Raw genomic sequence first — 243,136 nt, forward strand, 5'->3', positions numbered from 1 at the left:
CGGTGGACGTGGTATACTCGGACAGAGGGGTGGCAGTGGACGTGGTATACTTGGACAGAGGGGTGGTGGTGGACGTGGTATACTTGGACACAGTTCCCCACACACGGCTAATGTGTAAGTCTATGGGATGGAAAAATCAGAATGTAAATGGATAGAAAACTGGCTAAAATATCATATTCAGAGAGTAGTGGTTAATGATTCATACTCTGAATGGTCTGGGGGTGTCAGTGGGGGACCCCAAGGTTCGGTGTTATTAGTGGGGTACCCCAAGGTTCAGGGTTATTAGTGGGGTACCCCAAGGTTCAGGGTTATTAGTGGGGTACCCCAGGGTTCAGTGTTATTAGTGGGGTACCCCAAGGTTCAGGGTTATTAGTGGGGTACCCCAAGGGTCAGTGACATCAGTGGTGTACCCCAAGGTTCAGTATTAGTGGGGTACCCCAAGGTTCAGTGTTATTAGTGGGGTTCTCTGTAAGAAATCACATTTATGATTCGGCACTTATATTGATGGCAAGCTTGCAAAATATTTGTTTTTTATGATTAGTCATAATTAATATTAATATGTGTGAATGGTCTTCTGACAAATGGTAGTATTAGTATTCTTCAGATATAACTGAGACTGAAAAATATGAATAAGTTAAGCTGAGACAGTAACATAAGACAAGAGTTATCTGACCAGCTATCCAGCTGAAGGCTGAGTATTCTATATGTCGGTGTAGCTGGTTAGATGTCTCTGGTAGTAAAATGTCAGAGGTACTAGAAGTGACTTGTTATTACATTATGTATTATAATAGTATCTGTGTGTATTTAGTATACGTCTCTAACATTGATACATATATAGATTAGTGATTATACATTGATATGTTGTAAAGATATGTTCTTAAGTTATATTATCATTTATATATGAATAGCTGAGGTGACATCATCATCTTATAGTATTATGTACATCACATCTGTACCTGTCCATCAAACATCACATATATAGCATCCCCTTCCTTGTATGAAATGGCTTTGCCAAGCAGTAATCATTTCCATAGAAGGTATTAAGATCGCTAGCTATGACACTGTTCCTATATAAAAGGTCCATAAGGGACAGTTGGAAACGCTAACACTGACACTCTTGTATACACACACATACACGTCTGAGAAGCTGCAACAGGTGCATGCTGCAAGATCCTCACTTCCGTCTACTTCCGGCTTCTTCCCAAAAGACATGAGAAGGACAAGAACATGGAGAACTGCACATGGCCAGGACAGCCATGACAGATAATGGTGACTTATCTTTACACGTTTGCTTGATATTTCTACAGTAGTTGTATCTCCATGGAACTGTTCATGATACGCTTTACATTGTTATTTCTACAGTAGTTGTATCTCCATGGAACTGTTCATGATACGCTTTACATTGTTATCTCTACAGTAGTTGTATCTCCATGGAACTGTTCATGATACACTTTACATTGTTATTTCTACAGTAGTTGTATCTCCATGGAACTGTTCATGATACACTTTACATTGTTATTTTACACCATTGTGTGATAGAATAAAATCACACTTTATTTTTTATTTCAATGGCTCTTTCATTCATAATCGCCTCAAGACACTAAAGAAGTATTATATGTGTCTAAAATCCAACATTTTGGTGAGCCAGCCTCCGCTGCAGTTTTTCTCTGGTTTTCCATTCCTTGATAAGGGGGAGAACGCACAATTCTGTGATTGTCAAGTCTGGGAAAAACACGGTGAAAAGAACCTAGAAGTGAAGGCGTTTGTGTTTCGTCAGACGTGAACGAGAGGTCCAGTGACTGAGCCGGGTCAAACAAGAAAATCATCTGATTACGGTGAGTAACAATTATGGAATTTATTGATGACTTAGTTAATGAAAGCAATCTAGAGTTTAACCAATTCAATTCCGTGCAATTTTACACCTTCCTGCCCAGACCATTTTTCAGGTCTCAGCGCTCTCACACTTTGAATGACAATTGCGCGGTCATACAACACTGTACCCAAACTAAAATTTTATCATTTTCTTCACACAACTAGAGCTTTCTTTTGGTGGTATTTAATCACCGCTGGGGTTTTTGAAAAAAATTTTTCTTTGTTTCTGTTATAAAAGTTTACAAATAATTGTTCTTCATAAATTTAGGCCGAGATGTATTCTGCTACATGTCTTTGGTGAAAATAACCCAAATTAGGATGTATTTTTTAGTTTGTAGGAAAGTTATAGAGTTCACAAACTATGGTATAGATCTGAATATTGATCAATCCTGAAGTACTGACAGCCAATCTCATTTCTTGAGGTCCAAGAATTTCAGAACAGTACAGATATCCCCCAAATGTCAGAACAGTACAGATATCCCCCAAATGTCAGAACGGTACAGATATCCCCCGAATGTCAGGACGGTACAGATATCCCCCAAATGTCAGGACGGTACAGATATCCCTCAAATGTCAGGACGGTACAGATATCCCCCAAATGTCAGGACGGTACAGATATCCCCCAAATGTCAGAACGGTACAGATATCCCCCGAATGTCAGGACGGTACAGATATCCCCCAAATGTCAGAACGGTACAGATATCCCCAAATGTCAGAACAGTACAGATATCCCCAAATGTCAGGACAGTACAGATATCCCCCAAATGTCAGAACGGTACAGATATCCCCAAATGTCAGGACGGTACAGATATCCCCCAAATGTCAGGACGGTACAGATATCCCCCAAATGTCAGGACGGTACAGATATCCCCCAAATGTCAGGACGGTACAGATATCCCCCAAATGTCAGGACGGTACAGATATCCCCCAAATGTCAGAACGGTACAGATAACCCACAAATGACCCCTTTTTGCAGAGTAGACAGTCCGACGTACTTCATAAGAGGAATGGCGAGTTTTTTGAAGTTGTATTTTTTTGTCATAATTTTTCGGAAAATTAAAAAATTAAAAAAATTATTTTCAATATTTTTTTTTTTTTACATACTGTCACCAGTGCAGTACAGCGTCATCATATAACTGGCATGGCGGTTAACAGGGACACTGACTGGTGACAGTATGAAAAAAAATATATATTTTTTTTTTTTAAGATTTTTTTTTCATATTTTACTATGACCAAAGTAGTACAATGTTACCATAGCAACACTGTACTACTTTGGGGAAGTGATCAGTATTTTTTTTTTTTTTACACAATTTGCTTATAGCAAAGAATTACTTCGCTGTAAGCAAGCATTTACCTAAATGAAATCGATTCATTCAGCTTTTTTTTTTTTTTTTTTTTTTTTGTGCTTAGCTGTGATTTGGTCACAGCTAATCACATGACATGTGCATGTGATTAGCTGTGACCATTCACAGCTAGGCACTAGTATACAATGGATGGCATCATGAATGAAGCCATCCATTGTATACAACTGTCATGTGACCTGCTGTGATTGGTCACAGCAGGTCACATGGTACCAGCAACGGGAGCCGGTACTCGGATCTGTCATTTGCCGTGTCCGAGGTGCATGGCCCGTGACAGATCGCGCTGCTGCGCCGCTCTGCATTACCGCAAACGGCGCATGTGCGGGAGCACGCCAAATGGCGTGCACCCGGAATGAAGAGGCACATCTGAAGCCGCCAAACTGCCATTGGCCGGGCGGCTAATGGTTAAAGATGTTTCTTTATATCATGAAGACAGTCAGCTATGGCACTATATGTATAACGAATGTTTACAGGCCAATATTCAGATAGATAAATCTAGATTTACTGTGCACAGACAGCGTAAAAAGATATCTAACATCTTAAATTTAGTAAGAATATTCAACAAAATGATTTTGAATGTTGATTTATCTGTTAAAAAAGTTTGTATATTAAAGCAGACAGAATGTAGCACTGTACAGAATACAGAAAAGCATGAAAATGTGTCTCAAGATGCTCTTAGTTGCCCAAACTGTGACATTTTTTGTGATTACATAGAGAATCTTGAGGAACAAATTGACTCAAAGACAAATCTTTTGTTAAGACTGCAGAATGACAGTAAACAGGTTGCCATGATAAACACAGATGACAAACAGAGTGATTCAAGATCAGAGCCACGGCTGTCCGATATCTCTGAAAGTTCGGATATTGACTCTGATGACGAAACACAAATTAAACATAAAGAATTGTTATGTAAAACTGCAAAACCTAAGTTGCAAATACATAATCAATTAATGAAAGTTTTAAAAGACATTCCTGCTTATGATCCAGATAAAGATATCTACAGCAACATGGAAATATATGAAATGCATGTCAAATGCCATCAGATTTCAAATCATGACATAAATTATTTATTTCCGTTGTGGCTGCCAATTAAATTTATGTCTCGAATTAAAAATTCTGTTATTAACGATAAAGACCAGAAAAAACATAATGACGCGACAGACAGACTGCGACAATTGCTGTTATGTTCAACAGGTGAAGACGTACCTTCTGTAGAAATGCTAGACTTACTTCAGACTACTGCTGACGAAGACCCTTTTGAGTTTAAAAATAAGTTTTCCAAAGCATATAAAATTATATTTGGAGTAGAAAATGAGGAAGACTCGGCTATGATCAAAGCTTTTGTAAAGAAATTCAAGTATCTTGATCCAGTGACAGTTGTCATAGCAGAGGAAAAACAAAATTTGAATGACATAGTAAGTTTCATTGACAAAATCCGGAGAAAATTGAAAAACAGCAATCTCACTTATGAGATAGCTGTGATTCAAAGTGACAAAAATAGTCAGACAGCAGTTATGCCAGGAACCACAAGTCCCAGTAAGAATGACAACGACAGATGCAAGTGAGTCATAAAAAGTATACCACATACTTTCACTGTCATAAACAAGGTCATATCAGACGGAATTGTTGGAAGTTTAAAATTGACTCACAAAGAAAATGGAAATAAAAAGTGAAAAAGCATCTTTTGTACAACCTGCTGTGTTGTGTAATGATAAAAGTTTAACTGAATTGCCTTATGCCTCAACAGTTAAACAAATTCATAATTTGACTAGAAACAACCAGGGGGCGGACTGACCATTTGGAAACTCGGGCACTGCCCGAGGGCTCGGGGTCGGTAGGGGGCCCCATGAGATGCCCCTGGTACCTTTTTCATAGACTTTTTTGAGTTTGGGCAAGGACATGGGCCCCATGATCCCCTTTTGCCTGGGGGCCCCATGAGTTGTTAGTTCAGCCCTGGCAACAACTATTCTGACAACATGGTGAGAAGGGCTGTCACAGACACAAATGGTTTATTACCAGTTCCAAAAATAGAATCACGTCCACATTCATCCCCAATATCGTTAGAATTTGTCGCTCCAATTGTATTGGATGACAATGGAAGACCATTTATACAAGGTTTACTAAATGGTAAAAAGATTACATTTCTGATTGACAGTGGATCTGAGATTAATCTGACCAGAGAAAACATATCTGTGAAACCAAATTCACCCATGTGTAAAATAAAAGGTTTTAATAATACAGGTCATTCCACTGCTAGACAGGTGCCTAATGTAACATTTGAAGTACCTGGGCTAGTGAAAACTAACATTGATATTTGGTATAGTAATGCCACCGAGAATATTCTTGGCATTGATTTTATCAATAAGCAGAAGTGGATTATTGATATTATGACCAAAGTTATTTGGAGGAATCCTTCTAGGCCCAAATCAATGTTAATGGATCCTTCTATATACAGTGATGTTGGCTTCAACTCTAAAATGTCTACAGCACAAAAATGGCCTGATACTGATGGTAATTGTGCTTTAAATGAATTGGTACAACGTTTTCCAAGTTTGTGGTCAAAATTTACAAATGACATAGGAACTTTGAAAGATACAGAATTGAATATTGAGGGAAAAGATCCTATACCCCTTAATTAGTATGAGTTACCACAAGAATCAATAGGACCACTTTCTGCCATTATTCAAGAGTTTGTACAACTTGGCATTTTAAAGAAAACACAATCAGTGGTAAATAACTGTATTTGGCCTATCAAAAATGCTGACAATTCATATTCTTTGTCAGTTGACTTCAGGACACTGAATAAACATATCACAAATAACAAAGCAGTTGTTCCTGATCATTCTAATATCAAGTTACATTTAAAGGCCGAATCCAAAGTGTTTTCTGTTTTGGAAATCGATAACAGTCATTTTTCGATCCCCTTAGCTAAAAGTTGTCAATACAAGCTAGCTTTTAAGTTTCAGAAAGAGACTTATGCATTCACTCTATTAGTAGCTGGTTTAGACATCAGTGATGGTGTAGTCCATGAATCCATAGCAAAAATATTATTATTTGTTATTATTATTATTATTATACAGTATTTATAAAGCGCCAATAGTTCGCTCAGCGCTGTACATTACAAAGGGGGACAGAACATGTGACAGAACAATACCAATACAATGCAAAACATGAGGGGATCGAGGGCCCTGCTCTTTGGAGCTTACAATCTAGGAGGGAGGGGATGGTGGCACAGGAGGAGATAGCTGTGGGGGATGGAGTGGTAGGAAGAGTGGAGGAGGTCGGCAAGTTAGCAGGGGGTGGGGTAGGCTTCCCTGAAGAGATGGGTTTTCAGGGTGCGCCTAAAGGAGAGGAGAGTAGGTGATAATCTGATGGGTTGGGGAAGGGAGTTCCAGAGGATGGGTGACATCCTGGAGAAGTCCTGGAGGTGGGCATGGGAGGAGGAGACCAGGGAACTAGAGAGAAATAGGTCTTGTGAGGAGCGGAGTGTGCGTGTTGGGCGGTACTTGGATATTAGGTCAGTGATGTAGTTCGGGGCAGTATGGTGGACATCTTTGTACGTCAGCGTTAGGATTTTGAATTTGATCCGTTGCGCAATCGGAAGCCAGTGGAGGGATTGGCAGAGGGGGGTGGCGGAGACAGAGCGGTTGGAAAGGTGACTGAGTCTGGCAGCCGTATTCAGGATCCACTGAAGCGGGGATAGCCAGCGGTGAGGCAGGCCAGTGAGGAGGGAGTTGCAGTAGTCGAGTCGTGATATGATGAGGGAGTGGATTAGCTGTTTAGTGGTTTCTGGGGTTAGGAACGTGCGGATTTTGGCGATGTTGCGGAGGTGGAGTCTGCACGAGTTTGTTAAAGATTGGACTTGGGGCTGGAAGGATAGGTTGGAGTCCAGAATGACACCAAGTACTCTGGCCTGCGGGGTAGGTTTGATGGTAGCGTTATTCGATGTGATAGAGAAGTCAATGGGGGATGGTGTGTGGGCTGGGGGGAAGACTAGGAGCTCGGTTTTGGAGAGGTTCAGTTTAAGGAAGTGGAGCGACATCCAGTCTGATATGTCGCTCAGCAGGTGTGTGATTCGGGCGGAGACCGAGGGGGTGAGGTGGGGGGTTGAGAGATAGATTTGCGTGTCGTCGGCATAGAGGTGGTAGTTGAAGCCGTGAGAGTGTATGAGTTGGCCAAGGGAGGAGGTGTAGATGGAGAAGAGAAGGGGCCCGAGGACAGAGCCTTGAGGGACCCCAACAGAGAGGGGGAGTGAGGGGGAGGTGGTAGCATTATAGGTAACGCTGAAAGAGCGTTGTGACATGTAGGATGAGAGCCAGGAGAGAGCAGAATCTCTGAGGCCGAGGGAGTGTAGTTTTTTGAGGAGGAGGGGGTGGTCGACTGTGTCAAAGGCCGCAGAGAGGTCAAGGAGTAGGAGCACTGAATAGTGGCCATTAGCTTTGGTGATTAGCAGGTCATTGGAGAGTTTGAGTAAGGCAGTTTCGGTGGAGTGTAGGGGACGGAACCGGACTGTAGGGGATCGAGGAGGTTGTTGTCGTTGAGGTGAGAGCATAGGCTGGTGTAGACTAGGCGCTCGAGGAGTTTAGATGTAAATGGGAGCAGGTAGATGGGTCTGAGGTTGTTCAGGTCATTGGGGTCCAGGGAGGGCTTTTTAAGTATGGGGGTGATGTGTGCATGTTTCAGAGGGGAGGGGAAAGTGCCGGAGGAGCGTAGGATGGAGGGAGGTCGTAGGAGTTGTGAGGGGATAGGGTCGAGGGGTCAGGTGGTGAGTTGGGCATCAGAGAGGATCTTGGAGACTTCCTCGATGGTAGTAAGGTTAAAGGTGCGGAGTGTTGGGGGAGCTTCAGTATGAGGAATGTACGGTGGGGTGGAAGAGGAGGTCAGAGCAGTGGTGGGGCCGTGGGAGAGGGGTGATGAGGGGGTAGCTGAGTGAGGGGGAAGGGGGTTGGAGGGAGTTTGAGCAGCGACGAAGTCCCTGCGGTTTATGTTGAGGGGGAGGGGGGATGAGGGGGTAGCTGTGTGAGAGGGGACGGGTTGAGAGGGCGTGTGAGTTGCGGCAATGTCCTTGCGAATTGTGTCAATCTTGTTTTTGAAGTGATTGGCAATCTCAAGGGCAGTGAGTGAGGTGCTGGGTGGAGGTGGGGGTGGTGAGAGTAGAGAGTTGAAGGCAGAGAAGAGTCGGCGAGGATTGGAGGAGAGGGCCTTGATGAGGGTCAGGAAGTAGGCTTTTTTGGCAGCATGGAGGGAGGAGGTGTAGGTGTGGAAGGCAGATTTGTAGCGGGTGAAGGCTTGTTGGGATTTGGTTTTGCGCCATAGTCGCTCCAGGGCACGACTGTGTCGTTTGAGGGTTTTGGTGTGATCAGTCTGCCAGGGCTGGAGCGGTCGGGGTCTGATGTTGTGTGTGGTTAAAGGCGCTAGTGAGTCAAGGGCTGTTGAGAGCGCATTGTTGTAGGCGGTCATAGCCAAGTCGGGGCAGGACAGGGGGAGGATGCTGTCATGGAGTTGATCAGCTGCAGAGTGGAGGGGGGCAGGGTTAAGGTTGCGGAGGTTACGGCTGGTAGTAGTGTGACATTTGGAGGGGTAGGCATTGGAGGACGAGGAGATAGAGAAGGTAATCAGGTTGTGGTCAGAGAGAGGGAAGGGGGTGTTAGTGAGGTTGTGGGGAGCGCAGCGGTTGGAGAAGACGAGATCAAGGATATTACCGTCGGAGTGGGTGGTGGATTGTATGCACTGTGCAAGTGCAAAGGAGGAGGTTAAGTGGAGGAGACGGGCTGTGTCTGGGTTGTCGAGGTTGACAGGGATGTTGAAATCCCCAAGGATGATGGTGGGTAGCTCAGAGGAGAGGAAGAAGGGTAGCCAGGAGGAGAAGTCTTCCAGGAAGCGGGGTATGGATCCAGGAGGCCGGTATATCATAATTTTCAAGGCCAGAATGCATTTTTCAGCATGTAAATACAATTATGCTAAGTACGCAGAATGTTAACGAACATATTACTCTTTTGTCTGAGTTATTTATGTTGTTACAGGATGCAGGCCTAAAATTAAACCCGGAAAGAGTTCAGCTGATGAAAAGTCAGGTGAAATACTTTCACATGCAGATTAGTCAAGGAAAGAGACGATTATTGCAGGAAACAGTCAGAGCTATCACTGCCTTTCCAGTTCCTCATAAACTCATAAAGCATTGCAACAATTTTTGAAAAACATAAATCATTGTAAAGAGTTTATACATGGTTTCGCAGAGAAAGTTAAGCCATTATATCATCTTTTGAAGAGTAAAAATAACTTAGTTGACCAATGGGGTCCAAATGAGAATAATGCTTTAAAAGTGTTGAAAAAAGATTTGCAGAATGCGCCAGCATTAGGTACAATTGAGGTTTGTTCCAAAGCCCCTTTTGTTGTGAAAACTCATGTATCTGATAATGCAATTTCAGTAACTTTTTCTCAATTAAAAGAAGGTAATGAGAGACTAATTAGTTACTTCTCCAGAAATTTATCACCATTGGAAAAAACTTTTACACCTGAGGTACTGCAACTGCTAAGTGTCTTTTATGCAATCAAAGCATCAGAAAGCACAGTAAAGTCACATAGTATCATATTACAGTCTCCTGACAGTTCACTATGAAGAATTCTTCAGGAAGATACATTCAAAGAATGTGGTGAAAGGTATCCTCAGTGGATAAGAGCACTGTTAGCCAAACACATTGATAGGTACAGCTGTATCAGACAAGTCTCTACCTCAGATTCACAGCAACACATGTATTACTGAAAAACACTCTAACACCAGAATAATGACATCAGCACAAAAAACAGTTATGCATATTTCTAATTTTATAGGGATGAGAACAAAGGCATAAACCTTTGTCATCTCTGGGGTGATACAAAACCTTTCTTTGTTTAGTAAAACGGGGTTTTGCAGTCATGACCTATGATGAAATATTGCTGACCTATGATGAAACATTTTAATAATCCTTTTATTCTGATACTTACATCCATATTAGCATAATATTAATATTATTATTATTTTTTATTTTTACATATTCATATACTGAATGTTTTTTGGTTAAAACTTCATAGAGTTATTCCAGTTAATAGAATATCTTTTGTTAAAAGGTTAAGAAACATATTACTCTTATAGGAGCAATATAAACTTATGACATATTTTATGGAAAGTATATTTCCGGAAAGTTAAAATATTATACAAATATGGAAATATACTGCATTAATTATTATTACATCATTTAATTATTATTACTATTATAATCATATATCAATTAACATTATGATTAAGAATTATTATATTAACAGAAACTGAAGATAAAGGTAAAGAGTTTTGAAGGAAAGTTATTTTTGGTTGGTCCAGTTATGAAGAATATGTACAATGATTTGGTACAAGGCTGTGTGTATGGGCCATGAATGAAGTGTGCGTTGGTTAAAAATTAATTATGGACTAATCATAATAAGGGGGATTTGTTAGAAATCAAAATTATGATTCGGCACTTATATTGATGGCAAGCTTGCAAAATATTTGGTTTTTATGATTAATCATAATTAATATTAATATGTGTGAATTGTCGCCTTAAACCGATGATATTTAATTCTTCAGTAAAATAGATGAGATATAGCTATACCTGAGACCAAAAGATATATAAGTTAAGCTGAGACAGTAAATATGAATGAGTTCGCTGAGACAGTAAATATGAATGAGTTCGCTGAGACAGTAAATATGAATGAGTTCGCTGAGACAGCTATACCAGCTGAAGACTATATTTAGGCATAGCTGGTTAGAAGTCTCTAGTAAAATATCAAAGGCATTAGGAGGACTCATTATAGACGTACTATTACATAATGTATTTTAATAGTATCTGTGTGTATTTAGTATACGTCTCTAACATTGATACATATATAGATTAGTGATTATACATTGATATGTTGAAAAGATATGTTCTTAAGCTATATTATTCTTTAAATATAAATAGCTGAGGTTACATCATTAGCTTATAATATTATGTACATCAGCATCCATATGTTCCTGTCCATCAAAAACATTATGTGAGTGTCGTCCCCTCCCTTCTATGCCATACAAGGTATTAAGAATCTCTCGTTATCACACTCATTCTGCATAAAAGGTCCATAAGGGACAGAGGACGAGAGCTCACACGCTAACACTGACAGTCTGACACACATACATGTCTAGGATGTTCTGAGAAAACAACAGGTGCGTGCTGCAAGACAAAGTTCATCACTTCCATCTATTTCCGGCTTCTTCACAAAGTCTCGAAGGACAAGAACATGAAGGACAGAACAGCACATGGCCGGACTTCTATGACAGATAATGGTGACTTATCTTTAAACTTTTGCTTGTTATTTCTACAGTAGTTGTATCTCCATGGAACTGTTCATAATACGCTTTACATTGTTATTTCTACAGTAGTTGTATCTCCATGGAACTGTTCATGATACGCTTTACATTGTTATTTCTACAGTAGTTGTATCTCCATGGAACTGTTCATGATACACTTTACATTGTTATTTTACACCATTGTGTGATAGAATAAAATCACACTTCATTTTTTATTTCAACGGCTCTTTCATTCATAATCGCCTCAAGACACTAAAGAAGTATTGTATGTGTCTAAAATCCAACAGACAGGACATTCTGGGTAGTCTGTCTCTCTCTGATATGAAGGATGGGACATTCTGGGTAGTCTGTCTCTCTCTGATATGAAGGACGGGACATTCTGGGTAGTCTGTCTCTCTCTGATATGAAGGATGGGACATTCTGGGTAGTCTGTCTCTCTCTGATATGAAGGACGGTACATTCTGGGTCGTCTGTCTCCCTCTGATATGAAGGATGGGACATTCTGGGTAGTCTGTCTCTCTCTGATATGAAGGACGGGACATTCTGGGTAGTCTGTCTCTCTGATATGAAGGACGGGACATTCTGGGTAGTCTGTCTCTCTCTGATATGAAGGACGGGACATTCTGGGTAGTCTGTCTCTCTCTGATATGAAGGACGGGACATTCTGGGTAGTCTGTCTCTCTGTGATATGAAGGACGGGACATTCTGGGTAGTCTGTCTCTCTGTGATATGAAGGACGGGACATTCTGGGTAGTCTGTCTCTCTCTCTCTCTGTGACATGAAGGACGGGACATTCGGGGTAATCTGTCTCTCTCTCTCTCTGTGACATGAAGGACGGGACATTCTGGGTAGTCTGTCTCGGTCTCTAATATAAAGGACGGGACATTCTGGGTAGTCTGTCTCTCTCTGATATGAAGGATGGGACATTCTGGGTAGTCTGTCTCGCTCTCTGATATGAAGGACGGGACATTCTGGGTAGTCTGTCTCTCTCTGATATGAAGGACGGGACATTCTGGGTAATCTGTCTCTCTCTGATATGAAGGACGGGACATTCTGGGTAGTCTGTCTCTCTGTGATATGAAGGACGGGACATTCTGGGTAGTCTGTCTCTCTCTCTCTCTGTGACATGAAGGACGGGACATTCTGGGTAGTCTGTCTCGGTCTCTAATATAAAGGACGGGACATTCTGGGTAGTCTGTCTCTCTCTGATATGAAGGACCGGACATTCTGGGTAGTCTGTCTCGCTCTCTGATATGAAGGACGGGACATTCTGGATAGTCTGTCTCGCTCTCTGATATGAAGGACGGGACATTCTGGGTAGTCTGTCTCTCTCTGATATGAAGGACGGGACATTCTGGGTAATCTGTCTCTCTCTGATATGAAGGACGGGACATTCTGGGTAGTCTGTCTCTCTGATATGAAGGACGGGACATTCTGGGTAGTCTGTCTCTCTCTGATATGAAGGACGGGACATTCTGGGTAGTCTGTCTCTCTCTGATATGAAGGACGGGACATTCTGGGTAGTTTATCTCTCTGATATGAAGGACGGGACATCCTGGGTAGTCTGTCTCTCTCTGATATGAAGGACGGGACATTCTGGGTAGTCTGTCTCTCTCTGATATGAAGGACGGGACATTCTGGGTAGTCTGTCTCTCTCTCTCTCTGACATGAAGGACGGGACATTCTGGGTAGTCTGTCTCTCTCTGATATGAAGGACGGGACATTCTGGGTAATCTGTCTCTCTCTGATATGAAGGATGGGACATTCTGGGTAGTCTGTCTCCGTCTCTGATATGAAGGACGGGACATTCTGGGTAGTCTCTCTCTCTCTGATATGAAGGACGGGACATTCTGGGTAGTCTGTCTCTCTCTCTCTGATATGAAGGACGGGACATTCTGGGTAGTCTGTCTCTCTGTGATATGAAGGACGGGACATTCTGGGTAGTCTGTCTCTCTCTCTCTGATATGAAGGACGGGACATTCTGGGTAGTCTCTCTCTCTCTGATATGAAGGACGGGACATTCTGGGTAGTCTGTCTCTCTCTGATAGGAAGGATGAGACATTCTGGTTAGTCTTTCTTGGTCTCTGATATGAAGGATGGGACATTTTGGGTAGTCTGTCTCTCTCTGATATGAAGTATGGTACATTCTGGGTAGTCTGTCTCTCTCTGATATGAAGGACGGGACATTCTGGATAGTCTGTCTCGCTCTCTGATATGAAGGACGGGACATTCTGGGTAGTCTGTCTCGCTCTCTGATATGAAGGATGGGACATTCTGGGTAGTCTGTCTCTCTCTGATATGAAGGATGGGACATTCTGGGTAGTCTGTCTCGCTCTCTGATATGAAGGACGGGACATTCTGGGTAGTCTGTCTCGCTCTCTGATATGAAGGACGGGACATTCTGGGTAGTTTGTCTCGCTCTCTGATATGAAGGATGGGACATTCTGGGTAGTCTGTCTCTCTCTGATATGAAGGACGGGACATTCTGGGTAGTCTGTCTCTCTCTGATAGGAAGGACGGGACATTCTGGGTAGTCTGTCTCTCTCTGATATGAAGGACGGGACATTCTGGGTAGTCTGTCTCTCTCTGATAGGAAGGACGGGACATTCTGGGTAGTCTGTCTCTCTCTGATATGAAGGACGGGACATTCTGGGTAGTCTGTCTCTCTCTCTGATATGAAGGACGGGATATTCTGGGTAGTCTGTCTCTCTCTGATATGAAGGACGGGACATTCTGGGTAGTCTGTCTCTCTCTGATATGAAGGATGGGACATTCTGGGTAGTCTGTCTCGGTCTCTGATATGAAGGACGGGACATTCTGGGTAGTCTGTCTCTCTCTCTGATATGAAGGACGGGACATTCTGGGTAGTCTGTCTCTCTCTGATATGAAGGACGGGACATTCTGGGTAGTCTGTCTCTCTCTGATATGAAGGACGGGACATTCTGGGTAGTCTGTCTCTCTCTGATATGAAGGACGGGACATTCTGGGTAGTCTGTCTCTCTCTGTTATGTAGGACGGGACATTCTGGGTAGTCTGTCTCTCTCTGATATGAAGGACGGGACATTCTGGGTAGTCTGTCTCTCTCTGATATGAAGGACGGGACATTCTGGGTAGTCTGTCTCTCTCTGATATGAAGGACGGGACATTCTGGGTAGTCTGTCTCTCTCTGATAGGAAGGATGAGACATTCTGGTTAGTCTTTCTTGGTCTCTGATATGAAGGATGGGACATTCTGGGTAGTCTGTCTCTCTCTGATATGAAGGACGGGACATTCTGGGTAGTCTGTCTCTCTCTGTTATGTAGGACGGGACATTCTGGATAGTCTGTCTCTCTCTGATATGAAGGACGGGACATTCTGGGTAGTCTGTCTCGGTCTCTGATATGAAGGATGGGACATTCTGGGTAGTCTGTCTCTCTCTGATATGAAGGACGGGACATTCTGGGTAGTCTGTCTCTCTCTGATATGAAGGACGGGACATTCTGGGTTTTCTGTCTCTCTCTGATATGAAGGCCGCTTCTCGGCCTTTTGGCACGATCAATCCTTGAGGTCGGTCATGTGAGAGCGCTGCTGGGGGGCCCCCCTTTTTGGGGCGCTCCTTGGGTGTATGTGAGAGGTGAGGCACTTTTTGTGCCAAGAATATGGCGAATCCAGGGATGAGAGTTTCGATACGGTTCATTGTGAGGCCGGGTCTGAAAGAAGAGGTGGATCTGAGGACGGTCGTGGTGGATCTTTTGACGGGTGCCTTGGGCATAGGGGTAAGAGATATAGTATGCTTACAGGACTTCCCTAAACAAGGCTTATACGATGTCACGTTCTCTTCTACCGAGGTGTGTTGGAACATTTTTGAAGCGGCAAGAAATATGGAAGATGGGATTGTGGGAAAATTCGATGTGGTTCCTCTCTTCATGCAGGAAGAAAAGGTGATGGTGGTACATATGTACAATCCGTTTGCGGATCCTAGTTTGGTGAGAGCTTTTTTGCAGACTTATTGTGAAGAATTGCGGGGGGGTGATAAGGTAATGAATAGGTTTGGTATTTGGTCCGGGAAATATCGCTTTATTGGTCGATTTTTGAAGGATGAGGATAGTGTGGGGGGAGTGCAGAGGCCCCCGGCTGTATTTAATATTGGTGGAGAGCGGGGGTTTCTGTTCTATGCGGGACAGCCAAGTTACTGTCGCAAGCGCTTTCTTTATGGGCATACAAGTGCTGAATGCGACCAAGACCCAAAATGTCACTTTTGCGGTAAAATGGGTCATCCAGCAAGGGAGTGTCGGGAAGGAAAAGTATGTGATATATGTAGGAAGACGGGACACCTGGCGAGACAATGCGAGGAATATTTTGATGCCAGGAGACGGAGGGCTCTGGAGGAGAAGATTGGAAAGTGGCAGGCTGGATATGGCAAGTTCAAGGAACAGCGGAGGCCGAGGAGGGGGTGAAGGGAGGAGGGGGTGAGCGCGGGCCCCGCAGTAGCGGGCCCGGCGGTCCCCGTCACTGTGCACCCGGTCAGTGAAGCTGTGGTGGTGGAGCAGCCAGGAGAGGCGGAGGGTGAGCAAGGCACAAGTCACGCTGTCGGGGCTCCGGCGGGCGGTGACAGTGCTCAGCCCGAGGAAGCCGCGGCTGCGGAAGATGTCGGGAGCCACGTGGCAGACGGCGTAGGGGACGATCGTTTGGATGGGGAAGGAAGAGGAGACCTTCAGCCTCCCCTCCCCGTGGGGGGTTCGGATGACAGGCTGCAGGTGGAGGACTTGTTCGCCGGCATCTATGGACCGGGGAGATACGCTGTTCTTATGGAGGATTTGTCCGTTAGCAAGGACGAGGAGGAGATGCAGGGGGCGGAGAGTGACGTTAGTCTGGAAGGTGGGCAACGGCTGTTTATCGCTACTGAAGAGCCGGAGAGGCCAGCTGTGTCCTCTTGGAAACGGGCGAGGGTGGATGATCCCGGTGGGGGGAGACAGGGAAGCCTGTCTAGTGCAGTTGCTGGGGATTCTGAGGAGTCCGCCAGTTCTCCCTGTCTAGGAGATGGCAGCAGAGTGATGTGGGAGAAGTGAGTTTCTGTGATGAGGAGTGTATGGAGCACCATTGAATTGATTGTGATGGCAGTGAAAACAATACTTTCTCTTTATTTCATGATGGTGTTCCTTGTCAGTTCAGTTCAGTAAGGAGCATTTGCTCTGGATGGAGGAGGGCTGCGGTACTGGATCATCTGCGGAAGGTCCAAGCAGACGTTATTTGTGTGCAAGAATGTGGAGTGGAGAGGATTCCTGAAGGAGAGTGGACGTTGGGGACATCTTTGTGGGCACCACTGTGTACTTCTAAGAGTGAGGGTGTGGGGATCCTGCTAAAACATGCAGATGTACAGTGCTTGTCTCATGAAGTCCTGGTGCCTGGGAGGATGCAGATGGCAGTTCTTGTCTCATGAAGTCCTGGTGCCTGGGAGGATGCAGATGGCAGTTCTTGTCTCATGAAGTCCTGGTGCCTGGGAGGATGCAGATGTACAGTGCTTGTCTCATGAAGTCCTGGTGCCTGGGAGGATGCAGATGGCAGTGCTTGTCTCATGAAGTCCTGGTGCCTGGGAGGATGCAGATGGCAGTTCTTGTCTGATGAAGTCCTGGTGCCTGGGAGGATGCAGATGGCAGTTCTTGTCTGATGAAGTCCTGGTGCCTGGGAGGATGCAGATGTACAGTTCTTGTCTCATGAAGTCCTGGTGCCTGGGAGGATGCAGATGGCAGTTCTTGTCTCATGAAGTCCTGGTGCCTGGGAGGATGCAGATGTACAGTGCTTGTCTCATGAAGTCCTGGTGCCTGGGAGGATGCAGATGGCAGTGCTTGTCTCATGAAGTCCTGGTGCCTGGGAGGATGCAGATGGCAGTTCTTGTCCCATGAAGTCCTGGTGCCTGGGAGGATGCAGATGTACAGTGCTTGTCTCGAGAAGTCCTGGTGCCTGGGAGGATGCAGATGGCAGTTCTTGTCTCATGAAGTCCTGGTGCCTGGGAGGATGCAGATGGCAGTGCTTGTCTCATGAAGTCCTGGTGCCTGGGAGGATGCAGATGGCAGTTCTTGTCCCATGAAGTCCTGGTGCCTGGGAGGATGCAGATGGCAGTGCTTGTCTCATGAAGTCCTGGTGCCTGGGAGGATGCAGATGGCAGTTCTTGTCCCATGAAGTCCTGGTGCCTGGGAGGATGCAGATGGCAGTTCTTGTCTGATGAAGTCCTGGTGCCTGGGAGGATGCAGATGGCAGTTCTTGTCTGATGAAGTCCTGGTGCCTGGGAGGATGCAGATGGAATTTCTTGTCTGATGAAGTCCTGGTGCCTGGGAGGATGCAGATGTACAGTTCTTGTCCCATGAAGTCCTGGTGCCTGGGAGGATGCAGATGTACAGTTCTTGTCTCATGAAGTCCTGGTGCCTGGGAGGATGCAGATGTACAGTTCTTGTCTCATGAAGTCCTGGTGCCTGGGAGGATGCAGATGGCAGTGCTTGTCTCATGAAGTCCTGGTGCCTGGGAGGATGCAGATGGCAGTTCTTGTCTCATGACGTCCTGGTGCCTGGGAGGATGCAGATGTACAGTGCTTGTCTCATGAAGTCCTGGTGCCTGGGAGGATGCAGATGGCAGTTCTTGTCTCATGAAGTCCTGGTGCCTGGGAGGATGCAGATGGCAGTTCTTGTCCCATGAAGTCCTGGTGCCTGGGAGGATGCAGATGGCAGTTCTTGTCTCATGAAGTCCTGGTGCCTGGGAGGATGCAGATGGCAGTTCTTGTCTGATGAAGTCCTGGTGCCTGGGAGGATGCAGATGGCAGTTCTTGTCCCATGAAGTCCTGGTGCCTGGGAGGATGCAGATGGCAGTGCTTGTCTCATGACGTCCTGGTGCCTGGGAGGATGCAGATGGCAGTTCTTGTCTGATGAAGTCCTGGTGCCTGGGAGGATGCAGATGGCAGTTCTTGTCTGATGAAGTCCTGGTGCCTGGGAGGATGCAGATGTACAGTTCTTGTCCCATGAAGTCCTGGTGCCTGGGAGGATGCAGATGTACAGTTCTTGTCTCATGAAGTCCTGGTGCCTGGGAAGATGCAGATGTACAGTTCTTGTCTCATGAAGTCCTGGTGCCTGGGAGGATGCAGATGGCAGTTCTTGTCCCATGAAGTCCTGGTGCCTGGGAGGATGCAGATGGCAGTGCTTGTCTGATGAAGTCCTGGTGCCTGGGAGGATGCAGATGGCAGTTCTTGTCTGATGAAGTCCTGGTGCCTGGGAGGATGCAGATGGCAGTTCTTGTCTGATGAAGTCCTGGTGCCTGGGAGGATGCAGATGTACAGTTCTTGTCTCATGAAGTCCTGGTGCCTGGGAGGATGCAGATGTACAGTGCTTGTCTCATGAAGTCCTGGTGCCTGGGAGGATGCAGATGTACAGTGCTTGTCTCATGAAGTCCTGGTGCCTGGGAGGATGCATATGGCAGTGCTTGTCTCATGACGTCCTGGTGCCTGGGAGGATGCAGATGTACAGTGCTTGTCTCATGAAGTCCTGGTGCCTGGGAGGATGCAGATGTACAGTGCTTGTCTCATGAAGTCCTGGTGCCTGGGAGGATGCAGATGGCAGTTCTTGTCTCATGAAGTCCTGGTGCCTGGGAGGATGCAGATGGCAGTTCTTGTCTCATGAAGTCCTGGTGCCTGGGAGGATGCAGATGGCAGTTCTTGTCCCATGAAGTCCTGGTGCCTGGGATGATGCAGATGGCAGTTCTTGTCTCATGAAGTCCTGGTGCATGGGAGGATGCAGATGGCAGTTCTTGTCTCATGAAGTCCTGGTGCCTGGGAGGATGCAGATGGCAGTTCTTGTCTGATGAAGTCCTGGTGCCTGGGAGGATGCAGATGGCAGTTCTTGTCTGATGAAGTCCTGGTGCCTGGGAGGATGCAGATGGCAGTTCTTGTCTGATGAAGTCCTGGTGCCTGGGAGGATGCAGATGGCAGTTCTTGTCCCATGAAGTCCTGGTGCCTGGGAGGATGCAGATGGCAGTTCTTGTCCGATGAAGTCCTGGTGCCTGGGAGGATGCAGATGGCAGTTCTTGTCCCATGAAGTCCTGGTGCCTGGGAGGATGCAGATGGCAGTGCTTGTCTCATGAAGTCCTGGTGCCTGGGAGGATGCATATGGCAGTTCTTGTCCCATGAAGTCCTGGTGCCTGGGAGGATGCAGATGGCAGTTCTTGTCTGATGAAGTCCTGGTGCCTGGGAGGATGCAGATGGCAGTTCTTGTCTGATGAAGTCCTGGTGCCTGGGAGGATGCAGATGTACAGTTCTTGTCCCATGAAGTCCTGGTGCCTGGGAGGATGCAGATGTACAGTTCTTGTCTCATGAAGTCCTGGTGCCTGGGAGGATGCAGATGTACAGTTCTTGTCTCATGAAGTCCTGGTGCCTGGGAGGATGCAGATGGCAGTTCTTGTCCCATGAAGTCCTGGTGCCTGGGAGGATGCAGATGGCAGTGCTTGTCCGATGAAGTCCTGGTGCCTGGGAGGATGCAGATGGCAGTTCTTGTCTGATGAAGTCCTGGTGCCTGGGAGGATGCAGATGGCAGTTCTTGTCTCATGAAGTCCTGGTGCCTGGGAGGATGCAGATGGCAGTGCTTGTCTCATGATGTCCTGGTGCCTGGGAGGATGCATATGGCAGTTCTTGTCTCATGACGTCCTGGTGCCTGGGAGGATGCAGATGTACAGTGCTTGTCTCATGAAGTCCTGGTGCCTGGGAGGATGCAGATGGCAGTTCTTGTCCAATGAAGTCCTGGTGCCTGGGAGGATGCAGATGGCAGTGCTTGTCTCATGAAGTCCTGGTGCCTGGGAGGATGCAGATGGCAGTGCTTGTCTCATGATGTCCTGGTGCCTGGGAGGATGCAGATGGCAGTTCTTGTCTCATGAAGTCCTGGTGCCTGGGAGGATGCAGATGGCAGTTCTTGTCTCATGAAGTCCTGGTGCCTGGGAGGATGCAGATGGCAGTTCTTGTCTGATGAAGTCCTGGTGCCTGGGAGGATGCAGATGGCAGTTCTTGTCTCATGATGTCCTGGTGCCTGGGAGGATGCAGATGTACAGTGCTTGTCTCATGAAGTCCTGGTGCCTGGGAGGATGCAGATGTACAGTTCTTATCTCATGAAGTCCTGGTGCCTGGGAGGATGCAGATGGCAGTTCTTGTCTCATGAAGTCCTGGTGCCTGGGAGGATGCAGATGTACAGTTCTTGTCTCGTGATGTCCTGGTGCCTGGGAGGATGCAGATGGCAGTTCTTGTCCCGTGATGTCCTGGTGCCTGGGAGGATGCAGATGTACAGTTCTTGTCTCATGAAGTCCTGGTGCCTGGGAGGATGCAGATGGCAGTTCTTGTCTCATGAAGTCCTGGTGCCTGGGAGGATGCAGATGGCAGTTCTTGTCCCATGAAGTCCTGGTGCCTGGGAGGATGCAGATGGCAGTTCTTGTCTCATGAAGTCCTGGTGCCTGGGAGGATGCAGGTGGCAGTTCTTGTCTCATGAAGTCCTGGTGCCTGGGAGGATGCAGGTGGCAGTTCTTGTTCCATGAAGTCCTGGTGCCTGGGAGGATGCAGATGGCAGTGCTTGTCTCATGAAGTCCTGGTGCCTGGGAGGATGCAGATGTACAGTGCTTGTCTCATGAAGTCCTGGTGCCTGGGAGGATGCAGATGTACAGTGCTTGTCTCATGAAGTCCTGGTGCCTGGGAGGATGCAGATGGCAGTTCTTGTCTCATGAAGTCCAGGTGCCTGGGAGGATGCAGATGGCAGTTCTTGTCTCATGACGTCCTGGTGCCTGGGAGGATGCAGATGTACAGTGCTTGTCTCATGAAGTCCTGGTGCCTGGGAGGATGCAGATGGCAGTGCTTGTCTCATGAAGTCCTGGTGCCTGGGAGGATGCAGATGTACAGTGCTTGTCTCATGAAGTCCTGGTGCCTGGGAGGATGCAGATGGCAGTTCTTGTCCCATGATGTCCTGGTGCCTGGGAGGATGCAGATGGCAGTTCTTGTCCCATGAAGTCCTGGTGCCTGGGAGGATGCAGATGGCAGTTCTTGTCTCGAGAAGTCCTGGTGCCTGGGAGGATGCAGATGGCAGTTCTTGTCTCATGAAGTCCTGGTGCCTGGGAGGATGCAGATGGCAGTGCTTGTCTCATGAAGTCCTGGTGCCTGGGAGGATGCAGATGGCAGTTCTTGTCCCATGAAGTCCTGGTGCCTGGGAGGATGCAGATGGCAGTGCTTGTCTCATGAAGTCCTGGTGCCTGGGAGGATGCAGATGGCAGTTCTTGTCCCATGAAGTCCTGGTGCCTGGGAGGATGCAGATGGCAGTTCTTGTCTGATGAAGTCCTGGTGCCTGGGAGGATGCAGATGGCAGTTCTTGTCTGATGAAATCCTGGTGCCTGGGAGGATGCAGATGGCATTTCTTGTCTGATGAAGTCCTGGTGCCTGGGAGGATGCAGATGTACAGTTCTTGTCCCATGAAGTCCTGGTGCCTGGGAGGATGCAGATGTACAGTTCTTGTCTCATGAAGTCCTGGTGCCTGGGAGGATGCAGATGTACAGTTCTTGTCTCATGAAGTCCTGGTGCCTGGGAGGATGCAGATGGCAGTGCTTGTCTCATGAAGTCCTGGTGCCTGGGAGGATGCAGATGGCAGTTCTTGTCTCATGACGTCCTGGTGCCTGGGAGGATGCAGATGTACAGTGCTTGTCTCATGAAGTCCTGGTGCCTGGGAGGATGCAGATGGCAGTTCTTGTCTCATGAAGTCCTGGTGCCTGGGAGGATGCAGATGGCAGTTCTTGTCCCATGAAGTCCTGGTGCCTGGGAGGATGCAGATGGCAGTTCTTGTCTCATGAAGTCCTGGTGCCTGGGAGGATGCAGATGGCAGTTCTTGTCTCATGAAGTCCTGGTGCCTGGGAGGATGCAGATGGCAGTTCTTGTCTCATGAAGTCCTGGTGCCTGGGAGGATGCAGATGGCAGTTCTTGTCTCATGAAGTCCTGGTGCCTGGGAGGATGCAGATGGCAGTTCTTGTCTGATGAAGTCCTGGTGCCTGGGAGGATGCAGATGGCAGTTCTTGTCCCATGAAGTCCTGGTGCCTGGGAGGATGCAGATGGCAGTGCTTGTCTCATGACGTCCTGGTGCCTGGGAGGATGCAGATGGCAGTTCTTGTCTGATGAAGTCCTGGTGCCTGGGAGGATGCAGATGGCAGTTCTTGTCTGATGAAGTCCTGGTGCCTGGGAGGATGCAGATGTACAGTTCTTGTCCCATGAAGTCCTGGTGCCTGGGAGGATGCAGATGTACAGTTCTTGTCTCATGAAGTCCTGGTGCCTGGGAAGATGCAGATGTACAGTTCTTGTCTCATGAAGTCCTGGTGCCTGGGAGGATGCAGATGGCAGTTCTTGTCCCATGAAGTCCTGGTGCCTGGGAGGATGCAGATGGCAGTGCTTGTCTGATGAAGTCCTGGTGCCTGGGAGGATGCAGATGGCAGTTCTTGTCTGATGAAGTCCTGGTGCCTGGGAGGATGCAGATGGCAGTTCTTGTCTGATGAAGTCCTGGTGCCTGGGAGGATGCAGATGTACAGTTCTTGTCTCATGAAGTCCTGGTGCCTGGGAGGATGCAGATGGCAGTTCTTGTCTCATGAAGTCCTGGTGCCTGGGAGGATGCAGATGTACAGTGCTTGTCTCATGAAGTCCTGGTGCCTGGGAGGATGCAGATGTACAGTGCTTGTCTCATGAAGTCCTGGTGCCTGGGAGGATGCATATGGCAGTGCTTGTCTCATGACGTCCTGGTGCCTGGGAGGATGCAGATGTACAGTGCTTGTCTCATGAAGTCCTGGTGCCTGGGAGGATGCAGATGTACAGTGCTTGTCTCATGAAGTCCTGGTGCCTGGGAGGATGCAGATGGCAGTTCTTGTCTCATGAAGTCCTGGTGCCTGGGAGGATGCAGATGGCAGTTCTTGTCTCATGAAGTCCTGGTGCCTGGGAGGATGCAGATGGCAGTTCTTGTCCCATGAAGTCCTGGTGCCTGGGATGATGCAGATGGCAGTTCTTGTCTCATGAAGTCCTGGTGCATGGGAGGATGCAGATGGCAGTTCTTGTCTCATGAAGTCCTGGTGCCTGGGAGGATGCAGATGGCAGTTCTTGTCTGATGAAGTCCTGGTGCCTGGGAGGATGCAGATGGCAGTTCTTGTCTGATGAAGTCCTGGTGCCTGGGAGGATGCAGATGGCAGTTCTTGTCTGATGAAGTCCTGGTGCCTGGGAGGATGCAGATGGCAGTTCTTGTCCCATGAAGTCCTGGTGCCTGGGAGGATGCAGATGGCAGTTCTTGTCCGATGAAGTCCTGGTGCCTGGGAGGATGCAGATGGCAGTTCTTGTCCCATGAAGTCCTGGTGCCTGGGAGGATGCAGATGGCAGTGCTTGTCTGATGAAGTCCTGGTGCCTGGGAGGATGCAGATGGCAGTTCTTGTCTGATGAAGTCCTGGTGCCTGGGAGGATGCAGATGTACAGTTCTTGTCCCATGAAGTCCTGGTGCCTGGGAGGATGCAGATGTACAGTTCTTGTCTCATGAAGTCCTGGTGCCTGGGAGGATGCAGATGTACAGTTCTTGTCTCATGAAGTCCTGGTGCCTGGGAGGATGCAGATGGCAGTTCTTGTCCCATGAAGTCCTGGTGCCTGGGAGGATGCAGATGGCAGTGCTTGTCCGATGAAGTCCTGGTGCCTGGGAGGATGCAGATGGCAGTTCTTGTCTGATGAAGTCCTGGTGCCTGGGAGGATGCAGATGGCAGTTCTTGTCTCATGAAGTCCTGGTGCCTGGGAGGATGCAGATGTACAGTTCTTGTCTCATGAAGTCCTGGTGCCTGGGAGGATGCAGATGGCAGTTCTTGTCTCATGAAGTCCTGGTGCCTGGGAGGATGCAGATGTACAGTGCTTGTCTCATGAAGTCCTGGTGCCTGGGAGGATGCAGATGGCAGTGCTTGTCTCATGATGTCCTGGTGCCTGGGAGGATGCATATGGCAGTTCTTGTCTCATGACGTCCTGGTGCCTGGGAGGATGCAGATGTACAGTGCTTGTCTCATGAAGTCCTGGTGCCTGGGAGGATGCAGATGGCAGTTCTTGTCCCATGAAGTCCTGGTGCCTGGGAGGATGCAGATGGCAGTGCTTGTCTCATGAAGTCCTGGTGCCTGGGAGGATGCAGATGGCAGTGCTTGTCTCATGATGTCCTGGTGCCTGGGAGGATGCATATGGCAGTTCTTGTCTCATGACGTCCTGGTGCCTGGGAGGATGCAGATGTACAGTGCTTGTCTCATGAAGTCCTGGTGCCTGGGAGGATGCAGATGGCAGTTCTTGTCCCATGAAGTCCTGGTGCCTGGGAGGATGCAGATGGCAGTTCTTGTCTCATGAAGTCCTGGTGCCTGGGAGGATGCAGATGGCAGTTCTTGTCTCATGAAGTCCTGGTGCCTGGGAGGATGCAGATGGCAGTTCTTGTCTCATGAAGTCCTGGTGCCTGGGAGGATGCAGATGGCAGTTCTTGTCTCATGAAGTCCTGGTGCCTGGGAGGATGCAGATGGCAGTTCTTGTCTCATGAAGTCCTGGTGCCTGGGAGGATGCAGATGGCAGTTCTTGTCTGATGAAGTCCTGGTGCCTGGGAGGATGCAGATGGCAGTTCTTGTCTCATGATGTCCTGGTGCCTGGGAGGATGCAGATGTACAGTGCTTGTCTCATGAAGTCCTGGTGCCTGGGAGGATGCAGATGTACAGTTCTTATCTCATGAAGTCCTGGTGCCTGGGAGGATGCAGATGGCAGTTCTTGTCTCATGAAGTCCTGGTGCCTGGGAGGATGCAGATGTACAGTTCTTGTCTCATGATGTCCTGGTGCCTGGGAGGATGCAGATGGCAGTTCTTGTCCCGTGATGTCCTGGTGCCTGGGAGGATGCAGATGTACAGTGCTCGTCTCATGAAGTCCTGGTGCCTGGGAGGATGCAGATGGCAGTTCTTGTCTCATGAAGTCCTGGTGCCTGGGAGGATGCAGATGGCAGTTCTTGTCCCATGAAGTCCTGGTGCCTGGGAGGATGCAGATGGCAGTTCTTGTCTCATGAAGTCCTGGTGCCTGGGAGGATGCAGGTGGCAGTTCTTGTTCCATGAAGTCCTGGTGCCTGGGAGGATGCAGATGGCAGTGCTTGTCTCATGAAGTCCTGGTGCCTGGGAGGATGCAGATGTACAGTGCTTGTCTCATGAAGTCCTGGTGCCTGGGAGGATGCAGATGTACAGTGCTTGTCTCATGAAGTCCTGGTGCCTGGGAGGATGCAGATGGCAGTTCTTGTCTCATGAAGTCCTGGTGCCTGGGAGGATGCAGGTGGCAGTTCTTGTCTCATGAAGTCCTGGTGCCTGGGAGGATGCAGGTGGCAGTTCTTGTTCCATGAAGTCCTGGTGCCTGGGAGGATGCAGATGGCAGTGCTTGTCTCATGAAGTCCTGGTGCCTGGGAGGATGCAGATGTACAGTGCTTGTCTCATGAAGTCCTGGTGCCTGGGAGGATGCAGATGGCAGTTCTTGTTTCATGAAGTCCTGGTGCCTGGGAGGATGCAGATGGCAGTGCTTGTCTCATGAAGTCCTGGTGCCTGGGAGGATGCAGATGGCAGTTCTTGTCTCATGAAGTCCTGGTGCCTGGGAGGATGCAGATGTACAGTGCTTGTCTCATGAAGTCCTGGTGCCTGGGAGGATGCAGATGTACAGTGCTTGTCTCATGAAGTCCTGGTGCCTGGGAGGATGCAGATGGCAGTTCTTGTCTCATGAAGTCCAGGTGCCTGGGAGGATGCAGATGGCAGTTCTTGTCTCATGACGTCCTGGTGCCTGGGAGGATGCAGATGTACAGTGCTTGTCTCATGAAGTCCTGGTGCCTGGGAGGATGCAGATGGCAGTTCTTGTCTCATGAAGTCCTGGTGCCTGGGAGGATGCAGATGGCAGTTCTTGTCCCATGAAGTCCTGGTGCCTGGGAGGATGCAGATGGCAGTTCTTGTCTCATGAAGTCCTGGTGCCTGGGAGGATGCAGGTGGCAGTTCTTGTTCCATGAAGTCCTGGTGCCTGGGAGGATGCAGATGGCAGTGCTTGTCTCATGAAGTCCTGGTGCCTGGGAGGATGCAGATGTACAGTGCTTGTCTCATGAAGTCCTGGTGCCTGGGAGGATGCAGATGTACAGTGCTTGTCTCATGAAGTCCTGGTGCCTGGGAGGATGCAGATGGCAGTTCTTGTCTCATGAAGTCCTGGTGCCTGGGAGGATGCAGGTGGCAGTTCTTGTCTCATGAAGTCCTGGTGCCTGGGAGGATGCAGGTGGCAGTTCTTGTTCCATGAAGTCCTGGTGCCTGGGAGGATGCAGATGGCAGTGCTTGTCTCATGAAGTCCTGGTGCCTGGGAGGATGCAGATGTACAGTGCTTGTCTCATGAAGTCCTGGTGCCTGGGAGGATGCAGATGGCAGTTCTTGTTTCATGAAGTCCTGGTGCCTGGGAGGATGCAGATGGCAGTGCTTGTCTCATGAAGTCCTGGTGCCTGGGAGGATGCAGATGGCAGTTCTTGTCTCATGAAGTCCTGGTGCCTGGGAGGATGCAGATGTACAGTGCTTGTCTCATGAAGTCCTGGTGCCTGGGAGGATGCAGATGTACAGTGCTTGTCTCATGAAGTCCTGGTGCCTGGGAGGATGCAGATGGCAGTTCTTGTCTCATGAAGTCCAGGTGCCTGGGAGGATGCAGATGGCAGTTCTTGTCTCATGACGTCCTGGTGCCTGGGAGGATGCAGATGTACAGTGCTTGTCTCATGAAGTCCTGGTGCCTGGGAGGATGCAGATGTACAGTGCTTGTCTCATGAAGTCCTGGTGCCTGGGAGGATGCAGATGGCAGTGCTTGTCTCATGAAGTCCTGGTGCCTGGGAGGATGCAGATGTACAGTGCTTGTCTCATGAAGTCCTGGTGCCTGGGAGGATGCAGATGGCAGTTCTTGTCCCATGATGTCCTGGTGCCTGGGAGGATGCAGATGGCAGTTCTTGTCCCATGATGTCCTGGTGCCTGGGAGGATGCAGATGGCAGTTCTTGTCTCATGAAGTCCTGGTGCCTGGGAGGATGCAGATGGCAGTTCTTGTCTCATGAAGTCCTGGTGCCTGGGAGGATGCAGATGGCAGTTCTTGTCTGATGAAGTCCTGGTGCCTGGGAGGATGCAGATGGCAGTTCTTGTCTGATGAAGTCCTGGTGCCTGGGAGGATGCAGATGTACAGTTCTTGTCTCATGAAGTCCTGGTGCCTGGGAGGATGCAGATGTACAGTGCTTGTCTCATGAAGTCCTGGTGCCTGGGAGGATGCAGATGGCAGTTCTTGTCCCATGATGTCCTGGTGCCTGGGAGGATGCAGATGGCAGTTCTTGTCTCATGAAGTCCTGGTGCCTGGGAGGATGCAGATGGCAGTTCTTGTCTCATGAAGTCCTGGTGCCTGGGAGGATGCAGATGGCAGTTCTTGTCTGATGAAGTCCTGGTGCCTGGGAGGATGCAGATGGCAGTTCTTGAGATGTATGGGAAAACAGTGAGGATAATTAACTGTTATGCGCCTGCTGACAAAAGAGAGAGACGTGGGTTCTTGGAGACTTTAAAGGTGGTGTTGCCGGGGATGGTGCCCACGATCCTTGTGGGGGACTTGAATTGTGTGAGGAGGAAGGAGGATAGACAGGGGAGGAGTGAGGAGGGGGGAGTGGATGTGTCATCAAAACTCCTCAATGAAATAATCAGTGATTTCCACTTACAGGATGCTGCTGTGGAGGTGGAGGGAGGGGATGTGTCCTTCACCTTCAATTCAGATAAGGAGTCCGTGAGATCCAGAATAGATTTTATTCTTTGCTCCGCCTTGATGAAGGTGGTGGGTTATAGGGTGGATCCTGTAGCCTTTTCTGATCATGTAGTGGTGTCTGGATCATTTGAGTTGGAGGCAGGGGTGAGGGTGGGTAGAGGGGTGTGGAAACTTAACTGCTCAATTTTGGAGGAGGTGGAGATTTGTGCACAGTTTGAGGGTTTTTTTGTGAAATTGGTGGGTAGGAAAGGAGAATTTGAGGATGTGCTAGCCTGGTGGGACTGGGTGAAAATTGGGGTTTTTTTCAGGAGGAAGGGGAGAGAAGGAGCTAAGAAAAGAAAGGAAGAGGAGGAAAAAATTTTGGCCAAATTATTGTTTTTGTATAAGTGCAAGAGGATGGGTTTGGAGGTGGAGGAGGAAATAAAAGAAGCAAGGGAGGTGCGGAATACCTTTTTGAAAGAGCGTGGGGAGAGGATTGTTTTTCATGCTAAGGTGAAAGAGATGGAACAGGGGGAAAGTTGTTCGCGCTTCTTTTTTAATAAGGCCTTTGGGCCAAAGAAGGTTATGCTTTCCGTGATGGATGGGGAGGAGGAGGTGCAAGGGGATAGGATGGAGGAGGCGATCACTCAGTTTTATAGAAAATTGTATGGTGGAGGTGGTGGTGCTTCAAGTGTGGAAGTGGAGGAGTATTGTGAGGTGTTGGGAAACGAGTTGGGAAAGGAGGAAGGTGAAGTGTTAATGTTGTGACGGAGAGGGAGGTGGAGAACACCTTGAACGGAATGCAAAAGAATAAAACACCAGGAGGGGACGGTATTCCGGTGGAGTTTTTCTTGAAATTTTGGAAGATCTTGAAGGTTCATGTATGTGAGGTGATAAAGTTTTGTGTGGATAATAAGAGGTTGTCACGATCCATGAAAGAAGGGGTGATAATTCTGTTATTTAAGAAGAAAGGGGACCCTAGGGAAATAAAGAATTGGAGACCGATAACATTATTGAACGTTGACTACAAGCTGTTGACAAAACTTCTTGCTAGCAGGATGCGACTGATTATCGACAGGGTGGTGGGGGATGGGCAGACATGTGCAGTGCCGGGTAGGAGGATCTCTGACAGCTTGATCTTTTTGAGAGATCTGATTTTTTACACGCAGAGTAGCAACTCACCCTTGGCGGTGGCGAGCTTTGACCTGGAAAAGGCGTATGATAGAGTATCCCATTCCTTTTTGTTTGCAGTGTTGAAGAACATGGGGATGCCAGGAGAGTTTATTAAGATGGTGGAGTGTGTGTATGAAGGGATCAGCAGCAGGGTGTTGATCAATGGGAATTTGACTGATCCAGTAGCTATCAAGTCTGGAGTACGACAGGGGTGCCCATTGTTGCCCATAGTGTTCATCTGTGTGATGGAGCCCCTGTTGAGACATGTTAATAGGGATAAGGCCTTTAGGGGTCTGTTCGTTCCTGGAAGCAATAATGAGCATGCCAAGGTGATGTGCTATATGGATGATACAGCCTTCATATGTAGTTCGAAGAGAGATGTACAGAGAGCTGAGTTAGCACTTAGTATTTTTGGCAGTATGTCTGGTCTCCAGGTAAATTGGGAAAAGAGTAAAGTGTGTGCCCTGAGTGGATCCTGTGATGTGGGTGGAGGGAGAGTGGAGGAAGTGGAGCAGATGAAGGTATTGGGGGTACATTTTACCAGGAATTTGACAAATCAAAAGAATGTGGAGGAAAGCATGGAAAAAATTGAAAGGAGATTGAATTTATGGAAGCTGCGGAATTTGTCTTTGACGGGGAAAACCTTGATTGTAAAAGCGGTGATCCTTCCTTTGTTGTTGTATTTTGGAGTGGTCTTCGCTCCGAGTAGACGTCTTGTCCAGAGGGTGACGAGGATGCTGTTTGTTTTTTTCTGGGGTTCCAAAATGGAGAAGGTGGCGAGAGTGACGGTAATGAAGTCTGAAGGAGCAGGAGGATATGGTTTCCCCAACATAGATGTGTATCTAAAGGTGCACTGGTGGTTGACACATTACAAAGCATTTGTGGGTGGAGGGAAAGTGGCTTGCTTGATGAGATTTCTGGTAGGTTGGTCGGTGGTGAAGTGGGGCTGAAGTGGCAAGGATCTGAGGAAGCCACTGTCGTTGGTATCCCCCGCTTACTATTTAGGCATGAGGACCTTTTTTTGAGCAGAATAGGTTGGGTGAGTTGGGGCTTGGTGCTGTGAATAAGGGATTGTTATGGAAGTGGCTACGGAGAGGGGAAGTAGTGACTAACATTTGCGGTTTGAGTACTAGAGTGGCGGACTTGTGTTGGAAGAATTTGGCTGTTAAGGGAGTAACAAATAGACAGAAAGAGATTACGTGGCAGACTTACCATAACTGCCTGTCAACTTTGGCCTTCTTAAAGGCGAGAGACTTGGTTAGGAGTGAGTGGTGCCCAAGAGAGGGGTGTGGTGGGTGTGAAACAGTGAGACATGTGTTTTGGGAATGCAGCTTTGTTATAGAGGTGTGGAGGTTGTTGAATAATTTTGTGTTAAAGGTGGTGGGGGTGCGGAGAGTTAATTTTGAGGCTGGAGTGTTGGGGTTGGTGGGTGGTGATCGGGAAGTGAAGAGGAAAATGTATGTGGTTTCTGCTGTGGTGAAGGAAGTGGTATGGGATGCACGGTGTGTATGGTATAGAAAGAAGGTGTTGTTAACTGAGGATTGTGTGAGGTGGTGTATGGCGAAGCTCACGTATCTATTAGCGCTTGATAGACGGAGGTTGGGGGAGGAGGTGGCTGATGGGGTATGGAATGTGGGGGGGGGTTGGATAGTAAAGTATATATGTAATGTTTTTAATGTGTGTGCTTTGATACTTTGCTTTGCCAGTGTGATGCAAGGAACATGAACTAGTGGTTGGGTGTGTACAGCCCAGGTTTATGATTCAGTCTGACGGCAATTTAAAAAAAAAAAAAGAGACATTCTGGGTAGTCTGTCTCTCTCTGATATGGAGGATTGGACATTCTGGGTAGTCTTTCTCTCTCTGATATGAAGGATGGGACATTCTGGGTAGTCTGTCTCGGTCTCTGATATGAAGGATGGGACATTCTGGGTAGTCTGTCTCTCTCTGATATGAAGAACGGGACATTCTGGGTAGCCTGTCTCTCTCTCTGATATGAAGGACGGGACATTCGGGGTAGTCTGTCTTGGTCTCTGATATGAAGGACAAAACATCTGGGTAGTCTGTCTCTCTCTCTGATAGGAAGGATGAGACATTCTGGGTAGTCCTCTCTTTCTGATATGAAGAACGGGACATTCTGGGTAGTCTCTCTCTCTGATATGAAGGACCAGACATTCTGGGTAGTCTGTCTCGGTCTCTGATATGAAGGACAGGACATTCTGGGTAGTCTGTCTCTCTCATATGAAGGACGGGACATTCTGGGTAGTCTCTCTCTCTGATATGAAGGACCAGACATTCTGGGTAGTCTTTCTCTATCTGATATGAAGAACGGGACATTCTGGGTAGTCTGTCTCTCTCTCTGATATGAAGGATGGGACATTCTGGGTAGTCTGTCTCGGTCTCTGATATGAAGGATGGGACATTCTGGGTAGTCTGTCTCTCTCTCTGATATGAAGGATGGGACATTCTGGGTAGTCTGTCTCGGTCTCTGATATGAAGGACGGGACATTCTGGGTAGTCTGTCTCTCTCATATGAAGGACGGGACATTCTGGGTAGTCTCTCTCTCTGATATGAAGGACCAGACATTCTGGGTAGTCTTTCTCTATCTGATATGAAGGATGGGACATTCTGGGTAGTTTCTCTCTCTCTGATATGAAGGATGGGACATTCTGGGTAGTCTGTCTCGGTCTCTGATATGAAGGATGGGACATTCTGGGTAGTCTGTCTCTCTCTCTGATATGAAGGATGGGACATTCTGGGTAGTCTGCCTCGGTCTCTGATATGAAGGACGGGACATTCTGGGTAGTCTCTCTCTCTGATATGAAGGACCAGACATTCTGGGTAGTCTTTCTCTATCTGATATGAAGGATGGGACATTCTGGGTAGTTTCTCTCTCTCTCTCTCCCTCTCCCTCTCCCTCTCCCTCTCCCTCTCCCTCTCCCTCTCCCTCTCCCTCTCCCTCTCCCTCTCCCTCTCTCTCTCTCTCTCTCTCATATGAAGGACGGGACATTCTGGGTAGTCTGTCTGATTTTGGAGGTCTCTGTTTTATTATGTATACCTTTGTTTTTATCTTGTGTTCTGTATCTTTAAGACTTTTCTATCTGTAATTAAATATCTTTTTTAAACAGTTGGTTGCATAAGAGTTAGGTTTATTGTTTCTTACTTTTTTTTAGGTATTTTGTCACTTTACTGATATCCCTGTAAGGTAGATACAATGCAGGAATGTTGATTAGGGGACATTTCTCGGGGCTGCAGTTCCTCTGAATTCCACAAGATGATGATCTCATTTCTACTACTCAGACAGGACTTCTCTATGGAATACAGTCAGGAAGTGATGTCAGGAACAGACAGGAAGTGATCTGGAATAAAGACATGAAGTTCTATGTGGTCCGAAGGAGATCAGAGAGGTTTGTGGACAAGGCAGTAGAGGAGGTAATTATTATTATATAGGATTTATGGCACCAACAGTTTGCTCAGCGCTTTACAATATAACAGAGGCAATACAGCAACAATACAAGAGGGATAGGAGGGCCTGATCCTGGGAGCTTACAGTCTAAAAGGGAGGGGCTAGTGGTACAAGAGGTAGTAACTGTGGGGGATGGACTGGTAGGAGGAGTAGAAGATTCCATTATTAGCTGAGGGCAGGATAGGCTTCCCTGAAGAGATCGGTTTTTAGAGATCACCTAAAAGTAAACAGAGTAGGTGATAATCTGATAAATTGTGGTAGAGAGTTCCAGAGGATGGGTGAGGCTCTGGAGAAGTCCTGGAGACGAGCATGGGAGGTGGAGACAAGGGAGCTAGAGTAGGAGGTCTTGCGAGGAGCGGAGAGTACGGTTTGGGTGATATTTAGAGACAAGATTGGTGAGGGTATTTGGGGCAGAGTTATAAATGGCTTTATATGTTATTGTTAATGTTTTGAATTATATCCGTTGGGCAATGGGAGGCCAGTGGAGGGATTTACAGAGGGGGGTGGAGGACACTGAATGGAGGCCAGTGGAGGGATTGGCAGAGAGGGGTGGAGCACACTGAATGGAGGCCAGTGGAGGGATTGGAAGAGAGGGGTGGAGGATACTGAATGGAGGCCAGTGGAGGGATTGGCAGAGAGGGGTGGAGGATACTGAATGGAGGCCAGTGGAGGGATTGGAAGAGAGGGGTGGAGGATACTGAGTGGAGGCCAGTGGAGGGTTTGGCAGAGAGGGGTGGCAGATACAGAATGTATAGTAAGGTGGATGAGTCTGGCAGCAGCATTCATGATAGACTGAAGAGGGGATAGCCTGCGATGAGGTCGTCCAATGAGGAGGGAGTCACAATAGTCAAGGCGAGAGATAACAAGGGAGTGAATAAGTTGCTTTGTGGTTTCCGAGGTTAGGAACGGGCGTATCTTGGAGATGTTGTCTTGGTGAAGTCTACAAGATTTGGACAGTGATTGGATTTGGGGGTGAAAGGACAGATGGGAGTCTAGGATTACACCTAGTACCCTGGCATGAGGGGAGGGAATGATGGTTGTATTATTGATCTTGATGGAGAAGTCAGGGGAGGGGGCACGGGCTGGGGGGAATACTAAGAGCTCAGTTTTGGAAAGATTGAGTTAGAGGAAGTGGAGTGACATCCATGCCGATATGTCGCTTAGTAGGTTAGTAATGCGGGAGGAGACTGAAGGGGTGAGGTGAGGAGGTGACTGAAGGGGTGAGGTGAGGAGTAGAAAGATAGATTTGTGTGTCATCATCATAGAGATGGTACTTAAAGCCATGGGAGTTTATCAAGTGACTAAGAGAGGAGGTGTAGATGGAGAAGAGAAGGGGTCCAAGGACAGATCCTTGAGGCACCCCTATAGAAAGAGGGAGTGAAGAGGAGGAGGCAGCATTATAGATAACACTGAAGGAGTGCTGCGATAGGTAGGAGGAGAACGAGGAGAGAGCAGAGTCTCTGAGACTCAGAGAGTGGAGTTTTTTGAGGAGGAGAGGATGGTCAACCGTATCAAAAGCTGCGGAGAGGTCAAGTAGTAAGAGTTGTGGCCATTGGTTGGGAGGAGTACTGAGTAGTGACCAGTGGCTGGGATGAGTATGGATTAGTGTCCAGTGGCTGGGATAGGTACGGAGTAGTGGCCATTGGTTGAGATGGGTACGGAGTAGTGGCCATTGGTTGGGATAGGTATGGAGTAGTGGCCATTGGTTGGGATAGGTATGGAGTAGTGGCCATTGTTTGGGATGAGTACGGAGTAGTGGCCATTGGTTGGGATGAGTACGGAGTAGTGGCCATTGGTTGGGATGAGTACGGAGTAGTGGCCATTGGTTGAAATGAGTACGGAGTTGTCAGGGCTCCAGGGTATGACCAGAGGTATGTGAACTGACGCAGGGAAACGCAGGCTTCAGATAAGTTATAAACAATATAATTTATTAAAGACTAACAATACAAACATAAACGCAGTGCAATACTAAAACATAACACAGTGCAAACGAACCAAACCAACCACCCACAGATAACAGTACATACAATGCAAGCGTCGTCAGGCAGGCCGGGTCAATAACAATCGGGCAGGTAGGTACAGGGGGTCAGGCAGAGAATGGTCGGGGTAACAAGCCAGGTATGAAACAGGAGAAGTCAGCAGAGGTCCGGATCAGGCAGGGTCAGCAACGAAAGAGACAGGGACAGGAACAGGGATGCAGGAACAAGATACAGGGCCCAGGAAAAACACACACCAAGGCACAGACTGCAGGTCTGGCCATCCCTTAAATACACCTGCATGATCAGCTTCAGGTGTTTGGCTGGCTGCAGGGTTGAGTCTCTGATTGCTGAGAGCACCCGCTGGCCAGCCCTGGTACTGCAGCCCACAAGGCAGGTGAGTCCCACCATTACTGGCAAGTCCATTTCTGACAGTACCCCCCCTCAAGGAGCGGCCTCAGGACGCTCCAAACAGTCCTAGCTGGGCAAAATGTTCCACCGCCCGGGTCTGGTAACTGGCGGGATATCAAAGACTGGCACATCGGGCAGGACTCCGGGCAGCGGCATACCGGGCAGGACTCCGGGCAGAGGCACATCGGGCAGGACTCCGGGCAGCGGCACATCGGGCAGGAATCTGAAAAGAGGCACATCGGGCAGGACTCCGGGCAGCGGCACATCGGGCAGGACTCCGGGCAGAGGCACATCGAGCTGGACTCCGGGCAGAGGCACATCGAGCTGGACACCGGATCACCAGGCGGAGCAGCAGGCACCGGGCCACCAGGCGGAGCAGCAGGCACCGGGCCCCCAGTTGGAGTGGCAGGCACCGGGCCCCCAGGAGGGGTGACAGGTATCGGGCCCCCAGGAGGGGCGGCAGGCATCGGGCCCCCAGGCGGAGCGACAGGCATCGGGCCCCCAGGCGGAGCGACAGGCATCGGGCCCCCAGGCGGAGCGACAGGCATCGGGCCCCCAGGAGGGGCAGCAGGCGCCTGGCCCCCAGGCAGAGCGACAGGTGCCAGGCCCCCAGGCAGAGCGACAGGCATCGGGCCCCCAGGCAGGGCGACAGGCATCGGGCCCCCAGGCGGAGCGGCGGGCACCGGGCCCCCAGGAGGGGCGGCAGGCGCCGGGCCCCCAGGCGGAGCAGCGGGCGCCGGGCCCCCAGGTGGAGCGCCGGGCGCCGGGCCCCCAGGCGGAGCGGCGGGCACCGGGTCATCAGGCACGACAACGGGCATCGGGTCACCAGGCATCAGGTCATTTGGCTCGCCAGCTTGCACCGCGTCATCTGGCAAGGCAGTGGGCACCGAGTCACCAGGCACGACAGTGGGTTCCGAGTCAACTGGCATGACCACGGGCACTGGGACAGACATTGGATCGTCTGGCTCGACAGTGGGCATCGGGTCACCAGGCATCAGGTCATTTGGCTCGACAGCGGGCACCGCGTCATCTGGCAAGGCAGTGGGCACCGAGTCACCAGGCACGACAGTGGGCTCTGAGTCAATTGGCACGACAGCGGGCACCGGGTCATCAGGTACCGGATTGTCTGGATCGACAGCGGGCACCGGGTCATCTGGCGTTGGATCGTCTGGCTCGACAGCGGGCATCGGGTCACCAGGCATGACAGCGGGCACTGGGTCACCAGGCATCAGGTCATTTGGCTCGCCAGCGGGCACCGCGTCATCTGGCAAGGCAGTGGGCACCGAGTCACCAGGCACGACAGTGGGCTCCGAGTCAACTGGCATGACCGCGGGCACTGGGTCAGACATTGGATTGTCTGGCCCGACAGCGGGCATCGGGTCACCAGGCATGACAGCGGGCACTGGGTCATCAGGCATGGGATTGTCTGGCTCGACAGCGGGCATCGGGTCACCAGGTATGACAGCGGGCACTGGGTTACCAGGCATCAGGTCATTTGGCTCGCCAGCGGGCACCGCGTCATCTGGCAAGGCAGTGGGCACCGAGTCACCAGGCACGACAGTGGGCTCCGAGTCAACTGGCATGACCGCGGGCACTGGGTCAGACATTGGATCGTCTGGCCCGACAGCGGGCATCGGGTCACAAGGCATGACAGCGGGCACTGGGTCATCAGGCATTGGATTGTCTGGCTCGACAGCGGGCATCGGGTCACCAGGCATGACAGCGGGTACTGGGTCATCAGGTACCGGATCGTCTGGATCGACAGCGGGCATCGAGTCAACTGGCCTAATGGAATCATCAGGCTGGATCAGTTCATCAGGCTGGGTAGAAACATCATGCTGGGTAGAGGCATCAGGCTGAATGGAGGCAACAGGCTGAATGGAGGCAACAGGCTGAATGGAGGCAACAGGCTGAATGGAGACATCAGGCTGGGTGGAGACATCAGGCTGGGTGGAGGCATCAGGCTGGGTGGAAGCATCAGGCTGAATGGAGGCATCAGGCTGAATGGAGGCATCAGGCTGAATGGAGGCATCAGGCTGGGTAGAGGCATCAGGCTGGGTAGAGGCATCAGGCTGAATTGTGGGCGCCGAGGCACCAGGCTGCACCACGGAAGGCAGGTTCTCAGATGGGAGGCTGACCGGTTTGGATACTGGCAGGATGGTATTGGTTGGAAAGAACTTTCGCCTTTTCCTGGTTTTAGTTACTGGAGCACTGTAAGTAAGCGCAGGTTTGTAAACGGATGGAGCAGCTGGAGACAGAGAAGAGCTGGAGGATGGAACAGGGGAGCGAACAGTTGCTACAGAGGGCTTCTTTACAGGGTTAAAGGCAGGATAGGTGCAGCGAGTGGGAACAGGGTACTGACATGCGGTAGATAGCAGGGTATACTGGGCTGTAACTGGAGGTGCTGTTGGGAATGCAGGAATAGAGCTTTGAAGAAATAGATTAGAAGCAGGACTGGGTTTTTGCAAGCTGACTGAGGCTGGGTGCAACAAATCTGTCCATGTATGCAGTATGGGTTGAACAAAGCTCAGCTTACACAAAGCCTGTCTGGTCAAAGACTGCACTGCGTTTATACAATCTCTTAGTACCTGTGGTGAACATGCAGAATAACGCTCCAGAAAGTAATCCACATCATCCTCTAATAACCATACCAGGGACTCTACCTGGTCGGCACTAAATGGGGGAAAAAATTCATCCCTGCATTCGGGGGTACCAGATGAAACCAACTCAGCACAAACCTGAATCAATGGCTGCACCTCAGAGAATTCTGTGCCCTGATCTACTAGGCAATGAGCGATTCCTATACATTCTAGCAGTTCATCCCGGGGATACTCCTTCAGAGTCTGATAAGCATACTCTCTGTCATCGAACACTAGCCGAGATAAATACACAACCTCATCAAGATCCATCCTTCCCAGCAACAAGCCAAGATGGCTTCCCTGTGCAGCCACATCTGGTCAGGATTGGCCTTGGTGTAATGTCAGGGCTCCGGGTATGACCAGAGGTATGTGAACTGACGCAGGGAAACACAGGCTTCAGATAAGTTATAAACAATATAATTTATTAAAGACTAACAATACAAACATAAACGCAGTGCAATACTAAACATAATACAGTGCAAACAAACCAAACCAACCACCCACAGATAAAAGTACATACAATGCAAGCGTCGTCAGGCAGGCCGGGTCAATAACAATCGGGCAGGTAGGTACAGGGGGTCAGGCAGAGAATGGTCGGGGTCACAAGCCAGGGATAAACAGGAGAAGTCAGCAGAGGTCCGGATCAGGCAGGGTCAGCAACGAAAGAGACAGGGACAGGAACAGGGATGCAGGAACAAGATACAGGGCCCAGGAAAAACACACACCAAGGCAGAGACTGCAGGCCTGGCCATCCCTTAAATACACCTGCATAATCAACTTCAGGTGTTTGGCTGGCTGCAGGGTTGAGTCTCTGATTGCTGGGAGCACCCGCTGGCCAGCCCTGGTACTGCAGCCCACAAGGCAGGCGAGTCCCACCATTACTGGCAAGTCCATTCCTGACAGGAGTAGTGGACGTTGGTTGGGATGAGTACGGAGTAGTGGCCGTTGGTTGGGCTGAGAACGGAGTAGTGGCCGTTGGTTGGGCTGAGTATGGAGTAGTGGCCGTTGGTTGGGCTGAGTACGGAGTAGTGGCCGTTGGTTGGGCTGAGTACGGAGTAGTGGCCGTTGGTTGGGCTGAGTACGGAGTAGTGGCCGTTGGTTGGGCTGAGTACGGAGTAGTGGCCGTTGGTTGGGCTGAGTGCTGAGTAGTGGCGATCGGTTTGGATTAGTATGGAGTAGTGGCCATTGGTTGGGATTAGTATGGAGTAGTGGCCATTGTTTGGGATGAGTACGGAGTAGTGGCGATCGGTTTGGATTAGTATGGAGTAGTGGCCATTGGTTGGGATTAGTATGGAGTAGTGGCCATTGTTTGGGATGAGTACGGAGTAGTGGCCATTGTTTGGGATGAGTACGGAGTAGTGGCCATTGGTTGGGATGGGTACGGAGTAGTGGCCATTGGTTGGGATAGGTACGGAGTAGTGGCCATTGGTTGGGATGAGTAAGGAGTAGTGGCCATTGGTTGGGATGAGTACGGAGTAGTGGACGTTGGTTGGGCTGAGTATGGAGTAGTGGCCGTTGGTTGGGCTGAGTACGGAGTAGTGGCGATCGGTTTGGATTAGTATGGAGTAGTGGCCATTGGTTGGGATTAGTATGGAGTAGTGGCCATTGTTTGGGATGAGTACGGAGTAGTGGCGATCGGTTTGGATTAGTATGGAGTAGTGGCCATTGGTTGGGATTAGTATGGAGTAGTGGCCATTGTTTGGGATGAGTACGGAGTAGTGGCCATTGTTTGGGATGAGTACAGAGTAGTGGCCATTGGTTGGGATGAGTACGGAGTAGTGGACGTTGGTTGGGATGAGTACGGAGTAGTGGCCGTTGGTTGGGCTGAGTACGGAGTAGTGGCCGTTGGTTGGGCTGAGTACGGAGTAGTGGCCGTTGGTTGGGCTGAGTACAGAGTAGTGGCCGTTGGTTGGGCTGAGTACGGAGTAGTGGCCATTGGTTGGGCTGAGTACGGAGTAGTGGCCATTGGTTGGGCTGAGTACGGAGTAGTGGCGATCGGTTTGGATTAGTATGGAGTAGTGGCCATTGGTTGGGCTGAGTATGGAGTAGTGGCCGTTGGTTGGGCTGAGTATGGAGTAGTGGCCGTTGGTTGGGCTGAGTACGGAGTAGTGGCCGTTGGTTGGGCTGAGTACGGAGTAGTGGCCGTTGGTTGGGCTGAGTACGGAGTAGTGGCCGTTGGTTGGGCTGAGTACGGAGTAGTGGCCGTTGGTTGGGCTGAGTGCTGAGTAGTGGCGATCGGTTTGGATTAGTATGGAGTAGTGGCCATTGGTTGGGATTAGTATGGAGTAGTGGCCATTGTTTGGGATGAGTACGGAGTAGTGGCGATCGGTTTGGATTAGTATGGAGTAGTGGCCATTGGTTGGGATTAGTATGGAGTAGTGGCCATTGTTTGGGATGAGTACGGAGTAGTGGCCATTGTTTGGGATGAGTACGGAGTAGTGGCCATTGGTTGGGATGGGTACGGAGTAGTGGCCATTGGTTGGGATAGGTACGGAGTAGTGGCCATTGGTTGGGATGAGTAAGGAGTAGTGGCCATTGGTTGGGATGAGTACGGAGTAGTGGACGTTGGTTGGGCTGAGTATGGAGTAGTGGCCGTTGGTTGGGCTGAGTACGGAGTAGTGGCGATCGGTTTGGATTAGTATGGAGTAGTGGCCATTGGTTGGGATTAGTATGGAGTAGTGGCCATTGTTTGGGATGAGTACGGAGTAGTGGCGATCGGTTTGGATTAGTATGGAGTAGTGGCCATTGGTTGGGATTAGTATGGAGTAGTGGCCATTGTTTGGGATGAGTACGGAGTAGTGGCCATTGTTTGGGATGAGTACAGAGTAGTGGCCATTGGTTGGGATGAGTACGGAGTAGTGGACGTTGGTTGGGATGAGTACGGAGTAGTGGCCGTTGGTTGGGCTGAGTACGGAGTAGTGGCCGTTGGTTGGGCTGAGTACGGAGTAGTGGCCGTTGGTTGGGCTGAGTACAGAGTAGTGGCCGTTGGTTGGGCTGAGTACGGAGTAGTGGCCGTTGGTTGGGCTGAGTACGGAGTAGTGGCCATTGGTTGGGCTGAGTACGGAGTAGTGGCGATCGGTTTGGATTAGTATGGAGTAGTGGCCATTGGTTGGGATTAGTATGGAGTAGTGGCCATTGTTTGGGATGAGTACGGAGTAGTGGCCATTCTTTGGGATGAGTACGGAGTAGTGGCCATTGGTTGGGATGAGTACGGAGTAGTGGTCATTGGTTGGGATGAGTACGGAGTAGTAGCGGCCATTGGTTGGGATTAGTATGGAGTAGCGGCCATTGGTTGGGATTTGTACAGAGTAGCGGCCATTGGTTGGGATGAGTATGGAGTAGTGGCCATTGGTTTTACCAGTTAGTAGATCATTAGTGAGGTTTGTTAGGGCAGTTTCAGTGGAGTGTAGTGAGTGAAAGCCAGACTGTAAAGGGTGAAGAAGGTTGTTGTCGGTGAGGGAGGAGCTCAGGCGATTGTAGACTAAGCGTTCTAGGAGTTTAGAGGTAAATGGCAGCAGGGAGATGGGTCTTAAGTTGTTCAGGTTGGTGGGGTCCAGGGAGGGCTTGTTAAGTATGGGAGTTTTATGCACATGCTTTAGAGGGGAGGGGAAGGCACCAGTAGAGAGGGAAAAATTGAAGATGTGAGTGAGGGAGCATAGGATGGAAGAAGACGGTGACCGTAGTAGTTGTGAGGGGACAGGATCCAGGGGGCAGGTGGTGAGACGGGCTTCTGAGAAACCTTAGTGACCTCTTCAGTAGTAGCGAGGTCAGAAGAGGAAATGTTGAGGGAGGTTTAGTATAAGGTATGCTAAGTGGGATGGATGTCTGTGCAGTGGTGATGCCCCTACGAATTGCATCAATCTTGTTTTTGAAATATTTTGCAATCTCGTGAGCAGTGAGTGAGGTGCTGGGTGGAGGTGGAGAAAGTAGAGAGTTAAAAGCAGAGAAGAGACGACTAGGACAGGATGAGAAGGTATCGATGAGAGTGACAAAGTCGTCTTGTTTGGCAGCATGGAGGGAGGAATTGTATGTGAAGAAAGCAGATTTATATCAGGTGAATGCTTGCTGAGATTTGGTTTTACACCACAATCACTCCAGCGCACGACCATGTCACTTAAGATTTCTGGTGTGGTCAGTCTGCCACGGATGTAATGGTCGGGGCCTGATGCTTTGTGTTAGAGGACCAAGTGAGTCCAGTGTGGATGACAGTGAACTGTTGTAGACAGCAGTGGCCAGATCAGGGCAGGACAGGGGAGAGATTCTGTCATAGAGTTGGTCAGTTGCAGAGTGGAAAGGAGCCGGGTTCAAGTTGTGAAGGTTTCTGCGGGTAATTGTTTGCTGCTTGGAGGGATAGGTGTTTGAAGAGAGCCGGGTTCAAGTTGTGAAGGTTTCTGCGGGTAATTGTTTGCTGCTTGGAGGGATAGGTGTTTGAAGACGAGGAGACTGATGGTGATGAGATTGTGATCAGAGAGAGGAAAGGGGGTGTTTGTGAGGTTGTAGGGAGTGCAAAGATGGGAGAAAACAAGGTGTAATGTATTCCCATCAGAGTGAGTGGAGGACGGTATACATTGTGCTAATGCAAGAGATGAGGTTAAGTTGAAGAGTTGGGATGTAGCCGGGTTGTTGACATTAATAGGGATGGTAAAATCTCAGAGAATGATAGCGGGTAGTTCAGAGGAGAGAAAGTAGGGTAGCCAGGCGGAGAAATCATCAAGAAAGCGGGACACGGGTCCAGGAGGCCGATAGATCACTGCAATCCTCAGAGAAATGGGAGAAAACGGCCGGATGCAGTGAGTCTGGAAAGAAAAGGATAGAGAGGGAGGGTTAGGGGGGACTTGAAAGGTGCTCAGTGGGGACAGAAGCAAACCAACCCCACCACCTTTCTGACCACTGGGTCTGGGTGAGTGGGTCCAGAGGAGGCCTCCATAGGAAAGTGCTGCGGGAGAAGCAGAATCTGCTGCTTGGAGTCAGGTTTCTGTAATTGCTACTAGGTTAAGGGAGCGGGAGACAAAAAGGTCATAGACAGAGGTGAGATTATTACAGACAGAGCGGGCATTCCAGAGCACACATGAAAAAGGGAGGCTGGTTTTTGGGAGCACGGAAACCGATATTAAATTGAGGGGATTGCGACTATTCCATGGAAGAAAGAGGATGCCTGGTGTGGGGGTGAGATAGTGGAGGACCAGGGTTTGGGGAGATATCCCTAGACATTAGGAGGAGGATGCCTGGTGTGGGGGTGAGATAGTGGAGGACCAGGGTTTGGGGAGATATCCCCAGACGTTAGGAGGAGGATGCCTGGTGTGGGGGTGAGATAGTGGAGGACCAGGGTTTGGGGTGATATCCCCAGAGGTTAGGGGAAGGAGGGTGCCTGGTGTCGGGGTGAGATAGTGGAGGACCAGGGTTTGGGGAGCTATCCCCAGAGGTTAGGAGAAGGAGGGTGCCTGGTGTGGGGGGGAGATAGTGGAGGACCAGGGTTTGGGGAGATATCCCCAGAGGTTAGGGGAAGGAGGGTGCCTGGTGTCGGGGTGAGATAGTGGAGGACCAGGGTTTGGGGAGCTATCCCCAGAGGTTAGGAGAAGGAGGGTGCCTGGTGTGGGGGTGAGATAGTGGAGGACCGGGGTTTGGGGAGATATCCCCAGAGATTATGAGGAGGATGCCTGGTGTGGGGGTGAGATACTGGAGGACCGGGGTTTGGGGAGATATCCCCAGAGGTTAGGAGGAAGATGCCTGGTGTGGGGGTGAGATAGTGGAGGACCAGGGTTTGGGGAGATATCCCCAGAGGTTAGGAGAAGGAGGGTGCCTGGTGTTGGGGTGAGATAGTGGAGGACCAGGGTTTGGAGAGATATCCCCAGAGTTTAGGAGAAGGAGGAGGATGCCTGGTGTGGGGATGAGATAATGGAGGACCAGGGTTTGGAGAGATATCCCCAGAGGTTAGGAGATGGAGGATGCCTGGTGTTGGGGTGAGATAGTGGAGGACCAGGGTTTGGGGAGATATCCCCAGAGGTTAGGAGAAGGAGGGTGCCTGGTGTGGGGGTGAGATAGCGGAGGACCAGGGTTTGGGGAGATATTCCCAGAGATTAGGAGAAGAAGGAGGATGCCTGGTGTTGGGGTGAGATAATGGAGGACCAGGGTTTGGGGAGATATCCCCAGAGGTTAGAAGAAGGGTGAGGGATGTACATGAGCGCACATGCCTTCCAGTCCTGGTGTTTGGGTCAGCAGGAGAGGGAAGTATCAGCAGGAGGTGATGAGAGCAGTAGTAGGGAGATGGTAGCAGTGAGGGGGAGATGTACAAGTTCTGGGGTGGAGCAGAGGGGTAAAGAAGTGAGATTTTGAGAACGAAGGAAAGTAATATGAAAAGGAGGAGTAGAGGGGACATATTAAATGTACACGGAGTGGGACTCAGACTTGTTAGAGATTTTTCCCGGGGTGTTTGCTCCCAGTCTGTCCAGCATGCAGGAGAGTTTCTTGCTGTTGTATCTTCCTGCTGCTTGAGTTCTGCTTTAGTAAAACTGCTGTGTTCATCTGCTTCCTCACACTACATCAACGCAACACTAACTCAAAAGCAGCACCCCATCAGTGACTGTGCCCCCCCCATCAGTGATCTCCCCCCATAAGCTGTTCTAAATTTATAGGGATATGGCCAAATGAGCACTCATCTCCACCCCAATTAGGAACTGATAAGGATCACATGAATAGGGGGGGTGATTCTCAAACAGACCAGACACAGACTACAGTCATAAAACTGTAATAAGATGTTATGTTCTATTTACACCCAGTAACCCCCTGTCATGTCCGTCCTCTTCCTCCATAGTCATGTCCGTCCTCTTCCTCCATAGTCATGTCTGTCCTCTTCCTCCATAGTCATGTCCATCCTCTTCCTCCATAGTCATGTCCGTCCTCTCCCTCCATAGTCACTGTGACTTTTTATCTGCAGCAGATGATGATACACATCAATATTTAGAAGGATCTCTACAAGGACGTCATGATGGACAATCAGCCGCCCCTCACATCACCGGGTAAGAGGAGACTTTATTGTAAAGGAGAGAGCAGTACGGAGGATCCACCTAGATCCCCCATCATCTGATAAACACATAGAAACAATGGATTCAGTCAGTGTGTGTGTTTCCTACAGATGGATCCAGTCATGGGAACCCACCAGAGAGATGTCCCCGTCCTCTGTATTCCCGGGATTCCACGCAGGAAGGTCACACCATCCCTCACCATCATCAGGTAGATGAGGAACAATCACTGATAGTATCATTAGGATCTGTACATTATCTGCATTGTTACCATTGATGGCATTTTATTATATATTCAGAGTGGAAACCTGAGAGATCCTAAAGTTGAGGTTAAAGAAGAGATAAAACAGGAGGATGAGGATGGGGGGATGGAGGAGTCAGAGCTTCTAAAAGAACACAAAGATCTGTACCAGGACACCATGGTGGAGTCATCCAGCTACAGGAACCCACCAGAGAGATGTCCCCGTCCTCTGTATTCCCGGGATTCCACACAGGAAGGTCACACCATCCCTCACCATCATCAGGTAGATGATGACAATTATTGGTAGTTGTGATTTATACACAGCATGTTTGTTACAATGAATGTTTTATTATATCTTTCAGAGTGGAATCCTCGGGGATGATAATATTGATGTTAAAGAAGAGTATAAAGAGGAGGATGAGGAGTATGGAGTGATGGAGGAGTTTTCAGAAGGACACAAGGATATGATGGAGCCACCTAATACCAGGAACCCACCAGAGAGATGTCCCCGTCCTCTGTATTCCCGGGATTCCACACAGGAAGATCACACCATCCCTCATTATTACAAGGTTGGTGGGACGGAGCATCTAGAACATGGATTCATGGAGACAATGTGTGGATTTTTTTATGTGACCTTATATTTTACAGATGATATTTTCTCTCATTTCCTTGATTTAGAGTGGAGATCCAATCGATATAGAATTTGAGGTGAAAGCAGAAGAAGAAGAGGCGTATGTGAGGGATGATCAGCAGTCTATGGAGGAGGATGGAATAACGGGGACATTTATAGAGGAGGACACTCCTACAGAGATCAGCACAGGTGGGTCATGAACACTAAATCCATTCCTCCACCCATACTGCTCACTGATTGGTCCAGAGTAGGGCGGGGACTGGGTGATATCAGCCTGTAATCCCCTGGTCACTTTCCTGAGCTGTGTTCCCCGTCCTGTATTCCTGGATTTCTCTCGGATAATCTTCCTTCTCTGTGCTGCAGACACAATTTATGTATAATACATAAGGGGGATATGATCTCCATGTATAATAAGGGACTGGATTTATGGAGGTTCTGGGGTTCAGCTGGCAGCAAAATGTTGATTTTTCCTCTAAGCATTGCATAATGTAGGCACCCAGGACATGTGACTGGGGTCTCCTGCCTTGTGCCTGACTCCTCCAGGGGACCTTCTCTGTTATCTGCTGGCTGTGCCGGGTGGAGGGATATGTCTGTAGTGTCTCAGACCCAAGTCACTGAGTGCAGTCTCAGGAGATGGGAGGCAGCGGTGTGGGACCTACATAGTTACATAGTTAGTCTGGCTGAAAAAAGACAGTCCATCTAGTTGAACCATTAAAAATAAAAGTTATAATCCGACACCCACAGCTGATCCACCAGAAGGCAAAAACCCAGCAAAGCGCGATCTAATCTGCTCCTGCAGGGGAAAAAATTCCTTCCTGACCCCCCGAGAGGCAATCGGATATTCCCTGGATCAACTTTCCCTATAAATGTTATATCCAGTTATATTCTGTGTATCCAAGAAAAGATGCAGGACTTTCCTACAGCAACCCCCCCTTATGTATTATACATGGAGATCATATCCCCCCTTATGTATTATACATGGAGATCATATCCCCCCTTATGTATTATACATGGAGATCATATCCCCCTTATGTATTATACATGGAGATCACATCCCCCCTTATGTATTATACATGGAGATCATATCCCCCCCCTTATGTATTATACATGGAGATCATATCCCCCCTTATGTATTATACATGGAGATCATACCCCCCTTATGTATTATACATGGAGATCATATCCCCCCTTATGTATTATACATGGAGATCATATCCCCCCCCTTATGTATTATACATGGAGATCATATCCCCCCTTATGTATTATACATGGAGATCATATCCCCCTTATGTATTATACATGGAGATCATATCCCCCCTTATGTATTATACATGGTGATCATATCCCCCCTTATGTATTATACATGGAGATCATATCCCCCTTATGTATTATACATGGAGATCATATCCCCCCCTTATGTATTATACATGGAGATCATATCCCCCCTTATGTATTATACATGGAGATCATATCCCCCTTATGTATTATACATGGAGATCATATCCCCCTTATGTATTATACATGGTGATCATTTCCCCCTTATGTATTATACATGGAGATCATATTCCCCCTTATGTATTATACATGGAGATCATATCCCCCCTTATGTATTATACATAGAGATCATATCCCCCCTTATGTATTATACATGGAGATCATATCCCCCCCTTATGTATTATACATGGAGATCATATCCCCCTTATGTATTATACATGGAGATCATATCCCCCTTATGTATTATACATGGAGATCATATCCCCCCTTATGTATTATACATGGAGATCATATCCCCCCTTATGTATTATACATGGCGATCATATCCCCCTTATGTATTATACATGGAGATCATATCCCCCCTTATGTATTATACATGGAGATCATTTCCCCCTTATGTATTATACATGGTGATCATATCCCCCCTTATGTATTATACATGGTGATCATATCCCCCCTTATGTATTATACATGGAGATCATATCCCCCCTTATGTATTATACATGGAGATCATATCCCCCGCTTATGTATTATACATGGAGATCATATCCCCCTTATGTATTATACATAGAGATCATATCCCCCTTATGTATTATACATGGAGATCATTTCCCCCTTATGTATTATACATGGTGATCATATCCCCCCTTATGTATTATACATGGTGATCATATCCCCCCTTATGTATTATACATGGAGATCATATCCCCCCTTATGTATTATACATGGAGATCATATCCCCCCTTATGTATTATACATGGAGATCATATCCCCCCTTATGTATTATACATGGAGATCATATCCCCCCTTATGTATTATACATGGAGATCATATCCCCCCTTATGTATTATACATGGAGATCATATCCCCCCTTATGTATTATACATGGAGATCATATCCCCCCTTATGTATTATACATGGAGATCATATCCCCCCTTATGTATTATACATGGAGATCATATCCCCCCTTATGTATTATACATGGAGATCATATCCCCCCCTTATGTATTCTACATGGAGATCATATCCCCCCTTATGTATTATACATGGAGATCATATCCCCCTTAATCTCCTCTTCTCAGTAGAGAATACATTCAGTTCCTCTAATCTTTCCTCATAGCTGATCTCCTCCATGCCTCGTATCAGTTTGGTTGCCTTTCTTTGTACTTTCTCCAGTTCCCCAAACTTCTTTGACCCCCCCCAAATCCTTCTCCACCATTGACTTCCCCCCAGATCCTTCACCATTGACCCCCCCAGATCCTTCACCATTGACACCCCCAGATCCTTCTCCACCATTGACCCCCCCAGATCCTTCTCCACCATTGACCCTCCAGATCCTTCTCCACCATTGACCCCCCAGTTGTACCCCCCCTAGTATATATGATGCATATTCTTAGCCCCCCCAAGTGCAGAACCTTACATTTATCACCATTCGCCCTCATTGGCCCCATAGTCCCCCAATTACACAGAGCATTGAGGTCGGCTTGTAAGTTGGAGACATCCTGTAAGGACGTTATTCCCCGGCACAGCTTGGTGTCATCTGCAAAGACTGGAATGGGGTTTATAATCTCACACCCCATATTGTTTATATATATATTAATAAGTAAGGGGCCCAACACTGAACCCTGGGGTACCCCACTAATAACACTGAACCTTGGGGTACCCCACTAATAACACTGAACCTTGGGGTACACCACTAATAACACTGAACCTTGGGGTACCCCACTAATAACACTGAACCCTGGGGTACCCCACTAATAACACTGAACCTTGGGGTACACCTTTAATAACACTGAACCATGGGGTACCCCACTAATAACACTGAACCTTGGGGCACCCCACTAATAATACTGAGCCTTGGGGTACCCCATTAATCACACTGAACTTTGGGGTATCCCACTAATCACACTAAACCTTGGGGTACCCCACTAATAAGACTGAACCTTGGGGTACCCCACTAATAAGACTGAACCTTGGGGTGCTCCACTGACACCCCCAGACCATTCAGAGTATGAATCATTAACCACTACTCTCTGAATACGATCTTTTAGCCAGTTTTCTATCCATTTACATTCAGATTTCTCTGTCCAGGTATACCACGACCACCCCACTGTCCAAGTATACCACGTCCCCCTGCCACTCCTCTGTCCAAGTATGCCACGGCCATAATCACCTCTCTGTCCTTGTATATCATGTCCACCGCCACCCCTCTGTCCAAGGATTTGCTCACCTCCAATCAAACCTGTTTCATGATGGTTTAATCCCAACTCACCTCTACATATTGTCTACAGTAAACATTTAAGCTTCCACTGATTACAGAATACTAATACTGAGAGTCCTGACCCTTATACTATATAACTTGTACATTCCATACTCCTGACCCCTGCACTATATACTCTATGTTGTACATTCCATACTCCTGACCCCTGCACTATATACTCTATGTTGTACATTCCATACTCCTGACCGCTGCACTATATACTCTGTTGTACATTACATACTCCTGACCCCTGCACTATATACTCTATGCTGTACATTTCATCCTCCTGACCCCTGCACTATATACTCTGTTGTACATTACATACTCCTGACCCCTGCACTATATACTCTGTGTTGTACATTACATACTCCTGACCCCTGCACTATATACTCCATGTTGTACATTACATACTCCTGACCCTGCACTATATACTCTGTTGTACATTACATACTCCTGACCCCTGCACTATATACTGTATGTTGTACATTACATCCTCCTGACCCTGCACTATATACTCTATGTTGTACATTACATACTCCTGACCCCTGCACTATATACTCTATGTTGTACATTACATACTCCTGACCCCTGCACTATATACTCCATGTTGTACATTATATACTCCTGACCCCTGCACTATATACTCTATGTTGTACATTACATAGTCCTGACCCCTGCGCTATATACTCTATGTTGTACATTACATAGTCCTGACCCCTGCGCTATATACTCTGCTGTATATTACATACTCCTGAACCTTGCACTATATACTTTATATTGTACATTACATCCTCCTGACCCCTGCACTATATACTCTGTGTTGCACATTACATACTCCTGACCCCTGCACTATATACTTTATGTTGTACATTACATACTCCTGACCCCTGCACTATATACTCTGTTGTACATTACATACTCCTGACCCATGCACTATATACTCTGTTGTACATTACAATCTCCTGACCCCTTCACTATATACTTTGTTGTATATTACATTCTCCTGACCCCTGCACTATATACTCTGTTATACATTACATACTCCTGACCCCTGCTCTATATACTCTTGTACATTACATACTCCTGACCCCTGTGCTATACACTCTTGTACAATTACATACTCCTGACCCCTGCACTATTTACGCTATGTTGTACATTACATACTCCTGACCCCTGCACTATTTACGCTATGTTGTACATTACATACTCCTGACCCCTGCACTATGTACTCTTTGTTGTACATTACATACTCCTGACCCCTGCACTATATACTATATGTTGTACATTACATAATCCTGACCCCTGCACTATATACTCTATGTTGTACATTACATACTCCTGACCTTTGCACTATATACTCTATGTTGTACGTTACATACTCCTGACCCCTGCACTATATACTCTATGTTGTACATTACATACTCCTGACCCCTGCACTATATACTCTATGTTGTACATTACATACTCCTGACCCCTGCACTATATACTCTGTGTTGTACATTACATACTCCTGACCCCTGCACTATATACTCTGTGTTGTACATTACATACTCCTGACCCCTGCACTATATACTCCATGTTGTACATTACATACTCCTGACCCCTGCACTATATACTCTGTTGTACATTCCATACTCCTGACCGCTGCACTATATACTCTGTTGTACATTACATACTCCTGACCCCTGCACTATATACTCTATGCTGTACATTTCATCCTCCTGACCCCTGCACTATATACTCTGTTGTACATTACATACTCCTGACCCCTGCACTATATACTCTGTGTTGTACATTACATACTCCTGACCCCTGCACTATATACTCCATGTTGTACATTACATACTCCTGACCCTGCACTATATACTCTGTTGTACATTACATACTCCTGACCTCTGCACTATATAATGTATGTTGTACATTACATCCTCCTGACCCCTGCACTATATACTCTGTGTTGTACATTACATACTCCTGACCCCTGCACTATATACTGTATGTTGTACATTACATACTCCTGACCCTGCACTATATACTCTATGTTGTACATTACATACTCCTGACCCCTGCACTATATACTCTATGTTGTACATTACATCCTCCTGACCCCTGCACTATATACTCTGTGTTGTACATTACATACTCCTGACCCCTGCACTATATACTCCGTGTTGTACATTACATACTCCTGACCCTGCACTATATACTCTATGTTGTACATTACATACTCCTGACCCCTGCACTATATACTCTATGTTGTACATTACATACTCCTGACCTTTGCACTATATACTCTATGTTGTACGTTACATACTCCTGACCCCTGCACTATATACTCTATGTTGTACATTACATACTCCTGACCCCTGCACTATATACTCTATGTTGTACGTTACATACTCCTGACCCCTGCACTATATACTCTATGTTGTACATTCCATACTCCTGACCCCTGCACTATATACTCTATGTTGTACATTCCATACTCCTGACCGCTGCACTATATACTCTGTTGTACATTACATACTCCTGACCCCTGCACTATATACTCTATGCTGTACATTTCATCCTCCTGACCCCTGCACTATATACTCTGTTGTACATTACATACTCCTGACCCCTGCACTATATACTCTGTGTTGTACATTACATACTCCTGACCCCTGCACTATATACTCCATGTTGTACATTACATACTCCTGACCCTGCACTATATACTCTGTTGTACATTACATACTCCTGACCCCTGCACTATATACTGTATGTTGTACATTACATCCTCCTGACCCTGCACTATATACTCTATGTTGTACATTACATACTCCTGACCCCTGCACTATATACTCTATGTTGTACATTACATACTCCTGACCCCTGCACTATATACTCCATGTTGTACATTTTATACTCCTGACCCCTGCACTATATACTCTATGTTGTACATTACATAGTCCTGACCCCTGCGCTATATACTCTATGTTGTACATTACATAGTCCTGACCCCTGCGCTATATACTCTGCTGTATATTACATACTCCTGAACCTTGCACTATATACTTTATATTGTACATTACATCCTCCTGACCCCTGCACTATATACTCTGTGTTGCACATTACATACTCCTGACCCCTGCACTATATACTTTATGTTGTACATTACATACTCCTGACCCCTGCACTATATACTCTGTTGTACATTACAATCTCCTGACCCCTTCACTATATACTTTGTTGTATATTACATTCTCCTGACCCCTGCACTATATACTCTGTTATACATTACATACTCCTGACCCCTGCTCTATATACTCTTGTACATTACATACTCCTGACCCCTGTGCTATACACTCTTGTACAATTACATACTCCTGACCCCTGCACTATTTACGCTATGTTGTACATTACATACTCCTGACCCCTGCACTATTTACGCTATGTTGTACATTACATACTCCTGACCCCTGCACTATGTACTCTTTGTTGTACATTACATACTCCTGACCCCTGCACTATATACTCTATGTTGTACGTTACATACTCCTGACCCCTGCACTATATACTATATGTTGTACATTACATAATCCTGACCCCTGCACTATATACTCTATGTTGTACATTACATACTCCTGACCTTTGCACTATATACTCTATGTTGTACGTTACATACTCCTGACCCCTGCACTATATACTCTATGTTGTACATTACATACTCCTGACCCCTGCACTATATACTCTATGTTGTACATTACATACTCCTGACCCCTGCACTATATACTCTGTGTTGTACATTACATACTCCTGACCCCTGCACTATTTACTCTGTGTTGTACATTACATACTCCTGACCCCTGCACTATATACTCTGTGTTGTACATTACATACTCCTGACCCCTGCACTATATACTCCATGTTGTACATTACATACTCCTGACCCCTGCACTATATACTCTGTTGTACATTACATACTCCTGACCCATGCACTATATACTCTGTTGTACATTACAATCTCCTGACCCCTTCACTATATACTTTGTTGTATATTACATTCTCCTGACCCCTGCACTATATACTCTGTTGTACATTACATACTCCTGACCCCTGCTCTATATACTCTTGTACATTACATACTCCTGACCCCTGTGCTATATACTCTTGTACAATTACATACTCCTGACCCCTGCACTATTTACGCTATGTTGTACATTACATACTCCTGACCCCTGCACTATATACTCTATGTTGTACATTACATACTCCTGACCCCTGCACTATATACTCTATGTTGTACATTCCATACTCCTGACCGCTGCACTATATACTCTGTTGTACATTACATACTCCTGACCCCTGCACTATATACTCTATGCTGTACATTTCATCCTCCTGACCCCTGCACTATATACTCTGTTGTACATTACATACTCCTGACCCCTGCACTATATACTCTGTGTTGTACATTACATACTCCTGACCCCTGCACTATATACTCCATGTTGTACATTACATACTCCTGACCCTGCACTATATACTCTGTTGTACATTACATACTCCTGACCCCTGCACTATATACTGTATGTTGTACATTACATCCTCCTGACCCCTGCACTATATACTCTGTGTTGTACATTACATACTCCTGACCCCTGCACTATATACTGTATGTTGTACATAACATACTCCTGACCCTGCACTATATACTCTATGTTGTACATTACATACTCCTGACCCCTGCACTATATACTCTATGTTGTACATTACATCCTCCTGACCCCTGCACTATATACTCTGTGTTGTACATTACATACTCCTGACCCCTGCACTATATACTCTGTTGTACATTACATACTCCTGACCCATGCACTATATACTCTGTTGTACATTACAATCTCCTGACCCCTTCACTATATACTTTGTTGTATATTACATTCTCCTGACCCCTGCACTATATACTCTGTTGTACATTACATACTCCTGACCCCTGCTCTATATACCCTTGTACATTACATACTCCTGACCCCTGTGCTATATACTCTTGTACAATTACATACTCCTGACCCCTGCACTATTTACGCTATGTTGTACATTACATACTCCTGACCCCTGCACTATATACTCTATGTTGTACATTACATACTCCTGACCCCTGCACTATATACTCTATGTTGTACATTACATACTCCTGACCCCTGCACTATATACTCTATGTTGTACATTCCATACTCCTGACCGCTGCACTATATACTCTATGTTGTACATTCCATACTCCTGACCGCTGCACTATATACTCTGTTGTACATTACATACTCCTGACCCCTGCACTATATACTCTGTTGTACATTACATACTCCTGACCCCTGCACTATATACTCTGTGTTGTACATTACATACTCCTGACCCCTGCACTATATACTCCATGTTGTACATTACATACTCCTGACCCTGCACTATATACTCTGTTGTACATTACATACTCCTGACCCCTGCACTATATACTGTATGTTGTACATTACATCCTCCTGACCCCTGCACTATATACTCTGTGTTGTACATTACATACTCCTGACCCCTGCACTATATACTGTATGTTGTACATTACATACTCCTGACCCTGCACTATATACTCTATGTTGTACATTACATACTCCTGACCCCTGCACTATATACTCTATGCTGTACATTTCATCCTCCTGACCCCTGCACTATATACTCTGTTGTACATTACATACTCCTGACCCCTGCACTATATACTCTGTGTTGTACATTACATACTCCTGACCCCTGCACTATATACTCCATGTTGTACATTACATACTCCTGACCCTGCACTATATACTCTGTTGTACATTACATCCTCCTGACCCCTGCACTATATACTCTGTGTTGTACATTACATACTCCTGACCCCTGCAGTATATACTCCATGTTGTACATTACATACTCCTGACCCTGCACTATATACTCTATGTTGTACATTACATACTCCTGACCCCTGCACTATATACTCTATGTTGTACATTACATACTCCTGACCCCTGCACTATATACTCCATGTTGTACATTACATAGTCCTGACCCCTGCGCTATATACTCTATGTTGTACATTACATAGTCCTGACCCCTGCGCTATATACTCTGCTGTATATTACATACTCCTGAACCTTGCACTATATACTTTATATTGTACATTACATCCTCCTGACCCCTGCACTATATACTCTGTGTTGTACATTACATACTCCTGACCCCTGCACTATTTACTTTATGTTGTACATTACATACTCCTGACCCCTGCACTATATACTCTGTTGTACATTACAATCTCCTGACCCCTTCACTATATACTTTGTTGTATATTACATTCTCCTGACCCCTGCACTATATACTCTGTTGTACATTACATACTCCTGACCCCTGCTCTATATACTCTTGTACATTACATACTCCTGACCCCTGTGCTATATACTCTTGTACAATTACATACTCCTGACCCCTGCACTATTTACGCTATGTTGTACATTACATACTCCTGACCCCTGCACTATTTACGCTATGTTGTACATTACATACCCCTGACCCCTGCACTATATACTCTATGTTGTACATTACATACTCCTGACCCCTGCACTATATACTCTGTTGTACATTACATCCTCCTGACCCCTGCACTATATACTTTATGTTGTACATTACATACTCCTGACCCCTGCACTATGTACTCTTTGTTGTACATTACATACTCCTGACCCCTGCACTATATACTCTATGTTGTACGTTACATACTCCTGACCCCTGCACTATATACTCTATGTTGTACATTACATACTCCTGACCCCTGCACTATATACTCTGTGTTGTACATTACATACTCCTGACCCCTGCACTATATACTCCATGTTGTACATTACATACTCCTGACCCCTGCACTATATACTCTGTTGTACATTACATACTCCTGACCCATGCACTGTATACTCTGTTGTACATTACAATCTCCTGACCCCTTCACTATATACTTTGTTGTATATTACATTCTCCTGACCCCTGCACTATATACTCTGTTGTACATTACATACTCCTGCTCTATATACTCTTGTACATTACATACTCCTGACCCCTGTGCTATATACTCTTGTACAATTACATACTCCTGACCCCTGCACTATTTACGCTATGTTGTACATTACATACTCCTGACCCCTGCACTATATACTCTATGTTGTACATTACATACTCCTGACCCCTGCACTATATACTCTATGTTGTACATTACATACTCCTGACCCCTGCACTATATACTCTATGTTGTACATTACATACTCCTGACCCCTGCACTATGTACTCTTTGTTGTACATTACATACTCCTGACCCCGGCACTATATACTCTATGTTGTACATTACATACTCCTGACCCCTGCACTATATACTCTATGTTGTACGTTACATACTCCTGACCCCTGCACTATATACTCTATGTTGTACATTACATACTCCTGTCCCCTGCACTATATACTCTATGTTGTACATTACATACTCCTGACTCCTGCACCATATACTCTTTGTTGTACATTACATACTCCTGACCCCTGCACTATATACTCTTTGTTGTACATTACATACTCCTGACTTCTGCTCTCCCCCCTCCCCCCACTGCTATATATACACATAATATGGATTCTCTTTTGTTCCCCCCATTTCCTCCCAGCTGGACATTTTATATCGGATGATGTGATTGGAGCACAGACTTTTACATGGTGATAATAATGTAATAACATCCTCCAATGTTGGACCCTTAAACAGAAAGTGATAATGAGGGAGGAGTCAATATCCCAATGATGGTGGTCTTCAGGATCAGTCCAGTCTTCATCTTGGTTGTTCTCTCCCCATCCTCACTCTCTGACCTCTGGTGGGGCTCAGCCCCGCTGTTCTTCATGACTAAATCATGGACTAAATAAGGAAGTGCAGTACTTCTTGTGTTGGGAAGATGGCGATGAGTGATAGAGGGGGTGGGGACCCTCGTCCTATAATCCCCTCATCACTGTCCCTCCTATAAAAGACAGTTCTGGTTGTTTCCTCACTCTCTGACTAAGGTCCATGAATAAAGAAATGACCTGGTAGGAGATCAGAGGAGCCATTTCCTAGTTCCCTTGAGGGTGGAATTGTAAGCTCCTCAGAGACCAAGCTGCCTGATGTGGGCGGAGTCCTGGTTTGGGGGAACCAATCAGCTCCTGTCTTGTAATCCTCTTTGTCTTTGTATTTTAGTCCATGGCCGGGAGATGAGGAAAACCTCCGAGGATTGTCTCACTTTGTCTCCAGACTGGAAAGTAGAAGATGAGGACATCACACAGTATAGTCCAGGAGAAAACCCGGCTCCCTCCAATGTCCATCCGGCACCACCCAGTGTAGATGGACCATCGGATTCCTTGTATCCTGAGGAACCTCAGACTGTGCGGGACCGGGCCGGCCTTCCAACAGGGAAGAGCTTCTCCTGTACTGAGTGCGGAAAGAGGTTAAGTTCTACATACCATCTTAATGTGCATAAAAGATCTCACACGGGGGAGAAGCCATATTCCTGTCCTGAGTGCGGGAAATGTTTTTCGCAGAAGTCCAATCTTTACAAACATCAGAGATCTCACACGGGGGAGAAGCCGTATTCCTGTCCTGAGTGCGGGAAATGTTTTTCCCAGACGTCCCATCTTTACACACATCAGAGATCTCACACAGGGGAGAAGCTGTATTCCTGTCCTGAGTGTGGGAAATGTTTTTCAGACAAGTATTGTCTTCACACACATCAGAGATCTCACACGGGGGAGAAGCCATATTCCTGTACTAAGTGTGGGAAATGTTTTTCAGTGAAGTCCAGTCTTTTCACACATCAAAGATCTCACACAGGGGAGAAGCCGTATTCCTGTTTTGATTGTGGGAAATGTTTTTCAGATAAGTATCATCTTTCCAGACATCAGAGATCTCACACAGGGGAGAAGCCTTATTCCTGTCTAGAGTGTGGGAAATGTTTTTCAGTCAAGTCCCATCTTCACACACATCGGAGATCTCACACAGGGGAGAAGCCTTATTCCTGTCTAGAGTGTGGGAAATGTTTTTCAGACAAGTTCAGTCTTCACACACATCAGAGATCTCACACAGGGGAGAAGCCATATTCCTGTCCTGAGTGCGGGAAATGTTTTTTAACAAAATCCAATTTTTCCAAAGATCAGAGATCTCACACAGGGGAGAAGCCGTATTCCTGTTCTGAGTGTGGGAAATGTTTTTCACAGAAGTACAATTTTTCCAGACATCAAAGATCTCACATGGGGGAGAAGCCATATTCCTGCCCTGAGTGTGGGAAATGTTTTTTAGCTATGACCAGTCTTTCCATTCATCAGAGATCTCACACGGAGGAGAAGCCACTTTCCTGTCCTGACTGTGGGAAATGTTTTTCACTGAAGTCCAGTCTTTCCAACCATCAGAGATCTCACACGGGGAAGAAGTCTCACACAGGGTAGATGTATTCTTGTCCTGAGTGCGGGAAATGTTTTTCATGGAAGTTCAATCTTTACACACATCAGAAATGTCACACACTCAGAGATCTCACACAGATATTCCTGTTCTGAGTGCGGAAAATCTTTTTCAGTGAAGTCTAGTCTTCACACACATCAGAGATCTCACACAGGGGAGAAGCTTTATTCCTGTTCTAAGTGCGGAAAGTGTTTTTCATGGAAGTCACATCTTCACACACATCAGAGATCTCACACAGGGGAAAAGTGATATTTCTGTCTGGAGTGCAGGAAATGTTTTTCACAGAATTCCCACCTTTTATAGACATTAGAGATCTCACACGAGGGAGAAGCTGTATTCCTGTCCTAAGTGCGGGAAATGTTTTTCATGGAAGTCGCATCTTTCCAAACATCAGAGATCTCACACGGGGAAGCAGCCACTTTCCTGTACTGAGTGAGGGAAATGTTCCTCACTGAAGTCCTGTCTTCCTGTACATCAGGGGTCCCACACAACCCTGGAGAGGTATTAGTGCCTTGAGTGCGGGAAATGTCTTCTAGATGAATGTTGCTGGACATCCCAGCTCTCATGTGGGGAAGAAGCACACCCTGATATACACCTCAGATATACTCCATGGCTGATCTTCATCCTGGAAGGAACAGTTGATAAGATGAGAGGACCCCAAAGACATGGATGAAGTGCAGTAAATGTCGGGGTGCAGAGTGGTCAGTAGATCCTGGAAATGAAGGACACAACGTCAGCCCTTCTTGGGTGTCGGAGTTGCGTTTCCTGATAATGATATAGCGGGTTACAGAGCTAGAAGCCGGGAGAGCCCAGATCTCGTTATCGGGGAACTTTACACAGACAACAAGAACTTCTGAAGTTGATGTCCTTCATTTCAAGGCTCTACAGAACAGTGGTGACCCCGAAGCGTCTCTCTGTCTTCAGTCCATCCTTCTCCCATCCCCCAACAGGAGGGAAGGAGAACTCCGCCCCAAACTAGGGGGGAACTTTCCTCTCATTATTTCCCTTGGCTTCTGTGTGGGTTTGGGTGGTTGGAGGAGTGCGGCACGAGAGGGAACACCGCTTGTTGTTCTATGTCTACATATGGGGTCTGGGTAGAGGGGATCCACCGGAAAATATTTCTACTCTTTGATTTTGTGCAAATCGTTTCTGTTTTCACTTTGAAGGGCGATATTATGTGTGGTTTGTAAAAGGGATTGGCCCAATAGATACCGCCCCACTTAGAGAATAGATGAACTAATATGACCAGCATTCATTCAGCCATGTCACATGTTGGTCTTTTCATACAGTGATTTCCTATGATCATTGGCTCCATCTAGTGGCATTGAACTGTTTTTCCTGATTGAGGTATTTTGGAAGTAGTACATCATTATGGCCACTAGAGGGAGCTGATGATTATAGGAAGTCACTGGGTTTATTAAAATATGGCCAGAATTTGTCACGGCTGGACACATGCTTGCCACACTCCCCCAACATATTTTTCACATAGACCCCTTAGTTTACTGTGTCAGGGGTGGTTTCATACAAATACCTGAGATCACACTCATACATTTTCAAGTACAGTAGACATTGAAGACATAAATTACATAAAACCACAGAATTAAACCATCCATTGATTTTAACCAAAAATACCTCAATTGGTTATTAGATGACGCTAAGTATCCTAGCAATTAGCACCATCTAGTGTCCAAATTGTCAGGGAACACCCGAACAATTGATTTAGTCAGATAAATCAATCAAATCACAGTGTCTCCAATACAAAAAAATTATTTATAAAAATAATTTAACTGACTTAAGTATTCTGAAAAATTCTTTAAGAACTCAAAGATCTGTGTAGGTATAGACTGCAGAGTATGAAAATCAATATTTATTTACATAAGTCACTTACAAACACCATAAATAATAGTCAGATTGTGATTTACACTGACACTAAGATGTTTCTGTAAAAGCTCTAAAATAGAATGAATTAAATTCAATAATCAGTTTCTTCCTGTAAACATCATAACCAAAGAAAACGGACAATAATCTGTCTCCTGCAGAAGGAATAAACTATGCAGAATAGTCCACCAGTATGGCCTAAGAACAGGAACATTTTTATAAATGACTTAACTTGAAGTGATGTTATCATGGGGAGAGTTATTAGGTTACACAAAGGAATGTGGCAATTAATGTACTAGTCTAAGCAAGCAAAATCAACAGAAAATATGTAATTACCCTCCAAGTATCAGGTAATCTTTTACAGAACTGATGATCAGACTCAAAGATAGCTGCTGATTAATGGTTGGGGTTGAGCTTCCACAAAATGGCGTCTCTTCTTCAGTTGATGAGTGTCTTTAGATGATCTGAGTGTGAGATGATGTCTACCTTCCAGATGGCTGTGTAGATTTTCCTCCCTTTGTCAGTGTTCCTGCCGGTTTTATCTAGTTATGACTTATACACTCATCAAATGTAAATAAACCTGGCCAGGAGGTAGAACCTTCTCTGTGATTGGGGAATCTGATTCTCTAACCCATGTTTACTCAAGCATTACCTCCCATGGCCACTGGGTGTCATCCTTGGATAAGAATTGTCTGGTCTGAGTATATTTGGGGATGGAAGTAACTAATCTGTGATCGGGAAAAATGAATATTTCACTATAATAGATTGTCCCTTGTGAAATCTATAGAATGCCTTGGAGAGTAGATATTATTCCTCATTTACAATCATTACGTTTTGGTGTAACAGTGATTAAATGGAGAATTGTAACTATCAGGAAGTTGGATTACATAAAGCGATTAGAATAATAGTTGTACACACAGAGGAGAGATAATAAAAAGAATAATTTGTATTCTGATCTACTGATTGATTACGGCTTTGGTAGCATGCATACAATATTCCTAACAATACCGATAAACTCCAACACACCAAATATATATCATGGGATTACAAATCAACAAACATACCATAATATACTTCCTACATTCTTATGAGACAATCTGGTATTTTATCCCCATCACGTCTTTTCGTATAATCTGAAATATATGGAAATGAAGGTTTCTTTTTGTACCTTTTCACCAAAACGAAATGAGTCTCAGCAGTGTTACTGGAGTCACCGTGTTACATAGTTACAGAGTTCATCTGGATGGAAAAAAGACACCAATCCATCCAGTCCAACCAACATAAAAAACAAAACACACAAATAGAACATTACATGAGGAAATGCACATCTTACTGTAAAGGTCTCAGTAATCTATAAACAGAAGAATCTTGAAAAGAACTCTCACAGATCTGCAGCTTTGTAGAGTTAGCATTCATAATACGCGGCTCAAAAATGAAAGAAAGACTTATTAATCAAAGTCTAGCATCAAGTCAATGAGACTCCTGAGATATGGATCTGGTCAGGTAAGTAGCAGAGGGGGCTGTTAATCAGTTTCAGCTGCTTTGGTGTTAATGAAATTAACAACAGGTGCACTAGATGGGCAACAATGAGATAACCCTCAAAACAGGAATTTACAGGTGGAGGCCACTGACTTTTTTTCCCTGCTCATCTTTCCTGACTGTTCTTCACTAGTTTTTCTTTTGGCTAAGGTCAGTGTCACTACTGGTAGCATGAGGTCCTACCTGGACCCTACAGAGGTTGCACAGGTAGTCCAGCTCCTCCAGGATGACACATCAATACCTGCCATTGACAGAAGGTTTGCTGTGTCTCCCAGCACAGTCTCAAGAGCATGGAGGAGATTCCAGGAGACGAGCATGGAGGTGATTCCAGGAGGCAGGCAGTTACTCTAGGAGAGCTGGAAAGGGTCGTAGAAGTTCCTTAACCCACCAGCAGAACTGTATCTGCTCCTTTGTGCAAGGAGGGACTTCTTGAGGGTGGCATCCTCTAGTGGGCCCTGGGCTCACTACCCGGCACCATAGAGCTGGATTGGCATTTGCCGTTGAACACCAGAATTGGCAGGTCCAACACTGCTGCCCTGTGCTTTTCACAGATGAGGGCAAGTTCACCCTGAGCACATGTGACAGACATGAAAGGACGTAGCATCTGAAAGTACAGAGCAGCTTCTAGGCTAGAGGTGTCACCTGGATGCCAATACAATGTTGTCACCTATGTAGCCAGAGTTTGCCACCTTCTTGAACCTAGAAGAAGAATCCTAGTCATTTTGGCTACAAGAGTCAGCAGGAGACCGTGAGAAGGCTCCGAAGTGTCTGTCAGCTTTGATTTATATCCACAAATCAAAGGAATGTATTTCATCTCTCATAAAAGCTAAAATATTTGTTGCAGAGAGATGAAAATACTTCCTTATGATTGGACACACTGTAGGCTACATCTGCATGTAAAACTGTATTTGTAGCCCCTGTGGAATCCCAGAGAAACACAGGAAACGGTTCTATGGTGCCTGATTGCAACAGCTGAACAGCGATTGGTTCTGTTGTGTTCGGACTAACACACTGGTGTCGGAAATTCTATCCCTGACCAAGTGATCCAAACCATTCCTGGCCCATTCAGCTCTGGGCACTTCAGAACCCAGAACATCCTATGGGCTGCTACAGGAACACCCCCCAGGGTTGATTGGCCAAGGGCTAATGTGCAGCCCACATCCATATTTCAATAAATTGAGGACCCTGAGATATGGACGGGGTGATTTGTACGGAGCCGGTTCCATGTGACTGGTGAATCGTGGACTTTCTCTGACTTGCTCCAGTCTCAGGATAAATCTTGGTAAAAGTTTTATTTCTGTTTTTATTCCCTTTTATTTTATAATGAATAGCCAATTGTGTGTCTTTTTGTATTTTCTGCAACTTTTTTTTCTTTGTACATATTTAATACACTGCCCACTTTTGGGATATTAAATCATAAAATGAATAAGTGACTTCTGTGTACTAAGCTCGGGCTCATATCTCCGGAGAGATTGTTGTATTGTAGAGTCTATGTGCTCGGTCTAAGTTCATTGCCAATCTGTATGCAATTGTACTGTGTGTTGGCAGATTGCCTGCAGATTGTAACATAGCAGATCTGTCAGACGGAGATCTGTGTGTGTGTGGTGGCCCAGTAGACCAGTCTGTGGACAAACTGTTGGGTGGTGGCAAGCTGCCGTGTGTTGTGTGTCTGGTGTGAGGGGTGTGTGGACAGTGGAAGAGTGATTAACACTGGGGTTCTAGCTTGTAGGATAGCTGGAGGAATCCTAGAAGGGTGTGCCAATTGGTAGACTGCTCCTCAATCCTTAGTGTGCACCAGATTGTATATAAGATTCATATCTGCCTGTGTGTGGTCAGCCAGCTGGAGTGGAGTCTCCCTGTAGTGCGGGCTGTGAAAGGGTATCCTGACCAGCCTTATATGCTCAAAGTCCCCCTCATTCCCTCTTTATCCCAAGTCATGGACGGACCATGCCTTGGTTAGCTAGTCGTCATGGGTGTGCATTTTATCCGTGACACAGTGTATAATCCATGATGTGGGACTTCTCTTGTCCTCATTACATTGGAGTACAGAAATTCTTCCATTGTGACGTTTATTCCCAAGCTCTCCTAGAATCCCTCAGCTTGGAATAATGGCCGCTGTGTCTGCAGAAACTTAGAGAATACTTCCATATACCGCGTCTCTTCATCTTGTTCATCCTTCTCGTTGGCAGAACAATGACATCTCAGCTAGACTAGAGGATGTGGGGACCACCACGGGATTATTTGGTGTTTGTAATCACCTCCCCCCTTGTTCCTGCACTGAGGGGTCCCGGCTTCCATTCCTTCTCTATACACAGAGCTGTTGTGGGCTTTTGAATTATGTCTCAAAAACATGATTTATCAAGACATAATCCTATATAACATCAAGTCAGCATAGCCGGATGTTAAGGGGTTAATTTGTCTTGGTTGGAAAGTCGCATGACCATCTAGCTAGAGAAATGTAATGGGTGAAGGGATTGTTTTTCTTTCTTCCTAGAGACAATACTATTTTGAAGTTCTACAGGTGATCAAACACCATTATTCAGACTTCAATAAGCAGGTAAACATATACAAGGTCTGGACATGACAATAGAGGAACCAAACTGATTGTCTGAGAGCTTACCCAAACCTTGTAGAGTGTGATGAACCAACAGACCTCTGAAACTATTACCATATACTATTGTTCACCAAGGGTGAAAGCATTAACAGTTGTTTACCATGAGTCCAATACAAGGGCCAGGCAAACAGAGAGTTTTTTTTTCCTACACAGAGAAAATGTTGATTCTGAAACAAAAAGGTGAAATTCAGGACATTTAAGTCTAAAAGTTCACTGTATATAATTACAAAAATATACTACAAAAACATATTATAAATAAGATGGTATAGTTTTTAAACACCACTAAATACTCAGCAATGGGAACTATATATCACTAACTTGAGTATTGAGACGATGGGAAGTAAGATGTATTATAGACTAGCATTAGTTACATGTCTTATCAGGAAACAAACAGGATGGTACTTCAAGAAGGAATAACTGAATATACACCTATATTCCATGGTCCCTATTTAGAATATTATAGGTATGATCACTGTTATATCTGGAAAAAGCCGTATATTTAATTCCTGAAATTACCTGAAGATTCCACCCAAGGTATGAGTCATCTCAAATACTCACATTGTTCTGTGATACATGACCGCCACCTGGCGGGCAGGTGAGAAATAGCTTATGTACACACATTTCTCAACTAGCCAATCAGGAAGCCTGGTGGGAAGGTATCTTAGAACAATGGACTAGTGGATATAAAAGCCCTTGTGCTTTAAGAAAAAAAAAAACCCTCATAGAAACCTCATGGAAAGACCTGATCAAGAAGAAGATCTCTGCTGAACAACTACTCTTCCATCTTTTAAAACTTCCTAAAACTTTAACTAAATTCCTAAACCTCTAATCTTATAACTTCCTACATTCTCCCCTACTGAGAATCTTTCACTTGCCCTATATATCAGTCCAAAGGCGTTCCACTGCCAGCTAAATCCACGGGAGAGTTGCCTAGTCTGAATTCCGGGTGTGGTGAGATGTTTATTTGATTTTGTATTAACCTATTTTCTCTGTTGTGTGGAATCATAAAATTATCTTAGTGTATCACCACAATATTGGGTAGTTAGATATATGTAGAGAAATCCTATTTTACTGTTAAAAATTGTTTATTGCCATATTATAAATTTTTTCATATTTCATAATTTATTGAATATTAATAACCAGAGTATCATATATCAAGGGCTTGCTTCTTGCAATCCTATGGCCACGGCTTGCGAGAATATAACCTTTGAGATATTCAAAATTATTAATTATTAATAAATTTAATAAATAATCAGATCATTTAAAAATTGTGATTGATGTAATTAGTTAGAAACTTTATTGTGTCTTACATTGGTAGGATATATTCTTGATTGTGTGTACCAATATTCATTTATCACCAGTCTTTTGCGTTTTGTGTTAATATATATATAATTTTTGTACATAAATAAATTCTTATATTTATCTATTACAAGGCAAATTTTGTGTGTATGGTACGAAATCATATTGGCTAAAAGAATTCAAGGTATAATAATAAGTGGTGATCAAATTATCAAGGTGTCCAAATTATTGGTTTACTAAATATTTGCTGTATTTTAACGGCTGGAGGCACTGTAATATTTCCTATAAGGGAAAGGGACACGCCCTATATAAATAATATATATCCTTACATAAACCACCACAGAGCAAAATACTTCAGTTGGGGAGAAGTTTGTCCCTTGCGGGACTTGAGACCTGTAAATGACCCTTGTCTATTATTTGGTATAATAACTCCCATGGTTCAACCCGGGGAAACGATGAAAATATGATCTTCCTCATAGAAATTCTAACAAAAGGCAACATTTTCCACTTTATGTCAAAATTCATTTTAAATTGTTCCCCATCACACAGAAGGAATGTACATGCTTTGTCACTGAGCGCACTGCTAGACAAATGTTTTTTATGAATAGACCCCTAAATGTCAGGAGATTTATTATATTCTATTATATTGTATTATGTTATGTTAAATTATATAAAGACGGGAAGTATGGAGCCGATAAATGAACAGACCTCCTAGTAATGTCATTACCAGGCTGCAGCTAGGGGGAGCTCTAATGTTTGAAGTGTTCCCACAGGAGAGTGATTCCTTCTAGCTCACATATACTTTTTGTATGTCTAGTAAAATTGGACTTTTGAGGTAGAAGATTATACATTGTAGCTCCCTCCTAGTTCAGCCAGGGGGATCTAGACCCTAATGATTGGTCAGAAGCTGCTTAGCAGCTCAGGTGTGATAGCCAGAGGGGTCAAAATGTGGTCAGGGCTGAGAGACTCTGCAAGCCAGCCCCTCTGGAATTTCCCCCTGCTCTAAGGCTTTTGGAAGAGGGTCTTGGAGGCAGTGGGTGGATCTGAGGAGTGGATGACTGCAGTCTTGAGGGACATAAAACATACATAAATAGTGTTGTGCTAACTCATATAGATACAATAGTCCATAAACAGGTTCAAATGTGATAGTTCAATCAAAATATGAAATATAAATATACATATAAAGTGCTGGAATGGTGAACATCTAATAAGGTGCTTGAATGGTGAAGAATCACTACGATGTGCTCCGAATAAATAAAGTCTATTTGAAAAACACGGTGCTCCACCTTAACTCAATGTTCCTCCACCTAAAAAAATGTATGGATGGCCGTTCTCCTCCTACCATGGACCTATGAATGAATACAGGTCAACCAAGCCTGGTAATTCCGATGCTCTAGATGTCAGCAGATGACAGGCACCACCTTCCATAACAAGGTAAAATGGAATTCTTCCCACATGATAGAAGCAGTAACATAGTGAATTTCAAAACTCCCGCAATGACGTCACTAGGCTCCGCCCCACGTGTTATGCCACCAACCACGTGGCTTCGCCAGGGAAAAGCCCGCCCAGTGATGTTCACACACTTATATGCATCTAGGTAACCATGACTGCCATTCCTACTCCGTTCTGTGGAGCCTGCAACATCGCTGGATGTCACATTTCACATGGAACAAAACCTTTTATCATGATACACCAATAATCCGACCTACATTTATTATACAACAATATTATTCAAATAAAAACTTTAAAAAGATCGGAAAAAGGTTTTAAAAAATCCTGTGATCTTGAACAGCCCCATTTTGTGGTCAAAAAGAATAACATCACCCAAGTAAAAATTCATTATAAATCATACTTAATGCTAATCATATTAATAAAAAGGAAAAATAAAAATATTAAAATAATTATTATATGGCCGATAAAAACAGATAAAACCCACATTAATAATTATTGATAAAACTATTTAGGCAAATTCTACATTATGTCCTGATGGATAAAACGTCTGCATTTTGTATATCCAAAAATATTATTATTATTATTATACAGGATTTATGGCGCCAACAGTTTACGCAGCGCTTTACAATATAAGGGGGCGGTATAATTACAATACATTTCAGTACAGAAGGAATAGGAGGGCCCGGCTCATGGAGCTTACAATCTGAAGGAAGGGGGAGGGGATACAGAAGGTGATAGCTGCGGGGGATGATCTGGTGGAGGTGATTCAAGTCCAGTTCTTAGGTGGAGGTGGGGTAGGCTTCCCTGAAGAAGTGAGTTTTCAAAGATCGCTTAAAGGCAGACAGGGTGGGGGCTGACCGGACATGCTGTGGTAGGGAGTTCCAGAGGATGGGAGAGGCTCTGGAGAAGTCCTGGAGGCCAGCGTGGGAGGAGGTGATGAGGGAGCTAAAGAGGAGGATATCATGGGAGGAGCGGAGTGGGTGATTTGGGCAGTATCTGTGGATGAGGTTGGTGATGTAGCTAGGGGCAGTGTTGTGGATGGCTTTATAAGCTGTGGTTAGTATTTTGAATTTTATATGTTGGGTTAGTGAAAGCCAGTGGAGGGATTGGCAGAGAGGGGCAGCAGTCGCTGATCGGTTGGTAAGGTGTATGAGTCTAGCAGCAGTCGCTGATCGGTTGGTAAGGTGTATGAGTCTAGCAGCAGTCGCTGATCGGTCGGTAAGGTGTATGAGTCTAGCAGCAGTCGCTGATCGGTTGGTAAGGTGTATGAGTCTAGCAGCAGTCGCTGATCGGTCGGTAAGGTGTATGAGTCTGGTAGCAGTCGCTGATTGGTTGGTAAGATGGATGAATCTAGCAGCAGTCGCTGACCAGTTGGTAAGGTGTATGAGTTTAGCGGCAGTCGCTGATTGGTTGGTAAGGTGTATGAGTCTAGGGGCAGTCACTGATCGGTTGGTAAGGTGGATAAGTTTAGCAGCAGTCGCTGATCGGTTGGTAAGGTGTATGAGTCTAGCGGCACTCACTGATCGGTTGGTATGGTGTATGAGTCTAGCGGCAGTCACTGATCGGTTGGTATGGTGTATGAGTCTAGCAGCAGTCGCTGATCGGTTGGTAAGGTGTATGAGTCTAGCAGCAGTCGCTGAACGGTCGGTAAGGTGTATGAGTCTAGCAACAGTCGCTGATCGGTCGGTAAGGTGTATGAGTCTAGTGGCAGTCGCTGATCGGTTGGTAAGGTATATGAGTCTAGTGGCAGTCGCTGATCGGTTGGTAAGGTATATGAGTCTAGCGGCAGTCGCTGATCGGTTGGTAAGGTATATGAGTCTAGCGGCAGTCGCTGATCGTTGGTAAGGTGTATGAGTCTAGCAGCTGTCTCTGATCAGTTGATAAGGTATCATGGGAGGAGCGGAGTGGGTGATTTGGGCAGTATCTGTGGATGAGGTTGGTGATGTAGCTAGGGGCAGTGTTGTGGATGGCTTTATAAGCTGTGGTTAGTATTTTGAATTTTATATGTTGGGTTAGTGAAAGCCAGTGGAGGGATTGGCAGAGAGGGGCAGCAGTCGCTGATCGGTTGGTAAGGTGTATGAGTCTAGCAGCAGTCGCTGATCGGTTGGTAAGGTGTATGAGTCTAGCAGCAGTCGCTGATCGGTCGGTAAGTTGTATGAGTCTAGCAACAGTCGCTGATCGGTTGGTAAGGTGTATGAGTCTAGCAGCAGTCGCTGATCGGTTGGTAAGATGTATGAGTCTAGCAGCAGCATTTATAATAGACTGAAGGGGGATAGCCTGTGTTACGGTAGACCAGTGAGGAGGGAGTTGCAGTTATCGAGGTGGGATATAACCAAGGTGTGGATAAGTTGTTTTGTGGTGTCATTGGTAAGGAAGTGGCGAATTTTGGAAATGTTCCGGAGGTTGAGGTAGCAGGATTTAGCCAGTGAGTGGATGTGGGGCCCAAAGGAGAGGTCAGAGTCTAGGATTACGCCTAGCACCCTGGCATGAGGGGAAGGACCAATGGTTGTGCTGTTGATCTTAATGGTAAAGTCATGAGTGGGGGATCGGGGAGGAGGAAATATTACAGCTCAATTTTTGAAAGATTGAGTTTCCGATAGTGATGTGACATCCATGCTGATATGTCGCTCAGTAGATTTGTGATACGTGAGGAGATTGAGGGGGTGAGCTGGGGAGTGGAGACATATCTCGGTGTCATCAGCATAGAGGTGGTATTGGAAGCCATGGGAGGTTATCAGATGGCCCAGGGAGGAGGTATAGAGAGAGAAAAGGAGGGGCCCAAGAACAGAGCCTTGGGATACCCCAACAGAAAGAGGAAGCGGAGCGGAGGAGGAGGAGTTGTATGTGACGCTGAAAGTGCACTGAGAAAGGTAAGAGGAGAACCAGGAGAGAGCAGAGTCATGGAGACCAATGGAGTGGAGTTTACTGAGGAGGAACGTGTGGTCAACTGTGTCAAAGGCAGCGGAAAGGTCAAGGAGTATGAGTATAGAGTATTGGCCATTGATTGGGATGAGTATGGAGTAGTGGCCATTGGTTGGGATGAGTATGGAGTAGAGGCCATTGGTTGGGAGGAGTACGGATTATGGCCATTGGTTGGGATGAGTATGGAGTAATGGCCATTGGTTGGGATGAGTATGGAGTAAAGGCCATTGGTTGGGATGAGTATGGAGTAATGGCCATTGGTTAGGATGAGTATGGAGTAGTGGCCGTTGGTTTTAGCAGTTAGTAGGTCATTAGTGAGTTTTAGTAGGGCAGTTTCTGTGGAATGTTGTGGGCAGAAGCCAGACTGTCGGGGATCAAGAAGGTTGTTGTCGGTGAGGTAGCAGTTCATATAGTTGTGAACAAGGCGCTCGGGAAGCTTGGAGGCAAACGGGAGCAGGGAGATGGGTCTTAAGTTATACAAACAGGTGGGGTCCAGCGAGGGTTTTTTGAGGATGGGGTAACCAGTGCATGTTTGAGTGTCGAGGGAGAGGTGCCCATGGAGAGTGAGAGGTTGAAGATATGGGTTACAGAACTTAGGATAGAGCAGGAAGGAGGCTGCAACAGTTGTGAGGGACAGGATCCAGGGGACAGGTGGTGAAGCGGGCCTTGGAAAGGAGTTTGGTAACTTCCTCAGTGGTAACAGGGTCAAAGGAGGAGAGTGTAGAGTTTGGTGTTGGGCCTGGTATGTTGGTTAGAGGAGGAAGCTTGACACTGGAGATCTCATCACGAATTATGTCGATCTTCTTCTTGAAGTGACTGGCAAAAAGATTCTCACTGACTTAGAACCCGAACCTTATTACTACCCCTCCAGTGGGGATGGTACCCCAAAATAATAAACTGGAAGGATCTTTATTATGCACAGTAGTAAAATGTCTTGATACATTATGGTTTTTGAAGCCTTTAGCGATATTCTGAACATGTTCCCTAATCCTCTCCCATAAAGGTCTTTTTGTGCGTCCAACGTATTGTATCCACAGCCACATTCCAGCACATAAACTCCCCCTTCTGTCTTGTATGTAATACAATCTCTAATTAAATTACCTTTATTTGTACTTGTTGCTTTAAAATGAATTATTTTCCGATTAATCCCTTTAGTTCTTGTACATCCATAGCATTTTTTGCATGGAAAAAATCCTTTACCCGTGAAGAAAGAAAACTCACTTTTCTTAGGAGGATTCACCACATTTTTAACTATATTTATCAAAATATTTACCAACCCAACCAAAGTTTGTATATAGGAGAGCCCCAAGGTTGTGTGACCGCAGAGCTAAAAATGTGGTGAATCCCCCGAAGAAAAGTGAGTTTTCTTTCTTCACTGGTAAAGGAATATTATGTTTTTATTTTATTGCTTTTTACCTGTTTACTGGCTAGATTGGATATATGTCAGGTATTCTATTTCTCTGCGGTTAGGAACCTTTCTTATACATGTCTGTTACAGACCCCATGGTGCCGGGAAGCGTCTACAGGGGGGCAAAAAAGTATTTAGTCAGCCACCAATTGTGCAAGTTCTCCCACTTACAAAGATGAGAGAGGCCTGTAATTGGCATCATAGGGAGACCTCAACTATGAGAGACAAAATGAGAAAACAAATCCAGACAATCACATTGGCTGATCTGGAAAGAATTTATTTGCAAATTATGGTGGAAAATAAGTATTTGGTCACCTACAAACAAGCAAGATTTCTGGCTCTCACAGACCTGTACCTTCTTCTATAAGAGGCTCCTCTGTCCTGCACTCATTACCTGTATCAATGGCACCTGTTTGAACTTGTTATCAGTATAAAAGACACCTGTCCACAACCTCAAACAGTCACACTCCAAACTCCACTATGGTGAAGACCAAAGAGCTGTCGAAGGACACCAGAAACAAAATTGTAGACCTGCACCAGGCTGGGAAGACTGAATCTGCAATAGGCAAGCAGCTTGGTGTGAACAAATCAACTGTGGGAGCAATAATTAGAAAATGTAAGACATACAAGACCACTGATAATCTCCCTCAATCTGGGGCTCCATGCAAGATGTCACCCCATGGGGTCAAACTGATCACAAGAATGGTGAGCAAAAATCCCAGGACCACACAAGGGGACCTAGTGAATGACCTGCAGAGAGCTGGGACCAACGTAACAAAGGCTACCATCAGTAAAACACTACGCCGCCAGGGACTCAGATCCTGCAGTGCCAGACGTGCCCCCCTGCTTAAGCCAGTACATGTCCGGGGCCCGTCTGAAGTTTGCTAGAGAGCATTTGGATGATCCAGAAGAGGATTGGGAGAATGTCATATGGTCAGATGAAACCAAAATAGAACTGTTTGGTAGAAACACAACTCATCGTGTTTGGAGGAGAGAGAATGCTGAGTTGGATCCAAAGAACACCATACCTACTGTGAAGCATGGGGGTGGCAACATCATGCTTTGGGGCTGTTTCTTCACAAAGAGACCAGGACAACTGATCCTTGTACAGGACAGAATGAATGGGGCCATGCGTGAGATTTTGAGTGCAAACCTCCTTCCATCAGCAAGGGCATTGAAGATGAAACGTGGCTGGGTCTTCCAACATGACAATGATCCCAAACATACCGCCAGGCAACGAAGGAGTGGCTTCGTAAGAAGCATTTCAAGGTCCTGGAGTGGCCTAGCCAGTCTCCAGATCTCAACCCCATAGAAAACCTTTGGAGGGAGTTGAAAGTCCGTGTTGCCCAGCGACAGCCCCAAAACATCCCTGCTCTAGAGGAGATCTGCATGGAGGATGGGCCAACATACCAGCAAGAGTGTGTGCCAACCTTGTGAAGACTTCCAGGAAACGTTTGACCTCTGTCATTGCCAACAAAGGATATATAACAAAGTATTGACATGAACTTTTGGTATTGAGCAAATACTTATTTTCCACCATAATTTGCAAATAAATTCTTTCCAAATCAGCCAACGTGATTGTCTGGATTTTTTTCTCATTTTGTCTCTCATAGTTGAGGTCTACCTATGATGCCAATTACAGGCCTCTCTCATCTTTGTAAGTGGGAGAACTTGCACAATTGGTGAATGACTAAATACTTTTTTGCCCCACTGTATGTGCTCTTCCTAATTGGAAGACTCTCCCCACTGCTATGCTTTGGTGGAGACTCTTCCATTCCTTGACCTTGTGTCTGGGTTATTTGGTGTTTTACAGTTTTATGCTGCATATTGTTGTTTTACCACTTGAACTGACGATAGCCATTTTCTGGGTGTCTTTTGTCTCTCCCCTATTTCTTCCTTATTTTTTTATTGTTTTTTATTGAGGGTCATCTCGGGAATTTTTATTTGGTTATGGATTCTTGATCTCCCCTATGGGGGGATGTGTGTGTCTCTCCATCGCTGTCTTGCATTTTTCTATGTCCACCTTAAGACCTAATAGTGTTGTTGTTCCCTTACTCTCCCATAATGTGCAGGTTCGGGATTCCCCTCTAAGCGTCTCAAGTTTTTTTCTCGTTATAAGTCCCTGGGAGCTGATATAGTTGCTCTGCAGGAAACCTCTTTCACTCTTTCACACCACGATATATTCGTAGAGATTTCCCTGTGTGCTTTTTTGCTAATGCATCTGGGAAAAAACGAGGGGTAGCGTTCTGTTTGGCCCGGCGGTTATCCTTTACTGAATCTAAAGTAATACAAGACAAGGAAGGGCGATATCTATTGGTTAAAGGCCACTTGGGGGGAAACTTAGTGACTTTCCTGATTTACTACACCCCTAATGTGAATCAATTAGCCTTTTTTCGATCCCTGTTTCAATCTTTAGCTCCAGAACTGGAAGGCGATGTCATTTTAGTGGGGGATTTGAATTTGGCTTTAGATCAAATGCTTGATAAATCTCATGTGACCAAACTTGTGTCCCCCCGAAACAAAGTCGCAAATTTGCTCAACTTTTATATCGCTATAATTTGGTGGATGCATGGAGAGAGGCCAATCCTACTTCTAGAGACTACTCTCATTTCTCTAGAGCTCACAACCGGTATTCACGTATACACCACATCTTTCTCCCTACAGAGCTGCTGCCTAAGTTGTGTTCGGCTAAAATTGTATGGACACCCTGGTCAGATCATGACCCGGTGATGCTAACAATCTCCAATTTAACTGCCAATCTGGCCAAGTCACACTGGCGATTGAATGAGTCCCTTCTTAGCAATGAGTCAACTCACCTTGAAGTGGTGGAGCATTTGAACTCTTACTTTCCCATTAGTAAATCAGAAGACATGACCCCGGCTATTAACTGGGCAGCTCCGAAAGCTTCTATCAGAGGTTTTTATATCCAACAAGTCTCTAGACTAAAGCGATCTCGTGAAGAGTTGATTTCTGCCAAAACTAAGGAAGACGAGGCTTTACTGGCCCAACATAAAATTTCTCCAACCCCGGACTTGTTACTTAAGGTACAACAGGCTCGTTTGGAGCTTAATCTTTGTCTCACCACAAAACTGGAAAAGCAGCTATGATGGAGGAATCATAACTTCTTCACATGGCGAGACAAACCGGATTCTAAACTTTCCCCTAAACATACTTACTCGGCGCTTCCTAAGCTTAGGCTTCCTGGAGGTCACATCTCACAGGATCCTTAGAAATCCTTCAGGAATTTAATACGTTTTATTCTACCTTATATAATCCATCCCAGTTTGCTGAGCCTTCCATGCTTCAAGATTTTTTAGGACCCTTGCAGCTCTCTTCCCTTGCCGACGCCCTGTCAGGAATGGACTTGCCAATAATGGTGTGACTCACCTGCCTTGTGGGCTGCAGTACCAGGGCTGGCCAGCGGGTGCTCTCAGCAATCAGAGACTCACCCCTGCAGTCAGCCAAACACCTGAAGCTGATTGCAGGGGTTGTATTTAAGGAATGACCAGACTCACAGTCAAGGCCTTGGTGTGTGCTTCCATGGGCCCCTGTATCTTGTATCCTGTATTCCTGTTCCTGTCCCTGTCTGACTTGTTGCCGACCCTGCCTGATCCTGACCTCTGCTGACTTCTCCTGTTTGATCCCTGGCTTGTGACCCTGACCATTCTCTGCCTGACCCTCTGCACCACGCTGCCCGTGAGTTACTGAACCCAGCTTGTGTCCCCGACCACTCTCCCGCCTGTTCCTGGTACTCTGTTTGCCCATTTGCTACTGACCCGGCCTGCCTGACGACTCTTGCATTGTATGTATTGTTATCTGTGGGTGGGTTGGTTTGGTTTGTTTGCACTGTGTTTATGTTCAGTTTTGCACTGCGTTTTGTATTGTTAGTCTTAATAAATTATATTGTTTATACCATATCTGAAGCCTGCATTTCCCTGTGTCAGTCCACACACCTCTGGTCATACCCGGAGCCCTGACACGCCCACAGGGAACTTATGGAACGACCTATAACTAGTGAGGAACTTGGTAAAGTTCTTAAAATGCTAACATCACATAAGTCCCCGGGCCCCGACGGTTTACCAAATGTTTACTGTAAAACCTTCTCTGACCATCTTCTCCCCCATATGGCTCTTTACTTCAGTTCCTTGAGAGAAGACGGGTGATTCCTTTAGATGAAAATAAAGCAGATATTAGTGTTATTCCTAAACCTAATAAAGATGCGACTGATATAATTATCAGCCTATTTTGCTAATAAATTGCGACCTGAAAATATTGACAAAACTTTTGGCCCTGCGTCTTAATTCCTTTTTGGCGCAGTATGTTCACAAAGACCAATCAGGTCTGATTGCCAAACGTTAGATCAGATTTGAAGGTCCGTAGCTTTGATTTCTGCTGTTCGCTCTAATTGGGATGCCCCTCTTTCTTGGGAATTGCTGATTCTTTCTTTGGACCTCCATAAAGCTTTTGATAGCTTAACTTGAGAATATTTGTTTACTGTTTTGCGAGCTTTTGGATTTTGCGCTGCATTTCTTGTGCTTTTGAAGTCATTATATAACACCCCCTCAGGTCAAGTGTCCATTAGAAGTTACAGATCCCCTGTGTTCCAAATTTGATGTGGCACTAGACAGGGTTGCCCACTCTCCCCACTGCTTTTTGCTTTGGCAATTGAACCCTTAGCTATGGCGATCTGCTTTCATGCCAGAATCCACAGGGTCCTCTGTGGTCATCAGGAACATAAATGCTCTTTATTTGCTGATGATGTTCTCATGTATGTTACATCCCCTCTGGCCACTTTACCTAATCTATTGTCTCTCTTGAGTCACTTCTCTGAACTTTCTGGGCTGACTCTAAATTCTCATGAAACGATAGCCCTTAATGTTTTGTTACCTTCTTCAATGGAGCAACGGCTTCAAACTCTATATGACTTTCAGCAACTCCTTACCCTATTTGGGGGTTAATTTGACGGCCTCAATTGAGACCCTATTATACCAAGCGAACTATCCCCCTCTTTTCAAATGACTTCGGGAAGATCTTCATCGTTGGGCTGCTTACTCTATATCTTGGTTTGGCAGGATCAGCTCTATTAAAATGACCTTTTTAACTCGAATATTATACTTCTTTTGGACCTTACCGGTACCAATTCTGAGACGTGAGCTGCGGCTCCTACAGGCAGAGGTGCTTCGTTTTGTGTGGAACAATAGAAGATATTATACATAAATTTTCAGATATAATCAAATTGCCACTTTTATCCACTCAAAAATAGTTTTACTAGATGGAGCGCCCATTCTTACCAGTTTTGAACTTTCCTGTCAGCATAAGAATCTCTCTAGAGGCTGTATTTGTGTGGTGTACGCCCTTCTTGCTGATCCAAACTGTAACTCCCCTATATGGATCAATGGGAACAGGACCTGAATGTTAGTTATGATCTATCTGATTGGCAAGACATAGCCCTGGAATTATCTAAAGTTTCCATCATTACTACCTGAATTGAAGCAAACTGTAAAACTATTGTGATGGTACCGGGTCCCAACTCAGACAGCGAGGAGGCATCCTTCTGCCTCACCAATGTGCTTTCAGTGTTGCAGCCAGATGGGTTCTATGTTCCACGTTTGGTGGCAATGTCTGATAGTTACTAGATTTTGGATCTGCATGTTTAACCTTATCTATAGGGTGATGGGGGTTAATGTTTGTAGGGCCCCGGAAACGGCCCTCTTCCATAAATTTCCACTTACAGTACCAAAAAAGACCCTTAACCACTTGCTGACCGCAGATAGCCGAATGACGGCTTTACTTCAGTCGGCCGGTTCTGGGAGGGCATCATATGATGCCCTCCCACTCGCCCCCGGAGCACGCACTCTGCAATCTCCATGATTGCTGTGTTCTATGGACACAGCTGATCACATGATGTGGTAAAAGGCCAATCACAGCGGCCTTTTAGCACGTGATCAGCCATGTCCAATGACACAGCAGATCACCGGGAAATGCAGTTGTTAGTTATTGGCTGCACTTTCCTCGCGCTGTCACAGTGTGAGGAAGGTACTGCCGATAACTGTAAATTGTCAGAGGAGGGATTGGCACTGATCATAAGGGCACTGATGTTCAGTGCCCAGCAGTGCCACCCACCTGTGCCCACCATTGCCACCCACCAGTGCCTCCCAGAAGTGTCATCAGTCAGTGCCCAGCAGTGCTGCCAGTCAGTGCCACCCATCAATGCCATCTATCAGTGCCCAACATTGTTGCATATCAGTGCAGTATCATCAGTGCCGCATATCAGTGCCCATCAGTGCTTCCTATCAGTGCAGCCTCATCAACGCACATTAGTGAAGGATAAAAATTACCTCTTTGCAAAATATTATAATAGAAACAAAGAAAACTTTTTTCACATTTTTGCTCTTTTTTTGTTTAGAGCTAAAAAAATAACCCCCCCCAGCGGCGAGTAAATACGACCAAAAGAAAGTTCTATTTGTGTGAAAAAAATGCTAAAAATGTCATATGGGTATAATATTGCATGACCGCGCAATTGTCATTCAAAGTGCAACAGCACTGAAAGCTGAAAATTGGCCTGGTCAGGAAGGGGGAATATGTGCCCGGTAGGCGAGGGGTTAAGTGTCTTACTTCTATGCTGTTAGCAGGGAGAATCACTATTGCTGAATATTAGAAGAGATCAATTATTCCGCTTCAATATGTTCACAACAAATGAGATTGGATCCTGATTAACGACAGACTCACCTGTGTTTTACATCATAATACCAACATGTGTGATAAAACGTGGGATCCGTGGACTCCATACATCTCCGTGCCCTAGTACTGCCTGATGTTGCCCTCTCCTCCTACTCTCCTCTCTTCTCCTCTCCTCTCCTCTCCTCCCCTCTCCTTCTCCCCTCCCCTCTCCTCTCTTCTCCTCTCCTCCTCCTCTCCTCTCTTCTCTTCTCCCCTATCCTCCCCTCCCCTCTCCGCCTCCTCCTCCTCCCCCCCCCTTCCTCTCTCCTCCTCATCCCCTCTCCTCTCCTCCTCCTCCCCTCCTCTCTCCTCCTCATCCCCTCTCCTCTCCTCCTCCTCCCCTCCTCTCTCCTCCTCATCCCCTCTCCTCTCCTCCTCCTCCCCCTCCCCTCTCCTCCTTCTCTCCTCTTCTATCCTCCTCTCCTCCCCCTCCTCCTCCTCTCCTCTCATTACTGTTACCCTCTTTTCTTCCTTTCTGCTGTCTCTTTTATTTTCCCATGTTCTGGTGCTAGTGTAGTTCCATGTTGTATGTGTTGTGCACTATGTGTGGTGTGTATGATGAATGCTCTGTGTGATCCATATGTCTCCTATTATTGCTTCCCCTGTACAAGGTGGACTTAATGCTGGGAATGTTCTATGTGACGTCTCCAGTCATTATTGCACACATTTCCTGCTTCCCTGCGGGATGTCTGTTGTTTATTCATCCGCCTGTTTGTTGGGGAGATTTCATGCCTTATAACATGACACTTGTCTATTACATTTTCTGTAACTTCAAACATTTCAATACAAATATTGGAAAATAAATAGTTGGTTGCAAAAGAGCTAGATTTATTTTTTCTCAGATTTTTTTTTTTTAGTTATTTTTGATCTTTCATGGAAACCACAGGAACGGATATTTTAATGTTTCTCGGGGCTGCAGTTCCTCTGAACTCCACAAGGTGGTGATCTCACTTTTACCCAGAAAGGAAGTTATTGTAGAACAGAGGCAGGAAGTGATGTCAGGTATAAAAACGAAGTGATGTCAGGCAGAGACAGGAAGTGATGTCAGGCACAGACAGGAAGTCATCTGGAATAAAGACAAAGAAGTTCCATACCATATGAAGTGGTGAGGAGACCTTGGTGGAAGTGGCAGCAGAGGAGGTAATACACCCAGTAACCCCCTATCATGTCCATCCTCTTCCTCCATAGTCACGTCCGTCCTCTTCCTCCATAGTCACGTCCGTCCTCTTCCTCCATCATCATGTTCGTCCTCTTCCTCCATAGTCACGTCCGTCCTCTTCCTCCATAGTCACGTCCGTCCTCTTCCTCCATAGTCACGTCCGTCCTCTTCCTCCATAGTCACGTCCGTCCTCTTCCTCCATAGTCACGTCCGTCCTCTTCCTCCATCATCATGTCCGTCCTCTTCCTCCATAGTCACGTCCGTCCTCTTCCTCCACAGTCACATCCGTCCTCTTCCTCCACGGTCACGTCCGTCCTCTTCCTCCACGGTCACGTCCGTCCTCTTCCTCCACAGTCACGTCCGTCCTCTTCCTCCATAGTCACGTCCGTCCTCTTCCTCCATAGTCACTCTGACGTCTTTTATCTCCAGCAGATGATGATACACACATATATAGTGTGGGAACCCAGATGAACCCCTTCAGGGGCAGAACATTCCCCCACTTCCAGGGCCGGAACATTCTCCTCATTGTGGAGATAAATTCTAGTAATATGGTCCTTTAAACAAACAGCACTGACAATAAATAGACAAGACAAGGACCATCCTGACCATACATGGCCTACAAAGGGCAATGATGACACTACACAGGCAGCCAATGGGCAATCATTATTATTATACAGGATTTATATGGCGCCAAAAGTTTGCGCAAAGCTGTACAAAAGGAAGGCAGACATTACAGTTACAATACAATTTGGTACCAGAGGAAGCAGAGGGCCCTGATCCTGAGAGCTTACAATCTAGGAGGAAGGGTTGAGTGATACAAAAGGTAATAGCTGTGGGGGAGGAGCTGATGGAGGAAATAAATGGCAGTTTACTAAGTAGAAGCAGGATAGGTTTCTTTAAAGAGGTTTTCAGGGATGATCTAAAGGTGGATAGATTGGGAGACAGCCGGACAGATTGTGGTAGGGAGTTGCATAGGATTGGAGAAGCTCAGGAGAAGTCCTGGAGGTGAGCATGGGAGGAGGTGACACGGGAAGTAGAGAGTAGAAGGTCTTGGGAGGATCGAAGAAAGCGGTTTGGTTGATATTTTGAGATCAGGTTGGTGATGCAGCAGAGGGCAGAGTTGTGGATGGCTTTGTAAGTTGTTAGTATTTTGGGTATAATTTGTTGGGTGAGTGGAAGCCAGTGGAGGGATTGGCAGAGAGGGGTAGCAGACAGTGAATAGTTGGTACACTACACAGGCAGCCAATGGGCAATCATTGCAATATGCAGCTAACACAATGATGGAGTGCCGGGGTCAGGAGTATGGAGCATAGAGCCCCTTACATTGCTGCTCAGGAGGAAGAAAACATTCCTCAGCCGGCCATGAAGAATATGTTCCATCATTGGTGTCAGAGGGAGGGAAATTCTGATAGAAGTAGAGGAGCTGAGGGGGTCTCTCATGGGTTACTGAGGATGGGAAACATTGGGGCCCCTTAGAGAGTAGTGGAGTTCAAAGGCTTTTAGGGGGTAGAGTAGCTGAAGGAATCTAGGTGGATAGGGTTGGTGGGGAGCAGGGCTCTGAGGAAAGAAAAGTTTGTCAGACTCAGGGGAACACTGAGGTAGGGAGGGGGGCTCTTGGTCTCTGGTTGTCCTCTTACCTGCACTTACTTTCCAGACCTCCTTACAGAACTCCTACCAGGAAAGGAAGACAACCTTCACCTTCTTACCATCTCACTGGTCAAATAATGTATTCCAAGATACCAAGTGGAATGAAGAAGGACAATCCTTCACCACTTGGTGGGCACTTATTGTTAGAGGAGGTCTGTTGGTGCATTATTGACTAAAAGGTAGTCAGGGGATCAGTGCTGAACATCTTCAGGAGACACTCCAATACCTCCCATGACACAGGCTCTGGCAGTGCTCGGTGCTGGAATTCAGAGCCCCAGGAACCCACCACCACTCTGTACAATGTCCTGGATATTACAGTATACTTGGTAACCAAACCCCTCCCCCCTGCTGTCCTCCTTCTACCCACACTAGGCTGTCATTGGAGGGAAGAGACAGAATTATCCTGATTACCCAGGAAAAGTCATCACGTTCCCCGTCCTGGACATCATGATGAGCCGACATTGACCTCACAGCACTTCCTCAGAGCAAACAAGTCATAGGAAGGATCAGATTTATCATTCCTTGTCTGCAGATCTAAAACTCATCAAAACCAGTTCAGAGACCAAACAAACCCAACAGAGAAAAGGGGATTTCTGATCTGGCAGGACAAGAGGGTCCCGGGACCTCCTAAATGTAAGAAATATTAAACAGTCCAAACTAAATATCTTCCCATGATTGTAATAGTTCCTAAATGTCCAGCAACCCTCCTATTCCCCCCTCACATCCACATCCTATTATTGTGTGACCAATACCATCCAAATCATTCTTACTTTCATTTCCCAAAGTTATCCGTCTACAAGGAGACCTGTATAGATCACATGATGGCACCAATGAGGATGGAGGAGGACCGGAGTCACATGACTGAGAAGATACTAAACCTCACCCTGGAGATCATCTACCTGCTGACCGGAGAGGTGAGGGGGATTCTGGGAGGTCACATGACATCACTCTTATCTCTATTAATAATACACAGACCTGACTGGAGAGGTGAGGAGGATTCTGGGAGGTCACATGACATCACTCTCATCTCTATTAATAAAACACAGACCTGACCGGAGAGGTGAGGAGGATTCTGGGAGGTCACATGACATCACTCTCATCTCTATTAATAAAACACAGACCTGACCGGAGAGGTGAGGAGGATTCTGGGATTCTAACATGATATTCCTATTGGTTCCTCAATACAGAGATTTCCTCTTCTGAAGTCAGGTGATCATATGACCATCACAGTGCCTCCATGTGACTCCCTAAACCCTGAGAGACACAACATGCAGAAGATTCTAGAAGTCACCAAGAAGATGATGGAGCTGCTGACAGGAGAGGTGAGCGGTGCCGGGAATTCTGGGACATTCTCCAGTAACAGACAAGGGATGTGTCTGGATGGTGACTGTATCATTGTGTGTGTCAGGTTCCTATAAGGTGTCAGGGTGTCACTGTCTATTTCTCCATGGAGGAGTGGGAGTATTTAGAAGGACACAAGGATCTCTACAAGGACGTCATGATGGACAATCAGCCGCCCCTCACATCACCGGGTAAGAGGAGACTTTATTGTAAAGGAGAGAGCAGTACGGAGGATCCACCTAGATCCCCCATCATCTGATAAACACATAGAAACAATGGATTCAGTCAGTGTGTGTGTTTCCTACAGATGGATCCAGTCATGGGAACCCACCAGAGAGATGTCCCCGTCCTCTGTATTCCCGGGATTCCACACAGGAAGGTCACACCATCCCTCACCATCATCAGGTAGATGAGGAACAATCACTGATAGTATCATTAGGATCTGTACATTATCTGCATTGTTACCATTGATGTCATTTTATTATATATTCAGAGTGGAAACCTGAGAGATCCTAAAGTTGAGGTTAAAGAAGAGATAAAAGAGGAGGAGGATGAGGATGGGGGGATGGAGCAGTCAGAGCTTCTAAGAGAACACAAAGATCTGTACCAGGACACCATGGTGGAGTCATCCAGCTACAGGAACCCACCAGAGAGATGTCCCCATCCTCTGTATTCCCGGGATTCCACACAGGAAGGTCACACCATCCCTCACCATTGCAAGGTTGGTGGGACGGAGCATCTAGAACATGAACTTGTGGAGATGATGTGTGGATGTTTATGTAAGCTTATATCTTACAGATGATATTTTCTCTCATTTCCTTGATTTAGAGTGGAGATCCAATCGATATAGAATTTGAGGTGAAAGCAGAAGAAGAAGAGGCGTATGTGAGGGATGATCAGCAGTCTATGGAGGAGGATGGAATAACGGGGACATTTATAGAGGAGGACACTCCTACAGAGATCAGCACAGGTGGGTCATGAACACTAAATCCATTCCTCCACCCATACTGCTCACTGATTGGTCCAGAGTAGGGCGGGGACTGGGTGATATCAGCCTGTAATCCCCTGGTCACTTTCCTGAGCTGTGTTCCCCGTCCTGTATTCCTGGATTTCTCTCGGATAATCTTCCTTCTCTGTGCTGCAGACACAATTTATGTATCTAGACTGGATTTATGGAGGTTCTGGGGTTCAGCTGGCAGAAAAATGTTCATTTTCACCATAGATGTCTATGAGTCCAGCAAGATCTCTGACCAATCATTTCTCCCAGGGTTCCTTGCTCTGTTATCTGCTGGCTGTGCCGGGTGGAGGGATATGTCTGTAGTGTCTCAGACCCAAGTCACTGAGTGCAGTCTCAGGAGATGGGAGGCAGCGGTGTGGGATCTCTGCAATTTGTCTACAGTAAACATTTAATCTTCCACTGATTACTGAATACCAATATTATGAGTCCTGACCCCTACAATGTATAATTTATATTGTACATTACATTCTCCTGACTCCTGCACTATATAATCTATGCTGTGCATTACATACTCCTGACCCCTGAACTATATCCTTTATGTTGACATTACATACTCCTGACCCCTGCACTACTCTATGATGTACATTACATACTCCGGACACCTGCACTTTTTAGTCTGTGTTGTACATTACAAACTCCTTACCCCGGCACTTAATGCACTCTATGTTGTGCATTACATACTCGTGACCCCTTCACAATATACTATGTTTTGTATATTACATACGCCTGACCCCTGCACTATATACTCTTTGTTGTACATTACATACTCCTAACCCCTGCACTATATAATCTGTGCTGTACATTACATACTCCTGACCCCTGAACTTTATACTCTATGTTGTACATTACATACTAATGATCCCTGCATTATGTACTCTATGTTGAACATTACAAACTCCCGACCCCTGCATTATATAATTTATTGTTCATTACATACCCCTGACCCCTGCATTCTATACTAGATATTGTACATTACATATTCCTGATCCTTGCACTTTATACTCTTTTGTACATTACATACTCCTGACCCCTGCACTATATACTCTATGTTGTACATTACATACTCCTGACCCCTGCACTATATGCTCTATGTTGTACATTACATACTCCTGACCCCTGCACTATATACTCTGTTGTGCATTACATAATCCTTACCCCTTCACTATATACTCTATATTGTACATTACATACTCCTGACCCCTGCACTATATACTCTATGTTGTACATTACATACTCCTGACCCCTGCACTATATACTCTATATTGTACATTACATACGCCTGACCCCTGCACTATATACTCTGTTGTGCATTACATAATCCTTACCCCTTCACTATATACTCTATATTGTACATTACATACTCCTGACCCCTGCACTATATACTCTATGTTGTACATTACATACTCCTGACCCCTGCACTATATACTCTATGTTGTACATTACATACTCCTGATCCCTGCACTTTATACTCTATTTTGTACATTACATATTCCTGACCCATGCACTTTATACTCTATGTTGCACATTACATACTCCTGATCCCTGCACTATTTACTCTGTGTTGTACATTACATACTCCTGACCCCTGCATTATATGTTCTTTGTTGTATATTACATATTCCTGACCCCTGCACTATATACTCTGTTGTACATTACATACTTCTGACTTCTGCACTATTTACTCTGTATTTTATATTACATACTCCTGATCGCTGCAATATATACTCTATGAATTACAATTCATACTCTGAACCCTTCACTATTTACTCTATATTGTTCATTATATCCTCCTGATCCCTGCACTATATAATCTATGTTGTACATTACATACTCCTGACCCCTGCACTATATACTCAGTTTTGCATTACATGCTTCTGACCCCTGCACTATATACTCTTTTGTACATTACATAATCCTGACCCCTGCACTATATACTCTGTGTTGTCCATTACATACTCCTGACCACTTCACTATATACTTAGTTGTGCATCACATGCTTCTGACTCCTGCACTATATACTTTATGTTGTACATTCCATACTCCTGACCTCTGCACTATATACTCTATGTTGTACATTCCATAATCCTGACTTCTGCTCTCCCCCCTCCCCCCACTGCTATATATACACATAATATGGATTCTCTTTTGTTCCCCCCATTTCCTCCCAGCTGGACATTTTATATCGGATGATGTGATTGGAGCACAGACTTTTACATGGTGATAATAATGTGATAACATCCTCCAACTTTGGACCCTTAAACAGAAAGTGATAATGAGGGAGGAGTCAATACCCCAATGATGGTGGTCTTCAGGATCAGTCCAGTCTTCATCTTGGTTGTTCTCCCCCCATCCTCACTCTCTGACCTCTGGTGGGGCTCAGCCCCGCTGTTCTTCATGACTAAATCATGGACTAAATAAGGAAGTGCAGTACTTCTTGTGTTGGGAAGATGGCGATGAGTGATAGAGGGGGTGGGGACCCTCGTCCTATAATCCCCTCATCACTGTCCCTCCTATAAAAGACAGTTCTGGTTGTTTCCTCACTCTCTGACTAAGGTCCATGAATAAAGAAATGACCTGGTAGGAGATCAGAGGAGCCATTTCATAGTTCCCTTGAGGGTAGAATTGTAAGCTCCTCAGAGACCAAGCTGCCTGATGTGGGTGGAGTCCTGGTTTGGGGTAACCAATCAGCTCCTGTCTAGTAATCCTCTTTGTCTTTGTATTTTAGTCCATGGCCGGGAGATGAGGAAAACCTCCGAGGATTGTCTCACTTTGTCTCCAGACTGGAAAGTAGAAGATGAGGACATCACACAGTATAGTCCAGGAGAAAACCCGGCTCCCTCCAATGTCCATCCGGCTCCACCCAGTGTAGATGGACCATCGGATTCCTCGTATCCTGAGGATCCTCAGACTGTGAGGGACCGGGCCGGCCTTCCAACAGGGAAGAGGTTCTCCTGTACTGAGTGTGGGAAATGTTTCCATTCTAAATCCAGACTTAATTTGCATAAAAGATCTCACACAGAAGAGAAGCCGTATTCCTGTCCTGAGTGCGGGAAATGTTTTGTTGGAAAATCAACACTTGTCATACATCAGAGGTCTCACACAGGGGAGAAGCCGTATTGCTGTCCTGAGTGCGGGAAATGTTTTTCAGAGAAGTCCAGTCTTAATAAACATCAGAGCTCTCACACGGGGGAGAAGCCGTATTCATGTTCTGAGTGTGGGAAATTTTTTTCAGTGAAGTTCAATCTTTACAGACATCAGAGATTCCACACAGAAGAGAAGCCTTATTCCTGTCCTGAGTGCGGGAAATGTTTTTCAGTGAAGTCTGATCTTTACAGACATCAGAGATCTCACACAGGGGAGAAGCCGTATTCCTGTTCTGAGTGTTGGAAATGTTTTTCAGTGAAGTCCGATCTATACAGACATCAGAGATTCCACACGGGAGAGAAGCCTTATTCCTGTCCTGAGTGCGGGAAAGGTTTTTCAGTGAAGTCCGATCTATACAGACATCAGAGATCTCACACGGGGGAGAAGTCGTATTCCTGTCCTGAGTGCGGTAAATGTTTTTCACAGAAGTCCCATCTTTCCAGACATCAGAGATCTCACACGGGGTAGAAGCAACTTTCCTGTCCTGAGTGAGGTAAATGTTCCTCACTGAAGTCCTGTCTTCCTGTACATCAGGGGTCCCACACAACCCTGGAGGTGTATTAGTGCCTTGAGTGCGGGAAATGTCTTCTAGATGAATGTTGCTGGACATCCCAGCTCTCATGTGGGGAAGAAGCACACCCTGATATACACCTCAGATATACTCCATGGCTGACCTTCATCATGGAAGAAACAGTTGATAAGGAGATGAGAGGCCCCCAAAGACATGGATGAAGTGCAGTAAATTTTGGGGTGCAGAGTGGTCAGTAGATTCTGGAAATGAAGGACACAACTTCAGCCCTTCTTGGGTGTTGGAGTTGCGTTTCCTGATAATGATATTGATTTAGAAGAGGACTAAAAATGTCTGTTGATTATCTGCTCCTTTCCTAATTAATCTTTGCTAGCTAGCTTTGGAATGTGCGCACACTGGAAGAGACTCGCGCTGACACATAAGTTCAGTCTATGAATACTTCTAGTTTATTATAATGAGAAAGTGAACTTGTATATGCAGAATGATGCAAGAGTCATGTGAGGACAGCATCAGAGTCATGTGAGGACAGCATCAGAGTCATGTGACAACAGCATCAGAGTCATGTGACAACAGCATAAGTATTATATCAGTCTTTGGTCATTTCCACAGGAAAACAATCTCCGTCATGGTATAGGTGTGATCTTCTTCCAAGTCTTATCTATAGAAAGAAAAACATTCCTTTTTCTCAAGTTGGCGGGATGGGAGGGGGTCGGTGCGTGTGAGCAGACATTTCTTAAGCAAGGATTTCTTAAAGTCTCCTAGATTGTAAGCTTGAAAGAGTAGGGCCCTCTTACCCCTCATACGCTGTCTGTTTTTGTTGTACTGTGCCATGTATTGTCCCCCCCTATTGTACAGCGCTGAGCAAACCCTTTGGCGCTATATAAACTCCATGTAATAATAAGTACCACAAAGCCCAGCAGGCAGATAATATTCACACAACATATGTATTCATACTAAACATTTATAAATATGATGAAAGAAATAGTATTAAAGTATAAAAGTAAATATGTATAAAATGTATAGAAATATATATATATATATATTCAATAGGAAATGAAATAGGCATTTTACCAAATCCATCACAGTCCCCCCTTAAAATGACTATTTTCCTCTGTCCCTATAAGACCTCGCTCATCTGTCCTTATGTACCTTGGAACTCTTTTATGCTGCACGTTAGACAAGTGATGACTATTTCATCACCCCCCTTGCCACAGACTTTGTACATAAGGAAGTCAGATGCTATCCCTACAATATTGTGAGATTACTATTGGCGGGGAGGGACCGTAATGGGGTGTAAGGTTTTCCTTCATCTATCATATGGAGATCCTCTTGCTCCTGGTTCAGGAAGGTAGGTGTTCTGTTGTCTACAGCTTTGCTCATCAATTTCCTCACACATGGTATAACACAGCATATAACCAGGGCCAGGAGAATCAGAATTATTAGTACAGTTACCCCTATCTACATTTTTATTAACAGTTATCATGGGAATCAGGGATTCAAAGCCTGCTTTACTTGGTCTCTGGCTTTAAATTTATTAGGCACCCCCCTTGGGACTCCAATGGCATCTATATACACATGTGGGTCAAAACTACCAGAAGGAGCTTTCCGATTCCTCCTACGGCCAGGCGTTGGGTCAGGAGTATTCTCTCCTAGGATGTGGAGAGGCATAATGGCCTTTGCAAGAGCATACTCACCAGTCCAAATCCCTTCCAATCTGGTTCTAATCTTTGGTCCCCACAGATCCAGTATATGTCACTGAGAGACTGAGTCTGATTCTGCACCTTAACCCCCGGAATGCTGCTGTAGGTGGAACAATAACCTGTAAAATTACCCAGAAACCTCCCTTTGCCTTTGTAATTAGAGTAACAGGTGAAATTCCCTGGATAGATAGTAATACCCACTCCAGGTTTTGAGCTTTTAGTAACCATCTGTAGTGACTTTTGGGGGACTATTTATTAAGAAATGATTTTATTCCAAAATTGGGAATCCCAGCTGACTGTCAGGGGTTAACATTCTTGGTTGAAATTCAAATGACCTTCTAGGATGTTACAAAAACCAGTGAGTGGAAGAAACATGTTTGAAAGACAATGAGACACACACTACTATTGAAATTCCTACAGGTGATCAAAGTCCCAGAAAAGACAATGTGGGATCTGATGTTGATTAGTCTAAGACCTGGCAGATATATGTTTCCTAAACAAGTGCCATGGTTTATGGGAAGCTAGGAGATTTCATCTGCAGAAAACTTAATTATAAAGTCAAACACCACTATTTGGACTTCTACAGGTGAGCCAACACACCTCACCAAAAAGGACAATGATGAGATGGAAACCTGATTGTCTGAGAGCTCACACAAAACCTTGGAAAGTGTGATGAACAAACAAAATTCTTGAACTGTCACAATAGCTATTGGATACTGAGGTCAAAATATAACTGGCTGTTTACCCTAATTTCCACACAATAAACAGGTAAACAGAGTTTTTCGTACTCATGGGAACTTCATTCCTTAAACAAGAAGGTGAAACTTAGGTCATCTAAAGCTAAAAACTTGATATATCTACCCACAGAGACATTATCAAAGGCATATTACTAACAGTTTTTATCAAGGGAAAATATCTTTGAGAAGGTTAGGTATTGCATCCCACTCAACTAAGTGTGAAATGATGAAGAATAAGATGATTCCTGAATTGGTGTCAATTATACATTTCCAAAAGAAATCAAATGTTTCAAAACAGTTTAAATATCAGGGAAATGAGAAACCAAATGTATGTATATCTTTCTATGGTCCTCATCCAAGAGTAGTAGTAGAATCAACTATACTTGAATAGGATACATATATATTTGATACCTAAAGACATGTTATTTCAATCAAAGGATGAGTCATCATTACAACACAAAATTGTTTTGTGATCCCTAGCTGCCCCCAGTGGACAGGTGAGATATATCTTTATGTACACACATTTCTTGACCGGCCAATCAACAAGCCTGTTGGGAGGGTCTCTTGAAACAAAGGATTGTATGGTATAAAAAGACCATACACCTCACACTTAGGATCTTCTTGAAAAAATCTAGAAGATCTGGAAAAAATCTAAAGAGAGCTAAGAATCTGAAGAAGCTGAAAAGATCTAAGGCAATCTACAATCTGAAAATCTACAATCTGAAACTTCTGAACCTCTACTATAACACTACAATCTAGGCTGCTATAACTTCCAATATATATCATCTATCCTATTGCTAACACCTACTGCATTATATCTCACCTGCTACCTGCGGCCATTTTGCTGAAGGAGTTCCAGCTGCCATTTTGTCTTGAGGACCATTGAAGGCCCAACTGCATCCCACTGGGGAGGCCTCAAAATCAAGGTTCTAGGAGTGGTGAGACTGCTAGGATTGTATTTTATTTGATATTTCCAATTTTCCATAGACTTATAGCATTTGTATTGTGTGTTTAGGAATATTAAGATTATATACATAATTATCACTAAAAATTATTTGATTTGGTATTGAAATTTTAACTGATCAGTAGTTTTGTTGTAGTGCAATTTATCAGAGATATCTTTCTTTTTTCTCTATGGCCAAGAGAAATTAGAAATAATTTCTGAAGCACTATAAGGTTACAACTTATACCTAAATTTGATTTTTCCTCTATTTACTATTATCTATAATCATCTATTGTTGGATCATATAGAATTAGCCTGTCATATTTTTATTGTATGTACAAGTATACATTTATCACCAGTATTTTGCGTTTGTATTAATATATATATAAATTTTGTACATTATTTATTTATTATAAGGCAATTTTTGTGTGTATGGTACGAAATCATACTGGCTAAAAGAACTCAAGGTATAATAAGTGGTGATCAAATTATTAAGGTGTCCAAATTATTGGTTCATTAAATATTTGCCGTATTTTAACGGCTGGAGGCACTGCGATATTTTGTTTAAGGGAGAGGACACCGCCCTACATATTTAGAATAAGTTCTTACATAAACCACCACAGGATAAATTTGGAGGCACTGCTGAGATTTTGTTTAAGGGAGAGGACACCGCCCTACATATTTAGAATAAATTATTACATAAACCACCACACATCGGATATTCCTTCTTCCATTTCTCACATGTGGAATGGTTGGTGGGTGTGTTGGTGAACAGGCTGAGGAAACATTCCTCATTGTCCCATGGGATTGAGAGAGGGACTGTACCTAAATGTGGCCTGGCACTACCACAGACATAACAATTACTTTTGTTATGCTGGCTGGCAGTGAACCTCATCCACTCAAGCCACAAGTTGGTATCAGAAAAAACAGTTTCTGCGGCCATAGTGTCCTCAAAGGTGGGATTTGCTATTGCCACCATGTCACCTATGGTACGAATGGAGGGTCTGAGGGGATTGACCACTGGTTCTGATGAGCGATACATGTCTTTTAGTTGAAGCCTTTCCAGAGAACCAGTTCCAGAAAAGCTGGTCCTGCCTAACCAATAAATACCTGCATCACCAGGGCTGGGATTCTCTATATTTATGGTGAGTCTTTCCCCCTTGATATTACACCCCGACCTCAGAAACTTCATACGGTCAATGAGGGACTTCCCCTTTCCATCTTTCTTGTTTAGAGCACTCTGTGGTCTATATCCCCAGGCTGTTCCCGTATTCCATCCGACCAATCCTCAATAGTCACAATTCTGTCCCCAATAATCATCCGTGACACATTTGTAAATCTGGTCACCACCTTTTTCACATACCTGCTGTGCCCAGTTAGGATCTGGAATGCCTCAGCACCAAGCAGGTAGTACACTACAAAAATCGAAGGTGAAGGTGGATACATGAGCGTTGGATGAGTTGTACCAAAATGTGGTGGTGCAATTTACCTTAGTGATGGCCACCTGTTGAGCACCTGTTTTGGTGATATCCACCTGCTGAGCTTTTATCAAACTTATTAGAAAAAGGATATACAACACAATCATCATGGTGTAGATGACGCCTTTTCCTCAGGGGTTGGGACTTTCTTGCAGTGGGAGGCATGTATCCAAGTGTTCTTCCCGGCCACCTTGACAGAAGTGGCTGTGCACAGCAGAACTTGTAATGGACCATCATATCTTGGCTCAATGGAATGTTTCCTCATAAATTTCTTTAATAATACCCAATCTCCAGGTAATATCTGACTCAGGATCTGGAATGGAGAAAACACTTGGACATAGATACAGGTTAATTCACGTGATAATGCAGTCACATAATCAGTTAACACATCAGATTGTAATTGCAACTTTTGTGGAAAATAACAACCGAGTCAGGGGGCTGAGCCAAACAAAATCTCATAAGGGGATAGGGAGTGTTCTCCCCTTAGTGTGTATCTGACACTAAATAGGGCAATAGGCAGACTGTCTGGCCAACTCATGCCAGTCTCTTGGGCCATTTGTAGCATTCTGGCTTTCAGAGTGCCATTTATTCTTTCTACTTTCCACTACATTGGAATGGAACACCAGAGTGACTCCTAATGCCGCCCATATTTCTTTGGTTACTGAAGCTGTGAAAGTGGGGCCTTGGTCACTCTCTATCACCTCTGGAAAACCCATATTTGCATACAACCTCAGTGAGGAGTTTCTTTGCAGTTGTTTTAGCAGTCATGTTAGTTACAGAAAAGGCCTCTGGCCAACTGGAAAACATGTCCACCACCACTAGGGTGTACTTGAACCGGCCACTCTTTGGCATCTGGATATGGTCAATTTGTTTCCTTTGAAAGGGGTATAGGGGTTTGGCCAAGTGTTTCTGTGGTGTCTTCTCTGTGCGTCCCGGATTGCATTTTGCACATATGGCACATGTTTTGCAAAAATTATTTGTCAATGTGGTGATTCCAGGCGCTATATAGTACTTGTTGATAAAAGAGTTCATGAGGCTCTTTGACAAATGGGCTGCTCCGTGTGCCCACTGGACTACAGCTGGGAACATGTTCCTGGGTAAACAAAGCCTCTTGTTGCACTCAAACAGACCGTCTTTGAAAATAGCTCCTCTCCGTCTCCAGCTTTCTTTTTCTTCTGGACTTGCTGCTTCTTGGAGTTCCTTGAGGTAGCTTCTGTCCACAGGTAAGGTCTGTAAGGTGAATATTGGTTCCCACTCTCCGGTCACCTCTCCTTCCATTTCTGGTGGTCCCATGGCCGCTCGTTTTGCCGCCAAATCTGCCAGCTTATTGCCTTTGGCTTTTGAAGAGTTTAATTTCCCATGAGCTTTTACCTTCAGAATAGCCACTTGAATGGGTAGAAGGAGTGCTTCCAGCAGTCGTCCAATGGCTGCTCCATATCTTATGGACGTACCTTCCGCAGTCATAAATCCTCTTGCCTTCCATGTGGGTCCAAAGTCATGGGCCATCCCAAAGGCGTATCTGGAGTCTGTGTAGATATTGGCCTTTTTTCCTTCCGCCATCTGGAATGCTGTTGTAAATGCTTGAAGTTCAGCTCCCTGTGCAGATATTGCTGACGATAGGGCTCTTGCCTGTAGGACTGTGTCTGCAGTAGTGACCGCAAATCCTGTATAATATTTGCCTCCATCTTCTGCATATCTGGAACCATCAACAAAGAAAGTGAAGTCTGGATCCTGCAGTAGTGTTTCACTCACTGTGGGGGAGATGGAAGGTTTCCATTTTCCTCACTTCAAAACAATTATGAGGCTCAGTGGCTCCATGATCCTCTCCACTTTCTTCATTACCTTCATTACCCCCCTCAGCAATTGGGAGGAGAGTGGCCGGATTCAGGGTTTGGCAACGTAGGAGAGTGACGTTATCAGGAAATTGGAGGGAACACTGTAGTCTAAGATGCCTCGCTGTGGACAAATGTTTAGGTTGAACTTAGTTTAAAATGGCAGCAATGGCATACGGTGCCAGAAGAACAAGTTCATGTCCCAGTACGATATCAGAGGTCTTATCCAGCAGAGCTGGAGCAGCGAAAACTGCACGCAGACACGAGGGTGCTCCTCTAGCCACTGGGTCTAAACGGTATGAGTAGTAGCCTACGGATCGTAGGCAGTCTCCGTGGGACTGGGCCAATACTCCTGTGCCATGGCCTTGGCGTTCAGACATGAACAGTTTGAAAGGTTTCTCGTAGTCTGGTAGAACCAGGGCTGGGGCTGAAGAAAGTAAGCGTTGTAGAGCCAAAAAAAGTTGGAGTCGGCCTCTTCGGACAGATGGAAGGGCTCAGACTTGAGAGCATCGTAGAGTGGTTGCATAAACCAAGAAACATCAGGAATCCATGACCTACAGTAGGATATGAGGCCAAGAAAGGCATGGAGTGGCTTCTGGCCTAAAGGGAGTGGCAAGTTCTGGATGGCCTTAACTCTTTCCTCCGTAAGATGCCTGGTTCCATGTGAGAGGCAGTGGCCCAAGAATACGACTGTTGTAGAGCACCATTGCAACTTCGGTTTAGAGGCCTTACAGACTTGGTGTGCCAAGTAACATAGTAAACTCTCTGAGGCTTCTTCAGCCGTGGGCAGGTCATCAGCACAGAGGAAAAGTCATCCACATATTGAAGAAGGACCACTGCCAAATGTTCCTTTTGCCACGTGTCCAGTATGGTGGTCATGGCCTTGGCAAACTGGCTCAGGGAATTTTTCACCCCCTTGTGGCATAACTGCCCAGGTGTATTGCTGCCCCTCATGGATAAAAGCGAAGAAGTATCTGCAGGGAGGATACAAGGGAACGCTGGAGAATGCATTTGCCAGGTCCACCACGGTGAATTACTTTGCTGTTGGAGATACCCCTGTAAGTAAAGTGTGGGGATTTGGAACGATAGGTGTCTCTAAGACAGTGGCTTCATTCACTGCTCGGAGGTCCTGTACCATCCTGTATTTCCCTGGTTCTCCTTTGGGTGTCTTCTTTTTTTATCGGGAACAAAAGTGTATTACATGGAGAGGTACAAGGTATGAGTGCACCATTTGCCACAAGGGACTTGACCTACTTCGAAATGGCCTTGGATTGCGCTGGTTTCAGTGGGTACTGTGGTTTCCTGGGTACGGGAGCTCCAGGCTTCAGTTCCACCATAATTTGGGGTACCTTTTTAAACGTCCAATATCTTCGGGTCCTGTGGACCATAGACAACTTGGGATTCTGCTCAGCACATCCGGTGCTACGTAGAATGTACCATTGACTTGTAAGACCGGACACATTGGGTAGAGGCGGCTCACTCAAGGCGTTGGCCTTCCATTTGTCTAATTTGGTGTACCAATATGGCCGCCTCCAGGAAGTGTACTGGGCTGGGCAGGAAGGGACAAAGCAGGAGCAGCAAGATGGCTGCCTTCAGGAAGTGTACTGGGCTGGGCAGGAAGGGACAAAGCAGGTGTAGCAAGATGGCTGCCATCAGGAAGTGTACTGGGCAGGGCAGGAAATGACAACACAGGTGTAGCAAGATGGCTGCTAGCAGGAAGTGTACTGGGCAGGGCTGGGGTTATGGGAATAAAGTAGGCGTTAGACAAAAGGGCAGGGCTGTCCCTGCCCTCCTTTGTCCTGAATTCTATCATCATAGGGCTTCCATTTTCACTTTTATGATACATTATACAATCGCCATTTTATTGAATTTCTTCCAACTATCCTTTATTCAACGCTTTTACAGTTTTTTTTTTTTTACCAAGCTTCTGTCACGTTCAGCAAACCTTTTTCACATAACATTCCTCTCTGTTCCTACAATGATGTATGCCAGTCCTGACCTTCAGCTTACAAACTTTTGCTACTTTAGATAACTTTTTAACTGCTTCACTTCCTTCTCCCTTCTTTACAATATGACATGCCAGTAATCCTTTTCAATATTTAACACATTAATGGTACACATAAACAGTTTTTGTTTTTTTTTTGTTTTTTTTCCTGTAGCAATACCTGTTCTGTCCACTACTCTTTGTGGATAACTTTGGCTACATTATACCAAACTTCTTGCTGTTTTCAGCAAATATTTGTCAATTAAGACATCTTTCTCCTCTTTTCTTTTTTTTTTTCTTCGCCATTCTTTATCTTTGATTCCACATACTTTCTAACTTAACTAGTCCCTTAACATACTGCTCCCCCTCCCTCTGTGCAACCAGGTCATGTGCTAACATTCCTTTCTAGGGGTCTTATTAGCTTCTGACCCATCTCCTCCTGTCTCTGGTCCTTCCTAACAGAAACCCAGGACTCTTCACGCGCTGCTGCTCACTCTGTTCACAATCTTCCAGCTGTTCTATTTGGCAGGGGCACCTTTCTGTAATGTGCCCCCCCTCTCTCGCCTCTGCTTCTATCTGCTGAATTGATTTCCCAATACCCCCCCTTACAGGGTAATGCACATTAAGGCGGAAAACTAACACTTCAGGCAAATCAGAAAACAGAGGATGACGTCCTAACAATTCCTGACTATATCCTTTCTCTTTAACCCTTAACAAACCCCAACCGTCTTCATGAATGGCAAACATTAAACCAGACACACATTTAGGACATGACATATCAGTCTATCTTGGTGGGCTAGAGTACAGATCACTGAGTAACTCTTTGTAACCCACACACACACGGTTACGGCACCCACTGCCACACTACCGTGACGCGTACCCGACACCTCCTCTCTTGTGGTCAACACACAAGGTTACCACACACCCAGAGAAATTATGTGTCAAAACCCTCAGTAGGTCCACTCCTCTCCCACCTCAAGACTGATACATAAAAACACACAACAGAGACCCAGGTAACAGATAAGCACATGCAGGTATATTTAAATAAACTCCGGGCATACAAGGTTACCTGCCTTTAGTGACCTTTAGCAGCCGTACTAGGCACAGGTATGAATCAACAACAAAGACAGGATAAGCAATGGTAAGATAGCAAAATATATCTTACCATGCTCCGAGAGGTGATCAATCTCCGGCCTGTCCAGTTTGACTGACACTTAATGCCTTTTGATGTCGGCTGGCTGCAGGTTCATTACCCAGAATTCCCGGGTTTCTCGGCACCAGATGATTTAGTATTGGACTTAAATTGTCCAGTGCTTATCTGTTCCTGTCCTAATTTATGATGCTGGCCAGCTTTTGGAATGTGCGCACATGAAGAAACTCACACTGACACGTTTGGTCTGTGAAAACTTTTCTCTAATTTATTGAAATAAAACCGTGAGTTTATATATGAAAAATGATGCGAACATCACGTGATAACAGCATAAGCATTATATTAGTCTTTGATTGGTCACTTTACACGAAAACAATATCCGTCATGGTATAGGTGTGATCTTCTTCAGTCTTATCTTAAAAAGAGAAAAACATTCTTTTGTCTTCCAAATCACACGATGGGAGGGGGTCTGTTCCTGTGAGCAAATATTTCTTAAGCAAGGATTTCTTAAAGTACCACAAAGCCCAGCAGGCAGAAAATATTCACACAACATATATATTCATGCTAAACATTTATAAATATGTGGAAAGAAATAGTATTAAAGTATAAAAGTAAATATTTATAAAACTTATAGAAATAGCGTATATATATATATTCAATAGGAAACAAAATAGGCATTTTACCAAATCCATAACACCTTGTCCCCATGTTAATGGGGACAAGGGCCTCTTCCGTTAGTGGGATAATTGGTCAGCCATTTTTCGGGATTTTAGCATATTTTGTTTATCAGTAAAGTTGGAAAATTTTTTTCCAAATTTACTGATAAAAAAAATGTGCCAAAATCCCAAAAAATGGCTGACCAATTATCCCACTAACAGCCCAAAAATCGTTAGTTTTTTTTTTCGGCAGAAAAATCTGCCAATTTTAGACCCATCTATGGCCTGCTTTAGATGGGTCTAAAATCGTCCAAAAAAAAAATCGGGTGATTTTCGGGCTGTTACTGGGGTAAATTGGTCAGCCATTTTTGGGGATTTTGCCACTTTTTTAATTGGTAAATTTGGATAAAAATCTGCCAATTTTACAGATCTGCCGATTTTAGCTGCAATGATCGGCAAATTGGCTGATCTTTTAACAGATAAAAAATCTGCACATGAGCCATGACCTGCAAGAAAAAAGAAGAAAATGAAAAAGAATAAAAAAAAAAAAAGAAGAAAAAGAAAAATGCAGGCCATAGATGGGGCGAAAACTGACCGTTTTTTAAAAAAAAGAATAAAAATTAAAAATCGGTTGTTCAATGGGCCGACGTTACCACCAATGGTAAAAAAATTGTTCGATTTTCGCCCCGTCTATGGCTGGCAGAGAGCTGCGCTATTATATTTGACATTAAAAAGTATAAAGGTTGCATCATTGAATCTATATGTATCCGAATAAAAACATCTATATCCGGAATGGATACAAATAGATACAATGTTGCAGTCTCTATACTTTTTAATGTCAAATATAATAGCGGAGCTCTCTGCAGGGACAGAAGGAATGTTTCAGCTGTCATCGGGGTTTCCCACTGACAGCTGAATTTTAAATTGTTTCTGTGAATTAAATAAATAATAAAAAAAACAGCGTGGGGTCCCCCCTCCCATCCATACCAAGCCCTTCAGGTCTGGTATGGATATTAAGGGGGAACTCAATGCCAAAATTGTAAAAAAAAAACAGCGTGGGGACCCCCTCAATATCCATACCAGACCCTTATCCGAGCATGCAGCCCAGCAGGTCAGGAAAGGGGGGGGGGTCGAGCGAGCGCCCCCCCCCTCCTGAACCAATACCAGGCCACATGCCCTCAACATGGGGGTGCTTTGGGGCAGGGGGGGCCTCCCGAAGCATCTTGTCCCCATGTCGATGAGGACAAGGGCCTCTTCCCCACAACCCTGGCCGGTGGTTGTGGGGGTCTGCGGGCGGGGGGCTTATCAGAATCTGGAAGCCCCCTTTAACAGGGGGGCCCCCAGATCCCGCCCCCCCCCCTACGTGAATGAGTCTGCGGTACATGGTCCCGCGACTCATTCACAAAAAAACAAAGTGTGGTGTAAAAAAAACACAGTACAGGGTCTTTGACAAGTCCTTTATTAAAACAATGTCCCCCGAAGTAGATCCAACGTCAATCATGGCGGCGACCCAAAAAAGAAAAAAAGTTCTGCTCCCGTCGGAAGCTTCCAGCCTTGTGAAAAAAAGGCTGACAGTTCTTAAACAGGTTAGGGGCGGGGCCAGCCATGGACATCATCCCCGCCCCTCACCTATTTGGGAACTGTCACCCTGTCTCTCCACTGAGGCTAACTAGCTGAATGCAGGAGACAGTCTGACAGTTCTTATATAGGTTTGGGGCGGGGCCAGCCGGGAACAGCAAACATGTGACATGGGGCGGGTCACTCGGATGATGTCCCCGGCTGGCCCCGCCCCATACCTATATATAAGAAATGTCAGACTGTCTCCTGCATTCAGCTAGTTAGCCTCAGTGGAGAGACAGGGTAACAGTTCTCAAAAAGGTAAGGGGCGGGGATGATGTCCCCGGCTGGCCCCGCCCCATACCTATTTAAGAACTGTCAGCTAGCCTCTTCTTCACAAGGCTGGAAGCCTCTGACGGGAGCGGAACTTTTTTCTTTCTTTATTCGGGTCGCCGCCGCGATTGACGTTGGATCTACTTCGGGGGACATTGTTTAAATAAAGGACTTGTCAAAGACCCTGTACTGTGTTTTTTTACACCACACTTAGTTTTTTTGTGAATGAGTCGGGGGACCATATACCGCAGACTCATTCACATAGGGGGGGCCGGGATCTGGGGGCCCCCTTGTTAAAGGGGGCTTCCAGATTCTGATAAGCCCCCCACCCGCAGACCCCCACAACCACCGGCCAGGGTTGTGGGGAAGAGGCCCTTGTCCTCATCGACATGGGGACAAGGTGCTTTGGGGGGGAGCCCCCCTGCCCCAAAGCAACCCCCCTATGTTGAGGGCATGTGGCCTGGTATGGTTCAGGAGGGGGGGCGCTCGCTCATCCCCCCCCTTTCCTGACCTGCCGGGCTGCATGCTCAGATAAGGGTCTGGTATGGATATTGAGGGGGACCCACGCTGTTTTTTTTTTTTTTAAATTTCAGCATGGAGTTCCCCCTTAATATCCATACCAGACGTGACCGAGTGCCGGCTGTCAGAGGACTCCACACACAGGAGACGCGACCGAGTGCCGGCTGTCAGAGGACTCCACACACAGGAGACGCGACCGAGTGCCGGCTGTCAGAGGAATCCACACACAGGAGACGTGACCGAGTGCCGGCTGTCAGAGGACTCCACACACAGGAGACGTGACCGAGTGCCGGCTGTCAGAGGACTCCACACACAGGAGACGCGACCGAGTGCCGGCTGTCAGAGGACTCCACACACAGGAGACGCGACCGAGTGCCGGCTGTCAGAGGACTCCACACACAGGAGACGCGACCGAGTGCCGGCTGTCAGAGGACTCCACACACAGGAGACGCGACCGAGTGCCGGCTGTCAGAGGACTCCACACACAGGAGACGCGACCGAGTGCCGGCTGTCAGAGGACTCCACACACAGGAGACGCGACCGAGTGCCGGCTGTCAGAGGACTCCACACACAGGAGACGCGACCGAGTGCCGGCTGTCAGAGGACTCCACACACAGGAGACGCGACCGAGTGCCGGCTGTCAGAGGACTCCACACACAGGAGACGCGACCGAGTGCCGGCTGTCAGAGGACTCCACACACAGGAGACGCGACCGAGTGCCGGCTGTCAGAGGACTCCACACACAGGAGACGTGACCGAGTGCCGGCTGTCAGAGGACTCCACACACAGGAGACGTGACCGAGTGCCGGCTGTCAGAGGACTCCACACACAGGAGACGTGACCGAGTGCCGGCTGTCAGAGGACTCCACACACAGGAGACGCCACCGAGTGCCGACTGTCAGAGGACTCCACACACAGGAGACGCCACCGAGTGCCGACTGTCAGAGGACTCCACACACAGGAGACGTGACCGAGTGCCGGCTGTCAGAGGACTCCACACACAGGAGACGCCACCGAGTGCCGGCTGTCAGAGGACTCCACACAGAGATTTACTATTGAGCAGTGGCTAAAAAGCAAGCGCCCACAGAGGACGTCTAAAATGTGTTCTGCACATGTGCATTTATATTAGCCAAAGACACTGCACGGGCGTCTAGTTTTTTACTGTGTTGATTTGCTTGAAAAAAACTACTTTTAACACATTTTAATTTTTTTTTGAAATGGCAGATATTGTTTAAAGTGAAGTCCTGATATTTGGCAAAGCAAATTTCAAAGTGAACGTCTCTGCAGTGATTTTTCATGGTGTTAGATGTGCTTCTTAGCAAGTCTGCTTTGTGAGTCTGATTCCGGGCGTGTGTCTCGTTAGTAAATTCGATTTGGCGTCTACTTATGGACGCTGCTCAATAGTAAATCACATTGCGGGGTAAAAGTAGACGGTCGCTCATAAAAATTGGGCGTTCGCCCACGAATATGCGCCCAGGCACAATAGTAAATCAGGGCCTAAGAGTCTTCCACATCACCACTGATCACTGCCAAATGGCCTCTTTCATCAGTGTGAGACGGTGGGGGCTCTTGGGCTGGGGCAGAATGTAATAAGTTTCTCCTCCGAGACAAGAAATAATCCTCATCCTTAGGGAGCTGAGTATACAGCTGAATATTATCAGGTAGCGCAGTGGCAAAAAAAGGATTATGAGTCTGTTTAGCTACTGGGGCAGAAGGGATTGGTGTCGGGTACTTATATCCTGGGCATACTTCAACCAATTCAATGCTCCCCCTCTCATATATTTCATATCCCACTCAGGATCTGGACCAAAATAGGGAAAGGAAGTTTTGTCCCCTAAACATATCCCCTTTATCATATCCATGTGAAAATCATCATTGTCCCCATCTCTGGGAAAAGGACTGGCACTCCCCATGGTTGAACTCCACCCCGCCAGGCTGTCCACTCATGGGACAAGACAACAATCCCAAGGTGACACTCTGGCAACATATTCTTTACATGTCTCATTAGCTGGTAGTTGGGATTTTTCTAGAGCTGATCCGTCTTCCTTAGTACATTTCTTTAACAGGTTTTCTTCCTCTGAATACTTTACACGGTGGCTCCGGAGGGTCTGGGTACTTCCCCTTACCTTGGGAGTTTCCCATCATCACTGCAAAGCAAAGAAGCAATATTATGTGAGCTGACCTATGTGTTTCTCTCCCAGTGATGACTCTTTGTGCCGGGTGAAGCTGGACTGAACTCACATAGAGCTCCGACAAAATTCTCCTCAACTGCACAAATGCTTCAAGGCTGAAAATCCCCTGGACAGGTACACCCCTATTGTGACTCCTTCAGACTGTCACCATGCTTTCACCTATCCCAGGTCAATGGAGAAATCTCCTCGCTGAGTAGATGGGGCATCTCACAGTCCTACAGAGACTTAGAATACATCTACTGAACAGTTTCTCTAGTTACAAGCGTACATAATCACTGAACACACTACTCTGTATGATTGTATGGAGGACATACACACATTTCTTATACATCAACCTAGGTTCTGTTTAACCCCGCGAGCTCCCAAAGCTCCAGCAGACAATTGCTCATGCTACCGCAGCACAGAGGCTTGGTGGAGATAGGGGGCGATCAGGGCAAAGGAAGACAAAAAATGCTCACTTACCTCCGATGGCCGATCCTATCCCACTTCTGACACCACTTCTGTCAGGAACATCAATTTATCCGGCCTCCTCCTCCATACAAACATCCAGTTCAAAGTACTTTGGGAATAATACAAGTCAGACATCTAGATGTGTGATGCAAAATGTGACTTCTTTATTATTCATCAAGCTTTAAGTAATAAATGAGAATGCGGCATATTTCAGGCAGTTTCCATAAAGCACCAATCAGAATACAGAATAGAGATTTCAGTAAACTACTCCATGGCGCGTCATAACAAAAATACAACAGGATAGTGACTTCTGTGATCTCTATAAACAAGAAATGTGTGCATAGATACCAGCATTCACATCCCACGGGAACATCTTGTATGTACAACAAACCAGTTAGTAGGCACAGAGCAAAAGTGAGTGAACTATTAACCCTTTCATATAGTAGGTGGAGCTAATTACTGATTCTTAGCGACATCTAAAGGACAAATAGGGGTTTTTTGTTTAAAATCAATGGTTGGTTTAATCCTGAGGTTTAATTCAATGTATGTTCATTAATAACTACTGTGCTCATAAATGTATGAGTGTGATCTCCAGCATTTGTATGACACCACCCCTAACATAGTAAACTAAAAATACGTTGGGGGAGAGAGACAAGCATGTGTCCAGCCGTGACAAATTCTGGCCATATTTTAATAAACACTGATTTCCTACAATCGTCAGCTCCATCTAGTGGCCATAGTGAGGCTCCAAAATGCCTCAATCAGCAAAAACAGTTCAATACATTATGGCCACTAGATGGAGCCAATGATCATAGGAAATCACTGTATGAAAAGACCAAAATGTGACATGGCTGAATGAATGCTGGACATATTAGTTCATCTATTCTCTAAGTGGGGTGGTATCTATTGGGCCAATCCCTTTTACAAACCACACATAATATCGCCCTTCAAAGTGAAAACAGAAACAATTTGCACAAAATCAAAAAGTAAAAATATTTTCCGGTGATCCCCCTCTACCCAGACCCCATATGTAGACATACAGTGAAGGAAATGCGTATTTGCTCCCCGGCTGATGTTGAATGTTTGCCCCTCACACAGAAATGATCGGTCTAAAAATCAAATGTTTGGTGTATTGTAACACGGAGAGACTGAATAGCAACAACAAATTCAGCAGAAACGCATGTCTAACAAATGACTGATCTGCATGTTCATGAGGGAAATAAGGATTTGATCCCCTTCACAAAACATGACTTAGTACTTAGTGTCAAATCCCTTGTTGGCAATCACAGAGGTAAGACGTTTCCTGGAGTTGGCCCCCAAGTTCACACACATCTCAGGAGGGATTTTGGCCCTCTCCTCTTGACAGATCCTCTCCAAGTCATTAAGGTTTGGTGGCTGACGTTTGGCAACTCAAACTTTCAGCTCCCTCCACAGATTTTCAATCAGATGAAGGTGTGGAGACTGGCTAGGCCACTCCAGAACCTTAATGTGCTTCTTCTTGAGCCGCTCCTTTGTTGCCTTGGCCGTGTGTTTCGGGTCATTGTCATGCTGGAACTCCCATTTTCAATACCCTGGCTGAAGGAAGATGGTTCTCACCCAAGATTAGACAGCACATTGCCCTGTCCCCTTAGCAGAAAAACACCCCCAAATGTTTCCACCACCATGTTTCACAGTTGGGATGGTGTTCTTGGGGTCATAGGCAGCATTCCTCCTCCTCCAAACATGGCGAGTTGAGTTGATGCCAAAGAGCTGGATTTTGGTCTCCTCTGACCACAACACTTCCCACCAGTCCTCCTCTGCATCATTCAGATGTTCAGTGGCAGACTTCAGACAGGCCTGGACATGTGCTTTCTTGAGCAGAGGGACCTTGCGGGCACTGCAGGATTTCAGTCCTTGTCGGCGTAGTGTGTTACCAATTGTTTTCTTGGTGACTGTGGTCCCAGCTGCCTGGAGATCATTGACAAGATCCTCACGTGTAGTTCTGGGATGATTCCTCACTGTTCTCATGATCATTGACACTCCACGAGGTGAGATCTTGCATGGTGCACCAGACCTAGGGAGACTGACACTTGTTTTGTGTTTCTTCCATTTGTGAATGATTGCACCAACTGTTGTCACCTTCTCACCAAGCTGCTTGGCCATAGTTTGGTAGCCCAGTCCAGCCTTGTGTAGGTCTACCATCTTGTCCCTGACATCCTTGGACAGCTCTTTGGTCTTTGCCATGGTGGAGAGTTTGGAATCTGATGGTTTGATGGCTCCTGTGGACAGGTGTCTTTTATACAGGTAACACAATGAGATTAGAAGCACTCCCTTTAAGAGACTGCTTCTAATCTCAGCTTGTTACCTGTATGAAAGACACCTGGTAGCCAGAAATCCTGCTGAATGATAGGGGATCAAATCCTTCTTTCCCTCATGAACATGCAGATCCGTCATCATTTGTTAGACGCATTTCTGCTGAATTTGTTGTTGTATTCTGTCTCTCAGTGTTACACCGAACATTCCATTGTTAGACCGATCATTTCTGTGTGAGGGGCGAACATTCAACATCAGCAGGGGAGCAAATACGCATTTCCTTCACTGTAGGCTGCACCCCAATGAAAAGTCAGCCCAGTGCTCTAGGTCAGGACTCCATTTTTATTCTTCTCCTGCCATCAATGGCCAACCCGGTCCCACACTTCATCCATGTCTTTGGGGGCCTCTGATCTCCTTATGAACTGTTTCTTCCATGATGAAGATCAGCCATGGAGTATATCTGAGGTGTATATCAGGGTGTGCTTCTTCCCCACATGAGAGCTGGGATGTCCAGCAACATTCATCTAGAAGACATTTCCCGCACTCAAGGCACTAATATACCTCCAGGGTTGTGTGGGACCCCTGATGTACAGGAAGACAGGACTTCAGTGAGGAACATTTCCCTCACTCAGGACAGGAAAGTGATTTCTCCCCTGCATGAGATCTCTGATGTGTATGAAGACAGGACATCTCTAAAAAACCTTTTCCACACTCAGAACAAGAATACGGCTTCTCCCCCGTGTGAGATCTTTGATGTGTGTGAAGATAGGATTTCCGTGAAAAACATTTTCCACACTCAGGACAGGAATATGGCTTTTCTCCTGTGTGAGATCTCTGATGTGTGTGAAGATTGGACTTCTGTGAAAAACATTTCCCACACTCAAGACAAGAATACGGCTTCTCCCCCGTGTGAGATCTTTGATGTGTGTGAAGATAGGATTTCCGTGAAAAACATTTCCCACTCAGGACAGGAAAATAGCGTTTCTCCTGTGTGAGATCTCTGATGTACGTGAAGATGGGACTTCTGTGAAAAACATTTCCCACACTCAGAACAGGAATACGGCTTCTCCCCCGTGTGAGATCTCTGATGATCATGAAAATTGGACTTCAGGGAAAAACATTTCCCACACTCAGGACAAGAATATGGCTTCTCCCCTGTGTGAGATCTCTGATGTCGATGAAGACTGAACTGCTGTGAAAAACATTTCCCACACTCAGGACAGGAATATGGCTTCTCCCCCGTGTGAGATCTCTGATGTTGATGAAGTTTGGACTTCTGTGAAAAACATTTCCCACACTCAGGACAGGAATACGGCTTGTCCCTCGTGTGAGATCTCTGATGTTTATGAAGATTGGACTTCTGTGAAAAACATTTCCCACACTCAGGACAAGAATATGGCTTCTCCCCCGTGTGAGATCTCTGATGTTGATGAAGTTTGGACTTCTGTGAAAAACATTTCCCACATTCAGGACAGGAATACGGCTTGTCCCCCGTGTGAGATCTCTGATGTTTATGAAGATTGGACTTCAGGGAAAAACATTTCCCACACTCAGGACAAGAATATGGCTTCTCCCCCGTGTGAGATCTCTGATGTTGATGAAGTTTGGACTTCACTGAAAAACATTTCCCGCACTCAGGACAGGAATATGGCTTTTCCCCTGTGTGAGATCTTTTATGCCTATTAAGTTTGGATTTAGAACAGAAACATTTCCCGCACTCAGCACAGGAGAATCTCTCCTCTGTTGGAAGGCCGGCCCGGTCCCGCACAGTCTGAGGTTCCTCAGGATACGAGGAATCCGATGGTCCATCTACACTGGGTGGTGCCGGATGGACATTGGAGGGAGCCGGGTTTTCTCCTGGACTATACTGTGTGATGTCCTCATCTTCTACTTTCCAGTCTGGAGACAAAGTGAGACAATCCTCGGAGGTTTTCCTCATCTCCCGGCCATGGACTAAAATACAAAGACAAAGAGGATTACTAGACAGGAGCTGATTGGTTCCCCCAAACCAGGACTCCGCCCACATCAGTCAGCTTGGGCTCTGAGGAGCTTACAATTCCACCCTCAAGGGAAATAGGAAATGGCTCTTCTGATCTCCTACCAGGTCATTTCTTTATTCATGGACCTCAGTCAGAGAGTGAGGAAACAACCAGAACTGTCTTTTATAGGAGGGACAGTGATGAGGGGATTATAGGACGAGGGTCCCCACCCCCTCTATCACTCATCGCCATCTTCCCAACACAAGAAGTACTGCACTTCCTTATTTAGTCCATGATTTAGTCATGAAGAACAGCGGGGCTGAGCCCCACCAGAGGTCAGAGAGTGAGGATGGGGGAGAACAACCAAGATGAAGACTGGACTGATCCTGAAGACCACCATCATTGGGGTATTGACTCCTCCCTCATTATCACTTTCTGTTTAAGGGTCCAAAGTTGGAGGATGTTATCACATTATTATCACCATGTAAAAGTCTGTGCTCCAATCACATCATCCGATATAAAATGTCCAGCTGGGAGGAAATGGGTGTAACAAAAGAGAATCCATATTATGTATATATATAGCAGTGGGGGAGGGGGGGAGCAGAAGTCAGGACTATGGAATGTACAACATAGAGTATATAGTGCAGGGGTCAGGAGTATATAATGTACAACATAGAGTATACAGTGCAGGGGTCAGGAGTATGTAATGTACAACATGGAGTATATAGTGCAGGGGTCAGGAGTATGTAATGTACAACATAGAGAATATAGTGCAGGAGTCAGGAGTATGTAATGTACAACATAGAGTATATAGTGCGGGGGTCAGGAGTATGTAATGTACAACACAGAGTATATAGTGCAGGGGTCAGGAGTATGGAATGTACAACATAGAGTATATAGTGCAGGGGTCAGGAGGATGTAATGTACAACATAGAGTATATAGTGCAGGGGACAGGAGGATGTAATGTACAACAGAGTATATAGTGCAGGGGTCAGGAGTATGTAATGTACAACAGAGTATATAGTGCAGGGGTCAGGAGTATGTAATGTACAACATAGAGTATATAGTGCAGGGGTCAGGAGGATGTAATGTACAACATAGAGTATATAGTGCAGGGGTCAGGAGGACGTAATGCACAACATAGAGTATATAGTGCAGGGGTCAGGAGTATGTAATGTGCAACAGAGTATATAGTGCAGGGGTCAGGAGTATGTATTGTACACCATAGAGGATATAGTGCAGGGGTCAGGACTCATAATATTGTTATTCATTAATCAAAGGTCCTTAAAGGGTTGCTTGTCTCTTATCTCCTGAGACTGCACTCAGTGACTTGGGTCTGAGACACTACAGACATATCCCTCCACCCGGCACAGCCAGCAGATAACAGAGAAGGTCCCCTGGAAGAGTCAGGCACAAGGCAGGAGACCCCAGTCACATGTCCTGGGTGCCTACATTATGCAATGCTTATAGGAGAAATGAACATTTTTCTGCCAGCTGAACCCCAGAACCTCCATAAATCCAGTCTAGATACATAAATTGTGTCTGCAGCACAGAGAAGGAAGATTATCCGAGAGAAATCCAGGAATACAGGACGGGGAACACAGCTCAGGAAAGTGACCAGGGGATTACAGGCTGATATCACCCAGTCCCCGCCCTACTCTGGACCAATCAGTGAGCAGTATGGGTGGAGGAATGGATTTAGTGTTCATGACCCACCTGTGCTGATCTCTGTAGGAGTGTCCTCCTCTATAAATGTCCCCGTTATTCCATCCTCCTCCATAGACTGCTGATCATCCCTCACATACGCCTCTTCTTCTTCTGCTTTCACCTCAAATTCTATATCGATTGGATCTCCACTCTAAATCAAGGAAATGAGAGAAAATATCATCTGTAAAATGTAAGGTCACATAAAATATCCACACATCGTCTCTATGAATCCATGTTCTAGATGCTCCATCCCACCAACCTTGTAATAGTGAGGGATGGTGTGACCTTCCTGTGTGGAATCCCGGGAATACAGAGGATGGGGACATCTCTCTGGTGGGTTCCTGGTATTAGGTGGCTCCATCATATCCTTGTGTCCTTCTGAAAACTCCTCCATCACTCCATACTCCTCATCCTCCTCTTTATACTCTTCTTTAACAACAATATTATCATCCCAGAGGATTCCACTCTGAAAGATATAATAAAACATTCATTGTAACAAACATGCTGTGTATAAATCACAACTACCAATAATTGTCATCATCTACCTGATGATGGTGAGGGATGGTGTGACCTTCCTGTGTGGAATCCCAGGAATACAGAGGACGGGGACATCTCTCTGGTGGGTTCCTGGTATTAGGTGGCTCCATCATCTCCATGTGTCCTTCTAAATACTCCCACTCCTCCATGGAGAAATAGACAGTGACACCCTGACACCTTATAGGAACCTGACACACACAATGATACAGTCACCATCCAGACACATCCCTTGTCTGTTACTGGAGAATGTCCCAGAATTCCCGGCACCGCTCACCTCTCCTGTCAGCAGCTCAGTGATCTCTCTGGTGACTTCTAGAATCTTCTGCATGTTGTGTCTCTGAGGGTTTAGGGAGTCACATGGAGGCACTGTGATGGTCATATGATCACCTGACTTCAGAAGAGGAAATCTCTGTATTGAGGAACCAATAAGAATATCATGTTAGACTCCCAGAATCCTCCTCACCTCTCCGGTCAGGTCTGTGTTTTATTAATAGAGATAAGAGTGATGTCATGTGACCTCCCAGAATCCTCCTCACCTCTCCGGTCAGGTCTGTGAGTTATTAATAGAGATGAGAGTGATGTCATGTGACCTCCCAGAATCCTCCTCACCTCTCCGGTCAGCAGGTAGATGATCTCCAGGGTGAGGTTTAGTATCTTCTCAGTCATGTGACTCCGGTCCTCCTCCATCCTCATTGGTGCCATCATGTGATCTATACAGGTCTCCTTGTAGACGGATAACTTTGGGAAATGAAAGTAAGAATGATTTGGATGGTATTGGTCACACAATAATAGGATGTGAATGTGAGGGGGGAATAGGAGGGTTGCTGGACATGTAAGGACTACTCCCCCCATGGGAACACATTTAGTCTGGACAGTTTAGTGTTTACTACAATTTTGAGGTCCGGGGGCCCCTTTTCTCTGTTGGGTTTGTTTGGTCTCTGAACTGGTTTTGATGAGTATTAGATCTGCAGACAAGGAATGATAAATCTGATCCTTCCTATGACTAGTTTGCTCTGAGGCAGTGCTGTGAGGTCAATGTCGGCTCATCATGCAGGGATGGTCACTTTACATCACCCGACGCCCAGGACATGTAGTTCTGGGGGCCGGGCAAGTATTGTTTTTAATCTTTATCCCTGCTGAGGGCAAGACGCAGGGCTCTCCTTTCAGGTTCCAGCCTCTGCCACCCCGTGTGTGTGAACCTCTCCTGTACCTACTATGCTTCCCCGGCTCTGCTTGCCCATCTGTGGGCCCGGGTCAGGGGGTGTCGGAGGGTAGAGGGGACGGAGGAGAGCGGACATGTTCACTGCCTTCTTGTCCTGACCCAGAAGTGACTTTATGACAGATTTCCCGACCATCGAGGCCGGCAAAGAATGTAATGCGGTGCGATGTGCACTACATTACATCCAATGGAGTACAGGGGAGACATTGGGGGTCTTTTAGACCCTGGATGTCTCAATAAAGAGAACCTCTCATCAAAAGTCATCTCATAGAGGACTTTGTCCCCTTAAGTAAAAATGTTTTTTTTAATTGTAAACAATTAAAGTTACACCCAAGTACATAACTCCTCCCTTTAAAACATTTTGAGGCTCCCCCACCCCCACATATATGCACGCCCAAACATAAGAGCACACGCTGGAGCGCCTACACGTGATAACATTGATTGTGATTGTCATGGAAATTTTGTATTGTTGGTCGAACTTTAAATGTGTCATATATTCGTGTTATTCATATGTCTCTCGTGTGGCTTAATTAAAGCTCTGAAGGCTGCAATTGGGCCATGCGCATGTACAATGTATGTATTACAGTACTCGGCTTGGTAATGGATGAGATGGCAGATCTGCGCTTATAGACCGGCGTGTATACCACCACGGCATTCCATGCGAATGCTGCTGTCAGTAGACCGTGGGCCTGTATCCGCATATCAGCAGCATGGTACCACATGGGCTTCATAACGCAATGCGCAAGCGGTGTGAACTCCACGTGTAGGCTTATGCATATCTTACAACCCATTACTAATCTGAACTGTATCTTGGATGGATGTGTTTTAATAAAGATCGTATCGGGCCCATCCAGGTACAGACTGATATTTTTAGGAGATGCTTGTGCAGAGAATTTACATACCAATAGAAGCTAGTAGGACAGGAAATATGACCTCAGATGGCTCATAAGGGGGAAGGGGAGGAAGTCTGCTGACCTCAGAAGACTCATGGGGGAGGACCAGTGATAGATAATAGCAAAGGCTATGCTCCAATTGGAATGTACATCCTCTGTATAGGTACTCCCCATTGCATTGTTCGGTGGGAGGGGATTGACTTTATTCATGTGGGGGGCATGTGTGTATTTTTAATAAAACAGAGAGCTGGGTCTAAAATCGGCCCTTATGTGGATTGCAACACCAGCCTTAGAGTGTCGTGTGATCATTCTAGGGTAACGGAGCTCCAATCACCTACATCTCAACAGAACCAAAGTATTTGGATGGGCAGGAATCGTGTAGTTTAGCTGCAGTCGTGGTAAGCGAGATTCGCACAGCTTTATGGGGGATTTCTGCGCATCCAACTGCGAGTACTCACGGTAAGGAGAAATTCGTTAAAGCGAATTTCCAAGACAGTTTGGCGAGCCTGGTGGATACTAACGCGTATTCTTGCGTAGCTAACCAAGAACGAGGGGGGGAATGAACTATCATGAACTAGCAAAAAGTATGCCGGCACATTTCAGGTCTCTCTGCCATTAAGAGGATCGCTTTTTGCGTGTTCGTGTGGCTGATTTCGCTCTCTGTTAGCTAACAAGAAATACCGCTTAACAAGGACCTCGTTTTTTGTCCTAAACTCTTGATTTGTGGGTGAAAGACAAGGGTTTGTCTCTGCGAAGAGCAGCAGAGGGGTGGGTTTGGTTGGCTGGATTTGGTCAAGTTTAAAAATCTTCCAACCAAAAATTAAACGGGTATATGTTTTAGTGGGTAAAAGTTGTTGCATAGTGTTAGGTAAGTATTTGTGGGCTGTAGGTACTGTGGTAATTGCTTTACCCCCCTCCACGTGAGGTAATTATTACAGTGCTGAAAGGCTTAGGTTAATTGTTAACTGTTGTAAGATCTTTGTATGTGGTCTGTACAATGTTTTGTGGTACTACTGCTCCCAGCAAGCATGCAGCAGTGGGTTCTTTCTGTTACATGTGCATGTTAGTGTGATATGTTGGTGTTTTATGTCTGTTCTGTGATTGTGCCCAAATTGTGTTGTATGTGTGCTGTATATTGTTGTGTAATTGTCCAGTGTATGTTCTGTCCAAAAGTCTGTTTTATATAACAGGTTAGAGGCAATTTTGAGGCTAGTGTTACCATGTGCTTCCCTGTGGGGGGGCCATTCTAGTGTTACCATGTGCTTCCCTGTGGGGGGGGCATTCTAGTGTTACCATGTGCTTCCCTGTGGGGGTAATTCTAGTACCTGCCATGTGCTCCTCTGTGGGGGGTCATCTTCTTGACTAACCACATGGACTCCTTTTGTTTGGTGGCCATTTTGTTGGCTACCATGTGCTGTAATCTCTATGCAATGTGTATGCAGCTTCCTATATGCATTTGACCCATTTTGTGTTTTTAATCCAAATTTTTTTACAGTTTCATTTGTTTGCTTTTAGCTTTAAATTTGCGTATTGCCAGCCAATTTAAAGTGTGTTAAGCGAGTTTTCCCTTCACGTGTTCCACATTTAATGAGCGCGGTGTAGTCTGGGTTTTTGCACATAGATTTCTTGTATAGTGATTATGTTTTTCTTGTGTTTTTCCTGTTAAAAGTAGTTCCTTATTGTAAAGCGGGTTTGTTTTAAGCTGCTGTGTCGCGTGTTTCACGTCCAGCAGACTTTTTGTGTAAACGGTTCTAGGTGGTTGCAGTAAAGATTGCGTGTGTAGCGCAGATCGTTTAGCGGTGCTGATAGGAGTGATTTTTGCGTCAGCAACAAGGTTACTTTTGGCGCAGTTTTTCGGTTTACCTCTGTGTAATTGTTTTACTGTGAAACGTCCCGTGTTTTTCATAAGGATCCACTTTGTCCTTTTTAACAGTTTTTCAGGTTGAAAAAGGGTTTTTCTGTGTGTATTAGGAAAGTTTTTTTCTTTACACAAATTTCCTAAAGGTCAGTTAGCAGGTTTCTGCCCAACCAGTGACCCCTAAGTAACATCCAAGAACCCCTCTTTTTGTTTTGACTTGTGTTAGCTACTGTGTGCAGGGAGAGAAAAGCCACTTTCATCATTGTGCGGTGTGGCCTGCCAAACACAGTGGGTGATGAGAACCACATAAATTACGCTGTGTGAGTGGGCGGTCCAGGGAAATCCTGGTTACCACAAACACTTCGGGTGGTCAGGATCACACAAATTGCGCTGTGGGAGTGGGCGGTCCAGGGAAGTAACGCTTAGCCTGGTTACCACAAACACTTCGGGTGGTCAGGATCACATAAATTGCGCTGTGGGAGTGGGAGGTGTGCTCTCAGTCTGACCGCCACTTGATGCGCTTCGGGTGATCGATAAGTATCACATAAATTACGCTGTGCTGGGAAAGTGGTGGAATCAGGCCTCTCGGTAGGATCCCACCGAGTGCTCCAGGGGGTAAACAGGTACCCGGACGCGGGATATATACCAGTGACTAGTCACGATGGGCAGTAGTCAGTCCATGAAGAGAGAGGGGGAACCAGCCCTCTTCAGGGTAAGGACAGCTGCACAACTGATGAAGGTGAGTTTGGGGGGGAAGTCTACAGAACCCCTCAAAAGGTGGAATAAATGGTCGAAGGGTACCAGATGGGAAATTCCCCGGGAAGGTACATTTGACGCATGGAGGTGGGAAAAATTCATCTCTGAATTTGAACCACGGATGCAGGCGTCAGAACTAGAGATCGCACAGCTATGGCTTCACAGGTCAATCCAATTAGGGAGGCAGGGCATACATAAACTGGTGTCTGTCCGGAAGAACCAGGTGATGTATACCTGGCCTCCAGAGGGAATAAAACAGGAGGATCCAGTGTCAGAGGTGGAAGAAGCTCTTTCAGGGCTGACTCTACTAAGGCAGGCAGGATCAGGGTCTGCTGGGGTTCCCCAACAACCAACAGTGGCTGAGATAAGTATAACTGCACCTGTCTCTTCTGTTAGTGACGTCACTCTTGATGTACCTTCTGTGTCTTCTGTCTCTATGCCTCAGCCTCTACCTCTACCTCTCCTTTCTTCCTGCTTCACCCCAGCTCCTTCTGTTTCCAACTATGAAGCCTACTCAACAACCGATTTGCAGACTATCTGTGAATCAAGGGGAGTAGACACCCGGTTAAAAAACAGGGCGGATTGCATCAAAGCGCTACGAACCACTGATCAGACCCCTGCCCCCCAGCTATACCCTGATCTGAGGGACCTCAAACCTGAAGGTGCAGTAAGCGAGGTGGTTAATCTAAGCCCACCGATGATGCTGGGTCAGCCCTTGCACTCTTCCCGGACCGAGGCCTATCCAGTCAGGGTGCAGCAATTTGAAGGTCCTCCCAATGCACGGGGGGAACGGACTTTAGGGGAACGGGTAGTTTGGCATGTCCCTTTCACCCCGGCAGAGATCCGCACTATTCTGGCTGAGCTCCCGGACTATCGAGTCAATCCGAGAGGATTTGCTCGAATGTTTGGACAAAACCAGTTCAGCTATGGTATGAGCGGGTCAGATTGTGCACAGATCCTACGGGCAAAGGTGGGCATGGAAGTGGCCAGTACAGTGATTGCAGGGTGCTCTATAACCACGCATGAGGAGATGACTTCAGGGGGCAAAGAGTTCTGTACACAGCTAAAGGCAAAGCTTCCAGAAATGTATGGTGCTACCTCTACTACGGACATGATGAAGCTCACCCAGGGTCCTAATGAGGAAAGCGCCTGCTTCTGGCGCCGTCTCAAGCAGACGGCACTGGATGCAGATCTGGAAGTTGGACCTGATGCTCCAACTGAAGGGGTAAAGGTGACCGCGACGCACATTCTGTTGCGGGCCAAATTTTTGGAAGGCATCAATATTAAAATTCGGGAAAGGCTGGTTCTGGCCCGACCCGAATATAATGAGATGTCTATCCCTGCTATCCTTTCCACTCTTGCGGCAATAGAGAGGGAAATGGATAGAAGAAAACAAGACAAGGCCAAAGTTCTTATGTCCCAGACCCCACACGAAAAACCAAGGGATCTGGGTCACAGGAAGAATAGGCCCCCACCCAGGTGCTTCCAGTGCCACCAAACGGGGCACATGAGGAGGAGCTGTCCCCAATTACCTAAAGGTCGGTGGCAGTTCATTCCTGATGAGTCCCCCGCCCCTATGACCACCATGGTAAGTAACTCCTATGAATCCTCATAGGAAGTTGGCAAATCGGTGTCGGCCCAGATCCATCTTTTTCTCGAGGAATTAAAATATCCCCTCCCTTGCCTCACTGACACCGGTGCAGCAAGAACGGTCCTGCGAAAACAGGACATCCAAGGCAAGGTACCCCTCTCAGGGGAAAACCCTCCTAACCCCTACTAACCTCACTATCAAACGATGCACTATTCTTAACCCAGCTTCTCTTCTTCCTGTGTCGGAAGATGAGAAGGGGGGGGAGGACAGCAATGACAGTGCTGAATTTTGCAACACGACTAACAATACTAACACCTCTTCTGCTAACATGTCTTCTTTGTCCACTACTAATCTCTCTTCCAAAGGACACGACTGCATTTCTTTGGTGGAAATGGAGTCAGCGGCGACACACCCCATATCACCCCGAGAGTAGCGGTAAGGTTGAACGTCTTCCGATACCCAAAAACCTTGGCCTGAGTGTCTCCCCATTGCCCCCTATTCCATCCGGAATGCCCCTCGGCAACCACATGGGCTGTCACCCTACGAGGTGTTGTTTGGGGGACCTCCCAAAACAGGGTTGTACTTTCCTCAACAGTTGTTGTCTCTGCATTCACAGCTTACAGGTTATGTGCAATCTCTGCAACGGGAGCTGCAGAAGATACACCATCGGGTTCGCGAATCGCTCCCCGATCCAAATACAATAACAGGTGTTCTTTCTATTGAGCCAGGTGATTGGGTCGTCCTAAAGAAACATCAAAGAACCGGACTCGAGCCACGGTTCACCGGACCATACCAAGTCCAGCTGACGACACCTACCTCACTCAAGCTCGAGGGACGAGACAACTGGGTGCACGCAAGCCACTGCAAGAAGCTTCTCAGCTACACCAGAGAATGAGGGGTGTCATTTTCCTTTTTCTTTTTGTTTGTATGTCTTACATGTGTGTGAACGGAGGAAAAGATGGCAGATACCCCAACCTTTTATTTAAAATGCACCTACGTTTAGCCAGAACCGCCAACAAAACCAACTGTTGGGTATGCTCTAAGCCCCCACCCAGTCATCACATGTCCGCAATGGCCGCTGTTCATGCCCTATATGACATCCGCGTCGGCATGAAAAAGCAAGGGACCCCTGGTCAGCCCCCACGTAGACATTTATCGGTAGAACTTAATGACACATTTTTAGCAGGTAACATCAGTTTTAGCACCAATATTAGCTCTAGCTCCTGTAGGGCCCTCACCAGTCCATTATGGGTAACTGGACAGCTAGGCAGCCCTCAGGTGTGCTTTAACATCAGCTTTGGCACAGGTAACAAGTTTGTTGGGATTACCACCTGCGAGGGAGGTATAACTGTCAATCTGACTAACCAGACTTCCTTTCTGAGTAACCACACTGACCGACCAGACCACGTGTGTTGGAAGGACGGATGTGATGTGCAGACTGAGGGAGCAATCCCCCAGTCTGTGCAACTGTTGCTCAGTACCAGAGGCCGAACGAGGAACTCCTCCTGTTCTGCTCTGACAGGTCCATACTATTTTCTGTGTGGTTCGGCAGCCTATAGAACATTTCCCCAGAACGCGAAAGGTTCGTGTGCCCTCATAAAGCTAGTCCCCGCATCCTATGTAGTGATGGACCATGAAGAGTTGATGGTCCACAAGAAGGTAAGGATGGCAGGGAGAGTTCGCAGGGAGCTGTTCTCTGAGGGCGACCAGGCATGGGCTTGGTTCCCCTCATGGACAGGATGGGGAATAGAACTTATGAAGCGCCTGAACAATTTTTCTGTCATCGTGGATAGTATGTTTAACGAGACCGTAGAGGCTGTCAGAGAAATTGCCCAAGAACAACGGCAGATGGGAATTTTAGTGCTTCAGGAGAAGATGGCCCTCGATTATCTTTTAGCCGCCAAAGGGGGGTTCTGTGAGTTCATCGGAGAGGATTGTTGTACTTGGATAGAAGACACCGATGACAAGGTCCAGGCCCATATGGACAAAGTTAGTGAACTACAGGGAAAAGCTAGAGCTATAGCTAGTGAGGGTTGGAATCCGTTCAAGGGTTTGGGAGGATTGGGAGATTTCCTGTTCTCCATCGGATCTTGGTTGAAGGAAGTGGGAGTGTATATCCTGATGCTTCTCTTTTTCATCTGCCTTTTATATGCCGCGGTGAGATGTTCCTGTTGCCTCATCGACCGTGTAAACCAAGCTCGGGCAGACGACCACATCTCCATGCCCGCTCCTGGGATCCCACTCCAACCACTGATCGGAGGAAGACCTCACCAACCATCCACCTTCTCTACAGATTACGTCCTGGCTTCCCTCTAATTTATCTCTCTGAAGACCACATTCTCCAAGACCTTCAAGCAAGCTTCAAGCCTCATCATTGTTTGTGTCTGCGATTTGGAAAACTGTCTGGGTCGAGACCAGCCTTGTGTGGCCCCGTCTGCAGGGGCAATTTGAGAATCTGTTGCTGGATCTCCCCAGACCACCGTGGGATCACAAGCCTTATTCATACCACAAGTCTGTTTGTGGTTTCTGCAAGAGCCTTCCTGTAGTGAAGGTTCCAACGCTCTTGAGGATCATCGCTTCAATCAAGCCTGTTTGCGTCGAGTCTGCGTCGGGTCTTGTTGTTTCAGGTACCCCGTGGAGCTTTATTCTCAGGGACAACTACAGGAACTCTTTGAAGTTTGAGACTACACCCATCAAGCTGAAGAAGATCAAGAAGGGACACGAGGAGAATATGATAAAACAGGAGGGAATGTCATGGAAATTTTGTATTGTTGGTCGAACTTTAAATGTGTCATGTATTCGTGTTATTCATATGTCTCTCGTGTGGCTTAATTAAAGCTCTGAAGGCTGCAATTGGGCCATGCGCATGTACAATGTATGTATTACAGTACTCAGCTTGGTAATGGATGAGATGGCAGATCTGCGCTTATAGACCGGCGTGTATACCACCACGGCATTCCATGCGAATGCTGCTGTCAGTAGACCGTGGGCCTGTATCCACATATCAGCAGCATGGTACCACGTGGGCTTCATAACGCAATGCGCAAGCGGTGTGAACTCCACGTGTAGGCTTATGCATATCTTACAACCCATTACCAACTTGAAACTGTATCTCGGATGGATGTGTTTTAATAAAGATCGTATCGGGCCCATCCAGGTACAGACTGATATTTTTAGGGAGTGCTTGTGCAGAGAATTTTACATACCAATAGAAGCTAGTAGGACAGGAAATATGACCTCAGATGGCTCATAGGGGGGAAGGGGAGGAAGTCTGCTGACCTCAGAAGGTTCATGGGGGAGGACCAGTGATAGATAATAGCAAAGGCTATGCTCCAATTGGAATGTATATCCTCTGTATAGGCAATCCCCATTGCATTGTTCGGTGGGAGGGATTGACTTTATTCATGTGGGGGGCATGTGTGTATTTTTTAATAAAAATAGAGAGCTGAGCCTAAAGCCGGCCCTTATGTGGATTGCAACCAGCCTTAGAGTGTCGTGTGATCATTCTAGGGTAACGGAGCTCCATCACCTACAAATCAACAGGACCAAAGTATTTGGATGGGCAGGAATCGTGTAGTTTGGCTGCAGTCGTGGTAAGCGAGATTCACACAGCTTTATGGGGGATTTCTGCGCATCCAACTGCGAGTACTCACGGTAAGGAGAAATTCGTTAAAGCGAATTTCCAAGACAATGGGAAGCCAGTGGAGGGATTGGCAGAGAAGGGTGGAGAACACTATGTGGAGGCCAGTGGAGTGATTGGCAGAGAGGGGTGGAGGACACTGAATGGAAGCCAGTGGAGGGATTGGTAGAGAGGGGTGGAGGACACTGAGTGGAGGCCAGTGGAGTAATTGGCATAGAGCGGTGGAGGACACTGAATGGAAGCCAGTGGAGGGATTGGTAGAGAGGGGTGGAGGACACTGAATGGAGGCCAGTGAAGGGATTGGCAGAGAGGGTTGGAGGACACTGAATGGTGGCCAGTGGAGGGATTGGCAGAGAGGGGTGGAGGACACTGAGTGGAGGCCAGTGGAGGGATTGGCAGAGAGGGGTGGAGGACACTGAGTGGAGGCCAGTGGAGGGATTGGCAGAGAGGAATGGCAGATACAGAACAGTTAGTAAGGTGGATGAGTCTGGCAGCAGCATTCATGATAGACTGAAGAGGGGATAGCCTGCGATGAGGTCGGCTTATGAGGAGGGAGTTACAATAGTCAAGGCGAGATAAAACAAGGGAGGGAATAAGTTGCTTAGTGGTTTCCGAGGTTAGGAATAGCCGTATCTTGGAGATGTTGCGGAGTCTACAAGATTTGGACAGCGATTGGATTTGGGACTGAAAGGACAGATGGGAGTCTAGGATTACACCTAGTACCCTGGCATGAGGGGTGGGACTGATAATTGTATTATTGATCTTGATGGGGAAGTCAGGGGAGGGGGCACGGGCTGGAGGGAATACTAAGAGCTCAGTTTTGGAAAGATTGAGTTTGAGGAAGTGGAGTGACATCCATGTCGAAATATGTCATTTAGTAGGTAAGTAATGTGAGAGGAGACTGAATTGGTGAGGCGAGGAGTAGAAAGATAGATTTGTGTGTCATCAGCATAGAGATGGTACTTAAAGCCATGGGAGTTTATCAAGTGAGCAAGGGGGAGGTGTAGATGTAGAAGAGAAGGGGTCCAAGGACAGAACCTTGAGGGACCCCTACAGAAAGAGAGAGTAAAAAGGAGGAGGCAACATTATAGGTAACACTGAAGGAGCACTGCAATAGGTAGGAGAACCATGAGAAAGCAGAGTCTCAGAGGCCAAGAGAGTGGAGTTTTTTGAGGAGGAGGGGATGGGCAACCATATCAAAAGCCGCAGAGAGGTCAAGTAGTAAGAGTATGGAGTAGTGGCCATTGGTTGGGATGAGTACGGTGTAGTGGCCATTGGTTGGGATGAGTGCGGAGAAGTGGCCATTGGTTGGGATTAGTATGGAGTAGTGGCCATTGGTTGGGATGACTACGGAGTAGTGGCCATTGGTTGGGATGAGTACGGAGTAGTGGCCATTGGTTGGGATGAGTACGGTGTAGTGGCCATTGGTTGGGATGAGTACGGAGAAGTGGCCATTGGTTGGGATTAGTATGGAGTAGTGGCCATTGGTTGGGATGAGTATGGAGTAGTGGCCATTGGTTGGGATGAGTACGGAGTAGTGGCCGTTGGTTGGGATTAGTATGGAGTAGTGGCCATTGGTTGCGATTAGTACGGAGTAGTGGCCATTGGTTGGGATTAGTACGGAGTAGTGGGAATTGGTTGGGATGAGTACGGAGTAGTGGCCATTGGTTGGGATTAGTACAGAGTAGTGGCCATTGGTTGGGATGAGTACGGAGTAGTGGCCATTGGTTGGGATGAGTACGGAGTAGTGACCATTAGTTGGGATGAGTACGGAGTAGTGACCATTGGTTGGGATGAGTACAGAGTAGTGGCCATTGGTTGAGATGAGTACGGAGTAGTGACCATTAGTTGGGATGAGTACAGAGTAGTGACCATTGGTTGGGATGAGTACGGAGTAGTGGCCATTGGTTGGGATGAGTACGGAGTAGTGGCCATTGGTTGGGATGAGTACGGAGTAGTGGCCATTGGTTGGGATGAGTACGGAGTAGTGACCATTGGTTGGGATGAGTACAGAGTAGTGGCCATTGGTTGGGATGAGTACGGAGTAGTGGCCATTGGTTGGGATGAGTACGGAGTAGTGGCCATTGGTTGGGATGAGTACGGAGTAGTGACCATTGGTTGGGATGAGTACAGAGTAGTGGCCATTGGTTGAGATGAGTACGGAGTAGTGACCATTGGTTGGGATGAGTACAGAGTAGTGACCATTGGTTGGGATGAGTACGGAGTAGTGGCCATTGGTTGGGATGAGTACGGAGTAGTGGCCATTGGTTGGGATGAGTACGGAGTAGTGACCATTGGTTGGGATGAGTACGGAGTAGTGGCCATTGGTTGGGATGAGTACGGAGTAGTGACCATTGGTTGGGATGAGTACGGAGTAGTGGCCATTGGTTGGGATGAGTACAGAGTAGTGACCATTGGTTGGGATGAGTATGGAGTAGTGGCCATTGGTTGGGATGAGTACGGAGTAGTGGCCATTGGTTGGGATGAGTACGGAGTAGTGGCCATTGGTTGGGATGAGTACGGAGTAGTGACCATTGGTTGGGATTAGTACAGAGTAGTGACCATTGGTTGGGATGAGTACAGAGTAGTGACCATTGGTTGGGATGAGTATGGAGTAGTGGCCATTGGTTGGGATGAGTACGGAGTAGTGGCCATTGGTTGGGATGAGTACGGAGTAGTGGCCATTGGTTGGGATGAGTACGGAGTAGTGACCATTGGTTGGGATTAGTACAGAGTAGTGACCATTGGTTGGGATGAGTACGGAGTAGTGACCATTGGTTGGGATGAGTATGGAGTAGTGGCCATTGGTTTATGCAGTTAGTAGATCATTAGTGAGGTTTAGTAGGGCAGTTTCAGTGGAGTGGAGTGAGCGAAAGCCAGACTGTAAAGGGTGAAGAAGGTTGTTGTTGGTGAGGTGGGAGCTCAGGTGATTGTAGACTAAGCGTTCTAGGAATTTAAAGGTAAATGGCAGCAGGGAGATGGGTCTTAAGTTGTTCAGGTTGGTGGGGTCCAGGGAGGACTTTTTAAGTATGGGAGTGATGTGTGCATGCTTTAGAGGGGAGGGGAAGGCACCAGTAGAGAGGGAAAGATTGAAGATGTGAGTGAGGGAGCATAGGATGGAAGAGGGTGACCGTAGTAGTTGTGAGGGGACAGGATCCAGGGGGCAGGTGGTGAGAAAGGCTTCTGAGAAAACCTTAGTGACCTCTTCGGTAGTAGCGAGGTCAGAAGAGGAAAGTGTTGAGGGAGGTTTAGTATAAGGTATGCTAAGTGGGATGGATGTCTGTGCAGTGGAGATGCCGCTATGAATTGTGTTAATCTTCTTTTTGTAATTATTTGCAATCTCGTGAGCAGTGAGTGAGGTGCTGGGTGGAGGTGGAGAAAGTAGAGAGTTAAAAGTAGAGAAGAGACAATGAGGACTGGATGACAAGGTATTGATGAGAGTGACAAAGTCGTCTTGTTTGGCAATATGAAGGGAGGAATTGTATGTGAAGAAAGCAGATTTATATCGGGTGAATGCTTGTTAAGATTTGGTTTTACGCCACAATCGCTCCAGCGCACGACTATGTAGTTTAAGATGTCTGGTGTGGTCAGTCTGCCACGGATGTAATGGTCGGGGCCTGATGCTTCGTGTTGTTAGAGGACCAAGTGAGTCCAGTGTGGATGACAGTGAACTGTTGTAGACAGCAGTGGCCAGGTCAGGGCAGGACAGGGGAGAGATTCTGTCATAGAGTTGGTCAGTTGCAGAGTGGAAAGGAGCCGGGTTCAAGTTGTGAAGGTTTCTGCGGGTAATTGTTGGCTGCTTGGAGGGATAGGTGTTTGAAGACGAGGAGACTGTGAAGGTGATGAGATTGTGATCAGAGAGAGGAAAGGGGGTGTTTGTGAGGTTGTAGGGAGTGCAAAGATGGGAGAAAACAAGGTCCAATGTATTCCCATCAGAGTGAGTGGAGGACGGTATACATTGTGCTAATGCAAAAGATGAGGTTATGTTGAAGAGTTGGGATGTAGCCGGGTTGTTGACATTAATAGGAATGGTAAAATCTCCGAGAATGATAGCGGGTAGTTCAGAGGAGAGAAAGTAGGGTAGCCAGGTGGTGACATCATCAAGAAAGCGGGACACGGGTCCAGGAGGCCTAAGAGAGATCGCAGAGAACAGTCGGATGCAGTGAGTCTGGAAAGAATAGAATAATAGAGAGGGAGGGTTAGGGAGGACTTGAAAGGTGCTCAGTGAGGATAGAAGTAAACCAACCCCACCACCTTTCTGACCACTGGGTCTGGGTGAGTGGGTCCAGGGGAGGCCTCCATAGGGAAGTGCTGCGGGGGAAGCAGAATCTGCTGCTTGGAGTCAGGTTTCTGTCATTGCTAGTAGGTTAAGGGAGCGGGAGACAAAAAGGTCATGGAAGGAAATAGAAGCGATTCCCCCATCCACACATTGTATTCTGACAATGGGGGGACTCCTCCGCTCTCAGAATACACAGATCAGCACTGAAGCTATTGGCTGCAGCCGCTGGGGGAGTGGCTTTTATCCGGCAGTGGCCACACATGGATGGAAATGTGAGCGATCCCTGCTGAACCAGCTGAATTTCCATGGATCTATGGTCACCTTCAGTGACTTCCTCCCCTCCCCCTCATCTCCTTCATGATGGAAGTCATGCTGAGATCATCTCCCATTGGCTGAGCAATATTCTCATTTGTCTCTCAGCTCCTTCTTGCTATTCCTCGTCCTGCCTGTTGTTTCCTTGGATTGATTTTCTGTGTAGTGACCCCGGCTTGGTCTCTTGGATGCGCTCGTCTGTTGCTTGCCCTGACCTTTCTCCTGATTCCTGGATCTCCTCCTCATCTCTCCTCCATATCCTCTTACACAGCTTTTCTCCACACCTGCAGTGACCCTGGGGGGAGGAAACTTGGCACCAGCACGCCGCCAAATCCATCCCCACCATTAGGGGCTCTGGAGACAATTGTCTGCTATTTACACTCCGTTCCTCCGCACGTCACCTGATCACATGACAGCTTACTTCCACAGATTCCGGACAGATTTCTGGATGGTAAAGGTCAAAGTTCACTCTTCAGTTTAGGAGAGGTAGGACGCACCCAGGAACAAGGATTTGGTTTATATGGGAGCCTCATATAGAGGACCCCTCTAATCTCCCCATCCAAATGTCCCTCCATCCAGAGTCTATATGTCCTATGACATCACACTGACCTCACAGCTCCTCCTCCCAATGTCCATCCATCTGCAGTCAGAGAATCCTATGACATTACACTGACCTCACAGCTCCTCCCTCCAATGTCCCTTCATTCTGACTCAGAGAATCCTATGACATCACACTGACCTCACAGCTCCTCCTCCCAATGTCCCTCCATCCTGTCAGAGAATCCTATGACATCACACTGACCTCACAGCTCCTCCCCCCAAATGTCCCTCCATCCAGAGTCAGAAAATCCTATGACATCACACTGACCTCACAGCTCCTCCTCCCAATGTCCCTCCATCCAGAGTCAGAGAATCCTATGACATCACACTGACCTCACAGCTCCTCCTCCCAATGTCCCTCCATCCAGAGTCAGAGAATCCTATGACATCACACTGACCTCACAGCTCCTCCTCCCAATGTCCCTCCATCTGACATTTTTCTGATGCTCTTAGGATGTGGGGCCCCTTGGTATCCTCACATGTAAAGTGGGACTGTTGGTCCTGCGTTGTATGTAATGACATCAGAATGCTGCAACAAGCCTATACCCTGCGTAGTGTGGGGGTCCTGTGGGGGGGAATTATACCTCAGCCTGAAGTGGGGCTTTAATAAAATGGAGACCTGAATGGAGAGGTGAGGAGGATTCTGGGAATATCATTTGATGTGACTATTTGTGTTCAGATGTAGAGTTTTCCTCCTGTGAAGTCTGGAGATCATATGACATCACATTGCCTCCACCTCCCTCCCTGATAGAAGAGAGAAAGAAGAAGAAGATTCTAGAAGTCACCAGAGAGATCACTGAGCTGCTGACAGGAGAGGTGAGCGGTGCCGGGAATTCTGGGACATTCTCCAGTAACAGACAAGGGATGTGTCTGGATGGTGACTGTATCATTGTGTGTGTCAGGTTCCTATAAGGTGTCAGGGTGTCACTGTCTATTTCTCCATGGAGGAGTGGGAGTATTTAGAAGGACACAAGGATCTCTACAAGGACGTCATGATGGACAATCAGCCGCCCCTCACATCACCGGGTAAGAGGAGACTTTATTGTAAAGGAGAGAGCAGTACGGAGGATCCACCTAGATCCCCCATCATCTGATAAACACATAGAAACAATGGATTCAGTCAGTGTGTGTGTTTCCTACAGATGGATCCAGTCATGGGAACCCACCAGAGAGATGTCCCCGTCCTCTGTATTCCCGGGATTCCACACAGGAAGATCACACCATCCCTCCCCATTGCAAGGTTGGTGGGATGGAGCATCTAGAACAGTGGTTCTCAACCTTTCTAATGCAGCGACCCCTTAATACAGTTCCTCATGTTGTGGTGACCCCCAACCATAAAATTATTTTCGTTGCTACTTCATAACTGTAATTTTGCAGTGGGAGGACTAGCGCCCCATCACTGATGTCAGTGGGAGGAATAGTGCCCCATCATTGGTGTCAGTGGGAGGAATAGTGCCCCATCATTGGTGTCAGTGGGAGGAATAGTGCCCCATCATTGGTGTCAGTGGGAGGAATAGTGCCCCATCATTGGTGTCAGTGGGAGGAATAGTGCCCCATCATTGGTGTCAGTGGGAGGAATAGTGCCCCATCATTGGTGTCAGTGGGAGGAATAGTGCTCCATCATTGGTGTCAGTGGGAGGAATAGTGCTCCATCATTGGCGTCAGTGGGAGGAATAGTGCCCAATCATTGGCGTCAGTGGGATGAATAGTGCCCAATCATTGGCGTCAGTGGGAGGAATAGTGCCTCATCATTGGCGTCAGTGGGAGGAATAGTGTCCCATCATTGGTGTCAGTGGGAGGAATAGTGTCCCATCATTGGTGTCAGTGGGAGGAATAGTGTCCCATCATTGGTGTCAGTGGGGGGAATAGTGCCCCATCATTGGTATCAGTGGGAGGAATAGTGCCCCATCATTGGTATCAGTGGGAGGAATAGTTCCCCATCATTGGTGTCAGTGGGAGGAATAGTGCCCCATCATTAGTATCAGTGGGAGGAATAGTGCCCCATCATTGGTGTCAGTGGAAGGAATAGTGCCCCATCATTGGTATCAGTGGGAGGAATAGTGCCCCATCATTGGTATCAGTGGGAGGAATAGTGCCCCATCATTGGTATCAGTGGGAGGAATAGTTCCCCATCATTGATGTCAGTGGGAGGAATAGTGTCCCATCATTAGTATCAGTGGGAGGAATAGTGCCCCATCATTGGTGTCAGTGGAAGGAATAGTGCCCCATCATTGGTATCAGTAGGAGGAATAGTGCCCCATCATTAGTATCAGCGGGAGGAATAGTGCCCCATCATTGGTGTCAGTGGAAGGAATAGTGCCCCATCATTGGTATCAGTGGGAGGAATAGTGCCCCATCATTGGTATGAGTGGGAGGAATAGTGCCCCATCATTGGTGTCAGTGGGAGGAATAGTGCCCCATCATTAGTATCAGTGGGAGGAATAGTGCCCCATCATTGGTGTCAGTGGAAGGAATAGTGCCCCATCATTGGTATCAGTGGGAGGAATAGTGCCCCATCATTGGTATGAGTGGGAGGAATAGTGCCCCATCATTGGTGTCAGTGGGAGGAATAGTGCCCCATCATTGGTGTCAGTGGGAGGAATAGTGCCCCATCATTAGTATCAGTGGGAGGAATAGTGCCCCATCATTAGTATCAGTGGGAGGAATAGTGCCCCATCATTGGTATGAGTGGGAGGAATAGTGCCCTGTCATTGGTGTCAGTGGGAGGAATAGTGCCCCATCATTGGTATGAGTGGGAGGAATAGTGCCCTGTCATTGGTGTCAGTGGGAGGAATAGTGCCCCATCATTGGTGTCAGTGGGAGGAATAGTGCCCAATCATTGGTATCAGTGGGAGGAATAGTTCCCCATCATTGGTGTTAGTGGGAGGAATAGTGCCCCATCATTAGTATCAGCGGGAGGAATAGTGCCCCATCATTGGTGTCAGTGGAAGGAATAGTGCCCCGTCATTGGTGTCAGTGGGAGGAATAGTGCCCAATCATTGGTATCAGTGGGAGGAATAGTGCCCCATCATTGGTGTCAGTGGGAGGAATAGTGCCCCATCATTGGTATGAGTGGGAGGAATAGTGCTCCATCATTGGTATCAGTAGGAGGAATAGTGCCCCATCATTAGTATCAGCGGGAGGAATAGTGCCCCATCATTGGTGTCAGTGGAAGGAATAGTGCCCCGTCATTGGTGTCAGTGGGAGGAATGGTGCCCCGTCATTGGTATCAGTAGGAGGAATAGTGCCCCATCATTAGTATCAGCGGGAGGAATAGTGCCCCATCATTGGTGTCAGTGGAAGGAATAGTGCCCCGTCATTGGTGTCAGTGGGAGGAATAGTGCCCAATCATTGGTATCAGTGGGAGGAATAGTGCCCCATCATTGGTGTCAGTGGGAGGAATAGTGCCCCATCATTGGTATGAGTGGGAGGAATAGTGCCCCGTCATTGGTATGAGTGGGAGGAATAGTGCCCCATCATTGGTATGAGTGGGAGGAATAGTGCCCCGTCATTGGTATGAGTGGGAGGAATAGTGCCCCGTCATTGGTGTCAGTGGGAGGAATAGTGCCCCATCATTGGTGTTAGTGGGAGGAATAGTGTCCCATCATTGGTGTCAGTGGGGGGAATAGTGCCCCATCATTGGTATCAGTGGGAGGAATAGTTCCCCATCATTGGTGTCAGTGGGAGGAATAGTGCCCCATCATTAGTATCAGTGGGAGGAATAGTGCCCCATCATTGGTGTCAGTGGAAGGAATAGTGCCCCATCATTGGTATCAGTGGGAGGAATAGTGCCCCATCATTGGTATCAGTGGGAGGAATAGTGCCCCATCATTGGTATCAGTGGGAGGAATAGTGCCCCATCATTGGTGTCAGTGGGAGGAATAGTTCCCCATCATTGATGTCAGTGGGAGGAATAGTGTCCCATCATTAGTATCAGTGGGAGGAATAGTGCCCCATCATTGGTGTCAGTGGAAGGAATAGTGCCCCATCATTGGTATCAGTAGGAGGAATAGTGCCCCATCATTAGTATCAGCGGGAGGAATAGTGCCCCATCATTGGTGTCAGTGGAAGGAATAGTGCCCCATCATTGGTATCAGTGGGAGGAATAGTGCCCCATCATTGGTGTCAGTGGGGGGAATAGTGCCCCATCATTGGTATCAGTGGGAGGAATAGTTCCCCATCATTGATGTCAGTGGGAGGAATAGTGCCCCATCATTAGTATCAGTGGGAGGAATAGTGCCCCATCATTGGTGTCAGTGGAAGGAATAGTGCCCCATCATTGGTATCAGTGGGAGGAATAGTGCCCCATCATTGGTGTCAGTGGGAGGAATAGTGCCCCATCATTGGTATCAGTGGGGGGAATAGTGCCCCATCATTGGTGTCAGTGGGAGGAATAGTGCCCCATCATTGGTGTCAGTGGGGGGAATAGTGCCCCATCATTGGTGTCAGTGGGAGGAATAGTGCCCTGTCATTGGTGTCAGTGGGAGGAATAGTGCCCCATCATTGGTATGAGTGGGAGGAATAGTGCCCTGTCATTGGTGTCAGTGGGAGGAATAGTGCCCCATCATTGGTGTCAGTGGGAGGAATAGTGCCCAATCATTGGTATCAGTGGGAGGAATAGTTCCCCATCATTGGTGTTAGTGGGAGGAATAGTGCCCCGTCATTGGTATCAGTAGGAGGAATAGTGCCCCATCATTAGTATCAGCGGGAGGAATAGTGCCCCATCATTGGTGTCAGTGGAAGGAATAGTGCCCCGTCATTGGTGTCAGTGGGAGGAATAGTGCCCAATCATTGGTATCAGTGGGAGGAATAGTGCCCCATCATTGGTGTCAGTGGGAGGAATAGTGCCCCATCATTGGTATGAGTGGGAGGAATAGTGCCCCGTCATTGGTATGAGTGGGAGGAATAGTGCCCCATCATTGGTATGAGTGGGAGGAATAGTGCCCCGTCATTGGTATGAGTGGGAGGAATAGTGCCCCGTCATTGGTGTCAGTGGGAGGAATAGTGCCCCATCATTGGTGTCAGTGGGAGGAATAGTGCCCCATCATTGGTGTCAGTGGGAGGAATAGTGCCCCATCATTGGTGTCAGTGGGAGGAATAGTGCCCCATCATTGGTATCAGTGGGAGGAATAGTGCCCCATCATTGGTATCAGTGGGAAGAATAGTGCCCCATCATTGGTATCAGTGGGAGGAATAGTGCCCCATCATTGGTGTCAGTGGGAGGAATAGTGCCCCATCATTGGTTTCAGTGGGAGGAATAGTGCCCCATCATTGGTTTCAGTGGGAGGAATAGTGCCCCATCATTGGTGTCAGTGGGAGGAATAGTGCCCCATCATTGGTATCAGTGGGAGGAATAGTGCCCCATCATTGGTATCAGTGGGAGGAATAGTGCCCCATCATTGGCGTTAGTGGGGGGAGGAATAGTGCCCCATCGTTGGTGTCAGTGGGGGGAGGAATAGTGCCCCATCGTTGGTGTCAGTGGGGGGAGGAATAGTGCCCCATCGTTGGTGTCAGTGGGGGGAGGAATAGTGCCCCATCGTTGGTGTCAGTGGGGGGAGGAATAGTGCCCCATCGTTGGTGTCAGTGGGGGGAGGAATAGTGCCCCATCGTTGGTGTCAGTGGGGGGAGGAATAGTGCCCCATCGTTGGTGTCAGTGGGGGGAGGAATAGTGCCCCATCGTTGGTGTCAGTGAGGGGAGGAATACTGTCTCATCGTTGGTGTCAGTGGGGGGAGGAATAGTGCCCCATCGTTGGTGTCAGTGAGGGGAGGAATAGTGCCCCATCGTTGGTGTCAGTGGGGGGAGGAATAGTGCCCCATCGTTGGTGTCAGTGGGGGGAGGAATAGTGCCCCATCGTTGGTGTCAGTGGGGGGGAGGAATAGTGCCCCATCGTTGGTGTCAGTGGGGGGAGGAATAGTGCCCCATCGTTGGTATTAGTGACATAAATGATGGGGCACTATCCCTCCCACTGACACCAATGATACTTACCTTGCTGACTCCTGCTCCAGCCTGGGCTCGCTCTCTCCCTCTCCCATCTACAGCCTGCATACCTGGCTGCAGCAGCAAAATTTGCACTTACCTGTCAGCTGTCTTCCTTCTCTGGCCTCTCTCTTCACTCGCTCCTGCAGCTCCCTCGATCTTCTTCGATCTCCCCGCGCGCTGCCGCTCGGCTCCTCCTCTCCAAGCTCCATCTTCTCGCCGGTGATTGGCCGCCTGTGTGCCTATCCTGAGCTACAGTTCCGGTGGCCAATCAGCGGCGAGGAGGCGGTGACAGGGGCAGCATATCATCCCGCCCACACATCGCCGGAGACAGCAGCGGTGTCTCGGTTCCTAAGACCATCGGAAATATGTGTTTTCCGATGGTCTTAGGCGACCCCTGTGAAATGGTCGTTCGACCCCCAAAGGGGTCGCGACCCCCAGGTTGAGAACCGCTGATTTAGAACATGGACTTGTAGAGACAATGTGTGGAGTTTTTTATGTGAGCTTCAGATGATATTTTCTCTCATTTCCTTGATTTAGAGTGGAGATCCAATCGATATAGAATTTGAGGTGAAAGCAGAAGAAGAAGAGGCGTATGTGAGGGATGATCAGCAGTCTATGGAGGAGGATGGAATAACGGGGACATTTATAGAGGAGGACACTCCTACAGAGATCAGCACAGGTGGGTCATGAACACTAAATCCATTCCTCCACCCATACTGCTCACTGATTGGTCCAGAGTAGGGCGGGGACTGGGTGATATCAGCCTGTAATCCCCTGGTCACTTTCCTGAGCTGTGTTCCCCGTCCTGTATTCCTGGATTTCTCTCGGATAATCTTCCTTCTCTGTGCTGCAGACACAATTTATGTATCTAGACTGGATTTATGGAGGTTCTGGGGTTCAGCTGGCAGAAAAATGTTGATTTTTACTCTAAGCATTGCATAATGTAGGCACCCAGGACATGTGACTGGGGTCTCCTGCCTTGTGCCTGACTCCTCCAGGGGACCTTCTCTGTTATCTGCTGGCTGTGCCGGGTGGAGGGATATGTCTGTAGTGTCTCAGACCCAAGTCACTGAGTGCAGTCTCAGGAGATGGGAGGCAAGCAACTCTTTAAGAACCTTTAATTACTGAATAACAATATTATGAGTCCTGACCATTACACTGTATAATTTATATTGTACATTATATACTCCTGACCCCTGCACTATATACCCTGTTGTACATTACATACTCCTGACCCCTGCACTATATACTCTATGTTGTACATTACATACTCCTGACCCCTGCACTATATACTCCATGTTGTACATTCCATACTCCTGACCCCTGCACTATATACTCTGTGTTGTACATTACATACTCCTGACCCCTGCACTATATAGTCAATGCTGTACATTACATATTCCTGACCCCTGCACTATATACTCTGTTGTACATTACATACTCCTGACCCCTGCACTATATACTCTATGTTGTACATTACATACTCCTGACCCCTGCACTATATACTCTATGTTGTACATTACATACTCCTGACCCCTGCACTATATACTCTATGTTGTACATTACATACTCCTGACCCCTGCACTATATACTCTGTTGTACATTACATACTCCTGACCCCTGCACTATATACTCTATGTTGTACATTACATCCTCCTGACCCCTGCACTATATAATCTAGGTTGTACATTACTTACTCCTGACCCCTGCACTATATACTCTATGTTGTACATTCCATACTCCTGACCCCTGCACTATATACTCTATGTTGTACATTACATACTCCTGACCCCTGCACTATATACTCTATGTTGTACATTACATACTCTTGACCCCTGCACTATATACTCTGTTGTACATTACATACTCCTGACCCCTGCACTATATACTCTATGTTGTACATTACATCCTCCTGACCCCTGCACTATATAATCTAGGTTGTACATTACATCATTCTGATACTATATAGTCCGGGGGTGTTAAAATTTTTGAAAAAACTCCTTGTCCACGGACTAAATTGGGCTCCAATCTACTTGTCCAGATAAAAAATAAAATGTAACCCAAACCGTATTAGGAATGTCGGTTATACAATCAAAAGGGGCTTTATGGCGACTTAAACATGTAATATTTTTACCATTGTGGTGTATATCTCCTTCTCCCCTCCCCCGCCTGTCTCCAGCCCTGCCCCCGAGGACTAGCAGGGAAGAGAGAGACATTGTAGTGTAATGAGCACCGATTGGCTGCTCCTCAGGAAAGGGGAGTGTCCGGCTTATCCTTTATCCCTTTCACTGCCAGAGCTGTTTTTGTGTTTTTTCTTCACAAGTTTAAAAAATCATTTTCGGCCTGAAGATGACACAAACCCCCCAAATATGAGATATTTTCTGAAAGCAGAGACCCCAGAGAATAAAATACTGGTAGTGCACGAAGGAGGTGTGGTGCTAGAATTATCGCTCTCATTCTGGCGTGTGCGGTGATATGTAACATGTATCACAATCAGCGTTTTCATGCATAGGCGGTCCAGCGTGTGCTTTTACATTCTAACGTGTGTGTATGTGGGGGGGCTCATTTTTTTTTTTGAGGGGATGTTATGTGCTTGGCTGGAACTTTTAATATTTTACAATTAAATAAACTACTTTGATGACAGGTTCTCTTTATTGAGACATCCAAGGTCTGCAAGACCTCCAATGTCTCCCCTGTACTCCCCTGGATGTAATGCACTGCACACCGCACCGCATTGTATTCTTTGCCGGCCTCTGGGAAAACTCTCAACCGGCACCCAGAAGTGACATCATAATGTCACTTCTGGGTCAGGACAAGAAAAGGAGGGGAGCAGATGTCTGATCCCCCCTCCAGCCAATGGCAGTGAACTGGTCCTGGGCCCTCAGATGGGCAAGTGGAGCCTGGGAGACAGTAGGTGGGGGGAGGTTCATGCGGAGGGTGGGAGGTTAGTACTATAGGCTGTGTGCAAGCAATCAGTGGCAGCGCTGCCGCCCAAATACTTTGACCTGACAGGTGAGCCCTAATGCTTGCTCACAACAGGGCTAAGGGTTAAACAAAACTACCTGCCCAGCGCCCGGAACTACATATCCCAGCATCGGGCGATACAATTTCAACATCCCTGTAGTCTTATCAATTGTATCGTATACAATATGTTGTATGTTACATCCTCCTGACCCCTGCACTGTATACTCTGCATTGTACATTACATACTCCTGACCCCTGGACTAAATACTCTATGTTGTACATTACATACTCCTGACCCCTGCACTATATACTCTATGTTGTACATTACATACTCCTGACCCCTGCACTATATAATCTGCATTGCACATTACACACTCCTGACCCCTGCACTATATACTCTGTTGTACATTACATATTCCTGACCCTCTGCACTATATACTCTATGTTGTACATTATATACACCTGACCCCTGCACTATATACTCTATGTTGTACATTACATACTCCTGACCCCTGCACTATATACTCTATGTTGTACATTACATACTCCTGACCCCTGCACTATATACTCTATGTTGTACATTATATACACCTAACCCTGCACTATATACTCTATGTTGTACATTACATACTCCTGACCCCTGCACTATATACTCTATGTTGTACATTATATACACCTGACCCCTGCACTATATACTCTCTGTTGTACATTACATATTCCTGACCCCTGCACTATATACTGTATGTTGTACATTACGTACTCCTGACCCCTGCATTATGTACTCTATGTTGTACATTACACACTCCTGACCCCTGCACTATATACTCTATGTTGTACATTACATACTCCTGACCCCTGCACTATATACTCTGTGTTGTACATTACATATTCCTAACCCCTGCACTATATATTTTATGTTGTACATTGCATTCTTCTGACCCCTTGTGACATGAATGTACAGAATTGAGTAGCTGAGATGTGACCTGTAGCAATATGTAATCGTAAATTTAGTTCATTCCTTGTCATTTAAAGTAATATTCAGTCAGGTATTCAGAGAAAGATGGCCATCAATTAGCATCTGAAGGGACAGATCTTCCTCTGGAAGTGACACCTGGGTGCCAATAAGATTTGTCTATAATCAGACTTAAATCTGTCACGGTCCACCCACATGGACACGCCCACAGCAAAAAGCTAACCGAGGCGCGCACATGTGGCCCTGCCTTGGGGTAAGAGGGAATAAAGGGGACTGAACTTTGAATATCTAAAACTGTATATAAGTCCAGCCGTGATATACTTTCACAGCCCGCATTACCTCTTGGCCACCACCAGAGGGAGACTCAACTGCAGCTGGCTGACCACACATGGGCAGATACGAATCTTATATACAATCTGGTGCACTGATTAGGGTTGAGGAGCAGCTTAGCAATCGCACACCATTCTAGGATCCCTCCAGCTATCCTACAGCTAGAACCCCGGTGTTAATCACTCTTCCACTGTCCACCCCCCCTCACACCAGACACACCACAAAAGGTAGCCTGCCACCACCCAACAGTTTATCCGCAGAACAGTCTGTTGGGACACCCCACACACACAGATCTCCATCTGGCAGATCTGTTACCTTTACAATCTGCACGCAATCTGCCCACACACAGTGCAATTTCATACAGATTGCCAATAAACTTGACCGAGCATATAAAGACACTACAATACAATACAATCTAATCTCTCCAATCTAATCTCTCTGGAGATATGAGCCAGAGCTTAAGTACCCAGAAGTCACTAATTAAGTTTAAGATTTAATTTCCCAAAAGTGGGCGGAGCATAAAATATGTACAAAGTATAAAAAGTTACAGAAAATACAAGAAGACGCACAATTGACTATTCACTATAAAATAAAAGGGAATAAAAAACAGAAATAAAACTTTTACCAAGATTTACTCTGTGACTGGAGCAAGTTAGAAAAAGTCCGTAATCCGTAAGTCGATTGAACCCGCTCCATACGAATCACAATGTCCATATTCCCGGGTCCTCAATTTATGGGAATATGGATGTAGGCGGGACATTAGTTCTTGGCCAATTGACTCTGGGGGGTGTTCCTGTACCCGCCCACAGAACACTCTGTGTACTGGAATGCCCAAAGTCGATCGGACCAAGAACGGTTTGAATCACCAAGTCGGGGATTAAATTTCCAACACCAGCGCATTAGTCTGATCGCAACAGTACCAATCAATGTTCCACTATCACACGCCAGTGCCATATAACCTTTTCCTGGCATAATACATAAGCCACAATACGGTTTTTAACTGCCGATGTAGCCTACAGAGTGCCCCATCAGGTGGAATTATTTTCATCTCCCTGCAACTAATATTTTAGCTTTTATGAGAGATGAAATCTACTCCTTTTGATCTGTGTATATTTGTCATGGCTCCCCAGACAGATTGGCGCCCCCCTGGTGTCATGAAGCCAAAACGTCCGCTCTCCTTTTTTTAAACTTCAGGAAGGTGGCAAATCTTATTGGCACCCAGGTGTCACTTCCAGAGGAAGCTCTGTCCCTTCAGATGCTAATTGATGACCATCTGTCTCTGAATACCTGCCTGAATGTTTCTTTAATGACAAGGAATTAATTAAATTTACAATTACATATTGCTACAGGTCACATCTCAGCTACTCAAATCTGTACATTTATGTCACACCCCTTCACTATATACTCTATGTTGTACATTACATACTCCTGACCCCTTCACTATATACTCTGTTGTGCATTACATACTCCTGACCCCTTCACTATATACTCTGTTGTGCATTACATACTCCTGACCCCTTCACTATATACTCTGTTGTGCATTACATACTCCTGACCCCTTCACTATATACTCTGTTGTGCATTACAGACTCCTGACCCCTTCACTATATACTCTGTTGTGCATTACATACTCCTGACCCCTTCACTATATACTCTGTTATACATTACACTCTCCTCACTCCTGCACTATATACTATGTTGCACATTTCATTCTCCTGACCACTGCACTATAAACTGTGTTGTACATTACATTCTACTGACCCCTGCACTATATACTCTGTTGTACATTACATAATCCTGACACTATGCAATATATACTATATGTGATATATTACATACTCCTGACCTCTACACTATATACTCTGTTGTACATTACATAATCCTGACCCCTGCACTATATACTCTATGTTGTACATTACATACACCTGACACTATGCAATATATACTATATGTTGTACATTACATACTCCTGACCCCTACACAATATACTCTGTTGTACATTGCATTCTCTTGACCACTGCACTATATACTCTATGTTGTACATTACATTCTCTTGACCCCTGCACTATATATTTTATGTTGTACATTACATACTCCTGACCCTTGCACTATATACTCCATGTTGTACATTACATACTCCTGACCCTGCACTATATACTCCATGTTGTACATTACATACTCCTGACCCCTGCACTATATACTCTATGTTGTACATTACATACGCCTGACCCCTGCACTATATACTCTATGTTGCACATTACATACTCCTGACCCCTGCACTATATACTCTATGTTGTACATTACATACTCCTGACCCCTGCACTATATACTCCATGTTGTACATTACATTCTCCTGACCCCTGCACTATATACTCTATGTTGTACATTACATACTCCTGACCCCTGCACTATATACTCTATGTTGTACATTCTATACTCCTGACTTCTGCTCTCCCCCTCCCCCCACTGCTATATATACACATAATATGGATTCTCTTTTGTTACACCCATTTCCTCCCAGCTGGACATTTTATATCGGATGATGTGATTGGAGCACAGACTTTTACATGGTGATAATAATGTGATCACATCCTCCAACTTTGGACCCTTAAACAGAAAGTGATAATGAGGGAGGAGTCAATACCCCAATGATGGTGGTCTTCAGGATCAGTCCAGTCTTCATCTTGGTTGTTCTCCCCCCATCCTCACTCTCTGACCTCTGGTGGGGCTCAGCCCCGCTGTTCTTCATGACTAAATCATGGACTAAATAAGGAAGTGCAGTACTTCTTGTGTTGGGAAGATGGCGATGAGTGATAGAGGGGGTGGGGACCCTCGTCCTATAATCCCCTCATCACTGTCCCTCCTATAAAAGACAGTTCTGGTTGTTTCCTCACTCTCTGACTAAGGTCCATGAATAAAGAAATGACCTGGTAGGAGATCAGAGGAGCCATTTCCTAGTTCCCTTGAGGGTTGAATTGTAAGCTCCTCAGAGACCAAGCTGCCTGATGTGGGCGGAGTCCTGGTTTGGGGGAACCAATCAGCTCCTGTCTAGTAATCCTCTTTGTCTTTGTATTTTAGTCCATGGCCGGGAGATGAGGAAAACCTCCGAGGATTGTCTCACTTTGTCTCCAGACTGGAAAGTAGAAGATGAGGACATCACACAGTATAGTCCAGGAGAAAACCCGGCTCCCTCCAATGTCCATCCGGCACCACCCAGTGTAGATGGACCATCGGATTCCTCGTATCCTGAGGAACCTCAGACTGTGCGGGACCAGGATGGCCTTCCAACAGGGAAGAGCTTCTCTTGTACCGAGTGTGGGAAGAGGTTTAGTTCTACATACCATCTTAATAGGCATAAAAGATCTCACACGGGGGAGAAGCCGTATTCCTGTCCTGAGTGCGGGAAATGTTTTTCACAGAAGTCCAATCTTTATAGACATCAGCGATTTCATACAGGTGAGAAGCCGTATTCCTGTACAGAGTGCGGGAAATGTTTTTCAGACAAGTCCAGTCTTCACACACATGAGAGATCTCACACAAGGGAAAAGTCATATTCCTGTCCTGAGTGTGGGAAATGTTTTTCCTCGTACGTCTAGTCTGCACACACATCAGAGATCTCACACGGGGGACAAGCCATATTCCTGTCCTGAGTGCGGGAAATGTTTTTTATGGAGGTCCAATCTTTCCAAACATCAGAGATCTCACACGGGGGAGAAGCCGTATTCCTGTCCTGAGTGTGGGAAATGTTCCTCACTGAAGTCCTGTCCTCCTGTACATCAGGGGTCCCACACAACCCTGGAGGTGTATTAGTGCCTTGAGTGCGGGAAATGTCTTCTAGATGAATGTTGCTGGACATCCCAGGTCTCATGTGGGGAAGAAGCACACCCTGATATACACCTCAGATACAGGTGAAACTCAAAAAATGAGAATATGGTGCATTCATTCATTCATTTATTTCAGTGCAGCAATTAAAAGGTGAAACTAATATATGAGACTCATTCCATGCAAAGCAAGATAGTTCCAGCCGTGATTTGTCATCATTGTGATGATTATGGCTTACAGCTCATGAAAACCCCAAATCCACAATCTCAGAAAATGAGAATATTTTGAAAAGGTGGAATAATCTCGGCTCAAAGTGTCCCACTCTAATCAGCTCATTCAGCCATAACACCTGCAAAGGGTTCCTGAGCCTTTAAATGGTCTCTCAGTCTGGTTCAGTAGGAATCACAATCATGGGAAAGACTGCTGACCTGACACCATCACTGACACCCTCCATAAGGAGGGAAAGCCTCAAAAGGGAATTGCAGAAGAAGTTGGATGTTCCCAAAGTGCTGTATCAAAGCACATTAATAGAAAGTTATGTGGAAGGGAAAAGTGTGGAAGAAAAAGGTGCACAAGCAGCAGGGATGACCGCAGCCTGGAGAGGATTGTCAGGAAAAGGCCATTCAAAAGTGTTGGGGACCTTCACAAGGAGTGGACTGAGGCTGGAGTCAGTGCATCAAGAGCCACCACACACAGACAGATCCTGGACATGGGCTTCAAATGTCGTATTCCTGTTGTCAAGCCGCTCCTGAACAACAAACGTCAGAAGCGTCTTACCTGGGCTAAAGAAAAACAGACCTGGTCTGCTGCTCAGTGGTCCAAAGTCCTCTTTTCTGATGAGAGCAACTTCTGCATCTCATTTAGAAACCAAGGACCCCGAGTATGGAGGAAGAATGGAGAGGCCCAAGGACCCCGAGTATGGAGGAAGAATGGAGAGGCCCAAGGACCCCGAGTATGGAGGAAGAATGGAGAGACCCAAGGACCCCGAGTATGGAGGAAGAATGGAGAGGCCCAAGGACCCCGAGTATGGAGGAAGAATGGAGAGGCACAAGGACCCCGAGTATGGAGGAAGAATGGAGAGGCCCAAGGACCCCGAGTATGGAGGAAGAATGGAGAGGCTCAAGGACCCCGAGTATGGAGGAAGAATGGAGAGGGCCAAGGACCCCGAGTATGGAGGAAGGATGGAGAGGCACAAGGACCCCGAGTATGGAGGAAGAATGGAGAGGCCCAAGGACCCCGAGTATGGAGGAAGAATGGAGAGGCCCAAGGACCCCGAGTATGGAGGAAGAATGGAGAGGCCCAAGGACCCCGAGTATGGAGGAAGAATGGAGAGGCACACACTACAAGATGCTTGAAGTCCAGTGTGAAGTTTCCACAGTCTGTGTTGATTTGGGGAGCCATGTCATCTGCTGGTGTTGGCCCACTGTGCTTCATTAAGTCCAGGGTCACCGCAGCCGTCTACCAGGAGATTTTGGAGCACTTCATGCTTCCTTCCACAGACCAGCTTTATGGGGATGCTGACTTCATTTTCCAGCAGGACTTGGCACCGCCCACACTGCCAAAAGCACCACAACCTGGTTCAATGACCGTGGGATTACTGTGCTTGATTGGCCAGCAAAGTCGCCTGACCTGAACCCCATAGAGAATCTATGGGGCATTGCCAAGAGAAAGATGAGAGACATGAGACCGAACAATGCAGAAGAGCTGAAGGCCGCTATTGAAGCATCCTGGTCTTCCATAACACCTCAGCAGTGCCACAGGCTGATAGCTTCCATGCCACGCCGCATTGAGGCAGTAATTGCTGCAAAAGGGGCCCAAACCAAGTACTGAGTACATATGCAGCTTATACTCCTCAGAGGTCCGATATTGTTCTATGTACAATCCGTGTTTTATTGATTGCATGGAATATTCTCATTTTCTGAGATTGTGGATTTGGGGTTTTCATGAGCTGTAAGCCATAATCATCACAATGATGACAAATCACGGCTGGAACTATCTTGCTTTGCATGTAATGAGTCTCATATATTAGTGTCACCTTTTAAGTTGCTGCACTGAAATAAATGAATGGATGCACCTTATTCTAATTTTTTTAATTTCACCTGTACTCTGTTGTACATTACATACTCCTGACCCCTGCAATATATACTCTATTTTGTACATTACATTCTCCTGACCCCTGCACTATATACTCTGTTGTACATTACGTACTCCTGACCACTGCACTATATACTCTATGTTGTACATTACATACTCCTGACCTCCGCACTATATATTCTGTTGTGCATTACATACTCCTGACCCCTGCAATATATACTCTATGTTGTACATTACATACTCCTGACCCCTGCACTATATACTCTGTTGTACATTACGTACTCCTGACCACTGCACTATATACTCTATGTTGTACATTACATACTCCTGACCCCTGCACTATATACTCTATGTTGTACATTACATACTCCTGACCCCTACACTATATACTCTGTTCTACATTACATACTCCTGACTTCTGCACTATATACTCTGTTCTACATTACATACTCCTGACCCCTGCACTATATACTCTATGTTGCACATTACATTCTCCTGACCCCTGCACTATATACTCTGTTGTACATTACATACTCCTGACCCCTGCACTATACACTCTATGTTGTACATTACATACTCCTGACCCCTGCACTATATACTCTATGTTGCACATTACATTCTCCTGACCCCTGCACTATATACTCTATGTTGTACATTACATACTCCTGACCCCTGCACTATATACTCTGTTCTACATTACATACTCCTGACCCCTGCACTATATACTCTATGTTGCACATTACATTCTCCTGACCCCTGCACTATATACTCTGTTGTACATTACATACTCTTGACCCCTGCACTATATACTCTATGTTGCACATTACATTCTCCTGACCCCTGCACTATATACTCTATGTTGTACATTACATACTCCTGACCCCTGCACTATATACTCTATGTTGCACATTACATTCTCCTGACCCCTGCACTATATACTCTATGTTGTACATTACATACTCCTGACCCCTGCACTATATACTCTATGTTGCACATTACATTCTCCTGACCCCTGCACTATATACTCTATGTTGTACATTACATACTCCTGACCCCTGCACTATACACTCTATGTTGTACATTACATACTCCTGACCCCTGCACTATATACTCTATGTTGCACATTACATTCTCCTGACCCCTGCACTATATACTCTATGTTGTACATTACATACTCCTGACCCCTGCACTATATGCTCTATGTTATACATTACATACTCCTGACCCCTGCACTATATACTCTATGTTGTACATTACATACTCCTGACCCCTGCACTATATACTCTATGTTGTACATTACATAGTCCTGACTTCTGCTCTCCCCCTCCCCCCACTGCTATATATACACATAATATGGATTTTCTTTTGTTCCTCCCAGCTGGACATTTTATATCGGATGATGTGATTGGAGCACAGACTTTTACATGGTGATAATAATGTGATAACATCCTCCAACTTTGGACCCTTAAACAGAAAGTGATAATGAGGGAGGAGTCAATACCCCAATGATGGTGGTCTTCAGGATCAGTCCAGTCTTCATCTTGGTTGTTCTCCCCCCATCCTCACTCTCTGACCTCTGGTGGGGCTCAGCCCCGCTGTTCTTCATGACTAAATCATGGACTAAATAAGGAAGTGCAGTACTTCTTGTTTTGGGAAGATGGCGATGAGTGATAGAGGGGGTGGGGACCCTCATCACTGTCCCTCCTATAAAAGACAGTTCTGGTTGTTTCCTCACTCTCTGACTAAGGTCCATGAATAAAGAAATGACCTGGTAGGAGATCAGAGGAGCCATTTCCTAGTTCCCTTGAGGGTGGAATTGTAAGCTCCTCAGAGACCAAGCTGCCTGATGTGGGCGGAGTCCTGGTTTGGGGGAACCAATCAGCTCCTGTCTAGTAATCCTCTTTGTCTTTGTATTTTAGTCCATGGCCGGGAGATGAGGAAAACCTCCGAGGATTGTCTCACTTTGTCTCCAGACTGGAAAGTAGAAGATGAGGACATCACACAGTATAGTCCAGGAGAAAACCCGGCTCCCTCCAATGTCCATCCGGCACCACCCAGTGTAGATGGACCATCGGATTCCTCGTATCCTGAGGAACCTCAGACTGTGCGGGACCGGGCCGGCCTTCCAACAGGGAAGACATTCTCCTGTACTGAGTGTGGGAAGGGTTTCCGTTCAACATACCATCTTAATAGGCATAAAAGATCTCACACGGAGGAAAAGCCTTATTCCTGTCCTGAGTGCGGGAAATGTTTCAGTTCTAAATACCATCTTAATAGGCATAAAAGATCTCACACAGGGGAGAAGCCGTATTCCTGTCTAGAGTGCGGGAAATGTTTTTCAGAGAAGTCCAATGTTTACACACATCAGAGATGTCACACAGGGGAAAAGCCGTATTCCTGTCCTGAGTGCGGGAAATGTTTTTCAGTGAAGTCCAGTCTTTACAAACATCAGAGAATTCACACAGGGGAGAAGCCGTATTCCTGTCCTGGGTGCGGGAAATGTTTCAGTTCTAAATCCCATCTTAATGTGCATAAAAGATCTCACAAGGAGGAAAAGCCATAATCCTGTCCTGAGTGCGGGAAATGTTTTTCAGTGAAGTCCAGTCTTTACAAACATCAGAGATCTCACACAGGGGAGAAGCTGTATTCCTGTCTAGAGTGCGGGAAATGTTTTTCAGAGAAGTCCACTCTTTACACACATCAGAGATGTCACACAGGGGAAAAGCCGTATTCCTGTCCTGAGTGCGGGAAATGTTTCAGTTCTAAATCCCATCTTAATGTGCATAAAAGATCTCACAAGGAGGAAAAGCCGTATTCCTGTCCTGAGTGCGGGAAATTTTTTTCAGTGAAGTCCAGTCTTTACAAACATCAGAGATCTCACACGGGGCAGAATCCACTTTCCTGTCCTGAGTGAGGGAAATGTTCCTCACTGAAGTCCTGTCTTCCTGTACATCAGGGGTCCCACACAACCCTAGAGGTTTATTAGTACCTTGAGTGCGGGAAATGTCTTCTAGATGAATGTTGCTGGACATCCCAGCTATCATGTGGGGAAGAAGCACACCCTGATATACACCTCAGATATACTCCATGGCTGATCTTCATCATGGAAGAAACAGTTCATAAGGAGATGAGAGGCCCCCAAAGACATGGATGAAGTGTGGGACCGGGTTGGCCATTGATATCAGGAGAAGAATATAAATGGAGTGTGAAATGCTCTGTAATGATGGAAAACATTCCCCCGGCTCAGCAAATCTCCTAATGACATCGGTGTTTTAGCCCCATTCACAGAGAAGGAATGGACAGGAGATAAAATCTCTCATACAGACAGAATGGTCATGTGACTTTATAAAGAGGAACGCCAGAAAATCACATCAATCAAACCTTCCAATGTGTTCTGTGCAATCTGCATACACATGGGGGGGCAGACCCGGGGGCATCCAGTGAGAACACAGAGGGGGGCTGGATTACCATGGTAGGCAGGAAGTGTCATAGACCCGAGCACTAGCATGTCCACCGGCTGCCATAAACAAGGGAGCTGGCCCAGCACTGAACTCCTGGGAAGACTTACCTGACGCCACTTTCCTGCTCCACTTTCCATCCAGCCAGTGATGGTCCTGCCGCCATTTGTTTTATTATTGGTGTATACTCTGATCAGCAGGAATCATTTCTCCTGAAGAAGTGAGCGCTGCACCACGAAATGCGTGGAGATGGATGACGCTGCTGGATCCTCCTTATGGTGCTCAGAATTCTGTCCCACTGTGATTGTTGTCCAGGAATTGTCCATTGATGGACTTTGTGAGAGATTTCATGGCCTTGTACACCTGCTGGGAGGGTTTTATGATTTCTACGCTGATTGGGAAGAAAACATTGGAAGATCTTTATTGATCTGTTTTTCTGGAGTTCCTCTTTATAAAGTCCCATGAGTCCCATTGTGTCTGTATGAGAGATTTCATCTAGGGTAAGGACTGACCTACACCCCATCCATGCACACTTACCTCTCCGGATCTGCTAAGGAATGGACATGCACTTTCACCAGGTGAATGGTTCTACACATTCTATGAATAGACCCCCAAATGTCAGGAGACGTTTCTATAAAGACGGGAAGTATGGAGCAGAGAAATGAAGAGACCTCCCAGCAATGTTATTGTAATGTACACCAATAATAATGACTCCGCCCCCACATTCCAGACAAGGGATCTTCCTGACCAATCGGATTTCTTCCTTTACTATTTCCTGATTATTTTTACAATCCTGTTGAAAGTGAAATTATAATAAAAATGTATTGAATGAAAAACAAAATCCTGTGTGTGTGTGCAATGATGACAAAGCTGTGTATCCAGAAACGGCTGGTCGGTGACACTTCCATATACAGCCCAATGAAGTGACAAGGAAGCCCTAGAACCCTTTGGAGGAACCCTGGCTGAGAAAGGCTGGACTAGGCAGTCACATATCTCTGCCCCCCTTGCAGGGTTCCCAACCCTCCGTGACTTTTATTACTGACACAACATGAAATAGAATAGAATGGATAGATAATGTGGACATTGTAGTCAATGGAAGGTGATGAAGGGACGGGCAGAATCAAGCTCCTTGATAGTAGAGGCAGACCCGATCAGTCCTCATGGGGGTCACATACATGTATAATAGACCCTGGTGGTGTCATGGAGGGCAATCCTCAGGTATCCTCATATGTAGATGATAGTCACTGAGATATCAGATAAAGCCACACGCTGCTATCTCACACTTGGCACAAAGACAGCCAGTAGATGGATGTAAAGAGATGACGGAACGGGGCACTTGTAGAGTCAAAGGAGGCAGCGGTCACCATTCACTTTCAGCACAGGAGAGTCCCTCAATCCTCAGTGAGGTCATATACATACATGGCAGACCCATATAGATCCCATAGGGGGTAATCCACGTAGTCATCCACGGATAATTGTGGTACTAGCAGTGTTGCCAGTATATGGATGGCGGGTTATAATGACAGGACAGATAGTGCAGTAGGCAGTGGGTGAGCAGAAATATGAGACTGATAGAGCCCTGTGTGCCAGTGATAGGAACAAGGACATCAGACAGGTGGAGCTCAGCCAAGCAATTTCCATGAATGGGGACTCCCGCAGTGTATTAGTGCCTTAGTCCAAAAAGCAGAGTCTGCTCACCCATCCAAGTGCTGTTTGCTAATGCATTGTCCTCCCGCTGCATAGTGGAAGTGTAGAGGCACGCCGTGTAATCATCTGTGGATGAGGAGGTCTGCAAAGAGGTCTAGTGTGTCCAGAGCGGTGTGGCCAGGTGGTGAGGCTGCATGGAGAGGCCTGCATGCCAGGGATGCGGGCGTCATGATGTTGTGATGTCAACGTGTTTCATCCACTGAGTCACGTGAGCTTCTTCAGCCCACAGCACACCGGACACACTAGACCTCTTTGCAGACCTAATCATCCACGGATGACTACACGGCATACCTCTACACTTCCACTATGCAGCGGGAAGACAATGCATTAGCAAACAGCACTTGGATGGGAAGCAGAAGGAGCTAAGAGAAGATGGGGAGCAGGAGGAACCTGGAGAGGATGGGGAGGTGAAGAAGCCTAGAAAGGATGGAGAGGTGAAGAAGCCTAGAAAGGATAAGGAGGAGAAGGACCCTAGAGATGACGAGGAGGAGAAGGAGCCTAGAGAGGGAAGGGAGCCTAGAGAGGAGGGGGAGGGGATGGAGCCTAGAGAGGATGGGGAGGGGAAGGAGCCAAAAGAGGATTAGAAAGGAGAAAGAGCCTAGAGAGAATGGGGAGGAGAAGGAGCCTAGAGAGGATGGGGAGGGGAAGGAGCCTAGATAAGATCTGGAGGGAAGGAGCCTAGAAAGGATGGGGAGGGGAAGGAGCCTAGAAAGGATGGGGAGGGGAAGGAGCCTAGATAAGATGGGGAGGGGAAGGAGCCTAGATAAGATCTGGAGGGGAAGGAGCCTAGAAAGGATGGGGAGGGGAAGGAGCCTAGATAAGATGGGGAGGGGAAGGAGCCTAGATAAGATCTGGAGGGGAAGGAGCCTAGAAAGGATGGGGAGGGGAAGGAGCCTAGAAAGGATGGGGAGGGGAAGGAGCCTAGATAAGATGGGGAGGGGGAGCCTAGATAAGATGGGGAGGGGAAGGAGCCTAGATAAGATGGGGAGGGAATGGAGCCTAGGGGGAATGGGAGCCTAGAAAGGCTGAGGAGTAATAGGATCCTAGAGAGGATGGGGAGGGGAAGGAACCTAGAGAGGATGCGAAAGAGGATGGAGCCTAGAGAGTATGAGTAGGGGAAGGAGCCTAGAAAGGAAGAGGCCTAGAGAGGATGGGAAGGAGCCTAAAGAGGATAGGGAGGAGAAGGAGCATAGAGAGGATGGGAAGGAGGAGCCTATAGAGGATGGGAAGGAGGAGCCTATAGAGGATGGAGTGCGGAAGAAGCCTAGACAGCATGGAGAGGGGAATGAGCCTAATGAGGATGAGGAGTGGAAGGAGTCTAGAGAGGATGGGAAGGGAAAGGAGCCAAGAGAGGATAGGGGGAGGGGAAGAAGCCTAGAGAGGATGGGAAGGGAAGGAGCCAAGAGAGGATAGGGGGAGGGGAAGAAGCCTAGAGAGGATGGGAAGGGAAGGAGCCAAGAGAGGATAGGGGGAGGGGAAGGAGCCTAGAGAGAAGGGGAAGGAGCCAAGAGAGGATAGGGGGAGGGGAAGAAGCCTAGAGAGGATGGGAAGGGAAGGAGCCAAGAGAGGATAGGGGGAGGGGAAGAAGCCTAGAGAGGATGGGAAGGGAAGGAGCCAAGAGAGGATAGGGGGAGGGGAAGGAGCCTAGAGAGAAGGGGAAGGAGCCAAGAGAGGATAGGGGGAGGGGAAGAAGCCTAGAGAGGATGGGAAGGGAAGGAGCCAAGAGAGGATAGGGGGAGGGGAAGAAGCCTAGAGAGGATGGGGAGGGCAAGGAGCCTAGAGAGGATAGGCGAGGGGGGGGGGGGCAGAAACCTAAGGAGAATGGGAGAGAAGGAGACTAGGGTGGATAGGGAAGGGAAAAAAGTATAGAGAATGGGAAAGGAGCATAGAAAGGATGGGTAGGGGAGGAGTATAGAAAAGATGGGGAGGGGAATGAGCCTAGAGAGGACAATGAGTGGAAGGAGCCCAGAGAGGATGGGAGTGAATTGTAGGCAATTGAGCTTAGAGAGTTTGGGGAGGGGAAGGAGCCTAGAAAGTTTGGGGGGGGGGTAAGGAGCCTATAAAAGATGGGGTGGGGAAGGACCATGGAGAGGATGGGAGGGGAATACATTTGAGTAGGTTTCTGGCACTACAGACTCCATGCAGTCACCTCTGCCATTCAGCACTTGCCATTGTCCTCACTGTGTTCATTTTCTACAAACACCAACCCATAGGTGCCTCCCTCCCAGGAATACAGAACACATTTTCTCAGATGATCCCAGTATTGGACCCATTTAGTATGCTGGACATGAAAGTATTCTGCATCCAACCTTCTGGAAAAGACAAACATATTTCCTCCCCCCATCCCTTCACTGGGTTGTTTTACAGAAGAACTAAAGGCATTGATTTTCTGGAGAGTGGAGAGGGATGAGACTTCCTGTTGGTTTCTATTGCTGCCTCGGCCTCCTTTAGGGAGATTCAGCCTCTCTATTTGTCCTGTTTACAATTATTACCGAAAGTGATATAAAATCCTGAGATTTGGGGTGTCACCAGAACAGGATCAGGAAGAGGACTCCCTATGACACCATTGTATGTAGGGGGCTCTGCAACTAGATTTTACACCATCGTATATAGGGGCAGCTTTCCAAATATATTATTACACACTGTACAGTATTCTCTCTCCGCCCTCTACATTGTAACCCCCCCGGGACACCCCCCATGTGTACATCTGGAGGTCATCTTTCCAGAATCATTCCAATGATAAACAAACACCCCCCGATTAATACGACTAGAGATGAGCGAATCGAACCAGGCGAACCGGAATTCGAGTCGAATTTCAGGAAATATTCGATTCGCGTCGAATCCGAAATTTTGCCTACTTCGGGTGCGCGAATCGAATATTTCCCGATCAGCCGGCAAAAGTGTCCCTGCAGTGAGCTCCGCTATTTCTGACAGTTCTCTGACAGAAGGAACACATGTAAAGCGGTTGAAACATTGTATCTATTAGTTTCCATTTAGGATACAGATGTTTCAACCGCTGTACATGTGAAGGAGCTGTCAGAGAACTGTCAGAAATAGAGGAGCTCTGCACATACACTTTTTGCCGGCTTGGAATTAATCTTATTTTCATCCTACTTCTTCTTCATCCTCATCCTCAGAAGAAGAAGAAGAGGATGAGGATGAAGAAGAAGAAGAAGAAGAAGTAGGATGAAAATAAGAATAATTCCAAGCCGGCAAAAAGTGTATCTGCAGAATGTCATTTATGGAAACAAATAGATACAATGTTTCAACCGCTGTATGGAGTGAGTGTCCCAGAACTGTCAGAAATAGACAGAAACTGTCACAGAACTGTCCTTCTTCTCATCCTTCTCCTTCTTCTCATCCTTCTCCTTCTTCTCATCCTTCTCCTTCTTCTCATCCTTCTCCTTCTTCTCATCCTTCTCCTTCTTCTCATCCTTCTCCTTCTCCATCTTCTCATCCTTCTCCTTCTTCTCATCCTTCTCCTTCTTCTCATCCTTCTCCTTCTGCTTCTCCTTCTTCTCATCCTTCTCCTTCTTCTCATCCTTCTCCTCATCCTTCTCCTTCTTCTCATCCTTCTCCTTCTTCTCATCCTTCTTCTCATCCTTCTCCTTCTTCTCATCCTTCTCCTTCTTCTCATCCTTCTCCTTCTCCATCTTCTCATCCTTCTCCTTCTTCTCATCCTTCTCCTTCTCCTTCTTCTCATCCTTCTTCTTCTTCTCATCCTTCTCCTTCTTCTCATCCTTCTCCTTCTCCTTCCTCATCTCCAAGGGCATTTAAATTAAAGGTACAGTGTTCTGCACTAATTTAAAGGCTCTCTGAAGCCTAGAAACCCTTTTAATAAGTTAACTTCGTAGCGAATTAATTCGCATCGAATCGAATTTCATACTGGAATTCGCCGAATCGAATTTTTGAAAAATTCGCTCATCTCTAAATACGACACATGTACTGGTGGTCCAATCAGAACCCTCCATGTCCCAGCAGTGCACACCCCCAGATTAATATGACATGTGTACTGGTGGTCCAATCAGATCCCTCCAGGCCCAGCAGTGCACACCCCCAGATTAATGACACATGTACTGGTGGTCCAATCAGAACCCTCCAGGCCCCAGCGGCGCCCCCAGCCCTGAATTCTCTCCAATGGAACTCTCCAGTGAAATCTCCTCTCATCAATTACTAGCCGGATTCTCTCTATTACCTCCTGTATGTACAAAACTCCCCCAAATCTCTCCCCTCCTCACCATCCACTAGAAATTGGAGGAATTGTTTCTTCTTCCTGAAATCCAGACCTAGAGAGGAATAGAAAAGAACCAACAAACCCCACAAAGTCTTTTTATAGAGATTTATTCCATCAAATCCAAACTATTCTACACATATTTATTCCATGGAATATGAAGAGATTTTTCTATCAATAATCCCATCAAATCTGCGTGTTTATTGGACTTTATTCCCAGCAATAATCAATCAGGAATCCATGCCAGCAATCATCAGATCAATAGGAATGTTTCCAATATCCAGTGATCACGGTTTGATCCTCCAACATAACCAGTGCACAGAATGATAAATCTATCCCATGAAATGGATCTTATTGATTGGTTGATGTCATTGATTGATCTATTGATTCCCTTCTATGATAGAATAGATTGATTTCTCCATGTATTGATCATCCTCTCCATATATCTCTTCACCTTGTCTAACATCATACAAATCCTGAATGCTATAAATCTCAGTCCTGTCCATGAATTGTATGTGACTCGGGTCTTTATAATACCATATACTGGACTGTTACTTCATTCCCTATTTTTATATCGTCTTCTTACACCTGTCCTGATGAAGTGACACTTTGAAGCCATGAAACGCGTTGATGGTGTATTTTACATTCACTTGTCCAGTAAACTCCGACCTTCTGAAGAAAACATTTCAGAGTTTCCTCCTTTACTATGGGCTCCTCTGCTGACCTCACCCTCATTTTTTCTTGGGGTGAAAGTTCTCCATCGGGATCCAAATCCTGCTTAGTATATGATGATCCGGAATTCCCCGAAAATTACCAAAACTTTATTTTCCAGGGCCTCTGCTAATAGATGTTTGGGGGTTTATCTCATCTTCAGGCCTAAAATCTGCATTTCCCATGTGTGCAAAATCATGCAGAAACAGCTCTGGCAGTGAGAGGGTTAATGTGGGCTTGGAGGGATCACCTTTATAGAAACATATAAATTGTTAGCACTTCCTCCTAGAAGAACTGGCGTTGTTGGTTTGAATCCCAACCACTGCCATACCTGCCTGAAGTTTGCATGTTCTCCCTGTGCCTGCGTGATCTCTCCCCAGACTGGACCAGCTGAGTGATGGTCAGACGTTCTATAAATAGAGCCCTTGGTGGTCAGACGTCCAGAAACTATATCCCCTCTGACACGTTTCGTGTAATGCACATCATCATAGGGTGCTGGGCTTACAGTCAGGGACGTCTATTAGCTCCTATTTATATTTGATCCCCGGTGATCCTGACAGTCCCTCTGATTTCCTATTAAAACTGACCACACTAGGCATGAGAGCTCAGCGTGGTCAGTTCTCTAACTGCTGGGAGCTCAGTCTGCTCTCCTCCAATCATCAGACTTGTCCTGACATCCCCCTCCCTGCACAGCCATTCACTAGGAAGATCAGTGAACTGAAGACAAGTGATCACATGAACAATAGTAAGCAAGATGTCACTTCCTGATATCATTGTTTACAACTAGTGAAATCTGTGAATGATCACCGAGGTCACATGGTACAGGGCTATTCCCAACAGACTTGTACCATGTGACAAGCTGTGACCAATCACAGCTCTCACAGTATTTCTCAATGGCTGCAAGAATGCAGCCAGAGAGAAGGTGAAATTATTGCTGTTACAGCCTTTATGGGTGTAAAAAAACCCATAAATAATAATATATAAAAAAAATAAAAATGTAAAAATTTTTTTTGAAAAATTATAATTTTTGGTTATAAACTAATTTGTTTTTTTTTTACTAAAAAGATATCTGAATACATTTTGGCCGATTTATGAAGAAAGATTATTTATTTGCAAAATTTTATAAGAAAAACATTTTATTTTCCAAATTTTTGGACATTTTAATTTATATAGCAAAAAATAAAAATTCCAGCGTTGAATAAATACCACCAAAATAAAGTTTTATCTGTCTCAGAGTGCGGGAGTGTGACCTCAGGGTACGGGAGTGTGATCTCAGAGTGTGACCTCAGGGTGCGGGAGTGTGACCTCAGAGTGTGACCTCAGGGTGCGGGAGTATGACCTCAGGGTGCGGGAGTATGACCTCAGGGTGCGGGAGTATGACCTCAGAGTGTGGGAGTGTGACCTCAGAGTGTGACCTCAGGGTGCGGGAGTATGACCTCAGAGTGCGGGAGTGTGACCTCAGAGTGCGGGAGTGTGACCTCAGAGTGCGGGAGTGTGACCTCAGGGTGCGGGAGTGTGACCTCAGGGTGCGGGAGTATGACCTCAGAGTGCGGGAGTATGACCTCAGGGTGCGGGAGTATGACCTCAGGGTGCGGGAGTATGACCTCAGAGTGTGGGAGTGTGACCTCAGAGTGTGACCTCAGGGTGCGGGAGTATGACCTCAGAGTGCGGGAGTATGACCTCAGAGTGTGACCTCAGGGTGTGGGAGTATGACATCAGAGTGCGGGAGTGTGACCTCAGAGTGCGGGAGTGTGACCTCAGGGTGCGGGAGTGTGACCTCAGGGTGCGGGAGTGTGACCTCAGAGTGCGGGAGTGTGACCTCAGGGTGCGGGAGCGTGACCTCAGGGTGCGGGAGCGTGACCTCAGAGTGCGGGAGTGTGACCTCAGCGATTAGTATGGGGGCGTGTCTGATGAAGGAAACCAAGGGCTGTATTTATAGAACATTCATTGGACCAATGAGACAATCATTCCTCCAGCTGTGACAACATCCTGCTGTATGTTAAGTAACACAGTGATTTCCTATGATCTCCAGCTCCATCTAGTGGCCACAATGAGGTGATTTTTCTGAAATATCTCCATCAGTAAAATTAGCCCAATATGATGTTATGGCCACTAGATGGAGCCAATGATCATAAGAAATAAAATACACCCAAAACTCCTCCCTGCTGGAGAATGCCGGTCACATCCATCCAACATTGTTCTCCATAGACCTCCAAGTGTTTGTGAAATCTCCCACCACAAAATGTACTCAGCCAATCACAGGGCAGGACTCCATTTTTATTCTTCTGCTGATATCAATAGCCAACCTGGTCCCACACTTCATCCATGTCTTTGGGGACCTCTGATCTCCTTATGAACGGTTTCTTCCATGATGAAGATCAGCCATGGAGTATATCTGAGGTGTATATCAGGGTGTGCTTCTTCCCCACATGAGAGCTGGGATGTCCAGCAACATTCATCTAGAAGACATTTCCCGCAATCAAGGCACTAATACACCTCCATGGTTGTGTGGGACCCCTGATGTACAGGAGGACAGGACTTCAGTGAGGAACATTTCCCTCACTCAGGACAGGAAAGTGGCTTCTCCCCCATGTGAGATCTCTGATGTTTGTAAAGATTGGACTTTTCTGAAAAACTTTTCCCACACTCTGGACGGGAATACAGCTTTTCCCTTTTGTAAGATCTTTGATGCTTGACAAGATCTGCCTGATTTACAAAACATTTCCAGCACTCAGAACAGAAAAGTGACGTTTTCCCTGTGTGCAATCTCTGATGTGTGTAAAGATAGGACTTCTGTGAAAAACATTTCCCGCACTCAGGACAGGAATACGGCTTCTCCCCCGTGTGCAGTCTCTGATGTGTGTGAAGACTGGACTTTTGTGAAAAACAATTCCCGCACTCAAGACAGGAATACGGCTTCTCCCCTGTGTGAGATCTCTGATGGCTGTAAAGACTTGACTTCTCTGAAAAAAATTTCCTGCACTCAGGACAAGAATACGGCTTCTCCCCTGTGTGAGATCTCTGATGTTTGTGAAGATGAGACATCTGTGAAAAACATTTCCCACACTCAGGACAAGAATACGGCTTCTCCCCCGTATGAGATCTCTGATGTTTGTGCACACTGGACTTCTGTGAAAAACATTTCCCGCAATCAGGACAAGAATATGGTTTTTCCCCCGTGTGAGATCTCTGATGCTTGTGCAGACTGGACTTCTCTGAAAAACATTTCCCGCACTCAGAACAGGAATACGGCTTCTCTCCTGTGTGAAATTTCTGGTGTCTGTAAAGATAGGACTTCAATGAAAAACATTTCCCGCACTCAGAACAAGAATACGGCTTCTCCCCCATGTGAGATGTCTGATGCCTCGAAAGATGGGACTTCAGTGAAAAACATTTCCCGCACTCAGGACAGGAAAATGGCTTCTCCCCCGTGTGAGACATCTGATGTTTGTGCAGACTGGACTTCTGTGAAAAACATTTCCCACACTCAGGACAAGAATACGGCTTCTCCCCTGTGTGAGATCTCTGATGTTTGTGCAGACTGGACTTTTGTGAAAAACATTTCCCACACTCAGGACAAGAATACGGCTTCTCCCCTGTGTGACATGTCTGATGCCTGGAAAGATGAGACTTCACTGAAAAACATTTCCCGCACTCAGGACAGGAAAATGGCTTCTCCCCCTTGAGAGATTTCTGATGTTTGTGCAGACTGGACTTCTCTGGAAAACATTTTCCGCACTCAGAATAGGAATATGGCTTCTCCCCTGTGTGAGATCTCTGATGTCTGTAAAGACTGGACTTCACTGAAAAACATTTCCCGCACTCAGGACAGGAATATGGCTTCTCTCCTGTGTGAGATCTTATATGCATATTAAGACGGTATTCATGATGGAAACATTTCCCGCACTCCAGACAGGAGAACTTTTTCCCTGTTGTAACGCTGACCTGGACCCGCGCAGTCTGAGGTTCCTCAGGATACGAGGAATCCGATGGTCCATCTACACTGGGTGGTGCCGGATGGACATTGGAGGGAGCCGGGTTTTCTCCTGGACTATACTGTGTGATGTCCTCATCTTCTACTTTCCAGTCTGGAGACAAAGTGAGACAATCCTCGGAGGTTTTCCTCATCTCCCGGCCATGGACTAAAATACAATGACAAAGAGGATTACTAGACAGGAGCTGATTGGTTCAAATCCCCCCAAATGTCAGGACGGTACAAATACCCCAAATGTCAGGACGGTACAGATATCCCCCAAATGTCAGGACGGGACAGATATCCCCCAAATGTCAGGACAGTACAGATATCCCCCAAATGTCAGGACAGTACAAATACCCCCAAATGTCAGAACAGGACAGATCCCTCCAAATGTCAGGATGGTACAAATACCCCCAAATGTCAGGACGGTACAATTCCCCCTGTAAGGAAAAATGTCTTATAAACTGGCATCCATTGTGTTTAATGCCTCCATTGTAGATGTGGGAACAAGTTAGTTTGGTGTTTATATGTCACTTGTGACAACTGTTTGTTTCATGAATTCAGTTCCCATTCTGTAGATGGAACTGCCTTATATGGTGGTCTTCAGTCATTTGTGGTCGTTATATTTCTTGATAAGATTGCAATATATCATTGGTCATTACAATATATCGTTGGTCATTACAATATATCGTTGGTCATTACAATATATCGTTGGTCATTACAATATATCGTTGGTCATTACAATATTTCGTTGGTCATTACAATATTTCGTTGGTCATTACAATGTATCGTTGGTCATTAAAATATTTTATTGGTCATTACAATATATCGTTGGTCATTATAATGTATCGTTGGTCATTACAATATTTTGTTGGTCATTACAATATATCATCGTTCATTACAATACATCGTCGGTCATTACAATACATCGTCGGTCATTACAATATATTATTGGTCATTACAATATATTATTGGTCATTACAATATATTATTGGTCATTACAATATTTCATTGGTCATTACAATATATTATTGGTCATTACAATATTTCGTTGGTCATTACAATATTTCGTTGGTCATTACAATATTTCATTGGTCATTACAATATATTATTGGTCATTACAATACTTCGTTGGTCATTCTGCATTTGTAAAACCTGCTCGCACGCATTAAACGTTCAGAGATTTAGTTTGCACACTTTGGTGTCCGGAGTTTTATTCCTCCTGAGATCAGAGGGCAGAAATTACCGAAGACATTTAAAGGGCTACAGACATAGGTTGAATCCTTGCAATCTGGTGTCAGAAGTCGGGATTAAAGGCGAGGCTGGTCAGGTAAGCTGAGCTATTTTGTCTTAGTTTTGCCGGATCAAATCCCCTTTAAAGACCCCGGGACAGCAGCCAAAGTTTCCATGTGAGATTGTTGGATCTCACGGAGAGTCCTTGAGGTGGGTCCTCAAAGGAAATTCAGAGGTTTTGGAAGCCTCTGGGGAAAAATTGCCTCGGCAGATGTATTGTGAATTCACAGGAGTCCTCGGCTATTTCTGCCATTTTAGAAGTAGAAGTGCCTATTTGCTGTGTGTTATGGAACTGCTATGTAGTATTTGTGTTTCTTCAGAACAGGTTTATTACAAGGATTTGTACTTTTAGGTGTTAAACTCCTGAACTGTGGAGAAGGCTTTGCAGACATGACAACCTCTCCGCTTCAGGGAATAAGTACTGATATTGTAATCATTTATTGCTTTGTCTAACAGCTGTTTTGCTTCCACTATGGGAAAGATCCAAAGTAAGGGATCTCTGCCAAAAATTCCAAGGCTTCCGCATAAAGTGTTAAGTGATATTGCTGAGAAAAAGAAAGAGAATCCGGAATGGTCTAGGCTAACTTGTAAAGAATATGTGATCAGAGTATCACCATGGGACGATAACTATGTGGTTCCTTTCACAGACAGTATTGCAGAATGGCCCCTGGATATGAAAAGCAGTGGTCCCTTTCCTAGAGATGGGTCTAATGATAAGATTCATATGGACATGATAAGGGGACTGTGTTTAGGAGATAAGACATCTTTCAACTTGCCCGAGCTGGGACTATAAATACATGAAATCTGCGGGTGTTCACTGGCTCAGAATGACTGGTTACACTCCGGAGCCCAGGAATTTTAATCTCCACTCTTTAACCCCCAGCATCTGCCCCGCCAACTTCTACACAAGTATATCCAGCATTACCAAAGACAGAGGATGAGGATTTCCTCAAATCTTTGAGAACAGATAGACCACTACAGCCTCCCGTAGAACAAGCAGTGGAGATACAGAGTCCGGATAGTACAGTATGGGAGGAGGAGGGAGGGGCTGTAGGAGGAAGAGAGGAAGGAGACAGATCAGATGGCAGTCCCGAGGCAGAGAGGAAGGAGACAGATCAGATGGCGGTCCCGAGGAAGAGAGGAAGGAGACAGATCAGTTGGCGGTCCAGAGGAAGAGAGGAAGGAGACAGATCAGATGGCGGTCCCGAGGAAGAGAGGAAGGAGACAGATCAGATGGCGGTCCCGAGGAAGAGAGGAAGGAGACAGATCAGATGGCGGTCCCGAGGAAGAGAGGAAGGAGACAGATCAGATGACGGTCCCGAGGAAGAGAGGAAGGAGACAGATCAGATGGCAGTCCCGAGGAAGAGAGGAAGGAGACAGATCAGATGGCAGTCCCGAGGAAGAGAGGAAGAAGACAGATCAGATGACGGTCCCGAGGAAGAGAGGAAGGAGACAGATCAGATGGAAGTCCCGAGGAAGAGGAAGGAGACAGATCAGATGGCAGTCCTGAGGAAGGGAGGAAGGAGACAGATCAGATGGCAGTCCTGAGGAAGGGAGGAAGGAGACAGATCAGATGGCAGTCCGAGGAAGAGGAAGGAGACAGATCAGATGGCAGTCCTGAGGAAGAGAGGAAGGAGACAGATCAGATGACAGTCCTGAGGAAGAGGAAGGAGACAGATCAGATGGCAGTCCCGAGGAAGGAAACAGATCAGATGGCAGTCCCGAAGAAGGAGACAGATCAGATGGCAGTCCCGAGGAAGAGAGGAAGGAAACAGATCAGATGGCAGTCCCGAGGAAGGAAACAGATCAGATGGCAGTCCCGAGGAAGAGAGGAAGGAGACAGATCAGATGGCAGTCCCGAGGAAGAGAGGAAGGAAACAGATCAGATGGCAGTCCCGAGGAAGGAAACAGATCAGATGGCAGTCCCGAGGAAGGAGACAGATCAGATGGCAGTCCCGAGGAAGAGAGGAAGGAGACAGATCAGATGGCAGTCCCGAGGAAGAGAGGAAGGAAACAGATCAGATGGCAGTCCCGAGGAAGGAGACAGATCAGATGGCAGTCCCGAGGAAGAGAGGAAGGAGACAGATCAGATGGAAGACCCGAGGAAGAGAGGAAAGAGACAGATCAGATGGCAATCATTGGTGACAGGTGCACCTGGGTCCTAGTGCCTGCCTGCCTGTATGCCTTGTCGGGATCCTGCACATGCGCAGATTCATGTGCTGCGGCAATCTTCTCTTTCGCACATTCCCAAACGCAATTCTTTTAGCCGGAAATCCCTTACACTCTGGGACATAAAACCATCCTATACACCACACATCATGTACTACATGTCCTTAAGAACCTCACTACGCAGCACATGACAGCACAAAGGGCAAGCGGTTATCAAGTGATTTTGACATCAACTACAAATTTGGAAGTGAAATATGTAGGTTCAAACTCAGGTCCTCTAGCTATGCTAAATTGTTTGCTATGGATAAACGGTGAAACTGACAACCCACCCGAGGAACATGATTGTGTTCAGGTCATACATGAAGATACCTCTCCCAGAATAGACATACAACACCCATTCCGGAAGCTCTGGACATATTTGTAGATGGTTCTTGTCCCAGACCTTCTGATGATACCTTTATACCAGGGTATGCAGTGGTCCCGTTACCTGACATTGTTCAGGAGGCATTACCCCTCACTCACAAATCAGCCCAAGCTGCAGAATTGATTGCACTAACAAGGACTTGTGAACTTTGTGAGAATCAAGATGTAACTGTTTACACAGATTCTAGGTATGCTTTTGGAGTTGTCCATGATTTTGGTAAAATATGGCAGAGAAGGGAATTCTCCACTGCAGATGGAAAAGGAGTATCACATGGGGACCTAATAAACAATGTTTTGGAAGCCATTCATAATCCTAGGTCCATTTCAGGAATTAGATGTAAGGCACACACATCTTCCTCTGATTTTGTAGCCAAAGGCAAGGCATTTGCTGATTGCACTGCTAAAAATGCCGCCCGACAGCAACACCTCTTGTAAACTCACAAATGTCTATTGGCCATTTTAGATCCACCTATGTTACCGGAACATTCTCTTCTCAAGGAGCTGCAATATACAGAAATGAAGAGGATGTAGCATACTGGCAACAGAAGGAGTTGACATGAGATGTAATTGTCTAATGTCAAAAGGAGGTATCCTAGGACTCCCACGTCACAGCGCTCCTCTCATTATGGCGCAGTTCCATGGCATAGGACATCGGGGTTGGCAGGTAGTGAAAGATGAAATAAAGAAAAGATTTTGTGTTCCAAATCTTACTAAGCAGACACAAGAATAAATAGGGCGTGTGTTACATGCATCAGAAACAATGGTGGAAACCCCAATCAGGTTAGACATGATCAGCTATTGCCACCTAGTGGACTATTTGAGGAACTTCAAATTGATTTCACACACATGCCTAATAGTGGATGAGGCAAGTTTCTGCTGGTGATAGTGGATCGCTTTAGTCGCTGGCCTGAAGCATTTGTAACAAAGAGGATGCAAGGAGCGTTGCTAAAATCCTTTACAAAGAAATCATCCCTCGATGGGGATGTCTGGTCAGTATAGACTCAAACAAAGGACCAGCATTTACATCAAAGGTTACACAACAGGTAGCCAAACTGATGAGCATTGACTGGAAGTTCCACATATTCTACCACACAGAGTTCTGGTCAGGTAGGACGGGCAAATAGGACCCTGAAGGAAAAACTAAGGAAGGCAACAGGGGGGGACATTGAAGTGATGGGAAGCGTTCTTGCCAGCTGTTCTGGCTGAGATGAGGATGACACCACATAAAGGCACCAAGCTTTCCCCCTTTGAAATTCTTATGGGCAGGCCATTCCCCACCCCCTGGACAAGAGGTCCTTTGGTAGTTATGTCAGGTGATTTAGAATTAATCCCGGAAAGATATGTCCAGGAATTGATTAGGGTGCTGAATGGTGTACAGGTAAAACTTGAAAAATGAGAATATGGTGCATTCATTCATTCATTCATTTATTTCAGTGCAGCAACTTAAAAGGTGAAACTAATATATGAGATAGACTCATTCCATGCAAAGCAAGATAGTTCAAGCCGTGATTTGTCATCATTGTGATGATTATGGCTTACAGCTCATGAAAACCCCAAATCCACAATCTCAGAAAATGAGAATATTCCATGCAATCAATAAAACACGGATTGTACATAGAACAATATCGGACCTCTGAAAAGTAGAAGCTGCATATGTACTCAGTACTTGGTTTGGGCCCCTTTTGCAGCAATTTCTGCCTCAATGCGGTGTGGCATGGAAGCTATCAGCCTGTGGCACTGCTGAGGTGTTATGGAAGACCAGGATGCTTCAATAGCAGCCTTCAGCTCTTCTGCATTGTTCGGTCTCATGTCTCTCATCTTTCTCTTGGCAATGCCCCATAGATTCTCTATGGGGTTCAGGTCAGGCGAGTTTGCTGGCCAATCAAGCACAGTAATCCCACGGTCATTGAACCAGGTTTTGGTGCTTTTGGCAGTGTGGGCGGTGCCAAGTTCTGCTGGAAAATGAAGTCAGCCTCCCCATAAAGCTCGTCTGCGGAAGGAAGCTTGAAGTGCTCCAAAATCTCCTGGTAGACGGCTGTGTTGACCCTGGACTTAATGAAGCACAGTGGACCAACACCAGCAGATGACATGGCTCCCCAAATCAACACAGACTGTGGAAACTTCACACTGGACTTCAAGCATCTTGCAGTGTGTGCCCCTCCATTCTTCCTCCATACTCGGGGTCCTTGGGCCTCTCCATTCTTCCTCCATTCTTGGGGTCCTTGGGCCTCTCCATTCTTCCTCCATACTCGGGGTCCTTGGGCCTCTCCATTCTTCCTCCATACTCGGGGTCCTTGGGCCTCTCCATTCTTCCTCCATACTCGGGGTCCTTGGGCCTCTCCATTCTTCCTCCATTCTTGGGGTCCTTGGGCCTCTCCATTCTTCCTCCATACTCGGGATCCTTGTGCCTCTCCATTCTTCCTCCATACTCGGGGTCCTTGGGCCTCTCCATTCTTCCTCCATACTCGGGGTCCTTGGTTTCCAAATGAGATGTTGTTCTCATCAGAAAAGAGGACTTTGGACCACTGAGCAACAGCCAGGTCTGTTTTTCTTTAGCCCAGGTAAGACGCTTCTGACGTTGTTTGTTGTTCAGGAGCGGCTTGACAAGAGGAATACGACATTTGAAGCCCATGTCCAGGATCTGTCTGTGTGGTGGCTCTTGATGCACTGACTCCAGCCTCAGTCCACTCCTTGTGAAAGTCCCCAACACTTTTGAATGGCCTTTTCCTGACAATCCTCTCCAGGCTGCAGTCATCCCTGCTGCTTGTGCACCTTTTTCTTCCACACTTTTCCTTTCCACATAACTTTCTATTAATGTGCTTTGATACAGCACTTTGGGAACATCCAACTTCTTCTGCAATTCCCTTTTGAGGCTTTCCCTCCTTATGGAGGGTGTCAGTGATGGTGTCAGGTCAGCAGTCTTTCCCATGATTGTGATTCCTACTGAACCAGACTGAGAGACCATTTAAAGGCTCAGGAACCCTTTGCAGGTGTTATGGCTGAATGAGCTGATTAGAGTGGGACACTTTGATCTGAGAATATTCCACCTTTTCACAATATTCTCATTTTCTGAGATTGTGGATTTGGGGTTTTCATGAGCTGTAAGCCATAATCATCACAATGATGACAAATCACGGCTTGAACTATCTTGCTTTGCATGTAATGAGTCTATCTCATATATTAGTTTCACCTTTTAAGTTGCTGCACTGAAATAAATGAACTTTTGCACAATATTCTAATTTTTAGAGTTTCAAATGTATATGGTGATGTCTCTCTCTCATTCCCTCTTCCCACAGATGATCCAACCCACCCGTACAAGCCAGGAGATGGGTATTGGTTAAGGATCTTCACAAACACAAGACCACAGATCCGCCATACGAAGAAACTACCATACCATGTGATGAGAACCACAGTTCTGACTGCTGATTCCAACGTCTGGATACATGCTTCTAGAGTAAAGAGGATCCCGGAACCTCCAAGGAACCTCCAAGGAACCAGGAGCAACAGATGGAACAGGTAAAGGAGACAGACCTACCAGTGTTCTTCAATCTCCAGAATGCTGCTTCATCCAGAGACAGCCTGGAAGAACTATCTTTTGGTTGTCTCTTAGTGATAAGTGTTTCAGTGGCTTACTGGGCTAGTCACTGCTACGATCATCCAGAAGAATGGCCACCAATCTGTGGCCACAACAATAAGACCGTAAATGACAGCGGACTAATAAAAAAGCAGCAGAAAAGATCATTGACCGAGAATATGTCACTATTGAAATGTAAGTATAGGTATGCCAAGCTCTCGGGATTTGAGAGTTGTTGGGTTTGCAGTATACTCCACCCCGAAACTATGAACATTCCTTTGTATGCGGCACCAAAAAATGTGACATGAATGTTTATTGGTAATCTGAGTATTATCCTCACAAATGTTACTACAAGGCTGAAATCTGAAGTGTTGGGAGTTATGATGGAACCTGAATGGTGTTTTCATTGAGGCAGCAAATCAAATGAAGGAGAAGAATGTTGTAGTCAGTCTAAACTTAATGTCACTGGGAAGGTACCTGAGGACGGGGACTTTGTACAAGTAAACACTACTAAGAATGGATGGAAAATACATAGAAAACATTCCTAACAATGCATCCCACAGGAAATACTATGGAGTAGGGCGAGTTTTCATTAAGCCAGATTTAGTTGGTTACCCTAACCCAAATGTAAGTCAAGTATGGAAAGATTAATCAGTAGATTTTACTGAAGGAGTCCAGGTATGTTGTGGGAAAACTTGTAATCCATGGACCCCCCAAGGACAGGAAGGATGGTGTTACTTAGCCACCTTGGTACCAGTAATGGATGTCATGGGAGGGACACACAGTGATGCTTTACTGGCTAGTAGTCATCCCTGATATCCTATGAAATGTAGGCATGAGAGGGACTTGTATAAAACAGAAGACCAAGCCTGGCCATGGTTCCTGCATGGACTGGGTGGGGATAGAATTGGGGAGAAGGTTAAATAATTATTCACTTATTATGGATCAGATTATAAATGAAACACAACTAGAAGTAAGTCTTGTGAATGTTGAACTACAGGCATGAAGAAAACAGGTACTCATGAATGAAATGGGAATAGAACAAATGGGAGCAGCATTGACCGGGCTGTGTGAGTCTACTACTGACTATGAGTGTTGTACATGGATACATAACACGTCTGCTGGGACCCCAGACTACTATGAAGTCATTGAGAATCACAGAGACCAGGTAAATGCTTTACAAGCCCCAGCTCCATCCATAGCTGAAGATGACTGGGCTGTGTGAGTCTACTACTGACTATGAGTGTTGTACATGGATACATAACACGTCTGCTGGGATCCCAGACTACTATGAAGTCATTGAGAATCATAGAGACCAGGTAAATGCTTTACAAGCCCCAGCTCCATCCATAGCCAAAGATGGCCGGGCTGTGTGAGTCTATTACTGACTATGAGTGTTGTACATGGATACATAACACGTCTGCTGGGATCCCAGACTACTATGAAGTCATTGAGAATCACAGAGACCAGGTAAATGCTTTACAAACCCCAGCTCCATCCATAGCTGAAGATGACTGGGCTGTGTGAGTCTACTACTGACTATGAGTGTTGTACATGGATACATAACACGTCTGCTGGGATCCCAGACTACTATGAAGTCATTGAGAGTCATAGAGACCAGGTAAATGCTTTACAAGCTCCAACTCCATCCATAGCTGAAGATGACTGGGCTGTGTGAGTCTACTACTGACTATGAGTGTTGTACATGGATACATAACACGTCTGCTGGGATCCCAGACTACTATGAAGTCATTGAGAATCATAGAGACCAGGTAAATGCTTTACAAGCTCCAGCTCCATCCATAGCTGAAGATGGCTGGAACCCTTTTAAAGGGTTGGGAAGATTTGGAGATTTTTTTGGATGGTTTAAGAAAGTAGGCATGCTGATTTTATTATGTTTTTTTCTAATAGTTATGTTTTATGTTGCTGCTAAATTTTGCATGTGCATTTTTAACAAGTTTTTTGCCAATCAGGATGCATATTAGAAACAACAACTGTGAAATTTGATGTGTTACTACGTGACAAAAGGGAGGAACTGTAAGGAAATATGTCTTATAAACTGGCATCCATTGTGTTTAATGCCTCCATTGTAGATGTGTGAGCAAGTTAGTTTCGTGTTTATATGTCACTTGTAACAACTCTTTGCTTCATGAATTCAGTTTCTATTCTGTAGAAATGGAACTGCCCTATGTGGTGGTCTTCAATCATTTGTGGTTGTTATCTCTCTCGATAAGAGTGCAATATATCATTGGTCATTACAATATATCATTGGTCATTACAATATATCATTCGTAATTCTGAATTTGTAAAACCTGCTCGCACGTATTAAACTTTCAGAGATTCAGCTTGCACACTTCGGTGTCCGGAGCTTTATTCCTCCTGAGCTCAGAGGCTAGAAATTACCGAAGACATTTAAAGGCTACAGACATAGGATGAATCCTTGCAATGTCTATGGTGAAAATCAACATTTTGCTGCCAGCTGAACCCCAGAACCTCCATAAATCCAGTCTAGAGACATAAATTGTGTCTGCAGCACAGAGAAGGAAGATTATCCGAGAGAAATCCAGGAATACAGGACGGGGAACACAGCTCAGGAAAGTGACCAGGGGATTACAGGCTGATATCACCCAGTCCCCGCCCTACTCTGGACCAATCAGTGAGCAGTATGGGTGGAGGAATGGATTTAGTGTTCATGACCCACCTGTGCTGATCTCTGTAGGAGTGTCCTCCTCTATAAATGTCCCCGTTATTCCATCCTCCTCCATAGACTGCTGATCATCCCTCACATACGCCTCTTCTTCTTCTGATTTCACCTCAACTTTTATATACATCAGATCTTCACCCTAAACCAAGAGAATGACAGAAGAGGTCACCTGTAAAATATGAGTTTCATTATTGTGAAATCACATACAAATTCCACACATTGTCTCCACAAGTCCATGCTCTGGATGCTCCATCCCACCAACCTTGTAATAGTGAGGGATGGTGTGATCTTCCTGTGTGGAATCCCGGGAATACAGAGGACGGGGACATCTCTCTGGTGGGTTACTGGTATTAGGTGGCTCCATCATATCCTTGTGTCCTTCTGAAAACTCCTCCATCACTCCATACTCCTCATCCTCCTCTTTATACTCTTCTTTAACAACAATAATATAATCATCGAGGTTTCCACTCTGAAAGATATAATAAAACATTCATTGTAACAAACATGCTGTGTATAAATCACAACTACCAATAATTGTCATCATCTACCTGATGATGGTGAGGGATGGTGTGACCTTCCTGTGTGGAATCCCGGGAATACAGAGGACGGGGACATCTCTCTGGTGGGTTCCCATGACTGGATCCATCTGTAGGAAACACACACACTGACTGAATCCATTGTTTCTATGTGTTTATCAGATGATGGGGGATCTAGGTGGATCCTCCGTACTGCTCTCTCCTTTACAATAAAGTCTCCTCTTACCCGGTGATGTGAGGGGCGGCTGATTGTCCATCATGACGTCCTTGTAGAGATCCTTGTGTCCTTCTAAATACTCCCACTCCTCCATGGAGAAATAGACAGTGACACCCTGACACCTTATAGGAACCTGACACACACAATGATACAGTCACCATCCAGACACATCCCTTGTCTGTTACTGGAGAATGTCCCAGAATTCCCGGCACCGCTCACCTCTCCTGTCAGCAGCTCAGTGATCTCTCTGGTGACTTCTAGAATCTTCTTCTTCTTTCTCTCTTCTATCAGGGAGGGAGGTGGAGGCAATGTGATGTCATATGATCTCCAGACTTCACAGGAGGAAAACTCTACATCTGAACACAAATAGTCACATCAAATGATATTCCCAGAATCCTCCTCACCTCTCCATTCAGGTCTCCATTTTATTAAAGCCCCACTTCAGGCTGAGGTATAATTCCCCCCACAGGACCCCCACACTACGCAGGGTATAGGCTTGTTGCACCATTCTGACCAACAGTCCCACTTTACATGTGAGGATACCAAGGGGCCCCCACATCCTAAGAGCATCAGAAAATGCAGATGGAGGGACATTGGGAGGAGGAGCTGTGAGGTCAGTGTGATGTCATAGGATTCTCTGACTCTGGATGGAGGGACATTAGGAGGAGGAGCTGTGAGGTCAGTGTGATGTCATAGGATTCTCTGACTTTGGATGGAGGGACATTGGGAGAAGGAGCTGTGAGGTCAGCGTGATGTCATAGGATTGTCTGTCTCTGAATGGAGGGACATTGGGAGGAGGAGCTGTGAGGTCAGTGTGATGTCATAGAATTCTCTGACTCTGGATGGAGGGACATTTGGATGAGGATATTTGAGGGGTCCTCTATATGAGGCTCCTGTATAAACCAGATCCTTGTTCCTGGGTGCGTCCTACCTCTCCTAAACTGAAGAGTGACCTTTGACCTTTACCATCCAGAAATCTGTCCGGAATCTGTGGAAGTAAGCTGTCATGTGATCAGGTGACGTGCAGAGGAACGGAGTGTAAATAGCAGACAATTGTCTCCAGAGCCCCTAATGGTGGGGATGGATTTGGCGGCGTGCTGGTGCCAAGTTTCCTCCCCCCAGGGTCACTGCAGGTGTGGAGAAAAGCTGTGTAAGAGGATATGGAGGAGAGATGAGGAGGAGATCCAGGAATCAGGAGAAAGGTCAGGGCAAGCAACAGACGAGCGCATCCAAGAGACCAAGCCGGGGTCACTACACAGAAAATCAATCCAAGGAAACAACAGGCAGGACGAGGAATAGCAAGAAGGAGCTGAGAGACAAATGAGAATATTGCTCAGCCAATGGGAGATGATCTCAGCATGACTTCCATCATGAAGGAGATGAGGGGGAGGGGAGGAAGTCACTGAAGGTGACCATAGATCCATGGAAATTCAGCTGGTTCAGCAGGGATCGCTCACATTTCCATCCATGTGTGGCCACTGCCGGATAAAAGCCACTCCCCCAGCGGCTGCAGCCAATAGCTTCAGTGCTGATCTGTGTATTCTGAGAGCGGAGGAGTCCCCCCATTGTCAGAATACAAGAGTGCAGCGGGGAGGATTCCCCCATTCACCTCCAATGTGTGGATGGGGGAATCACTTCAGTTTTTATGGTCATCCCGCTGGCTGAACGATAAAACTGAACCATGTAGGCCAGCTTTGGGAGCAAATATATTATCATCAACTCCTCCCCCTGAAGGGGTTCATCTACATATTACCTCCTCTGCTGCCAGATCCAGGAATGACGACTCTCTACTTCCTCATTCATAGAACTTCCTGTCTGTACCTGACATCACTTCCTGTCTGTCCCTGACATCACTTCCTGTCTGTAGTTCATACAGACTTCCTGTCTGGGTAGAAGTGAGATCCCCACCTTGTGGAGCTCAGAGGAACTGCAGCCCCGAGAAGCGTCTGGTAGTGTGACCCCGGCCTTGTGCTGGGTGTGTATGGACTGTAGATCCTTATAGAGGGGTCACCTCTACTCCCACCAAGGGGGACAGAAATATATGACTGCTCGGGGGACACATTTTGGCCCCTCTGATTTTGCAGTAAATGTGATTGCATTAGTCCCGTTGATTTTCGTATTTCCATGTAATAAAAGGTGTCACACGATGTCGGGTTCCCCTTTTTCTCCTCCCTGAGTGTGTATTTAGAGGCGGAGCTCCTGCTGGAATGGCGGTTGGAGGCGGAGTCTAGGAGGGAGACTGACAGAACCCGCAGCAGACTTGCAGGAGTGAGCGAGGAGGATCCGGTTCCTTTACCATCGGAGATGAGGAGAGTGTGAAGGATGTTTCTGACTCTGGGAGCTGAAAAGCTGGGAGTCCTATTGGTGTGGTGAGGGGGAAGCACTACTAGGGGGCGCCCTCACCATCCCGTGTACAAGAGGTGGAAGAAGGCGGGGCTACACTACAGCTGACACAGTTTGGAGGGCGGAGCACTTTCACACCTTATCAACTTTTCACTGATTGGTGGATTTTTGGAGTACAATAAGTTGATTGAAGTAGATGCAAAGTGGAAGCGGTGGACTTGCAGAGAACACTATACTGAGCACACAATATTGTCTGTCTCCATGGATTTGCACAGGATTTGAGATGATTTCCTATAGCAGCAAATCTGATGAGATGAATGAATGTAGCGCCCCCTCCTGGTCAGGTCTAGGATGTGTAGTCAGGTAAAGCATAGCTGTGTTTCTCTGCTCACCAGAGAGGCTGTCAGGTAAATTCAGTCGGTATTCTGATTTACAGAGAGCTGTGATTGATTAGTCAGGTCTGCTCATGCTGCTCTGGTTCTGTTGGAGTTTGTCTGAGTTCTTCCCGCCTTCAGGAAGCTATGAGAGTCTTCCAGAACATGGGAATTGGCTAGACAAATGACCGGCATGAATATGGATACAGTCCTGGCCAATTGCAGGGGAGGGTGGCCCCATTGCATGCTGGGAGTGGTATTTATATTCTGAGAGCACATGGGTTCAGTGTCTTTCCTCGGAGAGGATTGCACCAGCCAGGCTGGAGGCAGGCTGCCTCGCCTGGCACTTGCTGTTATGTGTCCTCGGGTGGGTGACCTGAGGGCCTGAAGTTAGAGAGAGTGACCCTGATTCTACAGTAAGCTGACTGAGGGGAGCTGTCTGCCAAAGCTCTGTCTGGTGTCACTGGAGAGAGTGGCTTGGAAGATTGGAAGGAGGCAACCATTCTGTCCTTGGACCTGTGAGTGCAAACTCTGAGAGATCTGGGGGGCTCTGTGTGCTTGTTACCCCTCTGGTGCTTGATAGTCAGCCTGGGTCTGAGAAAGGGAGCCCTGCCTAGTGTTCTGCAGAGCTTGTCCAAGTATTGCTACTGCTAATGGGACTTCGCTCTCCTACAACTACTTGCTGCTATTTGTTACTGAGAAGTCTGCTATCTACTGTTAGCCGAGACTTCACAAGTGTTCTACTAAGAGATCAGCTAGATGTCCTCAGTGTGAAGAGTTCTGATTCTGGAGGATCCGACTACATTCCCCATCCGTATCCCCAGTTCTACAATAAACTCCAAACACAAAACATCCCCTAGACTGGTCATTGGAGACAACGAGCAGAAGTGTGTGTGTTTGCCTTGCTGTGGGGCAAAGCAAAGGGGAACCAGGGGCAACATTCAGCTCCTTCTGAGGTAGTGCTACATGAAGTTGGTGTAAAGTGGAAGCAGTAGATCTGCAGGGAACTGCATCTTGAGCACAGAGCACTTTGTTGTATATGGATTTGCACATGGTTCAGTATTCTCAATTTACTGGCAAACAACACAAGATCAATGAAGTAGGTGTAAAGTGGAAGCAGTAGATCCGCAGAAAATAATATTTTGAGTAGGGATGGGCTAACGGTTGGAGACAAACATAAGTTCGACTCGAACATTAGCCGTTTGAGTGTTCACCATTATGCAGGAAGTTTGCCCGTGTGCCCAAACAATGTAAAACATGCCTTGTGATTGGTCAAAACATTGCACCTGACCACAGGTCAGGTGCAACGCTTTGGCCAATAACAGCTGAGTTCTCAGGAAGAGCCATGATTGGCCAAAGTGCTGGCCGTATTATTGAACCACAACATGCAGAAGAGGTGGTGTAGTGGATAAGTCAGTCATCCTCATCCTCTGTCATCCAGGCTCATACTATTTTGCCTTCCACCACAGCTGCCAAAGTGTCCTGTTCCTCCGGCTCCTTGTCCACCACAGCTGCTCCTTCCGTAGCCCCACCATCATGCATGGAGGAGTCACCAGAATGATTGGATCATAGTGTCAGTCCCATGCTGCTGGAGGATGTGCAGCAATCTGAATGCTGTGATGTTGGTTCCCAGGATGAGGAAAGGAGTGACGTGAGCCTAGAGAGAGGGGGCGCCAGTGAGGGAAAATAAATTGTCAGTCCTGTTCCCCCAGCCGAAGCACACTGCCAAGTTGGCTCCATTGATGAGGAGGAAGGGGATGATGAGGTCACTGACCATACTTGGGTGCCTGAGAGAACAGAGGAGGACAGTGAGGAAGAGGCAGAACTCCAACAAGGCAGGATGTCCTCCAGGGACAGGCATAAGGGCAGCCAACCAATGGCATCACACGACAGAGCTCCACAGGTGGGGGGCGCTGCTGACTCCAGGCAGACTTCCACAAGTTCTCTGGTGTGGGCTTTCTTCAACACATGTGCAGCATTGCTGTTTGCAGTCTTTGACTGAAGCAGACCAAGCGTGGCCAAAACACCAGCCACTTGGGCACCACATGCTTGACAAGACGTATGATGAGCTGCCATGCAGCCCGCTGGTAACAGCACCTGAAAGACCCAGAAAAAGTGCAGACTTCTCCTTGCTCCTCATTTGGGATCTCTACTGTCAGGTCTTCTCAACAGCCTCCACTGAGAGGAGTGATGGTACAGCAGTGGGTGGCCCATCTGACAGCAGGACACCACCTGTTGATTTCAGCAGGAACATTTCACTACCCCATTTGCTGAACCGTGAAAAAAAGACTGTCCCACCCATCCACATTCTATCCTGGCCAAATTGCTGCCTTACAACTGGTGCCTTTCCATCTGGTGGACTCTTCCCCTTTCCGGGAATTTGCAGAATGTGCTGTATCACAGTGACAGGTTCCGAAAAGACAATTTGTTTCATGCAAGGCCATTCCAGCTCTGTACCATCATGTGGAAGGTCATGTTTTGGCCTTGTTGGACAAGGCGGTCAGCAGCAAGGTCCACATTACTGACACGTGGTCCAGCAGTCACAGTCAGGGATGTTACATATCCGTCACGGCACACTGGGTGACTCTGCTAGCAGCTGGGAAGGATGCAGGACAGGGTTCAGTTCTGGAGCTTGTTCCACCACCATGCCTCCAAAAACCTGGTGGTGATTCTGCCACATCTGTCTGCTCCACCCCCTCCCCTTCCTCTTCCTCTATGGCCTCTTCTGCTGAATTGTCCTCTGAAGCAGCAGTGCTCCATAACAGGGGCGGACGACAACTCATGGGGCCCCCAGGCAATAGGGGATCATGGGGCTCCTGTGTCCTTGCCCAAACTCAAAAAAGCCTATTAAAAAGGTACCAGGGGCATCTCATGGGGCCCCCTACTGACCCTGGGCCCTCGGGCAGTGCCCAAGTTTCCAAATGGTCAGTCTGTCCCTGCTCCGTAAGCATTCAAGGGGCTATGCGAGCAGTCAGGCTAAAAGATGCCATGTGGTGCTTCAGCTGGTCTGTCTAAGGGACAGGAGCCACATCAGGTCAGAGATTCTGTCAGCTCTGAAGGGGCTCTCCGCCCTCCAACAGGTACACTTGACACATGTTCCATGCTTGGCACACATCTTGAATTTGGTGGTGCAGTGCTTCTTGAACAGGTACCCAGGCTTTCAAGATCTTCTGAGGCAGGCCAGAAAAGTCTGGCCATTTCTGGTGGTCATACACGGCCTGTGTTCAGTTGGCTGAAATTCAACCTGCCCACCAACGACTCATTTGTGACATGTCCACTCGGTGGAACTCCACTTTGGTGATGCTGCAGTGGCTGCACACACAGCAGAGGACCATCAATGAGTACCTGTGTGAAAATGGCACAAGGACAGGCTCAGGGGAGCTTGGCTTCTTCTCACCTCACCAGTGGCTGCTGACAATGGATGCATGCACTGTCCTGTCACCATCTGAGGAGGCCACAAGGATGGTGAGCTGTGACACTGCATGCATCAGTGACACTGTCCCTGTAGTCATCCTGCTGGAGCACACGCTGCATGGAATCATGGACAGGGCACTGGAGGCAGAACAGCGGGAGGAAGAGGAGGATTTCCTGTCCTCTCAAGGCTCTCTTTATGCAGAAACCATTCCTGTGGGGCCGCAGAACACACAGAAGGAGGAGGAAGTGGAGGAGGAGGAGGACTGCAGCAACATGGAAGTAGGGGATCACATAGAGCAGTATTCAAGGGACACTTTTCAGTCCTCAGAAACCCAGCCAGGAGTAGTACATGGCTGGGAGGAGGTAGTTCCTGACAATGTCATCCTCAGTGACCCAGAGGACTCAGAATCTCCTGCCTCCTCAAACTTACACTGCATGGGCTCCCTGATTCTGCAAAGTCTGTGTAAGGACCTGAGGATTTATGTTATCAAGAAGAGGGATCAATACTGGTTGGCAACCCTTCTTGATCCACGTTACAAGGGTAAAGGTGCAGAGCTCATCCAGTCTTCCCAGAGGGAGCAGAGGATGAAACATCCTGAGGATGCCCTGAAATTGTGCAACACCTTTCCAGACACTGGGAGGTCACCATATCCTGGACAACGTGTTTCTGAGGCTTCATTCTGTCAAAGGAAGAGCGGTGGAGAAGGCGGCCAGCTGACCGATTAAACAGTTCTTTAGTCCTCAGCACCCAGGACTGTTAGGTTTAAGCACCCATCGGCAGGGTCTGCATCATATGGTGCAGGATTATCTAGGGGCAAGAACAGACTTGGAGACCTTTCCAACTGATCATCCACTGGGTTACTGGGTCTTGAGGATGGATCACTGGCCAGAACTTGCTCAATATGCCATCGAGGTACTGGCCTGTCCTGCATCCAGCGTGCTTTCCGAATGGACATTCAGTGCTGCTGGAGGTTTTATGCATTTACCTGAATGACATCGATTCATTCAGGGTTTTTTTGTGCTTAGCTGTGATTTGGCTACAGCTAATCACATGACACAGCTGGGCTGTGATTGGTGCAGCTTGTGCATGTGATCGCTGTGACCATTCACAGCTAGACACACTTGTATACAATGAATGGCATGAAAGGAAGCCATCCATTGTATAAAACTGTCATGTGACCTGCAGTGATTGGTCACAGCAGGTCACATGGCACTGGCAATAGGGCCAGTACACAAATCTGTCATCGGCCGTGTCTGAGGTACATGGCCGGTGACAGATCGCACCACAGCCCTGCGGGGTGCACGCTCCAGAAAGGACACCATATGGCACCACCTGGAGGGGCGAGCTGTTCGTCCAACCGCCATCTGGCTATAGACTGGGCAGCAACTGGTTAAACTGGAGGGGGTGATCTCAGTGGAAAGAGTGTCTTCAGTGGGGAGGGGTGACAACACTAGGGGAGAGGTGTGTCCTGAGAAGGAGAAGAGTGTCCCCAGCACAGGAAAGGAGGGGGAGGAGTGTCTTCAGTGGAGAGGGTGTCTGTAGTGGGGGAGGGTGTCCTCTGTGTGGGGGGGGGGTGTCTTTAGTGGGGGAGGGTGTCCTCTGTGGGGGGAAGAGGGTGTTCTTAGTGGAGGAGGGGGAAGGGTTTTTTGGGTAAATGACACCAGATCAAAGTCCTCCTGAGAAGTTCCTAAAGACAGCTGTCTTGTCTATGTAAAAAGATAACTTTATCTGAATATTAGAAGCACAGCTTATTCCAAGGGGGCTATGAGGTAAACTGACCCCAGCTTTGTTTGTGGACAGGGAGGAGTCCAGTGGTCTGTTTGTGGACAGGGAGGAGTCCACTGGTCAGTATGTGTTCAGGGAGGAGTCCAGTGGTCTGTTTGCGGACAGGGGGGGAGTCCAGTGGTCTGTTTGCGGACAGGGAGGAGTCCAGTGGTCTGTTTGCGGACAGGGAGGAGTCCAGTGGTCTGTTTGCGGACAGGGAGGAGTCCAGTGGTCTGCGGACAGGGAGGAGTCCAGTGGTCTGCGGACAGGGAGGAGTCCAGTGGTCTGTTTACGGACAGGGAGGAGTCCAGTGGTCTGTTTACGGACAGGGAGGAGTCCAGTGGTCTGTTTACGGACAGGGAGGAGTCCAGTGGTCTGTTTACGGACAGGGAGGAGTCCAGTGGTCTGTTTACGGACAGGGAGGAGTCCAGTGGTCTGGTTGCGGACAGGGAGGAGTCCAGTGGTCTGTTTGCGGACTGGGAGGAGTCCAATGGTCTGTTTGTGGACTGGGAGGAGTCCAATGGTCTGTATGCAGCTACGGAGGAGTCCAGTGGTCTGTTTGTGGACAGGGAGGAGTCTAATGGTCTGTTTACGGACAGGGAGGAGTCCAGTGGTCTGTTTGTGGACAGGGAGGAGTCCAGTGGTCTGTTTGCGGACAGGGAGGAGTCCAGTGGTCTGCGGACAGGGAGGAGTCCAGTGGTCTGCGGACAGGGAGGAGTCCAGTGGTCTGTTTACGGACAGGGAGGAGTCCAGTGGTCTGTTTACGGACAGGGAGGAGTCCAGTGGTCTGTTTACGGACAGGGAGGAGTCCAGTGGTCTGTTTACGGACAGGGAGGAGTCCAGTGGTCTGTTTACGGACAGGGAGGAGTCCAGTGGTCTGTTTGCGGACTGGGAGGAGTCCAATGGTCTGTTTGTGGACTGGGAGGAGTCCAATGGTCTGTATGCAGCTACGGAGGAGTCCAGTGGTCTGTTTGTGGACAGGGAGGAGTCTAATGGTCTGTTTACGGACAGGGAGGAGTCCAGTGGTCTGTTTGTGGACAGGGAGGAGTCCAGTGGTCTGTTTGTGGACAGGGAGGAGTCTAATGGTCTGTTTACGGACAGGGAGGAGTCTAATGGTCTGTTTACGGACAGGGAGGAGTCCAGTGGTCTGTTTGTGGACAGGGAGGAGTCCAGTGGTCTGTTTGCGGACAGGGAGGAGTCCAGTGGTCTGCGGACAGGGAGGAGTCCAGTGGTTTGTTTGTGGACAGGGAGGAGTCTAATGGTCTGTTTGTGGACAGGGAGGAGTCCAGTGGTCTGTTTACACAAGTCCTAAACAAGAGCTCCATTGTTCTCGGAGTTTAATTTCTCCAGAAGGAAGAACCTGTTCTGGCTGTACAGATCACACAGGTGGAGTCTACACTGCAGTCTGCATTGTCAGCCGAGCAGCTGAAGGAGTCCAACATCTAACCATCTACTAATCAGGCGTACTCTTGGAGCACCACCTACACAAGACTCACCTCGTCCATCTAGACTGCTCACTAGAGCTTCTTCTACAGCCTCTGACCCATCACTTCCCTCCTCTGCTGGAGGCACATTATTAGAATCTATAGAAGGACAACACCGGCCTCGTATTGTCCATCAGAATCAAGGAAACAGCAGAGATCCGGCCACAGGGGAGGTAGGAAACATCAATACTGCAACAAGGGATCTCCCACTCATCCAACCATCCCAACAGATGATTCATCATCAACAGAAATAGACGGAATTGTCACCTTCTCCTCAGCTGGACTGACATCGGGGAAGATGGACCTTCTGGGGAAAGGTTTGGGCTTCAGCCCTAAAGGTATCATGAAGAAGTTGTTGGCACAGGACTTGTATAGATGTCTCAGGAATATTAGATTGAAGGGACATTATTCTTGGAGAGGCGACATTGAGGGATCATCTGTAGTCACACCACTACTGAGACATAGAGAGGGAAATGGGCGCTAATAGGATGCAGGAGATCTGCTGAGACATAGAAATGGAAATGGGTGCTAATAGGATGCAGGAGATCTGCTGAGACATAGAGAGGGAAATGGGTGCTAATAGGATGCAGGAGATCTGCTGAGACATAGAAATGGAAATGGGAGCTAATAGGCTGCAGCAGATCTGCTGAGACATAGAGAGGGAAATGGGAGCTAATAGGCTGCAGGAGATCCGCTGAGACATAGAGAGGGAAATGGGCGCTAATAGGCTGCAGGAGATCTGCTGAGACATAGAGAGGGAAATGGGAGCTAATAGGCTGCAGGAGATCCGCTGAGACATAGAGAGGGAAATGGGCGCTAATAGGCTGCAGGAGATCCGCTGAGACATAGAGAGGGAAATGGGCGCTAATAGGCTGCAGGAGATCCGCTGAGACGTAGAGAGGGAAATGGGAGCTAATAGGCTGCAGGAGATCCGCTGAGACGTAGAAAGGGAAATGGGAGCTAATAGGCTGCAGGAGATCCGCTGAGACGTAGAAAGGGAAATGGGTGCTAATAGGCTGCAGGAGATCTGCTGAGACGTAGAGAGGGAAATGGGTGCTAATAGTCTGCAGGAGATCCGGTGAGACGTAGAGAAGGAAATGGGAGCTAATAGGCTGCAGGAGATCCGGTGAGACGTAGAGAAGGAAATGGGCGCTAATAGGCTGCAGGAGATTCGGTGAGACGTAGAGAAGGAAATGGGTGCTAATAGGCTGCAGGAGATCCGCTGAGATGTAGAAAGGGAAATGGGAGCTAATAGGCTGCAGGAGATCTGCTGAGACATAGAGAGGGAAATGGGCGCTAATAGGCTGCAGGAGATCTGCTGAGACGTAGAGAGGGAAATGGGTGCTAATAGTCTGCAGGAGATCTGCTGAGACAATGAAATGTGTATGAAATGGATGGATGTGCAGACACTCCCAGAAGATGATGTCATTATGAGTGGATTGATATATATTTTTGCATTGTCTCCCCCAGAAGGATCAGGTTTGGTGGGATCGCTCTCATTAGACAACTCAACCAATCAGTGACTGCTGCCCCTCTCTGCCAATCCCTTCACTGACTTCCACTAACCCAACATATAAAATTCAAAAATACTAACCACAACGTACAAAGCCATCCACAACACTGCCCCCAGCTACATCACCAATGTGATAAAATATGGGATCCATGGATTCCATACATCTCCATGCCCTACTACTTCCTGATTTGACTCTCCCCTCTCCCCTCCCCTTTTTTTTAGTTATTTTTGATCTTTCATGGAAACCACAGGAACGGTTATTTTAATGTTTCTCGGGGCTGCAGTTCCTGTGAACTCCACAAGGTGGTGATCTCACTTCTATCCAGAAAGGAAGTTATTATAGAACACAGACAGGAAGTGATGTCAGGCACAGACAGGAAGTGATGTCAGGCACAGACAGGAAGTGATGTCAGGCAAAGACAGGAAGTGATGTCAGGCACAGACAGGAAGTCATCTGGAATAAAGACAGGAAGTTGTATACCATACAAAGTGGACAGGAGACCTTGCTGGAAGTGGCAGCAGAGGAGGTAATAAGATGTTATGTTCTATTTACACCCGGTAACCCCCGTCATCTCTGTCCTCTTCCTCCATAGTCACGTCCGTCCTCTTCCTCCATGGCCACGTCCGTCCTCTTCCTCCATGGCCACGTCCGTCCTCTTCCTCCATGGCCACGTCCGTCCTCTTCCTCCATGGCCACGTCCGTCCTCTTCCTCCATGGCCACGTCCGTCCTCTTCCTCCATGGCCACGTCCGTCCTCTTCCTCCATGGCCACGTCCGTCCTCTTCCTCCATGGCCACGTCCGTCCTCTTCCTCCATGGTCACGTCCGTCCTCTTCCTCCACGGTCACGTCCGTCCTCTTTCTCCACGGTCACGTCCGTCCTCTTTCTCCACGGTCACGTCCGTCCTCTTCCTCCACGGTCACGTCCGTCCTCTTCCTCCACGGTCACGTCCGTCCTCTTCCTCCACAGTCACGTCCGTCCTCTTCCTCCACAGTCACGTCCGTCCTCTTCCTCCACAGTCACGTCCGTCCTCTTCCTCCACAGTCACGTCCGTCCTCTTCCTCCACAGTCACGTCCGTCTTCTTCCTCCACAGTCACGTCCGTCTTCTTCCTCCATAGTCACGTCCGTCCTCTTCCTCCATAGTCATGTCCGTCCTCTTCCTCCATAGTCATGTCCGTCCTCTTCCTCCATAGTCACTGTGACGTCTTTTATCTCCAGCAGATGATGATACACACATATATAGTGTGGGAACCCAGATGAACCCCTTCAGGGGCAGAACATTCCCCCACTTCCGGGGCCGGAACATTCTCCTCATTGTGGAGATAAATTCTAGTAATATGGTCCTCTAAACAAACAGCACTGACAATAAATAGACAAGACAAGGACCATCCTGACCATACATGGCCTACAAAGGGCAATGATGACACTACACAGGCAGCCAATGGGCAATCATTACACTATGCAGCCAACACAATGATGGAGTGCCGGGGTCAGGAGTATGGAGCATAGAGCCCCTTACATTGCTGCTCAGGAGGAAGAAAACATTCCCCAGCCGGCCATGAAGAATATGTTCCATCATTGGTGTCAGAGGGAGGGAAATACTGAGGGGTCTGAGGGAAGTAGAGGAGCTGAGGGGTCTCTCAGGGGTTACTGAGAATGGGAGACTTTGGGGCCCTTGAGGGGATAGTGAAGTTAAAGGGTTTTAAGGGGGTAGAGTAGCTGAAGGAATCTGGTAGGATAGGGTTGGTGGGGAGCAGAGCTCTGAGGAAAGAGAAGTTTGTCAGGCTCAGGGGGACACTGAGGCAGGGAGGGGGGATCTTGGTCTCTGGTTCTCCTCTTACCTGCACTTACTTTCCAGACCTCCTTACAGAACTCCTACCAGGAAAGGAAGGCGACCTTCACCTTCTTACCATCTCACTGGTCAAATAATGTATTCCAAGATACCAAATAGAATGCAGAATGACAATCCTTCACCCTTGTTGGACACTTGTTCTTATTGGAGGACTCTTGGTGCATTTTTGACTAAAAGGTAAGTGGGGGGGGACATTCCAATACCTCCCATGACACAGGCTCTGGCAGTGCCCGGTGCTGGAATTCAGAGCCCCAGGAACCCACCACCACTCTGTACAATGTCCTGGATACTACAGTATACTTGATACTCAGATCATCCTGCTGTCCTCCTTCTACCCACACTAGGCTGTCATTGGAGGGAACAGAATAGGCTCCTTCCTGACAGCTCTCTACTCCACCAGCACCATCCTCCTTCTACCCAATCCAATCTCTTCTCTTACTGCAGAGAGTGACAGTGACATCACTCCTGTCAGTCAGCAGGCTGCCACAGATTGGAGCCCTGCAGCCGGAGGTCTGCCAATTGTCCTGATTAGCCAGCAACTTCAGCCAAAAGTCAGTAAGTTCCCCTTCCTGGACATCATGATGAGCCGACATTGACCTCACAGCACTGCCTCAGAGCAAACTAGTCATAGGAAGGATCAGATTTATCATTCCTTGTCTGCAGATCTAAAACTCATCAAAACCAGTTCAGAGACCAAACAAACCCAACAGAGAAAAGGGGATTTCTGATTTGACAGGTCAAGAGGGTCCCGGGACCTCCAAAATTTAGCAAATACTAAACAGTCCAGACTACTGTCTTCGCATGGGGAAGTAGATCTTACATGTCCAGCAACCCTCCTATTCCCCCCTCACATCCACATCCTATTATTGTGTGACCAATACCATCCAAATCATTCTTACTTTCATTTCCCAAAGTTATCCGTCTACAAGGAGACCTGTATAGATCACATGATGGCACCAATGAGGATGGAGGAGGACCGAAGTTACATGACTGAGAAGATACTAAACCTCACCCTGGAGATCATCTACCTGCTGACCGGAGAGGTGAGGAGGATTCTGGGAGGTCACATGACATCACTCTTATCTCTATTAATAAAACACAGACCTGACCAGAGAGGTGAGGAGGATTCTGGGAGTTCACATGACATCACTCTCATCTCTATTAATAAAACACAGACCTGACTGGAGAGGTGAGGAGGATTCTGGGAGGTCACATGACATCACTCATCTCTATTAATAAAACACAGACCTGACCGGAGATGTGGGGAGGATTCTGGGAGGTCACATGACATCCCTCGTATACCTTAATAAAACACAGACCTGACCGGAGAGGTGAGGAGGATTCTGGGAGGTCCCATGACATCACTCTGATCTCTATTAATAAAACACAGACCTGACCGGAGAGGTGAGGAGGATTCTGGGAGGTCCCATGACATCACTCTGATCTCTATTAATAAAACACAGACCTGACTGGAGAGGTGAGGAGGATTCTGGGAGATCACATGACATCACTCGTACCTCTTAATAAAACACCGACCTGACCGGAGAGGTGGGGAGGATTCTGGGAGGTCACATGACATCGCTCTTATCTCTATTAATAAAACACAGACCTGACCGGAGAGGTGAGGAGGATTCTGGGAGGTCACATGACATCACTCTCATCTCTATTAATAAAACGCAGACCTGACCGGAGAGGTGAGGAGGATTCTGGGAGGTCACATGACATCACTCTCATCTCTATTAATAAAACACAGACCTGACCGGAGAGGTGAGGAGGATTCTGGGAGGTCACATGACATCACTCCTATCTCTATTAACCTCCCTAGCGGTCTGATTATGTCAGTATTTCTGTGCTGAAAGCGGTACATTTTTTTGCATGGAAATATGTATTTTTTTATTGTCGGCTGTAATTTTTAGGAATAACTCACTGAAATCTGTCTGAACAAGAGTCTAGTAACCATCCCGGGGAGGATAAAACTTGAAACACAAAATCATAAATAATAATTTAATAAATAATCATAAAAAATAATAATATAATAATAAATGTAATTCAATAATATAATCAAACCAAAAACACTGAAATGTGAAATAGAGCGCCAAGTTCGCACATCGCTGAGCTCAGTCACAGAATCGTTTCAGTGTCTGATGAGGAATTTCCCCCACCAATCATTATCACTCAATTCTGGAAGTGGTTCTGATTTACTATCGCTGTTCTCTAGCCGGTCTAAAACCGCGTCTGACCTAAAGGGACGCTTTTTGGACGCCATGGACGTTTCTCAGTTTCCAGGCAGAAAGAACAGTAAAAATGCAGTCAGGGCGCCGGACAAAGCACTCGGGACAAAATGTATGTGAAATGGGTTGATACAGGAATGTTATACTATGTGATTTTAGTGAATGTCACTTTTTGCCATTTTCAAATTTCTCGTACGTCCCGACGCTCGCAGGGGATGGAACCTAGAAAACAGATGACGGCATCCGCCGGAATACATTGCTTGGGACACTGCAGGAGGGACATCGTGGGAGCGGAGGACAAGGTGGGAGATCGAGGGATCACGGAGCAGCGCCACATGGTATTCCCGAGTGTAGCTCGGGGTTACCGCTTGTGGTCCTGAAACCTTACCCTGAGCTACACTCGGGAATACCATCAGGGAGGTTAATAAAACACAGACCTGACCGGAGAGGTGAGGAGGATTCTGGGAGATCACATGACATCACTCATATCTCTTAATAAAACACAGACCTGACCGGAGAGGTGAGGAGGATTCTGGGAGGTCACATGACATCACTCTCATCTCTATTAATAAAACAAAGACCTGACCGGAGAGGTGAGGAGGATTCTGGGAGGTCACATGACATCACTCTCACCTCTATTAATAAAACAAAGACCTGACCAGAGAGGTGAGGAGAATTCTGGGAGGTCACATGACATCACTCTCATCTCTATTAATAAAACACAGACCTGACCGGAGAGGTGAGGAGGATTTTGGGAGGTCACATGACATCGCTCTTATCTCTATTAATAAAACACAGACCTGACTGGAGAGGCGAGGAGGATTCTGGGAGATCACATGACATCACTCGTACCTCTTAATAAAACACCGACCTGACCGGAGAGGTGGGGAGGATTCTGGGAGGTCACATGACATCGCTCTTATCTCTATTAATAAAACACAGACCTGACCGGAGAGATGAGGAGGATTCTGGGAGGTCACATGACATCACTCTCATCTCTATTAATAAAACACAGACCTGACCGGAGAGGTGAGGAGGATTCTGGGAGGTCACATAACATCACTCTCATCTCTATTAATAAAACACAGACCTGACCGGAGAGGTGAGGAGGATTCTGGGAGGTCACATGACATCACTCTCATCTCTATTAATAAAACGCAGACCTGACCGGAGAGGTGAGGAGGATTCTGGGAGGTCACATGACATCACTCTCATCTCTATTAATAAAACACAGACCTGACCGGAGAGGTGAGGAGGATTCTGGGAGGTCACATGACATCACTCTGATCTCTATTAATAAAACACAGACCTGACCGGAGAGGTGAGGAGAATTCTGGGAGGTCACATGACATCACTCTCATCTCTATTAATAAAACAAAGACCTGACCGGAGAGGTGAGGAGGATTCTGGGAGGTCACATGACATCACTCATCTCTTAATAAAACACATACCTGACCGGAGAGGTGAGGAGAATTCTGGGAGGTCACATGACATCACTCTTATCTCTATTAATAATACACAGTGTGACGATTGCGATGTCAAATCCCTGCCCCTCTCACCAGACTCATGACCGAAGGACTAGCCAATCTAAAACCGCAATATCACATGCGTAACAATGCCACGGCCAGCTGCACCCTGCACAACGATTTTCCAACTCACTGGACCACAAATTGATGTACCAGCAGCCTGAGCGCAATTGTTACTGGGTCAGGTTAATTACGCAATTAACCCTTCACACTGCCACCACCTCCTTTTTGTACAGAGAAAGAGGAAACTTGACAATATCAGCAATAACACTAGGATGGTTGAAATAATCATCTGTATACCACTGTAACCGCAGGCAGGTTATACAGAGGGTTAAACACACACAGTAGCGCTCTTCAGCAGCAGGAATTCGTAGGTTGCATTAAAGAGCTTTAGAAACAGTTCAACACTTTCAGAAAGTAAGTTTTATTACTAAAAGGTCAAAAGGGTGCAATAAAAATATTTACAAAAAAAAGATGTAACCAATATATATAAATATATAGAGAGCAATAACACAGCAAAGAGACAACAGAAAGAAGTTTAGGTAGAGAAGTACTAGCCAAAAAGCCTTGTGTTAAGCAGCTTCAAGTCTCATGAGACAAAAAGGATTTCTTATCTCTACTGCTAGGTTCGATGTTAAAAGCAGGAGACTCTTCTCTTCTCTCACCCACACTCCAAGCATAACAGCCTTTTTCTAGCAAATTCCAGCAGGGTGTCTCTTTGGAGTAGTAACCAATGGTCTCCTTTTGGGGAGGGGTGTTGGGTGGAGACCTAAGTTACAACCAGAATCTCTCCTAGCTAATATTTTGGCTCATAACGTTTCCTAGGTACATTTGCCGGCCTGGTCACTAGTATATTAATACTCAGCCGCATCTGTGGAATGGTTAGAGATGAAACATGAAATATGCACATGAATGGTTCAAGAGATATACTTTTCTGTTTTTCTCTGTATGTCAGCTAAGGGGTGTCACATACCAGGAGAATGGCCTCAATCTGAGCCTTCCGAATATAGGCTCCATGTTTAGGTAGTTATGTCCTACGTGAAGATATCAACTTATATGAAAAGTGAGTTTTTAAAAGTAAGTCTGTTTTTACAACCCCTTGGAAGGTCTTTTGAAGTTCAGTGAGGGACTCGGTTTATACTTTTACTATGTGCCAGATTGCACAGTTTCTTAGACAGCTAGGCACCCAGCTCGTGAGGTTTTATAGCTCGGAGCTTCCTGCTGTGTTTTGGCCGCCTGTGACCCTTCTCATCACTCAGGCCACATGTCACCCCACAGCGAGGGAGGGGGATGAGAGATCTACAAGATGGAGGGGGTAGCCTGCCTTGAGAGTTAGAAATTGTATAACATAGAAAATTCTTAACAAAATGGGGGGCCGCGTCCATCTCTGTGTGCACAATTGCTACACACAGACCTGACCGGAGGGGTGAGGAGGATTCTGGGATTCTAACATGATATTCTTATTGGTTCCTCATTACAGAGATTTCCTCTTCTGAAGTCAGGTGATCATATGACCATCACAGTGCCTCCATGTGACTCCCTAAACCCTGAGAGACACAACATGCAGAAGATTCTAGAAGTCACCAAGAAGATGATGGAGCTGCTGACAGGAGAGGTGAGCGGTGCCGGGAATTCTGGGACATTCTCCAGTAACAGACAAGGGATGTGTCTGGATGGTGACTGTATCATTGTGTGTGTCAGGTTCCTATAAGGTGTCAGGGTGTCACTGTCTATTTCTCCATGGAGGAGTGGGAGTATTTAGAAGGACACAAGGATCTCTACAAGGACGTCATGATGGACAATCAGCCGCCCCTCACATCACCGGGTAAGAGGAGACTTTATTGTAAAGGAGAGAGCAGTACGGAGGATCCACCTAGATCCCCCATCATCTGATAAACACATAGAAACAATGGATTCAGTCAGTGTGTGTGTTTCCTACAGATGGATCCAGTCATGGGAACCCACCAGAGAGATGTCCCCGTCCTCTGTATTCCCGGGATTCCACACAGGAAGGTCACACCATCCCTCACCATCATCAGGTAGATGAGGAACAATCACTGATAGTATCATTAGGATCTGTACATTATCTGCATTGTTACCATTGATGTCATTTTTATTATATATTCAGAGTGGAAACCTGAGAGAATTTGAGGTTGAAGAAGAAGAGGCGTATGTGAGGGATGATCAGCAGTCTATGGAGGAGGATGGAATAACGGGGACATTTATAGAGGAGGACACTCCTACAGAGATCAGCACAGGTGGGTCATGAACACTAAATCCATTCCTCCACCCATACTGCTCACTGATTGGTCCAGAGTAGGGCGGGGACTGGGTGATATCAGCCTGTAATCCCCTGGTCACTTTCCTGAGCTGTGTTCCCCGTCCTGTATTCCTGGATTTCTCTCGGATAATCTTCCTTCTCTGTGCTGCAGACACAATTTATGTCTCTAGACTGGATTTATGGAGGTTCTGGGGTTCAGCTGGCAGCAAGATGTTCATTTTCACCATAGATGTCTATGGGTCCAGAAACATGTCTGACAGAACATTTCTCCCAGGGTATCTTCTCTGTTATCTGCTGGCTGTGCCGGGTGGAGGGATATGGCTGTAGTGTCTCAGACCCAAGTCACTGAGTGCAGTCTCAGGAGATGGGAGGCAGCGGTGTGGGATCTCTGCAACTTGTCTACAGTAAACATTTAAAGTGGTTGTAAACCCTCCATATACCCAGTGCAGTGACTGGCCTCAGGTGACACACAGAGATAAAAAAAAATCCTCCTACATACGTTGTACCTGTGTATCTGTAGCACTTTCTTCTCTATATTTGTTCAAAGTCTAGAATATTTACAGCTTGTCTGAGAAGTCAGAAAAAAGGGGGCAGAGAGCTGAAGTCACTCTCTTCAGAGCTCAGTGAAATGAGCTCTGAGAAACAATTGATGGGAAGGGACACACTTCCTTCACACAGGAACAGAGCTGAGGCTGTCAATCAGAGGCTGTGTGCTGGAGCTCCCTCCCCTGTCATCTTTTTTTTCTTGGTGTCAGGAAGATTTGTTAGAAGTGATTCATGCTGATCACAGAGGAAGGAGACAGCAGACAGAAATGGCTCTTATTGCTCTGGAGTGAGACAAGTACACACTGTAGAGGGATATGTTTGTTCATATTCCATGTCTGAGGGTTACAACCACTGTAAGTGATCTCTGATTACTAAACACCAATTTGATGTGATCCTTACACTATTTATTAGTATCGCCCCCTTGTCCTGAATAGAGGTACTATGTGGGTTTAGTTTGTGGCTGGGCTGTACTTGGCTCAGGCTGATTGTATAGTTCTTCACTTGGTTTCTCCCTAAGTTTAGGTTGTCTTGTGATGTCTCACTGTGGCCAGTAGATGTCACTGCTATCACTGGACATAGGATGAGATTTCACCAACCACTTGCCCTCAGGATTTACCCCCTTTAATGACCTCTTTTTGCTACTCAGCGCTGCACTAATTCCACTGATAATTGCGCGGTCATGCAATGCTGCACCCAAATGAAATTTACATCCTTTTTTCACACAAATAGAGCTTTCTTTCGGTGTAATTTGATCATCTGTGCACTTTTTATTTTTCACACTATATATAAAAAAAGACCAAAAATTTTGAAGAAAAACAATATTTTTTACTTTCAGCTATAAAAAATATATAGTAAACTATAAAGTTTTAGTTATAAATTTAGGCCAAAATGTATTCTGCTCCATGTTTTTGGTAAAAAAATCCCAATAAGTGCATATTGATTGCTTTGTGTGACAGTTATAGCGTCTACAAACTATGGTATAGATACTGCAATTTACTCCATTTTTTGCTATACAGCACTGCACTAGTTTAACAGACAATTGCGCGGTCATGCAATACGGTACATAAATGAAAGTTACATCCTTTTTTTCCCACAAATTGAGCTTTCTTTCGGTGGTATTTAATCGCCTGTGCGTTTTTTTTATTTTTTGCGCTATAAAAAAAGGCTGACAATTTTGAGAAAAAAAAACAATATTTTGGACTTTTTGCTATAAAACATGTCCAGTAAAAAAATTTAAAAATCAAATTTAGTCATAAATTTCTACCAAAATGCATTCTGCGACATGTCTTTGCTACAAAATAATCCCAATACGTGTAAATGAATTGGTTTATGTGAAAGTTATAACGTTTACAAATGGCGGGAAAGATACTGGGATTTTTATTTTTAATTATACTAATAATGGAACTTATTGCGGTGATCAGCGATTTATGACAGTGATCAGCGACTTATGGCGGGACTGCGGCAGACATTTTGACATAGGGGAGAACTGACTTGGGGTCACTGACATCCCCAGTGACACCAATACAGTGATCAGTGCAAAAAAAACCACTGACCCTGTACTAATGGCACTGGGGAGGAAGGGGTTAACATTTTTTAGGTAATGAAAGGGTTAACTGTGTGAGGGGAGTGTTTTACTAGTGGGCGGGGGTGTGTACTGAAGGGAACACACTGATCCCTAGAGATTAAGTCTTCTCTCAGGTTCAGCGTGTTTGGAACTGACAGATAGCAGAGCTGCAATGTAAACACTGCAGCCCTGCTGTCTGTCAGTGATTACTTGTAATCACCGGCACCCCGCGGGAAATGACCCGCCCGGAGCCGGTGACAGACACCTGCTGCCACGATCGGCAGGTAGGGTAGAGCGGGCACACGCCTCACGCGCGCTCCCTACCTGTTTTGCACAGCGACGTTAAAAGACAGCATTGTGCGTACAGGTGCCGCCCTGCTGCAGTAACAACACTGTGGCGGGTCGGCAAGCGGTTAAACCACAAATGTCCCATATTATAGCTTACCAATCATTGGATGTGGAGGCTGCTTTCCTTTTCTTTGGCTTCTTTCCCTGTGTTCACCTGGTGATCTGGCCAGTAACACACCTTCTGTATTAGAGCGCCCCCACTGTGGAGACAGCAGCATGGTCAGTCTGGGGGCAGGAGGGTGTTAGATGTACTAGCAGATTTAAAAACAGTAACTAATTGAAGCCAAACTCCAGCTCACACTTCATAATCAGTTTCATCAAACAGGTTTTTCTTTTTGGGATAAAAGTTTTACATGAATAAATAAAAGCTGATCATTATAAGCCCCCTGTCAGTGGTAAATGGTCTTTATAAAACAACAGATTTACTGGCTAGATCACCAGATAAATATAGAAGAAAACTAATACTGTATAGTCCTAACTTTTGTATCCTATATAAGTTGGACATTACATAGGTCTTAATTATTTTACACCCATTTCCTCCCAGCTGGACATTTTATATCGGATGATGTGATTGGAGCACAGACTTTTACATGGTGATAATAATGTGATAACATCCTCCAACTTTGGACCCTTAAACAGAAAGTGATAATGAGGGAGGAGTCAATACCCCAATGATGGTGGTCTTCAGGATCAGTCCAGTCTTCACCTTGGCAATGAGTGATAGAGGGGGTGGGGACCCTCGTCCTATAATCCCCCCATCACTGTCCCTCCTATAAAAGACAGTTCTGGTTGTTTCCTCACTCTCTGACTAAGGTCCATGAATAAAGAAATGACCTGGTAGGAGATCAGAGGAGCCATTTCCTAGTTCCCTTGAGGGTGGAATTGTAAGCTCCTCAGAGACCAAGCTGCCTAATGTGGGCGGAGTCCTGGTTTGGGGGAACCAATCAGCTCCTGTCTAGTAATCCTCTTTGTCTTTGTATTTTAGTCCATGGCCGGGAGATGAGGAAAACCTCCGAGGATTGTCTCACTTTGTCTCCAGACTGGAAAGTAGAAGATGAGGACATCACACAGTATAGTCCAGGAGAAAACCCGACTCCCTCCAATGTCCATCCGGCACCACCCAGTGTAGATGGACCATCGGATTCCTCGTATCCTGAGGAACCTCAGACTGTGCGGGACCGGGCCGGCCTTCCAACAGGGAAGCGATTCTCCTGTACTGAGTGTGGGAAGGGTTTCTGTTCTAAGTACAATCTTAATGTGCATAAAATATGTCACACGGGGGAAAAGCCGTATTCCTGTCCTGAGTGCGGGAAATGTTTTTCAGTGAAGTCCCATCTTTCCAGACATCAGAGATCCCACACGGGGGAGAAGCCATATTTGTGTCCTGAGTGTGGGAAATGTTTTTCAGCGAAGTCCCATCTTTCCAGGCATCAGAGATCCCACACGGGGGAGAAGCCATATTCCTGTTCTGAGTGTAGGAAATGTTTTTCAGATAAGTCCAGTCTGTACACACATCAGAGATCTCACACAGGGGAGAAGCCATATTTCTGTTCTGAGTGTGGGAAATGTTTTTCAAAGAAGCCCAATCTTTATTATCATCAGAAATTGCACACAGGAGAGAAGCCATATTCCTGTCCTGAGTGTGGGAAATGTTTTGTAGTAAAATCAAAACTTGTCAGACATCAGAAGTCTCATGTGGTTGAAAAGCAATTTTCCTGTCTTGATTGCGGGAAATGTTTTTCAGAGAAGTCCAGTCTTTACACACATCAGAGGTCTCACACGGGAGAGAAGCCACTTTCCTGTCCTGAGTGTGGGAAATGTTCCTGTTAGAAGCCTTCCATAACCTAATATCTGCTTATTGACATTACTAACATATGTATGAATGTGTTGGATCTTTTCTCTACATTCTAGTAACGTGGTAGTAATTAGTCATGAATTGGTTTGCTAGCTTTCCTCCCCCATCTCTGTGGGTAGGAGCTAAAGTTTCACTAATAGAGATTTGTAAGAATCTACTTGATACATGTTAAGCATACACATTTTATACTGTAATATTTCTTGATTAGGATATTTATATATGATATAACTTTTATATTAAGAATATTTTATTTATTTATATATATATATATATATATGTGTAACACATCCCATCCCCCCTGACTGATGGAATGTCAGTGAAGTTTTGATTAGAGGTCCCAAGGATTCATTTTCAGACTCTCTCCTAGGGGAGGGGAGAAGACTGAAGGTTTGTTCTATACATCTGTCACCAGATATTATTGTGGGACTATAAGAACCAGAGAGGAAAACCAGCCAACTTTTAGGAGAAGGTGGAGGCTGAATTGCTCCTTTATAGAGCAGAACAAAGACTTTTTGGTGGCACACTTTTTAGAAGCTGGGCTAAGGAGCCTACAGATTCACACTACACAAACAATTTTACATACAATTTGTATCTCAAGAACATAACTATATTTTTTGGACATTATCTAAACATTTTGTATTCCAATATTTTATTTCTAATTGTATGCAATATTATTATTAAATACATTTTTGAGTTTATGAAAGAGTTGGAAGGACTTTCTATTTTGGACTTTTCTCATCAATACAAGTTAACAAAACATCGAGAAAATCTGGTATTTTACAGTGGCGAGTCAGACCAGTTTGATTTTTTTCGAATATCGATCGTTTTTTACTTTTTTTTCCTTCACCTTGATGAGAGAGAAGATTGCTGCAAGGTCAGCAAAATATGAAGTCAAGCTTTCAGGAGAAATAAAAGCCTTCAGCAGATGACCCTTTGACATAATCAAAATCAGCCTAGAATCGGAATTGGTGAGAGTTTTGTGCAGATGCAAGAAAACGCTGTTCCTTGGTTATGTAATTTCCCACCAAGAGAGAAAAGGAACGTTACATGAAGAAAGACCTTCTTAATCGGTAAGTAATGGATTGTATTGATGAATTATATAGAGAGAGTAAATTAGAATTCCAAAATCTGTCTAAATTTGTTAAAGATGATGAACTTTGGCGGTACATGTATAATGAGTGCTTACAGGCTAATATTAACATAGAAAAATCTAGGTTTTCCTTTAAGAAATTGAGCAAACAAGTTAGAAATGTAATGAAGTTAGTTAATGTTTTTAACGCCATGATTTTGGAGGTTCCTAGGATTGCTGCTTGTGTAAAGAATAAGTCAGAGGAAGATAACAGTGTATATGCTAATTGCCAGACTTTGAGCAAACAGTTAACCTGCAAAGTGCAATTCAAACGAAAGACATTCAGCTTTCTGAACTACAGAATGATATTGTGACGGAGGGTAGGCAGGACAGAACACACAAAGCAGATGGCAAACACACAAAGCTTTATTAAAGCAAATGAAAGTCACTCAGTTGGGGTCTGCAGGGAGTGTGGCAGTACCTGGTATGGGGAAGTAGCAAGGAGAGGGCTCAAAACAGTTGTAATCGGATCCCAGGGGCAAAGTTAGAGTCTCTACAACAGTTTGTAATCCAAGCAGGGAAATGGGGATAGAGTACAGGAACAGTTCAGGGGAATAAAACGGGTGCATACACTCACGGCTCCAGCAGGGATGCCCGGAATCACAGCAGACGACAGCCAGGGGACAGTGGGTGGTAATTCTCCCCCACATCCCTAGTTATTGCAGAGTGGCAGCGGGGGTTAATTCACCCAGTATCAGGCTCTTGCAGAGTGGCCGTGAGAGTCTTGCCGCAGCGGAGACCTCTCAGCGGCTGTGCAGCAGAACGAACAACACGGGAGCCCAGCATCGGCCTTCTTAAGCCGATGCAGGACGCTCCTTGGTCATCCTGGCAACCGTATGTGGTGTGCCTCATCACCTGGCAACGAGGCATGCCCCCCTTGACAAGGGCCGAGCTCTCGAGAGTGCTGCCTTTGTCTGTTGGTATCTGCAAGCGCAGGAACTTTTGTGCCCGCATTGCAGATGCCGGGGCTGTGTGGTGTCAGGCTGACTGCTGTGGCCCGGAACATCCCTAAGGGAGGTTCGCACCTCTCCATGGAGAGGTGTGAACCTCTCTGTGGAAAACTATCTTCCTCCCTCCGGCCAAGCCGGATGGGGGAATATAAGTGACAGGGGTGACAGGAGTCACACCTCTTATCCTGAGCAGCCTGGCTTCAAAGGACCACGACAGGATGAGAGGTGGAGGGGGATGAAGGTGAGCCAAGGGGGGAGCGGGACATCTGTCACACCATGACTGATATAAAAAGAATTTGTGTAAATACTAGCCAGAGGCAAGGCAGACAAAAATCTTTAATAGCAGACATCCAGTTTATAGAAGATGATCTGCAGGATCATGAAGCAATGCTTAAGAGAAAATTAATGGATAAAGCTGCAGAACTTAATCTTAAGATCCTTGATCAGCTCATGAAAATTTTGCAGGATATGCCAGCCTATGACATGAAAGCGGATGCTTTTCATAATACAGAAGTTTTTGAAATTTTGTGCAATAACTTTTGCCTGAATGAGGAGCAAAGAAATGTTTTCTTCAGATTATGGCTTCCCAGCTTTATGGCATGTGGATTCACCAAAACCCCATATATTAATGAGGATGATGTGGAAATTCATTACAATGCATCAGACCGATTGCGTCAGTTATTGCTATGTACAACTGGGGAGGAAACTCCTTCCCTGGAAATCTTAGACTCCTTTAGAGATACGATCAATGATGATCCTTTTGATTGTAAAAATAGATTTTCCAAAGTATACAAAATGATATTTAATTTGGCCAATGAGAGTTCTGCTATGATAAAAGCTTTTGTTAAAAAATTTAAGTATCTATATCCAGCATCTCTTATTTGCTGCCGGAAAAAATGATTTAGATCAAGCAGCCAAAGTTATAGATACAGTTAGCAGACAAATTAAACTAAACAATCAGAAGATGGAAAGTGTAGCTATTCAAAATGGAGATCAGAGAGAGACCACGTGCTTGGCCACACCCAATTATGGTGATGAACATGTCACAGGCAGACCTAGGGTCTCAGAGCAGACAGGAAATACCATTTGTTTCTATTGTAAATGATTTATTTGATTGAAAAGAGATTGTGTTCAATATGTATTAGATTTACAAAGAAACACTTTGGAATTAGAAAATGAAAATACAATTTCTGAACAATCTGCTCCTCCATGTTCCAACAATAGTTTGTATGAGTTGCCTTATGCCTCAGAAGTCAAAGAGATCAGTTCACTGAGTGTCAACAACAGCTTGAACAATATGGTACACAGTGCTGTTGTCATTAATAGGAATTGTTTATATTGCCATTTCCAAAATTAGAGTCAGGATCAAATTGAGATTCTTCTCCTTTACCGTTAGAATATGTTGCTCCAATTTTATTGGATGAAAGTGGAAGGCCATATGTACAGGGTGTATTGAATGGCAGGAACATAATGTTTTTAGTAGGTACAGGAGCTGAACCAAATTACCTGTAAATGCCAATTCTCCAAAATGCAATTTACTCGATTTTAGTGGAAAATGTAGTTTAGTTGCGAGGAAAGTTTCTAATGTGACTTTTGAGATTCCAGGATTTTTGAAAACTAACATAAACATCTGATATTGTCATGGTGCACAGAACATTCTTGGTATTGATGTGATTAGTAAACTCAATTTGATAATTGATTTATGTACTTCAACGTTATGGAGAGATCCATCTAGGCCCAAATCAACGTTAATTGATTCTTCCATGTATAGTAATGTTGGAAGTATTTGTACAGCAACTGCTGACATGTCTTCAGATCATAAATGGCCCCATACAGGAACCAATCTTGAATTGGAACAATTGGTTAGGTCACATAAAGATCTTTGGAGTCAAAGCAAAAATGATGCAGGTTTGTTTACAGATTTTGAAGCTGACATTGAAGGTAGAGACCCTAAGCCTCAACCTCAATACAAATTGCCATTAGAATCAATGAATCCAATTTCTTCCATTATAGAGGAGTCTTTACAGCAAGAAAGCACAATCAGTGGTGAATAATTGTATTTGGCCTATCAAGAAAGCTGATAACTCATATTCTTTATCAGTTGATTTCAGGACATTGAACAAATGCATCACAAATAACAAATCTATTATTCCTGATTTTAACACAATGTCACATCTGGATGCCAAGGCCAAAATATTCTCAGTACTTGAAATCACCAATAGCCATTTTTCAGTACCAGTAGCTAAGAGCTGTCAATATAAACTTGCCTTTAGCTTCAACAAAGAAACATATACATTCACAAGGCTAGTCCCAGGCTTAGATGTAAGTGATGGAATTGTTCATGAGTATTTGGGAAAAATATTAGCTAAATTCTCTAAGCCAGAATGTATTGTCCAGCATGTAGGCACGCTTCTCTTGTCTACACAAAATATAACTGAACATATCACTCTTTTGTCTGAGATATTTACTTTGTTACAAACATCAGGATTGCAATTGAATACAGAGAAAGTTCAGTTGATGAAAAGACAGGTGGAATTCCTTCATATGCAAATTAGTCATGGACAGAGACAGTTATTACAAGAAAAAGTTACAACTATTTCTGCTTATCCAATTCCAACAAATCGCAAGGCTTTGCATCAGTTTTTGAATGAAGTAAATCATTAAAATCTCATAAGGGTATGCGCTATATATATATATATATATAATCACCATATATTAAGTGTCCAAAATAAACTAGTGTCCAAAACAAAATCTAAATATTCTCTTTGACTTCATAACACTGTGAATAATCCACCACCAAATGAATTAAATGAACTCACCAGAGCTATATGCTGATCAAATTATAGAGCAGCAATAGCTCTGGGAGCGGTGAATGAACGATGTCCAGATATTAGATGTGGTAATTCTTAATCACGTCCAGGTAATCAATAATGGTGAACAGTAGGAGGGATAACGTATCACTACCAAGAGCAATACTCTGCAGCCAAGGATCTCATGATGAGTCTCTCCATTTAATTCCATACCTCCATATATGCATGAATCACACTCAGGGACAAAGGAAAAAGCATGATGGTGCAGTACGTTTAAAACACATGTAAATTTAATAAAAGCTCAAACAACTCACAAAAAAGGTGTCCAGACAGACACCAGCTTAAACAGCAATGAGGTGATGAACGATCCCCGCTCACCGCGGATCACCTCCGACAAACACTGGGAAAAGAACGTTCTGACATCAACATCGAGTAGGCCACGCCCAACGCGTTTCGTCAACACGACATCATCAAGGGGCTGGACCTTTCTTATAGTCTGTGAATATATATATCTATGTGGATATATATATATATATATATATCTTGGGTTTTTCACTCAGACTCTGAGGGGAGGGAAGAAGACTAATTCATCTGTTGTCATTTATCATTGTGGGACTACAAGAGAATACCAGCCCACTTTTAGGAGATAGTGGGGGCTGAATTGCTCCTTTTTTAGAGCAGAACAAAGACTTTGGACACACACTTTTTTTGGAAGCAAGGCTAAGAGAGCCTACTTATTGACACCACACACATACACAATTACATATAATATTTATCTCAAGAACAGAACTATATTTTTGGACATTATTTAAACATTCTGTATTCCAATTTTTTTTTCTAATTTTATGCAATTATTATTAAATAAATTTTTGAGTTTATGTAAGAGTTGGAAGGACTTTCTATTTTGAACTTTTCTCACCAATACAAGTTAATAAAATATAAAGACAATACGGTATTTTACACAATGTGTAACATATATAATGATACAATGTATCTCTCTTCCATTCAGAGAGAGAAAATAAGGGGGTGGGCTTCATAGTGACTGATCACTGTGATAGCCAATCAGGGGCTATCACAGCGATCAAGTGACCCAGAATTGAGAGTTCCAGGACCCGGGGCTCTCACTGACACCCCGGTCTCTGTGTTGGGAATGCGACGTGCGGTATGCTCCCAGCACAAAGACAGGTACACAAATTAGTGGACACACGGAAAAAATCCCAGGTCTGGTCTGAGAGGTCACTACTTTGCCTGCGCTCGACATCAGGGGGTTAAACCAACACTATGAAACCAGCCATTGATTTAAAATGGGAAATTCTGCATTTGGCCTTTAGATGGCGCTAAGTATCCTAGAAATTCTCACCATCCAATAGACAAATGTGGTATTTTCCATGTGAAATGGATGGAAACCCTTCAAGCAGTTCAGCAAAGATCCTCCTACCATTGGTCCCCCCATCCCATTCACACAGAAGGAATGGACTGTACCGGCACTTCTACCTGGGGGAGTTGTTGTTCCATTTATTATTAGACTCCTAAATGTCAGGAGACGATTATTTATTGTATTTATTTATAATACTTCCCTACCCGGCCAATTCTGACATTCTGACATGTAAAAGTCATTATTTGCTGGGAAATGACTGAGAGCCCCCAAATATTATATATAAGCAGAGACTCTGGAGAGTAACATGGTTGTTGTGTTGTCGCATTATATTTGTGCAGCTTTTTTTTAATGTACATTTTTTAGAAAAGAAACTTTACCTCATGTTAGTGCAGCAAACACAATATAATACTGTTTTGGGGTAAAAGATGATGTTATGCCAAGTAAATAGATACCTAACATGTCACACTTTAAAATTACAAATGCCAGTGGAATGGCGCCAAACTACGGGGCCTAAATACCCCCCATAGGTGTCACTCAGGATACCAGTGTAGAGGTACACAGGAGGCCTGATGCCGGAATTATCGCTCTCACTCTGACATTTCCAGCCATACCTGTGTGGAGACACGTGTGGTGAGAACACCGTTTACAATGTGTGGTGGACTTCTGTATGTGTTAGCCTTTGTGTGCAAACACGGGGGGGGGGGGTGCTTTCATTTTTTAATTATTTCTTTTTTTTCTATTGTTACTCTGTCCCAATTTTTTTATTACTTTTATTGCTATCAGACAGGTTCTCTTTACTGCGACATCTGCAGTCTATTGGACCCCAGATCCCAATCTGACCTTAAAAACATCCGATCAAACCAAGATCAGTTCATTCTGATCCTTTCACAAGCTGGAAATGGCTTGTTTACATCTGAGTGACTCAGGAAGTGACACAATCCTCGTTCCTTCTACATCCACGGGGGTTCCTTTATCCAGATTACAGCTCACCTCCTCATAGATTGTTAATAGGTTGGTCTGACAAGAACGATCTTTTCCCATAAATCCATGCTGGTTACTACTAATGATACTATGTTCATCAGCAAATTCTTGGGTATGGTCCCTTATCATCCCTCCAATAGTTTACAAACTATTGATGTTAGGCTGACTGGCTTGGAGCTTCCAGATATGTATCTCGGCCCTTTCTGGAATACTGGAACCACGTTAGATTTTCACCAATCTGCTGCCACCATTCCGGTCAGTAAGCTTTCCTAAAGATGAGGAATGACAGTCTATCAATGACCTGCTACATTCTTTGAGGACTCTCAGATGCAAACCATCTGGTCCTGGTGATTCATTCACATTTATTTTTTCGACCTTCTAGTCTTGTAATGGACTGCTACACTGACCACTGATAAAAGGGAATGTTTCTCCAATTGGTCACAAAATGTAAGGGACCACTACACTGACCACTGATATAATAGGGTCCTTCTCCCATTGGTCATCAATGTCAGGGACCACTACACTGACCACTGATATAAGGGGGTCCTTCTCCCATTGGTCACCAATGTAAGGGACAAATACAATGACCACTTGGGATGATCTCTGGGTTTAGTTGTCGGAGAGTAGGGATGAGACGACAGTACAAACCAAACTTTGCCTGTTCCGGTCCCGTGTTTTGCAGGAGCCGATCATCACATATAGAAGAGACATTTCTACCACTTCTATATATAACAGCTTCCCGCTGTCACTGGTGCCTGAGGAAGACATGGATGGGTACAGCGGCCACACCCCCAGGAATCAGTGATGTCATTGGGAATCCCTGCCATGTAAGGAAGGGGGCGGGGATAGCAGTGACATCACTGACCAAATATGGTCACTGGTCACATTTGGGTAATAAGGTCCCACCATCCCTGTCCCTTCACTTATGTAGATGATGACAGTTTAGGGAGCTGTCATTGGGCTGGTGCTATTGTCGGGTACTATATACCCCATAGTCATTCACATGAGGGAATGGTATATGGGGGCCCCGTTATTAAAGGGGGGTTCCAGAATCCAATATGACCCCCACCCACAGATCCCCACAGCCACCAGCCAAGGTGACAAGATGCTTTGCCTGAGGGAATCCCCCCTGGTAAGGTGACCCCCATGTTGTGGACATGTGACCTGGTATGGATCAGGAGGGGGGGCACACTACAGCCCCCCTCTGCACTCTGTATGGTGGGCTGTATATGATATACTGCTGACCCCCGCACTCTGCGCCGTTATTGAAGGGTGTGAGGTGTCACCGAGGAGCAATGTTCTATATTGAAGTTTGCCCTCATTGCACCGACACACACAATAGTTTTTGTCCAATAAATGTTTTATTATAATTTTACATTTAACAAGATTGAAGCATAAAGATCAGGAAATAGTAAAGAAAGGAATCCGATTGGTCAGGGAGATCCCTTGTCTGGAATGTGGGGGCGGAGTCATTATTATTGGTGTACAATACAATACACAACATGTTCCATTATTATAACAAAGTATTGAGGAAAAGATCCCAACATAGAAAATGGGGGAAAGGAGGAAATAAAGGCGGATATGAAGGGGAATCTGTGTACGGGGAACACCTTAACAATCACCACCATTTTATTCTCCAGGGCCTCTGATGTCACAGAATAGATGTTTGGGGGTTTATCTCATCTTCAGGACCAAAATCTGCATTTTCCCATGTGTGCAAAATCATGCAGAAACAGCTCTGGCAGTGAGAGGGTTAATGTGGGCTAGATGGGATCACTCTGCTGGGGTGACATTAGAGCTCCCCCTAGCTGCAGCCTGGTAATAACATTGCTGGGAGGTCTCTTCATTTCTCTGCTCCATACTTCCCGTCTTTATAGAAACGTCTCCTGACATTTGGGGGTCTATTCATAGAATGTTTGTATAGCAATTCCCTCAGTGAGAGTTCATGTCCATTCCTCCTGTGTGAATGGGGAACCAATGTTATTAGGATCACAGCTGAGCTGCTGGAATGTCTTCCATTGATGGAAAATACATTGAAAACTTCTTCTCCTGATATCAATGGCCAGCCCGGTCCCACACTTCATCCATGTCTTTGGGGACCTCTGATCTCCTTATGAACTGTTTCTTCCATGATGAAGATCAGCCATGGAGTATATCTGAGCTGTATATCAGGGTGTGCTTCTTCCCCACATGAGAGCTGGGATGTCCAGCAACATTCATCTAGAAGACATTTCCCACACTCAAGGCACTAATACACCTCCAGGGTTGTGTGGGACCCCTGATGTACAGGAAGATAGGACTTCAGTGAGGAACATTTCCCTCACTCAGGACAGGAAAGTGGCTTCTGCCGTGTGAGATCTCTGATGTCTGTAAAGTCTAGACTTATCTGAAAAACATTTCCCACACTCAGAACAGGAATACGGCTTCTTCACAGAGTGAGATTTCTGATGTGTGGAAAGATTGTACTTCTGTGAAAAACATTTCCCACACTCAGAACAGGAATATGGCTTCTTCCCGGTGTGAGATGTCTGATGTGTGTAAAGATTGGACTTATATGAAAAACATTTTTCACACTCACATCAGGAGTGTGGTTGTTCTCCTGTGTGAAGCCTTAGATCTGCAGGAAAAAGCCCCTCTAAGTGTAGCCCCCCTAATACATTTCTTGGTATACAAGGCAGGCCCCTCCCATAATGTCACAGTAAGCAGGCTCATCAGTAACACATCACAGGGAAGAAGATCTCCAATCTCCTTGACAAAGGAGCACACGACTATTACAGACATTGCACATGCTCAGAAACATGGTGCTTTCCTCCCAGGTGATGTCATTACGCCAGCACTGCAGTCCACAGTGTTTTCCAGCTGTGTGTGGGATGTCTGCTGGCCGCCTTCCTCCCCCATAGACAGCGGCACACACCGATCTCTCTGGAGTTCTTCTTCCCTGTGATGTGTTATTGATGAGCATGCTTACTCTGACTTTATGGGAGGGGCCTGCCTTGTATACCAAGAAATGTATTAGGGGGGCTACACTTAGAGGGGCTTTTTACTGCCCCACTTGTCTTCTTTACATGAGTCAGTGTCTGCTACAAAGACAAGCTTGTCCCCCATGGATGGACTCTCACAGATGGACATTTCCCGCACTCAAGGCACTGATACACCTTGAGGATTATGTGGGACCCCTGATGTAAAGGAAGACAGGACTTCAGTGAGGAACATGTCCCTCACTCAGGACTGGAAAAATGGCTTCTCCCCTGTGTGAGATCTCTGATGTTTGTAAACACTGGATTTCTGTGAAAAACATTTCCCACACTCAGGACAGGAATACGGCTTCTCCCCTGTGTGAGATCTCTGATGTGTGTAAAGACTGGACTTCTGTGAAAAACATTTCCCGCACTCAGGACAGGAATACGACTTCTCCCCGTGTGAGATATCTGATGTCTGTAAAGACTGGACTTCACTGAAAAACATTTCCCACACTCAGGACAAGAATACGGCTTCTCCCCTGTGTGAGATCTCTGATGACTATAAAGTTTGGACTTCTCTGAAAAGCATTTCCCGCACTCAGAACAGAAATATGGCTTCTCCCCTGTGTGAAATCTCTGATGTCTGTAAAGACTGGACTTGTCTGAAAAACATTTCCCGCACTCAGGACAAGAATACGGCTTCTCCCCCGTGTGAGATCTCTGATGACTATGAAGTTTGGACTTCACTAAAAAGCATTTCTCGCACTCAGGACAGGAATACGGCTTCTCCCCCGTGTGAGATCTCTGATGTGTGTACAGATGGGACTTCTCTGAAAAGCATTTCCCGCAGTCAGAACAGAAATATGGCTTCTCTCCAGTGTGAGATCTCTGGTGTCTGTGAAGACTGGACTTAAGTGAAAAACATTTCCCGCACTCAGGACAAGAATACGGCTTCTCCCCTGTGTGAGAAGTTTTATGCTCATTAAGATAGAATTTAGAACAGAACTTCTTTCCACACTCAGTACAGGAGAAGCTCTTCCCTGATGGAAGGCCGGCCCGGTCCCGCACAGTCTGAGGTTCCTCAGGATACGAGGAATCCGATGGTCCATCTACACTGGGTGGTGCCGGATGGACATTGGAGGGAGCCGGGTTTTCTCCTGGACTATACTGTGTGATGTCCTCATCTTCTACTTTCCAGTCTGGAGACAAAGTGAGACAATCCTCGGAGGTTTTCCTCATCTCCCGGCCATGGACTAAAATACAAAGACAAAGAGGATTACTAGACAGGAGCTGATTGGTTCCCCCAAATCAGGACTCCACCCACACCAGGCAGCTTGGTCTCCGAGGAGCTTACAATTCCACCCTCAAGGGAACTAGGAAATGGCTCCTCTGATCTCCTACCAGGTCATTTCTTTATTCATGGACCTTAGTCAGAGAGTGAGGAAACAACCAGAACTGTCTTTTATAGGAGGGACAGTGATGAGGGGATTATAGGACGAGGGTCCCCACCCCCTCTATTACTCATCGCCATCTTCCCAACACAAGAAGTACTGCACTTCCTTATTTAGTCCATGATTTAGTCATGAAGAACAGCGGGGCTGAGCCCCACCAGAGGTCAGAGAGTGAGGATGGGGGAGAACAACCACGATGAAGACTGGACTGATCCTGAAGACCACCATCATTGGGGTATTGACTCCTCCCTCATTATCACTTTCTGTTTAAGGGCCCAAAGATGGAGGATGTTATCACATTATTATCACCATGTAAAAGTCTGTGCTCCAATCACATCATCCGATATAAAATGTCCAGCTGGGAGGAAATGGGGGGAACAGAGGAGAATCCATATTATGTGTATATATAGCAGTGGGGGGAGGGGGGAGAGAAGAAGTCAGGACTATGGAATGTACAACATAGAGAATATAGTGCAGGGGTCAGGAGTATGTAATGTACAACATAGAGTATATAGAGCAGGGGTCAGGAGTATGTAATGTACAACATAGAGTATATAGTGCAGGGGTCAGGAGTATGTAATGTACAACATAGAGTATATAGTGCAGGGGTCAGGAGTATGTAATGTACAACATAGAGTATATAGTGCAGGGGTCAGGAGTATGTAATGTACAACATAGAGTATATAGTGCAGGGGTCAGGAGGATGTAATGTACAACATAGAGTATATAGTGCAGGGGTCAGGAGTATGTAATGTACAACATAGAGTATACAGTGCAGGGGTCAGGAGTATGTAATGTACAACATAGAGTATATTGTGCAGGGGTCAGGAGTATGTAATGTACAACAGAATATATAGTGCAGGGGTCAGGAGTATGTAATGTACAACATAGAGTATATAGTGCAGGGGTCAGGAGTATGTAATGTACAATATAAATTATACAGTGTAAGGGTCAGGACTCATAATATTGTATTCAGTAATCAGTGGAAGATTAAATGTTTACTGTAGACAAGTTGCAGAGATCCCACACCGCTGCCTCCCATCTCCTGAGACTGCACTCAGTGACTTGGGTCTGAGACTATACAGACATATCCCTCCACCCGGCACAGCCAGCAGACCACAGAGCAAGGAACCCTGGGAGAATTGTTCTGTCAGAGATCTTATTAGACCCAGGCATGGGGTAGAAGATCCAAAGCACATAACCCAGGTCAAGCAACTGCCAGCTGAACCCCAGAATCTCCATAAATCCAGTCTAGATACATAAATTGTAGAGGAGAGAGAAGTGCGCCAGACTAAGTGTAGTAAGGAGTTAGCAGTTTATTGCACACAAGATTTACGTGACCGTACACATGCTGGTGTGAGAGGCCAGGGACACCTATTCAGAGCCTGGTTCTTATCCTGCATTGCTACTCCCTGGACACACACCTGCCCTCCTTTCTCCTCCACTGGGACCCACAAAGGAGCACCAGCCACTACGTGAGCCTTGGCCCCTGGTACCATCTGCTCCAGATGTCCAGCCCAGATGATGTCCTTTTATCATTACTTGAGGCCTGATAATCACCCCCATCTTCTGAGTTTTTAAATCTTGAGTGCAATAAACTGTTAACTCCTTACTACACTTAGTCTGGCGCACTTCTCTCTCCTCCATTCTCTTCACACAGAGATCCGGTTTTCTCTAGAGAGTGCAGCCCCACGACGGTGTTTACATTGCAGCTATATACTGTATATATTTTTTAACCCCCCTCCTGCCCAGAACTACCTGAGTTACAAGACCCTCCACCTTCAGAACTATTAAAGCTGCATAACGCTTACTGAACCACCATATACTCATTTACTCAAGTTTTTCTCCCCCCCTCTCCTCCCCCCTAGTCTTGCGGAGTAGTCCACATGTTCTCCTATAACTGAACTACCTCTATCTCCATAAACCCACTACTACCTCTCCTGCACCAATACCCCCTTCTGTCTGTCTCCAATACATAAATTGTGTCTGCAGCACAGAGAAGGAAGATTATCCGAGAGAAATCCAGGAATACAGGACGGGGAACACAGCTCAGGAAAGTGACCAGGGGATTACAGGCTGATATCACCCAGTCCCCGCCCTACTCTGGACCAATCAGTGAGCAGTATGGGTGGAGGAATGGATTTAGTGTTCATGACCCACCTGTGCTGATCTCTGTAGGAGTGTCCTCCTCTATAAATGTCCCCGTTATTCCATCCTCCTCCATAGACTGCTGATCATCCCTCACATACGCCTCTTCTTCTTCTGCTTTCACCTCAAATTCTATATCTATCAGATCTTCAACCTAAAACAAAATAATAATAGAAGAGCTCATCTGTAAAACATAAACTCCAATATTGTGACATCACATAACAAATAATCACTTCTATGAGTCCATGTTCTAGATGCTCCATCCCACCAACCTTGTAATGGTGACCTTCCTGTGTGGAATCCCGGGAATACAGAGGACGGGGACATCTCTCTGGTGGGTTCCTGGTATTAGGTGGCTCCATCATATCCTTGTGTCCTTCTGAAAACTCCTCCATCACTCCATACTCCTCATCCTCCTCTTTATACTCTTCTTTAACATCAATATTCTCATCCCCGAGGATTCCACTCTGAAAGATATAATAAAACATTCATTGTAACAAACATGCTGTGTATAAATCACAACTACCAATAATTGTCATCATCTACCTGATGATGGGGAGAGATGGTGTGACCTTCCTGTGTGGAATCCCGGGAATACAGAGGACGGGGACATCTCTCTGGTGGGTTCCCATGACTGGATCCATCTGTAGGAAACACACACACTGACTGAATCCATTGTTTCTATGTGTTTATCAGATGATGGGGGATCTAGGTGGATCCTCCGTACTGCTCTCTCCTTTACAATAAAGTCTCCTCTTACCCGGTGATGTGAGGGGCGGCTGATTGTCCATCATGACGTCCTTGTAGAGATCCTTGTGTCCTTCTAAATACTCCCACTCCTCCATGGAGAAATAGACAGTGACACCCTGACACCTTATAGGAACCTGACACACACAATGATACAGTCACCATCCAGACACATCCCTTGTCTGTTACTGGAGAATGTCCCAGAATTCCCGGCACCGCTCACCTCTCCTGTCAGCAGCTCAGTGATCTCTCTGGTGACTTCTAGAATCTTCTTCTTCTTTCTCTCTTCTATCAGGGAGGGAGGTGGAGGCAATGTGATGTCATATGATCTCCAGACTTCACAGGAGGAAAACTCTACATCTGAACACAAATAGTCACATCAAATGATATTCCCAGAATCCTCCTCACCTCTCCATTCAGGTCTCCATTTTATTAAAGCCCCACTTCAGGCTGAGGTATAATTCCCCCCCACAGGACCCCCACACTATGCAGGGTATAGGCTTGTTGCAGCATTCTGATGTCATTACATACAACGCAGGACCAACAGTCCCACTTTACATGTGAGGATACCAAGGGACCCCACATCCTAAGAGCATCAGGGAAAAAGACAAGATGAAGGGAGATTGGGAGGAGGAGCTGTGAGGTCAGTGTGATGTCATAGGATTCTCCGACTCTGGATGGAGGGACATTGGGAGGAGTTGTGAGGTCAGTGTGATGTCATAGGATTCTCTGACTCTGGATGGTGGGGACATTGGGAGGAGGGGCTGTGAGGTCAGTGTGATGTCATAGGATTCTCTGACTCTGGATGGAAGAACATTGGGAGGAGGAGCTGTGAGGTCAGTGTGATGTCATAGGATTATCTGACTCTGGATGGAGGGACATTAGGAGGAGTTGTGAGGTCAGTGTGATGTCATAGGATTCTCTGACTCTGGATGGAGGGACATTGGGAGGAGGAGCTGTGAGGTCAGTGTGATGTCATAGGATTCTCTGACTCTGGATGGAAGGACATTGGGAGGAGGAGCTGTGAGGTCAGTGTGATGTCATAGGATTCTCTGACTCTGGATGGAGGGACATTGGGAGGAGGCGCTGTGAGGTCAGTGTGATGTCATAGGATTCTCAGACTCTGGATGGAGGGACATTTGGATGGGGAGATTTGAGGGGTCCTCTATATGAGGCTCCCATGCAAACCAAATCCTTGTTCCTGGGTGCGTCCTACCTCTCCTAAACTGAAGAGTGACCTTTGACCTTTACCATCCAGAAATCTGTCCGGAATCTGTGGAAGTAAGCTGTCATGTGATCAGGTGACGTGCGGAGGAACGGAGTGTAAATAGCAGACAATTGTCTCCAGAGCCCCTAATGGTGGGGATGGATTTGGCGGCGTGCTGGTGCCAAGTTTCCTCCCCCCAGGGTCACTGCAGGTGTGGAGAAAAGCTGTGTAAGAGGATATGGAGGAGAGATGAGGAGGAGATCCAGGAATCAGGAGAAAGGTCAGGGCAAGCAACAGACGAGCGCATCCAAGAGACCAAGCCGGGGTCACTACACAGAAAATCAATCCAAGGAAACAACAGGCAGGACGAGGAATAGCAAGAAGGAGCTGAGAGACAAATGAGAATATTGCTCAGCCAATGGGAGATGATCTCAGCATGACTTCCATCATGAAGGAGATGAGGGGGAGGGGAGGAAGTCACTGAAGGTGACCATAGATCCATGGAAATTCAGCTGGTTCAGCAGGGATTGCTCACATTTCCATCCATGTGTGGCCACTGCCAGATAAAAGCCACTCCCCCAGCAGCTGCAGCCAATAGCTTCAGTGCTGATCCGTGTATTCTGAGAGCGGAGGAGTCCCCCCATTGTCAGGATACAAGAGTGCAGCGGGGAGGATTCCCCCATCCACCTTCAATGTGTGGATGGGGGAATCCGTTCAGTGTGTTCACTAATCCCTCTGGCTGAACGATAAAACTGAACCATGTAGGCCAGCTTTGGGGGCAAATATATTATCATCAACTCCTCCCCCTGAAGGGGTTAATCTGGGTTCCCACACTATATATGTGTGTATCATCATCTGCTGGAGATAAAAGACGTCACAGTGACTATGGAGGAAGAGAACGGACATGACTATGGAGGAAGAGGACGGACATGACTATGGAGGAAGAGGATGGACATGACGGGGGTTACTGGGTGTAAATAAGAAATAACATCTTATTACCTCCTCTGCTGCCACTTCCAGCTACGTCTCCTCTCTACTTCCTGTCTGTACCTGACATCACTTCCTGTCTTCCATAGACTTCCTGTCTGGGTAGTAGTGAGATCACCACCTTGTGGAGCTCAGAGGAACTGCAGCCCCGAGAAGCGTCTGGTAGTGTGACCCCGGCCTTGTGCTGGGTGTGTATGGACTGTAGATCCTTATAGAGGGGTCACCTCCACCAAGGGGGACAGAAATATATAACTGCTCAGGAGTGGCTTTTTGTCATCTTTGATTTTGCAGTAAAATGTAATTGCAGATTTTGTCATGTCACACATCTGTTATATGGATACAAGGAGCTCCGGTTGAAAAAATTGCCCCTTATCCTCATATTAGATCAGATTTTTTTCTTTTTTTTCTGACATTGATGTACAGCATAGGACATTTTTTATAATTTTCTTTCTTTACAATTTACATTTTTGTGAATAAATACAAGTATATGTAAGAGGAAGAAACCATTGTCCTTGTTACTCCCCCGGCAAGTTACCCCTCCATGTTGAAGTCATGTCACCTGGTATGGTCCAAGAGGGAGGAAATACACCCCCTCCCCACCTGTTTCATGGCCTGGCCTGCATGCTCAGATAGGGGTCTGGTATTGAATGTTGGCAGGACCTTCTGGAACATATCTCAGATAGTCTCTGTAAGGTGACCATAGACATGGAGGACACCAGCAATGGTTGGGATGTAACATCCCCTGTAAAGGTGGCATGATATGACAGATATTCCTGGAATTCAATGTTCAGTATTACAGATACAGTGTTCTCTTCATTTAGTGGTCAGTAGAAGACAAATGGTCACAATATAAAAATCTGAATAGTCGGCTCTGGAGTGTGAAGATTGGAGGAATGAACACCTAGATGGCAATAATGATCTGACATCCCTGTAGACATAGATACGGATGAATGATCTGTCACCTCACTGAGCGTCAAAGGAAATATTTTAATGCGCTGACTACGACCCCAGTGGGGAGAAGAGATTTGTGCACATTGGGCTCCCCACTGGCTGCAAAGGATTGTCCTTCTTATATAAAATGGTATGTGTCAGGAGTACAGAATCCCATAGGGGCCCCCAACATGGTTCTATGGGGTCTGCTCATGACAGCCATGCTGTGAATGAATATGTTGAGATCAGACTGAAGCACTGGTTTTGGAAATCACATCGCCAACCCAGAAACCAGAAACGGTGGGTCCATGTAGCCCATGGCACCTTCAGAAGACAGAACCATCCCCAGGGCTGAGGAGGGAACACCCCCCAGAGGTGATTGGACAGGGTTAGAGCCCACATATTATCTCTATAAATTAGGAAGCATGAGATATGGACTTGGTCTCCTGTGTTCTCATCTGTGACTATACCGTCTACAAGAAGATGAAGAGTCACACTCCGTAATCAGCCCATTCTTCATATTTTATTCTGTGTGTCACCCCAATGGGCTCATTCACAAGGATAGAGTAGCTCTAACTCTACTCTATGTGAGCGAGCCCATTGGGGTGACACATATTTCGGGAGTTTGGTTTATCAGGAGGAGATCATGTGTATGGAGTTATGTCGTCATCAACAGAATGAAATATCAAGAGGGAGCTAATTACAATTATTAATTACAGAGTGCAGCTCTTCATCTTTTTGTTCCTATTCATAATTTCATGTTGGAGAGGAGACGGGGTACAAGTGCTATCACCTGGATGGTCCATTAGGAGGTGCAGGGTTGGAGCGGTGCCGTGGATTTGGATTCTTACTATATGGTCTTCACTCATCACCTGTGATCTAGGAATCCCTCATATACCAGGCTACCAGATGGTACGGCAAGGGAAATGTACCCAGCCCAAAGGCTGAGCAGTAAAGACCAGCAGCTGTTCATTGCAGTGTGAACCTGGCCTTAGAATTTTGGAACCTTTCCCCTCCTTACTTCATGCTTCATGTTTTTTCTTTGATTCTACACAAGTTCTTGGATCTCCAGATAGTCAAGCCCTGCTGTTACAAAGCCTGATTTTTCCAGCCTTATGGTGTCAGTGGGCATACTGGATTGACTATTGCAGCCAAAAAGGTTTTGAGAGACAGAAGTATCTAGGCCTTTTGTTGTTTCTGATCTTTTGAAGGCTAGGAATTCTAAATTAGGAAGACTTCCCGCAGGTCTTTACAATCATATTTAGCGTTTTGTTGACCAAAGAGTTTCCTCCTTGTTTTGGTCCGTGTCTTGGTTTCCTTCTTGGGGTGGGGGGTTAATGTGTGCCTGGCCTTGTGTATAATCAAGAGTCAGATTTCAGCCTTGGCAGTCTCTTCTTTCAGGGGCTGATTGCATTACACTTTCTAGTTGCATGCGTTGGTACTAGATGTCCTGCATGTTGTTCCTCTGGTCAGCCTGTCATTGTTTCTATGGGATCTCTTTCTGTTTTTACAGAATTCTCTGTTTAAACCCATTCAGGACCTTCCTTTTGTTCCCTTTGTTCTTTCACAAAGATGGCTTTTTTACCTTAGATTTTTTTTATTATTTTTTTTATCTAAAGGGGTTTGTACCTTTCCATCTCAGCCGGGACAGCGTATTACCTCCCTTTACCCTCATCTCAGCCGGGACAGCGTATTACCTCCCTTTACCCTCATCTCAGCCGGGACAGCGTATTACCTTCCTTTACCCTCATCTCAGCCGGGACAGCGTATTACCTTCCTTTACCCTCATCTCAGCCGGGACAGCGTATTACCTTCCTTTACCCTCATCTCAGCCGGGACAGCGTATTACCTCCCTTTACCCTCATCTCAGCCGGGACAGCGTATTACCTCCCTTTGCCCTCATCTCAGCCGGGACAGCGTATTACCTCCCTTTACCCTCATCTCAGCCGGGACGGCGTATTAGCTTCCTTTTACCCTCATCTCAGCCATGACAGCGTATTACCTTCCTTTACCCTCATCTCAGCCGGGACAGCGTATTACCTTCCTTTACCCTCATCTCAGCAAGGACAGTGTATTACCTTCCTTTACCCTCATCTCAGCCGGGACAGCGTATTACCTGCCTTTACCCTCATCTCAGCAAGGACAGCGTATTACCTCCCTTTACCCTCATCTCAGCAAGGACAGTGTATTACCTTCCTTTACCCTCATCTCAGCCAGGACAGTGTATTACCTTCCTTTACCCTCATCTCAGCCGGGACAGTGTATTACCTCCCTTTACCCTCATCTCAGCCGGGACAGCGTATTACCTTCCTTTACCCTCATCTCAGCAAGGACAGCGTATTACCTTCCTTTACCCTCATCTCAGCAAGGACAGCGTATTACCTTCCTTTACCCTCATCTCAGCCAGGACAGTGTATTACCTCCCTTTACCCTCATCTCAGCCAGGACAGCGTATTACCTTCCTTTACCCTCATCTCAGCCGGGACGGCGTATTACCTCCCTTTGCCCTCAGGCTCAGTAACTGGGGGAATAGGTTTTTATCACGTTGGGTATTTGTTTGTCTATCAGGTTACCTGTAGTTGACAGCCGCAATTTGGCAACAGGATTTCTCTTTGTGGCACCTGAGGACCGAATAGAAGGATCCCGCAGCTTCCATGTCTATGTTTATTCCCTGAATTTGTCGGCTTGTTGCTCCAGTTTCCAGTATGAAAGGACAGTTTCCCCCTTTATAAGGGATGACACTACCTACCTTCAGTGTATCATGTTGGTGAAGCCTCTACCTGGTCTTCGGTGCACTCTTTATGATGTTACCAGGTGGATGTTAGAGTCACTAAGGACTCTTCCCTTTGGACACATTGGTTTTTGCAGGCTGCTGCATGAGGTTCTTTCCTATTTCTGGTTGTTTTTGGGACCTGTTGGCTTGTTGTCCTCCCCTCATGTTCTAGGTGGGACATCCCTGTTAGTAAGGAATGTAAAAGATGTTCTGTGTCCTGTGATGTGCGACAAAGAAAATGACATTTTGTGGTTTACCTGTAAAATCCATTTCTTGGAGTCCCTCAGGAATCCCAGAGATCCGTCCCCTCCTGTTATGGGCTATGGCTTGCTACAAACCTTTCCTATGTCGGAGATCTGCTCTACAAGGGGACGTCCTGTCTGTTGTTGGCCAATGTCCGATCACCTGTAGGTGGGCATAACAGTGTTAGGAAGGATTTATAAAGATGCTTCGTGTCCTGTGATGTATTCCAAGAAATGGATTTTACAGATCATTGATGCCATTTGTTACTAAGAGACAGGAATTGTTCATTGCTGAAAGAGCCCCTAGAAACCTTTGGAGGACCCCTGGCTGAGAAAGGCTGGACTAGGCAGTCATATATTTCTGTCCCCCTTGGTGGGAGTGGAGGTGACCCCTCTATAAGGATCTACAGTCCATACACACTCAGCACAAGGCCGGGGTCACACTACCAGACGCTTCTCGGGGCTGCAGTTCCTCTGAGCTCCACAAGGTGGGGATCTCACTTCTACCCAGACAGGAAGTCTCTATGGAAGACAGACAGGAAGTGATGTCAGGCACAGACAGGAAATAGGAGACGTTGCTAGAAGTGGCAGCAGAGAAGGTAATACGATGTTATGTTCTATTTACACCCAATAACCCCCGTCATGTCTGTCCTCTTCCTCCATAGTCACATCCGTCCTCTTCCTCCATAGTCACATCCGTCCTCTTCCTCCATAGTCACATCCGTCCTCTTCCTCCATAGTCACATCCGTCCTCTTCCTCCATAGTCATGTCTGTCCTCTTACTCCATAGTCATGTCCGTCCTTTTCCTCCATAGTCATGTCCGTCCTTTTCCTCCATAGTCATGTCTGTCCTCTTAAATGACATAAGAATGTGAATCAATGCAAAAAAACCATCCATGAATATTCAAAATATAAAGTCCATGCAAGTGAAACTGTCAAAAGGTGATCTTCACTCTGGTGAATAAATCCTCAGATGTCAGCAATGCTGCTCCCCTCCACACACTGACCACACAGGGCCAAAGGCTAGTAACCTCCTGTGTACCAGATCCTCATTTGAGGATTTTTTTCACCAGAGTGAAGATCACCTTTTGACAGTTTCACTTGCATGGACTTTATATTTTGAATATTCACAGATTTTTATTTTTGCATTGATTCACATTCTTATGTCATTTAATATTGAGTGGTTATTAGTTTTGTAAAATATATTGTTAATGCATTCGATATATTCTTCTTTATATCACTTGAACTTTATTTATTTCTATATATTCTTTGTGTAGTGGTGTCACATTAAGGATAGTTTATTCCCGTTTGCGGGTCATTTTTACCACTGAGCACTAATATGTTGACACATTTTGCACAATTAAGTATGAATTTTTATTTATGATTAGGATTTGGGTTTATATAGCGCTTCACTATTTTATGTATGTTTAAATCCCAGCAAGCATTCACCCGATATAAATCTGCTTTCTTCACATACAATTCCTCCCTCCATGTTACCAAACAAGACGACTTTGTCACTCTCATCAATACCTTGTCATCCAGTCCTCGTCATCTCTTCTCTACTGTTAACTCTCTACTTTCTCCACCTCCACCTCCACCCAGAATCTCCTCCTCCACCCAATACCTCACTCACTGCTTATGAGATTACAAATCATTTCAAAAACAAGATTGATGCAATTTGTAGGGACATCTCCTCTGCACAGACATCCATCCCACTTAGCATACCTTATACTAAACTTTCCTCTTTTGACCTCACTACTACTGAAGAGGTCACTAAGGTTTTCTCAGAAGCCCGTCTCACCACCTGCCCCCTGGATCCTGTTCCCTCACAACTACTACAGTCACCCTCTTCTTCCATCCTATGATCCCTCACTCACATCTTCAATCTCTCCCTCTCTACTGGTGCCTTCCCCTCCCCTCTAAAGCATGCGCACATCACTTCCATAGTTAAAAAGCCCTCCCTGGACCCCACCAACCTGAACTACTTAAGACCCATCTCCCTGCTGCCATTTACCTCTAAACTCCTAGAACGCTTAGTCTACAATCACCTGAGCTCCCACCTCACTGACAACAACCTTCTTCACCCTTTACAGTCTGGCTTTCACTCACTACACTCCACTGAAACTGCCCTACTAAACCTCACTAATGATCTACTAACTGCTAATACCAATGACCACTACTCCGTACTGATCCCAACCAATGGCCACTACTCCGTACTAATCCCAACCAATGGCCACTACTCCGTACTCATCCCAACCAATGGCCACTACTCCGTACTCATCCCAACCAATGGCCACTACTCCGTACTCATCCCAACCAATGGCCTCTACTCCGTATTTATCCCAACCAACGGCCACTACTCCGTACTCATCCCAACCAATGGCCTCTACTCCGTATTTATCCCAACCAACGGCCACTACTCCGTACTCATCCCAACCAATGGCCACTACTCCGTATTTATCCCAACCAACGGCCACTACTCCGTACTCATCCCAACCAATGGTCACTACTCCGTACTCATCCCAACCAATGGCCACTACTCCGTACTCTTACTACTTGACCTCTCTGCGGCTTTTGATACGATTGACCATCCCCTCCTCCTCAAAAAACTCCACTCTCTTGGCCTCCGAGACTCTGCTCTCTCCTGGTTCTCCTCCTACCTATCACAGAGCTCCTTCAGCGTTACCTATAACTCCCTCTCCCTCTCCACTCCCTCTTTCTGTAGGGGACCCTCAAGGTTCTGTCCTTGGACCCCTTCTCTTCTCCATCTACACCTCCTACCTTAGTCACTTGATAAACTCCCATGGCTTTAAGTAGCATCTCTATGCTGATGACACACAAATCTATCTTTCTACTCCTCACCTCACCCCTTCAGTCTCCTCCTCACCTCGCCCCTTCAGTCTCCTCCTCACCTCACCCCTTCAGTCTCCTCTCACATTACTAACCTACTAAGTGACATATCGGCATGGATGTCACTCCACTTCCTCAAACTCAATATTTCCAAAACTGAGCTCTTAGTATTCCCTCCAGCCTGTGCCCCCTCCCCCAACTTCTCCATCAAGAGCAATAATACACCCATCAGTCCCTCCCCTCATGCCAGGGTCTAGGTGTAATCCTAGACTCCCATCTGTCTTTTCAGCCCCAAATCCAATCACTGTCCAAATCTTGTAGACTTCACCTCCACAACATCTCCAAGATACGCCCGTTCCTAACCTCAGAAACCACTAAGCAACTTATTCACTCACTTGTTATATCTCGCCTTGACTTGTAACTCCCTCCTCATTGGCCGATCTCACCGCAGGCTATCCCCTCTTCAGTCTATCATGAACTCTGCTGCCAGACTCATCCACTTTACTAACTGTTCTCAGTGTCCTCCCACCCCTCTCTGCCAATCCCTCCACTGGCCTCCATTCTGTGTCCTCCACCCCTCTCTGCCAATCCCTCCACTGGCCTCCATTCAGTGTCCTCCACCCCTCTCTGCCAATCCCTCCACTGGCTTCCCATTGCCCAACGGATAAAATTCAAAACATTAACAATAACGTATAAAGCCATTTATAACTCTGCCCCAAATTATATCACCGATCTTGTCTCCAAATATCACCCAAACAGTCCTCTCCGCTCCTCGCATGACCTCCTGCTCTTTAGCTCCCTTTTCTCCTCCTCCCATGCTCAGCTCCAGGACTTCTCCAGAGCTTCACCCATCCTCTGGAACTCTCTACCCCATTTTATCAGGCTATCGCCTACTCTGCTCACTTTTATTCACTCTCTGGAAACCTCTCTCTTCAGGGAAGCCTCTCCTGCCCTCAGCTAATACTGGAATCTTCTACTCCTCCTACCAGTCCATCCCCCACAGTTACTACCTTTTGTACCACTAGCCCCTCCCTCTTAGATTGTAAGCTCCAAGGAGCTGGACCCTCCAAACCTTCTTGTATTGAACTGTATTGTTGCTGGTTTCTCTCCCATTACATTGTAAAGAGCTGAGCAAACTGTTGGCGCCATAAATCCTGTATAATAATAAAGTCCTGAAACCATATTTCTCCATAATGATCCCAGTCTCAGATATTCATCCTACAATGTGATCAATAAAGTCTCCGGAGATCACAGAGATCTGAGAAATATGATGTGTCCTGGCAAAGCCCAAAGACAAAGGTCATCTTTCACGTTTGGAGAAGTGGGGTGCACCTGGGAGCAATGTACAGAAACCTCACAGAGCGCCCCACAGCTCCTCCTCCCAATGTCCCTCCATCCAGAGTCTATATGTCCTATGACATCACAATGACCTCACAGCTCCTCCTCCCAATGTCCCTCAATCCAGAGTCAGAGAGTCCTAAGTCATCACACTGACCTCACAGCTCCTCCCAATGTCCCTCCATCCAGAGTCAGAGAATCCTATGACATCACATTGCCTCCACCTCCCTCCCTGATAGAAGAGAGAAAGAAGAAGAAGATTCTAGAAGTCACCAGAGAGATCACTGAGCTGCTGACAGGAGAGGTGAGCGGTGCCGGGAATTCTGGGACATTCTCCAGTAACAGACAAGGGATGTGTCTGGATGGTGACTGTATCATTGTGTGTGTCAGGTTCCTATAAGGTGTCAGGGTGTCACTGTCTATTTCTCCATGGAGGAGTGGGAGTATTTAGAAGGACACAAGGATCTCTACAAGGACGTCATGATGGACAATCAGCCGCCCCTCACATCACCGGGTAAGAGGAGACTTTATTGTAAAGGAGAGAGCAGTACGGAGGATCCACCTAGATCCCCCATCATCTGATAAACACATAGAAACAATGGATTCAGTCAGTGTGTGTGTTTCCTACAGATGGATCCAGTCATGGGAACCCACCAGAGAGATGTCCCCGTCCTCTGTATTCCCGGGATTCCACACAGGAAGGTCACACCATCCCTCACCATCATCAGGTAGATGAGGAACAATCACTGATAGTATCATTAGGATCTGTACATTATCTGCATTGTTACCATTGATGTCATTTTTATTATATATTCAGAGTGGAAACCTGAGAGATCCTAAAGTTGAGGTTAAAGAAGAGATAAAAGAGGAGGAGGATGAGGATGGGGGGATGGAGGTGTCAGAGCTTCTAAGAGAACACAAAGATCTGTACCAGGACACCATGGTGGAGTCATCCAGCTGCAGGAACCCACCAGAGAGATGTCCCCGTCCTCTGTATTCCCGGGATTCCACACAGGAAGGTCACACCATCCCTCACCATCATCAGGTAGATGATGACAATTATTGGTAGTTGTGATTTATACACAGCATGTTTGTTACAATGAATGTTTTATTATATCTTTCAGAGTGGAATCCTCGGGGATGATAATATTGATGTTAAAGAAGAGTATAAAGAGGAGGATGAGGAGTATGGAGTGATGGAGGAGTTTTCAGAAGGACACAAGGATATGATGGAGCCACCTAATACCAGGAACCCACCAGAGAGATGTCCCCGTCCTCTGTATTCCCGGGATTCCACACAGGAAGATCACACCATCCCTCAGTATCACAAGGTTGGTGGGATGGAGCATCTAGAACATGGACTTGTATGGGTCATGTGTGGATTTTTTAGATGATATTCTCTCTCATTTCCTTGATTTAGAGTGGAGATCCAATCGATATAGAATTTGAGGTGAAAGCAGAAGAAGAAGAGGCGTATGTGAGGGATGATCAGCAGTCTATGGAGGAGGATGGAATAACGGGGACATTTATAGAGGAGGACACTCCTACAGAGATCAGCACAGGTGGGTCATGAACACTAAATCCATTCCTCCACCCATACTGCTCACTGATTGGTCCAGAGTAGGGCGGGGACTGGGTGATATCAGCCTGTAATCCCCTGGTCACTTTCCTGAGCTGTGTTCCCCGTCCTGTATTCCTGGATTTCTCTCGGATAATCTTCCTTCTCTGTGCTGCAGACACAATTTATGTATCTAGACTGGATTTATGGAGGTTCTGGGGTTCAGCTGGCAGCAAAATGTTCATTTTCACCGTAAATGTTACTAGACCTAGGCACCTGGACATGTTCTTTTGATCTTATTCCTCATGGTGGTGACATAGCAATTCTCCCAGTATTTGTCACCTGTGCCGGGTGGAGGGATATGTCTGTAGTGTCTCAGACCCAAGTCACTGAGTGCAGTCTCAGGAGATGGGAGGCAGCGGTGTGGGATCTCTGCAACTTGTCTACAGTCGACATTTAAAGTGGTTGTAAACCCTCCATATACCCAGTGCAGTGACTGGCCTCAGGTGATACAGAGATAAAACAAATCCTCCTACATATGTTGCACCTTTTTATCTGTAGCAATCTCTTCTCTACAACTGTTCAAAGCCCAGAATGTATACAGCTTGTATGAGAAGTCAGAAAAAAAGAGACAGAGAGCTAAAGTCACATTCTGCAGAGTTCAGTGAGGTGAGCTCTGAAAGATGATTTGAGGGAAGGTACACACCCTTTCACACAGCACACAGGAACAGAGCTGAGGCTGTCAATCACAGGCTGTGTGCTGGAGCTGCTCCCCTTTCACATTTCTTCTCTTGGTGTCAGGAAGACTTGTCAGAAGTAATTCATACTGATCGCAGAGGAAGGAGACAGCAGACAGAAGTGGCTCTTATTGCTCTGGACTGAGACAAGTACACACTGTAGAGGGATATGCTTTGTTCATATTCCATGTCTGAGGGTTACAACCACTGTAAGTGATCTCTGATTACTAAACACCAATTTGATGTGATCCTTACACTATTTATTAGTGTGGCCCCCTTGTCCTGAATAGAGGTACTATGTGGGTTTAGTTTGTGGCTGGGCTGTACTTGGCTCAGGCTGATTGTATAGTTCTTCACTTGGTTTCTCCCTAAGTTTAGGTTGTCTTGTGATGTCTCACTGTGGCCAGTAGATGTCACTGCTATCACTGGACATAGTATGAGGTGGCGGCTGCATTCCTTTTCTTTGGCTTTTTTCCCTGTTTTCACCTGGTGATCTGGCCAGTAACACACCTTCTGTATTAGAGCGCCCCCGCTGTGGAGGCAGCAGCATGGTCAGTCTGGGGGGAGGGGAGTGTTAGATGTACTAGCAGATATAAAAACAGTAACTAATTGAAGCCAAACTCCAGATCACACTTCATAATCAGTTACATCAAACAGTTGTTTACTTTTGGGATAAAAGTTTTACATGAATAAATAAAAGCTGATCATTGTAAGTCCCCTGTCAGTGGTAAGTGGTCTGCCTCATCCCTGGAACTGATACATTCTGCTGCAGAGTTTTTATAAACAGATTTACTGGCTAGATCACCAGATGAATATAGAAGAAAACTAATACTGTTTAGTCCTAACTTTTGTATCCTTTATGATAAGTTGTACATTACATACAGTGAAGGAAATGTGTATTTGCTCCCCTGCTGATGGTGAATGTTCGCCCCTCACACAGAAATGATCGGTCTAACAATGGAATGTTCACCCCTCACACAGAAATGATCGGTCTAACAATGGAATGTTCGGTGTAACACTGAGAGACAGAATACAACAACAAATTCAGCAGAAATGCGTCTAACAAATGATGACGGATCTGCATGTTCATGAGGAAAAGAAGGATTTGATCCCCAATCATTCAGCAGGATTTCTGGCTACCAGGTGTCTCTCATACAGGTAACAAGCTGAGATTAGAAGCAGTCTCTTAAAGGGAGTGCTGCTAATCTCATTGTGTTACCTGTATAAAAGACACCTGTCCACAGGAGCAATCAAACCATCAGATTCCAAACTCTCCACCATGGCAAAGACCAAAGAGCTGTCCAAGGATGTCAGGGACAAGATGGTAGACCTACACAAGGCTGGACTGGGCTACCAAACTATGGCCAAGCAGCTTGGTGAGAAGGTGACAACAGTTGGTGCAATCATTCACAAATGGAAGAAACACAAAACAAGTGTCAGTCTCCCTAGGTCTGGTGCACCATGCAAGATCTCACCTCGTGGAGTGTCAATGATCATGAGAACAGTGAGGAATCATCCCAGAACTACACGTGAGGATCTTGTCAATGATCTCCAGGCAGCTGGGACCACAGTCACCAAGAAAACAATTGGTAACACACTACGCCGACAAGGACTGAAATCCTGCAGTGCCGCAAGGTCCCTCTGCTCAAGAAAGCCCATGTCCAGCCCGTCTGAAGTCTGCCACTGAACATCTGAATGATGCAGAGGAGGACTGGTGGGAAGTGTTGTGGTCAGAGGAGACCAAAATCCAGCTCTTTGGCATCAACTCAACTCGCTGTTTTTGGAGAAGGAGGAATGCTGCCTATGACCCCAAGAACACCATCCCAACTGTGAAACGTGGTGGAAACATTCTGCTTTGGGGGTGTTTTTCTGCTAAGGGGACAGGACAACTGCACCGCATCAAAGGGACGATGGACGGGGCAATGTACCATCAAATCTTGGGTGAGAACCTTCTTCCCTCAGCCAGGGCATTGAAAATGGGTGGTGGATGGGGGTTCCAGCATGACAATGACCCAAAACACACGGCCAAGGCAACAAAGGAGCAGCTCAAGAAGAAGCACATTAAGGTCCTGGAGTGGCCTAGCCAGTCTCCAGACCTTCATCCGATTGAAAATCTGTGGAGGGAGCTGAAAGTTCAAGTTGTCAAACATCAGCCACCAATCCTTAATGACTTGGAGAGGATCTGCCAAGAGGAGTGGGCCAAAATCCCTCCTGAGATGTGTGCAAACCTGGGGGCCAACTCCAGGAAATGTCTGACCTCTGTGATTGCCAACAAGAGATTGGCCACCAAGTACTAAGTCATGTTTTGTGAAGGGGATCAAATCCTTCTTTCCCTCATGAACATGCAAATCAGTCATCATTTGTTAGACACATTTCTGCTGAATTTGTTGTTGTATTCTGTCTCTCAGTGTTACACCGAACATTCCATTGTTAGACTGATCATTTCTGTGTGAGGGGCGAACATTCCATTGTTAGACCGATCATTTCTGTGTGAGGGGCGAACATTCCATTGTTAGACCGATCATTTCTGTGTGAGGGGCGAACATTCAACATCAGCAGGGGATCAAATACACATTTCCTTCACTTTAGGCCTTAATAATTTTTCACCCATTTCCTCCCAGCTGGACATTTTATATCGGATGATGTGATTGGAGCACAGACTTTTACATGGTGATAATAATGTGATAACATCCTCCAACGTTGGACCCTTAAACAGAAAGTGATAATGAGGGAGGAGTCAATACCCCAATGATGGTGGTCTTCAGGATCAGTCCAGTCTTCATCTTGGTTGTTCTCCCCCCATCCTCACTCTCTGACCTCTGGTGGGGCTCAGCCCCGCTGTTCTTCATGACTAAATCATGGACTAAATAAGGAAGTGCAGTACTTCTTGTGTTGGGAAGATGGTGATGAGTGATAGAGGGGGTGGGGACCCTCGTCCTATAATCCCCTCATCACTGTCCCTCCTAAAAAAGACAGTTCTGGTTGTTTCCTCACTCTCTGACTAAGGTCCATGAATAAAGAAATGACCTGGTAGGAGATCAGAGGAGCCATTTCCTAGTTCCCTTGAGGGTGGAATTGTAAGCTCCTCAGAGACCAAGCTGCCTGATGGGGGCGGAGTCCTGGTTTGGGGGAACCAATCAGCTCCTGTCTAGTAATCCTCTTTGTCTTTGTATTTTAGTCCATGGCCGGGAGATGAGGAAAACCTCCGAGGATTGTCTCACTTTGTCTCCAGACTGGAAAGTAGAAGATGAGGACTTCACACAGTATAGTCCAGGAGAAAACCCGGCTCCCTCCAATGTCCATCCGGTACCACCCAGTGTAGATGGACCATCGGATTCCTCGTATCCTGAGGAACCTCAGACTGTGCAGGACCGGGCTGGCCTTCCAACAGCTTCTCAGAGCTTCTCCTGTACTGAGTGCGGGAAAGGTTTCCACTCTGAATACAAGCTTAAGGTGCATAAAAGATCTCACACGGGGGAAAAGCCGTATTCCTGTCCTGAGTGCGGGAAATGTTTCCGTTTTAAATGTCGTCTTAATGAGCATAAAATATCTCACACAGGAGAGAAGCCACATTCCTGTCCTGAGTGCGGGAAATGTTTTTCACAGAAGTACAATCTTTCCAGACATCAGAGATCTCACAAGGGGGAGAAGACATTTTCTTGTTCTGAGTGTGGGAAATGTTTTGTAGCAAAATCAGATCTTGTTAAGCATCAAAGATCTCACACAGTGAAAAGATCTTATATCTGTCCTAAGTGTAGAAAATGTTTCTCAGAAAAGTCTGATCTTTACAGACATCAGAGATCTCACACAGGGGAAAAGCCATATTTCTGTGCAGAGTGTGGGAAATGTTTTTCAAACAAGTACAGTCTTTACAGACATCAGAGATTTCACACAGGGGAGAAGCCATATGCCTGTCCTGAGTGCGGGAAATGTTTTTCAATGAGGTTCCATGTGTACAGGCATCAGAGATCTCACACAGGGGAGAAGCCACTTTCCTGTTCTGAGTGCGGGAAATGTTTTTCTGATAAGTCCAGTCTTTTTATTCATCAGAGATCTCACACAGGTGAGAAGCCATATTCCTGTCCTGAGTGTGGGAAATGTTTTTCACAGAAATCCTATCTTTACACACATCAGAGATCTCACACGGGAGAGAAGCCATATTCCTGTCCTGAGTGTGGGAAATGTTTTTCAGTGAAGTCCAATCTTTACAAACATCAGAGATCTCATACGGGGGAGAGGCCATATTCCTGTCTTGAGTGCGGAAAATGCTTTTCGCAGAAGTACCACCTTTACAGACATCAGAGATTTCACACTGGGGAGAAGCCACTTTCCTGTCCTGAGTGCGGGAAATGTTTTTCGCAGAAGTCCAATCTTTCCAAACATCAGAGATCTCACACAGGTGTGAAGCCACTTTCCTGTCCTGAGTGAGGGAAATGTTCTTCTCTGAAGTTCTGTCTTCCTTTACATCAGGGGTCCTACACAACCCTGGAGGTGTATTAGTGCCTTGAGTGCGGGAAATGTCTTCTAGATGAATGTTGCTGGACATCCCAGCTCTCATGTGGGGAAGAAGCACACCCTGATATACACCTCAGATATACTCCATGGATGATCTTCTTCATGGAAGAAACAGTCCATAAGGAGATGAGAGGCCCCCAAAGACACGGATGAAGTGTGGGAGTGGGTTGACTATTGATAGCAGCTCAGTGGTTAGCCCTTCTGCCTGGCAGTACTCGGGTCATTGGTTTGAATCCCAACCATGGCACCTCCTGCCTGGAGTTTGCATGTTCTCCCTGTGCCTGCGAGGGTCTCCTCCAGGTACTCTGGTTTCTTCCCACATGCCAAAGACATGCTGATAGGTTTATTGGCTCCTGTCTATATTGTCCCCTAGTATGTGTATGTATGAATGTGAGTTAGGGACCTTAGATTGTACGCTCCTCAGGGGCGGGGACTGATGGGAATGAACAATTTATGTATAAATGGACAGTGCTATAGAAGTACCTGTAATAAATATGGAGTCATCACCTCTCATTGGCTGAGTATATTTATGGTGGAAGCTTTCACAAACACTTAGAGGTTTAGTAAAAAAAAAAAGAAGGAATGTGAGTGACATTCGCCCGGCCATGACGAATATTGGGCATACTTTATTTCATACTCTGATTCCTTTGGCTCCATCTAGTGGCCATAATGTGGTATTGTGCTGTTATTGATTGCCGTATTTCAGGAAAAATCCCCCATTATGTCCAATAGATGGAGGGCAATGTTATTACCAGGCTGCAGCTAGGGGGAGCTCTAATGTCACCCCAGCAGAGTGATCCCATCTAGCCCACATTAACCCTCTCACTGCCAGAGCTGTTTCTGCATGATTTTGCACACATGGGAAAATGCAGATTTTGGTCCTGAAGATGAGATAAACCCCCAAACATCTATTCTGTGACATCAGAGGCCCTGGAGAATAAAATGGTGGTGATTGTTAAGGTGTTCCCCGTACACAGATTCCCCTTCATATCCGCCTTTATTTCCTCCTTTCCCCCATTTTCTATGTTGGGATCTTTTCTACAATACTTTGTTATAATAATGGAACACGTTGTGTATTGTATTGTACACCAATAATAATGACTCCGCCCCCACATTCCAGACAAGGGATCTTCCTGACCAATCCGATTTCTTCCTTTACTATTTCCTGAATGTTTTTTTTCTGCAATCTTGTTAAAAGTGAAATTATAATAAAAAATGTATTGAATGAAAAACAAAATGGTGTGTGTGCAATGATGACAAAGCTGTGTATCCAGAAACGGCTGGTCGGTGACACTTCCATATACAGACCAATGAAGTGACAAGGAAGCCCTAGAACCCTTTGGAGGAACCCTGGCTGAGAAAGGCTGGACTAGGCAGTCACATATCTCTGCCCCCCTTGCAGGGTTCCCAACCCTCCGTGACTTTTATTACTGACACAACATGAACATTTACTGACAGAGGACATGTTTTTCCTGACATCCTGAAAAATGACAGAACTCCTGTTAGGATCATTATTATTATTATACAGTATTTATATAGCACCAAAGGGTATACTCAGCGCTGTACAGTAACGGGGGGGACCGAACATGAGACAAGACAGTGACAATACAATACACGAGGGGTTCGAGGGCCCTGCTCTTTCTAGGAGGGAGGGGAAGGTGGTACAGGAGGAGATGGCTGTGGGGGATGGAGTGGAGGAGGTTAGTTTTTAGGTGAGGTCGGGTGTTAGGTGAGGGTGGGGTAGGCTTCCCTGAAGAGGAGGGTAGGCCACAGTCTGATGGATTGGGGTGGAGAGTTCCAGAGGATGGGGGAAGGCCTGGAGAAGTCCTCAAAAAACAAAATCTCAACATAGTATATTACCTTTTAAATCCCAGAACTAAAGTGCCACACGTGTATCATGCAAAAAAAACACTCCAGTGTCACAGCACTCATGTGAAAAACAAAAAATATTAATAAATATCACTGCAAACAAAGTCCTTGTTGACAAAGTCCGGAAGAGACGAAACGCGTCCAGGGCACGTGACGTTCCTGGAAGTGCTGCGGCAGCCATTTTGGATTCTGGAATCCCTGTGTGTTGGAGGTCTGGAGAGTAACGGTGCACTTCAGGTGTCCCCCAGAGCTACAAAGTGATAGTGCTGGATAGGAGTAGCAAGGGGGAATTACCTGGTGATCGGGAGACCCTCTACACACGGAAAGGGGATCGTATACTGGGCATGAGGAGTTGGATGCTGTCTTGCTGATCTTATCGTTTTTATATGTAAGTGGCTACAATACATTTTATATATGATTATAATTCACATACTGATTCCTGGTCTGTTTGTGAGGTCCTGAGGAACAAGAGGATCCCAATCTAAGGACACTCTGTACATATGTGGTGGATTACAAGCTGGAATCTGTTTGTTTTAGGGTAATTATGCACTTTATATATAGTTTGCAGTGATATTTATCAATATTTTTTTTTTTTCACATGAGTGCTGTGACACTGGAGTGTTTTTTTTGCATGATACACGTGTGGCACTTTAGTTCTGGGATTTAAAAGGTAATATACTATGTTGAGATTTTGTTTTTTGAGGTATTTGAAGAGCACCTGTGATTGATTTGCATCTTCTTCAGTGGAGTAGGAAGCGTCTTCCTATCAAGAAATTGATCTTTGTTTGGACACATTATTTGGACTCTTTGCATATTGGGACTTTATTTTATTTTTGTTCTTTTATATATATTTTTTATTTTTTGGTAATCTCTTTGGGTCTTGATTTTTCACTATAATTGTGGGTTTTTGGGTTTAAGTCAATGAATATATGTTTTATTAGTACTTCTGGGGAAGGATATTGATATGACTTTAAGGGATTTCTGAGGATTTTATATATATACGTGTGCTGATTTATACTTATTCTGGAGAAGTCCTGCAATCGGGCGTGGGAGGAGGAGACCAGGGAGCTAGAGAGTAGGAGGTCCTGTGAGGAGCGGAGGGCATGGGTAGGGTAGTATCTGGGTATCAGGTTAGTTATGTAGTTTGGGGCGACGTTGTGAATGGCTTTGTAGGTCAGGGTTAGCAGCTTGAACTTGATGCGTTGGGCAATCGGGAGCCAATGAAGGGATTGGCAGAGGGGGGAGGCAGATGTGGAGCGGTTGGTGAGGTGGATGAGTCTTGCCGCTGAGTTCAGGATAGACTGGAGTGGGGATAGCGTTCGTTTGGGTAGGCCGGTGAGGAGGGAGTTGCAGTAGTCCAGGCGTGAGATGATGAGGGAGTGTACGAGTTGTTTGGTGGTGTCTGGGGTGAGGAATGTGCGTATCTTGGAGATGTTGCGGAGGTGGAGCCTGCATGATCTAGATAGCAGTTGGATGTGGGGTAGGAAGGAGAGGTGGGAGTCCAGGGTGACACCCAGGACTTTGGCGTGTGGGGTGGGAGTGATGGTGGCGTTGTTAGTAGTGATGGAGAAGATGGGGGGGCACGGGGTGGGGGGGAAGACCAGGAGCTCGGTTTTGGATAGGTTAAGTTTGAGGAAATGGAGCGACATCCAGTCTGATATGTCGTTTAGGAGGTGGGCGATGCGGGCAGAGAGTGAGGGGGTGAGGTGGGGGGTGGAGAGGTAAATGTGGGTGTCGTGGGCATAGAGGTGGTAATTGAAGCCGTGGGAGTGAATAAGTTTGCCAAGGGAGGAGGTATAGATGGAGAAGAGGAGGGGCCCAAGCACAGAGCCTTGGGGGAGGGAGGGGGAGGTGGCAGTGTTGTAGGTGACACTGAAGGAGCGTTGGGAAAGGTAGGAGGAGAACCAGGAGAGAGCAGCGTCCTTGATGCCAAGGGAGTGCAGTTTGGCAAGGAGGAGAGGGTGGTCAACAGTGTCGAAGGCCACGGAGAGGTTGAGGAGCAGAAGGATAGAATAGTGGCCATTGGCTTTGGCGGTTAGCAGGTCATTGGTGATTTTAAGTAGGGCGGTTTCGGTGGCAGTGCAGGGGACGGAAGCTGGACTGTAGGGGGTCAAGGAGGTTGTTATCAGTGAGGTGGGCGCTTAGGCGATTGTAGGCCAGTCGCTCAAGGAGCTTGGAAGTGAAGGGCAACAAGGAGATGGGTCTAAGGTTGTTAAGGTTGGTGGGGTCAAGGGAGGGTTTTTTGAGTATGGGGGTGATGTGTGCGTGCTTTAGAAGGGAGGGGAAGGTGCCAGTGGAGAGGGAGAGATTGAAGATGTGGGTGAGGGAGCGAATGATGGAGGGGGGGTGACTGGAGGAGCTGTGAGGGGATAGGGTCCAGGGGGCAGGTGGTAGGGAGGGCTTCAGTGAAGACCTTAGAGACCTCCTCAGAGGTAGTTGGGCTGAGGGAGCGGAGTGTTGGGGAGGTGATGATGTGCGGGGCATTAGGTATAGTGGGGGGTAGTGCGGCTATGAGGTCGGGGGAGGGGACGGTTGAGGGGTTGAAGGAGGGTGGGAGGCTGGGTGGAGAGGTGAATTGCAAGTTGACAATGTCCTTACGGATTGCGTCAATCTTGTTTTGGAAGTGATTGGCAATCTCGTGGGCGGTGAGTGAGGTGCTGGGTGGGGGTGGGGGGGGGGAGAGAGCAGGGATTTGAAAGTGGAGAAGAGCCGGTGAGGACAGGTGGAGAGGGTGTTGATAAGGGTTATGAAATAGGCTTGCTTGGCGGGGTGGAGGGAGGTGGTGTAGGCGAGGTAGGCGGCTTTATAGAGGGAGAACGCGCGAGGGGATCTGGTTTTGCGCCATAAGCGCTCCAGCGCGCGACTGCATCGTTTGAGGCATTTTGTGTGGTCATTTTGCCAGGGTTGAAGCGGTCGGGGTCTAATGTTACGCGTGGTTAGGGGTGCCAGGGAGTCGAGGGCAGCTGACAGTGAGTCGTTGTATGCAGTAGTGGCCAGGTCAGGGCATGACAGAGGGAGGATACTGTCATACAGACGGTCAGCTGCTGGGTGGAGATGGGTCGGGTCCAGATTGAGGAGGTTGCGGGTGATGGTTAGACGCTACGGGGGGGAGTTGAGGGAGGGGGAGATGGAGAATGTGAGGAGGTGGTGGTCAGAGAGGGGGAAGGGGGAATTAGTGAAGTCATGGGGGGTGCAGAGGTGGGAGAAAATGAGGTCCAGGGTGTTTCCGTTGGAGTGGGTGGAGGACTGAGTGTGCTGTGTGAGCGCGAAGGAGGAGGTTAGGAGGAGGAGTTGGGAAGTCGCTGGGCTGTTGGCGTTGATCGGGATATTGAACTCGCCTAGGATGATGGCCGGTAGCTCAGGGAGGAAGAAGGGAAGCCAGGCGGCAAAGTCGTCTAGGAAGGGGGATGCGGAACCAGGAGGCTGATAGATTACCGCAATCCTTAGGGGGGTGGGAGAGAAGAGCCGGATGCAGTGGGCCTCAAAGGAGGAGAAGGATAGGGAGGGGGGGTTAGGGAGGACCTGGAAGGTGCTCAGCGGTGGTAGGAGCATACCGACCCCTCTGCCTCCGCTCAGTCTAGGTGAATGGGTCCAGACGAGGCCTCCATAGGAGAGGTCAGCAGGGGAGGTGGAGTCGGTGGCTTGGATCCAGGTTTTGGTGACCGCTAGGAGGGTGAGGGAGTGGGAGATAAAGAGGTCGTGGATGGAGGAGAGCTTGTTGCAAACCGAACGAGCGTTCAGGAGTGCAACCGAGAAGGGAGGGGTGGATGTGGGGAGGAGGGGGGCAGATATGAGATTGAGGGGGTTGCGGTGGTTGGTGTGAGTAGGGGGGTGCTGGGAAGGGGAGTGGGGAGATGGAGGGCCAGGGTTCGGGGAGATGTCACCAGCAGTTAGGAGAAGGAGGAGGGTGAGGAAGGTGGCATGGGAACGGGAGGACGTGAGGATGGGGAGAGTCTGTTATGCCATGACGGAGTTCATCAGTGTCCAATCGTAGGAGGGGAGAGGGAGTGGTGGGCGGCTGGGGCCGCAGCTGGCTGGTTGCAGTCTGTGGGTGCTGTAGGCCGGCGTTCATGGGTGTTGTGACACGGCGTCGGTGGGCACTGTGGTGCGGCGGCTGGACGAGCCGTGGGACGCGGTGATTGGAGGTGTTGTAGGCCCGGCGTCAGGGGTGCTGGAGTCCCGGCGTTGAGTGCACAGCTTCAGGAGGTGATGAGGGCCCGGCATCAGGAGGTGTTGGGTCGCCGGAGTTTCACCAGAGGGACAGTGCGCCGGAGGGCGGGGTGGTGGGCTGGTGGTCCCTGGTGGGGTGGTGGGCTTACGATCCCAGGTGGGATAGTAGCCTGAGGTCCTTGGTGGTTTGCAGTCCCTGGTGGGTAGTGGGTGCCCCTGTTTGAGTGATGGATATTGAATCCATATAACAGGACATGTGATCACTGACAATCCCCAGAACAAGCCATCTGCCTGGTTTACACCTAATAATTCAATCCATGGGGAACACAAATCAGCCCAATGCCCATCACATGAAAACCAAGTTCTGCTCGGCATGTCATGGAGAGTAATGGGCACGGTCAGATGGGAGGGGCTTAGAAGAGGATGATGTCACAGACCCGCCCCCTGATCACCTACCTCTAAATGAAGAAAGCAGCTGATTGGGTGAGTACACATTGCTGTGACCTCCATGCTTAGCTTCACAGTGCGGCAATTTTACCTTCACATGCCGAGTCTCACAGGTGGCACCGCCTGTCATCCATTGTGCTGAAATGTCATTGCAGCAACTCAGAATGGTCCTCAGTAGTCTGTATGGCCCCCATGTATTCATGCCTGACAACGTCGGGGGAGGTTCCTAATGAGACCACGGATGGTGTCCTAGGGGATTTCCTCCCAGATCTAGATCAGAGCATCACTGAGCTCCTGGACAGTCTGAGGTGCAACCTGGAGGCGTCGGATGGACCGAAACATGACATCCCTGAGGTGTTCTATTGGATTTAGGTCAGGTGAGCGTGTGGGCCAATCAATGGTATCAATTCCCTCATCCTCCAGGAACTGCCTGAATACTCTCCCCACATGATGCTGGGTATTGTAGTGCAGCAGGAGGAACCCAGGACCCACTGCACCAGGAGGAACCCAGGACCCCCTGCACCAGGAGGAACCCAGGATCCATTGAACCAGGAGGAACCCAGGACCCCCTGCACCAGGAGGAACCCAGGATCCACTGCACCAGGAGGAACCCAGGACTCACTGCACCAGTGTAGGGTCTGGCAACGGGTCCAAGGATTTCATCCCGATACCTAATGACAGTCAGGGTGCCATTGTCTAGCCTGTAGAGGTCTGTGCCTCCCTCCATGGATATGCCTCCCCAGACCATCACTGACCCACCACCAAAACGGTCATGCTGAACCATGTCACAGGCAGCAGAACGTTCTCCACGACTTCTCCAGACCCTTTCATGTCTGTCACATGTGCTCAGGGTGAGCCTGCTCTCATCTGTGAAAAGCACAGGGTGCCAGTGGTGGACCTGCCAATTCTGGGGTTCAATGGCAAATGCCAATCCAGCTCTATGGTGTCGGGCAGTGAGCACAGGGCCCACTAGAGTATGTCGGGCCCTCAGGCCACCCTCATGAAGTCTGTTTCTGATTGTTTGGTCAGAGACATTCACACCAGTAGCCTGCTGGAGATCATTTTGTAGGGCTCTGGCAGGTCTCATCCTGTTCCTCCTTGCACAAAGGAGCAGATACCGGTCCTGTTGATGGGTTAAGGACCTTCTATGGTCCTGTCCAGCTCTCCTAGAGGAACTGCCTGTCTCCTGGAATCTCCTCCATGCTCTTGTCTCCTGGAATCTCCTCTGTGCTCTTGTCTCCTGGAATCTCCTCCATGCTCTTGAGACTGTGCTGGGAGACACAGCAAACCTTCTGGCAATGGTATGTATTGATGTGCTGTCCTGGAGGAGTTGGACTGCCTGTGCAACCTCTGTAGGGTCCAGGTATGGCCTCATGCTACCAGTAGTGACACTGACCCGAGCCAAATGCCAAACTAGTGAAAAACAGTCAGAAAAGATGAGAAGGGAAAAAATGTCAGTGGCCTCCACCTGTAAAATCCTTCCTGTTTTGGGGGTTGTCTCACTGTTGCCCATCTAAAGCACCTGTTGGTAATTTCATTAACACCAATTGAGTACTGACGTGATACTTTTTTTATTTGCACTAAATACAATTTTGAGGACAAGCTTTTGGGGTATGTCCCCTTATTCAGGGTCCAAGCAGTACTATTACAAAGTTTTAGCAGAATGTTAGAAGAGATGTGGGGATGAGAAAAAAAACAAATAAAAAAACAGAAAGACTAGAGATAAGACACAGTAAAGCGAAAGCAAAGACTGGGGGGGGGGGGGGGGGAATAACACTCACAGAGGGAGTCATAAAACTGTGGGATAATGATTGAGGAATCCCAGGTCCAAGTTAAGGCCGTTATCTCTTGTGTCAAATAGAATTATCATTCTTAGTTCAAAACCTGGAAACCAATCATGATGAACACCAAAGCAGCTGAAACTGATGAACAACCCCCTCTGCTACTTACCTGACCAGATCAATATCCCAGGAGTTACATTGACTATGCTATACTCTGATTACAAAGTCGGCCTTTAATTGTTTTGAGCAGCGTATATCCGGGGGGTGGGGGGAACAGGGGATAAAAAGAGGGGTCTGTCTGTATATCTAGGGGGAGATCACAGCAGATAAAAAGAGGGGTCCAAATGTATTTCTGGGGGTGATCACAGGGATAGAGGGGTCTGTCTGTATATCTAGGGGGAGATCACAGCGGAGAAAAAGAGGGGTCCAAATGTATTTCTGGGGGTGATCACAGGGATAGAGGGGTCTGTCTGTATATCTAGGGGGAGATCACAGCGGAGAAAAAGAGGGGTCCAAATGTATTTCTGGGGGTGATCACAGGGATAGAGGGGTCTGTCTGTATATCTAGGGGGAGATCACAGCGGTGAAAAAGAGGGGTCCAAATGTATTTCTGGGGGTGATCACAGGGATAGAGGGGTCTGTCTGTATATCTAGGGGGACATCACAGTGGAAAAAAAGAGGGGTCCAAATGTATATCCAGAGGAAGAGATCAAAGAGGATAAAAGAAGTCCAAATGTCACAAACCCTAATAATGTGGTCAGAGTGTCAGTTGTAAATATGAAGAGTTGCCATCATTCAGATGTTATCAGGACACAGCAGCTCCACATAAAATGAATGAACAATCATCACCAGGCAGAGTATCAGCTCCGTGTTCTGGTGCTAATAGCCGGTCCTTTATTGGGTATATATGGACAAATGAGAGGTTCCCCAGTATATAGGAAGGACAGACTACCTGTGGGAGGTCAGATCACATTTCTAGCTGGAGCTTACAGGGCTGATGGCCTCCCTACAATACAAGGAGCCAATCGGGTCATATGCTGACAGAAGCATGCTGACAGGAGGAGAGAGCAGAGTGATGAGATGAGTTCATTACTGTGCTGCTTCTCCTTTCAGTGTCCATTCACAGGTTGTAGCAAGCCCAGGATGACCTGGGCTCAGATGAAGTGGGTTGAATGATGCTGGCTATCAGACAAAGGACATGTAGTGGCAGTAAAAAATAAGTCTTGCTGGGGAAATGCCCCAAAATAGAAAATAACGGGAAATGTAAAATGTGACTGTTGTCCCCAGAACAAGAATAGAGGGCAGATGGGAACACTTGTTCTGGGGCAACTATCTTAGAGTGCCCATACACAGTGAGATCAAACTGAACGATCAATGTCTGATTCAACAAAGCCATCAAGCCAGACAAAGATGGCGGAGCGATGAGTGAAAGGTTTCCATTGACCCAAGATGATTGGTTGTGTGGGAAGGAAAATAATCAATCGTACCGCATGAATCAATGACATTATTGTACCTGTAGATCAACAAGGGTGTGCAGAGATGCCAGGAACCTCCCTCAGTGATCATTGTTTGATGAATGAAGAAGAATATAAATCAAGACGCAGTTTTTTCCATCACAATGAGACGACCCGTCACTGTCTGTCACTCGTTATTCAGCCGTGCCGGCTTTGTCTCTGTTCATTCATTTCCCATTCAATCCTTTAGTCAGATCAGACATTGACCAATCAGTTGTATGGAGCCACGTACAGCCACCACAGGAGGGATGTTCTGCTGATTGGGTCAGTTTGTTCATTCTCCTCTGACGTCTGTCCTGATGAGCCAATCACAGCAGAGTGCACTACATGGCCTGCAATGCACCTAAAGGTAGAATAAAACACATCTGCCTTCCCCACACACTCATATGTTCCCAGTTATCACATACACACTGCAAGCAAACTGATTGGCTCTTTACGCTGCCTCTCCCTTTCCCAATCTGAGCTCTGCTGTAAAGGAATTGCACATGCGTTGGGTGCACGATCACGCGTGTTCCAGGTAAAATGTGCCGCTCTCTGGTAGATGCATAGGACTGTAATTCATTCCTAATGGTAATGGCCCCCCCACGCATCAATAAATGTGATGGTTTCATGTGTAAAACCCCGTGGTTCCGTGTGACGTGTTATAAAACAAGGTTTGAGGACTTCTTCACTGCATTTCTCATGAGGACAGCAGCCCCATCAAATGAATGGACTGTATCCAGGACGTGCGCACGCATCAAACGCAAACATGTGACCTGGATTTACACTGATTGCATTTATAAGAAATACAAACACATGATGATGTACTAAAACCCCACTCCGGGGACACAAAACCTGCCGTGGGGCCCCCTGCACTACATGGGTTACTCTGGGGGTGCCAGAATACGGGGAATCAGTGACCTCATTCTGTGTGACAGCAGCCTCGCTCTAGTGGTCGGACCGGGTCACTGCAGCCGTCTCCTCCAAGCTGCTCATGTATGCTCGCCCCATTCACATCCAATGTATGGTTTATAGCCCCGCACTGTACTGATGATGCCTACTGAGGGACCGCCCACAGGGTGGAGCTACGGGTAAGAGGACAGTGCCGGAGCGGGGGTTATGGTAAGTAACCCCATTGGTTGCCCCTTGGTCTCACCCCTAGACACATTGAGTACTAACCCTTGTATTATGTGTATGGGGGGCACTGCAAGGATAGATTTGGGGGCTTTAATGAATACACAGCTGCTGTAGAATGTCTGTAGTGGGTGAGAGGCTTCGTATTCGTCTTTCTCAGCCTATCCAGCTACAAGTATCTCAAGGCTTTGAAATCCACCATTCGTGAACCTTCCTGGCAGCCATATATTCAGTGGTGGTTTCCACCGAGTCATCCATCGAGGATCTGGAGAAATGAGAAGGGTTGTGGAGAGGACATGTGCTGACATTTAATATGAGCGACACCTTTCCTGGTAAGGCTCAGGCTACCAGCCGGTCAACACTGGCACATGTCCGGGAAATCATACCGGTGACCACAAAAGGACTCGGAAAGAGGTGACCGCAGGTGAAGGGGCTGCCTATACGTAGAATTTGCAGAGATCTATAGTGACTTACTGAGACCCAGTTATGTGGTCAAGGACTTGTGAGGTCAGAAGACAATGCCGGCCATAATCCAGAGAGCAAAATGACACCAATTATCATCATCACCCCCAGGTGCAACTTTATGGCTTCCAACACCCCCAGGAGTCCGATGTACACATGAACTCCGGGACCCCCGTATACCCGGGCCTGACACTCACACATTGACGCTCACTCAAGCCTGCACTCACACTTCAGCTGGGAGTCTTTGGTCGTTTTGCAGGCTCTGTTTTTGAACTTGTTTTAGCCAGTGGAAAGCAAGTTATTTGAGGGAAAAAAAAAAAAGCAATATGTGCTTTCCATGTTTTTTTCAGGTGCTCCCATTGAAGTCTATTGTGGCCAAAAAAACAACTGAAGCTTGTAGCTACAAGAAGCTCATGTATTTTTTCAAACAATGCTACACTCAGGTGTGAACAGGCACATCTGAAAACCATGGAATTGTGGATGCTGAGGGTTTTGGAGCCTGGAGATACTCTGGAGATACACTCAGGTGTGAACGGGCACATCTGAAAACCATGGAATTGTGGATGCTGAGGGTTTTGGAGCTTGGAGATACTCTGGAGATACACTCAGGTGTGAATGGGACCTGATCCTTCTCTAAATCTAGAGCTTGCCAAACAAATAAATATATGACTTTACTACAGCTGGAAAACACAGCAGAGGACATTGGGGGATACTGGGATACACTGGGAGGCATCAGGGGACACTGGGATACACTGGGAGGCATCATTGGATACTGGGATACACTGGGAGGCATCAGGGGACACTGGGATACACTGGGAGACATCATGGGATACTGGGATACACTGGGAGGTATCATAGGATACACTGGGAGGCATCAGGGGACACTGGGATACACTGGGAGGCATCAGGGGACACTGGGATACACTGGGAGGCATTAGGGGAGACTGGGAGACATTGGGAAACACTGTGGAGCACCAGGGACACTGGGATAGACTAGGGGATGCTGGGATACACTGGGAGGCATCAGGGGACACTGGGATACACTGGGAGGCATCAGGGGACACTGGGATACACTGGGAGGCATCAGGGGACACTGGGATACACTGGGAGGCATCAGGGGAGACATTGGGAAACACTGGGGAGCACCAGGGATACTGGGATACACTAGGGGATACTGGGATACACTGGGAGGCATCAGGGGATACTGGGATACATTAAGAGGCATCAGGGGACACTGGGATACACTGGGAGGCATCAGGGGACACTGAGATACACTGGGAGGCATCAGGGGACACTGGGAGGCATCAGGGGATACTGGGAAGCATCAGGGGATACTGGGAGACATTGGGAAGCATTAGGGTACACTGGGAGACATTGGGAAACACTGGGAGGCATCAGGAGATACTGAAATACACTGGGAGGCATCAGGGGATACTGAGATACACTGGGAGGCATCAGGGGACACTGGGATACACTGAGAGGCATCAGGGGATACTGGGATACACTGGGAGGCATCAGGGGACACTGGGATACACTGGGAGGCATCAGGGGATACTGTGATACACTGGGAGGCATCAGGGGACACTGGGATACACTGGGAGGCATCATTGGATACTGGGATACACTGGGAGGCATCAGGGGACACTGGGATACACTGGGAGACATCATGGGATACTGGGATACACTGGGAGGTATCATGGGATACACTGGGAGGCATCAGGGGACACTGGGAGGCATCAGGGAATACTGGGATACACTGGGAGGCATCATTGGATACTGGGATACACTGGGAGGCATCAGGGGACACTGGGATACACTGGGAGACATCATGGGATACTGGGATACACTGGGAGGTATCATGGGATACACTGGGAGGCATCAGGGGACACTGGGATACACTGGGAGGCATCAGGGGATACTGGGAGGCATCAGGGGACACTGGGATACACTGGGAGGCATTAGGGGAGACTGGGAGACATTGGGAAACACTGTGGAGCACCAGGGATACTGGGATAGACTAGGGGATGCTGGGATACACTGGGAGGCATCAGGGGACACTGGGATACACTGGGAGGCATCATGGGACACTGGGATACACTGGGAGGCATCAGGGGACACTGGGAGGCATCAGGGGAGACATTGGGAAACACTGGGGAGCACCAGGGATACTGGGATACACTAGGGGATACTGGGATACACTGGGAGGCATCAGGGGATACTGGGATACATTGAGAGGCATCAGGGGACACTGGGATACACTGGGAGGCATCAGGGGACACTGGGATACACTGGGAGGCATCAGGGGATACTGGGATACACTGGGAGGCATCAGAGGATACTGAGATACACTGGGAAGCATCAGGGGATACTGGGAGACATTGGGAAGCATTAGGGTACACTGGGAGACATTGGGAAACACTGGGAGGCATCAGGAGATACTGAAATACACTGGGAGGCATCAGGGGATACTGGGATAAACTGGGAGGCATCAGGGGACACTGGGATACACTGGGAGGCATCAGGGGACACTGAGATACACTGGGAGGCATCAGGGGATACTGGGATACACTGGGAGGCATCAGGGGATACTGAGATACACTGGGAGGCATCAGGGGAGACTGGGATACACTGGGAGGCATCAGGGGATACTGGGAGACATTAGGAAACACTGGGGAGCACCAGGGACACTGGGATACATTAGGGGATACTGGGATACACTGGGAGCCATCAGTGGATACTGGGAGACATTGGGAAGCATAAGGGTATACTGGGAAACACAGGGAGCACCAGGGACACTGGGTCCCTGATCTTCTAGAAGACAGGAGGTCCCCATAGTGTACTATGTATGAAAAGGTGTGTTTATGAACAAATCCACTCACATTTACATGAAGAATACCGGCATATAGTACACACAGCGGGGCCACGGCTCCCATGTCACTTCCGGTCTCAGCACTGACACCCGGCTCCGCCCACACACATCATCACACCACGTGACTTCCTTAGTGGGATGTGGCCGGGGGCATACACGGGGTATACAGCCGTGTCTAATTGTGAATTCCATACACACCGCAAATCATATTTACAGATTTGATTTAGTTTGATTATTATATAACTTATCACATTGTATGGTATACGTCTGCACTATTCATTCATTACAGGCGCAGGATAATACATTCCTAACTTTGTTACCCTTATACTATATAATTTATATTGTACATTACATACTTCTGACCCCTGCGCTATATACTCTATGTTGTACATTACATACTCCTGACCCCTGCACTATATACTCTATGTTGTACATTACATACTCCTGACCCCTGCACTATATAGTCTATGTTGTACATTACATACTCCTGACCCCTGCACTATATACTCTATGTTGTACATTACATACTCCTGACCCCTGCACTATATAGTCTATGTTGTACATTACATACTCCTGACCCATGCACTATATACTCTATGTTGTACATTACATACTCCTGACCCCTGCACTATATACTCTATGTTGTACATTACATACTCCTGACCCCTGCACTGTATAGTCTATGTTGTACATTACATACTCCTGACCCTTGCACTGTATACTGTATGTTGTACTTTACATACTCCTGACCCCTGCACTGTATACTGTATGTTGTACATTACATACTCCTGACACCTGCACTATATACTCTATGTTGTACATTACATCCTCCTGACCCCTGCACTATATACTCTGTTGTACATTCCATAGTCCTGACCCCTGCACTATATACTCCATGTTGTACATTACATACTCCTGACCCCTGCACTATATACTCTATGTTGTACATTACATACTCCTGACCCCTGCACTATATACTCCATGTTGTACATTACATACTCCTGACCCCTGCACTATATACTCATGTTGTACATTACATACTCCTGACCCCTGCACTATATACTCTGTTGTACATTACATACTCCTGACCCCTGCACTATATTCTATGTTGTACATTACATACTCCTGACCCCTGCACTATATACTCTATGTTATACATTACATACTCCTGACCCCTGCACTATATACTCTATGTTGTACATTACATACTCCTGACCCCTGCACTATATACTCTATGTTGTACATTACATACTCCTGACCCCTGCACTATATACTCTATGTTGTACATTACATCCTCCTGACTCCTGCACTATATACTTTATGTTGTACATTACATCCTCCTGACCCCTGCACTATATACTCTATGTTATACATTACATACTCCTGACCCCTGCACTATATACTCTGTTGTACATTCCATAGTCCTGACCTCTGCACTATATACTCTATGTTGTACATTACATACTCCTGACCCCTGCACTATATACTCTGTTGTACATTACATACTCCTGACCCCTGCACTATATACTCTATGTTGTACATTACATACTCCTGACCCCAGCACTATATACTCTATGTTGTACATTACATACTCCTGCACTATATACTCTATGTTGTACATTACATACTTCTGACCCCTGCACTATATACTCTATGTTGTACATTACATACTCCTGACCCCTGCACTATATACTCTATGTTGTACATTACATCCTCCTGACCCCTGCACTATATACTCTATGTTGTACATTACATACTCCTGACCCCTGCACTATATACTCTATGTTGTACATTACATACTCCTGACCCCTGCACTATATACTCTATGTTGTACATTACATACTCCTGACCCCTGCACTATATACTCTATGTTGTACATTACATACTCCTGACCCCTGCACTATATACTCTATGTTGTACATTACATACTCCTGATACTATAAAGTTCAAAACTTTACAGCCTATATAAAAGGTTGTACATTACACAGGCCTTACTTATTTTGCTCCCATTTATAAAGAATACCCAACATTTGTCATTGCTCGGTGAATTCATGTCACATTCTTTTGGTTAACTTTTTAAAAACAGACCTCCGAGTGTTTGTGAAATCTCCCACCACAAAATGTACTCAGCCAATGACAGGTCAGGACTCCATTTTTATTCTTCTGCCATCAATGGCCAACCTGGTCCCACACTTGATCCATGTCTTTGGGGACCTCTGATCTCCTTATGAACTGTTTCTTCCATGATGAAGATCAGCCATGGAGTATATCTGAGGTGTATATCAGGGTGTGCTTCTTCCCCACATGAGAGCTGGGATGTCCAGCAACATTCATCTAGAAGACATTTCCCGCACTCAAGGCACTAATACACCTCCTGGGTTGTGTGGGACCCCTTATGTACAGGAAGACAGGACTTCAGTGAGGAACATTTCCCTCACTCAGGACAGGAAAGTGGCTTCTCCCCTGTGTGAGATCTCTGATGTCTGTAAAGATTAGACGTCTGTGAAAAATATTTCCCACATTCAGGACAGGAATATGGCTTCTCCCCCGTGTGACATCTCTGATGACTGGAAAGATGGGACCTCACTGAAAAACATTTCCCACACTCAGGACAGGAATATGGCTTCACCCCTGTGTGAGACCTCTTATGTGTGTAAAGATTGGACTTCACGGAAAAACATTTCCCGCACTCAGGACAGGAATATGGCTTCTCCCCCGTGTGTGATCTCTGATGTATGGAAAGATAGGACCTCAATAAAAAACATTTCCCGCACTCAGGACATGAATATGGCTTCTCTACCATGTGAGATTTCTGATGGTTGACAAGTACTGATTTTTTGGCAAAACATTTCCTGCACTCAGGACAGGAATATGGCTTTTCTCCTGTGTGAGATCTTTTATGCACATTAAGCTCTGATTTACACCGGAAACCCTTCCCGCACTCAGGACAGGAGAACCTCTTCCCGCACTCAGTACAGGAGAACCTCTTCCCGCACTCAGTACAGGAAAACCTCTTCTCTGTTGAAAGGCCGGCCCAGTCCCGCACAGTCTGAGGTTCCTCAGGATACAAGGAATCCGATGGTCCATCTACACTGGGTGGTGCCGGGTGGACATTGGAGGGAGTCGGGTTTTCTCCTGGACTATACTGTGTGATGTCCTCATCTTCTACTTTCCAGTCTGGAGACAAAGTGAGACAATCCTCGGAGGTTTTCCACATCTCCCGGCCATGGACTAAAATACAAAGACAAAGAGGATTACTAGACAGGAGCTGATTGGTTCCCCCAAACCAGGACTCTGCCCACATCAGGCAGCTTGGTCTCTGAGGAGCTTACAATTCCACCCTCAAGGGAACTAGGAAATGGCTCCTCTGATCTCCTACCAGGTCATTTCTTTATTCATGGACCTTAGTCAGAGAGTGAGGAAACAACCAGAACTGTCTTTTATAGGAGGGACAGTGATGAGGGGATTATAGGACGAGGGTCCCCACCCCCTCTATCACTCATCGCCATCTTCCCAACACAAGAAGTACTGCACTTCCTTATTTACTCCATGATTTAGTCATGAAGAACAGCGGGGCTGAGCCCCACCAGAGGTCAGAGAGTGAGGATGGGGGGAGAACAACCAAGATGAAGACTGGACTGATCCTGAAGACCACCATCATTGGGGTATTGACTCCTCCCTCATTATCACTTTCTGTTTAAGGGTCCAAAGTTGGAGGATGTTATCACATTATTATCAACATGTAAAAGTCTGTGCTCCAATCACATCATCCGATATAAAATGTCCAGCTGGGAGGAAATGGGTGTAACAAAAGAGAATCCATATTATCTGTATATATAGCAGTGGGGGGAGGGGGGAGAGCAGAAATCAGGAGTATGGAATGTACAACATAGAGTATATAGTGCAGGGGTCAGGAGGATGTAATGTTCAACATAGAGTATATAGTGCAGGGGTCAGGAGTATGTAATGTACAACATAGAGTATATAGTGCAGGGGTCAGGAGTATGTAATGTACAACATAGAGTATATAGTGCAGGGGTCAGGAGGATGTAATGTACAACATAGAGTATATAGTGCAGGGGTCAGGAGTATGTAATGTACAACATAGAGTATATAGCGCAGGGGTCAGTAGAATGGAATGTACAACATAGAGTATACAGTGTAGGGGTCAGGAGAATGGAATGTACATCATAGAATATATAGTGCAGGGGTCAGGAGTATGTAATGTTTAACATAGAGTATATAGTGCAGGGGTCAGGAGGATGTAATGTACAACATATTGTATAAGATACAGCATAGAGGAGTATATAGTATCAGAATGATGTAATGTACAACATAGTGTATATAGTGCAAGGGTCAGGAGTATGTAATGTACAACATAGAGTATATAGTGCATGGGTTAGGAGTATGTAATGTACAACATACAGTATATAATGCAGGGGTCAGGAGTATGTAATGTACAATATCAATTATATAGTGTAATGGTAAGGGCTCATAATATTGGTATTCAGTAATTAAAGGTCCTTAAAGGGTTGTTTGCCTCCCATCTCCTGAGACTGCCCTCAGTGACTTGGGTCTGAGACACTACAGACATATCCCTCCACCCGGCACAGCCAGCAGATAACAGAGAAGGTCCCCTGGAAGAATCAGGCACAAGGCAGGAGACCCCAGTCACATGTCCTGGGTGCCTACATTATGCAATGCTTAGAGGAAAAATCAACATTTTTCTGCCGGCTGAACCCCAGAACCTCCATAAATCCAGTCTAGATACATAAATTGTGTCTGCAGCACAGAGAAGGAAGATTATCCGAGAGAAATCCAGGAATACAGGATGGGGAACACAGCTCAGGAAAGTGACCAGGGGATTACAGGCTGATATCACCCAGTCCCCGCCCTACTCTGGACCAATCAGTGAGCAGTATGGGTGGAGGAATGGATTTAGTGTTCATGACCCACCTGTGCTGATCTCTGTAGGAGTGTCCTCCTCTATAAATGTCCCCGTTATTCCATCCTCCTCCATAGACTGCTGATCATCCCTCACATACGCCTCTTCTTCTTCTGATTTCACCTCAACTTTTATATCTATCAGATCTTCACCCTAAATCAAGCATATAATAGAAAAGTTCAGCTGTAAAATATAAGCTTTAATATTGTAACATCATACTTAAAAAAATCAAACCCTCACCGCAAGAAGTTCATGTTCTAAATGGTCAGTCCTACCATCCTTGTAACAGTGAGGGATGGTGTGACCTTCCTGTGTGGAATCCCGGGAATACAGAGGATGGGGACATCTCTCTGGTGGGTTCCCATGACTGGATCCATCTGTAGGAAACACACACACTGACTGAATCCATTGTTTCTATGTGTTTACCAGATGATGGGGGATCTAGGTGGATCCTCCGTACTGCTCTCTCCTTTACAATAAAGTCTCCTCTTACCCGGTGATGTGAGGGGCGGCTGATTGTCCATCATGACGTCCTTGTAGAGATCCTTGTGTCCTTCTAAATACTCCCACTCCTCCATGGAGAAATAGACAGTGACACCCTGACACCTTATAGGAACCTGACACACACAATGATACAGTCACCATCCAGACACATCCCTTGTCTGTTACTGGAGAATGTCCCAGAATTCCCGGCACCGCTCACCTCTCCTGTCAGCAGCTCCATCATCTTCTTGGTGACTTCTAGAATCTTCTGCATGTTGTGTCTCTCAGGGTTTAGGGAGTCACATGGAGGCACTGTGATGGTCATATGATCACCTGACTTCAGAAGAGGAAATCTCTGTATTGGGGAACCAATAGGAATATCATGTTAGACTCCCAGAATCCTCCTCACCTCTCCGGTCAGGTCTGTGTTTTATTAATAGAGATGAGAGTGATGTCATGTGACCTCCCAGAATCCTCCTCACCTCTCCGGTCAGGTCTGTGTTTTATTAATAGAGATAAGAGTGATGTCATGTGACCTCCCAGAATCCTCCTCACCTCTCCGGTCAGGTCTGTGTTTTATTAATAGACATGAGAGTGATGTCATGTGACCTCCCAGAATCCCCCTCACCTCTCCAGTCAGGTCTGTGTTTTATTAATAGACATGAGAGTGATGTCATGTGACCTCCCAGAATCCTCCTCACCCCTCTGGTCAGTCTGTGTTTTATTAATAGAGATGGGAGTGATGTCATGTGACCTCCCAGAATGCTTCTCACCTCTCCGGTCAGGTCTGTGTTTTATTAATAGAGATGAGAGTGACGTCATGTGACCTCCCAGAATCCTCCTCACCTCTCCGGTCAGGTCTGTGTTTTATTAATAGAGATAAGAGTGACGTCATGTGACCTCCCAGAATCCTCCTCACCTCTCCGGTCAGGTCTGTGTTTTATTAATAGAGATGAGAGTGATGTCATGTGACCTCCCAGAATCCTCCTCACCTCTCCGGTCAGCAGGTAGATGATCTCCAGGGTGAGGTTTAGTATCTTCTCAGTCATGTGACTCCGGTCCTCCTCCATCCTCATTGGTGGGGTCATGTGATCTATACAGGTCTCCTTGTAGACGGATAACTTTGGGAAATGAAAGTAAGAATTACACTCACCGGCCACTTTATTACGTCCACCTTGCTAGTTCCCAGAAAATCTCCCCCCCACCATGACATCACCAGCCTGAACCATTGATACAAGGCAGGATGGATCCATGCTTTCATGTTGTTTATGCCAAATTCTGACCCCACCATCTGAATGTCGCAGCAACCAATCTGCCCATTCTCCTCTGACATCAGCAAGGCATTTTCCTCCACACAACTGCAGCTCACTGGGATATTATCCCTTTTTCGGACCATTCACTGGAAACCCTAGAGATGATTGTGGGTGAAAATGCCAGGAGCTCAGCAGTTTTTGAAATACGCAGACCAGCCTGCCTGGCACCAACAACCACACCATATTCAAAGTCACTTAAGTCCCCTTTCTTCCCCATTCTGATACTCAGTTTGAACTTCAGCAAGTTGTCTTCACCACGTCTAGATGCCTAAATGCATTGAGTTACTGCCATGTGATTGGCTGATTAGCAGTTTGTGTTACCCAGCAATTGAACAGGTGGACCTGATAGGGTGGCCAGTGAGTGTATTTGGATGGTATTGGTCACACAATAATAGGATGTGGATGTGAGGGGGGAATAGGAGGGTTGCTGGACATCTAATCACCTCAATACCGGACACTTCCACCCCTTCCTGACCAGAACACTTTTCAGATGTCAGTGCTGTCGCAGTTTGGATGACAATTGTGCGGTCATATACAGTACTATTCTAGGCTCTGCCTAGTCTGGGCAAAAATTGTGTCCCATCCCAACGTGTCCAACTGCATGAAAATCCATCCAAATTCAATATAAATCCCTCATAAATACTGAATAGAAAAATAAAATCATCAATATTAATAGTTCTTTTATATCAGTTGATGTGCTTGTGCCTCTCCAATCACACTGCGCCAACCGACCGTGCGGAATAATGTGCCTTGTGCCTCTCCAATCACACTGCGCCAACCGACCGTGCGGAATAAAGTGCCTTGTGCCTCTCCAATCACACTGCGCCAACCGACCGTGCGGAATAAAGTGCCTTGTGCTTCTCCAATCACACTGCGCCAACCGACCGTGCGGAATAAAGTGCCTTGTGCTCCTCCAATCACACTGCGCCAACCAACCGTGCGGAATAAAATGCCTTGTGCCTCTCCAATCACACTGCGCCAGCCGACCGTGCGGAATAATGTGCCTTGTGCCTCTCCAATCACACTGCGCCAACCGACCGTGCGGAATAAAGTGCCTTGTGCCTCTCCAATCACACTGCGCCAACCGACCGTGCGGAATAAAGTGCCTTGTGCTTCTCCAATCACACTGCGCCAACCGACCGTGCGGAATAAAGTGCCTTGTGCTCCTCC

The 243,136-nt window shown here is 46.4% G+C and overlaps 3 protein-coding genes across 3 annotated transcripts; 2 read left to right on the forward strand and 1 right to left on the reverse strand.

The window, feature by feature from the left end:
* The first annotated feature begins 57,946 nt into the window (after nt 1-57,946).
* LOC149445401 (uncharacterized) lies at nt 57,947-64,032 on the forward strand. The gene has a single exon (XM_089653814.1). The coding sequence runs from the start codon at nt 57,947-57,949 to the stop codon at nt 59,171-59,173; it is 1,227 nt and encodes a 408-aa protein (XP_089509940.1). The 3' UTR covers nt 59,174-64,032.
* A 22,834-nt stretch (nt 64,033-86,866) lies between these two features.
* On the forward strand, nt 86,867-222,237 carry LOC149445402 (uncharacterized). The gene is made up of 9 exons (XM_089653815.1): nt 86,867-87,791; nt 88,466-88,484; nt 138,403-138,750; nt 143,244-143,705; nt 162,636-162,698; nt 188,409-189,279; nt 191,095-191,272; nt 209,556-209,754; nt 219,669-222,237. Exons 1-9 carry the CDS (start codon nt 86,923-86,925, stop codon nt 220,911-220,913), a joined length of 4,254 nt encoding a protein of 1,417 aa, XP_089509941.1. The 5' UTR covers nt 86,867-86,922; the 3' UTR covers nt 220,914-222,237.
* Nucleotides 222,238-237,064: 14,827 nt separating this feature from the next.
* On the reverse strand, nt 237,065-238,442 carry LOC149445403 (uncharacterized). The gene has a single exon (XM_089653816.1). The coding sequence runs from the start codon at nt 238,440-238,442 to the stop codon at nt 237,660-237,662; it is 783 nt and encodes a 260-aa protein (XP_089509942.1). The 3' UTR covers nt 237,065-237,659.
* Nucleotides 238,443-243,136: the final 4,694 nt, after the last annotated feature.

The sequence above is a fragment of the Staurois parvus genome, unplaced genomic scaffold (assembly GCF_062004578.1).
Source record: "Staurois parvus isolate SC_StPar_1 unplaced genomic scaffold, SC_StPar_1.0 ptg000721l, whole genome shotgun sequence".
Lineage (NCBI taxonomy): Eukaryota > Metazoa > Chordata > Amphibia > Anura > Ranidae > Staurois > Staurois parvus.

Excerpts from the sequence above, each read along its gene's own strand:
- LOC149445402 (XM_089653815.1), top strand. The coding sequence starts at position 86,923 with ATGAGGAAAACCTCCGAGGATTGTCTCACTTTGTCTCCAGACTGGAAA. Across the intron at positions 138,751-143,243 it reads ATAGACATCAGCGATTTCAT|CCCTCCAATGTCCATCCGGC; the intron begins ACAGGTGAGAAG and ends GAAAACCCGGCT. Across the intron at positions 209,755-219,668 it reads ACCTTCAGTGTATCATGTTG|GGCCGGGAGATGAGGAAAAC; the intron begins GTGAAGCCTCTA and ends ATTTTAGTCCAT.
- LOC149445401 (XM_089653814.1), top strand. The coding sequence starts at position 57,947 with ATGAGGAAAACCTCCGAGGATTGTCTCACTTTGTCTCCAGACTGGAAA.
- LOC149445403 (XM_089653816.1), bottom strand. The coding sequence starts at position 238,442 with ATGTGGAAAACCTCCGAGGATTGTCTCACTTTGTCTCCAGACTGGAAA.